This window comes from Denticeps clupeoides, chromosome 6 (genome assembly GCF_900700375.1).
Source record: "Denticeps clupeoides chromosome 6, fDenClu1.1, whole genome shotgun sequence".
Taxonomy (NCBI): domain Eukaryota; kingdom Metazoa; phylum Chordata; class Actinopteri; order Clupeiformes; family Denticipitidae; genus Denticeps; species Denticeps clupeoides.
In genome coordinates, this window is record NC_041712.1 from 7,729,068 (window position 1) to 7,972,860 (window position 243,793).

General features: G+C 41.2%; 1 protein-coding gene and 1 long non-coding RNA gene across 4 annotated transcripts; one reads left to right on the forward strand and one right to left on the reverse strand.

The window, feature by feature from the left end:
* Nucleotides 1-86,772: 86,772 nt before the first annotated feature.
* Nucleotides 86,773-228,797, forward strand: sgcd (sarcoglycan, delta (dystrophin-associated glycoprotein)). Of its 3 annotated transcripts, none has more exons than XM_028984141.1 (8): nucleotides 86,773-87,327; nucleotides 173,464-173,649; nucleotides 196,516-196,617; nucleotides 199,304-199,391; nucleotides 199,762-199,881; nucleotides 216,847-216,919; nucleotides 224,122-224,245; nucleotides 228,161-228,797. In XM_028984141.1, the coding sequence occupies exons 2-8, from the start codon at nucleotides 173,464-173,466 to the stop codon at nucleotides 228,332-228,334; spliced, it is 867 nt and encodes a 288-aa protein (XP_028839974.1). In that variant the 5' UTR covers nucleotides 86,773-87,327; the 3' UTR covers nucleotides 228,335-228,797. The 3 variants fall into 3 exon arrangements, with proteins under 3 accessions (XP_028839974.1, XP_028839971.1, XP_028839973.1); XM_028984138.1 differs by lacking the exon at nucleotides 86,773-87,327 and adding an exon at nucleotides 165,736-166,116; XM_028984140.1 differs by lacking the exon at nucleotides 86,773-87,327 and adding an exon at nucleotides 165,736-166,112 and having other exon boundaries at nucleotides 173,462-173,649.
* LOC114792749 (uncharacterized) lies at nucleotides 140,496-166,671 on the reverse strand. Its single transcript, XR_003750149.1, has 4 exons — nucleotides 166,599-166,671; nucleotides 143,476-143,538; nucleotides 141,768-141,857; nucleotides 140,496-140,916 (listed from the first exon to the last, which is right to left on the reverse strand). It is a non-coding gene; the product is annotated as an uncharacterized LOC114792749 (long non-coding RNA).
* Nucleotides 228,798-243,793: the final 14,996 nt, after the last annotated feature.

Here is a 243,793-nt window from a genome sequence, read left to right on the forward strand (position 1 = left end):
TGGAACAGTGGGAACCAGTGGGCCAGCTGCTCACATTTTCTGGGCCGCTGCCTGATATTTTGAGTGCTGAAGAGCTCGATCAGGGCACCAGAGCAGTGTTTCCCAACCCTGGTCCTGGAGGAATATCAGTTTTTGTTTCAACCCACATACCTTCACAATCTGTCCCACTCATTATTGTCATGATCCGGTTCGGAAGGGGCTACTCCAGATCTGGGATTTGGACTGGAGATTCACTGTTTTAATGTTTTAATGTTTTCCATGTCCTGTCCTTCTTCCTCGCCATGTCCAGCCATCATGCCAGCACTACTTCCTCGCCATTGCAAACCAGTGTGACAAATATTAGGTCATTAAGTAACACCTGAACCTAATTAAAGTAGGGCTGAAGTGAAGAATCTTTGGCAGACATTCCTCCAGGACCAGGGTGTCACAACCATGGTGGCATGACGAGGCAGATGAACGGAGACGATGACAAAACTGGACAAGGAAGAAGGACGCAATCTCACGACGTCACAAAACCGGGGTTTAATGGGTGAAGAACAGGACAGGGGAGATATCCGAGATGTTGGTGAACATCTAACATATCAAAGACCTGACGACGAACAGAAATGAACAGGGCAGCTTTATACATTCGACACAGGTGAAAACAATTAGGTAACATTACACATGACAACAGTGAAACTCCGGTCCGGACCCCGGAGTAACCCCTTTCGAACCGGATCATGACAGTACCCCCTCTCTCAGGCACGACCCCTGGTGGGCCAGGCAAAGCAGTCCACGAAGCAGGGAGGGAAGTCCATACACTGAGTCTTAATGATTCGAGTGGACGATTAGATGAGATAAGAAAAAAGATGAGATGAGAACAGCTGAGATGAATGATAAATGAAGGATGACTGGTCCAGTATTCATGATGGAGAAGAGGCGGAAGTCCTGCGCAGTCGGCTTCGGGCCAGTGTGGTACTGGCTCGCCCCACTGAATGGCCGCTCCTCACCTTCAACGCCACCAGACACGGGACTGAGAGGCAGGGGTCGGGACCCTGCTGAACAAGAAGCTGCGTCCAAATGTGCGGTCAGGTCCTTCTGTCAAAATCATGGTGGCATGACGAGGCAGGTGAACGGAGACGATGACAAAACTGGACAAGGAAGAAGGACGCAATCGCACAACGTCACGAAACCGGGGTTTAATGGGTGAAGAACAGGACAGGGGAGACATCCGAGACATTGGTGAACATGTAACATTTCAAAGACCTGACGACGAACAGAAACGAAGAGGGCAGCTTTATACATTTTAGACAGGTGAAAATGATTAGGGAACATTACACATGACAACAGTGAAACTCCGGTCCGGATCACGCTGCACTAGAGCACCAGACACCTCCTTTCCTGTACTACACCTGACAGGCACTGGATGCTGGAGTAATGGAAGAGAGCAGTGCCACGTAATGTGAGGTCATGATGGTTCTGCAGGATTGTGGTGAGCACTATTTGGAGTGTGTACAGTGGGTGTGAGTGAGTGCTGGGGATGACACAGGAGCAAAAGTATCTGTTGCAGATGTTGGCGGCGGAATATCATGTGGAGGCTGGCTGCTGAACTGATGTTTGGGAGAAGGTCAACACTGAGCCCCCAGCTCCCCACCTTCCTCCAGTTCCCACGTCTCTTCCATGCCTAAAAGTTTTTCTTTTCAATTAATCCCAGTATGTGTGTTGCTGTTAATAATTTACTGTAATGTGAAGTGATGGGATTTTTGCACGAGGAAAGACAGTCTTATTGACACTTTCATTGTCCTCTACCATCCCACAACTTCATCTGATATATATTTACTGTAATGGGAATGAGGTAATACAGGAGAAAGCGTGCATGTAGTTGGAAACTGTAGGATGGGAAATCACAGGTATGTTCTGCACTTTTGTCTTGCGTAGAGGTTCATCACCTCCGTTCTCCATATCTTTGTCAAACAGCCTTCCCCCGAGCAAGAGGTGTTAATAAATTAGAAACAGTTCATTATTTTAACCTCTATTGTGCCATGCCTCTTTCTGCCAGGTAACATCAGATCAGAATGAGTGTTGTTTAATAAAGTCCATGTGTGCGACTTTTTTACAATCTGCGACCGTAACTCTTTTTATCTTAATTTTGCTGCAGGAAGAGAGAAAAAAGCCAGGAACCAAGCTGCAGAGAGTCAGCTTGGCCGTCAAGAAACAGAGAGCAAAAGCAAGACTCAAACTTTGCGAGAACCTGGTTCCAAATTGACCAAATTAATATTTCAGCTTTCATTTCAATAGAAATACACTAGTGTGCCAGAAGAAATACACTAGTGTACCAAACATTTAATTGTTCAAACCACTTCCATGGTCATGGTATAAAATCAAGCACCTAGGCCACTAGACTGCTTCTCCAACATTTGAGATTGAACGAGTAGTTCAGGTTCCGGAGGGTTTCTTCGTGGTCCAACATGAATGTGTACCAGTGCACAAAGTAAGGTTCATAAAGACATGGGTAAGCAAGTTTGGAGTTGATGAACTTGACTGGCCTGCACAGAGCTCTGACCTCAACGCTATGGGATGACTGTGAGACAGGCCTTCTCATCCAATATCAGTGCCTGACCTCACAAATACTCTTCTGAAAAAATCCCATAAACACACTCAGTACACCCAGTACAGTGAAAGCAGTAATCATAGAAGTCATTCAACCTATTTAGTACAGGAACTGCATAGATGGAATGTAGTTGCTCTTTTAATGATGACTGTCATTTATTTTAATGCAAGTTAAACAGAGCAAATCACACATGGACATATTTGTCCATGAATTAATTGAGGTTAAACATTTCCACTTAATCCTTCCGAGGCTGCAGTGTATGAAAGTCTAGCCATGGTAGAACTTGGAGGGCTACAGCCTGCAAATGTTGTTCAGTGAAAGGGTCAAACCTATGTATTATTTTACATTATCTTAGATGAAGTTTAAATTATTCATTATTGGATTCTATGAACTAACTTGAATGCACTTGGCTTTTGTGACTAGACTGTTAAAAAGTGAAATAAAATACAGAATTAAGTTGACTTAGCACACAGTAAAATCATCTAAATATTTATTAGATCCTTAATATGCAGATATAGATGTAAGAATGAATATTGCATATTTTGCTGTGCTCACTATAATACCAGTGTTTTAACTATTTATCAGTATGGGATCGAATTAATTATTCCAGGGAGAAACAATGGAGCAGTTCTTTATGTTTTATTATGACTTTATTAAAAAAAAATTTTACATGAAAAACAAAACAGCATTTCTTGACAAGTATGATAAAACACATGAATGGTTGTGTTTTATGTGACCGTGTCTGACTCTTTTAGGGTGCTGTGCCAGCAGGAGATCCACGCCTACCTGCTCCGCCTACTTCTGACTGGTTGGGTGCCGCCACACATAAAAGGAGACCTTAGTTTAGGCTGAGGAGGTCCACTAGAGATCTCACCCTGTATTTTGCCTGTAAGATTCATGCCTGTGTGTTGGTAGTCGTCTGTGTCGTGATCCGGTCCGGAGTTCGGCCCGGAGTTCCATTTTAGTCTCGTGTAATGTTCCCTGATCGGGTTCACCTGTTTATAATTATATAATTGTATAAAGCTATCCTGTTCGTGTTTGTTCGCGGTCGGGTCATTGTGTGGTGATGTTTCCCCTGTCCTGTGTATTATGTATTAAACACCTGTCCTGTGACGTCGTGGCGTATGCGTCCTCCTTCCTCGCCAGGTCCAGCCAGCGTGACAGTCTCCTAATGCCTTCCTCCCTTTGTTTGGCCCCTGCAAATGTATATTTGTGTGTAAATGTCTCTTTGGTTACTTGGACATATTTTCACTGCAAATAAATGCAGTACTTTTGTACAGTTTGTTGTGTGTCTCACTACCCCTTTCCCAAACACATCCATGTCACATTCCTATTCACCCCTAAATGAGGACGTGACAGTCTACATTGTAAAAATATGAGGGTGGGAGTGTGTTCAAGATCTATAGGAGGTGAGGTGTGATTTTTCTTTGAAATCATCCATCTTGCTGCCAGAGTGGACATACTGTGGTGGAAGTAGCCTAGTGGGTAACACACTCGCCTATGAACCAGAAGACGCAGGTTCAAATCCCACTTACTACCATTGTGTCCCTGAGCAGGACACTTAACCCTGAATTGCTCCAGGGGGGACTGTCCCTGTAACTACTGATTGTAAGTCTCTCTGGATAAGGGCGTCTGATGAATGGTGTAAATGTAAAATAATAGAACTTGCACGTTGTGACAGACCCCCTTCCTTGGGACCTCCAGCCAGACCCCATGTGGTGCAGCAGCAGGGGTGGTTCCTCCTTAGGGATCAAGTGATTTCTTTGGATTGTTGATATGGTAGATCTTCTGCTCCTGGCGCTGGCCTGGCTAGCTGACCTGATCATTTTCCAGCTCAGCCTTCTTTGTCACTGTAAATGGGAGACATAATCTATATGACAATAGCAAAATGTATGTTTATGTAAACTGTTTTTCTCTGAAAACTACAACAGTACTATAATAGTGATTTAACATGTTTAAAATCATAGATGCAAATAGAATAGTCTGTTGTCATTAATGGCATCATTAATGTGTATCAGCACATTCCTGGTTGTGAAGTGCAAAAGTACCTAAATGTTTATGAAATATATTAATAATAATAAAAATGCATAATATTTTTAGTTATGAATAAATTAAGATACTACATTTCTCTTTATTACACTTGCTACAAAAGTAGGATGCAGGTGATACACTTTTGGGTTTAAAATGTATCCAAAATTCATGATGTCACTTGTAAAATTTAAATTGTAAATTTGTACTTTTATTTAATTGAGTAATATGTTCAGTTATTTATGAGTCATTTATAGATTTATAGGGATGGGTGTTTGATTCCAGATTCTGGCTTTTGTGTTGCATCCTATGATGCATCGTGTTGCCAGTCTCCCTGGTGATGAAAAGAGGATAATTTCTGTCTTTCCAACTTGAATCCCTTGTGGAACTTTTTTGGAAAGGTATGCATTCTGGCTGGATTGAAGGATCCATCCAGATAATCCTCTGCAGTTTCCTCTTGGCATAAGAACAAGCTACACAGCACTAGAGAGTTGTGCCTGATGGTTATTTGAAAAGAAAGAGTGTGCATTCATCAACTAGAACTTTGAAATCCTTCTGTAGCGTTTTTCTCATGGTTATAGCATCAGCTGAAACTCTGATTCTCTGATTAGTATCTCACAATTTGTGTTCCTCACACAACCTTTCTCAGTGCTTCTGTGTGCATGTGGCATCCAGGGGCCGCCGGGAGCTGGGAGCCATGGGCCTGATGAGGAGCCCTGATTGGTCAGTTCTGGTTATCGCCACATGCCTGCAGGCTAGTTTTCACTGGTTCCGTTTTTTCCCCTTTTTAGCCCTTGCGCTTCATTCCTTTGTTGTTTTCAATAAATCCATTGAGCACGATGTCCTGCCTCAGCGTATCTTTTCCCCTTCAGTCGTGACAGTGCACTGGAGGAAGCTGAAAAAAACAGTGGGAAATTCAACCACCATTCTACTTTCATGTTGTCAAGAGTGGAGCAACCGATCTCATTTATTCAGTGGTGTATTTCAAGAACCTGGGAGATCAGTGTGACATTATTCAAAACGACAGTGGCAGCAGCAACACTTATGCTAAATTTCTGAACAGCCTTGGCATGAATGGAATAGTCATGTTACATGCTCCTCATGCTCAGACAAATTTCAACGCTGTGAGACAAAATAAAATCTAACTCTGCATACCTCAAACATTTAGTGACTTTCAGATACTGTGGCGCAATTGCAGAATGTTAATGCACGTTTATAGGGCCCATTTCAAGCAGACCAGTAAAGCAGAAAAAAAGCATCCCCAGCGACTCCAGGCAACTCCCTCATCATAGAAAATCACCTTCCAAGCCTGCTCATGCAAAATCACGTACTGTCTTTCCCAGGTTCTCGGCATGTGATCTGATCATGTGATAATGATGCCCTGCATATTAAACACCATTCTCAGTATAGTACATCAAATGAAGGGTACATGGTTCTCATTCACGTCAGTCTAGACCTGCTCACAAATCATGCTTAATATAAGATGAGCTAATACATTAATTGCTTGTAAGTATGGAAAAAAACATTGTTAGACAGACACTCCTAGGGTTTATACATAGTATTTAATCTATGTATTTACAGCAGTAATAACATAGGTTTATGAAATATTAAACAGGAGTACTATATGATGCTGAACACCAGAGTGTTAAAAGGATAATCTACTACTACTACTACGAGATCAGAGCAGAGATCAAAGGGTCTGGGGAACAACCTATCTGTATTTGTGTTTGATTTTGTCACATCGGCGAGCTGAAGGGGGAAACGGGACATTATGGGAAACAAGGATTTACTTATAAACAGAAATCAAAATGGCGCGAGGGCCGAAAATGGTGGAAACACAAGGGGAAAACACAGGTCTTTTGCCAGGTCCAAAAAGAAGGTCATGCCTGGTGTGACAAGTGTGAATAGACATGAAAGTGAAGGATCTTGTGCAGCCCTGTTTTTAAGCGCAATGTGATTTTGTCCCTTAGTTAAGGTTAATGAAACAATGACACATTTGATGGGGCTGTCAAATTAATTACAATGATTAATTTAAAGTATTTTATATCTATATCATATGTATTACTTCCTGTGACAGATGCTAAATTTATCCTAGCCAGAGACAAACCTTATGTACAGATAGCAACCGAGAGTGAAGGCATTTAAGGCTATGATTTCATGCAGATTTTGATTATAAACACATGTTGCGGAGGCATTCAAATAAGGAATCACATTAAATATGTCATATGTGCATGATGCAGCTGCGTAGAACGTAGAAATCAAGCACAACCAGATGTTTTTGGGTGGATCATATGAATCAGCCTTTAGTTAAAAAAAAAAAAAACTAATGAGAACCAATTTCCATTTTATTTACAATCAGAGAATGCAGAGTGTTTAAAAAAGTACCAGATTATCTCCACATCATCTCAGAGTCTGAGCCTCTTTCTCACACAGGTCTCTGTCATAGTTATAAATATGCATTTCAGCAAGGATTTGTTTTAGAATTAATCACAATCATGGCTGCTCACTGCTCACCAACAGTGATGGTTAAAAGCAGAGGACATATTTCATTGTGTCCCCGTGTGCAACATAAAACAGTCACTTCACTTTCACTGTCACTTTCAAGTCTTCAACAGCTCGCTTGTTTATTTCAACTCATCAGCAAACTTGGTCATACTCACTAACTGTAAAAAGTACACTGAATGATCTCTTAAAATGATGGCATCACAGGTGTTAGTGTCTCTGCTGACTGGCTGCAGTATGGTTTTTATTACCTTTTATCCTGGATGAAACAGCACACAGCACCTGCTTCTTGAGACATGGCCACTAAAACATTAGGAGTTCCTGACATTGATTTTGTGTCTAAATTTGTCATGATAATGCAGGTGTTTTTGCTATATTCCTGAGATGGAATGTATACTGTGGACTGTATACTGTGTATAATGTATACTTCCCTTATGCAAACAGTTTTTGCTGACCATGCATGCTAATAGTAAATTTTTAAAAAGCAGGGCATTCCAGGATGCCTTTATATCAGACACAAGCAAAAAATATTTCATTAGCGCTTGGGATTTCCTCGACACAGATTAGGACGATCTGCACGTCATTTGATTTTGCTGTCTAACAAAGCATTTTATTCTATGGCACAGATTACGGAGTTAATCATACTGCATTCTTGCTTGGTTTAATTGGGCTGTAGAATGAAAGTTACAGGCTACTGTTGGTGCTGCTTTAAGTTGATCTGCTTTTTTATATACATTCCTGTACAAGCATGCAAGCATAGCCCAAGGGTTTATATAAAATAATAACTGTGGAGATGTCTGGTTTGTGGAATTTCACAAAGTAGCCCTTCATAGCGAGCCCTTTTCTGCAGATAGGTGCTGCAGCAATTTTCTGTTTCCTCTTGATTCAGGATCATGTTCTCCTTGTCCAAATACATGCAGTTTGAGTGAACTGACAAAGCTATGTGGGTTTACCCAATGCTCTCCCCAAGACTGTAGGCGTGAGCTTCCCTGTGAACCTGAGCTGGATAAGTGGCTTTAGATTTGATGGATTGATGGAGGGCAAACACAAAGCACATGTAGGTTCAGAAGTGTCCATCTGGAAAATCCCACACCTACATCACTGCCAGAGTTCATTTGGAGATGCAGGGAAATGTCAGTCCTGTATAAACATTTCTTGGGCTTGATGAGCTGGAACACTGGAAGAATGACAGCGTGAGCCCAAGTTTGCTTTTCTAAGGCTCTACTGACAAGCCTTCATTTGCTTTTCAAATTCTCCCTCTGCTTACAAATTCTGTTCCTCCAGACGCTCACCAGCCAGGCAGGGAAAATGCTGAAAAGTTGCTTTCCACCATTGTTTTCTTTTCTCTTCCTGAGTCTTAGCACAGTCGGGCTTTTTTCCGCTTTGCACCATTGTCTTGTGCGACCTTTATTGATTACCTGACTGGAGGCCTGGACCCAGCGAAAGCAAGTTGACAATGTGATGAGGCCCAGCAGACAGGACCGAAGGCAAAGTATGTTCACCTTGTCTGAGAAGGACCTCATTATATCTTCTCAGTTCAAGTCACCAATTCAGAGTGAGCAGCCCTCAGACCCACAGAATCGTTTTTACTCTTTTTTTTTTTCCCCTCACATGAGAAATATCATAGCTGATAGCAGATTGTGTTCCTAAACATCCATGATTAATATTCTAGATCTGGCAGCTAATTGCCTTCTAAACATGCAAATACATTCTGACTCATTTACCAGAGGAGTACTGGAGAGAAATATAATGCACAATTGTCATTTAGCACCTTGACTGCCGCAAAAGTCAAATTGCTGAAAAGTGTGATTTTATTATATAATTACTGATGGACAGTAATGAGTATTAGTTGAATGAAGTACAGCATTTGAGCAAATTCACGATAAAATGTCACAATGAATTGTGATAATGAGGCGGAACTGCACTTTTAGATTTTGGATGTGAGGAATAATAATACCGACAAACTTTTTTCGTCCCTTCACAGAAACAGGCAAAAGAAATCCCCATATTCCGGAAGCAGAGCTCTCTGTCCACATGAACTCCCGCTGTCCAGTTCAGGAGAACATCAAGGTACCATGTGGCTCCAGCAGAAGTCCGACATATTGTTCAAATGCCGCATAGCCATATATCCATCTATAAAACTTCATGAAGCTATGTGCCAATGACAACATATGTCATTGTTTTGCTTGCTAGTGCTAGTGTGAAAATTCACATCTTTAAAAGCTCAGAATTATTTGAATGCATAATCCTCCAGGGGACTGCTGGGCTAATTCTGTTTTCACAAGATTTAGCCACATTTGTAGATTAAGGAAACACTCCAAAAGGGATTTTTACATAAAAAAAATATCAACAATTACAATTGAGGCCAAAATTATTAGCCCCCCTCCGGGAATTATTGGGGCATTTTTCTTAAACTTCTTCCCAATGTTTGCAGCATTAATGAAAGTTGATATAATCAAATTTTGTCAAGGCTATTTTGTAGCTCTAGGTACATTTTGTAATAAAATTAGGCTGGCTTTATATCAAATATAGTAAAAAAAATGGTGTGGTCGAAAAGTGAATGTTTGATTAATTACTGTAGGTGTGTTTTGAAAGCAATCGGTTTTAAGACCAGACATGAGCATTCAATCAGCATAAAAACTCGACTCGAAAAACAGGGCACTTGAACACATGAGAGGGACGACTGATACTCACCATTCCAAGGACAAAGGGAGTAGAGGCTCATGCTAAGGGGGAGGCCTACACTGCCATCTCTGCTGTACGTTGTATAAATGCCAAGTAAAGGAAGGGAAAAAACGAACAAACCGATGCCGTGGTCGTAAGTGCAAGATTTCGAGAAGATCTCTGGAGAAGAAAATAGTCAGGGATGTCAGCAAGGAGCCCCAGATATCTGCCTTGATAATTGTTGCGGACCATTTATAACCATTGCGTATGGACAAAATGGGAGCTAAAAAATATGTACACAACTTCCTACAAATACATTGCGATCTATAGAAAAAAATTTGACAGCAAAATGGACGCATATTTACGTAAACTCATTTGACACATTTGTGCGAACATTTTGGGGGGAAAAATGTGACTGCAGGTGGAGAGGGTGAACAAAAACATTAATGACACTAGTACATACATAATATATTCTTTGTGCTAAAAGAATGCTACCTATTGAATACCGAAGTTAGTGAAGAAGGGCAAAAACGTCAGCAGCATGTGTAAACAGCAAGAAGAATAACGCTTTGGCATCTGTTTGTGTGCGGAGAAAAAGAGGAGGATGCTATTTGGATCTTTCACTGAATGTCATACACACTGTAAGATGGTCATCCTAAATATAAAAACGCAATCAAAATGCTAAAGTGAAGTGATTGTCACATGTGATACACAGCAGCACAGCACACAGTGCACACAGTGAAATTTGTCCTCTGCATTTAACCCATCACCCTGAGTGAGCAGTGGGCAGCCATGACAGGTGCCCGGGGAGCAGTGTGTGGGGACGGTGCTTTGCTCAGTGGCACCTCAGTGGCACCTTGGTGGATCGGGATTTGAACCGGCATCCTTCTGAATACGGGGCAATCTCCTTAACCGCTAGGCTAAGGAATGACACAAGACGATGGTTTAGGGGTATAGAATGTGAAATACTAGAATGTAGAATACATTTTTGTTATGCAATTTTTCTTTCTGTTATTACTTACTGTTGTTAACATATGTTGTGCTCTAATTTGCTGCCGTAAAAGTGCCAACCCAACAGACTGTTGAATAGCCTCTGATCTTTCACATTTTAAAGCACTATAATTCACATTTTATTCAGCTTTGTCCAGAACCTGCCATGTCAAATCCAGATACTATTGTACTAGTCATAATTCATAATTACTCCAATGACAGGGGTCCTACTCTGAAGGTGACTTCATTACATTATTGGTTATTGCCTCATATATCACAGGAGTCTCCCTGTTTTAGTCTTCTGACTGTTCCTGACCTCTGCAATGGCTGCTTTCTATCACAAACTAATTAAATTATTCAGCTTTTAGATAAAACAAGTGAAAAATTGCTGTCTTGAAGAAATTAGGGCAGCAGGGAGAATGTATTTTTTCACGGATGCCTGAAAACTTAGGAAGGATTGCAATAAATAAACAGTGAATAAGGTGAATTTGGAACAGTATTTATATTTCATTCTGGCTGATCACAGTGCACAACAACTGCTTGATCTGCACATCGTCTTCTTTTACTTTCGGCTGCATCCTTTCTCTTCCGTACAAACCATGTTCTCTCTCACCACATCCACAAACCTCCTACCAGGCTTTCCCTTTTTCCTTTTGCCTGGCAGCTCTGTCCACAGAGTCCATCTCCCAACATATTCTCCAATGTGGCTCCAACCACTGCAATCTAGCGTCTCTGACTACTATCTCCAAAACATATCGGTTTCTCTAATTCCCTCATTCCACCATTTTCACATACTTCCCTGCTAATCCTGACTTCCTTACACAAAACCACAGGCCCTATGGAGATAGTCAAGAACACAAAGTTCCTCAGTGTTCATCTAGAGGAGACCCTCTCCTAGGCTCTCAACACTAGCTCAGAACAGAGAAATGGAAATTTACAACATTTTTTACAAATGGAAATTTAAGTGTACCCTTGCACTGCCTATGTCCTATTATTGTACATTATGTAGCCCATATGTCCCACACATGCACTTTATGTGCACTTTTTTGTTTAAATTTTACATGTAGCACCTGGTTCCTGGTTTTGTTCCACTGTGTACTTTCTAACTGAAATGACTGAAGGACTAAAAGTATCTGAAATGACAATAAAGCTAAATTCCTTTCTAGGCACCCTGTTAAATGCACCCACAAAGTCCACAAACAAACAGCTCCTTCTGACCTTCTCTGTACTTCTCCATCAACACCATGAGAGCAATCGTGGCATCTTTAGTGCTCTTTCTGGGCATGAAACCACACTGCTGCTCAATGATCACCACTCTTTCCCTAACTTCATGCTATAGATGATCAAATTTATCCCTCTGTAGCTACTGCAGCTTTGCATATCACCCTTATTCTTGTAATCTGGTACCAGTTCACTTTCTACATGTCAGGTATCTTCTCACTTTGCAAGATGGTATTAAAAAATTATGACCAGTTCTAGGAAGGGTTCTGGTCATCCCTAGCGTCTTCCATTTAAAGATTATGGAGGAGTCTGTGCTCTTAGGAACCTTAAATGCAGCAGAAAAGTTTTTGAAACTTTGGCCAGATCTGTGTCTTGCCACAAATCTGTCTCAGAGGTCTTTAGGCAGTTCCTTAGACCTCATGATTCTTATTTTCTCTGACATGCATTGTGAGCTGTATGTGGTGTTCTAATCACGTCCAACCAATATAATCAAACACAGTTGGACTCAAATGAAAGTGAAGAACCATCTCAAGGATGATAAGAAATTGACAGCACCCGAGTTAAATATATCACAGCAAAGGGTCTGTATTCTTAGGACCATGTGATATTTCAGTTTTTCTTTGTTAATAAATCTGCAAAAAGGTCAGTTCCGTACGTTGGGGAAATCTCAACTTCACCTCAGCTTTCAACACTCTGAAACCCCACATCCTGATTACTAAACCTTTCTCCAACATTCATCTGGAGAACCAGATAATCGTGTGGATATTGGACTTTCTGACCTCCCGATCACAGAGAGTACTGATTAGCAACATTCTCTCTGACCTGAACTCTCTGGGACAAATAAAGTTCTTGAATTGAATTGGGCAGTGGTGGCCTAGCGGTTAAGGAAGCGGCCCCGTAATAAGAAGGTTGCCAGTGCGAATCCCAATCTGCCAAAATGCCACTGAGGTGCCACTGAGCAAAGCACCGTCCCCACACACTGCTCCCCGGGCGCCTGTCATGCTGTGTTTCACAATGACAATCACTTCACTTTTTCACTTATATGTTGCACAGTAAATAGTAAAATAAATGTGTAGGAAAATAGCACACTTTTAGTGTAATCATCATGAGTATCATTAAAGTATAATAAGTACACATAAATAATTTTACACTTAAAGTTTTCAGAATTACACAAATACTGCTTTTCATAAAGTTTGCTACTTCAGTGATTTTAGATCTTTTGTTGGTGGTTTCTGTGGTTTATTGAAGTATAATTACAAGTATTTTATACATTCCTATTGACAATTCCTATTGACAATCAAATTTATGCAATATTTACACAAAATATTTGACAATTTTTTTCAAGACCTCTTCAAATCGACCTGGCATGCTGTCAATCAACTTCTGTGCCAAATTCTGACTGATGGTGACCCATTCCTTCATAATCTGTGCTTGGAGTTAGTCAGAATTTGTCGGTTTTGTTTGTTCACTCGCCTCTTGAGGATTGACCACAAATTCTGACTAACTAAGATCCGGGGACTTTCCTGGGCATGAAATGCAGTGGGAATGTTTTTTTGGGGGTTAGATTCATTGTCGTGGCAAAGAGGGACTTTGCAATTTGCAACATTCTGGAGTTTATGCAAATTGCCATAAAAAACCCCGGAAGCAGCAAACTTTGTGAAAACCAGTATTTGTGTCATTCTCCAAACTTTTGGCCACAACTGTACACTAAGTGTATTCGTGACACTAATTTGGCTGCTGGTATGAGGAAATGGAGTGTGCACCGTGCAGTGAACTCTGTCAGTCATGACCCAAATTAGAATTAACCAAATGTATCACACAATAACTTTTGTAACATTGTACTTTTCAACATAGTATACTATGACAGTGAAATGTGGCCATACCAACGTTCCAGTCGTAATATTTTAATTTGTAATTTTTTCTCATTTTCAATTACACTCAATTACAGCATCTTGTTTTAGATCGATGGCAAATAAAATACCTAAACAATTGAATTTATTTTTTTGCCCCTTTGTTTTATAATTGCATTTAGGGCTGAGCTCAGTTGAGCTGTCAGAAACATTACACACCGATAGTCAGTCATGGCTAAAACGTTGGTTCCATGAACCAGTCATTTGCAACGTTCTGTAACCTGACATGGAACTACCTGCTGAGCTGTGCCATTCGTTATCCATAACGACGCTGCCACTTCAAAGCTAACATCAATATCCCTAACAATGTGGATTTCTTTGAAAACGATGACTTCCTCTTTGAGGTTTTGAAAAGCTGTTGATTAATGGAAGGCAAGCATAGAGCCCACACACACATGCAGACACACATGTTTGATGCAGTATTTTTGTGAAAATAAAAAAAAACTTTGTTGATTATGGTGTTTTTATAGGACAATGAATTTTTCTTGTGTTATTCATTATATATTATCTGGTCTCACATAACCCTCACATATTCTGCAGCAGTTTTTTTTTTTTCATATTTATCCTGGAAACCATATTTGATTATATTGTGAAGGAAGAGCCACAAACTTCACATAATCAATTTTACATAATCTCACATCTCAGGAGTTTTCTTTAACTACTGCTTAATATGTTTTTTATATATGGTCTGCTCTCTCAGATACCCTGAGGAATTTCAGAGACTCGATGTATCATGGCTAAAAATACTGTATTTTGGACACTGAGCAGAAATCCTAATGTTGTTGTCATTGTTAACAATAACAATACACCTCCAGCCTTATACACCTGATAACATACTAACCATTCTGCACATCTCTGCTATTTTTGCACATTTCTGCTCATTTTAGGTGCAGTGGTGGCCTAGCGGTCAAGGAAGCGGCCCCGTAATCAGAAGGTTGCCGGTTCGAATCTCGATCCACCAAGGTGCCACTGAGTTGCCATTGAGCAAAGCACCGTCCCCACACACTGCTCCCTGTGTGCCTGTCATGGCTGCCCACTGCTCACTAAGAATGATGGTTTAAAAGCTGAGAAGCAATAATAAAGTATTGTAGCGTTGGCAGACAATAGGGCTGGCCTAATTTACATAAGGGTCGCCTCTGGGGTTAGTGAGGCAAGGGTTACCCACCGTTAGGGTGAGTGTTGGGGGAATTAGTGGGCTGTTGCCTGGTAGTGGGGGTAAATGGAGCAGGCAGGGGGTATATAATGATCTTGGGTGAATGCCTCCCCTGTTGCCCTGCTGATAACCTCTTGTGCTGGTATCTGGTTCATAAAGGTGCTAGCTGAATAAAAGGCTTCTCTAAGCTACTCCGCTGTGTCAAGCGTCTCTTCTCTCCCCATCACGGAGCCCATCACTACAGTATAACCAAAATACATAGATACATAAAACATTTGGTGCATGTTTGTCCTGTCATGTGTGTCCTGTTTGAAATATCCAACATATCCACTTACAAGCTTCCTACAAGATGTCCAGTTATGTCCTGTTTATTGACTATTACAGACTACATAGAAAGTAGTGAAGTCAAGTGTGGGATGACTTCTGGAGAAACAACCTTGTCCTACTGAGCAGCTAAATGAGGTTTGCAGATGTGGAGTTCAGTATCAATATAACTCGGATAATATATATTTTTATGAAGTTTAAGGATAACACCAGTCAGAACAAGATCATATGCTGGAATATGGATTACATTTTTCTGTGGCTTCTGGGGATACTGCACCCCTAAATATGCTTTAGATGTACACTAATGAAAATGTTGGCAAAATGAAAAAATTTAAAAAGCTTTTCATTGATTTCTCAAAACATACTCTACTATTTAATCACACATGTATGATTATGCATGGCCCTATTTTCAAATTACATAGTGTCAGAGCTGGAGACCTTGAGTCCAACATCGAGCGGTTAGGAAAGGAGACGAGGGAATCTGAGAAGAAAGCAGCAGGGCTGTGGAACGTGTCACAGAAGCATTTGTTCTAGGGGCAGAGCTTTACTGGAACACGGGAACAAGGGTAACGCATGGCATCCGGTTTGTCATTGGCTGAGGCAATCAGGTCGTTGGAGGCAGAAAAAGAATTTGGTAGTACTTTGATCCAGCCTGAGGCAAACGTCTATCCAAAAGACAGGTGGGCGTCATGGTGGGAACAAAAGAACAAACAGAGGGCAGCATTCAATATGGCCACCCTGGTTTTATACTGGACAATGAACCCAGGTTCAAATGCTTCCTGGTGACCTTCCCCTCGGTCGTCCTCATGCCCCCTGTCAGCCAGGTGGTGGCACGGTGCCCGTTACAGATACAGTTCATGTCAAGGATTCAACTTTTTGACTTGGAGATGTGACACCCCTCGGTTGTTGTGCAGTCCCAGATCTGACTCCCAGTCTGGCAGTTTGATTGGCCAACGGAATACGTATATGAAATGCTGGGATGGAAGGCCGGCCCACATGTAAGCAGCGCCACTGGGTTCCACTGTACAATGTTTCCAATATTGCTTTGTTCTTTTATTTGTGTGAAGTTGATGTATGTGTTTATGTACCATACTAGTGACTGTGGATTGAAAAATAAATTGTTCTTTTTTTGGTCTCTTTTTAGAGTCAATGAATAGAGGCCAACTACCATTTGTGGTTTGGGTTTTTTTGTGTGTTTTGTACTTTTTTGTGTTTATTGTGGTAGTTTTGGTTTATTTTTTATTTTATTGTATGTTAGTTACTTTCTCTTAAATACTATATTTAATATATTGTTTTGTTTTTTTTGTTATGACATTAAATTATATTTATATTGATTAGACCCATGTCTCCTGCTTTGTTAAGTAGAACAAACCTGTGAGACGGCTATTATTGTTTAATTCTGTGGATGGCGTAGTCGAACTATTAATTTTATTGCAATTAGCACAAGAAAAAACTACCCCTTTACTTACGCCACGCTACATTTAGGCCTGACTTGGCTAGAACCAACACCCCCAAAACCCATTTACAAGTACCACTTCCTGTTTTGGCTTCTCATGGCGTTTCTGTACAAATTCAGGGCCCTTGTCCTGCCTTCCACCAGTCTTCTGGTTCCAGTGGGGTTACCAGGTTCCATGCCATTTCCTTTTCGTGGTCTTACCTGGCTTTCCTCAGAGCTTCTGGCCCCAGCAGAGGTTCTAGATTCAACCAGGTTGTGTAACATCCCTTCCCTTGCACCTGCCTGCCAATAGTGGATGCTATATAGATTTTTGCTCTTTAGGTCCTGTTTTCTGTGTTATTGTCAATAAAGTCTTTTGACCACTTGTGTCAGCGTGTTCCTTGCTTGTGCAGTGTCACAGAATCTGACATGCAACTTTTAACATTTACAAAACATTTCTTGTAGTCAGTCATATCTGCATTTAATAAAAAAAGAACCGTGAATGTGTCTGGATGTCTCACTGAGCAACTCCTGCATCACAGAGCCAAACCCCCTCCTCAGCTTATTAAAATAATCAAAATAATAATCAAAATAGTGCACAGGATGGAGCAAGAGGAGAAGTTGCGCTTTGAGGTCATTTGCGTTCTTTGTTTCTTGATTATTATTGAGCCCTGAATCTGGGATATTTGGACATTTATTTTTATTGCAGAGATAATAATGAGCTCTTTATTGTGCTCCAAGCACACCTTAAAGTATTCTGAGGAGCCCATATGCCAATGATATAAAATGAATACAAATGGCATCCTGTCTGATCTAATCACATAAATTGCAGACAAATTTGATGACTGTGGCATCAGAACCTACAATGAGTACAGAGTAAGAACGTAAAATGTTAACCCCTGTTCAATTAAATGCAATCGGCATTTTAGTATCATTTATTTAAGGACAAGGTGGCAGCAGGATACATGTGGGATTTGATGTGACGTTCAAGGTGTAATGCCACATGTGCTGCAAACCATCAAGGGATCTCAATTTTTAGCTACATGGCACAAGCTGCTATTACTTATGTACATGTGATTTCTACTTTTTTGTAAACTTTTTTCATAATGTCTTTATGGGATGTTGTATGTAGAACTCTGAGGAAAAAAATGCATGTAATCCATTTTGGAATAAGGCTGTAAAATTCACTGTGAATACTTTAATTTCTCCCTGTACTTTTACTTCTTGATCTTCTTTCTTGAATTCCTGAGTACAGTATACATTATTGTTTACTTCAAATTAGTTACATAATCGAAATTGAGTCACTGAATGAATACATTTTACATCATTTTCTACCTCCAATTCTCTGCCAAGTGCCAATGGGATAATGCAATATGCTGGAATCCATAGGGTGAAAACACTGCATACACTCTGCCAGATGCCACTGTGCCTCAATTCTGAAAAGAAGTGATTCACAATAATGCAGATATAGTTAATTTATTCCATTGATTATTGGAGTTGTATATTGTTTTTTTTTTTTATATAGATTTTTGTAATTTCTAATCAATAAATATTGTTCTTTTTCAGCCAATTTATTTTGCATGTTGTTCTTTCGAATGGGGAAAATGTGTGGGAAAACTGCATATTTCAAAAGCTTTTGCATTTAGTGAAAGTGAAGTGATTGTCATTGTGAAACACTGCAGCACAGCACACGCTGACACAACGAAATGTGTCCTCTGCTTTTAACCATTACCCTTTCTGAGCAGTGGGTAGCCATGACAGGCCCGGGGAGCAGTGTGTTTGGACATATTTTCGTCCAGTGTATATGGGCACTATACATATGATATGACATTTTTGAAAATGGTCATAAAACAGCTGTAAATAGTTGGAATTAATAACTATAGTCACAAGTAAGTAAAAAAAATGTATAGTTTGGTTCATGAGAAATCTCAAATCGCACATATGGTGTTCAAAATATCAGGATTTGTCTCAAGGGGCCAATGAACTGTGCAGTATAGGTATAGCAACTTCATCACAGATCAGTGACTAAATCTGACTGTTTCTGCTATGAAACACTTGGTTGGGTCACGGTCCACCAGCATCTTATAAGGCGTTAGTGCTTTGTTTTTTTTTTATCTGGATGCCAATAATTTAGCTTAATGATGTGGAAAAGCAATTAATTTGTTGAAGTGATGTACCCATGGGCAAAAAATTACATTCAGATTTTTGAGGAAATTCAAGGCCTTTGTCATGGTGGCCTTTGAATGCAATCAGCAAGCAAATAAGAGTGAATAAACAGACTTAAAATGCAACACTCCCCACCTTAAGCCCATCTGGAATGGTTGTTTCAGTTTGAGCAAAGTTTTGCTGTGAACACATTCCGTCAGCACCTTTTCATTGTTGCTCACCCTGGACTCTCTCACCTTAATCGGCTTTGCCATCAGTATTCATTGGGAGTCTCCCCGTAGGGAATCTGACCCGATTCTACATCAAGATCCATTTGGGAGTGTGTTGGTAATGGGACGATATTACACTCCTCCTTTACATTCGCAGTGGGTGTCAACTACAGATGTTTGTAAATAAATAGGGCCGGTTGGGGTCTCACACATGAAAGGTGGGATAAAAAAAAAAATCTGTATGTGGCCTGGAGGGGTGGAGGGTGGAAAGGGGAGAGGGAGGGAGCTGACAATTTTCCACATGGCTTGGTCCAAGCTCATCTTATTCATACACATCTAGAGGAGAGATTTCTTTGTGTGCATGATGTGATGGTAACTGCTGCAATGACCATTACAGCTCATTCTAAGCTCTGTTTAACATATACTACTGTCATGATACAGTCTGGAAGGGGTAACTCCAGGTCCAGGATCCGGACCAGAGTTTCACGTTTGTCATGTGCTATTATGTATCCTGATTTTCGCCTGTGTCTGATTGTGTTTTCGCCTGTGTCTGATTGTATAAAGCTGTTCATGTCTGTTTGCCGTCGGGTCATTGTTACTTGAGGTCTCCCCTTGTCCTGTTCACCATGTATTAAACCCCTTGTTTTGTGACATTGTGCGTATGCGTCCTTCTTCCTCGCCATGTCCAGCCATCATTCCAAATCTACTGCCTCGCCATGTCAAACCAGCGTGACTGCTCAAATAATTTTTTCGTGGTTCTATTTCTTTGTCCTGTATGTTAACTAAAGCAATAATACAATATGTTAAGTGTCCTATTAAATCATAGTTTTACCTGATGGATCTTGTAACAAACCTTATAGAAACTTGTCACTGTATATGGCGAGGAAGGAGGATGCATATGCTCGACATCACAAAACAGGGGTTTAATACATGATGAACATGACAGGGGAAACATCAACATACAATGACTCGACACGAACAGGGCAGCTTTATACAATCAGACACAGGTGAAAACAATCAGGAAACATAATAGCACAGGACGAACATGAAACTCCGGTCCAAACTCTGGATCCGGAGTAGCCCCTGCCAGGCAGGATCCTGACAAAACCTAGATGATACAAGAAAAAACCTAGATCTTCCACATTGAAATAATTCCATTTGTGCTTAAGCTGTCCCAAAGAAACCTTTTTATGTTGTCATGAGTCACATGTAAAAGTATTAATGTGAAGTGTCATTTTAAAACATATTGTGATAAATTGAATTTCCATTTCATTTAAAGTGAAAGTGAAGTGATTGTCTTTGGGCAATGGTCCTGTTAATGTCATTTAGTACATTTACAAATGACATTTTCTCACTGCCCTCTGCTCCTCAACTCTGCAATCTTCACATCATGATAAATGGAGTAAAGAAAGCGGCCAACACAGGAATAACAACCGGTCAGCAAGGTTATGCCGAGGGCACAGCCAGGGCGACAAAGACAGCATGGTGTTTGCAGAACATGGAAGGTCGTGAACTCAGGGCGGTAGAGGCTCAATCCATAATCAAAGGGCAGTGATGGATCTCCTGGAGAGGGTGAGGCTGAACCTAATGGAGGTTCTGCACATCCATGATTGTTTCCTTAGCATGCAATGGTTGCTCGCTGGCCTCATTGACATCCTCTGAGATTACAGATGGTCTTACTGTTTCAGGGCCACCTCCCTTCATCTGGCAGTCAGTTCTTTAATGAGCATTCCCACCCTCACCTCCACCCCATTCCTCAGTGATGAGAAGCAAAAAGGCAATTGGTTTACTGAAGTGACATTAAGAGGCCTTCAACTGACTGAAATGCATCCAGATTCCCCCAACCCCACCCCACCCTTGACACTAGCTGATGCATTTAGTGAAGGCTGCATTTTGTTAGAGAGACTGTATGTTTGTTTAATGTGATGACAAATAATTTCAGTATGATTTGAATGTGGCCAATGATGTTTGACAACATGTTTACCTGCTAAAAACAGTTTAAATGCATCAAAGGAAAGTACATACGGGTATTAACTCATACCCACATACTGACTCACTTTATTAATTCATTATTTGTTTTATTTTCTGTCATTTAAAGTGGCCAAAATGAATGTGGTGCCGTTTGCCTATGACTGTTGTTTTGGCAAGTGTTTTGTATTCATGTGAAAAAATGCTTATCATACTGTTGTAAAGTAATATTCATTTGTCCATTGATGATGTCCATTTTTTGTGGTGGTACCATCAGCCTAGCTTGGTTTATTTAGATTGCCAATCCTCACTAATCCTTCAGTAGCAGCTTTGTACATCAAGAAAAGAAGCAAAACGTTATTTAAAGCATGTTTTTATATAGTGCATTCACCACAACAAATGTATTATTTATTAAGATGTTATTTCAGTCATCAAGTTCTTTTGATAGCAACACAGAACATCCATATAAATGTCATTGTGCTGCCTGCATACTTTTTTATTTTAACAGGCCTTCTTTAATTCTCTGTGGACTAAATACATTTTAGAGGTTACATCAGAACACTTTACTCACAGAAAACGTGGACGGTCCCACCACATGATCACGTTTGTGTTCGAATTTATTATTGCACCTGCTGAAAATCCTAATTCTATCCCTGGTTTAACCTTCACATCACTGGCGGCATATCTACTATAGCCATTACTGAACAGGGCCATGTTTAATGTGCAAAAGCTTATTATGTTGGCAAACTAGAACTATTTCTCCCGATCTTCACTAGGTCTTTGTTCATGTACATCTGTGAAGAGGGAGTTTGCCTAGCGTCTAATGTTCTGGCTTTTCTGTCATAAAGCTACTTGAAATATTTTAACATTTCCTGCAGGAACAAGTCCAAACAAATTGCATCTTTTAAGAAAGAAAATAACTAACCAACATAAAAATTTAATATTTATTTTGGTTCTTAAAACATATCCTTTGAAATGCACAGGGCAAGACGTGATCTTTGGTAGACGTGACCACAGTTGATGACTTTTCCCCGGAACAGACAGTGCAAAGTTTCCTTCTGGGGCATACATGCATAATATTATGTCAATGCTATTTATTCCTCGGCTGGAATCCTCCTGAGTATGTTTGCAAAGCAGAGCCTCAGCAACTAATGTATAAATTAGACTGAGCCGAAGCTAGTGTTTGAGTCGAGATATGCGCCATGCCAAGAGTTGTTTCCCCCCCTTACGTTCCTCTTGCCTCTTCTGCTAGCTAGTAATTCTTTTCATTTGTGCTGGTTGGCAATATGCTGTCAAAGCAGAAAAAAAAACTGCAAAGGGGTATGAAGATGAGAAAAGTTTAAGCTTATTAGAGTTGTGAATTTCTGAAATGGCACCCCTGAAATATTAATGACATACCGAGCGACAAGAGTGGTTGCGTTCAACAGCTGCTCGTTCCTCAGTGCTGAAATCATCTGTATTCAGTAATAATGCATAGAGTACGGTCGTTAGCACACCACTCACTGACACGCCGAGTTTCTTCATTGGTCTTCTTTCAGTGGGTCATAAATAACCTACTGACAGCTTTGCTGTCCACTCAACACACAGACATCTGGGCAGAAATGCAAACGCTATTATCAACATTCCACATGTGTGCGCGGTTTGTGTTTGTACTTCTGTCAAAAGCACAATGAATTCATGCACACTCTGTCTTGCTCTGAACTTAAACGAACTCGATTATAGGCAGAGCTGAGGCAGCTTCCTTTTTCTAGCCAAGTTAATAATATTGTTTAAATGTTTCTGCAACGTTTAGGCCATTAATAGTAGGATAAATAGGGCACAAATCAATGGCACGTTACTTTTTAATTAACAATTCCAAATTTCAATACGGGCAGCAAAAATATTTCAACAGATCCAACTGTGACAGTAAAAACTAATTGTAATCTACTGTGTCGTTGGTTTACCACGTATTGAGGTACCTGCTGCCAAAATGGTGCTAAAGATTCATTGTCTTTTATAGGCTTTGAAGGAGGTTGGTGTCAGGTCTGCCTGGATGTAAAAGATGCTTGGGCTTGTAGCCAGATTTGGCCATTACGAGAACTGTGTGCCAAGACTATGGTGCTGAGAGCGACCTTTGCAACAATTCCAGGGTTTCTTATAATTACTGATGCACCAGACCTTGTCCATTCAACCTTAATGTCTCTGTTTAAGTGTATTAAAGTCACAGTTATAATAGTTTTGGATTTTTCATTAGTTTTAGTTTTTATTTCGTTTAGATTTTTTTTTTTCAAATTCAGTTAGTTTTAATTAGTTTTTAGAGGCAGATTTACTAGTTTTTATTAGTTTTAATATTTTGAAATTGCTTAGTTTTAGTTTAGTTTTTATTAGTTACAGTGTTAGTTTTAGTTTTTTTTTTGTAAATTAGGATATTTGTCAGGTGCATGAATCAAAATCACCAGAATAGCCTTATCCATCTTAGCTCCGATAATGTTATTGACTCTTGCAGCTCCGGGTGTTTTTAATTTTGGTTTGAGTGAAGTGGTGAACTTTTTGAAGGTAATCGAGTCACACAGTCGTGTAGACATTCCAGTCTTAATAAACATATTTACCAATGCTTCTTCTCATTTGTGGTGTTCCTGCGTATTTACTAGCCAGCAGCTACTTGGTCCATTATGGATGCTGTAGTACCACGTTCCTTTCCCATGTTACCTGGCCTGGCTACCGCTTCTCTTTCGGGGGAGGGCGGGCGAGAGGCTAGCTTGTTCAGGTACTCTTGGTTCACCTTTTTGTGTGAGCTTTTCAAATGGACTTTCAGATTCGTGGGGTTTTTCCCCTTGAGAAGTATTTCACATATTGTATCACCTGCTTCTACAACAAGGCACTTACTTTTATTTTTGCCACTGTCATAATCAAAGAAATCCCAAATAGGACTTTTTTTCCGCTTTCTTCCGACTTTCGTTGCAGCCATCACGCTAGCCGGCGGCGTCACGGACAGACTATGGACACGTGACGTCACAGACCACGTGTTACCATAATGGTCAAAAACCTGGCTTAAAACTGGCAGCGTGAAGTAAATAGATTTTAATTCAACCCAAAAGGCTTATTACAAAGACGAAAACGAAGGACGTTTTTGCTATAATATTAGTTCGTTTAAGTTCGTTTTGTATACACACAAAACAGTTTCAGTTAGTTTTCGTTTTTTTTTAACTCTTTATTTTAGTTAACGAAAATGCTTTTTCAATTCTAGTTTTAGTTTTATTGTTCGTTTTCGTTAACTATAATAACCTTGATTAATGTAGGTATTTTATGCTATGATGGGACATTTAAGTCATGTTTGAATTCCTTCATCTTGGAATTGTTTGTAAAACTGTTGATGAATGTTGATGAATAGAAAATAATAGATGTTGGGCTGGATGGTTTTTTCAAATAACTTTGTAAAAAACTGGGGAGAATAGAGTAAAAAACTCTCTCTCTACACACAAAAGCACTGTATTCAAACCACTCCAACTTGATGCACAATAGTGGTTAAAAGGATGAACGGTTTCTAATTTATTAACCCCAGTAGATTATTATTGCAGTTACATGTGAATATTGTATCTAAAAAGGTACCAATGTAAAAACAAAATGAACGACAGGAGGAAAAGATAGAGAAAGACAGAACAGCCAGAACCAAGCTTCAGAGACATCACCTGATCCAGGAGAAAAATGGGAGGAGAGAAAAGACTCGACCGAAAAGCAGCTGAGAAAGAAAGTGAAGCTCTCGCTACCACACGTGAACAATCCTTTATACACCTGGCCTACAGGAAGCTGTCACACACCAATAAGAACCTGTTGTCTCTGACGTCTCGCCCCCGGTGCCTCCCGTCTGGGGAAGACAAAGACAGCAGGCGGTCCAGACGGCCGGTGCCTCACACCTTTGGCTCAGGGGAGGGCCACCAAATGTTGCAATGCCGTTCGAAAAAGACATAAAAACGGAGGTGTTGAACAAAAGTGCAGGAATGTCATGGCTCCGCGACGTCCCATCTTACAACTTGTTATTACTCAGCATCATAAACAGGCACTCTGGTCTCCTCCCCAGGAAAAGGGACATACCAAAAATACCAAAACTCTGCCCAAAATGTCTTCTTGGATCTTCAAGCCACAGTTGTGGCCAGAAGTTTTGAGAATGACACAAATACTGGTTTTCACTGCTTCAGAGTTTGTTTGCTGCTTCAGTGTTTTTAATTTTTTTGTTAGTTGTTTTTTCTGGTGTATTGAAGTATAATTACAATTACATTTACTAAATTAACAAATACAAAAATAATTACAAGTTTCAAAGGCTTTTATTGACAATTACAGTTTTTGGAAATAGTCAATATGTTGGCACTTTTTTTCAAGACCTCTGCAATTTGCCCTGGCATGCTGTCAGTCAACTGCTAGGTCAAATCCTGACTGATGGCAACCCATTGCTTCATAACCATAACCAACAAAAAACAATATTTTCTTTAATCAAACCCATTTCATAATTAAAACAAGTTTTTCTTATTATTATATTATTGTTACTTTATAGACTCAAGAATACTTTACATTCGTTCCAGACATGGAAGAGACTCTGATTTGTTCCATGTTTTTTGACCTCACATTGTAAAGAAAGTGTGTCCGAAGATTGCTTTGTCGGTTTCTCCCAACCACCTACTAAACCATCAGATGTATGCTGAAATCTAATGAATGCCGTGATCGTGTATTGTGGAAGTGACATCATCGTTGTGACTGGATGGGAAACACCGGAAACATAAATACTGTATAAAAATAATAAATAGGTTAAATGTGATAACAGCGATAATATGGAATTGAGTTGGTGCAGTTGGTAATTGGAATGAGTTTTGGCAAATCTCATGAAAATCTCATGAAAAGAGAAATGAACAGGGTATGAACGACACTTCTCACTCTTAATTTTTTCTCCAACCTTGCCGGATCCTTTTCCAAACTCCCCCTCCCATTTTCTCTCTGCTGTTTACTCAATGCATTTCCCATCTAATTACTTTGGGTGACATACACCTCCTCCTCTGTTTTGCATCCCAAGCTGTCCTTGTGTAGTTAGCTAATTAGTTTTGGAGCAATTACCTGCCTCAGTGCTTTGTGATAGTTTGCACATATTGTCAAGGCACAAAACCAGTACTGTAAAGACAGAAATTGCCTGTTTGATATCCTCTGCATCCCTCTTGCTTGCAGCATTGTGGCAAAATTAAGCAGCGAGTGTAACTCAGAGGTGAAAGTACCAAGTGAAAACCACAGTAACAAATCTATGGTTATTTATTTATTTATTGCTGGTTGACATTTCAGCACACAAACATTAAAAGCTTGAATTTAGATGCTTGTTTATGGTTGTTTAGGAGCGGTTTGAGTTTGAGCAGAACCTCTCAAAGCATCCCACTACACACTTACTATGACACTTACTACACTTACTGAGCAGACTGCTGGAATCTATGCACTAAATGATGTGCCCATTAAATTATCTGTAATGTACAATTATGTTTCAATAATTATAAAACATTAATAATAAAACATTAATCTTAAGCGTTTCATCATTTCTTTTCACTCTCTCAATCAATGACTCTTGCCTAATGTTGTGGCTGCCGCAACCAATCCTAGGACACTGGACACAGCGCACACACACACACACACACACACACACACACACACACACACACCCCATCCAACAGTATTGCATATTAAACTTAGTTTTCACTCCAGGAGTGAGCACCATAAGCAGATCCACTTTAAAATTCAATAAGCTGTTCTTAAAAGAGTGACTACATAAAAAAAAGTAATTGAATGGGTGTCTGTGCCCCACTATTAGGTCCTAGTAGCGTTAAAGGCTTAATATAAAACTGCAATGAAACAATTCTGTGTTTGGCTAAATTTAACTTTGATGACCCGTGCTGAGCCATACGTAAACACATTCACTCATTATACTGAGTGGCTCATTATATTGTTTTCTCATGCAGTTATTATGTAATGGATCGCTATATTGGCAAAATAAGGCGACTTTTCTCCTAAGAACGTGGTAAAATGAATATAGAAAGTGATGACACCAGGCACATTCATTATCACCAGTTCTCAAGTCAAAGATGAAAGTAAACAGATTTTGCTTTCTTTCTCCCTGGAAAAATTTTCCCTTATAATAGCCAATTATTCATCAATATGATGCATTTTCAACACACTGATTGCCATGAGAGCTTGTGAAAGGCTCGGTGCCAGTAAACTCATGTATTTCCTTGTAGCTAAAGTTGGGTGCTCAGTAGCACCATGGAACTCAAGCACTGACAAATGATGTCTCTAGTTTTAATGAGTTATATAACTAAAAATGTTTCTGAAAATAAGGCATATGAATATGTACTTATTTGTTATATAATGTGAATTTTTTTTGTATCATTAATGCAAATCCAATTATATAAGTATATCCCAGTGGAGGACGAATGGGGGTATGTTTTAGAGGCTGTCAAAACGTATGACTTTATCAGCTTTATCCATTGGAGGACATCTGATGTGGAGTCTGAAATTTTCGCAAAGCAGCAAAATTGTCATGACACGTGCGTAGACATAAGGTGGTAACACTTTACAGTAAGGGTACATGAAATTGCATTAATTCATACTTAATTAATGTATAAAAAACAATGAATTCCCACATGAACTGCATCAAGAGTTGGGTGGTAGTAGCCTAGTGGGTAACACACTCGCCTATGAACCAGAAGACCCAGGTTCAAATCCCACTTACTACCATTGTGTCCCTGATCACTTAACCCTAAATTGCTCCAGGGGGGACTGTCCCTGTAACTACTGATTGTAAGTCTCTCTGGATAAGGGCGTCTGATAAACGCTGTCTGGGCGTCTGATAAATGCTGTAAATGTAAGATTTACTATATAAATGCATGAAGAAATCAGAACTCATGCATGCTTCAATGAAGGAACCACAAAACATGAACGAATTAGGCACGAATTGGGCTCTTCCAACAGGGGGCTGGGCGCTTCGCTGGAGGTGGGCATGTGGTGTGCTTCACAATGACAATCACTTCACTTTTACTTTCACTTTCACATCAATGGGGCAGTGGTGGCCTAGCAGTTAAGGAAGCGGCCCCATAATTAGAAGGTTGTTGGTTCCAATCCCGATCCGCCAAGGTGCCCCTGGGGTGCCACCGAGCAAAGTACCATCCCCACACTCTGCTCCCCGGGCACCTGTCATGGCTGCCCACTGCTCACCAAGGGTGATGGGTTAAAAGCAGAGGGCACATTTGGTAGTGTCACCGTGTACTGTGCTGCAGTGTATCACAGTAACTTTCACTTTCACATAAAGTATTAATCATGTTCAAATTGAATATATGGCAAAAATAAAAATATCCACAAACTAAATTTGCAACTAAAAGCAAGATTGGAATTTGGTGTAATTTGCATAGTTGTGATAGGATAACCTATGCAAAGATATGACCTAACATAGAGTTTTTCTGTAAAGGGAGAACAGAAGAGGTCCCAAGTACTGAGCCCCGAGGGACACCTGTAAGGAGCTTGCAAAGAGCAGATTTGCTCTTTGCCATGTCAGTTCACCTGATAAGATCTATTGTGTAGATAGGAAGCTATCGCCTAGGGGTGGGAATTGGCAATGATATACGATTATATCATGATACAACATGGCCAGTCAGTTATCTGGAAATTCGGTTTACAGACTTTATAAAAAACACCAAACTGGGAGAAAAAAAATATTTTAATAATCAATTAATCTGTTGATTTTTTTTTGTTAATCAGAGAATCGGATAAAAAAACTAATTTCATTTCCAACCATTTATTCAAAAACTAAAATCTAAAATCTTTAGAAAATGCATGAACATGTTGCTCCTTGAGCTATTAATAATAATAATAATAATAATAATGAAATAAAAATGGACTAACACAAAATACACACACATGTATGCTTTACATGTGCCAAATATAGATTTTTTTAAGAACAATAGAAATCAGAAAATTTAACAGGATTTTTTTGAATGTCAAAACTTGTTCTCTTCACTACACTGCAGATGCACACACTCGCAGACGCAAACACATTTGCAGATGAACACATTCACAAACTCTCACTGACACAGACACATACACTTACTCTCTCACTGCCTTTATTCAGAGACTTTTCATTGCAATGAACAAATGTGAGCATGTCCACATGTTCCTGGCTCAGGTTCGCTCTTTTCTTTGCGGCTCTGTTGCCTGCTGCAGAAAACAGCCACTCAGATGGAGTTGATGTGGCAGGGATGCAGAGGTAAGAAGTGAATGCCATTGTGCAACACAACACAGCACACGGTGACACAATGAAAGCTGTCCTCTGCTTTTATCTATCACCTTAGCATAAAAGGGGAGTGGTGTGTGAGGACGGTGCTTTGCTCAGTGGCACCTTGGTGGTTCGGGATTCTGTTGTCAAGTGGGCTGACGAGCTTGCTGTTTTGTCGTGGGAGGAGAAATGGGCGGGTCAGACCGGGCGTCTGCTAAAACAGACAACGCTATGAACCAGGCGTATCGTGTGGTCTGTTTTAGCACGTGCAAAAAACACGTGCTCCGGAAAAACCCAAATGGCTTTCAGAGGGCATTCATTTCGAACTTCAATGTGGACAAAGACTTACTTTTACTCCCTCCAGGTAATACACGACACCGCGGTTCTTCAGTCACAGATGGATTTATTCCTTCGTTACACTTCTCCGCCAATCCACCATAAAATCCACCGTCAAACTGTCATTACATAAATGTACAGAATGATCAACGTAACTATAACAAATAAACATTTAATCTAAAATGGACAAATGCACAATAAAACAGAAACACAGTTAAACGTACCTCGCTGGCTGCATGTAACCGTGAGGGAATAAGTTCGCTTTAAAAACAAAACCTTAACAAGAAACACTTCCAACTTCTCCTTTCTCTTCTTTACAGCTTACTTTCACTTTGAAACAGCTTATTAATGCCTTCTTTAATTTACAGCTTCTCTTAGCTTCTTAACCCTTTTTTGCGTCACTTAAAGGTGACTGTGTGCAACACGGAATGTAAAATGGTTCCTACCCATAAAGGAAACCATTTTTATAAAACAAAGAAAATAAGTAAACACAATAAATTAAACAAATTGACATAATTTACATTTATGGCAGTTCAACTTACTCTTACCTGGAGTACTCTGCTGTACTCAGCTTAAGCTGCCACAGTCAATACTGGCACTTCCACTGCCAGAAAACCACCAATCAACGTCATTATGTCATAATCGATTATGTTTTACACTGCATCGATGCAGAATCGTCCACGTCTGCATTGTGATGTATCAATAATGAGGTTGAACCCCCCTACTATTCTGACTAGTCTGCTGATTCCTGGTTGCTGTGGAAAGAGAGCTCCTTCTGGAACAATACAGCGCTGTGCATGCCAATAATGTCTACATTTCAACACTAATGCCGTGGCTTTAGAATTTATATGCAGGCAGATCTATTGTAGAAGGAAGTACCTAGAGAGATGTCCACTTGGCAAGAACAGGTTGAATCACATACTGTCTGCCAGAGCAACTGAAACTGATAATTTCTTTAATAGGTTTGGGATATAAACTCTTCAAAAGTAAATTTCCCTGGGTGGCATCACTGAATAAAAGCAATCATTCTTATACTGATACAGTAAAACTGACTTACTGAACTGAATAACCTAACTGGGTGCATCACTGCCCGGTATGGAAACAGTTTTGCAGTAGTGATGTACTCAGAGAAGATCATTGGTGGTAAGCGTTTCCTTCCTTCTTGACATCTGAGGAAAACAGGGGAGTACCAGAGTACAAGTCAAAGGTTTGGACACTTTGTATTTTTCTATCTATGAAGGAACACATATAGTAAACGTTAGTACGATTGATGTGACAATAAAAGAACTTGATTTGGGAGTATTATTAGGTGTTAATTGGCTGTCTAGCACACCTTAAGTCTTTTGAAAAAAACTTACAATTAAAGTTAAGGGGGAAAGTAAAATGTGTTTTGTTTGAATTTTAATTGATGAGTGTGAATATCGATCATAATTAGTGCCCTAAGACTGAATCAGTAGATGATAACAAATGGGTTATTATCATGCCCCAGCCCTAGTGGATTCAAAGATGAAAACTGATTCAGTAAGAAAAGCTGAGATACACAATGATCATGGCTGTTTGCTGAAAGAAGTAGATTTGTCTAATCAGTTTTTGATCAATGCCATTTTCTTATTTAATTCAAATTGCTGCATGTTCTCTCTTTTTTTATTCTGTTTTCTTTTAAGGGTGGTAGTAGCCTAGTGGCTAACACAATCTCCTATGAACCTGAAGACCCAGGTTCAAACCCCACTTACTACCATTGTGTCCCTGAGCAAGACACTTAACCCTAAGTTGCTCCAGGGGGACTGTCCCTGTAACTAATGATTGTAAGTCACTGTGGATAAGGGCGTCTGATAAATGCTGTAAATGGAAATGTTTTTTTCCTTTATTTTTAATGAACTTTTTGTCCATGTCTGTCCTGTCATGTCTGTCCAGGACTTTCTGTCCTGTCCCTGGTAAATTAATTTTAATTTGAATGTACAGCACTTTGTTCAGCTCTTTTGTTGTGTTAAAGTGATTAAATGCAGAGGGCAAATTTCACTGTGTGCATCGTGTGCTGTGCTGCTGTGTATCACATGTGACAGTCACTTCACTTTAACTTTTTAACACTTTAACATTAAGACCAATTGGTGCAATGGATCAGGACCACCTGATGTGACAGCCCCAGGGCCCTGGGGCTCCCAACCTACATAGCGCCCATCCCCCCAAAAAACGCCCCACTCTGGGCCGACATACAGACACCACACACACGCAAATACACACACAGAGAGACAGACAAAAGAGATGGTCTTCTAGCTTGATCACTGGGCTCTCTGGGTCCTCCTCAGGAGGCACAGCCAGGAACACGGGAGGCGTGACCCTCTCGCCACCTTCCAGTGCTGCGTCCCACACCGTGTTGTGTTCCTGCACTGGGGCCAGGGTTAGATGGGGTTCTGTGGCATGTTCTGTTTGTGGTGGTGGGGCAGGGTTCCGGCTTGGGTTCCGGCTGATCGAACTCCGCCCTGAACAGCTCCACTAGGTCCCAGAGACTTCTGTCCACCGCTGCCACAGGGCTTCCCCAGCCCCAACGTCTCTGGATCTGTGAGTGAGGAAAGAGCAGCAAAGTACACACCACAGGATGTTAGGAATGGTCGGCATATACCTGCTGAATACCTGAGAATGGTCTGGGCAGGCTGGGCACATCCAACAGGGGGCTGGAGGTGGGCGTGTGGCGCGGAGGGTGGTGGGCATTCTCTGACAGGTTGTGGACAAGTCTGTGTGGACCCACGTGATTTCCATTGGTGCGATGACGACGAGTGGGAGACGAACAGCGAGGAGGAAGACAGTGACGCAGGGGTAAGCTGGTGGAATGGGGCGACGGGGAGTCGCCAGCCAGCAACTGCGCTGCCGGTACTGCCCCGCGGGGAACCCGCACCTGTCGACGATGGAGGAAGGGCGTGATGGGCACTGTGTCCTCCCAGTCCACACACAGAATTTCACACTGACAAAGAGATCAAAGACATGTATTCCGACACCAAAATATTTGAAAATACAGAATTTTAAAACAACATTTCTTTTTTACAATCCATGATTGCAAAACACTGCAAAAAAAGGTCAACGGCGCTGCAGAGCAGGTTACTGGCTGTCCAGAAATTGATAGAAGATAATAAATAGGCCAGTGAAAGTGGCAAGGAGAGTTGAAAGAGGAGTACAACACCACAAACACAGCAAGTTCGCCGATCTCTAAAGTGATAGCTCATAAATTCACACCACATTCACCACATGCACTACAGAACAGAGACCAACACACACCGTTCCATTCCCAGCACCACCTTCACTGGCTTGATAAATAGAATCATATATGAAAAACATCAAAACATATAGGTAATTAGTGAGTAACTCTTGGACCAAAAAATAAATAAATTACTAAATGAGCCTCCTACAATAAACCAAATGCCCAAATTGCCAGCAATGGCAGCTCATGAAACACACATGCACACCACTGAAAACAATTATAAATACAATAAATACATATAAATGGCGCATGAATCATACCTGCCTCAGTACTTACACAAGCTAGCAGCAACATGCGCCCACCAAGGCGGCAAAACTAGAAGAAAAAATTCACACCCCTCCCCAAAAATATTGCACAAAATACCATGTCAGTGTGTGAAGCCTGCTTAAGCAGTGAGAAAGCACAGGCAAGAAGAGCAACAGCAGCTGTAGAGAAATGCCATTTGCTTAGGTGGTTTCATTAACAAAGCAAACAGATGGGTAAGGTTTTAAACAATACTTTTTATTTGAACAGTGAGAAACAGAACAATAAAAAAAATGCATTTCAAAATAATTCTAAATTAAGTCCCAAATTGATTCCACTGGTCTGCTTACAAGAATTTTTCTAATGAAATGCAAATTTGACTAAATTCGCCCTCTGCACCTTAGTGAGCAGCGGGCAGCCATGAAATGCCCCCGGGAAGCAGTGTGTGGGGACTGTACAGGATATGAATCCGCAACTTTTCAAATATGAGTCCACTTCCTTACCCGCTAGTCCACCACTGACCCTCAGATGACATACAATGGTTAGGCAAGAACACACAAGTGTCCATTGCTAATTGCACTTAGACCTTTGCACCAACATTAGTGTCAGAATCCATTCCGGATGGTCTGGGGTTCAGACCGGAGTTTCATCTTTGTCCTGTGTTGCTGAGTTTTCGTGTTGTTCCCACCTGCGCATGACTGTATAAAGCAGCCCTGTTCATGTCTGTTCTCTGACGGGTCATTGTTGAGTGATGTTTTCCTCTGTCGTGCGTTATTGTAATAAATCCCCTGTCTCGTGACGTTGTGCATATGTGTCCTCCTTCCTCGCCATGTCCGGCTACCGTGACAATTACAAATGAAAAGGGTTTTGTAGAGTGTCATAGTATAGTGACACTGTATTGGTTTGCCACACTAACTGTGCTATGTGAAGGCATTGTTCAGTAACAGCCAAAGCAAATGTAGTTTGACTTCTGGTTTGTGCCTAACATTCAACCCAGCTTATCTTGCTCGCATCCCAAAAATGATGTAAATTATCCTCAGACATTATAGATGAATCCCATGAAAATCACCTTTTTTTCTCTTATTCTTTGCCATGCTGGTTTTCCATGCAAAAAGTGAAACGTTGCTTGAAGCACTGTACCGGGGTGCCTCAATAATTCATGCCCTGTCATTGTGAATCATTGCATGCTGTTCCAGTTGAAACTGTCAGCATCATTTGTTCAGCAAAGTCTACTAAACACCTAACGTGTTTACTGCAACAATAATTAAACATTCACATTGATCCGAGGGCCTAGAGCACAGTCTGGGGTCCCAGAAAAAAATCATTAGTCCTTACACAGAGGATACCAATTAAATGGATTTTGATGGCTTACTAGGTAAACATGAATATGCCTCTTTTTTTCATGTGTAATTATAAATATCAGGCCCTCCAAACCAGCAAAGATGATTGAAATATGCTGTTTCTTAAATCCTCTTTTCGCTCCAGTGCAGTAATCAAACTATGAAGGCACGAAAGTGGCTGTGCTATATTAATATTAAGTAAATGTGCGAATGAAACAAATGGGTGTGCTTTAAGTCTCAACTTGTTCTTGTACAGCAGGGTAAGTAATGTCAAGGGCCCAGCAGTGTAATTAACATGCATGAGTTAACAAATGACTATCTCTGCAACAGCCTGGCTACATGTTTGCTCCATGCAAGTCTGACTTCTTTCCACTGATTAAGGATATAATGCATACATTTCTGAATGCAATTTTGCATTGCTTAATTGCTTGTGAGCACAATACGTACATGTATCCTCTCAGTTTGTTAATGTTAATCACATTAAAAGGCCAAGACAACATTAAACATGCAAACACTGACAACAAGAACTGATGTCCAAAAGACCCGTTAAATAAAGTCAGATTAGCGTTTTTCAGGTAATTCATTAAAAGGTTGATAATAGCATAGCGGCATGTTTGTGGATGGATCAGTCATGCCCAAGGTAATTTAGACTGATGTATAGAAAGATTGGTTTGCAAAAGTGGTGAACAAAGTCATGTAAGGGGGTAGGAAGAGTTGTTGTAACATAGCAGTGTAGCAATTGTGAATGTGAGTGCAACAGACAAGGCCATAGACAGGGCAATTATAATTTATTAAATGTTATTCAATGTAAACATAAATATAACTGCAGATTTTTTATTATTATTATTATTAATAAACTATGACAAATGTTCTGCCCTTTGGCAGTGAACCTCTTGCCCATGCTGTCTAACATTTGAGTATAAATGTCACTGCTGTTTGACATTTGAAATGTGTTATTGGTTATGAGAACATACTGTAACCTAATGGTGGGGAATGGATTTATGCATGGACACGTTAACACTCCTCTGTGTCAAAGAGGCTATGAGCTTAAACTGAATACAAAGTATAAAATTAAAATGTACCTGGATCTGTTACTTAGTACTTTAACTCTGTAGTATACAACCCGAATTTCATCATGTGACTGGGAGTAACACGGAAACAAGGTAACGTGACTCCTATAAATTGGCTAGATGGCCGCTGCCAGCCGCTCAGTCATTGAATGACATGCGTCATCACGGCTCAGCTCCTCTCAACCTCGTAAGACCGTTCCTACCCCGATCAAACCCTTTTCTCCTGAACTCTTCCCTCTCGTCCTGTCCCGTCCTCTATTGTACCCTAAAGGCGAACGCCAACATCCGTACCGGTTCGCATTCGCAGTGTAACTCGGAGGAAACTTACCTGCCTCCTTGTGTTCCATCGCACCGAGGTTCCTCGTCTCCTCCAACATGTGCTCACGTTCTGATTCTGGTGACCGTGGCAGTCACTATTTTATGCAAAATTCGGTGCTCACAATACAAGTCTCAAAATAGTTGTTTACCATGGTGAAGCATCACCCTCCATTTTTTTTTAAAACTGAAGACGTTTGGGAATCAAGGATTAATTTGATGGAATTGCTGAAATTTTGTTGTCTTTAATGTATATTTTCTCTATAGATGAGAGATCTGGACTGCAGGCCCATTCAACACCTTTTGTGATAGCAGCTCATGCAGTATGCTGCAGTAGCTTCAGTATGTGGTTTTGCATTGTCCTCCTGAAACACACAAGGTCTTGAAATAGATCTGTAGATGAGCACATGTTGCTGTAAGGTATATACACTGAACATATAAATGCAACACTTTTGCTTTTGCTTGAACTTTTCATGAGCTGAACTCAAAGATCTGAAACATTTTCTGCCATACACAAAAGACCCATTACTCTCAAAGATTATTCACAAATCTGTCTTTTGCCGAAATAATACATCCCACCTCACAGGGGTGGCATATCAAGGTGCTGTTTGGACAGCATGAATATTGCACGTGTGTGTGTGTGTGTGTGTGTACAGAAGTTAAGCTAGTTTTTATGGCCTGATTGGCCTTATCTCAGGTCACAGGCCAGAGTTCACAAAATTTTATAAACCTTTCTGTTGATTCTGTCCTGAGTCTGGAAGATGCCTTTAATCCCTACAGTCATCACTGCACAGGGCTCTCATTCATAACCGTTGTGTACGCACAAAACGGGACTGACATGGCTGCCAACCGGCCACCAGACTGGCGCGACACACCAGGAGGTCACGAGGAAGACAGCAGACATCATAAGAAGGCAGTAACAATAACAAACACTGCAAACTCATATGCTGAACTAGTTTCCGTGTGCTGTAAGTGTTTTTGGACTCAAACTGCCTCACAACGACTGCCTTGTTCTTGACAATGTATTTGGTCAAGCGGTTACAGACCGCTTTTTTTTTCTGTCCCTGACTTTTATTCTGACACCATCTTTGACATCTCATCCGACCCTGAGAACCCTCCAGCTGTCCGACCACAATTACGTCCTGCTGCCTTCCTGTACCCGTACGCGGAGATGTGTAGGGCTTCCTCCGTGTCTCCTCCTCACTCTCCCCTGTCCCAGAGAAGGAGCAGCCCACACCGTGGTACCAATGTTACGGAAAAACCCAGAAGAAAGGAGAAAGGGATCGAGGGATTCTTTTTGAAGATAGAGGAAGATGGTGTAAAAAGTGGGTAGAGAACCGAGCAAAAAAACTCTCTCTCTCTCTACACAAAAGCACTGTATTCAAACCACTCCAACTTGATGTTATCTGGCAAAAAGAGGCATGGCACAATAGAGGTAAAAAAATGAACAGTTTCTAATTTATTAACACCAGTAAATTATTATTGCAGTTACATGTGAATATTGTATCTAAAAAGGTACCAATGTTACAGAGAAAACAAAAATGAGAAGAAAGAGTAAAGAGAGAGAGAGAGAGAGAGTGTGAGAGAGAGAGAGAGAGAGAGAGAGAGAGAGAGAGAGAGAAAAGCCATGAGAAAAAATGAGAGGATAGAGCAGACTCGAAAACCAGAAAATCCGGTTTCGATGGAAAGGCAGCTGGGAAAGAAAGTCAAGTCTCTTCCCCACATGTGAACAGATCTTTATACCCCTGGCCTACAAGAAGCTGTTGTTTCTGACGTCACGCCCCCGGTGCCTCCTGTCTGGGGAACACAAAGACAGTGGGCAGTCCCGACGGCCGACACATCACATGTTTGGCTCGGGGGAGGACCGGCAAATGTTGCAATGCCGTCCGACAAAAGACAGAGGTGTTGCACAACAAAGGCACAGGAATTTCATGGCTCCGCATCATCTCTTCTCACAGATGGCCGCTATGCAAAACAAAAGCATAGAAAGGCCATGGTCCTGTGACGTCCCATCTTACAATGATGGTCATCTTCCCCGGACTGGGACTTTCTTGTCATGACACCTCAAGGTCACACACCTGTTCATCACCTCTTTGTTCTCCATGTCTTTGTCGGACGGCCTTCCCCCAAGCAGGAGGTGTGAAGGGCAGAAACAACATATTTTGATTGGTCTGTGGCAACTTCCTGGGAATCAAATGCATAAAAGGATTTTATCTTGTGGTCTCTGGGCACTTCCTTTTCCTCTCCATCTGGAGCCCCCCACCCCCAGTTTCTGGTCCTTTGCCTCCCCTTTTCTCCTGGACCAGGCAACCTCTCTGTAGCTTGGTTCATAGCTTCTCTATCTTTGGGAAGCTATGAACCAATCAATTTCTCCCTATCAATTTCTCCTTTCTTTTATTTTGGTTTTTCTCTGTAACATTGGTACCTTTATTTCTATGTAACTGCAATAATAATCTACTGATGTTAATAAATTAGAAACTGTTCATCCTTTTAACCTCTACTGTGCCATGCCCTTTTCAGGTTGAAGTGGTTTTAATTGGTGGTTTTATTGTGTAAGGAGTTTTTTTATATGGGTAGTAGCCTAGCGGGTAACACACTCACCTATGAACCAGAAGACCCAGAACCAGAAGACCCATTGTGTACCTGAGCAAGACAGTTAACCCTAAGTAACTACTGATTGTAAGTCGCTCTGGACAAGGGCGTCTGATAAATGCTGTAAATGTAAATGTATATCTCTCTTTTTACAAAATGTACTTCACAAAAGACAAAAGCACAAAATGCCATGGATCTCAGATTTCCCATCTTAAAAAACACCAACCAAAAAAATCTGACTTTTAGTTCAATTTATAGTATGTGTGATGGGCTCACTGAAATAATTTAGCTGTTACAAATTCATTAATTAAATCTTTAAATAAATAATAGCTGCACATTTCTGCTTCATATTGCCATTTACAGAAACATGGACACAAGGTGGGTACTGGATTAGTCCCACGTCTGCCCCAAATTCCACTGTTACTATAGAATTTATATTCAGAAAAGCAATTTGGCTGTGTACTTGGCTTAAACACTGTCTGAAAAATGAGCTCATGGAAATCTAAGCTATGGGACAGTTCAAGGGATTTAACAAGGCTCTAAGCCCGGATTGAAAGTGCAATCAAACAAAGAATGCTGGCCTGGGATATATTTCCACATTTGGTTCTGCGAGCTTCAGCCACAAAAAGGGGCAAAGAAAGCTGGTCTTAGATCAGTAGAAACCACCACCAGCAGTTAAGGCAACAAATGAACCTCAACTAATAAACCCATTTGTTTCTTCAGGGTACTTTGTCTCTGCCCTACTGTCTAAAGAAATAGAGGCTAGCAGCTCTAAATCACTTGGCTGTCAGAGAAAGCGTTTGTGTTTCTCTGCTCTGTGATGGACTGACATCTCACCTTAAGTATTCTTTTGTTAGTGACTCAGTGTACAGACATTTTTTTTTACTGCGAATGAAGATGTATTCCTTTTGCAAAAAGTATTACAGATGGTTATTTTACTCAATTCTGAAACATAAGCTAATTCAAACAAACAGATATTCAAATAGGTGCAGATATGCCACAATTGCAGTACACACTTTTGCTTCCAGTGTAGCATCTGTGCAGTGTGTAGTTCTTGAGACCCAGGGCCTAGTAGGTGTGTTCAGGAAAACATCCCTGCTTTTAACTAACACTGCAGCCATAGCCAGATAGGTCAGTAGGTGGCAATTATAGTACTCCAAAGTGAACTAGCAACAGAGTATTCAAAACAATTTTCTAATAAATAAAGGATAGAATGTAAAAGAGAAAACTAAGTTAAATGTTTTAACTCTGGCAAGATGCTGTGTATAACAAGATAACTCACATATTGCCTCGAGATGGACAGATGTGCGAGGATGGGTTAAATTATCCACGTGATCGGTCATCAAGGGTGGAGTATCTGCTGTGGCTGTTGGCCCTGGCAAATGTGAGGTAGATAATTTTTGGCCTGCCCCAGCCCAACACCGACAAGTACAGCTTTTAAAAGCCTTGCTTTCTTTGCATGGCCTACCAGCACTAGAAAAATGAGCAGGTTTAAAACATAATCGCCAGAGGCTAGCTTCCATTTCACCTCATCAGCATTTATTTTCACATCTCACTTGTGATAATTAAAAATGCCAAAAGTGTAAATTAACAATAGCTGATTTGTTTGCATGACCAAGAGTTTACATTTTCAGCATTTATCAGACGTTCTTATCCAGAGCAACTTACAATCAGTAGTTACAGGGACAGTCCTTTACCGCGCAAGCTCGACCCGACCTGACCTGACCCGACCCGGAACTGAGCCTTAGCCTGCCAAGATTTACAGCTCTAATGTGAGGTGTGTTGCATTGCTCTGACGGCTGCTTTATGGCTAGTGCTGTTTCTCTCACATACACTGTCAGATCTCTCGGTGAACCTGTGTTTTTTTTTCTCGCAGCCACTTCGGTTAGCCGGATATGCGCCATCTGAATTTATTTACGAGGTGCACCCACTGCTTAACCACGGAGCAAGTAGGGGGGTCGGTGGCCAGGGAGATAACCAGCTGGGTATTCTTGCACAGGGCACCAAACAGGCTAAGTTATTACCATGTGTGCGATGCGCTTAGTTAACCCGGAAGTGTGCACGTACACTGACCACGGATTACTGACATATTGAAGGCTTGTTTCATTTAATTTATTGGGTCTGCAGTATTTTTAAGACCTTTAAACTGTGGATTTAAGGATTACTAGTTATTTGAGGCTTTAATTTTGGAAAATCCATATTAAGACACTTTAAGGATCCGCAGAAACACTGGATCACTTTTGTAGCTTTGAAACAGAATGAAAAAGATTGAGAGGACTTTCAATTAAGTGTTACAGATCGTGAGATTGGTTAATAAATTCCTGATCCCAATGCCTGGAAAAAGCCTTTGACCATGAGTGTATGATCTTGGTGAAAGTGATTGCCATTGTGATACACAGCAAGTACAGCACACGGTGACACAACGAAATGTGTCCTCTGCATTTAACCCACCACCCTTAGTGTGCAGTGGGCAGCCATGAAAGTGTCTGGGGACGGTACTTTGCTCAGTAGCACCTTGGCGGTTCAGGATTCGAACCGGCAACCTTCCGATTGCCCCGTGGAAACAGGGAGAAATGGAAACAACCAGCTACTGGCACTTCCTTGAGCTGTTCAACCAGCCTGAACCACAAGACACTGTCCCGACACCAAAAGCAGTGCCAGAACACCTTCGACCCACTACACCAGTGCAGAACAGCCACCCTCCGGTGTCACCAAATGCGAAGCTGGAGAACACAGTGTTTTGTCTGTCTTTGTGTGTGTATGTATACTACTCACAATAAGTTTGGGATATTGTTATTAACACATTTTTCATTAGTTTAATATTTAGTACCCCCAAAATTTTGACAATAACTGGGACAATTACAAAAATTGACATCAGTATTGGGTGTTCCCACTATTTGCCGCCATGACAGCATGACGAGGAAGGAAGGATGCAATCGCTGACATCACAAAATCGGTTTAATAGGTGAAGCACACAACAGGGGAGACATCCGAGACAATGGTGAACATGGAACATAACTTCAAAGACCTTCAAAGGGTAGCTTTATACAATTGACACAGGTGAAAACGATTAGGGAACATTTCACATGACCACAGTGAAACTCCGGTCTGGATCCCGGACCGGAGTAACCCCTTTCGGACCAGATCATGACAACCCTGGGGACAATGTAAATGTAAATGGGCCTGCAGCTGTGTGGCTTGATGCAAGTCTGCTGATGACACTTTGAGACACACCAAGTTCACGAATAACATTTGACTGACTGCCACTGACCCAAAGGTGTGCCATGGCCAGGTGACGCTACTCATCCATTAAGTGATGTTGGGTGTTCATGGCTGTCTGAATGATGAACTTGGAATGACTACCCACAGAATGTTGAAATTGATGCCACATTGAGAAATCTTGGTAATATAAGACACACCTGTACACAATGAGACCATTACATGGAAAATACAAAATGAGGTGTGTATCACCCCAACACAATTGCCTCCCTATCCCAAAAATATCTGAAGTGAAACACACTGCATGTATGACATCCACTAAATCTCTCACAATATCCCTAACTTATTGTGAGTAGTGTATATGTATTGTAACTGTGTGTCACCCCTTATCTTCCTCTTCTTCCTCTTCAGCTGGCAGTGCCACAGTGGAAATGTTGGTTGGGCCTTGACCCGACAGCACCAGTCCCGGGCATGGGGTTATGGCCAACTGCCACTGCGTTGCACAATTTTTTGTGGGGCAGGGGCTGAGACCAGGTCCGCCTGAGGGGAGTGGGTGGGTGATACTGTGACAAGGCCCGAACCACAGGTAGCTGGTTTTGATGGCAGGACAGGCGTGGGCCCCCGGCCAGCTCCAGGGGGACTGTGTAAAAAGGTGTCCTCAGTGTGGCTGGTGGGGCCACCTTTGATGGGCCTGCTCGTCCAGATGCAGACAGGGCTGAGCCAGCAGGAGTCCATCGAGGCCCCCAGACCTCCTCAGTGCTGGAGGCAGGTTGGACATGTGGGAACAGGGACCGCATGTACCCAGGCGGTCCTGTCCTGTGGTGCGATAAGCGGTCGCCGGGCAGTCTGGGACCGTCTCCCTAGGGGTGGCAGGGAGAGATGCTGGAGGCATTAATAGGGATGTGCAGAAGCAGGGGCTGCACATGGCCAGAAGGAATGGCCCTGTGGTACAGTATTCAGTAGAGGTTGCCAGAGGGTCCGAAAGCAGGGCAGAAGCACTGTGGTTGCCTTCACCTGGGTTTCTGCTTGGGCTAAGTGGACTGTGGCTCTGGAGTCCTGTCATGGCTGGGTTGCTGCTGGGCACTCACTCAGCACCAATCAGCCTGACAACATGGCCCTAATCGTTCGTCTTTAGGGCTCTGTAAAAGAAAGAGATAGCAGCAGGACAGGGCTGCTGCGTTGATGTGGCCACTGTTACTTTCCTTTGTTGTCCATATGCTACACGCCTTTTCTCACTTTCAGTTCATCCCTTTTTTCTTTTTGGCCCTTGTGCCGGATAATAAATCCCTTTTTTTGCCACTATGCCCTGCTCCTGTGCTTCCTTCTGTGAAAATAACAAATGCTTTGAAAAAATTGTGTTTAACCCAAAACTTACTACACATAAATATTGTTTTATTTTATAGTATGTAAGGAAAATTCACGGATGTCACCAGTCCACCAGGGGGCTCTGGTACCACCCCAACTGCCTGCTCCACAGATGATCCTCACTCTCCCGGTACAACACCTTTCGACCTGAATCCTCTCCAGCTTCTGGCCCTCCAGCCCGACCGCTCCGCGGTGATGCACAGCTACAAGTGACAACGTTCAAGTTGACCATTGGTTCCCAACGAACAATTGCGCCCCAGGTTCTGAATCCTGACATAAGCTCATATCATAACATATATTTAAACTTAGAGTGAAGAGTGAATAAGACATTAAGAAATGATGTACCTTGAGCTACTTAAAAATACAACAAACAATGTCTATATTAGGGAAAAAGATCACATGATATTTTTGGGAGTGCGGCATGACGTCATTTAAAAGCAAATTATCATATGTAATTTTTGAGAAACACATAGAGACTTCCTGGGTCAACTTCTGCTACATTCTGTAGGAGATAATTGGCAACACTTGGTTTGGCCTATGACACAGATTCAAGATGCATCCTATACAAAGATAGCTGTCAGTCTCATTTTTATATAGCACTTTACTTTAACGTAAATTTAAGCTGCCTGACTAAACTATTTAGAAAATGGAAATCATTTTTCATTTTATTCCCAGTCAGAGTATGTAAGACATTAAATAAAGAAATGACCAAATCATCTCCCCATCACTCCCTGTCTGAGCCTCTTTCCACACTTGTCTGGAAACAAGTCATAATGTTAATATACATTATAACAATCTTTAGTCTTAAGAATTGATTGCAAAATGTGCGATAAGTTAATGTTTCAATTGACGTCCAGTCCAACTTAATGCCAATGGGTATTCTAAAACTGAACAGACCTTATAAAACCTTTAAAAAAATGAATTGCATCAAAATAGTAGCCAGCCTTCTGAGGCCTTCATGAAACTGTTCCGTTTTGTATTTCAAAAGCAGCCAGCAGAGTTAACAAGCCTTTTAATTAGTTCATAATGTCCTCCAAGTGTTGGCTACTGTAAATTAAACATATTTATGCACCAGTTTCTTTCACAGTTTGGTAAGTATTTTGCAATAAATAATGAATGAAATTGTAAGTTAATGTGATGCCTTCACTAGATGGAATAACCTACAGCATGATTCCTAATGACCACTAGTTGCCACAAGCTGGGCTTTCAAACCCAAGCATGCCTGTCTTCCTAATGATTTTTCCTGAGCCCAGCTGTGGTTATGCAAACATGCATTAGGTTAGTTAATGACGGCCTTACACGTTAATGATCTGGAAAGAATGTCTGAAAGGTTTTTAATCATCTCTTCAACCACAGCCAAAGTGACTTGTTGCCATAGAGTGCACAGTATGAGGCGCTGACTCTAAACAGCAGATATGAAGGGAATTTTTGTTTGTGTTTGCTTTTCATCCCATAATTTCTGTCTTAACTATTCCAAATAGTTGGTCACTCTAATGTGGTCACTATTCCGGGACAAATACAAAATAAACACATTCTCTTGGAGCATTGTGCTACAAGTGTGGTGCTTCTTTACTAGTGTAAGGGCATTAAATTTTAAATTGCTTAATTAAAACATTGTTACACATCATGTTCTGGAAAACAGAAGTGTAGTTTGTTTCTGTTCAGTATTTCAAGATTTTTTCTTCTCTCCTTTTTTTTATGTAAATCCTGAAGACACCTTACATTAGCAGACAAGCACCATGTGAGGTGCATAGTTCTGTGCTTTGACTGTTTTCTGAATGGAGTGCATACATTTACTAAATTATGGAAGGCCATTATTACTTTATTACACTTAAGTTACGTTTGTTTTATTTCCCTGTGTGGCTGGCAATACAGGGAGTGCAGAATTATTAGGCAAGTTGTATTTTTGAGGAATAATTTTATTATTGAACAACAACCATGTTCTCAATGAACCCAAAAAACTCATATCAAAGCTGAATGTTTTTGGAAGTAGTTTTTAGTTTTAGCTATTTTAGGGGGATATCTGTGTGTGCAGGTGACTATTATTGTGCATAATTATTAGGCAACTTAACAAAAGACAAATATATACCCATTTCAATTATTTATTTTTACCAGTGAAACCAATATAACATCTCCACATTCACAAATATACATTTCTTACATTCAAAAACAAAACAAAAACAAATCAGCGACCAATATAGCCACCTTTCTTTTCAAGGACACTCAAAAGCCTGCCATCCATGGATTCTGTCAGTGTTTTGATCTGTTCACCATCAACATTGCGTGCAGCAGCAACCACAGCCTCCCAGACACTGTTCAGAGAGGTGTACTGTTTTCCCTCCTTGTAAATCTCACGTTTGATGATGGACCACAGGTTCTCCATGGGGTTCAGATCAGGTGAACAAGGAGGCCATGTCATTAGTTTTTCTTCTTTTATACCCTTTCTTGCCAGCCACGCTGTGGAGTACTTGGACGCGTGTGATGGAGCATTGTCCTGCATGAAAATCATGTTTTTCTTGAAGGATGCAGACTTCTTCCTGTACCACTGCTTGAAGGTGTCTTCCAGAAACTGGCAGTAGGACTGGGAGTTGAGCTTGACTCCATCCTCAACCCGAAAAGGCCCCACAAGCTCATCTCACCTCCACCTTGCTGGCGTCTGAGTCGGACTGGAGCTCTCTGCCCTTTACCAATCCAGCCACGGGCCCATCCATCTGGCCCATCAAGACTCACTCTCATTTCATGAGTCCATAAAACCTTAGAAAAATCAGTCTTGAGATATTGGCCCAGTCTTGACGTTTCAGCTTGTGTGTCTTGTTCAGTGGTGGTCGTCTTTCAGCCTTTCTTACCTTGGCCATGTCTCTGAGTGTTGCACACCTTGTGCTTTTGCCACTCCAGTGATGTTGCAGCTCTGAAATCTGGCCAAACTGGTGGCAAGTGGCATCTTGGCAGCTGCATGCTTGACTTTTCTCAGTTTATGGGCAGTTTTTTTGCGCCTTGGTTTTTCCACACGCTTCTTGCGACCCTGTTGACTATTTTGAATGAAACGCTTGATTGTTCGATGATCACGCTTCAGAAGCTTTGCAATTTTAAGAGTGCTGCATCCCTCTGCAAAATATGTCACTATTTTTGACTTTTCTGAGCCTGTCAAGTCCTTCTTTTGACCCATTTTGCCAAAGGAAAGGAAGTTGCCTAATAATTATGCACACCTGATATAGGGTGTTGATGTCATTAGACCACACCCCATCTCATTACAGAGATGCACATCACCTAATATGCTTAATTGGTAGTAGGCTTTCGAGCCTATACAGTTTGGAGTAAGACAACATGCATGAAGAGAATGATGTGGACAAAATACTCATTTGCCTAATAATTCTGCACTCCCTGTAGTCTTGTGGCCAAACAAAAGATGCGACTTTTGTTTGAAACCTGCTAATGCAGCTATACCAAGGGTGGCTAACTAACCCAACATTAAGAGACCAAAAAAAAGACAAAAATAGAAAAAAATAATCCACTGGCTTTCATACTGACAGCCCATGGAGCTGCACAGGAGTAAGCGTCAGGCTCAGGTTTGCCAGCCCTGGGCTTCACCTTTGAGGATGGTTCTAAGATTTAGATTTTAAGGATCAGTTTTATTTCTTTGAATATATTTCGAGTTGGTTTGTTTGAATTTGTTGTTCATAGTTACTGTAATTTGTCCAGATTATAATTGAACTCTTTCATTAAAATGATGGTGTGCGCAGTTCCATCTGAGTCTCACATGCCCTATTTAGGGAAAAAATCTGTTTTGGATGTTTCACTCTGTACAAAGGTTCTGTGAAAATGTCCATCAATGGTTCCTTTGGGAACTCTGGCATCATTATAACCTTGGTAAAAAAATGTATGCTGAGGTTGCTGCCTGAATCTTGCAAAATTCTATCAGGCAGACAGCTCACTGCCATATGTTGCTTCACACCCAACTGTGCATTGAAAGGTTTTTTTTTGAATAGCCATGGGAGAATATTTAGAACTGTGAGGAAGGTTTCAATACCCAAACAGACGGAATGAAGCTTTTCTTGATATACCAGGTCATATTGTGTGTATTTGTGTGTGTCAGGATTGGCCACACAGCTGATGTTGCCAGGTGTGGCCAATCAGGACATCTTTCAAAAGCCGGGGATTTCTGCCCCTTTGGGAGCGGCAACATTGTAGTGAACTCTGTTGTGGACTGGACCTGGCAACTTTGTGTTAGTCTTTTGAGTTCTGGCAATCGGCACACACCTGCGAGCTAGTTTACGTTGTTCCCCTTTATTTCCCTTTTCGGCCATTGAGCTGGTGTTTATTTGTGTTCTTTTATTGTTCTTAAAATAAAATCCCTTTCCCAGCATGTCCCGCCTCTGCGCTTCCTTCCCCTGTCAGCTTTGACAGTGTGCGTTTTGCCAACCTAATTGTTGGGAAGGAACCTAGAATAATGAGAACTCCAAGATATCATATGAGCATTTGTAACTGAAAAATAATTTATGACGGCAACCTAGCGAATAGGCAAATATATGAACACACCTTAAGAATGTGGGTGGATAACCGAATGAGGGTTGGACTTTTGTATTGGGGTGAATCATGTAGTCATGCCTCTGGCAGCAGCTGGGTGACCCTGGCTGATCATGTGAAGACTGAGTCATTTGTGCTGAAAAGTCTGAAGCCCGGTGCTGTGTATTTGTTCCTGGTGCGAGCTGTCAATGCCAATGGCCTGAGTGACCCCAGCCCCATCAGTGAAACAGTCCAAACACAAGGTGGTATAAAATGGGGGTTCTAAATCAATATTTAGAATGTACATGTTGTAATTAAAATGCAGACATTTAATTATATATATTTAGAGAGAACAGTGATATCAAATACTGCTTCAATTATGGATAAGCATGTTAATGAATTCGTAGATTTTTGATGCTTTTTTTTATTAGACTTAACAGTTTGAAGATGATACATTATGGAGAGAACAAGAGAGTCACACAAAATCTGTAGGGCTTGTATATTATGTTACAAAACTCACTAGATAATTCAGTTGCATGTTCACATTGAGGCAGCTTATACATGGTTCTATAGTAAAAAGTACATAGCATGAGGGAACACAATGGCAGGGGTTAAAGAAGGAAACAAATCACATGAGTCTCACATAGGGAAATTTAAAAAACAAGATAAAAATAAAAGACAAATGACGACATTTATACTAATCAAAAAAGATAAAAACTATCAGGGAAATCAAGAACACAAGGAAAGGTGAACATGAAACCCTGGCCTGAAGTACCAGAAAATGTCCAGATCCAAACTAAGAGTTTGTAGAATTATTGTGATGCCCAGGCACTCCTGGACAAGAGCCCCTGGCTGCTGACGCCAATTAAGCGTGAGTGATCAGGACTCCTTAAAAGAGGGCATGCAGCACTGGGAAGAGGCATTTGTGAACTGTTTACTTGTCCGTTAGGCCCATGCCTTCTAGAATGTTTCAGTTCTTTGTGTTCCCTTTTCTGACCCTCGTGCCTGGTTTATTTTGTATTTAAATGAAACCCATTCTCCCAGTATGTCCAGCTTCTTCCCAATAATCATGTGTGTGATCAATTTATTACACCAAACAGGTGCTAATGGGTGGTAACACACTCGCCTATGAACCAGAAGACCCAGGTGTCCCTGACCAAGACTGTCCCTGTAACTACTGATTGTAAGTTGCTCTGGATAAGGGCGTTTGATAAATGCCGTAAATGTAAATGTCTAATGATTGTCAATTTCACATATAAGTGGAAACACTCATTTAGTGAAACAGTTGTGTTCTGTTCATTTACAAGATTTGACCAGATAAACAGTTTTCTTTTAACACTGAAAGAGTTTCATTTTCCCCCAAACCATTACTTGAATAATTAACAAAGTGTATGTTTTAGTCTGAAAGTGATCATGTAAAATGTCTAGAAACAACAAAAAATATTATATTGTGCCTCTAAGAGCCAAAAGGGCTCTGGTGAAGGACAGGAGTAATGCCACTGGGCTGAGAGCCTCCTCTCATCCTGCTCATTAATGATATATCAGCCCTTCCCTGTTTTAAAGTGGCCTCACATTGGGGAGTGCTCTTTCCTCATGGCAAGGGACCAAAGAAACCAAATAAGGGGGTCCTCAGAAAGGATTGCTCATTAAGTTCATCGTTCATTGAAACTAATGAGTTTCATTTGAGGCACCGTTAGCGCTCTTTGCGGCCAAATAAGGTCTCTAACAACTTTATGCAGCTTTCTTTGGGCTTTGTTTGTTGGAACAGGCAATACAGCACGAACAGAAAAAGTATACAGTCTCACTCACTGTGTAATTATTTTCTAAGAGCAGCCCTTCCATCCACTCAGGTTGTGCTTTTGACCTTGCTGTTGTCTACGGACCTGTAGCTGGAGATTTTACTGCAGTTCATTCCAATGATCTGAATCTATTCAAAAAACCTTATGATCCCCATCCCCTACATGAAATGTTTCTTGATCGATTGTTTTATTTTTCAAAGATTTCAAGAATCTTGCTAAAATATGTTTCAGAGCATCACCACTCTGTTTTTTTCATTAATTCATGTCATTTAAATTTAGGATGGCCCAAAGACTCTCAAGCCAACTGTGTCATTTAATTATAACAGTTTGGAATGAGTTTTCATTTATTTTTTTTCTGAACCATCCTTTCAACCTTTTCTTCTGCCATGACAGTGGCAAGCTCATCAAATTACAATCCTTGCCACAATCCAATACCCATTGTTATTTCACAATTTTAGGGAAAAAAAGCCAGGTTGTAAAAAGTACCGCGGAATGGAATTAGGGAAAATCCATCAATGAAGGGATGACATCAAAGAATTGCATTAACCTTGTTAATCTGACTCTATTAATTGTTAGTTAGCAATATATTGAAACTCATCTGATGTTACCTAGACAAAGGGGCATGGCACAATAGAAATGACAAGAATTAATAGTATGTAATTTCTTAACATAGTTAGATTAATATTGCGGTTACATGTAAATATTGTATGTAACATCATACCAATGATACAGGAAAACAAAATTAAAAGAAAAGAGAGAAAGCAAGCTTCAGAGAGGCAGCCTGGACCTGGAGAAACAAGGGGAGAGAGAGAAAGGCCCAGAATCTGGGAGAGAATCCCAGGAATCTGAAGGGGGTCGAGCCCCTAATAGAGGAGGAAAAGGAGAGACTTCAGCTTTCTGTTGCACTTCACTTGCCAAACGTTTGCCTCAATCAGATTATCCTTTGACATTTCTGCCTTCTCCAAGCAGAACATAGGAAAGTCTTGTTGGGGGTAGATGACCACTGTCATGAACCCTTAAGCCATTTGCTGGCCTTTTGGCACCCTGGTGAGACCTCTTGCTTGCTTGGGGGAGGCCGTAGCTTTATAATGATACAAGCGGGGGTCTATATTGAAGATAAAGCATAAATTGATGTAAACCTTGAATTTCCCATCTTAAAAGGTGATGATAGAACAGGGAGGATTGGTTTCATGATGACTGGTTTTAGACCTCTTTCAGAAGTTTGCACCAAACTTCTGTGGGCAGTGGTGGCCTAGCAGTTAAAGAAGCGGCCCCATAATCACAAGGTTGACGGTTCGAATCCTGATCCGCCAAGGTGCCACTGAGCAAAGCATCGTCCCCACACACTACTCCCCAGGCGCCTTACGTGGCTGCCCACTGCTCACTCAGGGTGATGGGTTAAATGCAGAGGACAAATTTCACTGTGTGCACCGTGTGCTGTGCTGCTGTGTATCACAAGTGACAATCACTTCACTTTATTATTATTAAAATCTTTAGTTTTGCATCCTTGGAAAACATTGTTCTTTGAAATCCACCAAGAGTGCTGCAGGATGGAACAGTTCCTTCAGTGGCTACTTTTTCTAATTTGTTTTCTCTTTGTATTTCTTCCCCTAGCCCCTGAGTCAGATAAATCCTTTCTGAAGGGTTCAATTACAGGAACCTCCCTCACCAGAAGCAACATCAGGCAACTGTCATTACTACTCCCTGCAAAAACTGACACAAATGGCGGAGCCGGGTCTGATCTCCCAGGTACATCCCAAGCAATCTTTTTGCGAATGTTGTCTCATCCGCTCCCTCCTCTGCATGTGTGGATCTCAAATGTCTTTTTTTTACTATGGTGAGAAGTGTTTGTGGTGATATTATGTCATACATTATGCATGCCACTGCGCATGGAGATATCCCCTCGCTCCAATGTGTCTGGCACAATGCAGTCACACTGAAAATTGAAGGTAATAATTGATTTGACTTTAATCTCACTACACACCTTGGGCTTGTGTCTGGACATTTTTACTGTATATCTGTATGGATTTATGGGAAGGATGAACGTCTGTGCTGTAATTTGGTTCCTGTAATGTTGGAATGAATAAGTCAGGTGTTTCTGTGTTCCGTCTGTTTACGCGTAACTTTCTCAGCAGCGGTTCTGCTGCTCGCTCAGCTGGCCTGCTCTTCATCTCTGCATGTAATTGTTGCTTTCAACACAGTTCTGTGCTTTTGGTTTGCCTAAAAATGCTATTATTTATGTGCACGCTGGCATCTGTTTTCATTTTTGATGGGTGAGCGTGTTCTGGGTTGGGTTTTTTTCTGTAGCAGGTGAAGCTGTATGCTACTGTCATGAGAGATGTAACCTCCAAACACCAAAGGTAAAGTAGGAAGTAAGTAATATATTATTGTTAAGGTTTGTTTTCTCTTGTTTTTCTGATGAGTGCTGATGAGCAGACTGAAATGAACAGAGATTAGTTGAAGGGAAAATACAATGGGACAGAACGTGTTGCAATAAAGTCGCTGCACAATTCAAAGCTTGGATCACTGTGTCAAGGTCTTTTGTTGGTCAGGGTGTAGTGCACTCTATGCCTGCAGGACATTTGCAGGGAGCGAGTAGGAAGTAATGCTTGGGACAAGTATTTGACGGGACCATGATGATGGCTTGGCAGAGCAGTAGCTCCTAACTTATGCATTTGTTCTGATGAAGATAACCATCACACTGCCTATTGCTGAAAAAGGTGTCTCAAGTATTGGGAGCCGAACTGAGATCCCTAGTCTGTGATGAGGCCCAACTGTTGACACCTTTTCACCCAACTGCTCTAAATTCTACCAGAGAAGTCTGACATTTACCATACTTTACTTTACTTAGTAGCTTTTATCCAAAGCGACTTACAAGAGGAAGACACCAGCAATTCTTGTTTGGTTTCTATAAATTTTGAGTTTACAAAACTAAGAGCCCTGATAAGGCCTAACTTGTTAGAAAAAGAACATGCTAGGCAATTGTTAAGTGCTAGATTAATTTAAAAAATGTTTTAATTTGTGCAGTGTGTGTGCTTTTGCTTGTGTTCGTGTTAGACTCGTCTGAAATACTTTTTGATTGTATTCAACTGCTTCTTAAAGGTGGTCTCGGCTAGTCGAATGGAGCAGGGTAAGTTGTTCCACCAGCCAGGGACAGCAAAGGAGAATAGAGTCGATTGGGATCGGAGACCCCATGAAGAGGGAATTTTCAGTCTCATTTCATTTGCAGATCTGAGAGGGCATGCATGAGTGTAACTAGTTAGTAGTGTGTTGATATAAGTGGGTGCACTTCCATTTACATCCCTATAGGCAAGCTTCAAGGATTTGAACTCAATGCGAGCAGATACCGGGAGCCAGTAGAGAGAAGAGAGAAGAGGTGTGACATGGGTGTATTTTGGCTGATTGAAGATGAGGCAGGCTGCCACATTTTAGACCATCAGGAGTGGTTTTATGGTGACTGCAGAGGCTCCAGCCAGGAGAGAGTTACAATACTCGAGTTTAGAAATGACCATTGCCTGGACGAGGAGCTGTGTAACCTGTTGTGAAAGAAAAGGCCTAATCTTGCGAATGTTGTAGTGAGTGAACCTGCAGGATCTGGAGATCGCAGCAACGTGATGGTTCAGGCTCAGTTTGTCATCAATCCAAACTTTCCAGACGCCGCGGGTGTTAACAGTAGCGAGCCAATTTGAATTATCACGATATTTGTGATACCGTACATATTGCAATATTCTACAATTACTTTACTTGTGAAAACAGAACCAGACATACAAGATCCTGTCTATGATCTGTATGGATTATATTAAAAATTCAGTCAAAACAACAGAACAGAACTTTGGACTAAATTTTTATACAAAATAATCGATATTTGAATGTCCCTGTATCAGTACAATAGGTTGGCTGATCTTCCACAGAATGAGCAATTTGGCCTTTCTGCTAACCCCCTCATATTAAGATTTGCTTGTGTACATCATCACTGAGCATAACAGAAACTCCACCTAGAGGCATGGCACAATAGAGGTTAAAAATGAACAGTTTCTAATTTATTAACACCGGTAAATAATTATTGTAGGTACATGTGAATATTGAATGTAAAAAGGTACTAATGTTACAGAGAAAACAGAAATAAGAAGAAAGAGTAAAGAGGGAGAGAGAGAGAGAGAGAGGGAGAGGGAGAGAAAAAGCCATGAGAAAAAATGGGAGAAGAGAAAAAGACTCAGAAGCCTTGCGGCTTCCGATGGAAAAACCCCTGAGCAAGAAAGCACCTTTATACCCCTGGCCTACAGGAAGTTGTCACTGGCCTACAGGAAATTGTCACTGACCAATCAGAACCTGTTGTTTCTGATGCCACGCCCCCGATGCCTCCCATCTGGGGAAGACAAAGAGAGTGGGTGGTTCTGACGGCTGACACTTCACACGTTGCCGGCAGACAAAAGGCATGTAAAACAGAGGTGTTGAATCTTCACACACAACAAATGACACAGGAATGTCACCTGTCATCTTCTTGTAGACGGTCGCTATGCAAAACAAAGGCATGGTCCTGTCACGGCCGCTAGGCAAAACAAAAGCATGCTCCTGTGATGTCCAATCTTACAGGCACATAGAGTAGGCATGTATAAAAAGAATAAATATCTATATACTTGAAGCTATCCCTGGTGTTACATCCCAGGCCTAACCTCCCTAAGGCCACAGCCCCAACAGTGTCAAACTGGTGCAGGTGGTTTTTGTCTCTTTAAGCATGCTGCTAGTTGAAAAATTGTGACCTGTTCTGACTTCAATATCAGCCTGTCAAACTTTCTCATCCCAGTTACTAAATATTTACTAATAAATTGAACACCAACAGGCACGACAGAACTTCTGAAAGAGGTCTAAAACCAGTCATCATGAAACCAATCCTCCCTGTTCTATCATCACCTTGTAAGATGGGAAATTCTAGGTTTACATCATAAATAAACCCCATGATGACACAGGTTGATGGGGGAAGGAAGAGCAAAGATTTACATTTTACATTTACAGCATTTATCAGACGCCCTTATCCAGAGCGACTTACAGTCAGTAGTTACAGGGACAGTCTCCATGGAGCAACTTAGGGTTAAGTGTCTTGCTCAGGGACACAATGGTAGTAAGTGGGATTTGAGCCCGGGTCTTCTGGTTCACAGGCGAGTGTGTTACCCACTAGGCTACTACCACCCTGGGATGGTACATACTTGTAACTGTGATTCATTAAACACAACAAAGGAAAAACGTCACGAGGGCCAAAACTGGGTAAACAACAAAGGAACAAACAGAAACGAACCCGCAGGCGTGTGAAGATTGCCAGAAACCGACAACATACAGACAGTAAGTCACAGAGTCCACTTTAATGTTGCAGCCTTGGACTGCTTGCTGCGTTCTAGTTTTATGGGAGTCCCGCTTCATTTAAGCCCAGTTGATGCCAGGTGCAATGGATCAGGACTCCATAATCAGGTGCATGGGCACCTGATATAAAAAAATTAATGATATAAAAAATTTAGAATTGTTAAATGTATAATAATATATCAATCAATTATATATTTCATCATGTGGTTATGTTTGTAGGTTCTTTGTGTGTGCAGGGTGGAATAAATCTGTGCGGTGAGTGAGGAGTTCACAGTATGCAAGCTAGAAGCTGAACAGTGCTGAGAATTTTATTCCCTTTTTATTCTAAAAACAGAAATCGAAAAAAAAGTTTCTTAGACTGCCAGGTATGGAGGAGAAATCCTATATTTTGCTCCAAGAGTCTGTCTACCTGTTTAGCTCTCATTCAGGGCTCTGGGTGTATTTGAATGACTATCCACAGTACACATTTAAGAGACATTGTGTACATCGGTGCAGTATATAGTTGTCTCTCTCCTCAAATTTACAACTAAGCACAGATCCTCTAATGTCATGTCACTTGTTAGTGTTACAAGGTCTCAGGTGAAAATGGGGAGCAGGTGTATTAAACTTAGTGTTGTTGCTCTCACACTCACTGGATAGGGCTGATAGTGACAGAAAATCCTGAGCCTGAACTTTTTTCCATGCTCTGGAGGTGAGCAGCAACACACTTTTAAAACATAACTTGTTGGCCTCAGTGTTTCCTGCTTTCACATGGTCCCATTTCTTCTGGCAGGGCGGAGGTCCCAGACCCTCAAGCTGCTTCCCTCCGGACTTCATACTGGAAGGCAGTCCTGGAACCTCAGACGACCTTTCACACTTCATCCAGGCGGATGGTTCAGGGACCGAGCTGGCCCTTCCCCAGCACTGTTCAGCACTGTTCCTGCAAAAGCTATGTTTGAGCTCCCTCTTAAAGACCAATGAAAGATTATTCATGCTTTTATCACTAGATTGGATTATTGCAACTCGCTATACATTGGTCTTGATCAGTCAACCCTCCACTGGTTGCAATTAGTCCAGGACGCTGCTGACTGACTCCTAAAAGGTTCTAGAAAATATGACATCACTTCGGTCCTGGCAGGTTTACACTGGCTTCCCATCTGATTCCGTATAGAATTCAAGAATCTTTAACTCGCTTTTAAGGCTCTACATGGATTAGCACTTAGTTACTTAAATAATCTGCTTGAACAACGTCATATTAAAAAGAACACTTGGTCAAATGCTTTTAGTGCACCTCAGGTCTTGCTTAGAGCGCAGAGGTGATCAGAAAATTGCCGTTGAACCACTGAGACTCTGGAATAACCTGCCTCTGAACATCCGAAATACAGAGTGCTTTAAGACTTGTTTAAAGACCAATTTATTTGATTTGGCTTTTTCAAATGGGTTGCTTTGGAATATGCTGGAATATGCTGTATTCTCTGAGTTTATCTTAGTTTCTGTCTGTTCATTTACACCTTTATTGGGGCTAGATTTCACTGTCCAAAGCACATTGATCAACTCTGTTGTTCAAATAGTGCTATATAAATAAACTTGACACTGACATTGTATAGCATACTGAGACTCAGATAATACAGCCATACCAAGAAAGGGCAGTATATGGCAATTATAGTACTCCAAAGTTAACTAGGAATTGATTAGAAGCCATTGACTAAAGGACACTACAACACGAAAATTTCAAACAATTTGCCATTAAATAAATGACAAAATATAAATACAAATAGAAAACTAAAAAACAGAGCTTACTTTAGCTTCTGAGACAGACTTTTTTATACTCTGGTGAGATGCTGTACCTAACAAGAGAGTTCACATGCTGCCTCAAGATGGACAGATGTGCAAAAGTGGGTTTAAATTAGCCATGCGATCGGTCATTGATGGTGGAATATCTGCCGTGGTTGTTTCCCCTGGAAAATGTAAGGTAGATCTTTTCTGGCCTGGCCCGAGCCCATCCCGACAACTGCATTTTTTAAAAAACCTAGCTTTGTATGTGTGCGCTACAATCACTAGAGGGAAAGGAAATGTGCTGGGAAATGAGCAGGTTTGAAGCAGAAATCGGCAGAGGCTAGGCTCCACTTCACCTCCTCATCATCCATTTTCAGATTTTTCATGTGATAATTAAAATGAAATCACCTGACGACGGTGACCAGGATTTGCGAATAAAATTATCGTTTTTTTTTTTATGATTTTTTTTACAATAATTTGCAATATGTGAAACACTTTTACCAATCACCAAAACAAATTTACAAGCAGTGAATCATAGGTACCAAAGACCAGAAGTTTGTATTTGCTGAATGCTCATTTACCGCAGGAGCTCAACACAACCCGACTAAAATGACAGAAATTGAGATTTACACCTCTAACATGAATTGTGTTGCATTGCTTGAACTGCTGCCTTTTTTCTTTTTAAAATGAATTATAATATTTTATTTTTTCATTTATCTTTAACTCATGACAGACATGACCAGGGGACAGAGGAGGGAGACTTATAGAGGAGGGAAAGGGTGGAAGAAAAAAAAAAAAATAGGGGGTTGGAGAAGGATAGGGAAAACTCCGACCATCTGCTTCTGTACCTTCTGTAACAAAAAAACAGCAGAAAAAAACACAGTAACAAGCAACTTCTGTATAAATCACAGCAAAAAACGAATAATAAAGGTTATTTAACAGCACATAGTACATGTTTGTGTTCCTGTGTGAGCCCTTATGTGTAGCCCTGGGTGCACACCTGTGTGTGTGAATGCGCCCACAAGGTTTCTTCATGTAAGTGGTTAATAGTGTTTGTGGGGAGCCACAGCCCCGCTTGCCCAAGGACATGAAGCCAACAGCTAGGTGGCACAGGCCATAGACATCCAGAGACCCCTACAGGGCACGGGAGTCCCAAGAGGGCCCCTGCAGGAACAATTGCGGTCCCCATATAGAAAAAAGTAGAGGAGAACCCCAGAGGGGGCAAGGGGGCACCCGGCAGCCCAGCGACCCAAGGACACCACCCCCTGCCAGGGACCCAACAGAGCTAGGAAGGCCGGGGCCCGCCAAGCAGTCTACCACTGGCAGCCGGCCCCAGATGCTGAGAACCACCAAGAGATGCATCTCCCAGATATACTGTCAGATCACTGGGCGAACTTTATTTATTTTCACAGCCATATCCGTGTGCAGGAGATCCGATGTGGTGCCTAAATGCAATGAGCTTGACAAGAATGACTAATCAAAAGCTAATTAGTGAAAATTTTCAATGATGCATTGATTTTTAGCCTTTAAAATGTTAATGTCATTTCTGACTCACTGTGTAAAGTGCTTGACTGAGGTTAAACAGTGCCTGGGGTGGCATTGGTGGGAGGGTGTGAATTGGAATAGAAAAATCAGAACATACCTCTTTAATCTCTGTAGTAAATTTGGAAATGTGGCTTGCTCATTCTTTTACCCTGGCTACAAGACTTTTATAAAGCATCTCGGATGGCATGCCACCAGATTGTTTCCTGGATATCTACCCTCCTCCACTCCCCATGACCAAGGAAAACTGCTTATCAGCACACAGGCACATGGTGGATGTCTGATGGACGTGGTGTGCAGGTGCTTCCCTTTGTCTGTCCTTTCTATTCTCTTTGTGGAGGAAAGACAGGGCTTACAATGCAACTGTCAGTCGCAAATGCAATGACTGTGTAGCGTTTCTTTCTTTCACCGCACACACAAATACCCACACAACCTGGTTGTCCATGCCAGTAATGTCTTGCTGTGTATCTCACCTTTTATGAGGTCAGACTATGACATTTTCATTAACATAATTACTAACCTTGTGTCAAAGTGCCACCTCAGGTGGGCTGGCTGTCCTGCAATTTCAGCAATGCTGACCTCCATGTAACATGCATTTACCGCCATACTGTAGAGATGAGTGGCGAATTCTGCTCAGTTTTACATGGCAGTGAAACAAAGTACTAATCCTTAGTGGCAGTTGACCTTTCCGGCTTCAAAAAATGGAGTGAGAGTGTAACTGAAAGTGACATTTTGAAAATGGTAAGGTTTACAGGATGGTGGTAGCCATACCAACATATCTATACTAAGGTAATGACTCCTTCCCAGCTCCCTGTAGAAAGGTGAATTCAGTTGTCACCACCAAATAACTGAATTTGTTTTTCAGAGGGGCCAGAAAGCTGGGGAACAAGAGCCCCCCCGATGGAGGATGAAAAGAAGAGACAGTAACTGTGAAGATAACCTTTTTTTTTATTCTCAGCATTTAGCTCCCAAAAAGTTGCCTTGTCCAAACAGAACTCCTGAAACAGGAATACATTTCCCGTCATGACACCTCAGGCCATTTGTTGACCTTTTGGCACCCTGGTGATACTTCTTATGAGTGGAAGGCCACAAATAAAGTGGGGGGTCTTCATGGACCTGGAATTTCCCATCTTACAATATGTTCAATGTAATGTAGTCAGTGTATATCTTGTATAACAGAATAAATTTGCTGTGCCCTCTAAATAACTGAGTGCATCCCTGCATAAAATTATCCAAATTGTGCCCAATTAGCTATTTTCCCTCCCCGCTGTCATGTGACTTTGTCATGATCCGGACCAGCAGGGGTTACTCCGCATCCGGTGTCCGGACCGGAGTTTCATGTTCGTCCTGTGTAATGTTCCCTGATTGTGTTCACCTGGTGTATATTAATATAATTGTATAAAACTATCCTGTTCGTGTCTGTTCGCCGTCGGGTCATTGTGCGCGTTCATGTTCCCTTGTCTCGTGTGTAGTCTGTATTAAAACCCTGTCGCGTGAAATCGTGTGAATGCGTCCTCCTTCATGCCATGTCCAGCCCACCCGTGACAGACTTCTTACTGTTACACGGGGAGCAGGTGTGTTAAATTTGGTGTTGCTGCTCTCATACTGGTCACTGTAGTTATACATGGCAACTCATGGCAAAAAAACGGAGGATCTGAAAATAAGAATAGTTATTCTAGTCTTATCGTGCACACTGAGAAATTCAGTGAAATTCTGTTGAACGGTTGAGCTGTGATTCATTGTGCATGACCGATCAAATCAAAGCTTTGAAGCAGATTCTGAAACCAAGATTGAAAAGAGGTTGATTTATAGCATTTTAATTAAACTATCATCTTACTGGTATGTCGGAGCAAACTGCAACAGGTGCTTGTTTACTGAGACGGAGATGAGGAAAGGCTGAGGAACCACGAACAACCATATAGTTGAAATTCTCTGAAATGTTTACTGTTCATAAACTGATCATCAAAACAATACTTCAAAATTCAATAAATCAAGACATAGATAGAAAGTGAAGTCATTGTCATTGTGAAACACTGCAGCACAACACACAGTGACACAACGAAATGTGTCCTCTGCTTTTAACCATCACCCTTGGGCAGCCATAAAAGGCGCCCGGGAGGCAGTGTGTGGGGACGATGCTTTGCTCAGTGGCACCTTGACGGCTTGGGATACAAACAACCTTCTGATTACAGGGCCGCTACTGCTAGGCCATCAATATGTTGATTTACAATATTATTCCTACAGCAATAAAGCACATATACATACCCAATGTGCAATAAAAATGTTCCTAAATATATACATGCTGTAATAACAATGTAATAAGACCAACACCATGTCCAACTGTCTGCTAATCTGTTTGCAAATTTTTAATCCACAGACTTAATCAGACCCTTCAACTGTTTAAAGCCTTTGATCAAGTTGGATATTCTCTGTATGCTGTTGTAACAAACAAGTAGATGCCCAATGATGGACAAATTGTGATCCCCAGAGAGTGCCGCAGGGGATCAAGAGGCCGTCTTTAAGATGGGAAATCCAAGGTCCATGGCATTTTGTGCATTTGTCTTTCGTGAAGGTCCCCCGTCTGTATCTTTGTCAAGCTGCTACAACCCCCAAACAAGAGGTGTCAAAAGCCAGGAAATGGCTTGAGGTGTCATGATGAGAAAGACAAAGCAGAGACATCAAAGGACAAATCCTGATTGGTCTGGTTTGGGAGTCAAATGTATAAAACAATTTTCTCACGGGGCTGGGGCTCTTCCCACCCCCCACCCCCACTCCACTAGTAGCTGGGGGCTTTGCCCCGACTCCCAGATTTTTGGGCCTTTCTCTCCTTGTTTCTCCAGGCTGTTGAAGCCTGGTTCCTGTTTATTTCCCCCCTTTCCCTTTCTCCTTTCTTTTATTTTGGGGTTTTCTGTAGCATTGGTTCATTTTTTTACATACAATATTTACACGTAACTGCAATAGTAATCTACTGGTGTCAATAAATCAGAAACTGTTCATTCTTTTAATGTTGTGCCATGCCTCTTTCATGCCAGATAACATCAGATTGGGTGTGTTTTAATGCAGTGTTTGTGTAGCATTTATTTCTGTACATTAACTCTTATTTGCTGTTGTAACAAGGAAACGTGCATTTCTTGGTGTCGATCCCAAGCCTGGTAAATAAAGAAGGTTGCGTCATGAAATGCAAGTCAATGGCTGGTTGATTTGCTGTGCTGTGTGTGCCATGGTGGTGATTATGTGTGGCACAAGCTGACCGTTTCTGGGGATGTAACTGCCCTCGACTAAATGTTAATACAGTGTAAACATGTTAAAAACATATAAATAATTTAATAAATAAAAGTCTAGCATAGGTTGAATATACTGTCATTTGTCTATGGCCATTTGACAATATTTTAAGTGAAGCTTGCTTTTTCGTTTCAAACCGTAAGATTCAAACCAATCGATGTGGCTTTTTTAATAATACTAATTAGATAAAAGCAAATCGATTGCTTTTTTGAAGCGTTGTTGACATGCAGGTTATATTGTTCAAAATAGTTCTTCTTTAATTAATGAACTTTAAACATTATAATTTTTTTTAATTAACATTGTTATAAAACAGTATATTAATTCACACTAAAGGTTGAATTTAATTAAAAGCCATGGTCATTTCTACTTGTAGTGTTGTTCCATTAATTACAGCTGAAAGTTTGCCACCCTGGTAGTTTACATATGTCTTCTGTTCATGCTGCTTTCATGTGATAAATACAAGCTGCCGACTTGGACGTTGCACATTAACATGCCCTCGATTTGTAATTTATGATGGGAATGCAGGAAATTTCAGATGATTTTCAAGTCTTCAACACTGAAAGTGGCCACTTTCAGTAATATCTGCTCATTCATATGTCAAAGAAATCCACAGTTCCTATGTTCAAATAACTGCATTTTGGAGCTAGGCATGAGATAGCCCAGAGTTTGCCTGAATATCTTTGCATGAACTCCAGCTGACCATATTTAGGCACAGTAGGAAATCTCAAGTGCTCAGGTGGGTGCCATGAACCTTTCGGTATGCCAGTCAAATCGTTCTATACCCTAGCAACTCCCTGCCTCTCTGAACCCTACCATTATAGACAGTCCTTCCCATTATCCACTCCTTATCCATTCCGAGGATCTCTCCCACATACAGCTCTCATGATTATGCACCGCAACTCTCAGGCAAAAGAAAAAAAATGGACTATTGCGCCCTACAGCTACAGCTAAATTATTTACTCTCCGAATGTACAGTATCCCCTCCAGGACTCGTCCCCTGGGTTTCTTTCAATAATTAAAATAGTTCCACTATCCAGTCCAAATTCTTCAGTATGGGGCATTAGTGTCATTTGTGTGTGCTGCATGAATGCATAAATCTGTTCATCATGAACTTTGTGTTTAGAAAATTCATGCAGTGGTTTTAATTATATTTGGCACACCCTTTCACAATACCACAGGCTGATTCAGTGTTTTCTGATATCTCTCTTTATCCATAGTTGTCACAGGGGGAATTCGATGACGCACTTGCAGACATACTATGGGCGTGGGCATAAGCCGTCGTACCGGTAGAGGACACTGGGTGAGCGGGGCAGGAGGACCGGGGGTGCCTGGCCGGCGAAGAATGAGGACGCAATGGACGTGCTGCAACGCAGCGGGGAGTCAGTTCGGGATCTTTTGGAAGTACCGGGGCAGAGGAGAACCGGAAGATGGCGGGTTTCAGGATGGTCCGGGATCTTGGACTGGACGGGGGTAGGTCTTGGGCGGCAGGAAGGTAGGGGAGCATGGAATCCCGTCTTAACCGATGGGCCAGGTAGGTTCAAGGTCAGGGGCAGGCAGAGGTCGTAGCCAGGAAGTTCCGGTCGGGGTTCTTTCGTGGTTTCCAGGGGATCAGGCAATTCTCGAAGTCGTGGGCAGGCGAAGGTCGTATTTTAGGAATCACAATTATCTTGGGGCATGGGTGAGAGAGCTAGCGTCTCTGGCGAGTAAACTCATACAAAGAGCAGGCGTGTCTCCTTGGGGTTACCTCACTTTTATACTTGCCACCGCCCGCTTCCATTTCCTCTTCCGGGTCGTCGTCTCCCAGACTGGTGAGGTGCCCTCTAGTGGGCTGGAGGCGCGTTGGCCATGACAATAGTATTTTTTATATAATTAGTACTTTTAATTGAAATAGAAACTTATTTTTAATACTTGAGCAAATAGCCATCACCATGTCATAGTCCTTTGTGATCAGAATAAGTTCACAGCTGAGTGACAGACACCTGTTACAAAATGTTCTGAAAGTCACTGTGTTCTTGGAAAAGGATACAATGGCTGCTCCATCACCTAATACCTTATATGGAAACAATATAAATAGCAGTAGAGGTTGGGTGGGATTATTTCAAATCTTTGGGCTGGTTTCTCTTCTTTCAGGGTATTAAATAAAGTGTTGGTGAATCTCTTGCAAAATCAGAATACAATCTAGAGTTTATCCAAGCAAGACACTGTTTCCTCGGGGCTTAATAAAATGTCTGTAAAATACTGCAAGATCTGTAAAATACTGCAAACTATTCTCACATGGTCTAAACAGCCCCATACATGAATACATATTGCGAAGCACAGATTAACATAAATATATATCCCTGAGTACTTTAACCCTGAGTGTAATACCTTTTAATAATAAATAAATATGTCTTTTGGCATTTCACAGAAGCACATGATGGAAAAAGAGGGAAATAAGTAGGGAAAATCAATGAATGCATATTTAAAATGTTTGTAATATTTAGTTACAACTCCTCATTGTGGCCATTATCCATGCAGTCAGGATTTGTAGCTGAAGAGGGCAGAAACGACAGGTACATTGGAGGCAGAGGCGCCCGGATGCTCAGAGATGGCGGGACGGAATGGTGGTTCGGTCTCACCAGTATCAGTCAGGCAGTTCAAGTGGCATTTAAAGAGAGAAATTAAGGTACAGGCAATTGGAATCCAGCAAGGTCAAACAAGGTAAAGGCAAGCAGCAGTGTGAATAAATTCAACTAAGAGTGGGCATGTCACATGATTCTATTCATGTGACTGGGAGCAACACGGAAACGAGGTAATGTGACTCCTATAAATTGACAAGATGGCCACCTCCAGCCGCTCAGTCATTGAGCGACACATGTCAACGAGACTCGGCTCCACTCCTTCATCGAAAAGTAAGACCGTTCATGACCTCTCTTCTGAACTCCTTCCTCTCGTCCTACCCCATACTCAATTTTACTGTACATCCGTGTGGTGTTGCCGCTTACGCCGGTTCACGTTCGCATAGTAAGGCAGTGGGAACTTACCTGCCTCCTTGCGTCACACCACACCGCACCGAACCTAATCTCTCCTGGTCATCAGACGTGGTGTTGGAGTGGGGAGCGCATTGCCATTGCCATCGCCACTGCCTTCAGCCACAGCCACCTCGAATCCAGATAACGTTCCTCCCTGTTACAAGGACCTAACCGCCATCTTCAGCCCGTCCAAAGCTGCCCAGCTGCCACCCCATCGGCCAGGCGACATGGATATTGAACTGCTACTGGGAACCACTTGACCTAGAGGACATCTCTTCTCTCTCTAAAGCAGAGCAAATGGCCATGGAGCAGTTTGTGGCTGAGGCTCTTCAGAACGGCACCATCCGCCCATGGACCTCACCGGCCGCGGCAGGGTCTTTGTTTCCAAGAAGGATGGTGGTCTGAGACCCTTTGTGGACTATCGTGGCCTCAATCAAAATCAAACACCATTGCCCATTACTAACACCACCTTCGTCAAACAATTTAACTTCTATCTGTCTTACCATCCCGGTTCCAGGAACCAAAAAGCAGACGCACTGACCCGACAGCACGCTCCACATTTCCTATCCTCTGACCCTGAGCCCATTCTCCCACCTCATCGCATCCTGGGTCCTCTCTGGTGATCCCTGGAGACTAAGGTCCACCTCCATGGGTTCCCCCAGGACATTGTCTCCGATCGGGGACCCCAGTTTGTCTCAGCTGTGTGGAAGGCCTTCTGCCGCTTCATTGGTTCCACCTGCAGTCTCTCCTCTGGTTACCACCCTCAGACCAATGGCCAGGTGGAGAGAACCAACCAACAGCTGGGATGATACCTGCAGTGCTTTGCATCAGACCATCAATGCACCTGGCCCGATTTCCTCCTTTGGGCAGAGCTGGGCCATAACCTGCAGGTTTCCTCCATTTGAAGTCTGTTACGGCTTTCAACCCGCCATCTTCGCCCACCAGGTGGCCGCAGGTGGGGTCATTGCCACGCGCAAGACGTAAGCCCAGCATGACTGCCGGTACCCACGCCGACTGTGCTTCTGTGTGGGACAGAGAGTGTGGCTGTCCACCCAAGATCTTCGTCTCAGAACCGAGTCACACAAACTGTCCCCTCGGTACATCGAACCGTTTTGGATCCTCAGCCCGATCAATCCTCTTGCCTACCGTCTCCAGCTCCCTCCTACTGTCCATGTCCATGTTCATCCTGGACCCTACCTTGGTCACTGAGTACCGGCAGCGTACCGCTTCCGCTCTGGGGCCATCGGGGTTTGGCCCTGGAGGCAGGGTACTGTCACATGATTCCATCCTTGTGACTGGGAGCAACATGGAAACGAGGTAACGTGACTCCTATAAACTGGCAAGATGGCCACTGCCAGCCGCTCAGTCATTGATTGACACACGTCAACGAGACTCGGCTAGCCAGATGGTCAGGCAAAGCCTCCACCTTGGCACCAGGGACGTGCAGCGAGAGGGGCTGCATGTGCCCAGAAGGAATTAGCCAAGGATGCCTTGAATGGTCGCCGGAAGCTCCCAAGGGGAGGACACAACAGGGCAGGAACCCTGTGGTTGCCGCCATCCGCCCTGCCGCCTCCACTGATGGTACTGTTGGGGCTCTGAGGATGTAACCCTTGGAGGGGGGGCTCTGTTAGGATTGGCCACAGCTGATGGTGCCAGCTGTAGTCAATCAGGACTGCTTTTAAAAAGCCGGTGATTTCCGCCCCTCTGGAGCGCCAACATTTTGGTGAACTCTTTTGTGAAGTTGATGTGAACTGAACCTGGCAACAATTTTTTAATTAAAATGAACACTGGTTGTTTCCCAGTATGAGAACAGTGAGCTCAAATGATTATGTATTAATATGAGAATCTTTATAATATTCTGTATTTGCAAAGAATACATCGTGCACAGAAAATAATTGTAAATGCTTTGTATTGAGCCTAAAATTACTATGCTGACTGGTTGCAACAAAGCAGTTTAACGTGGGTTGTTTTTTTCACTTTACTGGTTTAACAAAACTGCAGAACATGGAGGCAGTGTTCGACCGACTTTTCCTGTTCAGCTCGAGGAAGCACCAGTAGCATGTGACTGCTGGTCCACCCCGTCTGGATAAGTCCCCCATCACACGCATGAGCATGATGTTAATTTTTTCGGTTTCTGGGAGATTGGGAATAGTAGCAAAGTACAAATCACAGGCCTGCAGAAATTACTCACAAGTACCTACTGCTCCTGAAAAGTGCTTTTTGTACATCTGGCAACACTGGTACTGATCAGTCCCGGCTGACACTGCTGGAGAAAGACTGATCAGGACTCATGCATATGCACCAGCTGTGTGTGCCCAGAGGCCCCTGGGTATCACACAGATAGATGACTTTTTCATGCAATAAGATAGAGTGAAAAAAAACACAATTGGTTATGTAGGTATATGGAGTGTTTGCCAGTTTTTTAAGATGGTTATGAAATTCTCTGAGTGTCATGATCCAGACCGGATGTTCCCCCTGGCGATTCCGGAGGTGGGGAGTACCGACGAATCCGTGCGACCGGACCTTGATGGCCTACGAAAGCTACCGTGGGGTCGAGTAGACCGGTCACACAGTTCAGGTGCTCCCGGCGTTAACCGAGACCAAGGAGGCGGCAAACTTTCCAGTGCGGCGTGCCGGAGACTGACGGGAGTTCAGTGGACGGTGCCTTTGGACGGCGGACAGGATGCCGTCCCCAATGGACGAGCTGTGCTTTGGCCCGGGTCTGATGCCGCCGGTGCAGGACAGCCGCCACTCGTCCTTATGGACTTCCTCCCTCTTTCATGGACCGTTTTGTGTGGCACTCCCAGTGGTAGTGCCTTTGAGGGGGGAGTACTGTCATAATCCGGACTGGCAGGGATGACTCCGGAGTTCGGACCGGAGTTTCAAGTTCGTCTCGTATAATGTTTGCTGATTGTGTTCACCTGTTGTATTTTTATGTAATTGTATAAAACTATCCTGTTTGTGTCTGTTCGCCGTCGGGTCATTGTGCGTGTTTATGTTCCCTTGTCTCATGTAGTTTGTATTAAACCCCTGTCGTGTGAAATCGTGTGAATGCGTCCTCCTTCATTGCCATGTCCAGCCCACCCGTGACACTGACATATCTTGCATGCTAAATTTCTGGTCAAACCACGAAATAAGAGCTACAGCTAATGAGAGCAGAGGACACAGGATGGTGGAAAGTGGTGGAGATATCCAAATGTCCAGTGGTGGAGATATCCAAATGTTCCCACACATGCCAATCAGTTTCTTAACAGGTATTTATATACTTGGTTCATCTCTAAACTCGACTATTTAACTCTCTCCTGGCTGGAGCCTCTGCAGTCACCATAAAACCACTCCAGATGGTCTAAAATGTGGCAGCCTGCCTCATCTTCAATTTGCCGAAACACACCCATGTCACGCCCCTTCTCTCCTCTCTCCACTGGCTCCTGGTAGCTGCTCATATTGAGTTCAAATCCTTGATGCTTGCCTATAGGGCTTTAAATGGAAGTGCACCCTCTTATATCAACACACTACTAGCTAGTTACACTCCTGCATGCCCTCTCAGATCTGCTAATGAAATGAGACTGAAAATTCCCTCTTCACAGGGTCTCCGATTCCAATCGACTCTGTTGTCCCTGGCTGGTGGAACAACTTGCCCTGCTCCATTCGACTAGCCGAGACTATGACCACCTTTAAGAAGCAGTTGAAAACCCACTTGTTTAAAAAGTATTTCCGACAGGTCTAACACTAACACACGTACATGCACACACACTGCACAAAAAAAATTTATCTAGTACTCAACAATAGCATGTTCTTTTCCTGACAAGTTTGGCCTTATCAGGGCTCATAGTTCTGCTACTCAAAATCTATAGAAATCTAATGAGAATTGCTGAGAATTGGTGTCTTACTCTTGTAAGTCGCTTTGGATAAAAGTAAAGTAAAGTAAAGTAAAGTTATTCAGAACAACTTGTAGTAAAATCAGGTCAGATCAGAAGTAAAAAAAATTGCACAGTGTGAACCAACAACTTTGAAAGCCATGTAGTCTGAACCTTTTATAGCAACTCCAAATACCTGCCACAGAGTGCTCCTGAACACTACAATGAAACTTGCTAATTACCTTCCATCTAATATTAATTTCTAATGTTTTAACATGCAGGGCTGGTTCCAGACAGGCATATATGAGGGCAGACAGACGTGTGAAGGGGGCACAACGGAGGCGGGAAACGAAAGGGGTGGGCGTGCTCTGGATAAATGTTTTGGTCATGTAACTGAATTTCACTTTATCAGGTCTTTACCCTAAAACCTGTCCAACTTGGGTGTCCCACCTGAAGGCTGAGCTTAGGGTCTCTGAGGCACACAAACCCCCTGACCATGAAAAGGTGGCAATCCCTCAGAAGGAAACTATAAAACCCTAACCCCATATGAAATGTATTCAATCCCAACATTAACACTTCAGAATCAGAATATCTTTATTGTCATTGTAACAAGTACCACGAAATTAGGTGCTTCTCATTATTGCCAGCATTAACAAAACACTTCACTTTCACTTTGTGGGATCGAGAAATGAACACTTCTCCACAAAACTGAAACAGTGAGAATAACAATGGACTAGTCCCCCATTAGCTATACAAATATAGATGAATTTTTAGTTGCTAATTATCTCACTAGTCGCTTTTAAAGACGAATATTTGCTGCTTGTGGAGTAAGGGTTTTTGTATGCTCTACATATTAACTGTGCAAACAATATTTAAGAAATGGTGATGATCCTGATTGCATTCATGTCCAGTGCAATGAATTCAGGAAAAAATTTAGATTTCTAAAGAGCAATATTATTTATAAAATTTCATATTAGGTTATTCAGTCAGCCCATGACTGTGACGCCTGGGGAGCACTAGGTTCTCATAACATGATGTTCTTGTTTTGTTTTCCCTATTTGGCCATCGCACCATTTCCATTGTCCTTGATAAATCCATTTAACATGATGTCCTTTGCCTGCACTTCCCCTGTCAGCCCTCAGCCGTGACAATGACTGAGGTATCTGCTTAAGTTCTTATAAGATAGGACCAGCTTGTAGATAAGGTATGTGTGATGTACAATTTATTATTTTGTTCCTTTGATATTAAAAATCTTGTTATTTGAGTGTGTTTCTTCTAGATATGAAACAGTATCACAATGAGAAGTATATTACAGGCTATAAGTTGCCCACGGACCTCCGGTTGCTGCTCGTTCATTTGACGGCTAAGGTGTTCATGGGTGGGGGAAGCCCTCTGGCACCTCTCCACAGTGACATTTTTTGACAGCAAAGCCACACTGATAGTCCACACCCTTGCCTGGTGTGGTTAATTACATGGTGTGAAATAAATTAATTCTCGCCACAGGACAATTTAGACCAGGATGAGAGAGACTAAGACTCAGGGGCAAGACTCCCTTTGCTAGAGGTCAGTCATCAAAGGGCACTTATTAGAGGATGGGGGTGTGTGATTCCTCTACAGATTACTGATAATAAGGGCTCATCCATGCTGGGCTTACACAGTCTGATGGAAAGATTCCTAAAAGACTGAAATTTGATCAAGTAGGCCATTTATTTGTAAGATTTCATTTTAATTTGCTTAATTAACATAACATTGACTTATGGTTAATTAGTTAACTAAATGACCTTCACAATATGCTTTGTTTGTCTATTTCACTTTTTAATTTGCATTATTTTGTGATTTAGTAGCGTAGGTGAGCAGTCACGCAACAACACACTGTTCTTGCTGGGCAGTTCTTGCCTCTGCTGTACCTTTTGTAATGTTCCCCTGGGGATAATGTTCAGGTCCTGCCAGAGAGATCTGACCTACGTCAGCACAAAATAAAAAAACAACAACAGTCTGTTCTTCTTATTCAAAATGTAAGAAAAAGTTTGTTGTATTTGGGATCTGCAAACAAAAGTAAAAAAGGTACAGAATGGCAAAGCGGCCACAGTTCACCACTTATGAAGAAAAAAACATAATAAAATAAAATGCTATAAATGCCATAATGCCAATATTGTGTAAAAAATTCACTAGCGCGGTCAGACATTTAGGACATTTAGGATTACATGGGGTTAATTACCTAAAAAAAAGTCACGTCTGTAGGCTGACTAGGGACATCTTGCAAATGGGATTTTAATAAACACAATAAAGGAAAGAATGCATTAATAAATGTATTAATCAGAATAATGGGATTATATTTGTGGGAGCTATGTTGCCTACATGTGATTTTTGCAGGGGTCATGACCTTCTAACCATACACTCCCCATATTGGCAGTAGCAGGCTAAAGCTTTTGTCCATGATGGCTGAGCATTTGAAATCTGGATTATTTGGGTATTGGTGAGCGCTCAGTAACTCACATTCAGTCTCAAAAATTATATTGTACATTCCCACATTGGTTCATCTTTATAAATGTAGTATATGAAGGTAGTCCGTAGTATAGTAGTATTTATTAATTTTTGGAGTTTGAGTTTTGAGTTGAGATGGTCATGCAGAGTCTCCCACCATTCAGTGTGGTGGAACAACATTTAAAAGCTTTTTGTTGCATCAGCTTCAGCCTAACTCCTCTCTCATGGACCACGTTGCAACAAAAGTGAACAAGGCTGCCCTTGAAATGAAGAGAAATATAAAGCAACGTTAGTGATAAATTTCATTATTATATTTTGAAAACCTGAATACGCTACTGTAGTTTTCAACAGTGGAGAGCAGTATTGCTGTTTACAAGACCAGACACTGACTAGTGGCGAGGGTGTCCTAAACACCTGTGTGGAAAGAAAGGGAGCAGGTGCTGTGTGTTGGATTAGGGTGTGGTCATCAGTATACCGGTGAGAGTGATGTATCGTGCATGGGTGTCTGACGTGCTGCAGCAGAACCCGTGCCTGGTGTCACAGAGCCAGAGATCATTGCTGCTGCAATCTTTTAAAACATCCTGGACATCAGATGAAAACTTTGTTAAATTAAGTAAATTAAGTTTTTAAAATCTGGTTGTGTTTTTGAAATTATTATGTAGAAACTGAAAAAAAAAATTAAAAAAAAGACATTAATAGCAAGTTGTTTGCATTTTGAATGGATTTTTATCCATTCTTTTTCAGGCCTAAGATTGAGGAAGTGACTTTAAATCAAGTTTTATTGTCATTTCAGCTACATGCATGTTAGACAGAATTACGTCTCTGGAACCAAGTGCTACATGTAACATATAAACAAACTTACATACTGACATAAAGCACACATGTGCAACATCGACAAACCAGCTATAAAATGCAAACAGGGGACACAGCAAGTCAAGCAGTGCAGGAGGAAGAAGAGTAACATCAAACAAAAAAAAATTAGACAACTAAGAAGACGGACTGCTAAAATAGAAAATTCTGCTATAAAAGAAATGTATTAGAATGTTCTGAACATGTTTGTCATGCACTCACCCTGCTGGTTCAGTGTGGAAAGTCCCTGAGTGTCAGTTGTCTGATGGCCTGTGGGATGAAGCTGTTGCAGAGTCTGACAGTGAGGGCCTGAATGCTTCTGTACCTTTTTCCAGATGGTAGGAGGGTGAAGAGTGCATGTGAGTGGTGTGTAGAGTCCTTCACGATGCTGGTGGCTTTTCTAATGCAGCGTGTGGTAGATGTCCGTTATGGAGGAAAGAGAGACTCTGATGATCTTCTCAGCTGTCCTCACTATCTGTGGTCCAATATGGTGCAGTTCCCAAAACAGACATTGATGCAGCTGGTCAGGATGGGTGGTGGCAGATGGGCTTTCCTCAGCGTCCGCAGGAAGTAGAGATGCTACTGGGCATTATAGGCTGTTGAGCTGGTGTTGAGAGCCCAGGAGATGTTCTCCTCTAAATTAACACCAAGGAACTTTATGTTCTTGACAATCTCCACACAGGATTTGTTGATGTTCAGTGAAGAATGGTCCCTCCGTTGTCTTCTGAAGTCAACAATCATCTCCATTGTATTGTCCAGGTTTCTAAACAGATTATTGACCTTACACCAGTCTGTCAGTCATTGCACCTCTTATCTGTATGCTGACTCATTGTTCTTGCTGATGACACCCACCATCATGTCATCGGCAGACTTGATGATGTGGTTGGAGTCGTGGGTCAGCAGGGAGAACAGCATTGGGCTGAGCACACAGCCCTGAGGAGCTCCAGTGCTCAGTGAGGTGGTACTGGAGAGGCTGTTCCCGGCAGACTGAGGTCCAAGATCCAGTTGCAAAGGGAGGTGTTCAGGCCCAGCAGCTTCAGCTTCACAACCAGGTGCTGAGGAATGATGGTGTTGAATGCTGAACTGAAGTCAATGAAGCACTCATCATGATCATGATGGGTGTAAATGCAAAGGGATGGTAATCATTGAGACAAGACAATGTAGACTTCTTCAGCACAAACACAATGGGGTGGCCTTGAGACACGTTGGAACAATGGTGGTGCTCAGTGAGATGATCTGACAGTTGGTCTGTGGGGATTTCTGGAATTCTGTCATTGAGCCATGTCTCTGTGAAAACGTAGATGTAGCAGTCTCTTTAATCTTGCTGGGTAGTCCACTGAAGTTTGATGTAGTCCAGATTATTGTCCAGGTAACAGACGTTGAATTGAAGTATGAATGGGAGAGCCGGCCGGCTAGAATTATCATTTATCTTAGCACGGACCTCCACCTTATGGGTGACTAATGGGTGTTGACTTCCTAATAGGAACAGGCAGTAAAACATGTCGGCCTGAGAGCAGACTGCTACACCTTACACCGTGGAAGCTTGAGTATTGTGCATCCACCGTAAAGCAAGTGACATGCTTTCTGGGAAGCAACACTGCCAGAAGCGGAGGGATCGAGGAATGGAGGTCTGTTGTAAATCAAAAAGCTTATCTACTAGTTGTGCTTATGCTATGGTATACCTGGCTTTGTACTGTCAACTGCATTCCAGGGGGGACAGCCCTCCCATAGGAGTACAGGTCTTCTGTCATCTGTCATGGAGCTCAGTTTTTCTGCTACACTTGTATTATTGCATATTGCATATTGCCTCTTCAAGCAACCCCCTCAGCAGTTGCTCACTCCTGGTGTCTGCTCCTCCACAGATCTTTGTGGAACTGTAGAACAACTATCGCTAATACTGAGACAAACTAACCACAACTTGTGACTTAATGTGATCTGATGTAGAGAGAGAGAGAGAGAGTCTAAGAGAGTGCTGGTACTCCTGTTTTTTCCCCCTAAAATTTCAGATGTCTTTGAATACAGACCCACTTCACTTTCTCCTGTTAGGGGCAGCCACAGTGAATCAGACGGTTTGGATTTCTGCACAATTGACATGGCAAAAGATTTATATCGGTGCCCATCCTCCTTATTTACTCCCTATTTGCTGGGGATGTTCATCCCCAGGGGCTGGGTTGAATACAGAGCCACTAAACATGATTAATAAGGACAACCCCAAACACACTAATCTATCTCCCCGACTATTCTTGTTTTGTGCACATTGGTCACCAGAAGCTGTCCCTGTCAGTCACGATGCATCAAACTTTTTTTTTTTTTTACAGAAATGTGATATAAAGGGCATCCCAGGAAATACAGGGCATCCTGTATGATTCAGGCCTGCTCATGGCTCTCCATCATTGTAAAGATGTGACAGATCTGTACATTTATTGCCAAACACACTCATCATGTTCTTGCTCGGCTAAACTGAGCAAGTTGTTACAGCAGCAGCCACTTTCATTACGGGAAGGCTTTGTACCAGAGATGAACCGCAACTAACAAGAGTTGTAGAGGAACCCTTTGTCCTGGACAAAAAAAAAAACAATGGAAAAAGTCTGGTTCTTGTGCTCTTGTGGTTTTGTGCTGTGGAACTGGCAGTTAAATGCGGTGTTCATAAATTTCTGTACACCAAGAATGATACTGAGCAGCAATTACACATTAGAATTGGCAAGGAACTGACTTAATTTTTTTTTTCTGTAACATTAAATGGCACACTACCATCGGCTAGTCAGATAATGAAATTTGCAAATAAAAAATTTCCTGATGGATGCTTATTGAGCTTTGTATTCACACCAAGAGAATTCGAAGCTGCAAAGCTCTTTGTTTAAATGATGAACATGTCCATTGCAATAAACTTTTAACATGATTGAGTGGACTAACAATGTTGCATCTGTCTGCTGTGTTTATCAGGAGAGATATGATAATCACAATTATAAGAATAATTAGCAACATTAACTCATAATTATAATGTGGTTGTAATGTGTTTATAATGAAATTATACTGTTATGTTGTTTAATTGTCACATCCTGGTTTTCCTGTCAGTGCTCCTGATCCTAGATCTGCTGACTGTGTCAATAATTTCATAATTTTGTCATTTCTCTTTTTAGACATTTTGATTGGGGTGTTTTCTTCACCACTGGGTGTTTGCATTCTTCCAGTTTTGTGACAGTGAAACAGCATCACTGCACCAACAGTGACTGATGGTGAATGTCCCATTTTGGACATGTCAGTTTCAATACACATTCAGCTAATATACAACCAACAATATTTTTTATATGTAATATAAAAAATATTATATGAAACCTTATATGTACTTATATGTAATTAAGCACAAACCTTTCTTTCTTTTTCACTGACACCTGTGGTCCTCAGCAGGAAATATGACAATAATGACACCGTGCAAATCTTATTTTACTCCAGGAGCTTAACTGTCCCTGCTATCAGGGCATGAAATGTAATAAAAAATGCCGCGCATCACTTTAAGCATAGCTTGCACAGACTCTGGTGAAGCCGACAGGAGCGGGTAACACATTTAAGGGATTATCTGCACCTGTAATATCCTTAATCTTCTTTTAAAATCATCTTTATCTGGAAACACAGCAAAGCGATGAATACTTCAGATGTGTTTTGACATCTTGCCGATGATGATTAAAAGTCTGGTGATTCTGCAGAAAGTGTAGGTATTTTTTCATTTATTTTCTTCTGGCAGGGCTGCCTGGAGTAGCACTTAAATTTCAATAGAATAGAGGGGGGTGGGAATGGGGTGGGTGGGTGATCCAAAAGTCATGCCAATTCTTTAATCCTGTTAAGCAAATCCATCCTGATGGCTGAGTCCTCGTTAGGATCCCCGGCCTGACAAAAAAGAAGTCCACCTTATTCCAGCTCCTTGGAAATGACCTGACAGCTGATGACCAGGGAAAAGAACCCATGGGCTTGGCTCCAGGAGACCGACAGCTTCTGCTCCTCTGTCTAAAGTCCACTTTTTGACTTGATTCAGACAGACTGAAGTGGGACCAACTAGCCCATATGGGATGGGTTAATGAGAGCATCTGTGGTCTCTGTGCGAAAACCTGAGGCGAGATGCTTTCGTAATTGCAACGTAACTGAATTGTCTTGTCTACCACTTGTCCATGTTTCTACCTTTCTGTACATTTCACATTTTATTTTTTACAAATGGATGGCGATAGGTGCTGCAATACAAAAAAATGTCATTTTCAAAGCCAGTATTGTTACATCTAATACTCCTGTTTTTGAAGACATGAACAGAGCATGGTGAGCATTGGCATGTAAAATGATTATCAATACATGCTCTGCCAGGAACAGTCTGTCATCCATCGGTATGTAACAGGTGGATAGAAGAAGGCTCAGACTAAAATAACCAATCGTTTATTACAGGTAACTTATGGTGGCCGACAAGTGCAAATCAAATTTACATTTCCTAAAAGAAAATTACCATTTCATATAAAACAAATGAACAACTTGCAAACAGTGCAAACAGGGGGCTTTACATATATATAAAAACAGACTCAATTCTCACTGGTCTTAGAAAACTAAGAGGCAGTTTGTCAATCAGCAGATCCAAAAAAACAACAACCACTCAGCAAATGCATGACTAACTACTCAACATGCAATCAGTTTATGAAATATCAGTGAGTTATTATTGCAGGGATGTTGTGAGAATGTTATCTATTCGTCCCACCTCGTTTACTGCTCTGACATCAAATAATGATGCTAGATTTGATTTTGACAACATTTATCAACGGGGGATGGGGAGGAGTAATAAGTAGACATCTGGCGTCAAAAAGATTCATTTACCAGAGACAGACAATTAGGTGTGGCCAATGCTCTAATGCTGTGGGCTGAATGCCCAGAACACTGAAGGTATCATGTGTCACAAGGCCCAAATAGGGTGGTAGTAGCCTAGTGGGTAACACACTCACCTATGAACCAGAATCAGGTTCGAATCCCTGAGCAAGACACTTAACCCTAAGTTGCTCCAGGGAGGACTGTCCCTGTAAATACTGATTGTAAATCGCTCTGGATAAGGGCATCTGATAAATGCTGTAAATGTAAATGTAAATGTAACTTGTAATGCACAAAACATACTAGCAATGTCTGGCAGATAATATTGAGATGGGGGCTAATCTGAGCCACCACAAATGTCTGGTGAGCATCGGTAGGTTGTGCTCTGTTTTGCCAACACCTATCGCCACTGCAATTTTCAGTACACAGACGTCGACATTCCTTCCACTCCCCTACCAACATCAGTTGGTTCTTGTCTTAGTGTCTCTGTGTTCATTTCCATGTCTGTTGCCAGATCATGTACAGGGACATGTACAGATTGTTATAAGAATATTACAAATCTTTAATTCTTTAAATCTGGTTTCTATTGCCTTTTTTTGGGGGATCTGCTGATTGACAAACTGCTTCTTAGTTTTCTATGCACATATGACCAGTGAAAATTGAGTCTGTTTTCTGAAGGCCTTAGTAATGTCTACTGTTGCGGTATGAAATTTAGCATTCAGCTCATCTCTCAGTTTCATCATTTCTATTGAACTGGTCAATGCTGTGTTGCTTATCAACACAACTGGCTGCAGGGGCATCTGGCCGCACATGGCTCATTGAATTAAAGATGCCAGGCTTTACTCCTCTGCCTTGGGCCAACTCTGTAATGCCGGGGCAGAAGGGTGCCAGCCCTGAGCTGAACACTGCACTGTCTACACAAGCTGCCCCTGCAGTGTCCATTTTGGGCATGTATGTCTTGTTGCTCCTGTCTGGACAGCCTGCCCACTTGCCACCATCTACTGGGTTGTAATGATGCTGCTGTAAGGATGCTGCCAAGTAGCCATAAAACTCTGGGCCATTTTTTGAAGCCCTGGTGATGTGTTCATAAAAAACTGGTGGCTTATTGTTGTGTTATTACTATGGCTGTCAAAACACATTAATTTCTGTGATTAATTAAAAAACATTTAGCACATAAAAAAAAATGCAATTAGCACGGCCTCGTTTTGTCTTGTTGATCTGACTATGACATGGATGCAAAATTCATCCAAGCCAGAGACAGGCCCTACATAAAGATGGATCTATCTTTTGGGTCCACATAAAAAGTTGTCCTACTGAACTATTTATAAAAATAATTTTGTTTAGTTGAGGTGGGTACCTGCAGTGTGCTTTATACAGATTACCTCCACCTGACTCCCCATCTGAACCTCTTTTCTGACCCTTGACTCTCTCGTACATTAAAATGTGCATGTCATGGCTAGGGTCTGGGGGGGAGGGAGCTGAGGCCACAGGGGAACCAGCAGTCGAGGCGGTGCAGTGTCCCCTGCTGGTCCGGTGGTGGAACGGTGACAGTTACAATGCGTAAAATGTGAGAATATTTATTTACAATTGAGTGAAAGCCCTAGTTATTACACTTTCCTACATAACACAGCATCATTTCATTATTATTGGGCTCCTGATATGGCTGTACATTCCATGCTACACAATAATCCCATCAAATTGCGGGAAATAAACGTGAGCCTGTAGCTGAGATGCAGCGCTCTTTCAGACTGTTCATTACGTGGGTGTAGGGTGACAGAGAAGAAGGCCTCTTGTGTAACGCCCACCTTTAAATAGCCCAGTGCCCCAGTCAGGCAACCTGGCTGCACCCTGGAGCATGGCGATAGTTCCAGACAGCTGAGAGCATCCTCCCTCTGTTGTTATGCCTTGTGAATTAGCAACGGAAGGTGGGGGAAGCGACCTTATTTGGTTAGAAAGGAGACACTAAAAATAGGCGAGCAGTGTGCACATCCAAGACAAAGCCGAGGAAAGTGCAGAAAACGGTTGAGGACCCTGTTGATCTTTTTCACGGTTTATATTGTGGGAAACGGGAAATCTGTAGGTCATTTCAGGCTCAGGTTGGTTGTGATCTGTCAAATCTAATATTGCAATGCTTCAGGCTACTGGGGAAGGTTATTCTAATTTGAGGCTGTGCCAGGCATATGCTGGACCGTGTTGACACGGAACACTTTCCCTCCATGGATATGAACAATTAATCTGAAGATTAATTTTGCTGAAACATCGAACCCCCTTTTAGCCAAGGTGATGTTCACTTACTGAAGCTGTGCTTCAGAAGGGCTTTAAGGGAATAGCATGTCGGATTTTTTCCCGCTGCTCCGGTGCCTTCCAACACCCCTTTCATTTCTCTTTGAGTTGGGAACTGAAAAACTAGTGAGCGACACAAAAGGAAGTGTCACCTTTGTTGGAAATTCAGTTTGAAAATGGTTGTTTTTCTTGTGTTTGGAAAAGTGTTGCTAGATTTTTATTCTTTGAAAAAAAAAAAAGCCTTCTTCTCTTTTGCCATGATCCGGTCCGGAAGGGGTTACCCCGGTTTCGTGACGTCATGCGAATGCGTCCTTCTTCCTCGTCATCATTTCATCGTCTCCGTTCACCTGCCTCGTCATGCCACTATGGTTGTGACATCTTTTGGGGTTTTAGTTACCTGCTGGTGCTACGGTGATATATAAGTAACAAGAAAGCCTATTTGAATACAAAGTAGAAGTTAGCGGATGAAAGCTGGTATATTGCAGTACACTGTCTGGGAGATCCAGCCAGACAACCTCACAATAAAACGGTTGGCCTGCTTGATTGCATAATATCCTCAGTTCATCCCTTCTGTGCATTTGTCCTTTTTTTACCACAACACATCACCTGTTCACGGCTTTGTCCATCCTGAACGGATGCTTTTTTGTATTTGGGTCCCCAGTGAAAGCTTGTCCTTGTTGTGTCATGAATTCATGTATTCATGTGAACCTGACATCCTCATAAGTGCTGGAGCCATTCCCTGGAGGAGATGCCAGTGAGCCGGCTGGTAAATGGGAAGAGTAATCCCTCAGTCCTGCCTTGGGATTTGCTGCAGATCAGACAGCCAGAGAGAGAGAGAGAGAGCGAGAGAGAGAGAGAGGGAGGGAGGGAGGAAAAAATCACATTTATGTTCTTCCCGCTCAGCTGCTGTCGGCCCCTGCATTAGCGGACCCTGCATGCTCTTCAAGGCTCCTAATAAACATGTTAGGCAGTAGAATTAAATACCGTGTGAGTTGGGGGTATCCAAGGTCGAACTGTGAGCAGCCAGCGGTGGCTAACTTCCTCTGGAACGCCGCCTGATCTGAAAGCGTTGCCTCTGCATGCAGAGATAGGCCTGGGATGAGGGTAGGGTTCTGCTGGGCAACGCGGAGGTGATAACGTATTATTAATACTCTGAGTCCCAGCCCTATAAATACAAACTACCCCAACGCGAGCTTATAATGGATTATTTTCTCGTTCCAAACAAACCAGCTGGTCAGATTTTCCTGCTTTTTTGGTGTGGATGACTCTTGCTGTGATTTCTTTTTAAGTCTCTTCACACTATGTTAGGCCATCTGAATTGGGAAAAGTTGGCAAAGAATATGCTGTAAGCAATTATTTCATGTTTGATTTATTATTATTATTTTTTTTATAAATAGCCATCTCAACTCAACTACTTGAGTGGAATTAGTGATTAAGTGAATTTTAATCTCCCTTCAGTCATGCTTTGAAGATCACTAATTAATGGAAAAAAGCAAAAAGTAAATATATTTTTTTCCAATTCTGTCTTTAGTTGAGACTTCGCCCACAAAAGACAATGTGACATTTTGTGTTGGAAAAAGAATGCCCTTTGGTGTTAGGTCAGCATCATACCAGAGTTTTAGCATTTGTTTAGATCTGTTTAGATTTAGAGTGTTGGTGATCATACTCTGACAGTAGGGTTCTTCGTATTACAGCCCTCAAGGCTTCAACTGGTCCAATAAAAACCTTGCACAGTTGACAACTGGATTCACCCACTAAACATTAGACGTCTTATGGATGAGCAGAGCATGTCTATATGGCGTATGTCAATCCAAGACCAATTCTTTTGCACTGTTTGCACTATTTTGATGTCTAAGTATGACCTCACATGGATGTGAATATGTAGTCAAACATGGTAACTTTTTTGGGGTTCATGGAGATGGCCAACACAGGTGCAAGAAATTGACATCATTACTGAATATCCCACTCTGCATAGACATGTTCAAGTGACATGTTTTTCAGGTCATCTCTGCACATCCGCTGTTGGTCCTCTAAAGGTGCAGACTGTGGTGCCAGATGATGTCTTCTGAACATCTAGTATTTCCATCCCCAGGAGCTCCATATAAGAGCTGATTCTATTCCAATGAACATCTTTTCTACTTAAAATTTAAACTCATTTTATACAATATTAAACTTTCATTTATGACAAATATCAACATTGTTAATATTATTAATTGTTAACATAAATATATAATTTGTGATTAAACATCGAATATGTAACCAGTTGGTTTATATTTTGAAAGTGATTGTCATTGTGTCACACGGTGACACAACGAAATGTGACCTCTGCTTTTAACCACCACCCTTGGTGATCAGTGGGCAGCCATGACAACTGAAATAACTGAAAACATGTTTTATATTCTAGTTTCTTTGCTCTGATTACTGCTTTGCACACTCTTGCCATTCTCTCGATGAGCTTCAAGAGGTCGTCACCTGAAATGGTTCTCCAACAGTCTTGAAGGAGTTCCCAGAGGTGTTTAGCACTTGTTGGTCCCTTTGCCTTCACTCTGCGGTCCAGCTCACCCCAAACCATCTGGATTGGGTTCAGGTCCAGTGACTGTGGAGTCCAGGTCTCCACTTTTTGTTACGTACATAGCTCCACATGTGTTCATTTATAGTTTTGATGCCTTCAGTGAGAATCTACCAATGTAAATGGTCATGAAAATAAAGAAAAAACATTGAATGAGAAGGTGTGTTTAAATAAACCTGTAGACCAACAGCAGACTTGCAAAGATTATCTAAAAAGAAGTTGCATCGACGTGTCTATGCTCAGTGGGCAATGTCCAGATCTGAAGAAAATAGTCATGTAAATACACATAATCAAAGCAGCACAGGTCAACCATAAACCCTGGTGGGAGAGACCAGATGATGTTTTTCACAGCATCTTAAACAAACACCAACAGCTCTGTTCAGCCTGTCAAGATGCAGGAGAATACTCCCTCCCAGTCTATATACAAATATATAAGAAACTTATATTTTATATGTACACAATAATTGACTTGTCAATCTAATAATAAAACTTTTTTTTGTTAGATTTTTTTCACATTGAATGTACCCTTGACTCATTTTTTGATATGTCTTTGATCACATATAATGAGCTGCACTATTAAAACTTGGCTTCTGGTAGAGCAGCATTTTAAGATATTCTTAGAAAATAAATGAACCCACTCTAGAATTATTATCAGACCTTTCCAAACCAGAGTGGTTTTCCTAAAATTGGATTTTACATTTTTACCAAAAGGCCTAAGTGAATCAGCCATTCTGTTAATGTTCCTATTGCTCATTTATTAACTGATTGATATATTTTTCACAATATTTTAAAAAGAAAACTTGCTTGCAGCTTTACGCATAAATGTTTCACAATTGAAATAAGAAATATTTTCAGAATATGAAATAGCTGTGGGATACATGTTCTTCCTCTCATTCATTATGACCAGTGAACTCGGTGCTAAATAAGTTGAGAATTTATGCGCTGTGCTGAGAACACAATTTCTCACACTTGATGTAATTGAGTTATCGTCGTGGCATAAGTGCTGCCAAACCGAGTGCACTAATCATGAGAGATGACCCGCTGGGGAGGTTCAGTTCATTCTGTGGCATCTTTATTTCTAAATGGCACCATGACCTTGAACTGTGGGATTGTGGTCTGCTGCTCATCATGCACAGAACAGAACACTTAGAAATGTGACAACCCCTAAGTCTCTAAGAAACAAACTACTCACCCAGTCCATTTTAGTGGTGTGTCATTATCCCAGTCACCTAGAACTTCAATGAAGTTAAAGTTTAAAGCTGCCACGTCACAGGTTTAGAGTCATGGTCAATTTGAGCCATCTGGCTGAACTAGAGAACCGCATCTTAAATAAACATTTTAAATTATACCACCATGAGGTATAAAAACGGTCTGATTTATAATAAATAATGTCCACTAAACCATTTTTTTAGATATCAAAATCCTGAACCATACAAATTGGAATCAGTTTTTTTTTTTGACATATGACCTGCCTGAATAAGAATATGCTGCTGTTGCCATTCAATCTGTTTATGACCCCACGCTGACATTATTTTGTTATATGCTCCACCCATAAAGTGTTTTGGTACAAGACACACCTTCATGTAAACAACGATATCAGCCATAACCTGCAAAACAGATATGAAGCTGTGCAAGCTGTGGGTTTTTTATTTATTTCAGAGTCTAATTATATTTTTTTGTGGTCTCATTATGTTATGTTGTAAAGCACCCCATGTATCCATAAAAATGCAGTCCATTGGAAGGCTTCTCATCATGCCGTTGTGTCTGCCTGCACTATCACTGAAATGCCGGTGTGGCTCTGAACGTACCAGCAGGGCTTCAGGGAGTTTAAGAACAACAAACAGGCAAGAACTACCAAAAAAAGAGAACAGCTTCGCCTTCAAACTTCAGTGGCAATCTTCAATCACTGAGGGACAGCCCCCATAGGCCGGACGTGAGAATGAGTGTTGAGAGCTCTGCTCCTCGGAGGTGCAACACTAACACGAAATTCCACCCAAGGATGAAACCTGTGAATCTCTGAGTTTCTCTTGTTTTGACAGAATCCCTATGTCCTGTGAGAGCTGCACTGAGGTCACACTCCCAGGTGTGGCCAAGGGAAAATGCCAACATGCCGTGTTCGTCTGATTCATGCATATGCATATCGATCATCGATCAACGCATCACAAAAACTTACCATCTATATAGGTTTATTAGGTACACCCACCTCATGTTATATTATACAGTACACAGTAGGTAGCACTATGGCACCACATTTCCCAAGTATAATATAATATAATATAATATAATATAATATAATATAATATAATATAATTCCCACACACTTGTCCAGGTGAACAGTGTAGTTTCACATGTGTGAGAAATGTAAGAATTGTTGTTGGCATTTGTTCGTGTGTAACCAGTGTATTTGTACTGATTTATTTTGGTCATGAGTGTATGGTGAGGAGCTCCAGTTTCCCTGTCAAGTCTAGAACAAAGGTCCCTCTGCAGGCCACTGATGTCTATCAGCCCCCCTTAATTAAAGCCTGGGTCGCTTGTTCTCACTCCTCTGTGGTTCGGGCCTGAGTGTCTCAGAAGCAAATCAAATGTGTGAAACTTCAGCTCTTCTCTCGAGGTGAGAGTGGGGCTTTTTTTTTTTTTTCTTACCAAATGCTATTTCTCATCTATTCCTCAGGTAGAGGGTGCACTAGAGTAAAAAATACCACAAATGTTATAATAATTAAGAGGTTTTAACCAGACACAAATCTAGATGTTCACAGCATCAAAATATTAGAGAGCCTTTATTATCCTATCAAAGATGCATGCTTGATTTTGATTAACTCAGCATGGCTAACATCATCACTTTCTAATTATGCCCCAAATTGATTTTCAGTTCATTATATCCTTATATTGCAGATTGCATTTTGTTTCCAATCTCTCAGCAAAACAGCCATCATAATGACTGCATAGTGAATTGACCAGATCGTATTGGATCTACTGCTAAATGGCTCAGGCACTGTGCAGTGCAGCATGACTCCAGCGCTTCACTTCCAGACAGAGAAACGGATGAAAGGCGTTGCGGAGATAAGCAGCTTCTATGCCGAGATGAGGTTTATTTGCTCTGACTCTCACACGTAATAAGAAAATCTGTACACGTGTAGGCGACATATGGCTAATCTAATAAGCTTCATGACAATATGTACTTTGCTTTTTATTCAAAGCCATGCCTAATACTGAATCAGATGCGAATAAGCTTCTCTTCATATTCTTTATTACTGCTACATTTTTATCACAACTACTTGGAACAAAGATTAGATGAAATGAGTGTTGAGATGTCAAAGTGATACAGGTTATTGTAGTAATATTATACTAAAATGCCCTGTAAAAGTTTAAAAATGAAAAAAAAAAAAAGTCAAGTAAATATGCCTTGCTAGAGCAATCCTACAGCTATGCATGATCTGTGTTGCTAATAAAGATGATATAATGGTTAGAAATTTTCATCCCCCACTGGGTGCTTTGATTTCAACTTTATTCTTAATTATTCTTTATTCTTACTATTAACACATTTTATATAAGCATTATTAAGCATTATTAACATTAATATTATTAACACCTGAAAATACTATAAATACACACTACTATGTGTATTTTTTAAAATACGCTCTACAAACATTCATGCCAGATCCCAAACTTTATAAATGGATTGATTGATTGGACAAGGTACATTGTTGCAGTTCTGTTTTCTTTCCAAAGTCTTACATTTGGAAATGCAAGTCCCTCCATTTTGTGCCAAACAACATTATAGAGCAGAAAGATTTCATTTTGGGATTTGTTTGCATGAGTAAAACTCCTGCTACCGGAATCAATATTCTCAGCTTGAGAGGAACACATTTAAACCCGTATCTGGTCAGTTGATCACGTTTTTTTTTCCCCGAGACCTGTGCAGATCTAACAAGGTTGAGTTGATTTATTCCACAATGAGTCCTGTAGGGGAAGCCAAGAATTACTGGCAAAACTTAATTGTGTTGGATGGGAAGTGAGAGTGGCTCGTTTTTATTATGCTGACTTATTGTTTCTATTCTTGGAGGCCTCAATTACCTTTGAAATTGGCAGCCCATCCAAAATACTTTTTAAAACTAAGATCCTTGTTTGAGTTTGCCATTTTAAAAAGTGCACTTATTCATTGTATTCAAGGGTAAACGAAAGAATCTGAAATGGAGAGAAATGGATTTGTTGGCCATCCTGCCATTGCAGACTTGGACAGAAGCAGTCTGGCATCGAAAAAAAGGGCTCCATTCAAAACAGTGGTGCCCGACGAACCATAATATTACCTATCCATCTATCAGCAGTCGATCTGCGCCAGAGCTGCTCATTCCAAATTCTGTCACCCCAAGTGACAGGAAGCCACTTGCGTATTTCAGTCAGTCGACTGGAGTGAGGGACACATGACCCTCATCAGAAGGACACACCTCAATCACACACAATGCATTAGCGCGGCTGAGGTTAGGGCCTCGGAGTGTGTCAGCGTGTGTCGTTCTGTGTGAGTGTGGCCATTTTGTTGGTCCCAGAGTTCTGGTTGGTTCAGAGTTCTGGTGGGTCAGATCCGGGTGCCCCTGAATGGCTGCTCTGTAATGAGTGTGTCACCGTGGCGGAGTGAGGCAGACGGGTGCAGTCCCGCTCCCAGGTCTCCATGACTCCCGCACTGAATGTTACCGACCACCTCAGGGGTGTAGACGCTTATCCCAGCGTTTTGATTATTTTCCTCGAGACGGGCAATAAAAACAGCGTAAACTGAGCAGTATATTAGCACAGCACATATCTGTAATCAATAAACAGCATTTAGGTACAAATATTCTCATTCTTATTCTCATTCTCCACTGAGCTTTTCATTAGCAGAATATACTGCAAATGAACTTTATCGATTGCCGGCAGATATGTGTTTGTTTTTACAATTTAGAAGTATATCTCTTTAAGTATAAAATTATAGATTTCTTCAAAACATCTCATTTTGATTTTAAACACTTTTAATCAATATGTATAATCTATAATGAAGGTGAAGCTGTCCCCCAGACAGTGTATTCATTTTCATGACGTATTTCATTGCTTGCATTCCTTGTTTTCCTTTGTTTCGATGATAGAAAACTATTAATAACCAATCTAAATACATGCATACATGAATATAAACTGTTTATACACATTATATATTGTATATATATTTAAATGTCTATATTTATACACATTAACCCTACCTTTTCTTTAATTTTGTCATGTCACACCACGATTTTCTGCTTTTATCCTGTCTTGACATTACTAATCCCCTTTTCCCCCTATCGCCCCCTCCCCCTCTCTCATACTCTCTCTCTCTCTCGCTCGCTCGCCTTTGGATTCTAAATCATGATGCCGGTGCTGCAAAGAAAACCCCACCTCCTCAGAGCTGCTAATGTAGTCAGTGACAGTGCGAGCGTTCACTCTCTCTCTCTTCCTCTCCATCCTCCCTCCCAGTCGCTCTCCCTCGCTCGCGCGCGCACTCCCTCGAAGCTCCAGTCCCCAAATAAATAAAGAGACACAGAAGGATGTGTGTGGAGGGGGAGAGCCGAAGCTGAGCGAGCGGCTGCCGAAGATGCTGATGCCCGTGGCCACTGCCGAGAGTCTCTCCCGCCTGCGGCTGTCGTCTCCACTGTGAGGATTTAACAGAAAGAAAAGAAGAAGAAGAAGAAAGAAAAAAAACGCCCAGCATGCTCACTTTGGATTTTTATTCAAGACAAAGTGCCATGCGTAAGGATGCCCTGCACTCTCCTCCTCCTCTTCCTCTCTGCTCGCTCGGTCCCGCTCCGTGCCGGGGCTGATGGACTTTAGCCGCAGTTGGTGAGAGGTTACCTGTCTGCCTGAGCGAGACCGGAGGGATGATTTAACCCCCTCTTCTGCTGCGCCGTCCCTGAGCTCGTCGACACTAGACTGAGGAGGACTGGCAGTGGAAAGTGAGAGGCTGATTGCAAACATCACTCCAGGTCCATGTTTTTTTGAGTTGTCAAGACTGTGATTTTTGGCATCTGACAAAGAGGTAAGGGCTTTATTTCCCCCCCACTCTCTTTTCTGTCCACAAACTGCTGACGAACTGAGGTGTGATCCTTTTCAATCTCGTTCCCTCACTTCTGAAGAACTTTTGCACTGAGAGCAGAACCTTATTAGACCCATCGGCCCCTTTTCACGGCACACAAGGGGCTCTTTAGTGCACCAGTCCTGATCCGCTTAATGAGAGCGAGACTCTGGTGGGGAATCTGGCAGAGAAGAGGCTGGGGAGGTGCCGGTGTCAGAGTTGTGGGGTCTCCGGGGGGCCCGGGTCCGTGATTGGATGCCGAGGCTGCAGGCTGGAGCATCATGGATCAGGGAGATCGTCCCTGCTTTACATGCCGGCCTTAGATCCCCGTCCTCACATTTGCACAGGATGCACATAGGTCAGACCCGGACCCAAAAAGTATAACCAAAAAGTTTGACTAGTTGACATCAAAACAGGACAAACCAGGGACGTGGAGCAAAGTGGTCTTACCTCCTCCCCCCTGAAAGGTTATTCGCTCGATAGATTCAGTCCTGCCCTCCCTTCTCTCTGCCCAGACGCTGACCATTAACAAGGTGAGCACGTCAGAAAAGCACTTTCATGCTCAGAAGCTGAGGAGGGTCAATTTTGCAGGCGGGCGTAATGAGTGCCTGGCCGGGGGGGCGACCTGGTCGTCTGCGGCGCCGGTGGAGAGGGGTCCCGGCGCGCGTTGTGAGGGAGATCAATCAACAGAGACGGCATCAGCCGCCACGCTCTTCCTTCCAGGGGAGGTGGGGAGCGCTCGCAGCTTCTCAGCGACTGTGAAGGTAGTCAGGCGTCCGCCATCAGAGGATGCGAAGTGAGAGCTTAGTCCGCATGATGGGACGGGGGTTATCGCATGTTACCTCAGCACGAGGTCGGTCTTTAAAAAATGCCTGCCAGCTCAGACCACGTTCCGGGGGTTGTCAGACCAGAGGGCAAAAAGTGAGGTCAGTGCCAAGTGACTGGCACACGACGCACAGCCGTTCGGATGTTCCTCTTCATTTTATTTGAAGGGATAAAACAAGTGTTGTGGCGTGGAAAGGAAGGAAGGCTTCAGTGACCAGATTTCCCCAACCTGCCACTTTCCCGCCCACATGCTCAGTGTTTGACGTCCCACTCGCTTCTGGCATTCTGTTGCAAATCATTTCTTCTGCGGCTGTGAAGGTGCATAAACGCACAAGTTCTCATTAACCTTCGCTGCCCTACCAAAAAAGTCCCTGGATTTCAATGAGCAAATAGTGCCTTTGATTAATTAGTTATGGCAGTGATTAATACGTTTCAGCGGGCAACATGTTATTTAATCTTAACTGATGCAGCAAGTACATTTTCTTGTCACAAGACACACCCCATGGCAGCGGAAAAAGACATCACGATTCGATTCTTTGGAGATCGCTGAAAAGAATAAATTTGGTTTGAGACTTGTCTGACGCAGAGTGGAGAACCAACACTTCACTTTCACTTTCATCTAACAAAAAAATATTATTATATTAATATTAGAACATGGCCATTTATTAGAACATGGCTATTTAATGCTGAAAGTAAAAAACATTTCCTCAGACACACCACATGGCAATAAAAATGTCACTTGTTAGTGAGGCCAATCATAAAACAGTCCTCAGAGAGTTTGGAAACACAGATTGGAGTCTAAATAAAGTGAAAGTGAAGTGATTGTCATTATGAAACACTGCAGCACAGCAGACGGTGACACAACAAAAAGTGTCCTCTGCTTTTAACCATCACCCTTGGTGAGCAGTGGGCAGCCATGACAGGCGCCCGGGGAGCAGTGTGTGGGGACGGTGCTTTGCTCAGTGGCATCTTGGTGGCTCGGGACTCAAACTGGCAACCTTCTGATTATAGGGCCGCTTCCTGAACCTCTAGGCCACCACTGCCCACATAGCCCACATAGGAACTGTGGTCTGATGTGTCCTTACTGACCTGGCTCCATAGCTGCATAGTTCCTACTGTACACGTCTATAGAGGCAATTTCATGATCTGAGGTTGTTCCAGTTTGTCAGGTCTGGGTTCAAGTGTCTCAGGGACACACTGGAAGTAAGTGGGGTTTGTACCTGGTTCATAGGCGAGTGTTATACCCACTTGGCTAAATCTGAATGAATAATTAATGTAACTGTGGACTGAAATAAATGTTGAGGTGTTTGAAACCACACAATTGCATTCTGTAATCAAATATTAGACTGAATGGCTTTTATTGGCAGCAAGGTGTAGGCTTACCATCTTAGGTTCATAATATTGACTGTATTTGGTTTATTACACTCTGTATGTTAACAATATAACATTCCCATTTCTTGTATAAAACTTGTCTTTGCTCTGTGAAAATGTCACTTTTTCCATTTAGCCGGACTCCAGCACTTCAGAAAGTAATCTTGAAAATTCAATTCAAGTCACCACCTCCTATCTGCTTCTTTCCCTTGCACGTACTCTCCAGATGCTTTGCTGTTTTCATTTTATTTATTTTATTTTTCAATGTCCTGTCCTTCTGAGCCCCACCAGCACTGTCAGGCAACAGACCTCACCTTGTACCACTCCTTATCTGGATTCAGATGAATGGATGTTCACTTGGCTCGTTCTGTACATGGAGGAAAACATGAAAATGAATTTGTCATGCTAATTGATATTGATGGGCAAATCAATGGTGTCAACATTTTATTGTAAGTCACCTTGGTTAAGGGTAATGGCTGAACCTGGTGCCATGATAAATAGGATTATTGGAAACATGATAATTGGATAGGACGGCTAAAATGATCTCATTCGCTGCTCTCTGCCGCCCCATTCCTTGTATCCTTTTGTAGGCTTGCAGCTACAACCCTGCACTCTGTGCTATTAACAAGGACAAAGTGTCTCCTAATCTCCAGCAGCATCAACCTGGGCACGTACTGGTGGTACCACCACCAGCCGGTATCAATGAGCAAGCGTTTACCTTTAGAGAACAGTAGTATGATCTTAACATGACTTTGTGAAACCTAATCTTACTGGCTAAAGAGCCAGATTAATTAGCACAACTGGCTGGATCAAACAAAATCCTGAAACTCTGACCTTCGCTTCTCTGATCTCAGGCAGGTCTTGTCTCAGGCATGAGCCCCGTTACACAGATTCAGGGATGAAGCATTTGATGATCCGTGGGCCCGCGGATCCGCTTCTGCTGAGCAAAGAGAAATAAAAGCCTCCTCTGTGGAACATCTGGCCAAAGGTCAAAGGAGCTCAAGTGTTTTAGCTGTGTCCTTACTTGAGGAGTCTGAAGCCTGTAGCCTTGGACTGGCTTACTTTGGATTATTGGAGCAGCACATCTGCATCCCAACTGTCTGTCCTGGAACTGCTGGATCCGATCCTGGCAGATTGAGAGCATACCATCTTTACCTCTTTTTATGAAGTCTAAAGAGAGCCTGAAGTTGGAGGCTTTACTCTATTTCAGTCCCGGTATTCTTAATTACTGTTCATTTGGATTTAGATTTAGTAAAATTTGGTTCGAATTCAGCTGATTACACTGCAGCTGGATTTCTTTAGAATGCCAAATAAAAGGGCAATTCAGCTGAGCTATACTGATGTCAAAAAGTGGAAGTAAATTGAGACCTTATTCGGCTTGACCGAAAAAAAAAAACATAAAACGGTTTCATAACTGAACTCTGCTTTCACCTAAAAATTACACCCTTGAGTTTGAGTCATTTTGTCTGTTAAGTCAGTCCGCAGGTTGAAGTCTGGCTAATTTGACTTGCATGAGGAAGCTTTTCCAATTCCGCCATTCCATCCTGACTTTGAGTGTTCTGTTCAGCACTAACAGGAAGGTCCCAATTCATGGGTGGGCACACACACACACACACACACACACACACACACACACACAAACATGTTTTTTTTTTTTTATTCCAGAATAGCAGTGTGAATTAAAGAAGTCCAGGTGGAACTCCATTCATTATTTGATCCACATTTCCTGATATGAGTGCATGAATTCACCTATTGCTGCCGGCACACTGCTAACTGCCGCATATCACTTCAATGCAGATTCTCCCTGCCAGGGAACAGTGAGCGGTAAGTCGGCCGGCCTGAGGTGATGTTCCGTGCCAGTGTGCACAGCTGGATAACATTCACCCATTTATTACCCCCGTTACCTTCCTTTCACATGCTTTCTTATCTGCTGTAATGTGATGGAGAAATATGTCGCCATTGGAGAATGCCATGTAAAATGATGCATCTCCACAAAAATACAGACATTGCAAAAGATTTGTTGGATGCTTCTAACTCTACTAGATACACTAGGTAAATTTGATCAAACTTAATACTGGGTATAACGTATTATTTGCAGAGACCCCTTTGATTTTACAGCACCTGGAGTGCCCAGTCCAGGCCCAGTTACTAATGCTAAATATGCGCAGTATTCTATTGCATATCCTGTTATTACAGTATGCTATTGCAGTATTCTATTGCATTAAAACCTTTTTCTCCAAATATGCGTCTTGTATTGCAAACGTTTCTTCCAAGCACTTTTGAAGACTCTGTGACATTGATTTTTGATGTACTTTTTTTATTTATTTGCACAGCTGCCACAGTTGCAGCTGCTGGGGGTGTTGAAATTGCTAAGCGATACATGCAATTGCATTATCCTAAGAATTTAGAGCATTTCATGTAAAATGTGTATGTGAAACCGCTTCAAAAGCCCATCTGAACCTCACCACACATTTTATTGCGCAGCAATATAAAACATGCATTAAACAAACTGTTCAATAATATCCTTTTGATTCCTCCGGACGGTTTCTTATAAGTAATGTATGTAATACATTTAAAATGAGTTCTTCTCCTATAGAGTGTGGTAGGTTTTATATGTGGTTTTGCATATTTTATTTCTTTTCTAGGAGCTTGATTGGGTATTTTTTTCTTCACCAACATTTGTGCTACTCCTGAGCCCATGTTAGGCTACAACCAAGTTGTAAGAAACCCTTACTTGGAAGTAGATTTGTTGCAGAGACAGAAAATAAAAGCCCAGGCGCGTCAACAAATATACCTGCAAAAAGGGAGTCACGTGCTGCTATATAGCTGTGAGTGAATTGATTGGAAATGCAGCTCTATATTCAGGCAGGGCTGATTCAGGGGCTATTTACTCTGTGGAAAGTGAGCTCAAGGCTGAGGTAGCGCGAGTCAAGGAAACCAAAAGGCTCTTTGTTCTCTGAAGTGCTGCAGCCTTCATTTCTTAGCTCCTTAATATCAGTCGTTTTTTTAAGCTTTTAGTAAATAACAAAAAAACTACTTCTTTTGTTGAAGATGTACAATGGCATGCCAATTCTCAAGTTCAGTGACAAGGCTGCAGTTATATATATTCTAATCTGACTGAATTAGTCCTGGTCATGTACTCGGCTTTCCGCTATGAACACATTAACTACAATGTGTACTACATGCATTGTAATTGGACTGAGATGGTCACATGACATTTGCATTGTTGTGTTTTACAGATAATTTCAGGTCACTTGTTTGAGGATTCATACAGATTTTTTTTTAAAATACACAATTAAAATATGAAATTTTAATTAAGGTGTACAGAGACTTGAGGTCCTCTGTGTGCACGTGCACACACACATGCGCAATCTAACACTCCTCCCCTTTCCCCATCGTTTCGCCACACGTTGCACACACTCTGACTGTCTCTCATATGTGACTCCCTCAAGGGACCTTTCCAGCTAATGGAACATAGTCTCCTTACACACTGAACAATTACACAGACAGATTCATTTAGGCTCCACTTTTGGCCCAGGATCTGAGTGGATGCTGTCAGGCAGCAGACAGGTGGCTGTTTTAGGATCCTCCATGGGCAGGATGGTTTGCTGGTCCCCACAGGAAACAACTGTTTTAGCAAAAAAAAATTTTTTTGTCCATTTTTCATCTATTTTCAGGTTCTTTCTGTCCTGATTCATTTCCTGTTTTTCTCCGGCCTATTCGATGGTAGAGTGCTCTTGTGCAGAATTGTTGGAGATTGTTACTGTGCATTCATATTTCTAAGGGGTAGGAGTTGATGCTCCTCCTCAGTGGTATAGCATTGCGGTGAGATTGACGCAAAACCCCCTCTCGGTTTTCCTTCAGTTTCTTCTGGTTGCACAGTGCCAAAAAGCTGAATCCTTCCTGAGATGGCGTCAGAGGCTACAGCTGTGCAATTGTTCAGCGCAGTAACCAATTTCGTGAGGTCATTACACGTTCTGCACAGGTTTCATTTTACATGCTGTGAATCGGACTAAAAACAAACCATGAGCCTTTATTGGATCTGGACACACACGCTCAGGATAATTTTTCATAACTCTGTTCAACATTTTTTAGCTAAATCTGTAGGATGTGACGATGGGAAGAAATGACGCATCAAGCCTTCTTTCCTGGACTTTGTGGCTCTCAGGGAGATAAGGATTTCATCATGAGGTGTGCAGCAAGGTGTAATTTCAGGGTGAGCACTTTTATCCCGCTCTGTTGTTTACTATTCTCCTTCGATGGTTTTGTGGTTTTCGATCGATTTGTCTTTTGTTTGTTGTTTTTGTGACAGAACTGGTGTATAAGGCTTGAGAGGAAATGTTTCTTTTATTTAAGAAACATTCTATGAAACAGGCTATGTTCGTTTGAACTAAATGCAGTAGTGACTTTGGGGCACCAACATAATAATCCTAATGATCCCAATTATTAAACAAAATGCAATCATGGTTATTACCAGAAATATTATTAATTAATTAGAATTATTATTAAAATACATATTTGTATGGAGAATTATTATAAAAATGCCTGGGTCCAGGCATCCATTCCATTAGGGCTGGAGCCATATCTGAATATACCATTAGTTAGAATCATAAACAATGGATGTTATTTATGATATTTATGAATATTTATGTTGTATGAAGTTACGGCCCTGGTTCAGGGACTCCAAAATGATGCACAACAAATGCACATACGGTTAACAATTTATTACAAACAAACAATAAATAAACTGACAAACACCCACAAAGAGTTTCTGGTTGGTTGGGTTGTGGTTCAAGTCTCTGTCCTTTTTCTTCTCTTCACATACTCCTGTTCACACCTTTTCCTCAGGTCTGTCCTAAACAGACGACATTTTGAGTCCTCTGCCGTATTGCAGCCCACCAATCATGGCACAAAGGGGAAGGAGTCAAATCGTGGGCTGATGAAGAGTCACCCTACAACAATACAGCGAGAGGGAAAGAGAGAGAAAGACAGACACACAAACAGAACATACACCCTCTCCACCACAGGACGTCACATTAGACTATTTTGATCATTGTTTGTATTCAGGAAGAATACCACATTCTACCACAAGTGAATGGCATAGTGAAAAATCAGAAGCATGAAATAGGCATGACGGCCTCAACACACAACTTAAAGTTATGTTCAGGCAAGTCTGAACACAAAGTGGAAAAGAGAATACGTGGGGTTTACATCACGGATGAGTGAAAAGACATGGGAACATTTAACATTTTAGTATGCTACAACAAAAAATGTAAACTTCACAGCGAATAGTGTTTTTTTATGAATACAATACAAATACATCATCACTAACACAAACTTAATGTTAATAATGAGGAGCTGTCTATGATGATGGTCTTTGGAGGAGTATTGTGTGGAATGTGGCAGCTTGAATAATTTATCTGATTTGTTTTATAAATGTATTACACCCAAATAAGTTAAACAATTTGAATTACTGTGTGATATATGGCAACTACACGCAAGCCATGCAATTCTGCACTCATTGTAACACCTGGTTCCCGACCAGCATCCTATCTTAATGAAGAGTCACTGGGAGGTAAAAAAATGACAAATTATCCTTCTGCTATGCTTCTGTGCACGGTGCAAAATTGGGCAACATAAAGCAAATACATACAATAAAGCAGACACTTTAGGAACTATAGTTGCTAGCTGCCATTTCCTGGTAGGTTTCAGGTGGTTTGATATATTTATGCAGTGACATCATGAAGAGCGGATCACCATTGCCCAAATTTTATATTTTTTTGCTTTGCAACATACTTGGGTAACAGATGACAGGTGGTTTAATCCAACTATTAACAGTAGCAACCAAACATCCTCACAACATTTAAGGGGAGTCTTCATCCACATCAAGCCTTTTTTCTCTGCCGACAAGCATCTGATTGGCATTTTTACATTCTTATTAAGGTAACCCACCTTAACCCTGTTCTGCATTTTTGCATTCGGTGTAACAGGATTCCAGTGTCCCCCACAGAGATGTTCTTGGCATGTGTTCTGCAGTGGTTGAATAGTGTTAATATTGATTTATTTTATGACCACAAATGTATGAACATTACTGGAAAGACAAAACTCACAGTATTACAGAATTGGCACACCCAAAGCATATTTTCATGTATTTTTATGATTCTTTTGCATTTGACCTACAGTGCATGGCCAAATCGTTTTCTAATAAGGTTTAAGCTCTACCACCGTGAGCCTAGAGAGCATCTCAGAAAGCCTCCAGAGAGGCAGCATACTGCATCAAAGATGTTTCATTGGAAATGCATGGAAATGTGCAGCAAATTTCCCAGGAGTGAAGAAGTCCTATTGTTCATGTTTCTCCCTTCCTCATTTCCCACCGTTTTAATGCGACTGCAGGGGTCTCAGCTATTCACTCATGAAATAGGGCTGCCTTTGCAAGGCAAGCAAAACTGCTCAATTTTCCACCTTCACGCTGAACCCTCATCCATCACTCAGTCACTGTCGTAAAAATGCTAATTGCTTTCACTGACCTGTTGTCAGTATTTGAACATGAAAAAATTACCAAAAATTACAAGTTTCTTGCTTGCTCAGGAAATTGTGATTGCGCATTAAGGGCCGACTGCCTCAGAGCCCAATTAGACAAGCTTGGCAGATCCCTGGGAGAAAAATGATTATGGCGAATAAGAGCTTTTCACAGATTCTGAGTAAAGCAATCAGATCGGCCTCTTAGTATAATGCTAGCTTCGTGCAGATCCTTTAAGATGTAAACTTCGCCCAGGGTTTTATGATTGAGAGATGGCGTAATAACTACACAATCATCACAGAGGAGCTTGGCAATCTTCCGCGTAGTCGCGAGCGCCAGCACTCTCTGATGGCTTAAGCCCACAACATGTAAATAAATGAAATCTATGTTCCATGCGTCGTCTGTGTTACCCCCCCTATTTTAAATAAATACTGCACAGGTTTAAATAAACCTTTGCACAGCACGGTAACTATTCCAAAACCATTAAATGTTAATGCCCGTTTATGCCTTACTGCTGATTTGTTGAAATCGAATTTTCATCAGCCTTAGGAGCACCAGTCCCTGCTTCGAATTTTGTGCCTTTCAATGTCCATCCCTTTCTCGTCATTAGGTCCCCCGAAAGATGCTTCGAGACAATGGACACAGTAAAAAAGCGCCAGACAAATAAATTGGTAGTGTGTGAATAAAATGTGTGAAATGTCCAGTTCAGGGTTCCTAAATGACAGCTGACTTGTGTTGTTGGACGATAGATTAATAATTGCTGACAGGTTGTTGAAAGGCTGACTCATGGCGGGACCTGAGAGACAGTCTGGGCTTTCTCGTCTGATTGATTTACTGACAGCAGACTAAAAGACTATTCAACATGCCCTCTGCTGCTTTAAGCTTAAAAGAAATATGAAGTGTAATGAAAAAACATACTTAGCATTTGGTTCTAGGTTTTAAGAGCTGCTAGGGATGTGGACCAGTGGTGAGCGTAGGTATCACTCCCTGCTGGTCTCTTTCAAGGAAGGACAGCTGCGAGGTGTATTTCTGTCAGAATTATGATGTCACATTGAGGAAATGAGGCTTCTCTTTTATCCTTGAGACCTCCCTCTACCTCTTTTCTTGGCTCTTGGCCTAAGTCTGTTTGATTTCCCCTCATCCTCCTGTCTCTGTCCTTCGGCGTCACCATTCTCAAGGTCCTGTTTGTGAGGAAGTCTTGCGAGTTTGCACAGGACTCAGACAGCTTTGCAGCTTAGCCTGAATGCTTGGGTTAAAAATAAGCATTTTAAGGACATTCTTTGAAATAAATAAAAAAATAAAAAATAAATGGTTAAAAACCATAGACTGAAATGTCATTTCTTATTACAGCAACAGACACAGAGCATTTGCTCTTACAAGTCTGGCATTTCTGACACTCATGGCTGCATTTAGACTCTGGTGTACCCTGTAGGACTCGATTCCTTCCGTGTGACACTGCTCTTTAAGTGGTCTGTCAAGGCACTCTCCAGACACACTGTGTCAGCTACGCCTACTGGCATTACCCAGTTCTGTTGTAGAAAGTCGACCATGCCATGCCATCTGAGTGATGGATTAAGACCAATGGACACAGGAACCAACAGCATGCTGTATTCTATCATAAACATCATTTTTTCATAAGAATGTATTGGATTGTTGCAGGTTGAAAACCAGTTTAATTGTTGTAACTGGCACAAAATGTGTGAGCAATTATTACTAACTGATGTATTTGTACAATACGATGTCACTGAGACTTGACCAGTTACATTTTTGGCTATTTGGTGGCAGGGAAATAAACTTAGTTCCAGTGCAAATGTTTTAAGGTTGTCTTTTTGGGTGTCTTTTGGTGTAACGGGGTGCAAGATATGGGCTGTAAACCTGATTAATTTAAATTTATGCTTGAAGTGAGAATAATCTTATGTATGATTTTTATAAGCGTTAAATGTTTGATAAGTGTTCCAAATCCAAAATTCTAAACCAGTGAACCACTGGCAAACAACAAAAGGCCTTATTGCATCAAAATAGTCTGGTGACTATTCTAGGTTTATGCAAATAAATCTAGAATAGACAATTTAGGTATATGCAAATTTGGTGCATTCAGGGCAGTTTAATCCTTTGGCACACTAATAAGGCTCATGGCATGTAACCCTAATCCATCAGATATTCGAGTTTAGCATTGTTGATAGAAACAATGGACATGAAACTTACAGTTATCAGTTTGCCTCTAACCTTCTGTAAAAAAACTGTTCATCTCTGGTACACAGAAATAATCACTGAGTACACAAAATCTCAAACAGTTATTGTACTTCTACACTGCTTCAAACTCTATGGTCAAAACGTGCAACATCTTTGATGTGTAGGGACCACAGGCAGCAAAGATGTCATGTGTGGATGTGGCTTAATTACTGTCTGCCTCACAGAATGCCTCTGGGGAGAGGTTCTGGCCAGTCCAGAGAAAAAGCAGAGCGCCGAGTCCCAATGCACCTGGCTCGCACGGAATTCCAGCTTCTCTCTTCACTGCGATGTCAACTCACCTTTGTTTCCAAAAGCTGCACATCTATCTTGGCTGTGACAGAGAAAGGAAAAAGAGGGGAGAAGAAAACAAAAATAAAATTGTGGGCAGTTGCAGAGGGGGAGAAAACGAGTGGGACAAGGACGCATGGTGTCGGAAAATTATCTGTCGAGGAACCAGGGAACCTCAAGATTTATTAATGGTTTCCCTATCTCTAATTGGAAGTTCCTTGGTGTGTACACAGAGCACAGGAATGAAAGAAAACACATTGAAAAGGCTTGACAGATTGGATAATGGCAGAAAAATACGAAAAAATGGCTGTCAATGAAGCAGACAAGCGTGTTTGCCCGAAGAGAAAAAATAAAGAACTCTGGGTATCTCTTCTAAGCTAAACTTGTTTTCAGTAAAGGACCCTGAGGCCACAACCTTTCACTCTTCCCAGCCTGTTAATATGACTACCTCATATCAATGCATGAGTCATAATGCAAAAGGAGCAAATAAATTAATTAGCTCAGGCCTCCTTAAAGGAGCATCCATGCATAATGCAGTATTTTGCAGCATGTTCTACATTATCTGTGGTTATCTGCGAGTCCTTGCCCTGTGCCTAGTGTCCCAGGATGTGCTCCAGCAGCAGCAACCCTGAGTAGGACTAAGCATTTTCTGAAAGATTACTGTGAAGCCGAGATTCTTAAGCCTCATTCATATCATGGCAATAACTCATGAAGACAAGCATAATCTAAAAATAGTAAATTTACTGTATATGAAGGGCACCACTGACACCATAAAATGCATATAAATCAGGCTAGGAATAACAAACAACACTATATTTGTTTTGCACCACTTTTGTTTTCGGTCAGATTTGCATTTTGATGAATATACACAATTCATCTTTTTATATCATCATGATTTCACTGGCAACAGGACAATATATCAGACTCTTTGAATCTTTTTCTGATCTTAATTTGACCTTCTCTGATGCGTCTTTGGGGCATGTCTATGAATAGGAATATGGCTATTTTGTATTTAGTGGGATTAGTTCATAATTGGTTGGAAACCTTGTGTAGGATGGGTTATGTGGGATGGTACTGTGAACTGGATATAGTAAACATAAGGGCAACTGGGTGCATGCAATATTTGAAGGAAGTAGTTATTTTCCTAAATGCTCCTTCAGAAGAACATAGAACAAACGATGTAGTAATTTAGTTCGGGAAGGCAAGCCAAATGGAATGACTTTTGCAATTAAAATGCTTTCTTTACTGAAATTTGAGATGCACATATAAGACACTATAGATGTAAATAAATATCCTCAAATCCATGCAGAAATCTCTTCTTGCATCACTGCATTTTAATAATGCACAGTTTACGCAGGGTCATCTGTGTGGAATCTGTATCCTGGGATGAAAACAAGAATTATGTTCTTGTTTAATGGTCTCATTTAAAGTGGTGCCAGAGATGAGGTAAGAGTCCTGGACTCTTGAAAAAGAAGATTATTTTTGGCAGTTGGAAGTTGCCAAGGCCACCATGTTGATCTGCTCATAAATAATGAGTTATGTGAATTAAGGGTCTCGCTCAGAAAGAAAGGAAAAAGGCTGAGCTGCTTGTAAAGCAAACAGTGGTGATGCCTGCCAGGCAACAAAATACCTGTGACTCTCCATTAGCTAACGTAAAAGCCATTCTGCTTAGTCATTTCTAAAAATAATGATTAGTCGACTGTGAAATTAGTCACTCAACAAGCTAATAATCGTTGTACTTCTGCAGTGGTGATGTCTGCAGAAAAACTGCAAGGATAACACATGGAATTATAAGTTCAAAGTTGCATGGTCAAAAAAAAACTTTCAAACCTCAAAGTATTTTTTTTTAAATCAAAGCATACAGAAATATGGAGAGGGGACAGTGAATCATGTAGAAAAAATGCCACATAATGAGCATAAAATGTCCACCTCAAGAAATACTATATAATTTTTTTCTCACTAGGCCTTACCTACTGCCTTGTGCTACAATCAATGCAAATTTAATTTATCCAATATTATTCATAATACATATACATACTAATCATTCACAGCATTAAAATAAGTTAAGCAAATATGCAAGTGAACAGTCAGAATTGTATTATTATTAACTGTATTTACTTCAACAATGAAACAAGATTGCCCTCGTTATTTCAAGACTAATTAAAATATTGCATTGGGCATCATCTACCAGAACTGCATTGTTTTCACTAGGCCATGAATTTAAGATCCCTTTTCCAGATGTACCTTGAAAAAAAAAGTCTTACATATTTCTATAAAATATGTTTATATATGTGTCTAATTGTCATGCTCATTTGGCATGGCGAGGCAGGTGGTCTGGAATGATGACTGGACATGATGAGGATGAAGGACACATTCGCACGATGTCACAAAATGGTTTTAATACGTGATGAACAGAACAGGGTAGACATCCAGTAACACTGAACATGTAACATGTAACAATGACCCGACAATGAACAGACACAAACAGGGCAGCTTTATACATTTATACATTCTTACACAAGTGAACACGATCAGGAAACATTACACAGGACGAACATGAAACTCCGGACCCGGAGTAACCCCTTCCGGATCAGATCATGACACTAATGTAGTTGAGATTAGAGATATTTTTGTTATTTTTGCATGGAAAGACTATATGCTTTTTATATAACACCTTACAGCTGTAGCCCCACTACACAATTAACCCAGTCTGGGTCACGTCATACATGGAGATGTGATAATTAGTAAGGCAATCTTCCAGGACTTTTGTTATGTCTGCTCTTATTGATCAGGTATGCTGCTGGCCTCTCGAGTTGACCTGTGATGGCAGGGTGGTAGTGATGAAGGTTGAAGAAGTTGCAGGAAGAGACACTCTTGGTTCTGTTCTTGCTGCTTGGTTCTTCTTCTTCTAGCTGTTCTTCTGTGCTTTCTCCATGCTTCTGCTCACCTTTTCAAATTCTCTTTCTCTAATTCTCCTAAATTGGCTCTGGGAGGGACCACACCCCAAGTTGAGGCCTTAGCCAATGTTTGTAGTAAGGTGTCGTGCTGCAAGGAGGGCTGGCATTGGTTCTCCCCCTGACCTTCTGGCTAGAGATTAGCCTATTTTGATCCTCATTGATAGACTGTCTTTGACTCATCTTTGGAGGGATGCTAATGGAATGTGGAAAACGGCACCATCTATGTTTCATCTATGTGTGTCAACCAAGGTTGAATAGCATCGGACACAAAGCATCATTCTGCAGTAGGTTACATTGTTTGTGCCCACCGAGCTGCTTATTAATGATTCCTTTATTTTCCTCCAGCATTCACATGTGTGATTAGTCAGAGGTGCAAGATTGCAACACTAAAAATATCGCACTGTTATTAAGAACGCTGTGTCTGATGCCTTAGTCTTAAAAATGACATAACTATGCCGTGTGTGACATCCCCCAGTGCGACAGCTGACATTTTAGTGTGACAAGGGATCAGTTTCAGTGACAACGGTAAGCCGGCACACTGATGACTGACAACTCCTCCATAAAAATGTATCACTTTGTAATCCTGGGAGTGATTAATTAGGTTTGAGAGAAAACCTATAGGCATTTTTATTGCCTCATCTATTCTTGCAACATAGAAATCAATCTCAATGTCACATTTGTTTGATTCTAAACTAAACTTAATTTGCCCTCAAAGTTAAAAGACATGCAGGTTTGGTGTAATATTGACAAATTGTCAAATATTGTCAAAATCAAATATTTGCAATTTTTTGATGTTATTTGTTAATTTTAGTCAGCACAAGCTATTGTTGATCACAGAATGTGATGATGTAACATTATGAAATTGTATTGATTTGTATTGCATCTGAGTAATCATTTTACTTTATCCAGCTGATATGTGTCATGCCCTCAGGCTCATGTCAACTCTCCAGGTCTGGGGCCTCTACATCAGTGCTTTGCTTTGTCATTCACACCCATGTATTAAATGTATAAATCTATTCCTGATGGGTCACCACCCTGCTCATGTGTGCATGTTTGTCTCTCCCCATGTGGATTATATTTAATTTATGTTTATCATAAAGTTGGCTTCTGAGCCAAATCCTGACTGATTGCAATACATTCCTTCATATTCAGTGCTTGGAGTTTGTCAGAATTTGTGGGTTTTTTGTTTGTCCACCTGCCTCTTGAGGTCCGGCAAGAAGTTCTCAATTAGATTAAGGTTCGAATTAACCCAGTTCTAACTATAAATTGCAGAGAAAAGGTGAGATTTTAACCTTGTTTTAAAAGCCTGTCAAGTGGGAGCAGATCTAACATGCCAGGGAAGGTTGTTCCACATCTTGGGAACTGCGAGCCCCAACGGCCCTATCTCCATGAGTCTAACCTAGTCCTAGGCATGGTCAAGTTGTGTTGCTGAACTGTAGATGTGGAGAAGGTCACAGAGGTACATAGGAGTGGACCTGTTTAGAGCTTTAAAAACAATTAGCAAGATAGAAGACTCTATCTAAGTTTCACTGGTAACAAATTAAATGAGGCTAGTACCTTAATTGATAACTTTATGATTGAGCTCACATGTTTATCAAATTTAAAAGCACTATCAAAGGTCATACAAAGATTTTGTATGGATGGCTTGAGATATTTTGTTAAGGGATTCAAAAATTATGAAAAGTTCCAGTCTGGTTTTAAACCCCATCATAGCACCGAAACTGCACTTTTAAGAGTCACCAATGACTTTATGTTGGACGTCGATTTTGGAAACAATTAAATTTGACTGTTTCTTTCGATACTGTGGACCATGGGATTTTGCTGTCACATCTAGAGCACTGTGTAACGAATTAGCTCAAGAGGAAATATCTATAATTAATTATAACTGGTTATAATTAACAATAAACATTTAGATTAGATTTTGGGATAAACTGTAGCAGAATTAATGTTACAATTACTTGATCTGTCCGTCCACGGAGCAGATAATATAATTATTTATCAATTCTGGGAACGATTATCCCCCCTCTTGCCAGGAAAGGTAGCTTTCCCACTCTGCGTGCTAGCAGTAACTTAGCATGTAGCTTAAAAGGTCAACGTTCAGTGACTCAGCTGTGAGCAGCACACAGAAACAAACGATTGTGAATTTAAAGATTTTAATAAACACGGCTATAGCTAACATACAACAATTAGACAAACATATACATACAGGGTAAAGGAAAGTGATGAAAAGAGAATGGCAGTATTACACATCAATTAACCACAGCCTAATGAGAATCGTCAGAGAATTCTTATGTTCACCTTAAAAAGGGTTTTAAACGTGCATAGTTACTTGCATTGGTCCTTATTTCATGCAAAGGAGTCCTGATGTGGTAGGGTCGCGATCCTCCTTGAAGGTAAATTTTGCCAAAAGAGTCAAAGTGTTGAAAGAGGTGTCTCGGAAGGAAGAAGAGAAAATCTGAGCATTCGTGCCTGTGTGACGCTCTTTTTTGAATGCTTTCTGGCACGCCCATCATGTGGCCTGAATAGCCAATCACAAGTGTGACATTTTGGCGGGAGAAGTTCCCTTTGTCTGGGTTTACGACTGACCGGAATTTTTTAGGGCTGGTCCAGAGAGAGACTGTAGTTTGTTGCAGTTACAATTTCTATCTTATAGAAATTGTATGATGTATTTTGTGATCACATGGTATGCATCACTGTTCCAGTAGTAAAGAGAAGTTCCTTCTGACACCAAGAAAGGGACCTTTAGGAGGTAGGAAAGTAGAGATACACTTATACACTTAATTATAGGTAATTAAAGTTTACCTAATGCACAATAGAAAGTTGTAACTAGTATAATTCATACAAGGGAACGTACACACAACGCGTGCATATACGGGATCCACTTATAATCACATATTCCTAGCACAAGATACAGACAATATGTTTTAAGTGTGTGCGTGATTGTGTATTGCGAAGGTGGGGCCAGACAGGAGGTCTTTGGAATGCTTTGAAGCTTGGAGCCCCGATGAGCAGTTTGCAGACCCCGTCTGCTTCGCATCGTCTTGGTGACAGTGGGGGAAGACGGGACAATCAGGCTGAGGGTCCAGGTTGTAATTTGTATGTAAATGTCAAAGGTTAAAAGGTTCTTTGAAGATCAACCATCTATGATCCTACGCAGACGCTACATTTGTGACAGTGGGGGAAGACGGGACGATCAGAGTGAGGGTCCAGGGTTGTAATTGGTATGTAAATGTCAAAGGTTAAAAGGTTCTTTGAAGATCAACCATCTGTGATCCTACGCAGACGCTACAACTGTGTAGGCATTAGCGGTACAGCCCTTACTTGGTTCCGATCATACTTAACTGGACAGTTTCACTGTCCTCAAAAGCAGGTGTGCTCCTCAAAACTCTCACTTATGTTAAGGAGAGGATCACTGAAATGATCTCAGCAGGACCTTTTGTGGCATGACTGAACTGCAGCGAAAATGTTTTTTGGGATTAAGTTAATTTTCAAGTTCAAGTGAGACTTTTCAATACATCTGATCACTCTTCATTACATTCTGGGTTATATGCAAATTGCCATAATAAAATCAGAAGCAGCAAACTTTGTGAAAACCGAAATTTGTGTAATTCTCAAAACATTGGGGCTGTGATTGTAGTACAATTACTGTCCCCACACACTGCTCACCAAGGGTGATGGTTAAAAGCAGAGGACACATTTTTTTGTGTCACCTTGTGCTGTGCTGCTGTGTTTCACAATGACAATCATTTCACTTTCACTTCAGTTCATCGGCAGTTCTAAGTAATTGTTTTTGCATTATTTGTATTTTCTGAAGTAAGCCTTTCTGTCCACTACAAAGACTGAATGAAATGTTTTAGGTTTTTAAAAGCTGAAATGAATATGCAATAATAAAATCGATTTTCTTGTGTTGAAGAATCAATGTGCTATTTTAAAAAGAAGTATAAACTCTCTACACAAAGCACTGTATTAAAACCCTCCAATCTGATGTTACCTGGCAGAAAGAGGCATGGCACAATGGAGGTTAAAAGAATGATCAGTTTCTAATTTATTAACACCAGTAGATTACTACTGCAGTTACATGTAAATATTGTATGTAAAAAGGTACCAATGTTACAGAAAAAATAAAATAAAAGAAAGGAGAAAGGGATAGAGGAAGTTAGAGAACAGCCAGGACCCAAGCTACAGAGAGGTCGCCTGGTCCAGGAGAAACAGGGAGGTAAAGATCCATCTCCCGATGGAGAGGAAAAGAAGAGAGACCACAAGAGAAAATTCTTTAATACATTTCCAGGAAGTTGCCACAGACCAATCAGAATTTGCTGTTTCCACCCTGTTGCTCTCATCGTCATTTGCCAGCCCTTGGCATCTCCTGCTTGGGGGGTGTTGCAAATGGCTGGCCTTTCACATCGCTTGCTCGGGGGAAGGCCGTTTGATATGGAGAAGATATGGAGAACAAAGAGGTGATGAACCTCTACGCAAGACTTGCAGAATGTGATGGAAATGTGACTTCCCATCTTACAATATTGAAACATAATATTTGCAAACTATAATTTTCTTTTCTTTTCAAAAATGTGGAAAATGTTAGTGTAACCATTTTAAAAGTAATGTGCTCTTTGATGTAAAGGTTTCATGTATATTAACTTAAAAAAAAGTAATTATAGCTCTTCCACAAAGACAAGGTACATTTACATTACAAACATTGCCATAAACCAGTGGTTCACAATCTATGTCCTTGACGAGCCCCCGTCAAGAATGTTGTAATTCTGACTCACACTGTGTTCAACTGTTAGCCATAGAATGATGGCTGAGATGGACTGAGAGAGCGTTGGAATGAAAATATTTAAGCAGGGGGTCCTGCAGGAAGTGGACTGAACACGTATAATGTATCCATTATCCATATCAGTTCAAATGGTGATGGGCTTATCCTCATGCATTCTGATAAGGTTGTACCTACGGTAGATCAAGCTCGACCATGGATCTTACAGTGTAATAGATTGTTCCCTGTGGTGTCGACAGTCTTTTATTCCTTCCTGCATGTTGATATATGAACACTGTCTGTTATGCAAAGCAAATAAGAAAAAAGAGCATGTTATTATATTAGCCCTTTAAGGCTCCAAGAATCAGACCCTTAGACAGCACAATTTTATTAAGGTACATAGATGTAATGCAGACACAAAATATGTGCCTGGACCCAGTTGTCAGAAAATTGTATTTATTGCTGTTCTTTTTTATATATTGTAACTTATATATTGTAATTTCCTTTGGACCATTTACTATTTAGCACCGCTACGTTTCAAAGTCAAAATATTTATTTATTCTAGTACATTATCTGAAATATGCAAAAAAATAAGTACAAATATTCTTTGTACTTATGAGGGGATAGAAATGTCACACATGAAAATAAGGCAGTAAACAGACCATGTCCTTACATTTACATTATTTATCAGACGCCCTTATCCAGAGCGACGTATAATCAGTTACAGGGACAGTCTCCCTGGAGCAACTTAAGGTTAAGTGTCTTGCTCAGGGACACAATGGTAGTAAGTGGGATTTGAACCTGGGTCTCCTGGTTCACAGGCGAGTGTCTTACCCACTCGGCTACTACCACCCTCATGTTAGGGGTCATCAAAGTAGATCAGTCGTCTCCCTATCCTCTGCATCTTTCTGTTTCACACCCCTCTCAATACATCCATAATCCTGGATGTGTTGGGTGGTAGTAGCCTAGTGGGTAAGACAATCGCCTATGAACCAGAAGACCCAGGTTCAAATCCCACTTACTACCATTTTGTCCCTGAGCAAGACACTTAACCCTAACTACTGATTGTAAGTAACTCTGGATAAGGGCATCTGAAAATTGCCATACATGTAAATGTACAGGGCCTTTCTCTTTTCCTCTTGCCTGGTAGACCCATCCTCAGCATCCTTGCCCAAACAAGTTCAGTGACTACCCTCTGTATAATCCTGTCTGCCATATAGACTGGAGTTGTAAATCTTGGCCTGAGATGGGTTGGGTTTTTGATGTGGTCTCCTTCACAAACAATAGTTGAACCTTTCATCTCTCCATCATATCAGCAGCTCTCTCCCTTTACCAGTCATGCTGCCAACATTTACCAGTCATGCTGCCAACTCCACTACCCTCATTTCTACTCTCCTACCCACCCTCCTCACCTCCCATCTCCCCCGTTCTTCAGCCAAAAGTAGTCCAATTTCCACTAGCATCTTGTTGGCGTAATAGATTAATAGTGTTTGTGTGATTTTTTGATGTATCTACCCAGCTGTGTTGGAATAGCATCAATAATATGACATGGTTTTTTCTAAGATAATGGTTAGCAGTGTTCTTACAAATAACAAGAATAAAGGGATATCAGTCACTGTGAATGGCACATTCTAGCAGAATGGGAAATAATTCAAATATGATTAATCCTTGCAGTGCTGTAATTGGCTTTGAATGTCTGGGATTCAGATGGTTAGATCTCAGCCATGCAATGAACCCAAGCTTAAGGCAAAGAGCAAAAATGCCTTGTGGGAGATCAAATCCTGGTCTGATTTAACCCTGAGAATCAGCACTGTAGATAGCTCATCTGGCACTGCAATGCAGTGGCAGGTAATGAAACATGGACCTTAAGATATGGTGTGAATGCTTAGGGCTAAAACAAAATTCACACTAATCCCTATTCAAGAACCCATTTCCTCTGAATTGTCTAATTTCCCCAATCACCTTACTTAAAGTGTCTGATTCATGTAATGTAAATACTTGTCTTGCCCCACCGCCAAACATCATGACCATTTGGAAAGAGAATAAAATGTTTGAAGTTAAGATATTAGAAATGCCAGACTCATAATACTGTCTGATGAAGCATACTTGAAGGACTTTCCAGTGAAGCCCTTTTCACCCTATTCCCATCAACTTCAATTTTCCATTAATCACCCTCTGCACATTAAAAAAAAAAAGTCATATATCCCCCTCCAAGCTGAAAGTTTCCTCTGTCACCTCAAAAAGTAAATTAAGTTCTTTGTTAGCAGTGAAGATAAAATGGAAGTCAAAGCTTGAACATTCTGAGAAAGGGATCGGGCTGCTTGCGGTGCAGATGGATTAAATGTTAATGGCTGTGTTTGACAGGCTGTTGGGTTAATTGGCTGTTAGATGGAGATAGGGTAGTGCGCTCTGAACAGAAGGGATGAAGACTGATATTTTTAAAGGTATGTCTGTGGCACTCTAAGGACCTGTTACTGAGGAGAAGCTAAGTGGTTTGAAAAATACTTGAGAGCCAAGATAGACATTAAAGTTGGGCCTGAAGAACCAATGATGTGTTGCTTAATTTCATTATTTTGTGCACCGTGACTCAACAAGCATGTGGTCAGAGTCTCATACAGGTAATTATAGCTCACGTTTATGGAGGTTATTGCTCTGCTTAATGACATAACCATTATCATGAATAATGAGAATGAATTATGAAGAGTGTGCAAATTCTCAAGAAATAGATAATAGAAGAATGTTACATGATTTTTCATGGTGTTTGTGCATGAGATGTATCGACAGGTGCAGGTTAAAATAATCCTGAAATAGGACATTGTCCCTCTTTTGATTAAAAACTATACCTCCTACTTCAGGGTTACAGTCAAAGGGCTTCGCTGATTGCATTTTATACACATTAGATCTGGGCAAAAATATTGTTTTGCTTTGCTCAGTGGCACCTTGGCGGCTCGGGATGCAAACCGGCAATCTTTCGATTACGGGTCCATTTTCTTACCTGCTGGGCCACCACTGCCCCTGATCATTTTCCACAGACAAGATTGTTAAAGAAAAAGTTACCCAATTTGTACTTCCAGTGATGCAACTAGGTAAGAATACATAATTGTGCATGTGCATAAAAAATCACCTCTAAAGGACACAAGGACACACTTTCCTTTCCTTCCAGCATGCAGTCAAAGCCGTTTGCTGGGGATCAGTTCACTCTGGAAGGTCAGCCAGGTCTCTTTAGTAGCTTGCTGAGCACTGCCCGGTGGCTAAGGGCGCGGGTCTAAAAAAATTGCTTTAAGAGACTAAATGCCAGGCTTGGCTATGGACACACAGCCCTTTATCAATCAACAGCAGCACCCGTCCCAGTCGCCGCCACCACCTGTCGCACTCCGTCAGTGTCAGCGTGGATTTCGGGAGACTGCCAGGACCCGAAGGCTGGATTTAACTCCTGGCTCACATGCCGGCTTTGGGCACGGGTCATTAGATTTCTGTAATGCCGTGCTGTTTCCAAATTCATTACTGCAAGACTCTTGGGGGGTATTTTGTGTCGTGGTCTTGCTAGTTTTTTTTTTTTCCTTTATGACCCATTATATTTAATTGTCGCCTTTTGCCAGGCATCATATCACAAAATGAACTTTGATGTAAATGGTGTAAACTCGGACCTGAGCGGTGTTCTTGTATTTGAAATTTGAATGAATTAAAATAAATTCACAAAGTATCAAAGTTCACTCAACTGAGAGCAAGCACCACTCAGACCTCGGTCTTTTCATGGCTTCCAAAAGGTGCATGGTGACACAACGAAATGTGTCCTCTGCATTTAACCCTTAGTGAGCAGTGGGCAGCCATGACAAGAAACTCACTTTCTTTGCTATGCAATTAGTAAACAGGCACTATACAAGAAGAAATGTGGCAGCTTGGCTGTGATTATAAGAAAAATGGCTTCAGTTTTGTTCAGTTAGGAAGCACAAAGGCTGGACTGAACAGAAAAGGGTCGTGTGGTGTGAAAAGTCCTGATTTGCCCTGTTCAATTCCAGAGTGAAGGCAAGTGCAAGAAAACAATGCACCCGCCGACCCTGCTGTACAGTCCTGTGGAGGGAACAGAGGACATTATTTTCACACATGGGTTGATCACCACAGAGTGCCAACCTCAACCCCACTGAGGGTCTTTTGGTTGTGATGGTGGTCCCATCCTCTGAACAACACTTTGGAGAAAAAAGAATACAACTCTGGACTGAAATAAATGCTGTGTTTATTGAAACAGCAGAATTGATTTTTTTGGAAGCTTCTGAATCAATGGCATAAAACCTTCAGAACTCAGATACAAGTGTCTCCTGTAAATAAACCGAATTAGTTATCTTAATGCCACACTTTGACATTTGAAGCATCAGCATAAGCAATCAACTGACAATCAATACAGTGAGTTTGGAGAAACAGAGTTTTTGAGATTGTGGAGGATTTTGTGGCCTTCTGCCTTTTTGAGGTTGTGTCAGCCATGACCAAAAAGACATGGGTTGCACATGTTTATCCAAAATGAAAACTGACTTCATAGAATAATCTGCACTTTAATCTTCGGATCATGGAAGGTCATGAGACATCTACTCTCTCTCATATACAGTACAGGCCAAACGTTTGAACACACCTTCTCATTCAATGTGTCTTCTTTATTTTCGTGACCATTTATGTTGGTAGATTCTCACTGAAGGCATCATAACTATGAATGAACACGTGTGGAGTTATGTACTTAACAAAAAGTGGAGACCTGGCCTCCACAGTCACCGGACCTGAACCCAATCGAGATGGTTTGGGGTGAGCTGGACCGCAGAGTGAAGGTAAAGGGGCAAACAAGTGCTAAACACCTCTGGGAACTCCTTCAAGACTGTTGGAAAACCATTTCAATTGCCGACCTCTTGAAAGAAGAAAGTAGAAAGTGAAGTGATTGTCACATGTGATACACAGCAGCACAGCACACGGCGCACACAGTGAAATTTGTCCTCTGCATTTAACCCACCACCCTGAGTGAGCAGTGGGCAGCCATGACAGGCGCCCGGGGAGCAGTGTCTGGAGACGGTACTTTGCTCAGTGGCACCTCAGTGGGATTCGAACTGGCAACCTTCTGATTACAGGGCCGCTTCCTTAAGTGGTGGCCTAGTGGTTAAGGAAGCGGCCCTGTAATCACAAGGTTGCTGGTTCGAATCCCGATCTGCCAAGGTACCACTGAGGTGCCACTGAGCAAAGCACCGTCCCCACACACTGCTCCCCGGGCGCCTGTCATGACTGCCCACTGCTCACTCAGGGTGGTGGGTTAAATGCAGAGGACAAATTTCACTGTGTGCACTGTGTGCTGTGCTGCTGTGTATCACGTGTGACAATCACTTCACTTTCACTTAACCGCTAGGCTACCACTGCCCCAAGCTCATCTTGAAGCTCATCGAGAGAATGCCAAGAGTGTGCAAAGGGCGGCTATTTTGAAGAAACTAGAATATAAAACACGTTTTTTGTTAAGTACATAACTCCACATGTGTTCATTCATAGTTTTGATGCCTTCAGTGAGAATCTACCAATGTAAATGGTAATGAAAATTAAGAAACCACATTGGATGAGAAGGTGTTTCCAAACTTTTGGCCTCTACAGTATATATAAACAAATATCATTCTGCATTAGTCCATACTTCCATATTTCCAGAACCACTTAGGCTAGATCAGGTTTGTGACTTTTTGGAGCTCATCCATCAACTCACACAGGGTGACCAAAAATACTTCAGTCATTACAGGGCATGGGATCATTTAACTAACTGTTCTTTCTTTCTTCTCAAATAATCCTTTGAATTAACTGTGGTCCAGTGCATGGTGGGAAGCTCTAAATAATGATGCTTCTTTGCACTGGTGATAACGGCCACTTTCTAGCCCTCAGCCAAGACTTATATTCCATTCTGTTCCTTTTGACTTTTTCATGCCTTTTTTTATTACTTTACTCAAAAATGAATCAGAAAGTGTAGTGAAGAAAGATGACAAACTAGCCCATTTCCTGCCTACTGGGTTGTCAAATCCAGTCTGACAGATGCATTTTTTGGTTTGTTGCTTTTTTCAGGGCAAAACAAACAGCAAAAACCAGACATTTTTTTGACATCCAGTGCTATCAGTCCAAGAGGTAACTGGAAGTACATGGATGCTCTCTGACCAAGCATCAGATATTCTCCATATTTGTGACCCTACAAGCCCTTGGGTGACTGAGCTCCTCTTCATGCTTGAAGAGAAAGAATAACAATAGCAATAACCAACAGGACAGACGGATTTCCCTGATGTGAATTGAATTACATCCGGGTGGAGGAACGTGTGACTCAGGCATACGGCCACATCTGACCGTTCATCAGCGAGGCGTGCCTGCACTGGCGGAGACTTTTATCCTGGTCTTTAATGCACTGTCTGGCTGCCTGCCTTTGTTCCTTTAAGATGAAGGACAGGCTCTGCCTGACATATTTCAGCTACTTTCATCTGAGACAAAGCAGGTTGTGAAAGGAAAAGCGTTAATAATGATTTGTCAGACCACTTCAGAAGGGAATAGGTGATTTCTTGTATGTTTGTCAAATATTTGTTTGAAATTATTTTTAATATCATGCCTGTTGAAATTGAATTACGCAATGGTCAAAAAATTCTCTCATAAACTGTTTGAGAGGTCTAATAGTTTCATTGAAGACTTTTTTCCTGATCCTGATTTCCTTTCTGTTGTTGTTCATTATCTCTGTGTGTTCTTTGTATTTTTGCTTTTGACAATATATATATATATATATTTATATATATACACATTTCATGTGTCGGTTAGGCAGTGGGGTCATTTGGTTTGTAATGAGTTCGAATCACTCATCTTACCATGGGTGTCATAAGCACAATATCAAGCATGCAAGACTGCACATACTGCGTATGGTTATTTAACAGTAGGAGCAGCATAGAGGCAGTGACAGCAGGGACAATGCTGTTCTAGAACTGGCATTATATCTGTGTTACATTGCATATGCTTGTATCTGGTGAGAGAGTATGACATTCACTGTCATGGTACTGAATTTTTCAGGTAACACTTCACCTAGGTTTGTGACATAGCTGGTTGTTTAAAAACCTCCTGCCTGGGTCTATTTTTAATATTAAACATTGGTAACAAGAATAATTGGCATCAGGGGATTAATGTTCATGTTTTTCCAATTGATTATGATTGCCAATATAGGGACTCTACGCATGCAGGTACAATTTAATCACAGGATCTTGAGAATGTCACTAAGGTCACTTTGTAATTTATTTGATTGACAGTTCATGCTGTCTTTTTTGTGCCAGTGCCACATAGTGTTCATCTCATGGCTTAGGTTAATCAATCTTGTTATCAGAGTAAACACAACATGCTGTGTTTAGAGAAGGGCGAGCTGGACTGCTGCTTTTTTTTTTTTATCCATCCGTTACTTATAAGCATTGAGCATCTGTCAGTGTTCACGCCAAAACAGTACTAATGGGCTTTGGATCAGAACACATTTGATCAGAAGCCTCCGATCTAAAACTAATTTGCCAAATTCTCATTTATCAAATGATGCAAGGAATTGAGCCCTACAGTGTGCCAAGTCTATGGATCTGACCTCGTCTTAACATAAGATAAGATGATCCTTAAGATAAGATAAGATGATCCTTTATTAGTCCCACAAGTGGGAAATTTACATCCAGCACTGGCTCTTGATATGACACTGGATCTTTGAAAAGTTGTACTAACTGCTACATTTTGGTATCACAATGGCTTGGCTTGAATGAAACCTTATTTTTCGTTTTTGCATTGAGTATTTAGCTTTGCAGCAGAAAAAAATACAAACCCTGTGGATGGCTTTGTACCTGACTAAGCAAAAGCTTGTCAACGCAGAAACAAAGTAAATTATTCAGCGCAATACATGGATTTCTGAGAAATGTGCCGGAGGTTCATCCAGGTAACTGTCAGGACTGACTATGACAGGAAAGTAAATCTGCATGGCGTGCCTTGCCTTAATGCAAAAGAAATGTGGTGTTCGGTCCAAAATCACATTCTATTTATACCAAGCAGTTTATGCATTAGTAATGTGCATTTATGTAATCATAAAAAGGAAAAGTGAATTCCCTGAATTATTTTAACTTGTAGAAGTCAAAAAACAAATATTCATCTTGACATCAGACTCTGCCGTTTTACCATAGGTTTTGTCACGACTACGGACTTACGGGGAAAGGAAGCGCAGAGGTCTGACATACTGGGAAGGGTTTTTATTATAACAAACAATAAACACAAAGAAACAATGGCGCGGTGGCCAAAAAGGATTTAACTTAAATAAAGAACTAAAACTAATCCGTAGGCGTGTGGCGATTGCCAGAACTGAAAATACACAGTCACATACGTGCACTAACGTCCACGAAAATGTCGGCCCTTCTGAAGGGGCGGAAAACAAGGGTATTTAAGCGCTGTCAGGATTGGCCACCGGTGATTAGACACCAGTGTTTTACAGTGTTGGGAAGGTTACTTTTAAAATGTATTCCACTACAGATTTCAGAATACATGCCCCAAAATGTAGTTTGTAACTTATTCCGTTACTCAATGTGAGTAATGTATTCTGAATACTTTGGATTACTTAACAAATTGTCATGCTGTTTACAACTACATGAATGTAGCAATCAATCAATAAAAAAACCCTGTTTTTCCTTAACCATTTATTTATTTATAATGCTGAAAAGTGGAAGAGTATTAGACAAACATAAAATATGCCATTGAAAAGTATTTACTGTTACGGTCACCAACATATTCATCACTTAGTTCAAATAAAAAGTAGCCTTGCACAAGGAAAAAAATCAGCATTTTCAATGACCCTCTTCCTGATTAGGACAAAATATTATATAAAACAATTCTTAAAAATGTAAAATATACTTTTTTGGCATTTACTGTCAATATTATTCTTCCACAAATAATTTCAAAATACTAAAGATCCTTCAATACAAATCATATATTCAAACTTGATGTGACAATGACAAAATGCATTTTAAACCTACATCTGTTCCACTTAGTCTACAGTCCAGTAAAGGCGGTTGTAACGCAGAAAGAGCACCTGTTCAAAGTGTTGGTTTGACATTCGGTTACGGTGTTGGGTGAAAACAAGTCCTCCGTGATTAAAGAGACGTTCGACAGGAGCAAAAAAAAAAACACACACACAGAATCGAAACTTTGAATGACTTTAATAACATGATTATAAAAATATAAAATTTAATTATTCCTCACACTCATACTGTAGAAGGATCATACTTGTAGAAAATGGAACATTTTGCGGAAACGTTTGGCACTATTACGTGCAGTATTACGTGCACTATTACATACACTTATGCTTGCTCTGGAATGGGCAGATGGCTTTTGCGCACTCCGAGCAGCGCAAAAATGTATTACACGGATCAGACTGCCGTGTAATCCATTTATTTCAACAAAGTACCTGTATTCTGATTATCACTCATTTAAACGGTAACTGTAACAAAATACAGTTACTCATATTTTGTTTTCTAAATACGTAACGCCGTTACTCCCCAACACTGGTGTTTTATGAAGGACAGAAACATTTTTGTTGACATTTTCAATCACAGACATGCTCTTGATCAGTAAGAAAGAATCATTTTGTGAATGAAAGAAGCCATTTTATTCACATAATGTATTTTACCAACAGAAAGAGAATTTGGTTTACAGAATGCAATTTTGTCATAACTTTGTACTTATTATACAGTGTTGAATATGCTGTACCACATGCATGTCATATAGCTCACCTGAACTGGGGACATTATTTTGGTGAAATAGCTCTTTTTTCACTTTCTCAATAAAGGCTTCTTCCATATCTGTAAAAGTATTTAACACTGGGCATATTGAACATATTTTCCCTCGCCCATGCATCGCTCTCTGAACACACACTAACTCTATGATTCAGTGAATCCTTTGCTTAAGTGACAGTACACGACTAAAGATGATATGCTGAGGTGCAAGTGTCTCATCTCCAGGGTTAATTAACCACAGTTTCGCTCTCATTTCAAATATGATTATTTAATAACTACAAAGACCCTGGGGTACGTCTCCCTATCCTCCAAGTGTCCTTTATCACAACAAAAGGCCTTTTTGTGAGGCCTCATGTGGGCGCTCAGCATACAGCTCTGCTTGTTGTTCTCGGCCCACGTTATTTAAATGCACTTCGCCTGTGAGGGAAGGCTGGGTATTGGGCTGAGGCTTTGAATTAATCCGGCTGCCCTTTGATGGCAAAATGAGGCATATTGACTCCCGGCTTCATCCCTTTGATAGGGTTTGGCCCACTAGGTGTGTAAGCTTCATTCGTTTCCCTGATGTCAAAGAAAGACTTCCTTGGTGGCCTGGACCACGTCTTCCCTCTGCACTTTCAAACTCTGTGACTTTCAAGCAACTTGTGAATTGCATGTCTTTGGCAGAGAGCAGAGAGGTGAGGGGGAGTGTCTGCGTTCAGTCGGGCAGTCCCTGGTTGGACAGTTGGTGGTGAAAAAACTCAGTGTTTCTGTGTTTAGTTCAATCTACACCCAGGCTGGCCGACAGCATGAAGCTGTGCTGCTTTTGTAATACGCATTTGTAATAATTGCGCAGCCCCTGTACCGCGGTCACCATCTGTGAGCATATTAGATGCGGTTATTCAGCTGTGCTCGTGTGGGTGGAATGTTATCCAAACCTGTCTGGAAGTGGGGCCAGGTGCGCAGCCTTTGCATGCCTTGCAAATAGGGTGCATGTTCAGTTGAATTCCCAGGCTGGGCTCAAACAGTAAAGTGCATTTACAGATATAATCATATTTTCAGACTTATGTTCGGCAGAAAAATGACTCCCCTCCCAAACCTTTGTCTAGATCTTTTTTCCTGGTTAAAAGGCTGCTTCTATGTCTAATTGGTTGAGCAATGACAAAATTTATGTGTGCACACCTGTGGCTGTGCATTAATGAGTTTTTGCATTAATGCTCCAAATGAGGCTTTTAAGTAGCTGATGTGTCGCTCTGCAACAATACCCCAATAATGACCCACAATGATGACATTACTCAACCAAGAAATGTTTCTACTGATTGATCATTATTAGGAATAAGTGAAATACTTGATTGCGTATTAGTGAATTTAATTAGGCTGCTGTCACATCCACTTTGCTTCAACAGTGCACAGCGTTTATAACATTTCTAATACAGATCTAATACAGATTGAAGCTTTTTCATACAACAGTACTAGAATGCAGTAAACAGTACTTCTGAGGCCCACCGTTGGAAGAACATGGCCTTATTCTGCTTGAATGCTAAATGCACACTACATAACGTAATGGCCATAGTTCGCCAGCCCAGCGTGAAGACAATAAGCGAGCAATGCACCGGATTTCACCACAGAACATGTCAGATACTAAGAAAGGTCAAGAGATTCTGCATTGTACTGCATCCATTCTGTCAGGAAACTACAGTGTGCAGAAAGTATTCAAGCTTGAAATGATGCCTCCTCTTGGAGAAACCGCAGCACAACATAAATGCCTGGTTGGGAAAACGATGTGTTTAACAGGTAGAAAAAAAATCTTTGTGGTTTTGCAGGTTTTTTTCTTACATCATGTAATTTTAGCAATAAATTAGCAGAAAGTTTGACTTATGTTTAATATGGTCTTGAATAATAGTGGGCAGAGTAAAGTAAATAGTTCCTGGACATGTTTTATTTGTTGTTTTATTTGATCACTTTCAGCCAATTTTCTGATTATCAATGAAAACCTCAAGGGCTTTATCGTTTTTTTTTTTTTTAAACTGCACTGACACCTCACGCTGGTATTATACACAATTACTTAAGATAGCTTCGATGCTGGAATACATAGATGTATTCATGTAGCCCATTCCCATCCATTGAAGTTCTCAGCTCAACCCAGCCCCGTGTTTCCTTATCACCCTACTACAGCATGTCCTACGGCTTTTCAGGGGCAACCTGGTATCTGGCCAAAGACTGCACAGAAATGTCATGGTGCATTATACAGCACAGTCAATGGCAGGGAAGCAACCATCCGACCACAATAATGGACTTAAAAAGGAGTCTGGGCTTTTAGGACTGAGAGACATAAGGCCACAATAGAATGATGCACGACCTTGAGCAACATCATTGAGCAGGAAATGTTGACACTAAATAACTTCTCCTTAATCCATGTTAAGGTCCTTCATACAAGGGACAGATACCTCCTGTACAGTGAGAAACGATGATACAATAATGACATTACAGAAAAAAATAATTGTTTCCATCATTACAATGCTGTTACCATTACTGACATTAACTTTTTTCTTTTTTTTTTGGTGACAGGAGAGACAACCCCATGATTAATTATGATTGGCTAAGTTTGAGTTTAACCTCACAGTAAGCCAACTAGAGGCAGAAATGGGTTTAGCAAGTTTTAACACGCATGCTTCATCAAAAATAGTGACCAAGAAAATGTAATTTTTTAGCAGTACAAAGCTTGGTGCAGAAACAAACGGGTGGGCGGAGCCACACCAGCCACATTTTTTACAAATGTAAACATTTTAACTTACTTTCCTGGTAAATAGTTACATGTCTTATGCTATAACTAAGCTCAAAGTGAAAGTGAAGTGATTGTCATTGTCATACACTGCAGCACAGCACAAGGTTACACAATGAAATGTGTCCTCACCCTCGGTGAGCAGCTGGCAGCCATGACAGGAGCCCGGGGAGCAGTGTGTGGTCACGGTGCTTTGCTCAGTGACGCCTTGGCGGTTCGGAATTCAGGGACCTTCTGATTATGGTCTGCTTCCTTTACTGGCAGGCTACCCACAATTACTAACCAAGTTACTTTTTGAAAGAAGTAGTTTGTAGCTATAACTAATTACTTTTTTTTTTTAATAACATGCCCCACATGGCTCCTGTCTCAGTGAAATCTTATGCAAATTCCCATGGCCACTTATGACTCATAATGTTGTGCCCCTATTTACACAGACAGATGGTGTTTTGTACCCGAACCATCTCTGTTTAGTCACATCAAGCTGCGTTGACAAGCACACACATACAAAAAGAGCTGGGTATATGACAAGGTTAGCGTTTTGACAGTTGGCAATTTATGATTCTGATAATTCATAAAAGTATAAATGTTGTTGTGCAGACTGACAGGAAAGAAGGATGAGGGAGGCAACACATCTAGACAGCTCCTTGCTCTCCAAGTTTGGGGTAATGACTTTCACTATGCTAATATTTCAACCTTTCAGAGAGGAAAAAACATTAGTGTGCCTCAGTGTTAATAAATGCCAAAATCTCATAACGCAACAGTTTAACTGCAGGTGTGCTCACAGTCCCATCTCAGCACACCTCATTAGCAAACTAGTTTCTTTTGATTTGGAAGACTAGAGCAAAATACACAATTTACTTCAGGTAAGTTCAGGTAAGAAATCTAAAATGTACCCTGCAGAAAGCCATTGTTCGCTAAATCTTCCTCACAAGAACAATCCTCAATGCATTATGGTTTGTGCTATTTGAGATAAATAGGGTCAGAGCGTGTTGTGTTCAGACTCTAGGCATACGTTAACATCTAATGTACATAAAATATCACGCCTTAACAGTGGTAGTGGTGGCCTAATAAAGGATTGGTTTGCATAGCAATCAGAAGGTTGCCGGTTCGAATCCCGATCCACCAAGGTGCCACTGAGGTGCCACTGAGCAAAGCACCGTCCCCACACCGTCACTGTGTGCTGTGCTGTGTATCACAATGACAATCACTTCACTTAAGTCTTACTGTCATTAAGAATTACTGTCAACGTTCATATATATCACTGAAAACATTTAATACTTGGCAGCCTGTATGGCTTATATGGCTTGTATTTTGTTAATCGTTGCAGAATCATGGGGAAAACACGCATGCTGAATTGTGCCTGTTCGTCATGAGTTGATAACTGTAAGCGGCTTGCAGTTTGTATAGATACTCAGGAAAAATTACATAATGTGATTTTCTCTATATGTAAGAGTGCACAAATCTTGCTGATTATTTAAAAAGGCATGAATAAGAGATGCATACAGAAGCAAAACAATGTGAGTATCACAGTTTTACCAGCTCCTCAGCTTTGAGTGATGTTGGCTTGAATTTTTGGTCATGTGAGGATCTGGTAGAACAGTGGATTCTGTATTAAATTAAATGGACATCTGCAGCTTGCTGTAACAGCAGGGGAAAAAGGTCTTGTTAGAGTGAACCAGTAGTTTCAATTTGAATATGAATGTCACGCTGGTTTGACATGGCAGGCAATAGATTTTGAATACTGGCTGGACATGACGATGAAGAAGGACATCACGAAACGGGTTTAATACATGATGAACAGGACAGGGGCGACATCCAGTAACCCAACAATGACCCAACAGTGAACAGACACAAACAGGACATCTTTATACAATCTTACACAGGTGAACACGATCAGGAAACATTACACAGGACCAACATGAAACCCTGGTCCGGATCATGACAATGAACATGAATGAACCTTTCAGTGACAAGATTGGAGGATCAAAAATAAAACATTTAGTAAACAGCAGCTGAAAAAGTTTAACATTTGGGGATGTTTGGGATGTCTGGAGCAGTCTGATGCTAGTATTAAAATGTATTAAAAAAGGTACAAACGCTAATAAAAAGTATAAACACGCTAACTATGAAAGTGAAGTAATTGTCATTGTGAAACACTGCAGCACCGCACACGGTGCACACAACGAAATGTGTCTTCTGCAATTAACGCATCATGTTGGTGAGCTCAGTGTCACCACGGTGGTTCAGGATTCAAACCAGCAACCTTGGACTAATATTCATCCATATATCCATATAGATGCATATAGATCTATCCATATAGATCTATCCATGCTAACCATCTAATTCATCAAGTCATATTTCTAAACAATTACATTGTTTAGAAATGTAAATTAATTATTGATATGTAAAATTTTATTTACAAATAAATACACAGAACCATTATCTCCAGGGCCTATGAGTCTATGACAGAAATGATTCCCTCATTCTTTATTCTATCCATGTGTTCATCCTGCACTACTGCACAGTAGCTGCCTCCCAAAATGACAATCACAGGCTCTGCTAAATTTTGGGATAAGCAAATTCTTCAGGCAGAATTGCAGCCTTCACAACTAACATAAAGTCAACAGCGTGTTTCTTTTTATCTCACAAGACTTGACAAACTCAGTCTAGCTCATGTTCAGGACTTTCACAGGAGATCTTGCAGCTTAATTCTGAACCCCACAGTTGCTTAGGGGGTTGCTATCACACTATTTTCAGTCTGATAGCAACACTTTCCATTCATAGACTCTCCCATTCTGCTGAGAAATAAAACTAGCCATAAAATTAATGGGAATGATCCTTCCTTACAAATTGAATCCATTTTGTTTAATTTAGGGGGCAGCATGCATTCGCACCTTCAGTCACCCTCAAAATAGTCACGTCAACCTTTGATTTTATTTGGTTACGTATTTATATTGCACATCCGGCAAACAACTATTAGCCAAATGGCGGCCACAAGGTGTCATATATCAGTCGTGCGGCTGACCAATTGCATGCGTGCTTTGACTCATCAGCTCATTGCTCAGCCAGAATGGGAGCTTGTGACAAGGCTGACATGTGGGTTGCTTCTTCTGCCTGCCGCTCCGCGTGAGAGGTAGTGAAAAAGCGAGAGCTGACAGCTTCTTCCACACGCCGCTCAGGTCTTTATACAATAGTTTAGCATCAAAGCAAGTTAAATGGCTTTTGAAAGAAAGAAATAAAACCTCGGCCAGAAATTGACGAAAAAGGCACAAAGAGGTTCTGAATATGTGTGGAACAGCTGATAATGTCATCGTAATGAAGCCTGGTTTCACCTGCTAACAGGATTAGGCCAGAAAAAGGAAAAAGCACAGTGTTTTTTAAGGTACATCACAGCATGGAGCCTGGAACTCTTCTTCTTCCCTTATCACCCACATATCATAGTCTCATAGGCTTGGGATCAACAACTTCACTTTCATTTCATGACAGTCTGGCTGGTTTGGGTTAATGGGTAAAGAGGAGTTGCTTTTCAGTTTGAAGAGTGCTGTTCATATGGACAATGTACTTGTGCTCCTAATACCAGCCCTTATGACTCAAAATGTAAGTTCAGCAGGAGCAGGAAAGGGAACAGCAGAATTATTTGATGATCAAAACTGTCCGGCCTGAAGCAGATTAGCAGAAGCAATCATAAATAGCTGAGGCTCTGGGTCTATGCCAAGCCTGTTGATGCACAAATGCATCACATTTGATTAATCTGGGAATTGTCTATCCCCACTACAGCCTAATAAAAGGCCATTTAAGTCAGAGAGGGTTCGAGCAGAATGTCAAATAGACAGAAAGAAAAAAAATTACATTGCAGTGGTCAAAATTATTTGGAGCAATCAATAAAGGGTGAATGAAAGGAGGATGTTCTCAAAAAAGTGTTAATGTGAAGATCAATCGAGTACCAGAAAATTGCTACAAAATCACAATAAACACAATGACACACTTTCTACACCTTTAGGTAGAACATATTTACATGGTATTATAGTGTCACATAGATCAGGTAGTTGTAGCCATGTGGGTAACATAATCGCCTAGGAACTGGAAAGCCACAACGTGAAAGATTCAAACCAAGAGACTTAGGGCAACTGATAAATTCAATAAATGTAAATGTAGATCCAATACAATTAGAGTTCTTCAGATTTTCTGCTGTATGGCTGCTTTTTGGATTTAATTTATTTTGCAGTGTGCCAATTTCGACTACGCTATCTTTTGAAATGCATGCCCTATGCCTGTGGTTCCCAACCTTTTTTTCCATGAAGCCCACCTGCCTGTGTTTAAAGGATTTATTAGAAACTTTTATTTGCAGTCTATATTGGAGCTGTAACATCCCTAAAAAGTTAGACCATACAAAAAGATAGATATAAAAGACTGGAAGTTCATGTTTGCTGACCGAGCTGAGCCGAGCCGAGCCAACCCGACCATACCAAAATGATAGAAATTGTGTATGAACCCGACTAGATTTTGATTATACTTTTGGGTGTGTCATTGTTTATACATTTAATGTTTACAGATGTAGTTTGGTAACCTCTGTGCAGAACCACTGCCTTAAGCAACAGAACATTACTTTAACAAAACTGAAAAAACAAGCATTGGCTCAGAACATGGCCTTCCAAAGCAGAAGAACACTTCGTAACAGAATTAATAACTTTTGGGAGTTTGTTGCCATCTGAATGCAGAACTTTAGAACACAGCATTGGCAGAGATGGAGCCCCAGCATTATTGTGTTAATAGTGTGCATGAAAGATCTCATCCATCAAAATCCAGAGCTCCATAGAAACGAGCACTTCATTAAGCACTCAAAGTTCATAGAGGGGTAGGGGTCCAGCATTGAGCTTCGAAGGTAATTTATCTTTGCTTTATCTTTTGGATGCCAGGTTTGAGAGATTCTCTATTATTTTTAGGGGCTTGATGGAAATATTTTTCCATCAAATAGTTTTTTCAGATATTGAAATCACATTGAGCAAGGTTTAAATGTGAAACAGAGAGAGACCTGAAGTGAGGTGGTTTATGAGACTAGCTTCTGCCATGTGTACTCACGTTGTGACGGGAAATCATTGTTTTCCCAAAGTCCAACATTTTTTACTCTCTCCTGAAAGTCATTTTTAGTCTCTGCACCAAGGAAAGATACTGCTAACAACCTCTGAGCTGCTGTAACGATTGCTTCTGACTTCCACAGCATATTGCAATTACTGGGCCAGTAATGAGACATGGCTCAGGACTGGCTTCAAATTGCATCTGTTGTCTTGATGGAATGAGAGCAGTGAGATCCAGCAGAGCTGCCATTAAACGTTAACGTACGCACATAGTCGTGTGTTCCAGGGCTCAATAGCACACAACCTCCAGTCTGTAAAATATCTAAAACAAATGGAATAAATTGAATTTATTATTCTTACATAATAAAATATTATTTTATAATGTCATCTGATTGCCTGAAAAGTCAATACAGACTTAATGCATGGTCCAAAAATCAGGATTGCCTCTATGGAATTTAGTTGTGAAGTGAAAGTGATTGACATTGTGATAAACGAAATGTGTCCTCTGCTTCTAACCATCACCCTTGGTGACCAATGTTTACCTTGCTCACTGGCACCTTGGCAGTTTGGGACTCGGGCCCACAACCTTCCGATTATGCCTCCACTTTCTTTCACTTCATTGGACCTTTAAGACACTCTCTTTTGAAAAAAAAGTAGCCCTTCCTATATACACATTATGTATTTTGAAATATTATTTGAAGCCTTTTTCATTGCTGTCACTGAAGATGTCCTGGAATGAAATCAATGGTTGTCCACCAAAGAGGCAAATAAATGACACATGATGGTGAAATTATTCAGTCGTGTAGGAGGACAAAGAGCAGAACGAGGTCAGATAATACAAGGGAAAGCAATTTGGCTGCCAAATACTATTGTAAGAATATTGGATTTTTTCAACAAAATTGCTGTCCTTTTTTCCCTACGCCTGGTATTTCCCGGGCCCTCATATAGATTTCAAAGCAGTGTAATCCCCGCTTTCTTACCTCAATCACACTTACAAGCGGGCTGCCTGGATTTTTTCCACATCTGACATTTTAGTGACATTGCTCAATACCTTCTCAGCATAGATATCGATGGCCCAAAAATGACACTCCGGTTGTCCCATTGATCACCACTGCACCCAGCAGAGAGACTAAACACTGGGAAGCAGCGGGACTCCAGGGAAAAGTCGTTACAGGAGGGCTGATGTTCTGCATACTAACCCTGAGTTTAGGTCACTGTCAAGGGTCACCTGTGGACACGGTCACAGTCGCACCAAAGATTACATAATCAATAGCTAAACTTCGAATGAAACTTCGAATGACTGTGAAAAAAAACACAAAAAAACAACACTGTTTAAAGTGAATTGGAAATGATATTCCTCAAAAAGACAAAAGATGCAGAAGTCCCTTCCGCTGTCCTTTCATGTTTTGGATGTGGCCAGAGAAACGCTCAGCTCTACAGTAATGAGTGAAATGTCAGGCCGTTGAATGAGCCGTTGAAGTAAAAAAAAAAAAAAAAAAAAGAATCACCACACACTCTCCACTCGAACGCTCTCCTCTCCAAATTGGCTCTTGAGGGAAGCGTTGCCCCTTGGCATCTGGTGTCATTTATTTCCAGCCGCCTCCTCCGCCCACCTCACCTGTGGGGAGTATCGACGGGTCTCTGGTATCATTAGGCCAGTCAGATTTGTCAAAGAATAAAAATGCAGTGCTGGGTTAGAGCAAATGCTCTTACCGGTGCGGTGGGGGGTTGGTTTCATTGGAACAGTAGACGCCACTGACACACCTTAGCATGCAGTGCAAAGCATGGAGAAAAAAAAAAACCACTCAAACAAGAGGAGACTTTCATATCAATACTTTTGCTTGCTGCTCATCATTTTATATTTTGGTCATTCTAGGCTGTGGTTAGACTAGTTCGACTTCGGGGAACTGTCAGACTGCAGTATCTTGCAACCCCACTAACAGTCGCCTCAGATGCTTTGCCTCAGGTTGAGACTTCGCACATTTCCCTTCGCTCTTTCACTAGCAGACACGCATGCCTCGTGCCTCTCTGTCCTGGCTTATGCTCATTGTTTGCGGAGGAGAGAGCTGGAGAAGATGATTTGCCTGCAGAGGTGGGCATCTCAGCCAAAAGGAGCTGTTACATAATACACACAGGGTGGTTCAGGGCTCATCAAAAGTTTGAACCCTTGGCAGTTGTTCCGTCAGTCACAGGCAGTTTTTGACTGAATCTAAATAATTATTTAGCTTCAAGAATTTGGAAATGTTTCTCAATAGAAATGATTGGCTACCACATTTATTGGATCCTGTTCTTCAACAGATTACCTTATAACAAACACATTGGCTGGGATTTACCCAGAAACAAATAAAGGCAATTTACTGATTTAGTAGCAGGCACTCTGGCTGTGTTGAACTATATTGTGTTGGCAAAAGTAAGCACAATGACAACCGGCTATTTTACTAAGTTTACCCTGCCAGCCTTTCAGATCTGAAACGTCTTCTTTCTGAGGGCTGCTGCATAATCCATTAAAATCATTTTTTTTTTCCTGGATTTTTCACATATATGTGTGTGTGTGTGTGTATATATGTATTTATATAATGTATATACACACATAGAGAAGCTCTGATGTGTGTGTATCCATGCGCTTGCTCTAGTTATTTCAGTTAGTCACGAGAACGCCTTAACTAGAGCGAATGAAACATATGCTGTGCTAGCCGCTGACCCTATAGAACACTGATGTGGAGGCATGGTTCTCGTGGTCCTGCCCCACTGACTCAAGCTGCCTGCCGGTGGAGGCTGTTTATTCCACTTATACAGTATGCACTCTGATGGCGGCGGACACTTCGGCTGAGTGACATCTCCACGCGTTGCCGTCTGCGCCAGACCACCAGACCTAATTAGCTGAGGACGAGGAGCACTTGCCTCTTCTTTTTCTCCCGCAGTCGGCACCATCCATCTTGACACGTTCTCTCCGCTGCTTTTTGTTTCCTGGGTGCCACCGTCTTGTTTGGTGAATGTCACCATTTTCACGGCACCAGTTTGATCTGCACTGAGGTTACCGCTGACCAGAGGTCCTTTTGGAGCTGGAGGCCGGCGTGTCTCAGAGACGGCTGACATTTTCACGTATAATGAACATCAGAACAGCGCTTCATGCTCACATACCCTCCGCCGGTGCCCTGGCACCAGGCAACAAAACGTCAGTGGCGTCCGTGGATTTTTTTTTTTCTTTTTCCCTTTTGAAGGAGACGAGGAGATCTCAGTCTGCCCAATTCCCGCCATGTGACTTACATGAAAAGTGTGTGACACCACCCACACAAAAAAGCAATACGACATCACATGTGCAAATACACCAGCCCCTGACTCTCACACCCTAACACCCCGGTCTTCTATCCCACAATCCATCACTGTGTCACCAACTGGGCTGGCCGCCATTGTGACAAATCTGCCTGTCAGAAGTACATGGTTCACCATGACAGCTTGGCATTTTAACCACAAAGATTAACTTTGAAACTTACCAGCTCCTTTTTATGATTAATAATGAAAGCAGTGGCAGTGACCTCAGATGAAAGATGATTCCTTCCCACTGATTGGGTTTAGGCTTTTGTAGTTTTAGCGCAAGAGTCTAGAGAAAAAAGTGCAAGCAGAATCTGGTGAATCTGATGGCTAGAACTGAACTTGCTGCTTGGGACCACAAAATCATCTCAATATCTGTATTTTATGACAGCAGTGGGAGTTTTTGAAAGACTGCTCATGTATTAAATTAACTCTGACTTTATCAGTGTGCATTAATTCTGAACAGGGAAGAATGGTTGATTTTTCTCAGTTGGGGTGAGTGTTGAACTGAATGTAATAATCAGCACTTTACTCAAAACCTGCACTCTTAATGAATCTTAAATTATGAATTATACTACATTGCAATTAGAGTATTAAAAGCTACCTGCATCAGAATAAATCATGAATATGTATAAGCTCTAGTAAGTGAGAATTACTAATGTTGATGAAAGTAAACCCCAGTTTTAAAAATATGCACATCTTTATTCCGAGTTGTAATAAGTACATTATCATAATGAGTGCAATATGAATGCGTGAAGTAATTCCAAATTATAACAAAATAGCTTTTGTTGGTCATATAATACATGCTGTACATGCTGACAGCTGTAATGTTGCTGGCAAAACAGCTGGTGTGCCGCCTGAGCGGCTTTCCATATTCAGTGTGGGTTTACTTTTGTAAATCTTTCCTTCCTCTTTTTGTCTTAAAAATAATCCTAAATTCTATTTTTTTTAAAATTACAATTGGCCCTGTTTTGATGATGTAATAAGTGGAGGACACAAAATCCCATTTCAGAGCAAGGCCATTTTCCTTTAACTACATTAATGTTATCACAGAGCGTAAAGGCATCTAATAATCAAATAATACGTGTAGATTTCAGAATCAAAACATCCTTCTTGATTTGTCATGTTCCTAAGTCTAGGGGTTAAGAAACAAGAGAGGAGAGCAGAGCTAATATGTACAATAAAACAGTGGACTCAGCACATCTAACCAAATTCACAATAGCCTAAAGGAAGGAGATAACTCACAGACAAAAGCTAACAAAAAGGCCACAAAACACACACAAAGATAATGGATGAACACAGGCTGACAATAAGGGGTCTATCACACAAAGGAACAACACACACAAATGAGATCCCCGTGGATCCTGGGGACCTCCGGAACACCACCTGAAGTCACTTTATATAGGTGGAGGTGACCAATAGGCAGATGGTAGGTGGAGCTGGTAGGCTTCAACTCGTCCCATGAAGTCAAGCTAAAAGAGGCAGGGACACAAAAACACAGCCAGCCACACAGAACGTGTGGGAGCATACGTCCAGCGACGTAACAGATTCCAGAGTTATTGTTATGTGGTCTAGATTCTTAAATTAGGGGACATGCAAAATTGTTATGAACATGATATGGGTACATGATAAAAAAATTAATAAAACAGTACACCTCCAAAAATTTTTTTTTTTGCAATGCGTTGCTCAATATGTCCTTAACATACACACTAAGTCATATGGATTAGGTTAAAACAAAAAAAAAACATGTTTATTGGCCCCTGAAAGGATAGTGTCTGTAGTCAGTATCAGAGAGAACCAAATCAGAGAAATCAAGATAGCTGGAGCTGTCGCTTCCCCTAACCCTAGATCAATGCTAATCCTGTTCACAGGAGTACTCTCTTCGGACCCGATCCCCCCAGATGACAAGCGCGAGCCCTTCCCACCCGAGGTTTGTGCTGACTACAGCCCTGGCGTGGATGAGAACGTATTCGAGAGACGTGGGGAAGGAGGGAGAGTCAGATAGTGTCATCTGCTCGGGATAAGTCAGTGCTGTCAGCAGCGAAAAGTCTTAAGCGGCCTCAGAGCCTCTGGTACCACCACAGGCTTCTGTGAGCAGCTTGTCTTGGATTGCGAACTGAAGGAAGCTCTGCTGATGGCGGCATGTGGCTGTTCTTCGGGTCTCGTGTCAGGTCGCTCCTCGGTACAATAGGCTGACTTTTACACCAGGTGTCTGACGTCCTTTCACGCATCGGGCAGCCTGTTTGAGCCACAGCCTCCCCTCCTCATTCCTCAGGTAGTTTTGGAATGTCAGAAATGAAAAAGTAAATATTGCCAGCAATGTATACAAAAATAAAATGTCCTGCAGGACCAAACACAATTTGTCAAGGAGAGAAAGTGGAAAAAAGGTTTTTATAAATGACTGGTAACAGTGGGATGGGGAGGGCAAGGACTTGTGTTAAAAAAGGCCTCCCTTAATAAATCTTAAAAATCAATATGACAGCCGAGAGTAATCAGCAACAATGATTTAAAGCTGAAATATGTCCCCTTGGGAAAAAAAGGCATAGAATCTTTCGTCCCGGTCCAGCTCAACTTGCACAGGAGAGAGGGGAAATACTGGTACACTCGTACCGTCTGAAAGGTCAAACACTGGGGGATTAAATTTAGTCAAGATCACATGACTGTCCCTCTGTTTAGGAGGGTGTATTTCACACCCAGATTTAAATTTCCATTTGATGGAAGGTGATTATTTTATATTAATTTGTTAATGTTAATTTATGTGATTCTTACACTCTTACAGTCTATGATGCTATTTTGTGTATTATTTTCTTTTACCATGCATAACCATTCATGCACTGCAACGGCACTTCCAGACACTTTCCACACAGTTTGACATATGGCTTTTCTGGGTCGGGTTTATGGGTCATGCGCAACACCCAAAAAATCTTTAAAAAAAAACTATTTAGTTAATCAACTTTTTCAATCTTTACAGTGAGACTGTACAACAACAAATTTGATGTTGAGTCATAGATCTTGTCAAGACCGACGTTTTGACATTTGGTCTTGCGTTGGTCTAACTTGGGCAAAAATATCTGTTTTTATATCTTTATTATTTATTATTATAGTACTTTTTTGGTACTTAATGCAGCTCCTACCAGAGTGTGCACACTGGCGAGCAATAAAAAAATGGTAATCTATTGTGTGAGGCATGCTATTGCTTTTATAAGCAATCCGAGTAGGCGTGTCATGCTATTCAGCTCAAACAACAGCACTTACTTGATCTTCCGCCCCCCCTACCTGCATTCTAAATATTGTAGAAATATGTGGTTTTGGTGGCCACTCCACTGAACATTTTCTGGTCAAAGAAAGTGGCTTTTCTCTCTCATTACTCCTTGGTCTGCACATCAATCTCTCTGATCCTCCAGTACTGTCCGACTGGTACCACCATCTCTCAAGGTACTAGGAAAGCATTCATCTAGACTCTTCTCAAACATCTGAATCACTAAAGATCTTCAAACGCAAGCTAAAAACTTACGTATATTTTATCAAACTAAATTGCAAAAATCCAAGTGAACCAAATGAGGAATTTCAAGGATATTTTTGACCTTGTTTATCTGACTCCATTATTAATTATTAGCGATGTATGTAAACTCTTCTGCTGTTACCTGGACATGCAGAGGCATGGTACAATAGAAGTTACAAGAATTAACAGTTTCTAATTTCTTAACAGGTTACTTTTACTGTTAAATGTAAATAGTGTATATAAAAAAGGTACCACTGTTACAAAAAAAAAAAAAAAATTAAAAGAAAATCTGAGGGAGAACTCCAGCTGAGCCCCCAATGGAGGACGAAAAGAAGAGACCACTGCCTTCTTTTATACTCGGCATTTGACAAAAAAGGTTGTCATAGACCAATCAGATTGTCCTTTGATGTTTCTGTCTTGTCCAAGCAGAATCTATAGTGGTCATCCACCCCCAACAAGGCTTTCCTTTCATGGCACCTCAGGCAATTTTCTGGCCTTTTGGCACCCTGGTGACACTTCTTGCTTACTTGGGAGAGGCCGCAGCATGATAAAGATACAAGCGGAGGTCTACATTAAAGATAAAGCATAAAATGCTGTGAACCTTATTTTTGTGTAGTTTGCTAAATGAATGTAATGTAACAGGAGGTCCAGACAAGATAGCAGACAGGACCTGGTTCTGCTGTATTGTGACCTCGAGCACTGACAGTGAGAAAAGGATGTGTCATTGAATAAAGGTCCTCAAATGTTGCCGGTCAGGATTGAAGCTTCTGGGAGCTTCTTTGGATAAATGTCAACAAACTGCATTTTTCTCAACTTTTTAAACATTTATCTGCAAAAAATTCCACTGAGCCAGCTGCGGCCACCCCTGGGGTTCAGCGGATATATTTTAAGCTGAGATAAGGCCTGTTCCTTTAATATTCCTCTGCATTCATCTTGGGGGTGTATCTGAAATCATAAATAGCACACATCCTGAGTTTTAACCCAAAATGCTAAGGTGCGCAACAATTTATCATTTACTACACAGAGCCTTGGGAATTCAGGCTGTACAGTGAATCACTGGTATCTTTTGGTTTGGTAGGATCAATGAATCAGGGCCCCACATGCTGAAAAGGTCACCTGAAAGGCCACATTATATCGAAAGGTGCGTGCAAAGTTTTTCAAATCTGGCAGGAGATTTGGGAAGCAAACATGGCAGATAAACAGGAAGGATGTACATCACAATTCCAAAAACTTTTGGCAGAAGGTTCCCCAACTTCTAGGAATGCCTGCCTGGGGAGTTAATTTAGCTCCAATATCAGGGTAGATTCTACACCACCACATTAGGAAGTAAGAGAAGTAAGTGCGCTATGAACACTTGTATCAATCACATTGACGTTGAATGGCACTGTTCCTGTCAGCCAACCCATGTCACTTCTGAGTTCCCACTTTCTATGCTAACACCATGAGAAAAAACGACAGTAAAGGTTAATTAGTTGGTGTGAGATATAAGTAGGGTAAATGCTTGTGAAGATTCTCAAACTGTGTCTTTGGTATGAAAATGTTTGGGAAACTGTAGTAATACAGCAAACAGCCGACAGAACCACTTTGCATTGGTGTATATGCACCAGTTTTGCTGGATTTACTGATTTGTGTAATTGAAACATTAAATTTTTGGTCTGAAAAGTTTCTGTCTACGAGTGACCAAGACAAACTTTACAGCCACTAATAAAAGAAACCACAACATCTCATTCAAAAACATGACATTTCTGTACTTAAAAATAAAAATAAAATATTCAAAAATTATCCACAGGCTACAAAAAGTAATCATGGCATTTTTGTATCATGGCCGTGCTTAGTGTTATGCTTACTGCTTCCTTCTCACAATAATATGTAGGTGACCAGACAGTAAAGGTGAATGACAAGAACCATTAAACTTGCTTCAATGCCACCTTTTATCTTGCCAGCTTTGGCCTTCCAGCAAGCAGAGAGAGAGAAAGAAAGTGGCTGAGTGAGGACACGTGAGCATCCATTAGAAGGAAATCTGGAGAGGTTTGAGTTCCCCTGAATGCTCTCCTGCCATAGAGGCATGAGGTCAATGGCAGGTGCAAACTGGAGTGCACTCCATGCAATTATCTGATCACTCCTCCTCACTTGGCTAATTGCACTGTGGGGCTGTGGCACAGTTGATGGAGCATTGCACAGTTGTCGCTGCACAGCCAAAGTTCAAATTGAACTGCAAACATCATGGAACAGACATTGATGTCATCTGAAGCTGTAATAGGGTTTGTACTAGGGTTTTTACTAGGGTTTGTACTAGAAATTGTCAGCAGAGTCAAACCAAAGAGACTTAAATAAATATATTAAGTCATAAATATATGATTAACATCAGATACCCCTTTTCTATTCACTTCTTCAAGTGTTTATTAGCAGGTACTGAATAATTTGCTGTGGGTTCGGTATTTCAAGTGAAGATGATTTCAGAATAGGGCATGTCACGGGCAGCAGCATGTCATTGATTGGTTGCGTGTGTACTTTCTGGTCCTCTGTAGTGCACTTCTGACAGCAGACCCAATCCACTTCACAGGAAAAGGTTTATTGGTTCTGCGTACCACAATTGAGGTGCAGAAAACAATGGGGCCGTGCCTCGTGTCTTTTTCAGCTTCAATATCTGGGACGCATGATACGTTTTTCTCCGGAGACGCTCATCCCCAGTTCTGTGCCTTCCCCACTGGGGACACCTTGTGAGTTTTAGATCTATGTTAAAAGCAGGGATGTTGGATCTCTTTCTTCAGAAGTTTATGTATTTCATCAGGTGGACTTTTTTTTTTACAGACATTCTAAAAAGTTGGTAATGAGTTTGACCTGACGCCACCCGGAACCCTTTGATCCACAGACCGCACGATCCTTTGGCAAGTCTGTGAACCTTGATTCCCATCCAAAATCTGTCACGGCAGCTGAAAGGTTTTATCAAACAACCCAATCGCTAAATTTAACATAATCATCGCTGTGAAAGGCAAGCAGCTCCTTTCTGGCTAATTTTATGACTTCTGGACTTACTGACTCCACCAGCAGCATTACAGTGCTAAAAGCAAAATCTCATAAAGTCCTTATTGTTCCCCATTGTTCCCAGATAAATGAACCTCTTCTAGCAGTCTGATCCACATAATTTGTTTTATAGAAATTAATGTATTTGTCCCATAGAAATGACAATTCCCGCCAAATGTTAATTAGTACTGACACACATACCCCAGCAACATTCAGTAGACAACTGTCTGCAGTACTCAGGACCCGCCAAAGTCGTCTAAGAAGGGCGAAGCAGGGATTCACCGATGCACATGGTGAGTGCAGGCTGGCCTGCGTTGTCTGATCCAATAGACAAGCTCTTGTAACTCATACAGCTGTTAAAGTTAATGGTGGATCGGACTGGTGTTTCTCAGATCACACAATCCATCAAGGTTTAGGGCTGTGTAAGTGATAAGGCTTTTTGTCTACTGACAAAAGCACCCGCAATGGGCACATGAGCATCAGAACTGGACCTCAAGAAAGAAGGAGAATGATCCACATTCTATTTTGTGTGGATGGCCGGGTGCATGTGGTGGCCTTGAGGCCAAGGTCCTGCATTCAAACTTGGGTCTGCATTGTGTCTGACTCCTTCATGGAGACAGTATTCCCTGATGGCATAATTTTATTGCTTCTTGGTGTGCATAAGCTGCCCACTTGATAGGTGTGTTTTGTCTGATTTGTGTGAAAATGTAAAAAAAAAATCTTGCTTCACTGTGAGGCAGGAAGTTAATATTAAAAACTTTCTATTTGGCAACCAACAGCACCTCACGGTTCCTCCTTCAGAGGTTTTGCTTATTAATTAAGTGTATGTGTTCTTTGATAAAATAAATGTCACGTCCCCTGTCTTCAAATGTGCCCAAGTACTGATAAAGTTTAAATACATTCTCGAATTTTTTTCACAGTCGCTTCTTCCACTCCTGTAGAAAATGCCATTCGGTCCCTGTCACCTAATGGAAGCACAGCAATTATCCATCTTTTAGGACCATTTGGGCTTTCATAATCTCCGATGCTTGTTGGCCTTGCTTATCTGAGTAACAATTTTGCTACCTGCACTCCTTTTCCTGGAAGAAGCAATTTATTTGGAGTAGTCACTTCTCCCTTTGTGCCCCTGGGGAGAGTTGAAAGGAGAGAGCAAGTCAATATTCACTCTGCCTCCCTACGGGGTGTCGACGCAACATTTACACACGGATATGGAGATCGAGGGTCCCTCTCCAAGCACAAAAATAATGGTGAGTTTTGGGGGTAATGAGTCATAAAAAATATCTTGCTTCCTGTTGTCATTTGGCTACAGCAGTTACGTGTTGGCTTGACCTTAGAGTCTCGACTCTCTTTGAAATTATTTATACAAGATGTTCCGTGTTCCATGCTTCGACTGCAGCAAATTCATATTTTATTTTCCCCGTTGTATCATATCTTGAGTGACTCTGACAAGGAGAGCAGCATCCTATGCATGCATTTCCTGGGAGCTCATTACACTTTTGACAAAACCCCATGTGAGACAACAAAATAAAGAGTGTTGGGGGGGTGTTAAAGATGGACATGATTTGACATGTTTTTTACTCACGTTACAGTGTTTACTCGAAGTGAACCGTTGTGACGTTTCCTAAAGGTGCCTTTCTCGCTTCTCATTTTTAGACAACGTGTAAGAATAGGGCAGAGGAGGGTTTCATCCGAACTGTCTCTCCCACCATTGCCGTTCTGCTGCTCGCAGGATGAGTGCCTAATGAGGCCACCAGAGAACTGCAGAGAATGAGACATGGTGAGGGAGGTGATCACACTGGCCAGACCTGAATGACGCACAGCTACTGCTTTGGCCACTTTAAAGAGCTTAAATGCACCTGAAAATGTGGGAAAGAGCCGTGCTGGGGTGCACAGTGCATCACTCAGACTCCGTCACATTTCCCAGGTTTCGTCTCAAAAATACACAGCAGCCCTGAACCGCAATCATTTTCTACAGCTCCTGTAAGCTTGAGAATCAGCATTATCGATGCGTGGACCGTACTGGACCTCTGGAGATATGCTGTGGTATCTGACACCAGGCCATCAGTAGCAGATCCTTTAAATCATTTAAGATTGCGATGTGCAATGTGGTGGTCACAGTGCAGTGCACAGTGGTCACAGCTTGATTCGTCACAGGACACCTTCTGTTGCTTGTTTTGATGCTCACAAGCCCATTTTTTATTGGTGGACATGGGTCAGCATAGACACCATGATGGGTATGCAGCCACGAGGCCCTCTACACAACAAATTGTGTGTTCTGACACCTTTCTATCAGAAGCACGTTTTTTCCAGCAATTTGATCTCTGCTCCACATGTGATGCTGGTCCAGCTGTCTTCCTTCTTTGGACAACTTCTGAAAACTAATGAAAACTTGAGATAGATCAGGATCCCACTAGAGCTGAGGTATTGGGAATAACCGCTAGGCCACCACATTGTGGAACACACCACAGCACGAGGTGCACACAACAAAATGTGTCCTCTGCTTTTAACCATCACCCTTGGTGAGCAGTATGAAGCCATGACAGGCACTCGGGGAGAAGTGTGTGGGGACGGTGCTTTTCTCAGTGGCACCTTGGCGGTTCGGGATTCCAACTGGCCACCTTACGATTACGTGTCTGTTTCCTTACCCGCTAGGCCACCAGTTTTTTTCTGCTTCCAACACATCAACCTCAAGGACAAAATATTCACTTGAGCCTAATAAATCTCAACCTACTGCCAGTTGCCATTGTAACCAGATATAAATGAGATTCACTTCACCTGTCAGAATGTTATGGATGATCAGTGTACATATCAGCAGATTAATCTACACACCAGAATGACATAAGAGCCACAAATGCTGACCCCTGTCCACATCTCTTTTTACCTCTTACATCTTCCCTTGTCCCAACTGATCTTTTCCTTGGGGTTTAAAGCCATAAACTCAGTGCTGGAGATACATGACAGCTTGGCTGCACTCCCAGAGAGGAGTGTTCCACCCAACGCCACCCAGCTGCTTCAAAGCCCTGTTAGTCACTCTTAAAAAAAACTTAAAATGAACAAGCTCTTCAATGCTTTCAGAAGGGCAAAATTCCAGACATCCCTTTCTGACTGATGATTATCTGTTTTGTACAGGTAAGAGGAACATGATAACACTTTATTGCAAAGAACTCATTCCATCTAAATTTTACAGACTGTCGTCAAACTATTGTTTGTGGCAACTATTCAGAACCTTTAAGAGTTACATACTTGTGATCAAACCTTTTCTTATTCATCATCTTAATGTCAATCTTCTGCAATGGGAGTTCTATGGCAGTCCCTAGAACCAAATGGCAAAAGGATTGTGAAATCCTGTCCAATGGAAAAAAAAGTCACCAGGGCTGAGAAAACAAGACAACTCTGATGCCTCTTTCAACCGGCATAGGACCTCAGGGGCTTCTCTTGACCAGCGAAACAGCCTCAACTCATCAGAGATCTGAACAATCAGATCAGATGGACACTAGAACAAAGGATAAATTAAATAAATTTATATCACAGGGATCACTGGCACATGTTGTGGGTATACTTTGATAAAATCACTGTCAATAAATATTTCTTTTAAAAAAATACGTTCACTAAGTTAGTTTAAATCAATGTAGACATTGTAATTGGGGCAAATGTTTACATGGCTGCTTTCAACATATCTGCAACACTATTTGCGTTTCCATTAACCTTCAAATTGTGTAAATGAAAAATTTAGTTGAATGAAAATTGAATTAGAAAAAACAAAAGCATTCACCATGAGGTGGTATATTAAAGGTTATTTAAATATTTCCCACATTTTATATGATGTACATCAAAGAGTCACATGACTTTCTAAAAATACACTACACAATATGTCTGGACAGCTTGGCTGCATGCCCGGAGAGGACCACCTCCCAAAATCCTTCATATGCGGTTCTGGCCATACATTACGAGAATTCTTGGAGGAGATGAGACTTAACATCTCTAAATGTAAGAAAAAAATGTTATTTCATGTTTTTTCAGCGAATCTTTATGGAAACGTGACTTATGATGCCATCTATACTGTCTGAAAACAAAATTTATCATCTGCAGACTTTATGGAGGTTCATGTCACCCAGAAGATGTCAAATCAGGAAGATTATCCTGCTATTTGACCTTTTCCTACGATGTGCTGTGACCGCTTTTAAGACGCAAAGCATTTTGGTGCAGCTTGAGATTTGTGTGAGTGCCAGATACTTGGTCCTACGGGATGTATTCTGAATAAATGTGTAGCCTCCTCGGGCTCTTTGACACTCACTCTTCTAAAGGGGCTTGATGAGCTGACAGGTTCACACCTCACCAAACCAGAACCAAGCAGAACCAAAGTGAATGATTTAAAGACCAGTGTCTGGCAAGTTACACAGCAAGATGGATGAGGTTATACACTTCACTTTTAAAATTAACAGAAGAGAAATAATATTTATTTACCATCGACTTAATTCCAAAGAATTTACAAATATGTAAAGTTAAAATAAAGCGATAGTGAGTAATCCTTCGGTGCTCCTAGCCAGAGACAATCCCTAAGATAAGATGTAGTACATTATTTTCAAATGCACAGAGTCACTCAAATATGGAAGCAATGTGCTTGTGGTGCACCAGCATCAGGCGGAATGTGAAGTTTTAACATATTTGATTTTGTTTTCATGGAATATCAGCATATTTGAACATAAACTAACTTCCAATGTTTTAAGCATTTCTCTCTGCCTCATCCTCCATTATTGTTGGGTAAAACATTTACATTTACAGCATTTATCAGACGCCCTTATCCAGAGCAAATTACAATCAGTAGTTACAGGGAGCAATTTAGGGTTAAGTGTCTTGCTCAGGGATACAATGGTAGAACCATTTTCTGGTTCATAGGTGAGTGTGTTACCCACTAGGCTACCACCTAGTAATACCGCCCTGATCTGAAAGTGAAGTGATTGTCATTGTGAAGAACAGCAAGCGCAGCACACAGTGACAAGGTGAAATGTGTCCTCTGCTTTTAACCATCACCCTTGATGAGCAGTGGGCAGCCATGACAGGCGCCCTGGGAGCAGTGTGTGGGGACGGTACTTTGCTCAGTGGCACCTTGGCAGCTCGGGATTTGAACTGGCAACCTTCTGATTACGTTTCTGCTATAATAACATTCTGGACATGCAAAACTGCTTGAGTCCCTGTACCAATATTAGTGTTTTGGATGTTGTACACTGAAAAAAATGAAAAAACACAGCATTGCAACAGTCACAGTGAAACTAGGCCACACAAACTACCCTTTCACTGTCAATGTCAATTTTCAGAGCATTTTAAGAGATTCTTTTTTTTCATATAAAGGTCGAACAGAGACTAAGGGGTTCATTTGACATTAATTATTTAGCTGAACTGAGGCCCGGTTGCTGCAAGGGACTGAGGCCACAACACACATTTGTGAGCTTCCGGATCCTTTGTTATGTTCTAATGTCCCTCCTCTGTGCTAACAGGACCCTTGGCTCCTCACCTCAGAAGAAATAAAAGGACACACTGCAGCCCCCCATGGTGTCACATGTTTCATGCTGGATGCTTACAAAAGCAGAAAAAAAAGTGTGTTTTACTTGCACAGGGGCATTTTTAACGTTCTAACGGTAGCATCATGATCTTTCGGACGTTATGGTAAACTGTAAAACTGGCCAGGGATGAAGCTCTAATTAATTGTTCGAGGCTTCGGGCTTCAGTAGGCTCCATTTATTCTCAGTTTTTCCCCCATTTCTCCTTAATCCCTCTGCACACTCGTTTTAGCAAGGCGGAAGAACTTTGCTCAGATGTAGCCAAGATTGTCAAGTGGCAGCACCTGTCAGATGCCACAGAAAACTATTTTTTCAAGTCGAGGGGACAAACTAGAGCTTTAATAGAGCTTTTTCCACTCATATATTTGACTGGTGGATTCACTTATTACTGTTGTTCATGGGGCGCTATCCCACTCATGTGGGATCTTATCGACTGAGATTCGTCTGCAGGGCTATTTCTGGCCCTGATTGACACAAGGAGTCGACTAGTAGGATTCAACTTTACAGGAAATTTGTAGGATTGTAGGTTTGTGTGATATACCTAATTTCTAAGTGTGGTGGTGTCATGATCCGGTCCGGAAGGGGTTACTCTGGACATGTTTCCTAATTGTTTTCACCCGTGTTTAATTGTATAGAGCTGCCCTGTTCATGTCTGTTCTTGGTCGGGTCTTTGTTATGTTAAATGTTCACATGATACCAGATGTCTCCCCTGTCCTCTTCATCACCTATTAGTTTTATGGTAGTAATTGATATTTTAATGATGGATTTATGTGACAGACTTTACAGTTTAGGCATGGTGCATGGTCAGATTTTGGTTCAATGGAGACCTCAGATTTGTGACTCCTGAGTTATTTAATGGATCTGGATGATTCACCCGGGTGAGTAATAAATCACACAGTTCTAGGACAAACCAGATTCCAAACTGAAGACCCATGAGGGAAATGTGTGAACAGATAATTATCGCAGGGTGTAGGTTGCCCGTGTATTTATTGAACTTATAATGAAGAGGCAGACCACTGATATCAGGCATTAGACAAGAACATCAAAAGGGTGTTGACCTGCTTGAGTTAAAAAAAAGTCTAACAATTGCTCATCTGCTACTTTTTTCTTCAGAGAGTTAAGGTTAGCAGAGTGGAACATGGAACTGTGGGCAAGCTAATAATTGCTATGCTGTACTTGAGCACCAAGAACTAAATGTGGTCTATATGCATGAAATGAATCTTGTGTTTATGTACTTCCTCCTTTTCCCTTTACTGATTCCTTCTGAAGTTTACAATTAATATGTGAACATCAGATGCTTCTATGTAGGTCTCAAAGCAGACTGAAGACTTGGATTTTTAACTTGAGATGACAGACACTGAATATTGATGGAGAAAGATTAGTCTCCCGTTGTTTCCCGAGAGATACAGTATCTTCATCAAAGATGTCTCACGAGTGCCTTCCACTCAGCTATTCACAAAAGTGATGGATACAATTCACTTTCCTACATTTAACCCTGAGTGACTCCAAAGGAAAGGTTACAGTAGGCTGGTACGGTGTGGTATTTTCAAACAGATGGTCCTGGGGCTTGTTCACTTGTGTCAGGTCAACCACATTCTAAAATAAGACAAGAGAAAAACACAGTCTTTAATGGTGGTTGTTCATGTGATTGACACATGTTTAAATCATCAAAAATGAGGACATCAAACTCGTCTCATTCTCTGTTCATAAAAACATCATGAAAATTTGTTTTCTTTGTGACAGAAATGATCACATATCACCAAAAATGGCAGGCCCTCTCATTCAACATGCTTTTGGGAGCCCGTATTTTTAGCGTTTCCAACAGACAGCATGAGATCAGGAAGATCTGGAACTCAGCACCTTGAACTTTATGTCATTGCATAGAGTCAAGGGCGGAGATTTCTTTTTGACATTGCTAGGGACAGAAGCAATCCATTAATCTATTTTGTGGAGGGGACAATTCAAGAATCACCTGGATATTGGTTGCGACACGTCCCCTCCGTCCAAGCTAATTCTATGTCCTTGCAGTAAATACAATGTTCTTATCATTGTAACAAGATGATCAGTCTGATCCATTTGCCATCTACTTTAAAATGTTTTAATGTTGTGACTGGTGAATGCTTGAATGTAGCTACAAAAACTAATTCAAGAAATGCAGATATTATGTCTTTTGGAAAGTATTGTAGTGTTGGACTATCTATATTGCAGTACTGTTTTAACGAACATTTGCCAGTGAAAGCTTAAAAGCTGACCTGACTAACAGCGGTCTGTACAGACCCTGTGGGCTTTTATTTCACAAGAAAATGACTAAATTCATTCAAATATTATTGATTACTGTTATTTCACTGATTGTTTTCTTTTTATTATGGTTATTTTTAATGATTTGATTCTGTAGATTTAAATAAATATAGGCCCTTATATTTGTACATTTTTATGGTGCCCCTTACTCAAGGAGTTTCAGTGACATCTTGACGGTTCAACCTTGACCATGGTCAGTGGAGAAGAGTAGACAGAGGTCCCAGCCAGGCAGTCTCCTCCTTTGTTAGATTAAACAAAAGAAAAAAGTAGTATTGACCATGTGCCAGGGGTCTGTAGAGCTATAACTTGAAAGATAAGCACTAATGTAAACACAGCAAGGGGATTTTATCCACTATGTCCACGGTGGTTGCATATCTGATTCAGCAGACAAGGATGTTATCTTCACTTCTAGAAACACTGCAGGCCACATGTGTTCATGTCCACGCATATGCACTTCATGTCATTCTAATCACAAGAAGATTGTGTTTGTGCTATAATCGACCTTGGGCCTCTTAATAAGATCACTCTTAACCCTCTATTCCACTGGGAGAGAGGAGCTTCCAAGAAGAAGATCAAATAAAAGGCCACTGGCTTCACTGGTGTGGGCGCTTACTTTTACGCTGAGCCGTATTCCATCAAGGGCTTATCAAGCAAACAAGGTCTTCCGTGAGGCAGCAGGAGCCGCTTTAATCAGAACAGTGCAAGTGCCATTGGAGGGTATTGATTCCTCCCCCTTTAATGGATATGGGAATGATTCTTAAGTGGCTCCCAGGGACGCTTCATAATCAAGGCATCACCTTCAACTGCTGTAAGCCTGGCCCACCTATATTGATGAAAGACTTCCCCCTCTCACCAGTGCCAGACGACTAGGCCTCGCGCTGCCTGAAACATTACAGAAGGCCACCCTGCACCGTGGTCTGCATGTGAAAATCGCCGCTGCTCACGACTCTAATGGTCCCTCATTAGGATTCTCCCACTGTCTCTCAGATTGTTCTTGCTTCACTTCAGCCACGCTCTCCACGTAGGACCAGCTGAGACAGATGGTTGGTCTGGCAAGCCGTAAACTACATCTACCTCAGATTGATGTTAATTCGCAGGCCTCTGAGGTTATGCCTGCTGTGTCCATTACATAATTCAACTAAACAATATCTCCATATTTGCTCACTGCAATAACCAAAATATTGCATAGCAAAAAAGGATTTTTGTTATGTATGAGGGGCAAAACACTGCTTATTCTTTGATTATTTAGGGTTTCGATGCACGCTAGCCCTCCTCCTTCCTCCTATAAATATGTTTCTGCTGAGTCCACATTCCACATTCATAATGTGGCATCATAACAACACATTATGCACAGCTATTACACCAGGCAGCAGGGCATCCCCCTAACAACAGCATTTATGTAAATCAGTGCTTAAGTTAAACCCAGGGATATTATTTATATTTATGGCGATACTTTTGATTATGCACAATATGAATGCTCACTGCTAAATTAGGTAAAGCATTAATTCAATCACTTGTGAAACTGTTATATTGTGTGGATTTACAGATTTATTCCCAAAGGCTCCTCTTTAGATTACGGTTATCACGAACACAACTGTTCAAAAGTTTAGTGTCATTTAAAAATATCCTCTTTTCTGGTACAAAATAATGTCCAATTAAATAAATGTTAATCCTTGTTAATCCTTGTTAATGTTTTAAATGGCTTTGGAAGCTGGAAATGGCTGTTAACGAATGGAATATCTGCATACATGTGAAGGGCTCATTATCAGCAACAATTAGTCTTCAGTTCCAATGGAATGCTGTGTTCACTAATGCAAGTCAGTCAATTTTAAAGCTTATTAGATTATTAGAAAAAACCTTTTGCAGTCTTCTTAGTCTTCTTTTTAACTTCATCATTTTCTTCCACAAGATTAGTCCACACTGTCAGCAAGCAAAATATAAAAGTTTCAGAGGCAGATTAAAAGTGCAGAGTAAAAGGCCACCTAACAGCGAACTTTTGAGAAAGTAGCTGCACCTTCTTAAAAATCCGCATATATGCAATCAATGTATGTTTATGTTCAATGCAATTTTCTTTTCTGTGAAAGAGTAGCAGGAATTAATCAGATTTTTTTCCTGTGTCAGCGTGAAAGATTTTTGTGGCCAGTTATCTCTACTTCTTGACCTCCACCATAGCAGTATTTCTTCCAGGTGGCTGACCGATCACATCTTTTCCACGTTCAGTTGTGAGAGTTGACTTTTGGACATAAGAGAAGCCATCTTTTCCATTCCAAACTACCAGACAGTCAGTTTTTTTTCCTCAGCACAATAAACAAATCAATTTCCTGCTGGTACTGATTAGAGTCTCCGGTGGCAAATTACATTTGGGGGAATTTTAGAACCCTCTGAGGCGGCGTAATTCTCTCTTTTCGAGGGACATCTCAGTTAAAAGCGACTTCCGTCTTTCTTGCAGAACAATCAAGCTTTGATTCTATGATACGACCATGATTATTGTATTGTACTGTATGTCCAATCTGTCCAATGGACCAGAGGTAGTAAAAAAAAATGCTCTCAGCTGCTGGAATCCAGTTCTACAATGAACATTCACTGCCTCATCCTACATGTAGCTTGATTTATTCTATACAATTCTATCACTTTTGAGTGATCTGTGCCTTCATTCTAATTTTGGGTTGCCACATAAATATTTTAAATATAAGATAAGATAAGATAATATCAACCTTTATTAGTCCCACAAGTGGAAATTGCATTTGTTACGGCAGAAAGTGGATAGAAACAGAAGTAATAGCAGCAAAAACAGAGGTCAATAGCAGAAAACAAATAAATATGTATATGTATATATCTACAAATGTACAATTGAGATCTACACATGTGCAATGGGTAAAGTAACGGGAAAAATGGGTAAAGTGCAATGGGTACACCTGTACAGTTGGTAAATTACTGTGATGTATTTGAAGTGTGTGTTTGCTTGTCTGTGTGTGTGTGGTCAACTGTGAGGTCTTTGTTATCGATATAATATTTTCCTGTATTTAATAGTTTGCTGAAATGTGCATGAGTAAAGTAGTGACTCTTGTTCAATTACTCATAGTTTCAACATTATTGTATGTGAACTGAAGTGAAAGTGAAGTGATTGTCATTGTGATTCATTGCAGCACAGCACACGGTGACACAACGAAATGTGTCCTCTACTTTTGTTAGCAGTGGGCAGCCGTGATAGGCTGGGGAGCAGGGTGTGTGGATGGTGCTTTGCTCAGTGGCACCTCAGTGGATCGGGACCTTCTGATTTACAGGGCTGCTTTCTTACCCGCTAGGCCACCACTGCCCCGTGTTTAGTCAAATAAAACAATTAATATACGCTTTGGAAAGAACCTGACATCCCTTATCTTTTTGAGTTCATTATTCAAAAAAGTGTGTTTATTGTTGAGTGGAATCAAACTCCATGTATCCCCTACATTAGGGACATTTAATATAAAAAAGTGTATACACACCTGTTCAAATGCCTGTTAGAGAACATTTTTTAAAAAGTAGAATACGCTGCTCGCATAAGTGTTCACTTCCTTAACATATTACATTGTTGAATCTACTTTTTATTAATTACAGCATTCTGTCTTCCTGACTACACACTTGCCATCAACTGAAGAGACTCTGATTGACCCCAAATGATGGGATTTTAACAGCCTTACATCACTGTTCCTTTTATTGTGTTATTTTTTTATGAAAACAAGAGCTTTGTCAAATAGAACAGCAATTCCCGCTCATCAGGCTAGAGATTTGGACAGACTTAAAGGAGGACATTGACGTTCAGAGCTATCCGCTCAAAGCTTAGAGGGGGCTGATGGCATGACGGTGTGATTGAATGATATGTCTGTCATGATGCGGTCCGGCAGGGGCTACTCCAGGTCCGGAGTTCGGACCAGAGTTTCATGCTGGTCCTGTGTTATTATGTTCCCTTATTGTTTTCACCTGTGTATAATTGTATAAAGCTACCCTGTTCGTGTCTGTTCGCCATTGGGTCATTGTTTGGTGATGTTCCCCTTGTCCTGTCTACCATGTATTAAACCCCTGTCTCGTACGTATGCGTCATTCTTCCTCGCCATGTCCAGCCATCGTGACAATGTCAACTAAAACCTAGTTGGAATTCCTCCAATTAGATGATCATGATATTTATCACAAATAGATGCTAAATTCTATTATGACATATGTATATAACTTAGGATTTCTAGTTGCCATCCAGTGCTGCAACAGTCTGTCTGTGCTCATATGCCTTGTGACTCAGTAATAGCTGACTGCATAGTGCCTGCATGTCATTAACATATCCCAGTAATGCTTGGCAATTAACACTAAAGATGTTGCGCCTTGTGCCTTGAAATTAGGGCCCACACTCCTCAACCGTCGTTTGGTAATTAGTCTCATTCAGTTCCTCTGCTCTCGTCCTGTGCTGGGGTCACTCTGTTTTACATCCTGCCCTTTTCAGTTTAATTCGAGCTGCTTTTCAATTACCTACTGAAAGCCTGTGCTCGTGGCAGGTAGGATGCGCAGAAGGCCACAATGTGAGCTTTCTGCCAAGCCGATATGCTGCCAGAGATGCTCTTTGCTCACAGATCAATAAGCCCTTTCAAACACATCATGTTCCTGGGACCCAGCATGTCTCCTGCTATGCTTGTGGCTGGCAGATGTAAAGATAATGTGTGTATGTGTGTTTGTTTGTGGGTAAGATCACTACAATTTGCTGTTCATTTTGATGTTCTGAGGGCAGACTGATGCATCACACTGCACTGAATTTGGATGATTTTCATTGCATGAATACAGCAATATTCATGTGATGTTACTGTACATAAAATAATGAATAAATGATTGACTGTATTAATTGACTAAATATTTAGTTTCCATGACTACAGCAGCAGACATGCAATAAAATGAACCATATTAACCAGAAGCTTGCATTAGGTCTCCTTCTTCAGCTGGTCATGTTATGGGTCACCACATCAGATCGAGTTGACGTGGAGTCATTCTTTCACAGAGTTGTTGTGGAGCCACCCCTTTGTTATTTTGGCTGCGTGCTAAGAGTTGTTATCCAGTTGGAAGATTGCTGGTCTAGAGAGCTTGGGAATCTGTACATTACTGGATTCATTTTTCTGACCATGATTTGTCTCTAAGTTCCAGCCTGTGAAAAACTATCCCCTAGATTATGATTCTGCTACCCCTGTAGGGATGGTCTTGGCCGGTGATGTGCGATCCTGATGCTTGGCAGGCAGGTCAGAGAGTTCAGTTTTTTATTTCTCATGGTATGAGAGTCTTTCAGGTGCCTTTTGGCAAACTCCAAGCAGGTTGTTATGTGCCTTTTTACTGAGGAGTGGCTTTCATCTTGCTACTCAACCATACATGCCTGATTGGTGGATTGTTGCAGAAACGGTTGTGCTTTAGGAATGTTCTCCTCTCTCCACTGAGCAACCATTGGCTTTTTGGTCACCTCACAGACTAAGGCCGTTCTAGTTGGCCAGCTCTAGGATGAGTCCTGGTGGTTCAAAACTTTTTACATCAATGGATGATGGAGGCCTCTGTGCTCAATGGCATCTTCAGTTCTGCAGCAATTGTTCTTCTCCAGATCTGTGACTTGATACGATTCTGTATCATCAGATGACAAAAGGGAATTCCTTGGACTTCATGGCGTGACTTGTGCTCTGATATGCACTTTCAACTATGAGACTATATAAGACAGTAGAGGCCAAGCGGGTAAAACACGTCTATGAACCAGAAGACCACTGTGTCCTTGTGGTCCTCCAAGACACTTAAACCTGAGTTGCTTCATGGGGACTGTCTCAGTATATGCTGATTGTAAGTCACTATGGATAATGGCATTTGATAAATGCCATTAATGAAGAAACGTAACTGTCAATATAGAAAGGTGTGTGACTTAATCAGGTCCATTCGACTGAATTTACCATGTGAACATCACCACATAAACATAAACTCTATTCACAGCACTATGTATGGATGCTTTCATATAATAATGCAGAATATAATCAGCTGTAACAGTTAATTTACATGCTTTTTTTATTTGTACCATTTTAAATATGAAAAGAGCTGATGTGTGTGTGTATGAGGAACGTGTGAGAGCACTTTATCATTTCTATAGACAGGATTGGTAGTAATCCCTCATACTCCGCAAAACAATCAGGCTTCCCACCTTTCATTTCTGACTCACTGAACAGTTAAACTATAGTTACAGTTGCCAAAAAACATTTAACTGTGCCTTCACTTCCTGTATCACAAGCCATTATTCATCCGCTTCTATCATGCCCTTTCACGGGAGTCCTTTGCCCGTCCAGTGCCCACCGCTGCATCTGCTGGTGCCAAAGCTGTCATCTGCATCATTCTCTGCTCCAAACAAACAATCAGCTCTTTCTCATGGAAAAACGGCTCCTGCATAATGTTTCCCAAAAGCTGAGGAGGTGCGAAATGATGGATCACTCGGGCACTATGCTAATGCTAGTGTTACTCCTTTGTAGTAGATTTCAGAAGGGGTCATAATGAATAGACAGCCAACAAACCATTAACACCGTACAGACATGCACACGTCTATTTACCCCTTTGAATGTCCAACTTATTTTCACTTCCCTTTTGAATCGCTGAGACCTTGGCATCTAAAGGGATGCATCTGCCAGACTTCGGCAGGCGAAGACACCATAGTAACACATGAGTGGACTCCTCTGCTCAGATGTGAATGCCCTCACGTAGTAGATGCGGTTAATAACTACCTTTTCACGTTTCAGTTTGCAGCCCATTTCCCATGCTCTCACCACCTTTTTTTAGCACAGTTTTATGGGTGCAGCGAGTGGTTTGCATCACTTGATGGTCTGCTGAGGGATCAATGGACCATTCCTAATGAAGCTGCCTGCTCGCATCCTAGATAGAAATTAGCAGTCAATCAATTTAGAATTAGTCACAATTTGCGTTAAGTTTGGAACTAATGCGTGGACACCGCGCTTCAGGATTATTCATGCTCAATCAGTGGTCCGCATTATTCTCCTGCCTCGTGATGCCAGATTTCACACTGTGTCAGGCATTATAGATAAAGAAAATTATTCAAGTTCCTCAGCATATCCCTCTGTTCACTACTGTCACTTTATTGCACAATAAATGTAAATGTCTGATATATGTTTGTATAAATTATTTTATTTTATGCAGTGTCATTCACTGAACATGTTCATGTTCTTGTGAATGCTTAACTGAACAAATAATTTCACAAATAATCTTAGTAGATTGAGTGCTGCTCAAGTTTTATGGCACACCACATGGCGCGAGGGCTGGTGTCAGTACATGATCTGTAGTGTTTGCTCAGTTTGTTCTGCAGAAGAGTGCATCAGAGGCAGAATGCTGGTGCTAGCGATACAGTGTAGAATCTACCAGACACAATAGCAGCCTGTTCATTTATTTACATTAATAAATGAGCATGAACTACTTCATTTTTGGAACTGAGAACTATGACAGAGAATAATTCATTTTAATTTGTACGAACTGAATGAATTAGTTCTAGTTTGAATTAAAGTTAAGTGGCACAACACAGTGTTGGATTTGCAACATATTTAGCCAATAGGCAACATTTGTGGTTTAGTACGTAAGTGTTAAACTGAGCCAAGCAACGGTTTTCAGTCCGGGTCCCAAAGGGTTCATTTTAACTATGGCTTAATTTGGATCATTAAAAGCCTGATGATCCATGAGGTGCAATTCTGGGTTGTATGGGTGCATAGGTGCTTTCTGGGAAAGGAACACATAAATTATTATCCCTCAGATCTCCTATATTTGTCAAACAGCCTCCACTTTATGTAACCTTCTTGTTTGAAAAAACGTTTGAAATGTCCTTTTTATCTAACCCGTGGTTACACACTGTAAGTGTTTTGTGGTCATGGATGCAGAATGTTAACAGCATCTACCAAATAAATACATATTAGTAGTAATAATTATATACTTTATGTCAAAAATGATTGATGACATATCTGTATGAGGAAAAAGCGCGTTATTTATGACCATCTACCCTTCTACATTCTCCCCTTCTCCACTGGACAGTGGACACTGTGCGCGTAATTTATGGCCTTCTCCCTTTCTGCCTTCTCCATCGGACCCTGCGCGTAATTTATGACCTCCTTCCATCCTTCCCCCTTCGGACATCTGTTATGCAAGACAAAGCATGCTCCCGCGATGTCCATTCTTACATAAACACTTAGACAGGCTTTTAAAAAAAAACAGATGTCTTATCACTTGTTTACAAACTGGCTGTTGTGGGAGAGGTCATAAACCAGTATACCTCTACTTTTAAAACAGAAACCTTATTTTTAAGTGTATGGTTTTACTCAACTACTGTTTCAGTGTTTAACACGTTTAAACACAATACTTACACAAACTTATTTTAAAAATACAAACGCATACGCTATTCATATACTGACTGAATATGGTAGAATCCCATTTTGTATGTAGGAAGCATCACAGCACCTTCTGGCCCCACTCTATTGCTCACTCCCTTGTGTCGCATTACAGATGTCATATACACTTAGACTAACTTTTTAAAACATGTTTCCTTATCACTTGTTTACAAGTTGTTTTCAGTCGTTTTTTTCCAAAAGATACATCACACAATGGTATGTAGGAGGCATCACATCACTGACACGCACACACACACACACACACACAGACTTTTTCTTTTTCTTGCTAAAATAAAACTAATAACACTGTTTTATGAACAAACCTTTCTCACAGAAACGTTAACAAACTATAATTTCTATTTAATTGAACCACACACAGACTTCTGTTTATCAAACTGATTTATTTATGAACATGAAAAAACTTCTCAAATCCTACTTTAAAACCACTATTCTTTTTAATCATGTTTTTTTTTTTTTTTTTTTTTTTTTTTTTTTTTTTTTTTTTCCACTTTGGATTATGTAATGATAATATTGAAAAATATACCTACACACTTCTAACCACTTTTTGTAGTTGTTGTAGTTCACATCAGACATATATATATTTTAGACACGATTTTTAATTTTATTATCAAGTAACTTTTCTCAAAATTTCTAAATAAATTTCTTATGTTAACAATTTCATATTTTCTAAAATCGTATCAAGGGGTCTGATTTTTAGAGAGGGGGGTTGCGACTTTTAGGGCTATAATATCAAGAATTTAAAGTTTCAGTTATTTTTTTCTACAGTATATTTGTATTTTTTTAAACCTTCTGATGCTGAAGGGCTTCACTGTTCATAGATTTACTATTTGTATGGTTGACACACAACACACACACACACACACACACACATACAGAAAACAGACTTTTTCTTTTCCTTGCTAAAATAAAAACTAATCGTCACGCTGTTTATGAACAAGCCAGAGGTATTTCATTTATGGTTTTCAGATGATATGACACACAAAACGTTAATAAACTATAATTTTATTTAGTTGAACCATACACAGGCTTTTGTTTATCAAACTGATATATTTATGATCATGAACATTTTTTTTTCAAGATTCTTTTCAGAAAATAAAATCCTACATTATTAACAATGTTAATTTCCTCTGAAACTATCCCAGCTTGTGACCGCTCCTCATTGGCAGTAACAAGGTCTTCACCACCCAGCAGATAACCAACTACTATTTAGTGCTCGCTTGAAACTGATGTTTGCAAAAATGACCATTGTTGGTGGTTTACGACCCCTCACATCAATGACACAGACCCACAGTTCACACACCCTTAGACTATCTTTTAAAACAGAAACCTTGTTTTTCACTCAAGGTTTTAACTCAACCATCAGTCATTTTCCAAAAGATACATCACATAATGGTATGTAGGAAGCATCACACCATTGACACAGGACATAACCTGTACACACACACACACATACACAAACAGACTTTTTCTTTTCCTTGCTAAAATAAAACTAATCATAATGCTGATTTATGAACATGCCTGAGGTATTTCATCTATGGTTTTCAGATGATATGACACACAAAACGTTAATAAACTATAATTTTTATTTAGTTGAACCATACACAGGCTTTTGTTTATCAAACTGATATATTTATGATCATGAACATTTTTTTTTTTTCAAGATTCTTTTCAGAAAATAAAATCCTACATTATTAACAATGTTAATTTCCTCTGAAACTATCCCAGCTTGTGACCGCTCCTCATTGGCAGTAACAAGGTCTTCACCACCCAGCAGATAACCAACTACTATTTAGTGCTCGCTTGAAACTGATGTTTGCAAAAATGACCATTGTTGGTGGTTTACGACCCCTCACATCAATGACACAGACCCACAGTTCACACACCCTTAGACTATCTTTTAAAACAGAAACCTTGTTTTTCATTCAAGGTTTTAACTCAACCATCAGTCATTTTCCAAAAGATACATCACATAATGGTATGTAGGAAGCATCACACCATTGACACAGGACATAACCTGTACACACACACACACACACATACACAAACAGACTTTTTCTTTTCCTTGCTAAAATAAAACTAATCATAATGCTGATTTATGAACAAGCCTGAGGTATTTCATCTATGGTTTTCAGATGATATGACACACAAAACGTTAATAAACTATAATTTTTCTTTAGTTGAACCATACACTGATTGATAATGAATAAACAAACAATGAATTACATAATGTTTTTAACACCTTCTGTTTTTCTACGAAAAGGTTTTAAGGTGCAGTAGGACTTTTATCAAACTGATATATTTATGAACATGAAAATGTTGTATTTTTTTTTCAAGATTCTTTTCAGAAATATAATCCTACATTTATTAACAATGTTAATTTCCTCTGAAACTATCCCAGCTTGTGACCGCTCCTCATTTGCAGTAACAAGGTCTTCACCACCCAGCAGATAACCAACTACTATTTAGTGCTTGCTTGAAACTGATGTTTGCAAAAATGACCATTGTTGATGGTTTACGACCCCTCACATCAATGACACAGACCCACAGTTCACACACCCTTAGACTATCTTTTAAAACAGAAACCATGTTTTTCACTCAAGGTTTTACTCAACCTATTGTTTCAGTGTTAAACACATACTAAACACAATACTAATTTTAATACAACGCAAACACTGTTCATATACTTACTGAATATGTTATCCCATCAGTCATTTTCCAAAAGATACATCAGATAATGGTATGTAGGAAGCATCACACCATTGACACAGGACATAACCTGTTCACACACACACACACAAACAGACTTTTTCTTTTCCTTGCTAAAATAAAACTAATCATAATGCTGATTTATGAACAAACCTTTCTCCAAAGGTGTCTCATCTATGGTTTTCAGATGATATGCCACACAAAAACTAATTGTAACACTGTTTTATGAACAAACCGTTCTCCAAAGGTGTCTCATCTTTGGTTTGCCGCACAAAAACGTTAACAAACTATAATTTCTATTTAACGAACCTCACACAGACTTCTGTTTATCAAACTGATATATTTATGAACATGAAAAAACTTTTCAACATTCTTTTTAATCATGTTTTTCCACTATGGATTATGTAATGATAATATTGAAAAATATACCTACACACTTTCTAACCACTTTTTAATATAGTTCACATCAGACATATATATATTTTAGACATGATTTTTCATATTATTATCAAGTAACTTCAAATAAATTTCTCATGTTAACAATTTCATATTTTCTGAAATCGTATCAAGGGGTGTGATTTTTAGGGAGGGGGCTTGCAACTTTAGGGCTATAATAACAAAGAATTTAAAGTTTCATTTATTTGTATATTTTTTTCTACAGTATATTTGTATTTTTTTTTATCCTTCTGATGCTGAAGTGCTTCATTGTTTGTAGATTTTCTATCTGTATGATTGATTCTCGCTGGTCATATTATTAGGTAGACCTCGTTAGTACTCGGGTGGACCACCTTATGCCTTTAGAACCACCTTATTCTTCATGGCATAGCCTCAAAAAAGGGGTGGAAATATTCCTCAGATATATTGGTCCATAGAGACATGATAGCATCATGTAGCTGCGGCAGATTTGTCTGCTGGCTGTCTATGATATCCAAAGCCAATATCCGAAGGTGTTCTGTTTGGATCGAGACCTGGTGAATGTAGAGTATAGCGAACTCAATGTCCTGTTCAAGTAACTAGTCTGAGATGGTTTGAGCTTTGTGACTTGGTGTATTATGCTGTATTTAAGTAGCCATCAAAAAAGGGGATACACTGTGGTAATAAGGGGATGGACATGTCAGCAGCAATACTAATTTATGTGTACATCTATGGTATTTATCAGACAGCCTTATCCAGAGTGACTTACAATCGGTAGTTACATGGACAGTCCCCCTGAGAGACCAACACCAGCATGAACCACTAGATCCAGGGTCGGATGCATCCATGCTTACATGTTGATTACACCACATTTTGACCCTACCAGCTGAATGTTAAATTGTTTTGATAATTCTCCAATCTTCAGTTTTCTAGTTAATAATGTAGAATAAAAAAAATAATAATAATAAAATAAAAAATTTAAATATACTTTTTGGCATTTACTGTCAGTGTTACTCTTCCACAAATAACTTAAAAATACTAAAGATCCTTCAATACAAATCAGATATTTTAAACTTGATGTGACAATGACAAAATGCACTTTAAACCTTGCCACCACATATCTTTTTAAACACAACACAATATATGTTTTAATGCAACCCAGCAACATTACTTCATGGCCATTTACAAGAACCCTCTAAGGTGTCAGTGCTGAACTGTTTGGTTGAAAAACTTAAATCCCCCCCCAAAAATCCAATAATTGGCTAACAATTGGCATAAACATATGAGGTGCTGCTTTTCTAATGCTTGCAAAAACAAAAAAAAACAAACAAACAAAAAAAAAAACACTAAGTTTACTAAATAATGAGGTTACAAGTCTTATCAGTGAACAATACCGAGATAATTATTATAAAAATTATTATAAAAATTCCTCGCACTCATACTGTACTTGGAGAAAATGGAATGTTTTGTGGTAACGTTTGGCACTGTTACGCGCTATATTACGCACACTTGTGCTTGCTCTGGAACGGGCAGATGGTCGTCCTGGTGGCAGCGCAGATCAGACAGCCGTGTATACATTTATTTTAACAAAGTAACTGTATTCTGATTATCTCTCATTTAAACGGTACATGCATTCCGTCACTCCCCGACACTGTCCTCATACATTGGTTGTTCTGACATTTTGAGTCTGCCCTTTATCCTGTGACATCAACAAGGCTTTTTGTCTACACAACTGTTGCTAACCGGATCTTTTCTCTTTTTCAGACCTGGTAAACCCTACATATGGTTGTGCATGACAGTAGATCACCAGTTTCGAAAACTGCAATCGTGTCTCGTCCAGAACCACTTAAATATTCTTTTACCCCCATTCTAATGACTGGTTTGGAGTTCAGAAAATTGTTTTCACCACGTCTAGATGAGCTGTTTGTGTTAACCTACATGTAAAAGGAAAGGCCAGGCTGTATTTGACAGCACTGTTTAACCCCACTTAAAACCAATTTAAACGAGTACAAATTGTATTATACTGAATACATAAAAACTATATGCAATCACAATAATAAACATAACCAGTAAAAAATCCATAACCTGATTGAAAGTGAAGGGAATTGATTTGTGGTTATGGGTCAGAAACTACATAAAACAGTGAAAAAAGGGGATTCTTCAGTCTGCTTAATGCTGATAAAATAACCGTAATCAAATACTTTTATCCAAAACTAATTCCTACAATGCAAAAAACATTCAGCAAAATATAAACTCGTAAATAAATGTATTTACCAATCCACAATATCACCACAATGTATAATATTAAAAGGAGAAATAAGTCAAACAAAATGCACTTCTAAGTCCTTGCCAGACAGAGGTCTCTCATCTGAAAAAGAATAGGTGGACGACCCTAAAATGAATGAAATAATATCTAAATGCTGTTAACAGCCATTGAAAATTATTAAATCAGATGCCTCTTTCAGTCCAGCACAGATAGAAAGCTCTGATAAGGTTGTGGATAAGCCATAAAGAGGACTATAAAAGAGGACTTTACATCATGATTTGATGTTTACTATGTGCTATTCAGGGTATTCAAGGAGAATTGAAGTCAGTGTCAGCACACCATCCATGACCCATTGTCAATTTCCCCGCAGGGGGGAAGGAGGTTGTCGCTCAGGATTTTACGATACATGGCTCCGTCCATTTTCCCCAAAAGCAAAATATTTCCACCTCTATGCTTGACAGTGGGGATGGATGGTGTTCCAGCACGACAATGACCCAAAACATACAGCAAAGGCAACAAAGGTGTCACTCAAAAAGAAGCACATTAAGGTCATGGAGTGGCCTAGTCAATCTCCTGACTTTAATCCAATAGAAAACCTATGGAGGGAGCTGAAGCTCAAAGTTGCACAGAGACAGCCTCGAAACCTAGTGATTTAGAGATGATCTGCAAAGAGGAGTGGACCAAAATTCCTCCTAAACTGTGTGCAAACTTGGTCATCAACTACAAGAAACGTTTGACCTCTGTGCTTGCAAACAAGGGTTTTGCCACTAAGTATTAAGTCTTTTTTCCTTTTGATGTGCTATCTGTCACTGTTAAAATAAACCTACCATTAAAATGATACTGTTCTGAGACTTTTCATTTCTTTGTCATTGGACAAACTTACAAAATCAGCGAGGGGTCAAATAATTATTTCCTCCACTGTATGTATATATAATTTATTTAGATCTCTCTCCATCCTCTGTTATGTGTGCTGACGCTGACTTCAATTCTCCTTGAATACCCTGAATAGCACATAGTAAACATCAAATCATGATGTAAAGTCCTCTTTTATCGTGTGAATGGCTTATCCACAACCTTATCAGAGCTTTCTATCTGTGCTGGACTGAAAGAGGCATCTGATTTAATAATTTTCAATGGCTGTTAACAGCATTTAGATATTATTTCATTCATTTTAGGGTCGTCCACCTATTCTTTTTCAGATGAGAGACCTCTGTCTGGCAAGGACTTAGAAGTGCATTTTGTTTGACTTATTTCTCCTTTTAATATTATACATTGTGGTGATATTGTGGATTGGTAAATACATTTATTTACGAGTTTATATTTTGCTGAATGTTTTTTGCATTGTAGGAATTAGTTTTGGATAAAAGTATTTGATTACGGTTATTTTATCAGCATTAAGCAGACTGAAGAATCCCCTTTTTTCACTGTTTTATGTAGTTTCTGACCCATAACCACAAATCAATTCCCTTCACTTTCAATCAGGTTATGGATTTTTTACTGGTTATGTTTATTATTGTGATTGCATATAGTTTTTATGTATTCAGTATAATACAATTTGTACTCGTTTAAATTGGTTTTAAGTGGGGTTAAACAGTGCTGTCAAATACAGCCTGGCCTTTCCTTTTACATGTAGGTTAACACAAACAGCTCATCTAGACGTGGTGAAAACAATTTTCTGAACTCCAAACCAGTCATTAGAATGGGGGTAAAAGAATATTTAAGTGGTTCTGGACGAGACACGATTGCAGTTTTCGAAACTGGTGATCTACTGTCATGCACAACCATATGTAGGGTTTACCAGGTCTGAAAAAGAGAAAAGATCCGGTTAGCAACAGTTGTGTAGACAAAAAGCCTTGTTGATGTCACAGGATAAAGGGCAGACTCAAAATGTCAGAACAACCAATGTATGAGGACAGTGTCGGGGAGTGACGGAATGCATGTACCGTTTAAATGAGAGATAATCAGAATACAGTTACTTTGTTAAAATAAATGTATACACGGCTGTCTGATCTGCGCTGCCACCAGGACGACCATCTGCCCGTTCCAGAGCAAGCACAAGTGTGCGTAATATAGCGCGTAACAGTGCCAAACGTTACCACAAAACATTCCATTTTCTCCAAGTACAGTATGAGTGCGAGGAATTTTTATAATAATTTTTATAATAATTATCTCGGTATTGTTCACTGATAAGACTTGTAACCTCATTATTTAGTAAACTTAGTGTTTTTTTTTTTGTTTGTTTGTTTTTTTTTGTTTTTGCAAGCATTAGAAAAGCAGCACCTCATATGTTTATGCCAATTGTTAGCCAATTATTGGATTTTTGGGGGGGATTTAAGTTTTTCAACCAAACAGTTCAGCACTGACACCTTAGAGGGTTCTTGTAAATGGCCATGAAGTAATGTTGCTGGGTTGCATTAAAACATATATTGTGTTGTGTTTAAAAAGATATGTGGTGGCAAGGTTTAAAGTGCATTTTGTCATTGTCACATCAAGTTTAAAATATCTGATTTGTATTGAAGGATCTTTAGTATTTTTAAGTTATTTGTGGAAGAGTAACACTGACAGTAAATGCCAAAAAGTATATTTAAATTTTTTATTTTATTATTATTATTTTTTTTATTCTACATTATTAACTAGAAAACTGAAGATTGGAGAATTATCAAAACAATTTAACATTCAGCTGGTAGGGTCAAAATGTGGTGTAATCAACATGTAAGCATGGATGCATCCGACCCTGGATCTAGTGGTTCATGCTGGTGTTGGTCTCTCAGGGGGACTGTCCATGTAACTACCGATTGTAAGTCACTCTGGATAAGGCTGTCTGATAAATACCATAGATGTACACATAAATTAGTATTGCTGCTGACATGTCCATCCCCTTATTACCACAGTGTATCCCCTTTTTTGATGGCTACTTAAATACAGCATAATACACCAAGTCACAAAGCTCAAACCATCTCAGACTAGTTACTTGAACAGGACATTGAGTTCGCTATACTCTACATTCACCAGGTCTCGATCCAAACAGAACACCTTCGGATATTGGCTTTGGATATCATAGACAGCCAGCAGACAAATCTGCCGCAGCTACATGATGCTATCATGTCTCTATGGACCAATATATCTGAGGAATATTTCCACCCCTTTTTTGAGGCTATGCCATGAAGAATAAGGTGGTTCTAAAGGCATAAGGTGGTCCACCCGAGTACTAACGAGGTCTACCTAATAATATGACCAGCGAGAATCAATCATACAGATAGAAAATCTACAAACAATGAAGCACTTCAGCATCAGAAGGATAAAAAAAAATACAAATATACTGTAGAAAAAAATATACAAATAAATGAAACTTTAAATTCTTTGTTATTATAGCCCTAAAGTTGCAAGCCCCCTCCCTAAAAATCACACCCCTTGATACGATTTCAGAAAATATGAAATTGTTAACATGAGAAATTTATTTGAAGTTACTTGATAATAATATGAAAAATCATGTCTAAAATATATATATGTCTGATGTGAACTATATTAAAAAGTGGTTAGAAAGTGTGTAGGTATATTTTTCAATATTATCATTACATAATCCATAGTGGAAAAACATGATTAAAAAGAATGTTGAAAAGTTTTTTCATGTTCATAAATATATCAGTTTGATAAACAGAAGTCTGTGTGAGGTTCGTTAAATAGAAATTATAGTTTGTTAACGTTTTTGTGCGGCAAACCAAAGATGAGACACCTTTGGAGAACGGTTTGTTCATAAAACAGTGTTACAATTAGTTTTTGTGTGGCATATCATCTGAAAACCATAGATGAGACACCTTTGGAGAAAGGTTTGTTCATAAATCAGCATTATGATTAGTTTTATTTTAGCAAGGAAAAGAAAAAGTCTGTTTGTGTGTGTGTGTGTGAACAGGTTATGTCCTGTGTCAATGGTGTGATGCTTCCTACATACCATTATCTGATGTATCTTTTGGAAAATGACTGATGGGATAACATATTCAGTAAGTATATGAACAGTGTTTGCGTTGTATTAAAATTAGTATTGTGTTTAGTATGTGTTTAACACTGAAACAATAGGTTGAGTAAAACCTTGAGTGAAAAACATGGTTTCTGTTTTAAAAGATAGTCTAAGGGTGTGTGAACTGTGGGTCTGTGTCATTGATGTGAGGGGTCGTAAACCATCAACAATGGTCATTTTTGCAAACATCAGTTTCAAGCAAGCACTAAATAGTAGTTGGTTATCTGCTGGGTGGTGATGACCTTGTTACTGCAAATGAGGAGCGGTCACAAGCTGGGATAGTTTCAGAGGAAATTAACATTGTTAATAAATGTAGGATTATATTTCTGAAAAGAATCTTGAAAAAAAAATACAACATTTTCATGTTCATAAATATATCAGTTTGATAAAAGTCCTACTGCACCTTAAAACCTTTTCGTAGAAAAACAGAAGGTGTTAAAAACATTATGTAATTCATTGTTTGTTTATTCATTATCAATCAGTGTATGGTTCAACTAAAGAAAAATTATAGTTTATTAACGTTTTGTGTGTCATATCATCTGAAAACCATAGATGAAATACCTCAGGCTTGTTCATAAATCAGCATTATGATTAGTTTTATTTTAGCAAGGAAAAGAAAAAGTCTGTTTGTGTATGTGTGTGTGTGTGTGTGTACAGGTTATGTCCTGTGTCAATGGTGTGATGCTTCCTACATACCATTATGTGATGTATCTTTTGGAAAATGACTGATGGTTGAGTTAAAACCTTGAATGAAAAACAAGGTTTCTGTTTTAAAAGATAGTCTAAGGGTGTGTGAACTGTGGGTCTGTGTCATTGATGTGAGGGGTCGTAAACCACCAACAATGGTCATTTTTGCAAACATCAGTTTCAAGCGAGCACTAAATAGTAGTTGGTTATCTGCTGGGTGGTGAAGACCTTGTTACTGCCAATGAGGAGCGGTCACAAGCTGGGATAGTTTCAGAGGAAATTAACATTGTTAATAATGTAGGATTTTATTTTCTGAAAAGAATCTTGAAAAAAAAAAATGTTCATGATCATAAATATATCAGTTTGATAAACAAAAGCCTGTGTATGGTTCAACTAAATAAAAATTATAGTTTATTAACGTTTTGTGTGTCATATCATCTGAAAACCATAGATGAAATACCTCAGGCATGTTCATAAATCAGCATTATGATTAGTTTTATTTTAGCAAGGAAAAGAAAAAGTCTGTTTGTGTATGTGTGTGTGTGTGTACAGGTTATGTCCTGTGTCAATGGTGTGATGCTTCCTACATACCATTATGTGATGTATCTTTTGGAAAATGACTGATGGTTGAGTTAAAACCTTGAGTGAAAAACAAGGTTTCTGTTTTAAAAGATAGTCTAAGGGTGTGTGAACTGTGGGTCTGTGTCATTGATGTGAGGGGTCGTAAACCACCAACAATGGTCATTTTTGCAAACATCAGTTTCAAGCGAGCACTAAATAGTAGTTGGTTATCTGCTGGGTGGTGAAGACCTTGTTACTGCCAATGAGGAGCGGTCACAAGCTGGGATAGTTTCAGAGGAAATTAACATTGTTAATAATGTAGGATTTTATTTTCTGAAAAGAATCTTGAAAAAAAAATGTTCATGATCATAAATATATCAGTTTGATAAACAAAAGCCTGTGTATGGTTCAACTAAATAAAATTATAGTTTATTAACGTTTTGTGTGTCATATCATCTGAAAACCATAAATGAAATACCTCTGGCTTGTTCATAAACAGCGTGACGATTAGTTTTTATTTTAGCAAGGAAAAGAAAAAGTCTGTTTTCTGTATGTGTGTGTGTGTGTGTGTGTGTGTTGTGTGTCAACCATACAAATAGTAAATCTATGAACAGTGAAGCCCTTCAGCATCAGAAGGTTTAAAAAAATACAAATATACTGTAGAAAAAAATAACTGAAACTTTAAATTCTTGATATTATAGCCCTAAAAGTCGCAACCCCCCTCTCTAAAAATCAGACCCCTTGATACGATTTTAGAAAATATGAAATTGTTAACATAAGAAATTTATTTAGAAATTTTGAGAAAAGTTACTTGATAATAAAATTAAAAATCGTGTCTAAAATATATATATGTCTGATGTGAACTACAACAACTACAAAAAGTGGTTAGAAGTGTGTAGGTATATTTTTCAATATTATCATTACATAATCCAAAGTGGAAAAAAAAAAAAAAAAAAAAAAAAAAAAAAAAAAAAAAAAACATGATTAAAAAGAATAGTGGTTTTAAAGTAGGATTTGAGAAGTTTTTTCATGTTCATAAATAAATCAGTTTGATAAACAGAAGTCTGTGTGTGGTTCAATTAAATAGAAATTATAGTTTGTTAACGTTTCTGTGAGAAAGGTTTGTTCATAAAACAGTGTTATTAGTTTTATTTTAGCAAGAAAAAGAAAAAGTCTGTGTGTGTGTGTGTGTGTGTGCGTGTCAGTGATGTGATGCCTCCTACATACCATTGTGTGATGTATCTTTTGGAAAAAAACGACTGAAAACAACTTGTAAACAAGTGATAAGGAAACATGTTTTAAAAAGTTAGTCTAAGTGTATATGACATCTGTAATGCGACACAAGGGAGTGAGCAATAGAGTGGGGCCAGAAGGTGCTGTGATGCTTCCTACATACAAAATGGGATTCTACCATATTCAGTCAGTATATGAATAGCGTATGCGTTTGTATTTTTAAAATAAGTTTGTGTAAGTATTGTGTTTAAACGTGTTAAACACTGAAACAGTAGTTGAGTAAAACCATACACTTAAAAATAAGGTTTCTGTTTTAAAAGTAGAGGTATACTGGTTTATGACCTCTCCCACAACAGCCAGTTTGTAAACAAGTGATAAGACATCTGTTTTTTTTTAAAAGCCTGTCTAAGTGTTTATGTAAGAATGGACATCGCGGGAGCATGCTTTGTCTTGCATAACAGATGTCCGAAGGGGGAAGGATGGAAGGAGGTCATAAATTACGCGCAGGGTCCGATGGAGAAGGCAGAAAGGGAGAAGGCCATAAATTACGCGCACAGTGTCCACTGTCCAGTGGAGAAGGGGAGAATGTAGAAGGGTAGATGGTCATAAATAACGCGCTTTTTCCTCATACAGATATGTCATCAATCATTTTTGACATAAAGTATATAATTATTACTACTCATATTATTTGGTTTTATTTGAGCCAGGCTGCTCTTGGTGGTCCCAGTGACCTCTATTGAGTGTTTTTTTTCTCTTTCAGGTTCAATGGTTCCCTTGCAGATTTAAACCTTGCCGTTTTAGAAGCCACCCTCTAAGGTTGACATTTATAGAGTAATTATGCTTTAATGCATATTTTATTTAAGGGTCAAGAAATTGTGGAAACACACTGAACACTGTAAAGGGTCACAGAAACCAGAGAAGAATTTCACCTTTCAAATTGCTGATGGGAAAATAAGATATTTTCATGGTGCTTAGAGAGAATTCACAATTATCAGCTTCACCAGTTGGCCAATCACAATGCAGACCAGACTACAGTATGTAAAAAGCCTGCCTGTTGGCCCAAAATGGGATCCAACTCAGCAGCGGAGGGTGGACATGAGAGATTGTGTTGACCTTGTTAATCTCACTCCATCAATTATTAGCAATGTATTCCAACACCTATTATAACTATTCAAGCTACATAACTTGTTAATACAGGTAGATTCTTATTGCAGTTGCATGGAAATATTGTATTTAAAATGGTACCAATGTGACAGAAAAACCCAATTTAGACAAAAGAAGAAAAGATACAGAAAGAGCAAGAAGCAAACTCCATAGAGGAAGCCTTGAACCACAGAGAAGCAGGGGGAATCTCCTTTATTCTGGTCCTTCTGTATAGTCCCAAAAGGTTGCCACAGACCAATCAGATTGTCCTGTGATTTTTTGCTGTGTTCAGCAGGAACCCAGGAAGAATGCAGGAATACAGTGGTCATTCACCAGAAGACCCTCCGGTCTTGGCACTTCAGGCCATGTGTTGTCTGTTTGGCCACCTGGTGACAGTCCTGACAGTTTGTGAGGGGTATATCACAGCTCAGAGATAAAGTGGGGGGTCTTTATTAACACATAAGCCATGGACCTGGAATTTCCCACCATCCAAGTACAGATTGTTATTGTCATGTCTGCTGCTGTTCACATGAACAAGGTGTATTATGAGCACAGAAGACATAGTGAAAGGGAGGAGATGGGACCTTGTTTCACCCTATTTGTTCCTGAAGATAGCTTGCACTTGCATAAAATTGAGATACAAACTAGCTCTCAACTCTTATTGAATTAATATTCGTGTTTAATAGCTTGTTCATGTTGGTCTACAAATACAACAGACCTACTGGAAAGTATTGTAGTATTAAATTAAATCTACAAAGAGCTCTTACTAGGCTTTCACATAGTCATACAATATTTCTGTTTACAGTTTCAGGCAAACTCAATTACATTTAATTTACATTCATTCAATATGTGTTTGGTGAATGAGAAAGAATGTGCTATATTCTTCTATATCAGCATGTAACAAAAGCAGTAATCTACTAAAGGCAATTATTAAAGACAACTGGACATTTTCACCAAAGTGTCTGATGTAGTTAATTACACTCAAATCAATCAGAACACCTACACTACTGCTAAATGCATTTTAGGACACAGTAATGCATTAATTAGCTGCACAAAGTGATGCCATGTCAAGAATGAACAAGTGACTTTTGGGTCACTTACTCTTCTATAAAACTTAAAGATACAGAAATTACATTTAGAAACCCATTTGTGGTGCATTTTTCATCCATAGTTTATTTTCACCTAGAGGGGGTGTCACTTCAGATCAAGTTGAAGTAATTGTATATGAAGAAACATTTCTGAAGGTAGTGGTGTCTTCTAACATCCACATGAGGGCTTATGAAAATGATGTCAATCACACGATTTGATCTCAAGATCACCGTTATCATAAATAGCCATTACTGTATTGAATTTGTAGTGGTGAAAGTGAAGTGATTGTCATTGTGAAACACTGCAGCACAGCACACGGTGACACAAAAAAATGTGTCCTCTGCTTTTAACCCTCACCCTTGGTGAGCAGTGGGCGGCCATGACAGGCGCCCAGGGAGCAGTGTGAGGACAGTGCTTTACTCAGTGGCACCTTGGCAGATCGGGATTCGAACCGGCAACCATCTGATCCTTAACCGTGCTGCTATATTGTGCCACTGTTGGCCCAGTGGGTGGCATATCTGAGACTGGTGGCATCCAGTCACTCGTGGCAAACCACATATCCAGTCAGAAAAGTATTCAGTGTAGAACTTGGATGAGGAGAACATGGATGTTCCCATGCTGGTCAGCTGTCTGGTTGTCTGGTATGCCCACGCCACACTAATTGGCACCGGTATTGACAACAAAGCGACACAGATCAGGTTTTATTTATTCGTTTTTGGTCTGTAACAGCCAGTTTGAAGCATTTCCACGGCAGATCTACCTGTCAGACTAGCAAGAGCCATACACACATTTTGGGAATAAATCAGCCCTGTTTATTCAGCGCTATACCCCTCACGTTTTTTTCTGCCTGGCCTGCAGAGTACTGCTGGCCTGACTGGAAGCCCTGCCACAAAATTCTCACTCTAATTGGGCAGTTTTCAAGAACCGTAACAAGGTGCCAAACAGCAGCAGCCCGCGCACGTTGTTTCCTGACCGGCAAAAGGTGAAGGACACCGAAGAGAAAGCGTGACACATGTGACACATAAATTGCTTCGATTACTTTTCGCACTGATTCCACCGCGTATGTAATCTAGTTTCACCCGTTCCTTGTTTTTTTAAGAACCGGTTTCCATGCCTTTATCGTTTCACGGGTGAGAAGACGTGTTTTCCTGCCCGCTGGCCGCCCCGCCCTGTGCCACCGTTGAAATGCTGGCCTTGTGCGGCGCTCAACAATGATTACCATTCTTCAGCGCTCCCGCAACTCGCATGCCGCGCGGATAAAAAGAAACTGCTGTGTAGAAAATGCATTGTAGCTGCTTCCCATTCCGCTGGACCGTCAGGCAGTGGCATATTAAGTGGTGTGTGTGTGTGTGTGTTTCCTCTCTAGAGACCTGTTCGCTCTCTCTCCAACACATACACGTGCATGTCATATACACACACAGGCACACAAACACACACACACACACACACACACAGGCGCCTTGCCACAGGAAAAAGGGGTGGGAAAAAAGTCTAAAGAGAAGCACCAGCCCTGCCTCTTTAACTTCTCGCCACATGTGTCTCTGCCTCTATATTTGGCCGCCCACCAACCCGCCATATCTCAGCCCTTTCGCAGGCTGCCGCAGAATCCCATTTGCTTGCTCGCTGCTCGCCTCGTCTTAGATTGAATCGGCCGTGGATAACGGACGGCACGGAGCATCCAGGAAATTCCTCCTGGCTCGGGCAGGGAACTTGGCTGTAGGGGGCTGTTATTGGAAAAGCTGACTGGCGAGAGAGAGAGAGAGAGAGAGAGAGAGAAGGATAGTTAGCCTGGTGTCTGTCAGAAGAAGGCCTCATGTGGATTTTAGGAGGGCTTCCATCTACTTTTACCCGGTGACACACCCTGACATATTCTTTACAGTAGCTTGTGTTCATAAGCTTTCATAGGAGGACTGGCAGAGAGAGAGAGACAGAGAGAGAGAGAGAGAGAGGTAAGTTTTTATTTTTCGGTTGCTGAGAAACTTTCTTTCTTTACTTTGTGCAAAGGGCAACGTATGTTTAAAATAGATAAGTGACCACAACGTGTTTTCAATCTTTCCTTTTTAACTTTTTCTTTCTGGAAGCCCTGAAAAAGTAGGAAAGCTCTCTTCATTCTGTTTGAGTAGCTTTAGAGAAATCTTTACTTTTAAACCCCCCCGCCCATCCCTCCACACTCTCTGATTCAGTTATTTCAGAATTACACCGGACTAGCGAGTAGAATTAATTCCTAGCCTGCGGAGGGGACGTCCTGCAGACAAACACCACATACTGTAAACACACACACACACACCTCGCTCACCGCTCTCCTTCTAGCTGCTTCAGCGCTTTAAATGGCCCAGTTCCCCCCACCCCGTCGCTTGCGGTTCACATTTGGTTTCAATTACTCCTGCCCTCAGGGACGCCAGTTGCTATAAATAAGTAGCGGTGGACTTACTGTGGAAAGATTTCAGGAGTTAGTATTGTTTGGATTGCAGCGGAGGGGGAAGGATCCCTGCGTCTGATTGTTTGTGTGTGTGTGTGTGTGTGTGTGCAGCGTGCAGGATGTGTGTATTGACTTTTCTTTCCAGTGCAACTGTGTGAAAATGGGAGGAAGGGTTGAAGGAGCCGGAGCGGGGGTGAGGTTGGGGTCGGGAGGGGGGTGAAACTTTGCACCCTGCGCGGTGTGACAGCTGATGGTGGGCGTGGCCGAATGTGGAAAGCAGAGGCTGGAAATAGTCAACTGGCTCATCTCCTCCACTGCCCGGTTTTATCTTTTCAGTCGTCATTTGGTTGCTCTTCTTGTGCGTGCAATTTGACGTCCAGAGAAGGCAGAATTCTACTAAACAACTGCTCTAAAATGCTACTGTAGATCCTGGTCTCTACCCTGTAGATCTCATCTTTAACTCTGTGCAGCAACCATTTATAATTCATTATACATCACATTGGAATCATTTGGCAGAGGCTTTTATCCAGAGTGATGTAGCATCAGTGATAACGCTGACAGTCCCCCTGGAGCAAGTCAGGGTCACAATGGTTATAAGTGGGATTGAACTGTAGTATTTTGCTAGTCAATTTTTGAAATGGAATTAATAAATAATAATACTTTGCGTGCTCAGATGCGGATGAAATAAGTGCATTTCATGCTGATGCTGATAGTCCATTATGTTCCATTAGCCAACTGTATTGTGTTAGCCAGAACATCCTGTATTTTGGCGTATTTTCACAAAAATTCACCACGCGGACGTAATGTGGCAACCACTCTCTCCCCAGCAGTTGACATGTGGGTCAAATGGTAGTGAACAGTGTCCATCTAAAAACACTCACTAACCCGTTTGATCAACGGCGGGTGTCAAAAGCCTATAAATGTGCACCTTTAAAGTGTGTCTGGAAGGTAGACGCTAAATACTCAACCCTACAACCTTGATGTCTCCCAAAAGCACAATGCGCAGGAGAGATCCCAAGCTTTTACTCAAGTTCAAACGTTTCGTGCTCTTCACAAACCCACTCACTTCATGTAAGGATAATGAAGTGCCGGGGACATGCTGAGACTGTTTAGTCTTTTATGTTCCATTTTTGGCCCGGCATAAGCCCTGCCACCCTGAAAATATCTCTGGGTAATTTACAGTTGACGCCATCTGTGAATGTAGTTCCCATTAAATTGTCCACGTTCCCTGGACCAGGAGGTCCACCTGCCAGAAACTCAACCGTATTTTGGCTCATAATGAATGGGGTTGAGTTTAAGCAGCGTGGCCCTGTCTTCTGTACATGTAAATGTGTCTAGAGTGAAAGGGAAACTCTGTCCAAAGTCAGGTACAAGACTCTTAAACATTGTTCATTTGTCAAGAGTTACATAGACACATTCAGCATCGCTCCACATCAATAACTGCTAATCCTGCGTCCGTTTTATATACTTATTTTGAAAGAAGAATGGAAAACATGAAAACACGTAATTCAAGGTTACTGTATTGTCATCAGCAGCTTTATACATGTACTAATGGGGTTTTTATATTTCAAACCTTAATGACTGGATTTGTGTGTTGGGGATACACACAGTACCTGAGTACCCGAGACACCGTCCTGGATGAATGGATCACAAGTGGCAGCCACAAGCAGCATCATGAAGCTTTTTCAGCAGTTTCTCTTCAATAAAAAATGGACAATTTGCAATACATTTTATAATGATCATACTTTTTAATTAAATAGCCTATGTATTTTCCTATAATGGAAGACAGGTAGTGAAATTTAATGGTGTAAGAGATGTCCTTCTGTACTTTCATAGAAACACATGTTAACTCTTACATTTTATGTTTGACATTAATGGTGCAGAGAGAAAAAATATGCTTTTTATACAAAACCCCTTTTATTTAATGGCCGCAACTAGTCAGTGCTAAAGGGCATATATTACTGGATGAAATTATGTCCCACTAAGGGGGTCATATAATATAGCACATTACTGAGACCATTTATAAAGTACTTCTGTTTGTTGTTGTGACCTCAGCAGCCGAATCTCCTCGGGATGGGGGCAACACAGAGAACATGAGGGGCAGCTTGTCCTGTCCTAACTGTTCTTTCCATTCTTTCATCAGACAAAGGATGAATACATGTACTTGTTTTGTTGAGGCGGTCTTTGGTGGATTAGGAGTTCATGCTCTACTCCCACAATGACTTTCAACTGCAGAAACCTGAGGGAGAAAAGAATTACTCATGATTGTAGCGAGACAATATCTTCTTACTACCAAAAAGATCACTTTTGTTAAAATAACAGAAATCCAATGGTGATGTAGAAGACGAAGCCATCTTCGGAGAAAGGGAAGTGACGAGAATGCTCATCTTTTTTTTTCTTAATGTACAATATATGAGGCTTTCAATCCACTGCAGGGAAATACATTGAGCTAAACTGAGTCTGCTCAATGCCATTCATACCCACAAACTTCAGTAACTTTCTGAGTTGGAGACCAATACGGAAAAGCTTGAAAAACAATTACAAAAAAGTGGAATATTGCTGTGAGATGTAAAAATAAAGAGAAGGCCCAGGGGACCTTTAACCGTCATCTTCACACAATCTGCCGACGGGAGGCAACCTGGCCACCAAGGAGAAAAAGCAAAAAAAAAAAAAAAAAACTAAAGCTCCAGCAGGTGCTTTATATTCCGAGGATCTTTGACAATTCCCTCGGATTTAAGAGGCCGCCACGACAATCCTGGTGCCCCCTTAATTTGGCGCGCTGCAGCTTGACAAGGCTTCTGTGAGAATAAACAGGACCCCGCGGTTCTCGCCTCTTTCCTTCGAGGGGGGGTTGCGTCAGCACTGTTTCGGGGCTATGAACTTGTTTCTATTATTTGTCTTATCCTGATGCTGCTGACAAGCTTCAGTAGCGACAGCCGGCTACTATCAATATTCCACGTGCCTGCTGGATCCACGGCACGCATATTTGTTACAACCGCCATGCTTCCCTGCTGCGTGTGTGCATATATGTGTGTTGTTTTTCCGAACGTTGTCAGTGACAGCAGAGGACAACTGACATGGGACACGTTGCGTTAACGAGGGGGCTCAGACAAGCCAATTTTTTATTTTGTCCCCCCTAAGAGCGAGAACCGACATTCAGCTCAAAGATTCTGACCAGTCAGCGAGAAGATGGGGGCGGGTGCCATCTTTCACCAACGCTACAAAGCAGACAACCGCATTCGCCTTCTGTTCTAATTTCAGAAAGGGTTTGTTAGCGCATGGCTGGTGTTACGCTCATATGCTGAGTAATAGATTTTAGGAATGATTAAGTGGCATGGGGATGTGGCGGGTTCCGCGGCCCTGGTAAAATCCAATTTGATTGTGTTGTTTTTTCTGCATTGACTCACAGAATAAATCTCCCCAACAAGGTTGATTAATTATTACCATTCATTAGTAATGACACCAATATTGTGGCCAGTCATGAATCCAGTAAAAGCAGGTGCTACCATTATGTTCTGTGGCTGTAAGATAATGAACACTCTTGTGACTTGGACGGTTCCAGACGCAGGCTACACAGAACAGCAAACAGATACTCATCAGAGAGCCCGTTAACGGGCTGGATGAGATGGAAAGTTGACGGATGAAGTCTCATTCCAGGACACTTTAAAGGGCTTAAAAACTGCACCTGTCAGGTGAGGTCTGTTCATTTTAAACCAATTAGAATTACAATTCAGCCTCATTAGGCCTGGTTCTGTACCCCCTGTTGTAATTAAAAAGAGTTACAGTTACATTATCAAGAATGAAAAATTAGAAAGGAGCATTTTAGCATCTTAACTGAACAGCATGATGTTTTATGGCTCACCATTTTGTATGTGTTTGCATGCTTAATGACCAGTACTACTTTTAGCACATGTGAAAAAGTGCAATTTATGTGCCGGTGCACTTAAGTACCAAATAAATTACAAAGACATCCCTGCAGGAGGCTAGTGATGAAAAAAGAGACGTGTAGCTTGTAAAAATGAAAACATACCAGTAAAGCCAGCCATTATGGATGATGGTAATGCACATGGGGTGCTGAACTAAACTGTCAGAACCATTTAACAAATTAACAAAGATCCAAGAGAAATGACACAAAACAGGCTCTTAGTAAGCACAAAGATAAAAAAAAAATACTTTAAATAAATCTAAAAGTAGTGTAGATCTTCAATAATTAAGCACAGATTAACATAAAAGTCTGGAAAAACATTCTAGTATTCATGGGTGAAGCCTGAAAAATACACCAAGCATAAAATGTTATTTTCTACCAAACTTTTGAAAAACTTTTAACTCTTATATGAAACACATATTTAATGAAAGTAATCTCAAACCTGATCTATTTTTATTATCTTTTTTTTTTAAGAAACTGTCCCTCAAATATGACACTGATCATGAGAAGAGACCAGATTATATTATTTCTAAAGCAAAATAATATTCTCCTACTGCATTGGTTTTGAAATGTACATATCAAGAATTCAATTGTTGTGTAAACACACACACACGCACGTGTAATATATGTATATGCAACATATGTGTGTGAAAATAATGTATATGTATGCATATGCATGTGTAAACATGTGAAGGGAAGACACGATGTCTTGAACATCACTCCACCAAAGGTGGCATCTGATCTTAAGAGTAAAACACAGCAGAATTTCAGTGATGGTTTGGGGCAACGCTGATGAATGGTGGATGCCAATTTTATTGGAAATTGTGCAGAATATTTCTTGGAGGAGTGTCTAGGATAAGAAAGGGTCGTGAAGCATGTACTTAAGCGCGAGCAGCGTTTGTAAAAAATCTGATGTCCCAGTCTGAATTTCACCACTGGCACAATCAAGAGCAAACAAAAGATGCTGCAGTTCTCCATTTCGGCGTGGCCCGTTGAGTGAGCTCTTCAAGCCCTTTCCCCTTGTTTACCTGGCTTTGAGCTGTGTTGTGGGCTCTCCGGCCGCTGGGCAAGGGTTTATTTCTTATTCGGTTAAATTTCATTTTACTTTTATTTCTCTCACCAAAGCTTTAACCCCTGTGGAGCTGGCCTGCCATTTGAGGAGGGCCCGCTACTGCGAGGCGACGCCTCGCTTTCATTTTTATTCACAAACTGCAATATCCCTGTGCGAGGAATGGAGGTGGTTCGCTTTGCTTTTCAATCAAAAAGAAACCGTTTGTGAGTTTAGCAGCTGAAGACTGGATAGGTTTTCTTATTTATTTGATGGGGTTATATATCTTCAGCAAGCAAAAGCTACACTAAACATGGGACATATCGATGGGGGAAAAAAAGTTATGTTTTATGATTCTGAATGGGCTAGAACTGAGAATAAGTAATTGTATTGTACTTTGTACTGCTGGCAGTGCTCAATAGTGTCGAAGTTAATGAATAAGTGGAATTTGCAGTGGAAAAGAGACTAGCTTTTTTAAGCTGGATGCAGAGAAGTTGAATAATTCACTTAACTGTGTGGGAGAAGGAGGGCCGTGAGCTATGTTGTTGGTCTGGCCTGTAAATAACCATTCCTTTGCCAGACATTGTCTGAAGGGGGAAAAAAAATTTTTTTGCAAATGCATATGAAACTTTTATGGTCCACACTCTTTATTGTTTTATCCACAGGCATAAATGCAAACACTTTGTAATTCTGAGAATTTCACAGGAAATTCCAATAGAAATTGTGCTACAAAATATATATTTAGATTTAATAGCTGTTTCTATTCATGTCTGCACAATTTCTGGTCTTATGCTAAAATATTAGTTAAAAAACATCACTTTACTTGCAAAACTAGACAATTAATATTTAAATAGTATAATCTTAACCCAATCTGACAGGGGTGGGAATCTGATCCATTTTAGGCTTTAGTCCAACTGCATATATTGCAGAATGCACTTGTTATAAAATGCATTCTAAAAAGGGATTAAATGATTTGTTAAATAGGAAAATAAGTACACAAAAAAAAAAAAACATTTCAGTTATTTGGGGTCGGAACCCTTAGTCTCCTCACACTGGCTTTAGCTGCATGTTCAGCCAGCCACCCTGGTTCTGGTGCCAATTCGGGTGCTGTGGCAATAATCTCTGCAGGCAATCATGTCATTTCCCCCTCGCATCTATCAGTGATGGGGTGATTGATGTCTCCAACACCATTTTCATATTACAATCCTTACAGAAGTTCTGATAGAAGAAGAATTCACATGTGTCATCTGCAATGCCTCGTGGGTGATTTAATTCCTATTTAATACATTTGGGCAAAAATGATTTCCCTCTCTTTCCTCACCATTTTTTCAAATGTGCAAAATTTGTTGGGTGAATAAATTTGTACCGAACTGGAAAATACGGCAGGGGAGCCTGATTAATGCGTTCTGATTCGTGATTACGGCGGTGGCCTGTAAATATGAGGAGAGTCAAAAGAGGAAAAGGAAAAATCATTTTTACCATATCCGCTCCCCCCAACACACCTCCCGCTCTCAAGCCTTTCAGAGTTTTTCTGAAGGCTGTCGGGTGACATTTGTTTCAGTTAGCGTTGAATGTTTGTGCTTGTCAAATCCGATTGGGGCAACGTATGAAACGAAGCCCCACAAACCGATGTAGATTGTAAATTGTATTTTTCACTGGGCTATTAGGCCGCCATTATAACGGCCTCTTCAAATGTGCGATGCTCTCACCTCTTTTTGCAGCTGGTGACAATTAGAAGGAGCATTTATGAGCCCTGCCGGGATATCAGGGCCACGGAAAAATGCGGAGAATCTATTTATCATCCCCCCGACCGAACAGTTCTTTTATTATTGTGAAGACTTCTGGGTGCAGTGCTTGGAGGCGACGCCCTCTTTACACGTGTGTCTCTCTTTGTTTTTTTGCAGATGACCCAAGAACAGTGCCCTCATAGGAACAATGTCCAGAGCTCCGAGAAACCACACGTGTACAAAGTGGGGATTTACGGCTGGCGGAAACGTTGCCTTTACTTCTTTGTGCTCCTACTCATGATCTTGATTCTCGTCAACCTTGCGCTCACCATCTGGATCCTAAAGGTTATGAACTTCACCATCGTAAGTTGTTTCCCGCTCCATCCTTTTGTGCAGTTGAGCTGGTTTTATCCTGTCAGAACTGATTTTCTGAACTTTTGCCAGGAAGACGAGTGATTTTCGGGGGGGGGTTGAGGGGATGGGGGCGTCTGTTCTCACAGTGGGGAACCTCCAATCACGGCTTTTCATAATCGTGAGCCTTCCATGTCTGTCCTTTAATTTTACTCACAGCAGTTGATCTGACCGTCTGTTAACATTAAGCTAGAGACAGTGGGACTTTTTTTAGCTTTTCCCCTCTGTGTTAAGTCCCTCCTTGTTAATTCTCTAGTGCCATTATATTATTTTATTTCATAGATACACTGACCGGCAAAGAGGTAAGCTTCTATTGAGAACAATAATTCCCCTATAAACCAGTGGGTCCAGACCAGCCCTAAAGTTTGACACCTATAACGTTTGGTTCTGGAAACAGGATGCTTATATTCACTCAGTGAGTTTTACGTCCTACGTACTCACCCAAAGTGTTTTTGAATTTGAATCACTACCTACACAGGTTTTGTGTATGCAAGATTCTGCACTATTAATAATGTTTCAGGGACTCTGGAAAACTGTTGCTTCCACCCGGATTATAGAGGCACTTGCAATGCAAAAGCAGTAAACAATGAATATAAAAATAGACCAAAAATAGACAATGAAAAACAATGACAGCACATATCTATCTATCTATCTATCTATCTATCTATTGGTAGACTGCATCACTACAATGAGGCAGGCACAGCAGAGTCCTCCACTGCTCTGATAAATAAGACATGAGATGAAGGAGTCACTGTTTCACAGTCAGCCCCTTAATACATGAAATAGCTAAATAAATAAAGAAAGAAAGAAGGGGTTTATTTAGGAGCCGATCTCCATGGTCCATCTGAGTGGTGCACGTGGCATTTTAAATCAATGCAAATGGGCCTCTCCGTGTACATTTTCTTTTATTTCACTCCTTAAATCCCTTTTTTTATTCTGCCAACATGCACTGCCAATTACCCGTACTCATCTAACAGCCTTGCATGGCACAACTCCACCTTTCTGAAGACAACCGTTAGCGCACACAATATTTATGCGCGTGGGAAGCGGAGAGCCAAATGGCTTCACTTGATTTCACTCACAACTTTATATTCCCACGGCTGAGTGTTGGGCGTCGCTCAGGCTGGTGCTGTAATATGGCCAAGGTGAGGCACAAATGGGGCTTGAAGCATAAGGCCTCCCTGGACTGAAGTTCATGGAAGTCTGTAGAAGGACATTAAATTTTTTTGTTATCTTATATATTACAACTTATTTTTATTAATCATCTCAACATATGACATGGGTATCATGACTTTTGAAATCACAACATAACAATATTTTTTTTTTTTTTTTTTTTTTTCTGTGATTCAGTCTGTGAGATCAAACGTTTCCTGAATTGCAGAATACACAAACATACATACACCTACTCATTTATTGATCTTGCATTTTTTTACATTATAGAACAAAACTGAAGACAGTGGACTATGAAAAAACACACATGAAGTTATGTAATAAATAATAAAAAATTTGCAAAAAAGTTGAACATTTAATGGCAGCATTACTGAGATGGCAGCATTTCACACTCTTGGCTTCTCTCCACCACTTTAAGTTAGAAAACGAGGGATGTTTTCCAACTACCCTGAAGGTTTATGCTGAACACATGTTAATGAGCTTCTCATGAAGCGCCTTTTGACAATGACAATAGTTAACAAAGCGGTTATAAAGGTAGAAAGGGGTGACTCTGGAAAAACAGATTAATCAGCAATACTTCACTTTATCCTGCTACAAAAAAATACTAAATATATTTCTTGCATTGGATTCTTCAAAATGGCTCCGTCTTTGTCTCCATATCTGCTACAGAGGAGGTGCATCCAAACTATTGACTGGTAGTGTTTGTCATTCCATGATTACAATAGAACCAAATTGTCAGAATTGACAGCAGCTGGGCTCATCACCTGTGGCCAATCCTGACGGCGCATAAAAGCCGGAGATTTCCGCCCCTTCGCAAGTGGCGACATCCTACAGAGCCATTGTGACTGGTGTACTTTGAGTTCTGGCAATCGCCACACGCCTCCGGGTTTGTTTAGTTTATTTCCCTTTTTGGCCACAGCGCAATTGTTTATTTGTGTTTATTGTTTGTTTATTAATAAAACCCCTTCCCAGCATGTCCCACCTCTGCGCTTCCTTCCCCTGTCAGTCCGTAGTCGTGACACAAATGAGCTGATCCATGATTCTGCATCTAGTAACGGAATAAATTCATTCAAACAAACTATTTTTGTCAGAGAAACAATCTTTGTAATTTTCTGATATAAAAATATAATTAAAAATATTAATTAATGATAAAAAATATCATCTTGTAGATTTCATTAGATGACAGAAGGTCTCAAACAGTATTTTTTTTTTTTTTAGGCCCACCACTACCAACTTACATTTTAATGCACAGTGGTTGCCCAATGTCCAACAAAGGAACAAAAGAAAAAATGAAAGAAAGGAAACATGAAGATAGAAAAACAAAAGAAACGAAGAAATATAGAACAATATATAAATATATTGGATGAGTAACTCCTTAGTTTTCCGAACAAGATGCAGTTCCTTTCAGAGTAAACATCCCCCTTGCAGAGCACAAGGAGATGGTGATTATTCTCTCACATGACCGTGAACTTGTCATCAGTCCACAGTGGCATACATGGAGATGAGAAGGGCATAGCTCTTAGACCGTGAAGCTTGAGCGCATGGGTTGGGCTTTGTAAATGAGCACAAAGACTTCACAGGAGCGGAGTGACTTACGGATTATTTCCTGTAGTAACTGCAGGAAATAACTGCCTGTAGCTGTGCCTCATTTCTGCGCCAGCATACTTGATAGGCTTTAGGACCAAATGTGCCACAACAGTCTAGGGTTTCTTTAAATGTGACCCAGAAATGTGTCCTTCTTTCCTCAGGCCACAAGGAATCCAACATATCCCAAGATTCAGTGCTCTCCAGGGAGAGCTGGTGGCAGAAGTAGGAAATGATCTGTAGGCTAGACTGTCTTCTCTAACAATGCTTGGGGCCTGCAGACACAGTCTGCCTAGACTGCATCCCCTTTGAATTGGGACACAGCTGCTATCTGGTGTGTTTGGTTTTCTCTGGTTTAATCTACTGCATTGATTTCCTGAGTTGAGTTGATATCTTGTTTGCTGTTAGGCTTCTTTCCTGTTCATTGATCCCACATGCCCATGGTTCCCTCCAGTTAGCTTTTAAACCTCTGTTTCCCCCTCTGCGCCTTCTGTCTGAAAAAATGTCGCTGTCATCAGAACGCGTTTACCGAGCAGTGGGGTTGTCCTTTGTGGGCCGCCTTCTGTTTGAATCTTGGTGTATTTATGCTGTTTGGAGGGGGTTTTGTGGCCAAGTGGGTGAGGAAGTGGACTTGTAACCAAAAGGTCTCGAACTCTCAAGGTCCCCTTGAGCAAGTTACCGTCCCCACACACTGCTCCACGTGCACCTTTTTTGGCTACCCACTGTTCACAAAAGGTGAATGCACAAACTTCCTGCTCTGCTCTCCTGCTTTGTCACAATGACAAAAATAATCACTTTTACTTCCTGTGTCACGCCCAAGGGGGGAATACCCTACATTTGACTTCATTGTGTAACTTCTGGTGATATGAATTATGGAAACAGGAAATTTGGACATATGCTTGTATGAATGTTTTTCATCAGCATAGATGTCACCCACAGAAGATTGTGGCATGTTTTATCAGTTAATAATTTGAATCTTACATGATATGGGAGAACAGGCAGTGCACAGGATAAGAAGTTGGCCAGAGTGGGATAAAATATTTAATAACAGTATTTTAATAAATATTTAATAATATCAATTTCCACCCTCTAAATCAGAATGGTTTGAACATTTTGGAGGGGTCTGGAGGCATACGAGAGGATATGTACTGTTGAGAGAACACTACAATAATCTATTCATATGAGTACGTACCGATTTATGAATTGAGATGTGTAGTTATGCAGGGTGGGTTGAAGTTTCTTAAGAAGAATTGAGAAATTAGCCACATCCTGATGTAACAGCAGTGCCATCAAGGCTGTCAAATGATAAAAATGACTTGTTAGATGGCTCCTCCTATGGTCACCAGCCCCTGAGATTGCTCTAGAGATTGCAGACATGAGACCATTTCAGTCTCAAAATAAGACATTAGGCTGAGGATGTATTTTTATTTGAAGATTATCGTTAGATGAAAATTAGGCCAAGACCCCCAAAGAATCTTGTGGACAACTGAAACGTCTTTTTTTATGAACAGACAATGTCCAATTAACTGACTGATTCAAATTCACTAATTCAAACTGTTAGATGTGCCTTCATATTCAGGGTTAGTTTTTTTTTTTTTTTTTTTTAGGTGCACATTCTCCAATGAAAAATTTGATTTGATTTATTCGTTCGTATCTTTATGAACAGTTTGTCACATTTAAAAATATAAACTCTCAATAATTTTGCTGAATGATTTTCTCTTTCTACAGACATTTATCTGCATTTCCACAGCAAAAACAGATTACAGTTGTTAAATTTTTAGTAAATAATCCATGAGCTGTCAATAATAGATAAGAAAATACCCAAATAAACGCATGACTAGCACATCCACTAGTTTTGTTCACTTTTTGGCACATCTTCAGACCCACTAAGCTAATGACACATATACAGCCATTTCCCAAAGTCTCTTGTCCTCCTGTTGAGTCCTTAAGCCTAATCTCCCGTTATCATGTACCATTTTGTATTAGTCTCTGCTTTCATTTTTAATGTGTTTTTTGTTTTCAGTAAATTGTCCAGCAGTTTTATCCTGTATCAGTCACCTGGTTAAAAGTATTCATTACAATACACACATGTATGTTCTTCAGAACCTGATCTTATATATATATGCATTAGCCATAACCTGGGACAATCAATAAAATACATTTAAGTGTTTAAAAGACAGTGTGCAATACAAAGCTGTGGGGAAGTACTTAAATTATGACACTATAAATATCCTACACAGAATGACCCCATAAAACTGTGTATAATTTAATTGTGATACATGGTCAGAATGATCCCACTGATGATTCAGCTCTCATTGGTCTCAGACGACTAGTGCTATTATAAAGGGATGATCAAAAATCCCTCATAAAAAGGGCATACTGCAACCATCTAAAGGTGAAATTGGATTTGTATCAATAATTAAGAATTAACTGTAGATATGATTACAACCATTTCAAGTACAGGCATACTGTATGTATAGGTGGGTTACAGGTCAGTGAAAATCAAATAGTGTTGATATAACATTACAGGGTCAAATACACCTTGCAGTTATATAATTCTCCATTAATATAAAATAGGTTTAGTCAGTCAAAATAAACATGTTATTTGTTAACTTTGCAATTTGTTACATTTAATACATCATATGATACATATGATACGTCATATGATACATTCCATTATCATGGAATCATGTCTTGGACATTCCAATTGACAATAAATTAATATTTAATGTATCGGTATTATAGTAATGAAAATTTTAGACATTTCTGGAAAGACATAAAGGTTTTTGTACATAGCACAAAATGTGTTATCGTTAAGTAAAATGATTAAGTGTTTCACTTAAACATGACAGAATAAGCACACTAGCTATCATGTGTCTATATTCAGTGTAAAACATAATAAATCTATTCTGTAAAGTTTTATTGTAAATGCATATTATCACAAATGATATGTGATAATATGTAAATGAGATATATCTGAAATGTGTGATCATATGTAAATGATCATTTTTGGCAAAAAAATTGTTTTCAAGGACACATATACAATAACCTGTTATGCCACCTTGTAAATGAAATCACAGAATAAAAAACAAGGGTCATCTGGAATAAAAAATGTAATTTTCATGACCTGACATTTCTGGGTGCTTTATTAGGTCTTGTGTACATAAGGTTGCGTGAGTATTTATTAAAGTCAAGCATTTCTTCCTTCCCTTCCATGCAATGCAATGCTATGCTGACAGTAATATTAAAAAAGCTTTCAAAGTTCCTCTCAGAGGAAAATCTCCTTGAATCAAAACAGTTTGACTTCTGACTTCTGTCTAATCCACTGAAACATTTATGCTGACTTAAAGGTCTATAAGCAGCTAGAGCTGCAGAGCTGTTGCTGGATTGCTATGTTCTCTCTGATGTGGGCATCTCATGACACTTTAGTTTAAATGCTTCATCACTAGACCAATGTGTATTGACATGGACAAACATCTCATGACATGGACAAACATATCAAACATCTCCTATGGGGTTCTTTAAAAGTATATGCTGGGAAGCTTCCTTATATTTATAATTATATGGGTCTGATTGTTTGCTTCTCAGACCAACTATATTGATAATTCCCACAAAACAATTCCACAGACTCATATTCTAAAGTCTTAGATATTTGTATGTCTTTCCACATGTATGAAGCAACATCATGTATTCTGAACTTTCTAGCTCATTTTCATTAATTTAAAAAAACTAAGTATGAGTAATTGATCAGTGATCACTTAGCGTCCAGTCAATCAACGTACGCTCTGTGTTATGTTATTTGTTACATTTTCCAAAAGAGAGAGATATGACTGGCAAATCACATACAGAGTGAATGATGGTACATTTTATAAAGGCTTTGTGCAAAGAAAAGTAAACAACAAGAGCTAAAAAATAAATAAGAGTTTGAAATTCAAAGTTTAATAAAATGTCAAAATCAGATAGAACAGATTATCTTCTATAAATCTGACACATCACACATCCAGTTCACCTTCCCAAATTTCTTGTCCTACCTTCACTGAGCCATGAATCATACATACTATGAATCATACTACGAATCAACCCATAATCCAGGAGGACTTTCCCTGTTAACTCTGGTTAAAAGTGTTATAATATCCCGTCTGCTGTGGGTAAATGTTAAAATGTTGCAGTCTGCTCACATCTACTGTTTCATGGGGTCAATAGACTGCATTACATGTACTTACAGCCCCACAGAAACACATTTCTGCCTAATAAAAAAGTGGCAACCCGTAATCACTATTCAGTTGAATTCTGTTTTGGACCCTGTTTTGAACCATCATTAAAATCACACATCCCATTTGCATTAGGAAAATGCTGGCCTCCCTCATTATGAGGGCAACATCGTGATCTATTCAAGTTAGCTTTATTTCGTTTTTTGCGCCTGAGCAAGTCTCCGCCTGCCTTATACATTTTAATTATTGTGAGATGCCAGGTGTGCTTATGTCTGAATGGCACTATTTTGCCTTACGGGCATTCAAGCAAACAGTTGCACGAATAAATAAGACCAATGCAAGTGTAAGTGAGGTTGATTTGTTTCCTTCCACAAAGGTTTCTCTGGGATAGACAGAAACGGAAAGAGAGGGAAAGACAGACAGGAATTGCTTTTGGAAAGGCCAATGATTGAATTCTATGCCGACCTGGTGCTGTATTGCGTGACTGGTCCCCAATTTGCATCTAAACAGCTTAGGCACCAGATTGTTCAATTCACTGCTTGCCTAATTTCCCGGACATTAAAAATATATGCAGTGGCTGCCTGCATCGGTAAAGGAAAGGAAAACAGGGAAATGAAACAGCCTTTTCCCTTCTCGCTATAACAATTAATTGACCACTCAAATAGGTGAATTGCCATGTGTGAGAAGTGGCAGAACGATTTAATTAGGAGCCGGCCCGAACATTTAAAATCATTCAACTGGACGTAGGCACATTTAGGGAAAGGAATACTTTCTTTTCCTGAAATGATTGTTGCATTGACTTCTCTTGTCTTAACATCTGGTGTCAGTATGCATTTTCTTTGAACATGTACAGGGACTCCATTTGGACAGATTTTAATTTAAATCCCCTGAAACAATTTCACACATTTTTTTTTTTGCAGCCACACTTTTATGATGTGTTCTTTTCTGGCATTATTATACCCCTCTGCTGAGAAGGTCATTATAATGTGTTACTCAAAGTCAATTTGCTCAGCAGGGATGTAAAGTTGAAAACAATTGGACAAGTAAGTTTGCCTTCTTTACTGTGTTATCTGTGTCAGGATAAATGCAACTACATTCTTGTTGAGCTTGAATTACCCTGTATATTATACTGTCAAACATATTTTAACAGTCTAAAATAAGTAATTACAGGGTTTTTAAAAATAAACTTTTAAGTCCCCATGACTTGTGTCTCTGAGAGTTTTAAGACTGTCCTGCCATTTTGTCATCTGGCTTATCAAAATGCTAACATTTAGTTGCGGAAATCAATGATAACTTGTCAGCTGTTAAACACACACACACTATCCGATCTGGTGTCAGGACGCCATTATTGTGGCACTTGTGGAGCATGTTTCACTTGTAAAAAGTTAAAATTCAAACTGCTGTGTCTTACGGCCACATCCCCCTGTGACAGGGGTTACATTTATCGGGTCCTCTTTAGGCTACAGTATGTCAAATGCATGAAATATCAGTGTGCTTTACCAATAGACACTGACATTTGGCAGACAGAGTCCCTCACATTTCATTTGATTTTCAAGCACAAAAAAAACTAGGAAAATGTACTGAAGAGCATTTATTGTTGTAACTTTAGAAAGTTGCTAATTGCAACTTTGGAAAATCGGTTTGCTTCATCACTCTTCTGACCATACCTCATCTGTCCATTGCTGTTGATCTTTGTGCCACCTCAGTTTTAAAAGCGTACTGTGCATTAAGAATTTGAGTTGCTGAAATTATTTTTCTGGTTTAACGCTCATATATCACAACCAAAGTCATGAAGTTCAGAATGTGTTTGTTTGCCAGGTTCATGCCCTAAAGCATACCTGTGAACATGTGTGCTTCAAAATTCAGAAGATTACATGTGTTTGTGGCTGAATGGTCCATGGTGGGCCTGTGCCCCGCCCTGGGTGAGTCCCCACCCTGCACCCAGTATCCTGTGATTGGCTCCATCAGGCACTAACAGGACTAAGGACAGTGAGTGAGTGAGCAAGAACTGTCTATCTGAAAGGTTTAATTTGTAGCTTTAATTAAATGTTGCTGTTATTTCTACTGTTTTGCCTTAAAACACTGCACAACATTGCACTTCATCTTCACGGTGTGAAAAGATTGGATTTAGAATTCAAATAGTTACCATTTTTGAATGAATATGAATATGTGAATATGACAATACCCATTCTAAGCTTTGGTGGTGATCTTTAAAAACGATTTTCAGTATACTGAATACAACCACAACCTTGTTATTTCTTTTGTTGCATCATGGGCTACAATTAGAAATCCCTGGCAAACGACATCCTTTCTCAATCTAGACAGATATGAATGTGTAGCCTTTGTTCTTGGCTTTGTTCTTGGCTGATCGAGTGATCGAGTTCTTGTTTTTATTGAACCATGGAAAGATTAAGCATCATAAAAACCTGGAAAAAGGTGAGCTGAAAAACTAGGGAGGTCAGGGCTCCTTTGAAATACGGATCAAAGCCATCCCCAGGCTCCCAGAGGATGAATTAACCCTTTGTGTGTGAGGACCAGGCAGCACCTTCACATTGTGCTTTCTCAGTAGGTTCAGTCACTGCATGATCTGAGAGAATTGTTTGGTGTTAGAAGAAGATGGCAGAGATTTTGCATTTCTGCACGAATGCAGAGGAGAAAGAGATAAGGAGGCTTGTGGTATTGACACAAAAGACAGATATCGTTTGGGAATTTATAAAGAGCTTTAAAACGACGATGTAACATCTGAAATGCTTTGTGCATGTAAATGAATCTGGGGCAAAGCTTCTATAGTTACTGTATCTGGGATGAAATTCTCAACATATTCATACCTAAACATCCACCTTCACACAAACCACTGAATGAATCTGAAGCCTGACTTGCAAATATGAAACATTTATGGCATCAATTGTGTCAGTATGTGAGTTGCTATAGAAGTGCCGTCTGAATGCACCCAATTTTGATGCAAATTTACAATGTTCCACGATTTAGCAGCCTCAAACGAAACTGTTGTAGACAGACAAATTTTTTTTAAATTAAATAAAACTGAAAAAATTGGATAAAGCAGCATCCGGCCTTATTACCTTACCAACCGAGGTTAATCATGTATAGAAACTACAACATAGTGAATAAAAAGTATTCATAGTTGGGGGTCCTATTGAACCAGAATTGATCATTTCATCGATGGTAACATGGAAGCACGCTGTAAGTCGCACTGGATAAGGGCGTCTGCAAAATGCTTTAAATGGAAATGTAAACGCTTGTTGGCTGTTGGAGTAATGCTAAATATGTACTTCATTACTTTATCCCAGATTTCCATTTGGAACAAAACAGCACGAGAACCTTTTCCTTGTTAAACTGGTAGTTGACTTCTACTGCTGGTTGGTAATTACGTTTGGTATTAGAGTGAAAATCCTAAACCTGACTGCTTTGGGAGTAAATGTGAGTATCCATGTTATTTTAGGATAGTAGAATATATTAATTATGTTTTTTTTGGCATTGGCATTTCTTTTGATTTAAGGAAATTGAGACAGTGGAATCACATACCACCCAAAATAGATCTAATTACACACATATCCTTTGGGAAAAGAAAACTAACATCCCTCAAGATGGGAGGACTAATTGATCTGATTTGCTGCCACATGTGCTGCAACAAAAACAGTATTTTTGTGCACATTAATGATGTATCTTCATGAACCTACTGTTAAGGAGATGAGGTTCTCTGCAGTACAGTAAGAGCCATGGGAAAGTAATCCTTAAACGGTAAGCACAGAAATGTCAAAGTTGATTTAGCACCACTGCTCAGTAGTAGAAGGGCTTATTCACGGTATAGTAGCTCTATGTCTCGCAGATGACTGACTAGGTCCCTCTTGGTGTATAATAGTTTTGGAGAAAAATGTCACACCTGCTGTTGGGGATGTGGATGTCTGGAGCTGCACATGATCCTGTGATGAAAAGGGAGAGTTGGCTGAATCACTGAAAGAGACTCTTGCTGATGATCTAATTATTATGCCATAAGAGACAATAGTTTTTGTTTATGTGGACATGTACAAAACAGAAAATGTACCAATAAACAGTGTCCTTATCTGAATTTAAAGGAGGCAAGTGCACAGCATCATTCTTTTCTGCAAGATAAAAGATTATCTGCATGAAAGGAATGCATTATTAATTTACATATATACATATAGAGTTAGTATGGAAGTGTTCAGACACCCTTACGTTTTTCACTCTTTGTTAAAAAGCAGCCATTTGTTAAAATTATTTAAGTTGTTTTTTTCCTTATTAATGTACACACAGCACAGAAAAAAAAACATCTCTCCAGAGATGCTCAATTGAGTTTAAGTCAAGTCTCTTGCTAGGCCTTTCAAGAACAGTCACGGAGTTGTTGTGAAGCCACTTCTTAATTTATTTTAGTTGTGTGCTTAGGGTCATTATCTTGTTGGAGGGTAAACATTTGGTGTAGTCTGAGGTCCTGAGCACTCTGGAGAATGATTTTGTCCAGGATTTCCCTGTATTTGGCCATACATCTTTCTCTTGATTGCAACCAGTTGTCCTGTTAAGCACCCCCACAGCATGATGATGCCACCACTATGCTTCACTGTGGGAACTGTATTGGACAGGTGATTAGCAGTGCCTGGTTTTCTCCACACATACCGCTTAGAAATAAGCAGTGTTGGGAAGGTTACTTTTAAAATGTATTCCGTTACAGATTACAGAGTACATGCCCCAAAATGTAGTTTGTAATGTATTCCGTTAAGTTACTCAATCTGAGTAACGTATTCGGAATACTTTGTATTGCTTAATATATTGTCATGCTTTTTACAACTACATGAATGTAACAATCATAGATGACAAAAAAGCCCTGTTTTTCCTTAACCATTTCTTTATTTATAAAGCTGAAAAGTGGAAGAGTATTAGACAAACATAAAATATGCCATTGAAAAGTATTTACTGTTACGGTCACCAACATATTCCATCACTTAGTTAAAATAAAAAGAAGCCTTGCACAAGGAAAAAAACAGCATTTTCAATGACCCTGTTCCTGATTAGGACAAAAAAGGTAAAAAATAATATTTTTTTAAAGAACTTACTTCCAGATGTTTCTGATGCTGAGAGCAGCTTTGTTGCTGGCAAACAGAGTTTGCATTTTATGATCAGATTCGCCCATCCCTTTCTTCTTTAAATGTGAAGTGGTGTCGGAATTTCTAAGTAAGAAATGCATTCCTGCCCGGCCACTGCTGGCTCTGTTGCGCTGGCTCTGGGTCCACCAACGTTAACAGGACGCCTACATTAGAGACGCTTATTGCGTGTTTTGTTTGGGTTTCCATTGTTCTTCTGCTTTGTCGGTGCTACCGTATAGGGTTCCATTTAAATTTGTGCATTTCCGACAACGGTACAAATTTTTAAATGGCACCAATACTCAGTCCATATGTAAGAGTATAAAGATCATGGTGTAATAATGAATTAAATTATATTTATTTACAATTTCAGGGGTAGCATGGATTTATGGGCTCTGAAACAGAGTGCAAACTTGAGGGACTGCGCATGCGCAGATCCGCTAGGTAGCACAACTCGATAGGGAGCATGTTTCGACAGAGCACCTGTGCTATGCGTGGTTCACGCAGCGTGGAATTACCAAAATTAGAGAGGAGATAGAGAGGGGATAGCCTAATATATGAAACAGGAAAAACCTGCCATGTAATCCATTTATTTCAACAAAGTAACTGTATTCTGATTATCACTCATTTAAACAGTAACTGTAACGAAATACAGTTACTCGTATTTTGTATTCTAAATACGTAACGCCGTTACATGTATTCTGTTACTCCCCAACACTGGAAATAAGGCCAAAAAGTTCTATCTTGGTATCATCTGACCAGAGAATCTTGTTTCTCACCATCTTGGAGTCCTTCAGGAGTTTTTAGCAAATTCCATGCGGGCTTTCATCTGATTTGGACTGAGAAGAGGCTTCACTCAAGCCTTTCTGCAATAAAGCCCTGACTGGTGGAGGGCTTTCTACGACTTTCTCCCATCTCTGCATTTCTGGAGCTCAGCTACATTTCTGGTTCTGGGTTCTGGTTGTCCCAAATGTATTCCATTTAGGAATTATGGAGTTCACTGTGCACAATGCAGAAAGTGCAGCAGAAATTATTTAGCAACTTTGGCCATGCCAAAATTCTTTCTCTGAGCTCTTCAGGCAGTTCCTTTGACCTCATGATTCGCATTTGCTCTGACATACATTGTGAGCAGTAAGTTTTCTATAGACAGGGGTGTGGCTTTCCAAATCAAGTCTAATAACTATATACAAACACAACTGGACTCATATGAAGGTGAAGAACCATCTCAAGGATGATCATCTCTAGGAAATTTGACCACATCACCCCAGTCTTACAATCACTGCACTGGTTACCCATCAAATTTAGGATTGACTACAAAATCCTACTTTTGACCTATAAAGCTCTAAATGGTCTCACCCCGCAATACCTGAGTGAACTTTTGATTCTTTACGAACCGCCACGCCCCCTTCGATCAATGGGTGCGGGGTCACTACTGGTACCAAAAGTACAGAAGGTCACAGCTGGGAGCAGATCCTTCTCCTACTAGGCTACTAGGGTGGTAGTAGCCTAGTGGGTAACACACTCGCCTATGAACCAGAAGACCCGGGTTCGAATCCCCCTTACTACCATTGTGTCCCTGAGCAAGACACTTAACCCTAAATTGCTCCAGGGAGACTGTCCCTGTAATACTGATTGTAAGTCGCTTTGGATAAGGGCGTCTGATAAATGCTGTAAATGTCCTATAGAGCTCCGCAGTTGTGGAACGGCTTGCCTGTCAGTGTCCGGGACTCAGACACAGTCTCAGCATTTAAATCCAATCTCAAAACCTATCTGTTTTATCTGGCTTTTTGTTAAAATCCTAGACCCTCATTTCACTTCACTTTGACGCAGTGTCAATTATAAAGTCCAGTTTATCACAGTCCCCCTGTTAGACACAGACAAAGTTAAATTCACCCTAGTTAGGCTGTCCTAGTTAGGGTACCAGGCCACTGTAGCACCAATATACCACTATAACCACATATTTCAGTATCGGTCGTACAGTGCAACCGTCTGCCGCTGCTTCTGTTTGTTTTTCTCCGAGACACGGAATCAAGCACCCAGACTACTGGCAGACCCCAGTGAAGAGACCAGCAAATAAATCCTGGTTCCTCACAACTGCTAAACATACAAACCAGGGGGTCACCACAGCCACCACCACCGTTACAACTACAGCTTCAGGGATCTTCAAGTGGACCAGTAACATCATTATGGACATGTAATCTAGACCATGATACTGACAACATCCTGGACTTCTCCAACCCTACAACTGTAGGACTTTATTATTATATCATCTCCAACCCTGCACTGACACCATTTGCAGGCTCACTCTACCCTGGAAGGGGGTCGTATCACTCCTTCCCAAAGTTTCTTCCTTTCTTTTTTTTTCTCTCTCCTAGAGTTTTTTTTGTGTGGAGTTTTTCCTTGTGTGCAGAAGGGTCAAGTGTGGGGGGTGTCAACTGTAGGGCCTGTCAAAGCCCATTGAGACATACTGTATGTGATTTTGGGCTATATAAGAAATAAATGTTGTTGTTGTTGTTGATTAGAAGACATAGACAGCGCCTGAGTTAAATATATGAGCGTCACAACAAACGGTTTGAATACTTGAGACCATGTGATATTTCTGTTTTTATTTGTTAATAAATCAGCAAATATGTCAACTATTCTGTGTTTTTCTGTCAATATGGGGGGGCTGTGTGTACATTAATGAGGAAAAAAAAAGATTTCAGCAAATGGCTGAAATATAACAAAGAGTGAAACATTTAAGGGAGTCTGAATACTTTCTGAATACTTTACCCACTCTATATGTGAAGTCATCAAGGTAATGGTAAAAATGCAACTCAATAGGCAGTGTTTTATCTGTGTAATTGCTGAAATGTTTTACATAAGTGAAAGTGAAATGATTGTCATGGTGAAACACTGCATCACAACACATGGTGACACAATGAAATGTCTCCTCTGCTTTTAACAATCACCCTTAGTCAGCAGTGGGCAGCCATGACAGGCGTCCGGGGAGCAGTGTGTGGGGACGGTGCTTTGATCAGTGGCACCTCAGTGGCACCTTGGCAGCCTGGGATTCAAACTGGCAACATTCTGATTACGGGGCCACGTCCTTATCCGCTAGGCCACCACTGCCCCAATCGTTGTGAAAAAACAAAATCTATATGACAAAATTGAGTAAAGCTTCTTATCTTGTGACCACAAAGACCTGTATTGGTATGGTGATCACATCATGTGTTTGAAAAAAATGAATTGTTTTTGTCACCTAATCATCCAGTTATGAGTCTGCTTCTTTACTCACTAGACCACCACTGCCTCAAGTGATTTTTGATGAATCTAAATGTCAAAAATGATGATCATTGTCATGACACATTGGAGAAGGAGATATGAGGCACAAAAGCGTGCACACACAGCAATCATGGGACAACTTATGTGTCCTGCTTCCATGTTTTTATAGGGTCCTGATCATTCAAGCCTAATGCGGGGCATGTGTGAGTGATCGCGACTTAACACCCATGTGAATGGGTGCCACCTGGGTGAAGCCAGAGGAACATCACAACTACACATGGGTTAAGAATTTTATGTCAAATACTTTTTGTAATTTTGTGATATCTGAGGTTTTTCCTCAAATATTAGGGATGTTGAAATTAATTGTATAATCGATTAATTGCAATGCAGATGTGGATGATTCTGCATCGACGCAATGCAGAACATAATCAATTATATCATTATGACATTGCTTGGTGATTCTCTGGCAGCGTGTGAAAAACTTGTGCTTGTAGTGACTGTGGTAGCCTGATCTAGGTACAGGGTAGCATGGCACTCGCCGGCCTCGTTCTTGCTGATGTTGATGTTGTTGATGCATATTTTTGCCCGACCCATAGAATCAACGTGGGCGAGAGTTCGTCCTGCCATTTCAAAACGCACACACACGAAGCGGGAATGGAGGAAAGGCTGATCCTAACCGTCTCTGAGTGTACAGAGATCTACAACAGGATATTATCTTACCAGGAGTTTAGAAAACCACATATAGATTTTCATGCTGAGGCCAGAGTCGAGCGCAGCGTTGTCGCGCTTGGTTTGAAAGTGTCTTTAGATTTTCTCCAAGGAGCAGTCTGTGTTCAGTCCGCTCTCACCTGACGCCACGGACATCTGAACCAGGCGTTTTTTTTCTACCGTTTGTGGCTTTAGGTTTTTCTGCTCAGTGTAGCATTCAAAGCATCCACACAGGTGTACTTAACTCTTGCATCGTGTGACATCATGTGAAAATTTATGAGAAGCATCGCAATGCTTCTATATCGAGGCGTTGATAATTGTAATTGAATCAACTTGTGAAACCAGTGAAGGTTCATACCTCTATCAGATATTCTATACATTTCTTTTCCCTCAGAATTATACATTCAGCAGGTTTATGGAAAGGACCGCATCAAGGGTTTTGACTGACAAGCATGATACAGTCTGGCTGAGGATAAAATGGAAAAATAAAGGATATTCCCAAGCACTTCGGATTTATATTAATTTATTTATTTATTTTTAAAAGTGGCTCCACCTAAATATGTCTGAACATAGAGGTTTAGTTGGTAAATGTACCAGAGAAAAGTTTAAATCCTGACTGCATGCCCCTTTGAAGTTGATCCTCAAAAACAAGCCTACACAATCTCACCGCGGCGATCCCATAAAGCAGGGGAGGCTGTAAATTTCCTCACCAAGGTTTTCATAGAATCCTGATCAGCTTCCCCGGCTCTCTAGCACCTGGGACAAAGACCCTTATTTCAAGTGGCTTTCAATGAATAAAAAAAGATAGGGCGTTTCAGAGACTAGACTGCCTGCGATGGCATAGATCAAGGCCTTGTTCTTCGAGGCTTGAATATGTCTGATAAAACACACTTTTTTTATGGCACAAGGACCTGGTTCTTGAAAGTGGTTTCAGGATGCAGTTCAGCCGTATTCTTCACAGTCGAATGCAAAATGTGTTCAATACAGATCAATACACATGAGAGCTAATCTTACACAACCTTCTTAGCTGATCAACAAAAATGTAAGTGAACAAAGCAGCTTTAACACAAGGATGTAAACAGATTTGTTATAAGGCCAATTACTCATATTTAATGATCTGTGTAATATGAAATAGCTCCATAATAGAATGTTGATACTCCTGATAAGAAAGGAGGCTTTTGATTAGTAAAAACTGAGAGTTAAACCTTACAATAGAGCAAAACACTTCTCTATGTCGAAGAATTCATTGTTGTTGTTTTTTACATGACTTTATTTTTTAATTATACTTTACTAATTATACTTATACTTTAATTATAATTCTATATATTGTTAACTTACAGATACATACCTGAGCTTATATCCATTAAAAAGGGCCAGTTGGTCATTTGTAAAATTTGTACTCATTTACATTTACATTTAAGGCAGATGGCCTTATCCAGAGCGACATGCTTTCAAGTTACCTTCGATGAAGTGATCAGTTCTGGTTCATTAGGACCCTCAACAATCTTTTTATTCACTCTTGTTGTAGATTCTGTACATAAGTTCCACAATAAGAAAGTTAATCTAAATATTCTTTAAAGAGGAAGGTCTTGAGTTGTCGTTTGAAAATACTCAGTGACTGAGCTGTTTCGACCTCGAGGGGAAGTTCATTCCACCACCGAGGGGCCAAGACTGAGAAGAGTCTAGATGAATGTCTTCTTTTTTACCTTCAGAGATGGAGGGACCGGGCGAGCAGTACTGGAGGCTCGGAGTAAACAAGGTGCAGTGCGAGGTGTAATAAGGGCTGTGAGGTAGGATGGTGCTACTCCATGTTTGGCTTTGTAGGCCAGCATCAGTATTTTGAACCTGATGCGTGCAGCTACTGGGAGCCAGTGGAGGGAACGTAGGAAACAGTGGAGGATGGAGGAAACAGTGTCGTCGTACTCCATCGAAAAGCATACCAGGTTTGGGCGTGAAACACCGGAGCTGAAAAGGCGTCCTACCCCGACCCTGAAACCCTTTTGTTAAGTCTAACACATCCTCCTTTTGGAAACAGCCTGATATGCTGCCTTGCTGGTCATGTTTTACAATTATTCTCTCCTGCGAAGCAGTTTCACCGCAAACTGAACTTCTCCAAGGAGATAAACACCAGGCACCGATTTTCTTACCACAGATCCTCACAAAACCATAAACTCAAGCTTTTAAGTAGTGAAGTGAAGGTCATTGTGAAACACTGCAGCACAGCACACGGTGACACAACAAAATGTGTCCTCTGCTTTTAACCATCACCCTTGGTGAGCAGTGGGCAGCCATGTGAGGCGCCCGGGGAGCAGTGTGTGGGGACGGTGCTTTGTTCATCGGGATTCGAACTGGCAACCTTCAGGGCCGCTAGGCCACCAGTGAAAGTATGCTTTATCCAGAAGTTGTTTCAATTTTATATCGATTAAAAATGATATTAAATAGGTGATAGCTTGACCAAAGGCCACATGACCTTTTCACCTTTAGGGTTCCACTCTCTGCTGCGTGTCTCCTCTGCCTTGGGCCCTCTTTTGGTTCTACGGGCTTCGAAGAAGCGGTCGACGGGGGAGCACTTTTCAAAGAGCCCACAGGAGCTCAGAAGGCTTCACCCGCCTGTCGGCCGCCTCAGGGGCTGAAGGCTACTTCGCCAGCGGCCAGCCCACACCGCAGCAGCAACTGCTGACAATTAAAGAGTGAAAGATTTGATATTAGAGGAGATAATTGTGCTGTTCAGATCACCAACACAAGCCATCCATTATGGGGTCCGGAGGGAGGGGAGCAAGTAGCCCGGCCCGCGCCACTCATGTATCAATCACTGTCGGGGGGGGGGTCGCTGGTTTCGGGAGCCCCGGCGCTGGCTCAGGGTTGTTTTCTGAGGTGCAAACGAATATGAAGTTAATAGGAAATCTATACCCACTGACAGTGATGGGTGGCGGGGCCAGCAAGCCGAAGAACCGTAATGAAGCCCCCGGTCTAGTAACAAGGTCAGCGCGAATGAAGCGCGCCAGCACATTGCATATTCGGCAGGTTAATTTAACGACACGTTTAATTTACCGCCGCGCCCCGCCCTTCTTCGCTGTCCCGTTGCTCTCCCTCTTCACACGCACCCCCCCCCCCCCCTCTCTCTCTCTCTCTCGTTCACGCGGCTTCTCTCCGTACCCTCAAGCCTCCAGCACGCTCAGATGATAAATGACGCCGCGGCGGCTTCTTTCACTTCCAGAGCCTCAATCAGATCCCGGGACGTAAGTGTCGAGCAATCCGAAAAGGCAATTCCACAGATAGCATCTCAGGATGTATATGACTGCGTCGCCGCCGCCTATACGCCCCAAGTGAAACAGAGTTCCTCTGCGAGTGCAGGGCCACCTCTAACTTTGGGTTTAAAGCGCTTCATCCTTCTGTATTATTTTTATTTTTTTAAAGTACAATAAATACATAAATACAACCTTGTTTATTCACTTCTGTCCTCGGCACAGATTAAAGAAAAAACGTGGCGCCATGTTGCGACCTCTGTAATATTAAGCCCCTGTTTATGAATTATTTATGATTGCAACCTCCTTTCCGGGGGGTATTCAAACAGAGGATTATTATATATGGCTGTGGCAATTATTGTTGTAATTCCCGGCTATATTTAATATGCCTTCTTCCATCCTGCATGTCTTTGCTGTGTAGTAGTAGTAGTGTCAGAGACGACACAGAAGCGCCATGTTCTGTGCCTCTACTTGCGCTTCCCTCGTTACATTTATTTTCATGTGGTATATTTATTAAGCCTAAATACATTTTCCCTTCAAACAAGTCAGAGATGGGCACAAGGCAGAATGTAACTGGATGATACTAAATGCAAAAACTATTTATATACAGTACAGGCCAGAAGTTTGAACGCACCTTCTCATTCAATGTGTTTTCTTTATTTTCATGACCATTTACGTTGGTAGATTCTCACTGAAGGCATCAAAACTATGAATGAACACATGTGGAGTTATGTACTTAACAAAAAGTGGAGACCTGGACTCCACAGTCACCGGACCTGAACCAAGTCAAGATGGTTTGGGGTGAGCTGGACCGCAGAGTGAAGTCAAAGGGACCAACAAGTGCTAAACACCTCTGGGAACTCCTTCAAGACTCATTTTGTTGTGTCACCATGTGCTGTGCTGTGTATCAAAATGACAACACCAATGCCCGTGATGGTTTGGTAATTTCCTTGTTTTAGGTAATGTGATGTTTTGGTGATCAGGGAGGTGGGAACCCTGTGAAGTGCATTGACTGAAAGGGGACATTATGGCCTAGCGGTTAAGGAAGCGGCCCCGTAATCAGAAGGTTGCCGGCTCGAATCCCGAGCCGCCAAGGTGCCACTAATCAAATCACCATCCCCATCCCCGGGCGCCTGGCATGGCTGCCATCTGCTCACCAAGGGTGATGGTTAAAAGCAGAGGACACGTTGTCTCACCGTGTGCTGTGCTGCAGAGTTTCACCAGTTCTCCCATCCTGCTTGGCTTTTGTAGCTGGAGGAAACCCTGCAGCAAGGCGCTTATTAATAATGTTTTTGTGGGGTTTAAACTGGAACTTCGAGGACCGCGCGTTTGCCTTTGAAATAAACGCCATTCGCGTTTTGTCCCTCTGCCAGGGTGCGGCTGGCAACTCTTTTTTTTTTTTTTAATGTCATTCATCACGATTCATCGTGTCCCTCCTGGTGTCCGCTGGCACGGAGCGGCGGGCGACACCGTGCCCTCCGTGTCGGTCGCTGTCCAGCATGCGTGCTGGCCACGGGAGGGGCGGGGTCGCCGCGTGAACGTGAAACGAGTGTCCCGAACAGCTGTCGCCGCTCTCCCCTCAAAGTCACGTCCGCCGCCGGCTCCGGTCGGAAATCAATTTGCACCTTCGCCGCTGCGCAAAGCGCGCCGTGCGGCCGGAGGTTTTGGCGGCTCCCGGCGGATCTGCATTATTCATCAGGCGCCTGTCGCCGGCGGCGAGGCCTCCTCTCCGGCTCCCTGTCCCCTGATCGCCGTGATCTTGAGACGCCGGTGCCACCGAGGCGTTATAATAACGCACACGTGGGCACAACGTCTGCAGGCGCCATCTTATAATAAAGAGGTAAAAAAAAGAGAGCTGGGATTATGCGCCTTGGTAGCAGAAATCATAATCAAAGGTGGGTATAAACTGTGGGCCATGTTTAAATGGGGCTATGATGGACATGGTGCGTAGGGGATGTTCGCTGATGTCATCCAGCCCCTTTTTGTTGGAGTGGCGTTACATTTTACCAGACGCCCTTATCCAGAGCAACTTACAATCAGTAGTTGCAGGGACAGTCCCCCCCCCCGGAGACACTCAGGGTTAAGTGTCTTGCTCTGGGACACAATGGTTGCAAGCGGGATTTGAACCCGGGTCTTCTGGTTCGTAGGCGAGTGTGTTACCCACTAGGCTACTACCATTATAGCATTATACCTGTAATGTCATTCTAAATTATTTCCATGCGCAAAAATCACACACAACACTGCCAAAACCATCTCATGGTTATTTAACTGCCTTGAACGCCTAATGTCACAGCGACGGGGTGCAGAGATGGATGCACTTGCACGACTAAGAACACATGCATGAACCACGAGCACACAACACAAGAAATCAATTTACGACCCGACGAGGACATGAGACGATTTATACGATACTACAGATGGACACAATCAGGAACCAAATCGCAGACCGAACCCCCAGATCATGACACCTAACCTACTTAAATAAGAACGGGGCTCCTTAATACCAATTCTCATGCACAATATTGTCCTCCGTAAAACTAGCACAGATTCACAAGATCCTGTACATATTGCAGCATTTACGGGTCTCCCCCCACCGGGATCGATCCATCTGTAGACCTTATCTACCCACACTAGTGGTTGAGTACTGGGAGCTCCATTACATTTGCATTTTCCATTTGACTCAGGGTTTTGGGGGGATTCATTTCGGGTGCAGAGAGCTGCATCATCTCTGGGAGCCAAAGCACAGGGGTACTGGGTCTGGTTTTCAATTACTGGGGCAGCTAACGGAATACGTTTGAGAAATAATGACAGCAGCGGTGTTTTCTCTTTCATAGGTCAAACTGTTTTGGCATCTGATGAGGGCGGTAAAAGTTTCATGAAGAAGACAATAAAAGGTTTTGCTTTAATCCATAACCCGACTTACAGAAGCATTGCTTTGTGTTCAGTGGCCTGTCATAGCAAAGATGCTTAGGAATTCCAAGCACATCTAGGTTTCATTAGAGTCCATTCAGAATAGGGGATAATAGAGGAGCTAAAAGTGGTATGTGATGACTGTCAAGAGGATATTATGCAATTAGTTACACACTGGTCCTGATCTTCATTTGAAAATGGTTTAATGAAGTATGGGATCAAAGTGGCCCGAATAAACAAAGCGCTGGATGGTGATGGGAAAAGGTGATTTTACGGAGAGCTAAATGAATGGCTTGTTTTATAATCAGCAAGGCACCTTTCTGAAAATGACACTATACCTGTTATCAGGTGAAAAGGGAAGGATCCTCAAATTGCAACAAAAAGTTAAAAGGTTCTCATAGAACCTTGAAAATGTATTGCAAATTGGTATGATGCGGTAATAAATGGCAACCAAATTGTCCCGGAATTACAACTCTCCTGATATATAAGACACCATCCACTTTGCGCAGTTTAATTCCAACATCGTGCCAGCCTTCCAGAGGCTCCGGGGTGCCAGGCACGCCCCACGGAGGCACGTGTAAATTAACTCCTGTTTTACCTTCTTTCTTTCAGGAAGGCATGGGCACACTAAGAATCACACAGAAGGGTCTGAAGCTGGAAGGGGACTCCGAATTCCTCCAGCCGCTATACGCCAAAGAAATTCAGTCGAGACCAGTAAGTAAAAGCGAGAAGGCGAGCCGAGCCTGCGGGCCCCGTGAAAGGGAACGCACTCGCAGCCCGTCCGCCGTGTGCGATTTCTCAGCCGCCACACAGGATGGACGGCTTGATAATGTGCCGGGCACTGGCTTATCTCATCTGTCTTGCGCTATCCGTGAGTGGCTGGCACGAAGGTGAGGAGAATAGTAATAATTGTCGATCGGGTCCGGAGATGGAGGGGTTTTGAGGGGATTAAGCCCGGATTAAACCCTAACCTTTCCTGCTAAAGGAAACCGTCCCCCTTGTGACATTTTAACAGGCACGGTAACCAGTGTAATGGCTTTCCTGATTAAATGCTCTGCTATGTTAATGCCGAGGGCTGTTTGTAGTAGGTCAGAGTGTTTGACAGATCCCAGGTCAGGTGCTTGGCATGTTACAAATGGGCCCGACATGGCCGCTCCCCGAACTCCTCGTCACCGCCGCAGAACTGATGAATATTTTAGCAACAGCTGTTGCTCGCTCGTGTTTCCTCGAACAAATCACTTTAACAGCGTTCCACGATCCACGGCCCTATGTCGGAACAGCGGTGCTGTGAATAATTCTAGACCGTGGAGAGCACAGCAGAGTGCAAACAAAACCCTCTCCAGGTGGCGATACTGCCACTCTAGCATGTCACTAGATGTCACTTTAAAACAAACGGACAGCGATTAGCCATACTGATTGCAATTTCACATATTACATCAGTCAGAATTGAAAAGCAGTGGCCACGGGGATCGTCCCTCTCTGGTTTTATTTGGGCCTTTGAAAGAAAACTAAAGAAGAGGACTCCTCTCCTGCTCTGAAAAGGAACAGGTGACATTTATCCATCAAAAGGTGCCCAAGTTATCATGGTTTACAAAAGGCATGTGCTAATTGATTTTAACCGCTGTGACGCAGAGGCTTCCATTAGTGCACACGGACCATTCTTTACCCAGCACATTTTCCCAACAGATTATAGCTCCGTGTTACGTATTGTTATTCGCGAGGAGGAGGAGCAGAAGCGGGATCGCACTTCGCGGCCGAAAAAGACGTGAGTCCCATTTAATCCGGCATCGCGCTGTCCCCCGGGGACAGTCATGCGCCGGCCCGCCGGCTGAACCAAGCCGGCTCTGTACAGAAGCGCCATCATTGCTCCTGCTTTAAACGCGATGCTGGAGCCACAGTGCTATCTCTAATTAAAGAGTTGACTGGAGCATGAAAGATTACTTTGGCAAATACAGGCAGCCGTGATGTGCATTTCAGACGTGAGTAATGGAGTTTATCTCACAAAATAAGTTCAAGAGGAATGAAACAGGGGTCAATGACCATTCGTTAAAATTTTAAAAGTGATTGACTGGCTGAGTGCTGCATAAACAGTGATTTATCACACAGCACCTCTACAGTTTATAATGCCCATTATCTAGCTCATTTTTTTCTGCACATACTGAATTCAAGGAGAGGTCTAAACAGAAACGTTTCTTCATAAAGGACAATAGGACAATCTTTTATTCAGCAATATGCTTTTTTGGGGATAGTTAATAGACAGCAATACTCTTGACTCTCCCTCTTGTGATGCCTAATTGATACTTTGGTTTTCATTGCAGAATAAAATTCATGCAATGGAGGTAACAATAGCCCAAGGACCTAGATTCTTATACAGTTAATGTTCCCCTTTTTCCTTTTGGTTACAGGGCCTACACAATCATATCCCGACTCTACTGTGATATCGCTGTTATTGGAGGCAGCGTCAAGATAGAATTGTATTGTGGGTTTCTGACAACACAAAGCTAAATGCGATGCCAGAAGCCAATAAGACCAACATATCAAGTGTGAAGATGGAAAGCGCTGTACTATTATTTGTCTGTCATTGGGGGAAAATGCGCATCACTGTGAGATGGGGATGACAACTGCTGGGGGACATGGGTTTGAGTGAGATGTGAGTGAGAAGTTATCAAGGGTGGCACAGTACAGCAAATTGTGGCCACCAAATGCCAGATGCAGTAAACAAGCCAGTCTTTTATTATTCAGCAGGAAAAAAAGTATTGTCAGTGACGGGGGGTGAGGGTGCAAAGCTACCCTCATTCTTTAACTGCGACCACTAATATTAATCAAGATTCGATTATTAGCTTTGAGGTGACGACTGATGTGAACAAATTAACTAAATAACATTAAAGACCACATTTATTTTGGACCAATCCCAATCTATCTATCTAAAAGGTGCCATGAAATATTGGTGCCATATAATATGTTGCGGATGCAGAACGCTAGCATTGGGTGTGTGCCAACAAAAAAATGTATATTTTAGGCATTATATAAAAGTCTTCCCTTGTGCTGCTTTAAGGACTGCATCTGAATCTGATGAAACAGAAACTGATTGTTTTCCAAAACTGATAATTCACCATCTTGGAGGAGGGTGACCATACGCTGTATGAAGGCCTGGTCTGAATCTTAGTTTGTTTTTTGCTTTGCAGCGTGAGTAGAGGAAAGGATGTCCAATTATTCAGTCAAACAACCCACGTCCTGTCAGATGGCTGGGGGGATTTCTGACGCATCACAGTTTTTGGTTGCATGAGCTGTGAAGTGCGGTTCCCGCAGGACATGATTTCCGAAATGCTGGTGTCTTCTTGGTCATGTGTGCTAATAGGTTTGCATAGGAGAATAACTTTGCATCATCTCATCTGAACAGGGGAATCCGTTGTTCCTGCAGTCCTCCAAAAATGTGTCAGTAAACATTCTTGATGGGAAAAATCAGCTACTGACGCAACTAGTAGCAGGTATGTCACGCCAGTTTTCCTTTTTTTTACAGTTGTCAGGTACAAGGTGGAGCGTTTTACCTTGATGCTGCCGGTGAACATCTAGGACACTGTTGATGGGATCAGGCACCCATCTCATGCTGCCTGTGAATAAATATTATGCAGGAACGGAATAATAATGATGAGAGCTGGATGTGGTGCTGATTCTGGAGTGTTAAGGGATTAAGCCAGTTTGGGTTACTGCCAGATGTCAGAAGGCCTTCAGCCAATGAATATCTACTGACATCCAGTAGGGAAGGGTGAATTTCCGAGTTTGCTAGTTTAGGACAGGGACTGTGGATGAGTTGAAGTTTAACCCTTCGGTAAACACATCTCATTGCTGTCCGACCAGGATCCCACGGAGTACGTGCCCGGGGCAAAATGCTGGAGGTGAAGTCCAACGCGGGCAAGCTGCTCTTCTCTGCTGATGACCAGGAGGTTGTTGTTGGTGCAGAGCGGTTACGGGTCATGGGTGAGTACATATTAAGATATTTGGTTTTATGGTTTTATGTCACATGCTGGAAGTGACTCACTTATTATTCCCATTTTTGTTTTTTTTTTACACTTAACCGTGAGTTCCTCCATAGTATAACCTAAAAACCTAAAATCAAACCAAAGAGGTTGGGATTTTGACAATGTACGTTTCTGCTTACATTTACAGCATTTAGCAGACGCCCTTATCCAGAGTGACTTACAATCAGTAGTTTCAGGGACAGTCCCCCCCTGGAGCAACTTAGGGTTAAGTGTCTTGCTCAGGGACACAATGGTAGACTCTCAGGTTTTTTAGTTTCACTGTTGGCTTTTCAGTCCTTCAGCCCCCTTTAACGTTTACCCTGCCTGAGGATTTGGTTGCACTTCTGGCACAGATCTCTCTTGTAGGTGGGACCAGCAGGTGTTTGAGTGACAGCTCTGTTGGCCAGAACTCTATCACTGCGAAATGCCAGGCACCAGGAAGACACCCAGCAGCCACAGCCATTAGTGATTGCATATGGATCACAGCATAATCAACAAATTTGATCAATAATTACAAGTGATTAATTGTACAGTTGATCTTGTGTACAAATCTCATTCCATATGTGATCGCAAACGGTTGATGCTGCTGGCTGAGCCGCTGTCACTAAAACGTGATGATTAGTTTCACAGCAACTAAATATGATGAAATGTTAAAAAAATGTGAAGTTGAATTTTGGCATCTTTATTCGGTATTACACTATTATCATACAGGATGTCGTTTATGTGAGTTTATAATAAAAAAATTGTTGTATTGAATAATGTTCATTATACTCCGTAAAAGTTAAAAAGCGAAGTTACTAAAGGCATCTGGGATTGTTGCTTAAAAAATCTTTATATGTCTTTTTTTGATTGCCTTTGCCCAACTTTAGTCTGTGTTTGCTCACTTGTAGTTTGGCTTTTGCACTGTCAGTGTCAGCAAATGAAGAGTGACACATGGGCAAAGTTATAATAATTCAGCTGAGTCTCTGGAGAGACAAGATCCATCTGTTGTAAAGACCATTATCTTTCGTCTTGCCAAAAGACACCTATTCAATAGAACATTTCATGGCTGATGACACCTTGGAAGTCAGCCTTCATTTGCTGTCCCATCTGGCCCAGGAATAAAAAAGTAAGAAGTCTTCCCACTCGGTTATCTTAAAGCCTCAGAAAATAAGTCATTTCCATTATTTTTGATGTGTAAAATACATATAGATGGAATATTTACAGAACAAAAAACCGCCAGTTGTCTGCTAGCTGCTAACTAGATGCACAAGGAAACAATATGCAATGTCTATGCAGTCATCTTATTTATGATCAGTAAATGTAGTCCTTGTTATCCTTCAAAAGCTGAATTTAATGCATCTCTAGAATAAACATTTTCTCTTTTTGCTTATTAAATCCATCAGATTGTCCTTGAACGGTTTGGATAAAATAGGATCCAGTTAAAAATACAAAGCCAAAATTATGAAATTTATGAAATGTCATCACCATGTCAAACACCCTTTCAGTGTTTTCCAACCAGATACTCAGTTCATGTTTTTGTCCCATGTGGTTTCTGCATTAATAACTTATAGTTACTGAATTATAAAAAGGGCTGGATCTTATTCCTGGGATTTTGAGTGGTTAATAAATTATGGTTGCATGCCGCTCATACAGATTTGTCACCAGAATGAATTTTTGAAGCAGAAGAGACAGACGGGCCTTTATTAGTCACCCTTTTCACTGTGACGTTTCGTTTCACGTTCTACCGCCCGCCTTCCCTGTACAGCTTTAGGGAAGAGCCTGTGATTCTGAGAGATGTGGATCAATTGTCCATCAGAATCCCTGTGATTATCTTGCAGTGGAGTTTGTTGTGCTGGGGCCTGATTGGCTTTCTTGTTTGTATTGTCTTCTTGTCAGAGCTCTGCGCTGCACGTTCTCAGCATGAGCGGCTTGATTACAGGGTTAAAAAGCACAATGTGACAGCTTGGAAAAAAGCTTAGAATGGAGATATTCTTCACTATGAATGAGCTAAGTCAGATTTCTGTGGGTCTCTGGGTCACTTTTCAGTACAAAAATATTAACACTCGCAGACATTGAAAGGGGGGGGGGGGGGGGTTGGGTGTGTGCACAAGTCGTCACACGGGGGAGTGGGCACTGGAGGAGCTGGGGAGGATGACCCCTTGACCTGAGGGAGGGAGGCAGAAGGTGAGTGGGACAGAGGTAGGGAGGGGAACTCTGGGGAAAGAGGCGAGGGGATGAGTCTGGGGTGGACCGGGGCAGAGGAGAACAGGAAGACGGCTGGCTTGAGGAGGGTCCTGGAGGGTGGGTCGGATGTGGGGGCGTCTTGGGTGGCACAGGCAGACGTCGTTGCTTGGCTCTGGGTGGCAGTAGGGTGGGACAGCATGCAGATATCGTCGTGGCAAAAGGGAGCAGGCAATCTCGAGGTCCTGGTCAAAAGGCAGGATCAAAAGTGCTACAAAGAAGGCTAGTGTCTCTGAGAACATAATTCGCCAAAGAGTGGGCAGCATCCCCCCTGGCCACCTGTTTTTTATTCTGCTTTCGGGTCGCTGTCTCCCTGGCTGATCTTGCTCCCTCTGGTGGGCTGGAGGTGGTACCTTGGCGATATCTATGCTACGCTATACACACACTATATAATCATCAATTTCCCAGCACTAGGCACACTGGGAGGTGGTAGTAGCCTAGTGGGTAACACACTCGCCTATGAACCAGAAGACCCAGGTTCAAATCCCACTTACTACCATTGTGTCCCTGAGCAAGACACTTAACCCTGAGTTGCTCCAGGGGGGGGACTGTCCCTGTAACTACTGATTGTAAGTCGCTCTGGATAAGGGCGTCTGATAAATGCTGTAAATGTAAATGGGAAAAAAAGAGAAAGTTCTCTTATTAAATGAACTGAATTGAATCATATGAATTCAACATAATATTTAAATATTTCCAACAAAACACATCACAGTTAAAATAACTGAAACTTATTGTGTAAATTTTTTTTATTTTGATTCAATGCCGGATTGATCAAGTTTGATCAATTTAATAAAATCATAATCTGTATTAACGTAATATGTATGGTGTGAAACAACACAAAGGAATTAGGACAGTCTAAATCAAACGAATCATGTCAAACTGAATATTTTTTTCAGCGCAGGAGCAATCCCACAAACCAGCCAACCAGTCCTTTGCTGAGTAAAAACACTGTAATGGCACTTAATGTAATAATACTTACTTATATAAAGTAAAGGTTCATTCTTCTATGGTAGAAGGCAAATGGTAGGAAAATGGTACACACATTTAATCTCTCAACCGCTTCAGAAACCAGTGCAGTTTATGAAAGCCAATATGAGACCAGGCCATCCTCATGCTGAGGTCTTTCACTTTCTGAAATGTTTCATTTGATTTTGTTACTTCAAAGAAAGGTTAAAGGTTATTTATCAGTCAATAAACTTTCGTTTGGTCATCAACCAATTTATTAACTAATGTGCCAACAACCTGTCAAAGGATGAGAAGGGCGAACACAGACCTAGCGTTAGATCTGAATCTTGTCCTTGAGGTGTTTAACCCCCCCGTTTTAATTCACATGTCAAGTAGAATTTTGCTGATCTTTTTAGCTAAGTGATGCGTGCACTTATTCCTTTTGAGTCACTGACATTCAGGTGTGATAAGATCATGTCACGTTCCCCCCTGCAATTAAACCTTTCCAAAGGCATACCACGGTTTGATTCAAGGCTCTTCTTATGAGACTTTAAAAACAAAGTAGAGCAAACTATGGAATCATTAAAAGTCATTGATTTGCCTCAATTTATTTGCATAGACTTTTGTCATGCAAAATAAACAAAATATTTTTGTCATACTTAATTGCCATGGCAATGACAATGTTAACATTATTCAAAAACCCATGTTTAATGTCCATGTGCTCATGCCTCAAAATCTGTGTTTTCCAATGAAATCAAACTCCACCCCCACCCTTTCCTGACCTTCGTGCTCACAGAAACATTTGCCTTCCTGTTTTTACACATAGCACTTTTAATAGCAGCAGTGGGAAGGAGTACGTGTGCTTGGGCAGCACCTCAACTTTTGGGGGTGGGTAAACTTTTTCAGAATGACACATTAGCCACATATGTGCACAGCTCAAATTAGGATGCATCAGCTGCTGCCAGTCTTATACTCCCAGCAACAGCAATATGTGCAAGTACTGATTCTGAAAGGAAAGATTTTTCAACCTTTTGGTTTATAAATGCAGCAATGACATAGGAATCAGCCTTACACGTACATAACAGTCCCTTAAAACTGCATCCAGTGAAGTGCAGTCAGTACAGGGACAAGTGAGTCGTCTTGCCCGTGAGAGAAATGTACTCACTTGGAGGTTCAGTGTAGGAGGAAGGGAAGAATGTAAGTGAAATATAAGGGCACACACCAGTGATGACAACACACCAAGACATTTTATTGTATGCATACATCACTGCCATGTGCTGGAGAACATCAATGCAGAAGGTGGCAGGGAAAATCTACTCAAACCTTTAGGAAAAGAAGATTCTGATTATCTGTGAAGGACATGCCATGGTTGTCAAGAGCCGTGCGGCTGTCTCAGAGCAATCCTATGGAAAGAGTTAGATGCCAAGTCCGGTCTTCCACGCACGGATCTGTTTTAATGAACCTTTGAGAAGCACTTTGCTGTTCAAAACTGAAATCTTAAGCCAAGCCTTAAACCTGGATCAATAATACCTGCAGATTGAAAATACCAACTAAGAGCTAGGAACCTGGAGGAATTTCTCACACGTCCCACAACTCGACTACATCCCATCCCAGGGTTTCGCACTCATGGTGCCTTACCATAATACACTAGTTTGGTGTAAGAGGAGCACACACTTGAAGGTTGTGACAGTACTCAGACGCAGCCAGGGACTGTAATGAATAGTACTTACAGGGTGGTAGTAGCCTAGAGGTAACACACTCGCTCATGAACCAAATCCCACTTACTACCATTGTGTCCCTGAGCAAGACACTTAACCCTGAGTTGCTCCGGGGGGGGGGACTGTCCCTGTAACTACTGATTGTAAGTCGCTCTGGGTACGGGCGTCTGGTAAATGCTGTAAATGTGCTTTTCTACATTGCCATTACAACAGTATGGCTGGTGGAGTTGCCACCTTTACCATGGTAGAGTAGAAAAAGAGAAGCAATTGGATGAACTCATCATGTTTTTTGGGGGGTTTTTTTGCATGAAAAGCATTGTGGGAAAAGTTCACCAAAAATATATATATTTGGAGTCCCTGCAGGAGCCACAGTCTACAGCTGAGACTAAAAACATTATTGCTTGTCTTTAGATGTGAGAGCATATGAGAATACAGTTTTTCAAATATATTTTTAAAATCATTCTTCTAATGTATACCAATGTTTTCCATTAGTTTGACTTGGATGCAAATGTTGTTAGTCATGCTACTTGGCATGAGTTGCCTCCAAGGGGCAGTGGTGGCCTAGTGGGTAAGGAAGCAGACCCATAATGGGAAAAATGCCAAGGTGCCACTGGGGTCTCCTTGATCAAAGTAGCATCCCCACACACCGCTCCCCGGGCATATTTCATGGCTGCCCACTGCTTGATTAAATGCAGGGGACACATTTTGTCTGTGCTGAAGGTTTCAAAAGAAAAAGGCTTGTCAGTCAACAGCTTCTTCTGCTGCCCTTTCATAAAACATTTCTACATTTACAGCATTTATCAGACGTCCTTATCCGGATCGACTTACAATCAGTAGTTACAGGGACAGCCCCCCCTGGAGCAACTTAGGGTTATGTGTGGGTTATGCTTAGGGACACAATGGTAGTAAGTGGTATTTGAACCTGGGTTTCTGGTTCAAGACAGCATGGGCAGTAACTAACCTGTCAGGATCAAAAGCTTGCATGCCATACAGAAATGGAAGCTTACACTACGCATCACCCAAAAGCCTTGGTTCCGTCATACCTAATGTTATGACTTGGCTGTGTGATGTTTGATATTTAATTGCCACAAGGCTGCTCACATGTAACAAAGGCCCAGAAAATTGGGTCTTGCCTCAGGCCCACATTGCTCTGCTGCCCTTCTATTCGCTCAGTGGTTGTCCAAGCTTCCTTAGGCACTTTTTTTTCACTTGCCAGAGTAGCACTTCCCTGTGCACTGTGGTCTGTGAGTGGCCTTGTTTTTTTTGCCTTCTTGCCAAACTGTTGCATTTTTACAGCCCACTTGGAGTAACCAGGCTTTAAAAACAAGCAGCCTGAAACATGCAGCGAGATCATGTTAATTACTACTGTAATACTGTCAATATTGACTGATTATAATGAAATACAAATGAATAAACAAAGCTTGTGCAGTTTTTCGTTATTTCTTGCCTGTTGCATGATTATTAAATTAGGTTGTTTTTTTGTTTTTTTGTTGTAAAGCAATATGCCACAGAAAGGTGTCTCTGGTCACCTACAGTGTAGGAGAGAAAGTTAAATTAATGGTTGGTGTGATCCCGATAGGATGTGTCGTGAACTGTCCCATCACATTACACCATTTGTCAAAAAAGTGATGCAATTCATTGCCAGGAAATACACCTGCACCTCTGGCAAATTCTCACCAAAAACATGTGCCCACATACTGCACTGACATATTAAGAACCCTTTATTTCAGAATGATTCTACATTACAGAAAAAAGTTTGAACTCATTTACTCTATGGATGGTTTTTTGAAGAGTTTAAAACTGCAAAAAAGCATTGCGATGCAGGAGGACTAACTTCAGGTGGTAGAGAGAAGTCAAGAAGCCAAGGATTTGTGTGAGAAAAAGAATAAATGAGTCGACATGCCAAAGCTTTTGCCAATTCAATATACTGCTAGTGCCCCACACTGACAAATCTCAAATTGGTCTTAAAATGTTCCTCGTGTGTTACCATAACTTCTGCAGGGATTTCATCGTGCTTTTTCCAGCAATAATGTTGATCAGACGGCCAGCGCCACCCTGCATTCACGACCTGGAAAATGTTCAGTCTGTAATGTATTTATGGGCAGAGAGGAAACCTCTGTTTTATGGTTATATTAAGGCTGAATAGGTGCTGTGCTCTGCTGAGTGGCCATTGGATTTCTGTCGGGCAACCATAGTATGCAGATGATAAAGAGCCTATAAAGGCCGGAGAGTTATGCGTTTGGTTTCCACGGGGGCCTTTATCTCTACCTGTGTGCTTTTACTGTTGTGCTTCGTGGTTCCAAGTTAAATTTACCAACTGCAATTGCTCCGAGATGGATTATGTTCCATGCATTGCTTTTTGTTTTTGAGAGGAGAACAAATTAAATGCATATGTGACCAATTTAAAGTCGCTCTGTCTTTGTAGTAGTAGGAGGGACAGTCACAAAAAAAAGCTATTATGCTACAAAAAAAAAAAATCAAAGGCGCTGTGCTGACGGAAAATCGTCAAAACAATGCCTTTAAGGCACAAAATAGAGAACTAATAGAAACCAGAAAATAATGTTTTCTATACATGTTCAGAATGAAGGGATTGGTAACATGGCAACATCATATCTGAAGGGCACACACCGCTAACACACACTCGGCTCACCACAATCACACACGCTTTTCACACAACTCTTTTGTGAGCTCATGCACACAAACACTAGTTTCATAGCTCCATGCTTGCTGTGTGTGTGTGTGGGGGGGGGGTGACAAATGCCATTGAAGCAGGGGATGATGTTATCTGCTCCCACAGTGAATCGTGCTCTCTCTCCCTCCCTCTCCTGCTTCTCTTTGCTTAGACTGATCTTCTTCAGTACATCTAGCTGACTAATTTTGACAAGCTTGGCACATTTAAGTAAAACACAAGAGACAACAATAAAGATCTGGAACGAGGGTCTGGACCCAGACTAAACAGTCAAATCTGAAATAAAACTGCATCAAATAAACACATCAATCGGAACAAAAACGGCAAAATCAATTGAACAAAACATTTGATATTCCTTTTGGCATAACCACATTATTTAATACAATCCATGTAAAAGGTTTGTCACAATGTCAATTTGGTCACTAAGTTCTCTCTTCACTTCAGTTTATATAATGTCATGGGATGGTTTGTCACGAGGTTCTGGTCAAAGTGTGTGCTGTATGAGGGATCCCCCATATTACGTTGTGACCGAGTACCACCACCCCATCTCTTTACCTTTCTGGGATTAATATAAATAGGATGAAACGTATTTACTAAACCCACAGATGAGCTCAACTGTGCTGAGTAGATACCCTATATACTGTAACAACTACAAACAGCAATGTTTTAATTAAATCTACTCATGGGTGGACTGATAACATTTGTGAAATAATTATACCCCTTAACCCTTCAGCAAAAAAAACCAAAAAAAACGTATTTTTAATAAGAAATGGGTGAGAAGCAAATCATGTCTAGAGAAGACAAACTGAAGGTAAAATGCAACCTCCAAACCACATGTTAAATGTAAGCTGTTCCGTATAACACTGTGAAAACAGCAGTGAACCTGCAACTTCCAACTTGTGTCTTAGAGGCAAGAACTTTATTTTGACAGATGGAGTTTCCACCGTGTTATCTCATTCTGCAGAAAGCCTTCTCTGGTCTAAAGGGACCACTCGAGGGATGGATTGCAGTGCTTAGTGAAGTTCCTGTGGGAAGTACAATCTGCCACACCCTAAATATTAGTAATTTAGACAGCACTTTCTTCAGAGTAGCTGGGCTCGTGACTGTACAGTGGACTATTAGCCTCAATAATAAAATATTTTTAAATGATACAGTGGTAAATTATCCAAAGTGTTTTTTCCTGCATTGGGAGCTCATGTGCACTGACCTGTACTTCCTGTACATTCTGCATGATATGTGACACCAGTGGTGACCACTAGAGGCACCAACTCTGATCCTAGAGGCCACTTGCACCTTTTTGGATTGACCCTAAGCACAAATGATTCAACCTCAACTTTCAAAGTTGAATCAGGTGTGATAGAACATATCACTTTATCTTCCTCTCAAATGTTTTTTTCTGACCTTTGTGAAATTAACATTATTATTAGTTCTCCTAGACTGTCTATGGACCTGCAGTTGCTAGAAATGGTGATAGGTTTAAAGAGAGCTTTGGCCATTCTGCTTCAGAGAGCGGCAGCTCAGATGGTTGGATCTGGAATTTGTCCCCTTATGTCGTTGTAAAAGGAAAGGTTACCTCCTGTTACCTCATGGATGGTTTCTGCCCAGAGAATTTCCCACCCCTTCCTTGATAAACCCTGATAATAAAAAGAAATTCTGGAAAAAGCGCAACATGAGTGTTAAGGACATCAATACCTGCTCGCTTCTATAGGCCACTCTACTCCTCCTCTCCTCATTTACATTTAAAGCTACACACACTGAAATTATGCGTCTTGGATCTCATTGTATGACTTGCTAAAAGTGAATGTAATTCTGCACAAAGGCTGAATATTGGAAAGAAACTCAAGATGGAGCGAACGAGAATTGCTGGTGTCTTCCCATTGTAAGTCGCTTTGGATAAAAGCGTCTGCCAAATAAAGTAAAGTAAAGTAAAGTAAGCGAAAACCCTGATTAAAAATAAGAATTAATGGGTGGTGAGTGGGTGATAACACACCTGGATTTATTCTTGAATAACAAGAATTGTATATGTATTAGTGGTGGGCCGTTATCGGCGTTAACGTGAGACTCTTTATCGGGCGATAAAAACGTGCTGCGTTAACAAGAGACCCTTATCGGCGATAAAAAAATATTGCCGTTAATCTATTCACAAACTTGGGTTGGGAGATGGGTCTATACTACGCAAGCTATTGTGCCGGAGTTAAATGGTTACACTAGATTTATTGGGGCAGTGGTGGCCTAGCGGTTAAGGAAGCGGCCCCGTAAATAGAAGGTTGCCGGTTCGAATCCCGATCCGCCAAGGTGCCACTGAGGTGCCACTGAGCAAAGCACCGTCCCCACACACTGCTCCCCGGGCACCTGTCATGGCTGCCCACTGCTCACTCAGGGTGATGGGATAAATGCAGAGGACAAATTTCACTGTGTGCACCGTGTGCTGTGCTGCTGTGTATCACATGTGACAATCACGTGGATGTATACCTGCACTGTAGGGGGCGAGAACTAGTCTTCGAACTGTGAAATTACTAGAGCTGTAATACTCGGATCCTTTTTAGGATTCGGCTCCCTCTGAGTCACTCACTAAACTGATCCAGGTGTGTGAGTCACTTGAGTCACTTGAGTGGAGCGCTAACCCGCTCTCTGATCCGGGTGCGTGAGTCACTTGAGTCACTTGAGTCAGTAGCACCTGGATCAGAGAGCGGGTTAGCGCTCCTGGCGGTTAACTTCCTCTACAACCGGACTCATGTAAACCAATATATTGGAATTTACAATTTAGACATGGTGTAGTTAGGACTCGAAGGACTCATGAGTCATTTAAAGGATCCGGGCAATTAACCCGGGTGAGTCATGAATCGCACAGCTCTAGAAATTACATCACGTGTCGTGGAAACATGGATGTAGCTATGAAGCCGTCGGGTTTGCTTCAGGGAAAATTTATTTTTAAGATTAATTTAGATTGCTATAGATTAATCTAGATTAATTTAGATTGCTATAGATTAACCTAGATTAATTCCAAGACTACAGTGAGATTAATCTAGATTAAGAAAATTAATCTATGCCCACCTCTAATATGTATATTTCACAAATTGATATGGTAACCTACAATTCTATGTAGCCAAGCGTTTAAGTCACAGGTCTTTGCCATGGGCGGCCCAAATTGAAGTCACATCAACCGTGTATTCATGCCTATGTAAATTATGTGGCACTCATAATCAGAAAGTTGCGGATTCAAATCCCGAACCACCAAGGTGCCACTGAGGTCCCCTTAAGTAATCTACCGTCCCCACACACTGCTTTCCCGTGTCCTTTGGCTCCATGGTTTCCCACTGCTCACAACTGATGATGGGTTAACTGCAGAGGACGCATTTCATTGTGTACATTGAGTGCCTAGTGCTGTGTTAAATATGACAAATAAACACTTTCACTTTAGGCCTAGTAACACACTCGCCTATCATAAAGACCCAGCTGCACACAACTGTTCACACGGAGGATCCTTTTAAATGCATTTTATTATGCTGGACCTTTATGAATCCCCAGTGAAGGTCCCCCTGCATCGTGCCAGACACCTTGCCCCCTCTCGACACTCAAGTGCACTTATGTTCCAGAAAAGGATTAGTCTACAGTAAAAAGTTCCTCTGGGTCCTGATCATTTTTTTTCAGTAATGCTGGCAGCAAATGACACTAAACTGGAGGCCGAAGGATCATCACAAATTTCCCCCATGCGAGACCCTGGAGTTCTTTAGTGATGGATTGGCTGTGGTCTTAGTGTGTTCCTATTGATATGTACACTGATCTTTTCAGTAGAATTCCAGAGCAGAGATTTGATTAAACTTATTCATACGTGACTCCAGGAGACGATGGAACCGTCATACGCTTCAGCAGAGCAATTCGAAGAGCTGTAATATAATAGTAGAGAATAGGAGCATAATGATGGTAAATATATTAAGGCCAGAACAGATCCCAGTAGTGTGAGTTGCACTGTTAAACACTGAAAAGCAAGGCGAAAGGGGGCAGTGCTGGACTTTACAGTGTGTTTTATTGTACACTTGAACTTTCAGTGGTATTTATGTTAATCCTACTGAGAGCAGTACAAGCATCTCCAGCCACTCCTACTTTCCCATTGGGTTTTAAGGTCTCCGTGGTGACAAAGGGGTCTGCTTTACTCCAAATGCTTTTTGTGGCCTTTTGCAGACACTCTGCTTTGTAAAAGCAGGTTTTTGACGAAGCCAGTGAAGACAGGGGGTCAACAGCAGCCCCCTAAACTACCTCTCACTGAAGTGATTTTATGTCAGCTGGATGAATTTTCAAGACAAGTCAAAGGGATGTATGAAAAGCCTGGTGGATCGTGCATGTTTATTTTCTGCATAGTAGCTGCACCACTGATGTTAGGAAGCCATTGTTTCCTATTATTTTATTTGTATATAAATTAAATACAGCAAATTATGATTTTCTGTGTGAAGACTGGCCTTGTCCTTCCCTGTTTTGTGTTATTTTCAGTATTATGAATGCAACTCAAACAGACAGTGTGACATTTAGGACAGAAACAAACGATGCAGCTCAAAGAATTGTGTACGTATACACCATGTTGAGCCAATGCCACGACAAAGGAAACTGAATACTATTTTATGCTTGAAATGAGGCAGAGGTGAGACAGGTCAACATATTTGGGACCCACCAGAAGGCTCAGTTCTGTTTGGGAATGCAATAAAGAGTCCTTACCAATCTAAAATTGATCTTAATTCTCAACGTTTATTGGCTGTTCAGAACTCACTAAACTAAATATAAGTTGGTTTTTTTTTGTCGTGACCCAGAATGTTAGAGGACACCGCCTTTTCAAATGTATTTTTAGAGGACAAAGAAAAAAAGTTTTGACCTATGCAACACTTTATTATTGTTGCTGGTTAAACTGAGAATTTACAGGACACATAACAATAACCTCAATTAATGCTATTAACCCCATTTTAGTGAAAGTGAAGTGAAAGTAAAGTGAAACACTGCAGCACAGCACACGGTGACACAATGAAATGTGTGGTGGTAGTAGCCTAGTGGGTAACACACTCGCCTATGAACCAGAAGACCTGGGTTCGAATCCCACTCACTACCATTGTGTCCCTGAGCAAGACACTTAACTCCAGGGTGACTGTCCCTGTAACTACTGATTGTAAGTCGCTCTGGATAAGGGCGTCTGATAAATGATGTAAAATGTAAATGTAAATGTGTCCTCTGCTTTTAACCATCATGGGTGAGCAGTGGGCAGCCATGACAGGTGCAGTGAGTGGGGACAGGCGCAGTGAGTGGATCGAGATTCAAACCTTCTGGGTCCATTTCCTGACCTGCTAGGCCACCACTGCCCCTTGTTAGAGATGTTACAGTGTTCATGTAGTTGAGATTTATTATTGATAGGCGGTTGATATTCGACTTCAAACTACAAAGTATTGTAAGATGGGACGTCAAAGGGCCATGGCGTTTCTGCACCTTTGTTTTGCGTAGAGGTTCAACACCTCCGTTTTCCATATCTTTGTCAAATGGCAAGAGGTGTGAAATGCCAGCCATGGTTTTTGCGATACCCCGCCCTGCCTTTGTCTGCCCCAGACGGGAGTCACCGGGGGCGGGACAAGACAGAAACAACACATTCTGATTGGTCTGTGACAACTTCCTGTGGGTCAAATGTATAAAGTATGTTCACTTATGGTAGCTGGGGGCTACCAGCTATCTTTTCCTCCTGTCTTACATTTTGGTTTTCTCTGTAACATTGGTACCTTTTTTTACATACAATATTTACATGTAACTGCAATAATAATTTAGTGGTGTTAATAAATTAGAAATTGTTCATCCTTTTAACCTCTATGGTGCCTTGCCTCTTTCATCAAGTTGTACTGGTTTTTAATACAGTACTTTTGTGTGTAGAGAGAGAGTTTTTTATAACCATTCACCACTGTTTTACAGTATGATTGATGATTATACCCACAGCTGAAACCTTACATGAACAGATGTGATTTTTAATGGAGCAGCACCTTGTGAATGAGAAATGTTTTATTTTTTTGTTTAGACTATGATGGCCATGTACAGTTTGAGCAATGTGGAGGTGGCAGGACCTGCACAGTTCCTTGGTTTCATGCTCTTCTGAAGTCAGTATAGTTTAGTATCCAGCTGAGTTTGAGAGCCACAAAACGTTGATTAAATGAATTTGGAGGAGGGGGTTGTCAGGACTATCATTTAAGCTTCAAATAAATGTCACACTGTTTATGGACATTTATGGCTGGTACTTTATAGAAGGTCATTGTGCAACTAATTGTCAAATATTGTTTTAAAGAGTTGGGGTCAGGGATGACTGAGTTCATGAAACAAAACAAATAAAAGTGATATTTAATGCCAGAGTAAAATTTTCACAGGCTATATTGTCTAATTTGAGCTAAGACATGAGGAAAAACCCTAAAGATCAATGATAATGAAGATACTAAATATGGCTGCTCCATGCTGAATAATTTGGGAATGGCATTGGTGAGGCAACACAGGTTGCTTTCCTTCCCCAGCTTGATCCTGCCACAATCCGCACAAACCCATTTTAATCATTTCTCTCCCAGAGGCGATGATTAGCATCTATGAACTGTAACTGCTGCACCAGAGCAGTTTACAAGGAGCGTGTGCCAGGCACCAGCCCTGTGGAAATCCTTATTGAAACTGTAAATCTAAAGATTAGCCCCTTTATCATTATTTTCACAGTGGATTTCTGGATGTTGGAGGAGGTGGCTTGATGTGAAATTAATTATTCATCCACATTACTAGGATGGAATTGGCCCATTTTTTTCCATTTACCACATAGTTTTATTCAAACCTAATATATCTGTGTGAGACAATAATGAGAACATGAGTGGTTGTAAATGAGGAAGGAATTAAGGTTTCGGGAATGAAAACCATATCTGACCATAGAAATGATCCATAATGGTGTGGTAATTACTTTGTGTGTGTATTAATGTACAAATAAATGCAAATGTCATAGTTTTCTCCACCGAATCCACACCATCAAACTGCAGGGCACTTTTTTTTAAAGCATAAATTATTTGTCATTTATACACATGCCAGAGATGCACCAGCCCATGAAATATTATCCTATAAAAGCTGCTATAATGTTCATTTCTATTCCAGCTAAGTGAGAGGGCAGATATCTGTGGGAGTTGATTATTGACTGCCTGAGCTCTGGGCCAAAGCTAAACGATGAGGAAATGGCAAGGCGTGGATCATCAGAAACTGGTGGAAAACTGGTCATCGTGCCATCACCACCATCACAAACCAGGGGAAAAGGAACCAGAATTAGATGCTAGAAAATAAAAGTTTCTAGAACCAGATTCAAGATTTTCTGCCTTGTCTTAAAAGCATTGCAGTTGTATGTAAAATGAGCATGAATGTATTCCGTCACGTGAGACTCTAAAGAACCAGTGGGTTAATTAATTTTTTGGGGGAAAAATTACAAGACAACTTTTTTTTGCGAATTCCAGCACACTTCTATAAGCCGCTCTTATCCTCATCCCGCCGCTCTTCATCTCATTATGAAGTGAAGTGATCAAGTGATTGTCATCGTGAAGCACAGCAAGCACAGTGCACAACTGCACACAACTGGTGATGGGTTAACTGCAGAGGACACATTTCATTGTGTACACTGAGGGCCGAGTGCGGTGTTACATATAACAAATAAACACTTTGACTTTAGGCATAGTAACACACTCGCCTATCATAAAGACCCAGCTGCACACAACTGCTCACGTAGAGGATCCTTTTAAGTGCATTTTACTATGGTGGACCTTTATGTTTTTTAATCTGAATCACTCATGTGTACTAATCCCATATGTCTAGAACATTTTTTCCTTTAATTGGCATTATTGAACAGCAAGGTAACTAAGGGCACATTCCCTGCTGTACTTAATGCAACCGAAATGTGAGCGGTCACTAAATCAGCAATTGTAGTGCTGTTACTATATGCTATTGGTGGATTATTTTCACAAGGTTCCCAAAGTAATCACAAGTCTTAAACGCATTAACACTAATTCCAGTCAGTTTTAATGTTGTTCTCAGTTTCTGGAACCGGAACACCAATAAGGCCCACAGTTTCACACAGTGCCAAATTTGTCGATTGACTTAAAATAAAAGGTGTCAAGCCAAACATTGAATCCGAATCTATTCTCCAGTGCTGCATCTGAATCAAACCACAGCCTAATGAAGCGCTCATCAGAGTCTGGGCTTAGCCTCCGAACGATCACAGCCGGATCCTGTGGGCACTGGGTAGATGCAGTGGGACGCTTTCCAGGATGGGGATTAGGTTTAGCCCTTTCAATTTGCATGAAGATTCTCCACTTCGAATGCAATTTAGGCCAGGACAACATTTAATTCTGTAGCCCTGCATAGTTTAAGATAAAAAAAAATGTACCTGAGATTACCAAGCCTTTTTAAAGTATGATAAAAAATAACACAATTTTATGCTGTTTTAATACCATTTTGCCGTGATTCTGATTATTACTCTTCATTTATTTTAAAGAGTGTGTGTGTGTGTGTGTGTGTGTGTGTGTATATTTATAAAGATTTACACCTGGTTCAGTGCCCATGACTGCTACAGCAAACTGGCCCCTGGCCATCCTCAGCTTACAAAATGCAGCGTTCTGAGCCCTTCCTGAATCAGTAGCTTTAAAGTAAGAGTGTGGTGTAAACCCTCCCTCCTGCAGGGCACTCTAAACCGAGCGTGCGGCCCTCCCGCCAAGCCGCGGCAGCAGCCGCAGGAGCCGGCGGGCTCAGGGGGTGCCGGGTGCTCAGCGAACTGCCATCAGGAGAACAGGAGCACCCCCCCCCTCCTGCATTGGCCATTAAGCTGGGGAATTATCTGTCCCCAATGAGTGACTGCTTGCGTTTTTGCATATTTTCTCTGTTTTCATGCACTTTTCCACACAGCCAAGCAATTTAAAAGAATCCCTGAAGTACTGTAAATATTTGCCTCACAGCGCTCGCATTCAGGAGGGACGCTGCATCACCACCTCATCTTAAAGGTTTTTTTTATGGGAGGAAGGTAACTTTGGTGGGGCTGAGGTCTGGTTATTGGAGACCATTAGACAGCTTTTGCTTTTGTTTTTTTGCTTTATTACACACCCGTTGAACGGGGATTATTTGTCGCCATGCGTTTGCGTTCCCTCGGGCGAGGACAGCCTGTGGCTGTAGGTGCAGAAAGAGGCGCAGATGAGTTGGGGCCGAGGCTCAGATCGATGGGGCAACTCCAGAGACTGTGTCCATTGATTTTGCATCACAGTCTTGATATTGAACAGGCTACAGAGTGAAACCCACACTTTTACCATACTCTCTTGTTTTTCTTTTCCAGGTGCTGAGGGAGCGGTGTTCAGCAATTCTGTGGAGACGCCTCATGTCAGGGCGGAGCCCTTTAAGGAGTTAAGGTAAACATTCCATCTTTTTTTCATTAGTTACTCAATCAGGCTGAAAGGGTAATCAGGTTAGGATTTACCCTTAGGGTTAGGGTTAGAATTACTACACACACACACATACACTCACACACAGTATTTCTAACTATAAACACTGGGTTTGATGCTGCAATTGTGTCTCCACTCACCAGTTAGCATATATATATATATATATATATATATATATATATATATATATATATATATATATATATATATATATATATATATATATATATATATATATATATATATATATATATATATATATATATATTATATTATATTATACATATATAAACACTTCAGTTTTACATTTTAAGTACATTACCTCTATTTTTTAGTGACCTTGGGCTATTTTTTGCCTCTTTTTCTAGATACCACGTTGCGTGGTCTCAGTGTGTACTGATTTGTGTACTGACTTTTGTACACTGTCCGTGCCAGCCTCTGGATTCCAGAATTTCTATCTATCTGTCTATTTCAATAATTTGAAGCATTGCTTCATCGTTACAGTGTGAGCTGTAATTCTACAAACATTGAATGGACTTCAACTCAATATTAATAAAGTGAATAGAATGCAACATATTTTTACATAGTTTGCTGCAGTTTTACTTCTTGCACATTCAGTCCCCAGCGTCTCATGAATTGTCTTTTAACACCACACAGCTCTTATAGCCTTAGAGGGATGAATAATATATGATCTGCATATGTTATATAATATATGTTCTGTGGTGGAGGTAAAACCAATCGTTCCGTGTTATGTATTCACACCGGGGCTCAGTGGTTGTCGACACACTGTCCACACTTCCTGTAGCGCTCCGTCAGCAGTCACCGACATGTCACATAACTGGATGAAGAGTTTGTTTTGCATGGCTGGTAAGAATCACTCGGAAGACAAATGTGTGTCACTTCAAGCTGATAGGAAGCGTATTCTACAACACTGACAAAACACTGGCAAAAACGGCAGAAACAACTACAACACATATTTATGAAAATGAACACTGAATCACACAGTTTTGCATAAAAAAAGATATCTGACATCAAATGTTTTCGGGATTTCTGTTGGTAATTAGCATAATTTCTGAAAAAATTAATAAAAGAACAAAGCTGTGGACTGTGTTTCATCCACATGTTACTTGTTGACTAGTTTATCCCTTTATTGTGGTGATTATCTTTAAGATTATCTTTAATCCTAAATCCATGATGCAGTATCTTGCCCAAAATGCTCTAAATGTGCTTAACTTCTACCAAACAGGGTTACATAAGACAGTGATGTATGTGGGGTGAAATCTTATTATTTTGATTATGTGAGTTTATTTGTTCATTTTATTGTTTGTTTCAAACAGAATCATGTGATCCCTCTGCATGCATGAATAACTCTGACTATTTTTAGTGAGAATACAGTGAGGTGACTGTCTGCACATTAGGCATCTGTGCAGGAGATCAAACCTCCTCTTTACGGATGGTGTCCTCGGTGTTGAGAGTAGGGAGAGGACCTCATCCAGATGTCACACTCTAGATGTCATCACTCTAGGGGCACCAGGTTGGGCAGGTGATTTCAGATTTAGCGGCCAAGTTCTCTGATGGGGCGACTCACTTTTTCCTCTGCTGGAGAAAATGAGAGAGGACGAGATGAATGTTCTCACGCAACGTTTGCAGACAGAAGGAGATCAATGTACATTTTTTTGGCACCAAACTCTGCTGGAGATGTTGCCATGGATGATCAATACCCCGATGCTCATCAAAATCTAATTAAGGAAGATTCTCATTAACTAAAACAAACATTTGAAGTGCTATGCCAATAGACAGATTGGAAGAAGAATCGGGGTAGAGCCTGCAGGTGCTGGCCGGGCAGTAAAGACACCCCGGAACGGCATAATTAGCCGTAAATGTAACACAGGACTGACAGCAGGCTCCGGTTTCTACCATCCCCACCCCACCCCACCGCAACCATTGTGACTGATCGCTCATCCCCAACGCAAAGGCAGCCATCTCCTGCTGACAGATATCGCATGTGTCCAACGGGAAGGTCCTGCAGGCAACGCGTCTTAGCGCAGCACCTTTCTGACAGCCGTCAGTCAAGCTGAAGGAGCCGAGCTGGTGGAGTGCGGTGTCGCACGGTTGTTATTGACGTGACACATGCAGCGAGTGTCTGGAGAGCAAGGTTTTTACGGGATCGCATGTGTTCAAGATGGTTGTGCATTTATCCGAATATCACTGCCGACACTCAGGGTTTCTACGCCGCGGTCGTACCGATGAGACAGAAGAGATGCCGAAACACACAGATTGTGTTTCTGTGGACTTTATGAATGCCGTTCTGGTCTTTATTGAAATGGACCCTTTTCGCAGGAACCCTTCTGCTGCTGTGGCAAAGGCATGCAAATAAGTGAAAGTGATTGTCATTGTGAAACACTGCAGCACAGCACAAGGTGACACAACAAAATTTTAACCATCACCCTTGGTGAGCAGTGGGCAGCCATGACAGGCACCCGGGGTGCATGGTGGGGGGACGGTGCTTTGCTCAGTGGCACCTCGGCGGAAAGGGAAATCGAACCGCCAACCTTCTGATTACAGGGCAGCTTCCTTAATTAACCTGCTGTTTATCAGATAAATTCATTTATGCAAGTGTTATAATGTTATAATCTGGTAGTATGCCACTGTTTTGTTATTGAGATTGATCTTCTTTCAAAAGTTTTCTTTGCTTACACTTCTGTTCTATCAGGGAGCCAAACCGTAACCCCATTTTTCTTATTTTTTTTTTAATTGTTCTTTTTCTTTCCCATGAGCAAAGATGTAAGATAGACAAGTAAAAATTAGTTTTTCCTCCACACTATTTAATTAAATTAGATTTTTAAAAAATCAGTGTAGCATGAAGAAAACCCACCAAAGACCCTGACAGATATCAATTTAGCTGTCGCCGTTTTGGCAGGTACATTCCGTCTGCAGTGTTAACTGCATCCCCTGCAGTACCTCCCACCCCTAGTGGCACATCCCTCCATTTAGCAGGATGATGCTGCAAAGTCCTCAAATACCATTTCAAACAATGACCAACAAGCTCTGACTAAACAACTGTGGCACCGACGCACAATGGAGATGTATTAGGCAGGGAGGCAAAAACAGCAATGACATAATGAGCCCATGATGACATTTTAAAAGCAAGAAATTCTTGAATGCATCAACATAAAAACAGCAGGCGCACTTTCTCCCCTTTGTTGTGTGCATTAGCCGCGAGAATTTTGGCTTTGCTCGCTGGAAGTCGGAAGCAATTTGTAATCATTATAAGCAGCACAATGTCCGCCGCAGTCGTGGACGCCAGACGCTGATGGCCCGGCAATGGGGTCACAGCTCCCATTCAGCCAGAATCATCCAGGGAGCATCTAGTGGTGCCGCCGCCCGCTGCAGATGTATGTTTATATGAATAATTGGGCGCGGCGTGCGGGTCGCAGGTGCCCCAGGGCTCTCCCATTATCCCGCCGCAAGGAACGGCGAGAGCGGCGAGGAATTGGGACCGCCATGCCCCGCTGTGGTCCTCTGGTTTAATCATGCCTGGTTGTGGATGCTGCTCATTAAAGCGGCTGCCCGTTAAATGTGGAACTGCACCATTTTTCACCAGATTCATGTTCATTTGAATGCTTTTGTGACTTTTTCAAGCCCTGCTTTCAGTATGTTTATTAAAGTACGACGTGCACCAATTCAGAGACGTCCGATGGCAAGAATAAATAGTTAGGAATTCACTACGATTGCACAAAAGTCCCAACTGGGCCCTGTGTTACACCTTTGCTATTGTACCTATTCTTATTTGCTATTCCAAATAGTTTACTGTGGAAATTTTTACATTTTACACAATTTGTCAGATGACAATTTGTCAGATCAGTAGTGACAGGGACAGTCCCCCTGAAGACACCCAGGGTTAAGTGTCTTGCTCAGGGACACAGTGGCTGTAAGTTTATTCAAAAGAATGTAATGAGTGTAATTCATAAATCATTTCCAGTGCTTTTTTCAGGTTTTTTTTTTTATTCAATAGGACCATGTAGATACACAGAGGGAACAGTAGCACACGTGTGCTGGAGCAGCCAGCACTGCCACAGTCAGAAAAGCAAAGGTTCATTTATCCTGCTTTCCCCTGCAAGTGACAATTCCTATTCGGCGGAGGGGAAATGACATCTTTCCACTCAGTTCTCTTCCCAGACGCTCCGTCGTTCCAGCCCATGCAAAGATGCAGATTGTGTCGGCAGCATCCCATTATTCCACCCTTGCAAAGATCAATCAGAATTTTCTTCTCTCCCTTTTTCGTTTCTTTTTTTGTCCTCGTGGTGACAGAGAAGTTAACTCTCCCCCGCAATGTTGCGATGTTGCTGCTCTTGCTTAGAGGGGAAAATCGTTGTGTCATGAAGTCAGCTTCTGTTTTCCCTGACAGTGCTGTGAAAAGGGGACCCTGTATCCGTCTGAATGTGAATGACAGGACACGTACGAGGCTTTAAAGCCAGAGTGGATTAGTACATTGGTTCTACTTCTTTCTGTTTATTTTCAGTTGTTTTTTATCTTTTGTAGCGAAGTGCAGAACCTTCATTCACAACCATTAAAAGTATGTTTTTCATGTTACTGCATTTATAAAATGCGGTTACTAGTAAATGGGAGCTGTCTATGGTGCTGAATACTGAGATTGTAAAGGGTTAACAGTCTGATGCAGTCTGTTTCCTTTTAAAAACACTCTTTTTTTGGGGTGAACAGTACTAGATCTTCAATCTAGTCTTGAAAATCTAGATTTCTTGTAATGACATATATATAAGACATTTAAGTCTAACACTGAGAGAACAGTGCTGTGGAAATTCCTCCACAATACATAAAGAAAACAATGCTAACCCACAGTCCTCAGTTGTCTTAATGACATGAAATTGCTGAATAGTAAATATTACGTGAAGGTTGTTGCAATGTCATCCAAGAAAATGACACCCAAGCAAAAAAAAAAAATGTAATCGCTTGCCAATTAGCATGAATCCCCATCACTACACAAATCCAGGGCCATGATTCATAAGGAACCATTCGCATCCTGCCATAGATGACTGTGCCAGAGAGTTTGCACAGGGTTGCAGGTCCTTGCCAGCGCCAGCTTTGTGTGTCGGCTCCCCATTTATGTTTAATTAGAGCTGCCTAACACTGAGCTGATTGCGTTTGACACAACCCTGCTCTAGTTTTCCTTTCACCTTCAAACACGGTAATCAGAACTCCTCTGCTGAACACAGCTCCCATATTTGATAAAGCACTGCCAGCCAGCTATCTGCAGCAGAAGATCAAATCAGTGATGATCTGGATGGGAGAATCACTCCTCTGCTCATGCGAGATGGGGGTGTGCTGAGGAGCCTGGTTCGTGCTTTTGTTTTCTCCTCACTTTTGCACCCCATTGCACTTACGAATCTCACATTTCATGTTTTTATAATGAAGATCTTGCCGAATGCTGTGGTGGATCTATGGAGGAGGGTAAAATGCAGTATAAAGTCTAATTGGTGTTATGGGAGTATTGGTCCTGTTCCTGCAATACTGAGATCTGTGCAAAGGTACATTTTATCATCTCTAAAACAATGTCAGATTATCTGATTAGCATTTGTAGAACCCCCACTCCACATATCATACTCTCTATGTATAGTAGCAACAGTACTTGATGACAAAATACTTTAAAGTAGCTGTCCACAACTAGGCATAGTAACCTAGTAGTAAATATTAACTAATCCGTTTAATGTCACACTTTTAAGAATTACGAATAACTTAAATTTGGAACTTCAAAAATAGTGAAAGTTATAGTTTTTTTTCGTCATTGTGATACACTGCAGCATAGCACATGGTGACACAATAAAATGTGTCTTCTTCATTCAACCCATCATCCTTGGTGAGCATTGGGAAGCCGTGAAAGGCTGTGGGGACGGTACCTTGGTCAAGGGGACCTCATTGGCACCTTGTCAGCTCAGGATTTGAACCCGCAACCCTTCAGTTACAAGTCCACTTTCTTTCCTGCTAGGCCACTACTGCCCTAAGGTACATAGTATCTGAGACAAAAAGGGGACAATAATATGATATTTAACAGGACGTATATGTATGTTACAACTTTCAGATGAATTAAATTATTATGATTCTGTCCAACATGTTTCATTTATCCATGAAAATTCTATTGCTTGTTTTTATACTCGAAGGATTTTTTACATTTCACTGGGATGCTCACAGCAGTTACTTTCAAAGCAGTTACACGGCCTTACAGCACACTGATTGTGTTTATAGTCCTCTGAGTTTATAAAGAAAATTAAACCAGGTTCTGCATGTTCCTGTCAAAATGATTTTGTTTGCTATGGACATAAAAATTGTGTCTGTGGTTGAAACTTGTGCTTAATGCCTTTAAATAGAGAAAATTTTCAATTATAGCTAAAATCAACATGTACCGGAAAAGCAAACTATGAGTCAAAATTGCACACTTCACACAGGAGAAAACAGTTCATCCATCTTCATTTCTTGAGGATTTTTTCCCTACTGCTTCAGGGCTTTCTTGGTTTTGGTCATCCAGAGACATTCTTTTTATTGTTATAGTCGGCCTCTGCAGCATGTGATCAATATTTAATTTCCTTAATAGACTGTGTCTAGTTTCCAATTCAGTGTGCTGTTGCTTTACTTTGTCTCTCATCTACACTTCATGGCGCTGCTCTTCACCACCTCGCAATTTTAACAAGAAGGTTTGGGACTCGCCACAAGGGACTGCTATGAGCCAAGAATCTTGGCTTGAACTGAAGTATACTCAGAGGTTATTTGGAATTATTTTGTGATTTATAATTCATAAAAAAAAGAAATAAAACACGAACCGGCAGGGCAGCAGTCATATCAGTGTCATTGTCTCATGGTGCAACATAAAGCCTGGCTGCTGGCCTGCAACCACCCTGATTAGTGCTGCACCCCAGTCTCTGTGTTTCATTTCCGTGACAGTCTGTAGCCGGTTACGGGGAAGGAAATAAGAGACCCATGTCTCAGTTTGTATGGATCCACCTGCTGCTCCCTCAGTGTTATCTTCAATCTTGGACACAATATCTCTTATTATTCTCGCTCACTATTTCTCTTATATCCAAATATATCCTAAAATGAACAATCTCATAGTGCAGTGGCAAGATGTGCAAATCCAACTTGATGTTTCCTTATTACAGGCTGGAGTCTCCAACCCGGTCTTTGTCCATGGAGGCCCCAAAAGGTGTCCAAATCCTAGCAGAGGCAGGGGACATTCAGGCAACGTGTAGAAGTAATCTACTCCTGGAGTCGAAAGACGGAGAGGTATGGACTTGTGATTACTTTCTAGCTTCATTGCCAACTCTGCATGAAGGCAGTTATCCTTCACCTTGTCAGTCCTCATTATTATCATCATTGTTATTATTGTTATTATTATTATTATTTTATGCACCTGGTACCCTTTATGATGGTGCACACATTAACAGTGTGCACCATCATGAAATACAGATTCCGATATAAGATACAGATATAATATCTGTATAGGCTTTGCAATTGTTTATTAATAGGGTTATTACAACATTACAACACCACTTTAATAAAAACCACACACAGTATACTGATGGTTGATTTATTTTTTGTTAGTTCGAGATAGCTTTTCCTTTTGCTTATTTCTAACCATGTAAAACACACCTTAACTTTCAAAATGTTTATGGGCCCTTATTCTTTTATCCTGGTATCATTGACTGCGTGTGTAATGTTAACAGTCATTGTCCTGGAACCATGATAAAGTTTCACTCAAATGGAAGATCGCAGTTTATTAGAACTAGCAACTCCCAGTTATCCTCACTGGAACTTCCGCTGTCAGTTGGCTATCGTTTGAGCTGCAGTTGAAGTTGAGGGATCCAGGGCTTCTTCAGAGGAGCTGGAGGTGCTTGAGGGACAAAAACATGTATAAAATGCTCCCGTGTTCTTAACATGGTGGTGACCTAAGAGTATAACAGTTCTGCTGAATAAACCCTGGACATATTGTCCCAACTGTCAAACCAGTCCATTTTTATACACTGGTAAAATGAATAACAGAGCAAAATGTACTGACACTAAAGATACTAAATATTGTTGCAACTGCAGGAGCCCGTCTCGGGACACTGGGTGCAGGGTGGGGCACCAGCCCACTGCAGGACACACACACACCATTTATTCACACACTGACACGTACAGAGACTTCAAAGTAGCCCATTCACCTGTGGGAGGAAATCGGAGAACACAGAGGAAACCGACCCAACAGGAGGATAGCATGCAACTTACACACACAAGGTCCAAGTCAGTGTCTTAGCCATGTTGCTAACCGTGCAGCCCGTAAGCTCTATAATCAAAGACCCAAAGCACTGACATAGTCAGCCAGATTTCATATTTGGGCAGCAATATGTATCTTGTCCCTCATTTAAACATACAGACTTTGAACTGGATGGATGCTTCATAACAGGCACATCATACACAAACTAAACAGAGCAAAACAAGAGCAATGCTGGAGAAATGTATGTCAACAGCCGCCTCCAGGCCCACCCAACGCAGCACAACAAATGAGGAAGCAGGTTTCGTATAGAGCCCAGTATATGAACAGTATTATGTGTTCTGTGTGTACTAAATGAAATGACTGTTAAAAGTAAACTTTCTTAGTGGCGTAAGTTCAAGTTGTTATTATTCTATGGACCTCTTTCAAGCCAAGCTAATTAAGTGCCAAGCCATTCGCATATTTTTGCAGTGATATCTCTCGGTAAAAAAAAAAAAAAAAAAAAACAGAGCGAGCTTATCAAACATTTCAGGACATCATTAGGATGGGATTTAGTTCTGCTGTGGCTCGGCTGTTGGGATTCTCTCCTCCTCACATATTCCATTTCTGCTCATCTCAGCTGGTCATTTGTCATTCTCTTTACTGGAGCAGAAACACCTCCACTGCCACGCTGGCCCCATGGCAGCCTCGGCGCAATTAGTCATGAGCCTTGCGTATCAGGAGTCCCACTGCTGCGCGTCTTGCTTGAATTTGCTCAATTGCAGATGCCTGAACAACTCAGCTGAGACCCCCCCTCTAAAAAGGGTTCCAGGTTATTTGATAGGATTGCTTCCCTGAGGCACCTAGTAATGACTCCTCTTTCCCTTTTCCCCATCCGAAGTGCCTCCTCTCCTGCCTGTCGTATTACAAGCTCTCCTGAGTCCAGTGAGAGATGGAGGCAGAGTCAGAAAGTCTGAAATGAGGGGGGCGAATGGACACCAGGGACCAGTAAAGACTGGGCTGACTGGTTCAGAAGCTTTACGACTTCTCACAAATAGATTCCAGTATACATAAAGTGTAAGACCTCACAGTCCTTTTTTTTTTGCACCATTATCATTCACTTTTAGATGACATGAACACGGTGTTTATGGGTGGGTCCAATCTTAATTAGGAATCCAAATTATGGGATCTACAGATCCTTTAAAGCTTCTGGGATTTCCACAGGGAGGAAATCAAATGCATTCTGTCACTATCCTTTCAGCTGTTAATCATTTGGTGACAAACGTTCAGTGACGCCCAGACGCCCATTCAGGCACACAGTTGCCGAGGTGCCTGATTTAGGACTCCGGAGTAATCACTGCCGAAGCCTCTTAGGCCTGATTGCTCAGGACTCCTTTAAAAGCAGTGCAACAGCACCCAGTGGGTGTGGCCGCATTGACGTGGAGAGACTTTACCTGCCTTTATGTTGCATTGTTTTCTCCTGACAGAAAAGTCACACGCCTTAGGGTTATTATGAGTTCCTGTTTTCCCTTGTTTATCTTCAATAAATCCTTTTTTGATCCCAAGATGTCCTGCTCCTGCGCTTCCTTTCTGCTTAAGCCTCAAGTTAGAATTAAGCAGACACCATTGTCCAGAGTGACTGGTTACAGGGACAGTCCCCTTGGAGCAGCTCAGGAATAAGCGTCTTGCTCAGGGACACAATGGTGGGAGGTCTGGTTTAAACCTGTTACTTTGTGGTAGGCCACAAGGCTACTACCACAAGTTTAGTAATTTATCGATTAGACAGCCATTTCACAAGGCGCATAGACATTTCCATCAGCCTTCCTTGATCCTGGAAGCCCAGCTGGGTAATCCTGTTCTCCCTGTCATCCTGTGTTTGCACCTCAAGCAAGACAAACTGTATGCCTGGCCATGTCCTGTTGGACTAGTGAACCCGCCGCATGAAGCTGATTGGATCTATCTGTTTTCCCCTGGTCATGGACATTCCTCTTGGTTGATGTTTTGGAACTTATTTTGTTCTATTATATAGTTTTTGTTTTACCATGCAATTGTTGAATGAAAAAGGATTGGTGGTAGTAGCCTAGCGGGTAACACACTCGCCTATGAACCAGAAGACCCAGGTTCAAATCCCACTTACTACCATTGTGTCCCCGAGCAAGACACATAACCCTAAATTGCTCCAGGGGGGGACTGTCCCTGTAAATACTGATTGTAAGTTGCTCTGGATAAGGGCGTCTGATAAATGCTGTAAATGTAAATGATTTCATAGAAAGGATGAACAACGCACAAATTCCACTGAATTCATTCTGTATAATCTACTGGCAATTTCCACAATACTTTCCAAGTGGTGAATCTGCTGCATCACAGACAATAAATCCATGTGGCCAACTATGATGTCCTTGTCAGTGTGCCACCTTATGGCTTGAGCTTGAGTTGTGTTCTGAGGATAAATGTTGACATGATGTCAAATCCTCTTCTCAAAGCAGCCATTTCTTGAAGATGTGTTTGTAGACATCTACAGCCCCTTTCACTACCAGCAACATACGCAGTACAGCGCGAGTGCCTTTGCTCTCTGTGAGGGTTTTGTTTTGCACAACTCTCTTTTCAGTGAGCTTCAAAGGACCTTTCAGAAGTTTGTGTCTCTTATGTCCTTTTAGCTTTAACCCAGTGAAACCAACATGAATTTGTTTTAGTGGCTCGCCGGCTGCAATCCGTTGGTTTTAGAGATGTAAAGATGTATTGTACTCAGTGCTGTTACAATTTAACTTGGGGGTGAGGACTTTTGCATGCTGCCGACCGGAGAGGTGAATAAACCTCCGTTCAGTGTAACGCAGGCAGTGCTTTAAAGCGGTTCATCATTAGGCCACTCATCACTCTGTTCTTCCACCAGGTTGCCCGCAGACAGCCAGTGTTCTCGATAATTCAGCCATTTTCCTCTTCTTTTTTTTTTTTTGCCTTTTCTCCTTTAGATCACCCTGGATGCCAAAAAAATCAAGCTCCTCCGGCTGCCAGAGGGGAAAGCCTCCTCCTCTGTGAGCAGACAGACTGTGTTTGAGGTGTGCGTCTGTCCCAACGGGAAACTGTTCTTATCACAAGCCGGGACTGGCTCCACCTGCCAGATTAACAACAACGTCTGCCTCTAAACCTTCCTTTCCCCCCCGCGACCTGATGCCCGGACACATATACACACATTCAAATTCGCACACACACACACACACACACGTACACAAAACTTGCAGGGGATCCAGACGTTGCCCTCTCCAAATTTTGCGGAGGAGGCGAGCGGTGTGAGAGTACAATCACGAAGGACACTCCCTGTTTGCAGTTCGGACAACAGAGTCACACTGTCCATCATATATGTCCAGGAAAAACAACAACAAACAAACAAAAATGCTGCCATTTTGTTGTTTACAGGACGCAATGGCAGTTTCATTTCATCCCCCTACGTCAAAGTGACACAGCTTTTCAGAAAATGAGTTTTATTTTGTGTGTGTGTGTGTGTGTGTGTGTGTGTGCGTGCATTTTGTATTTGTCTGAACATGAATGCATAAAGTCAGCTGTGTAAATGTTTGAAAAAATTAAAATAAAAAAAAACACATCACACCAGATCACGCTCTGGACTCTCCTGTACTCGTACTGGGACTAAACCGCCGCGCCTACTCTAGAACCGGAGAGGAACTGCAAACTCGTGCCTTACTTCACCTGAGAAGCACATGGTCACTGAACTGCTCAGCTCTGAGTGTATATTCGATGTTGGGTGTGTGTTCGCTGCTCCACCTCTCCTAACAGCCCTCATAAACCCTACATATCATCGCCCCCCGGCGTGCCGTGACGGCGGATGGGATAAACACCAGGATGGCCGATTTACAAATATTCATGTGATGAATAGGCTGGGGGTGCCTTATGTAGACATTATGATGGTGTTAAAAGGATTATTATTACTATTATTATTATTATGTGAGAATTGAAGACACTTTGACATGTTGAGATCTTTAGCACACATCCAATTGCGAGCAACATATTTATTTTCTTTTATGAATGTTCATCATTTGTTTATTGTGAGGATCTTTCTTTCATTTTCAAGGACAAGCACCTACTGTAAATACACATGACAGCAAACAGACATACATGTTACTTCAGGAACATGCAAAAGTACAAAATCTGGCTTTGCAGCTGGATGTAAAGGACTTTTCATTTCTCAATTGTGAGAGCGTTTGGGTTTGTGTGTGTGTGTGTGTGTGTGTGTGTGTGTGTGTGTGTGTGTGTGTGTGTGTGTGTGTGTGTGTGTGTCCTTTTCTGTTTGTAGGTGTGAGGATTTTTTTTCCTCTTTTGATCTCATTGGGTGATAAACTAATTTACTGAGACTTAAACCAAAAAAGGGAGGAGGGCCATCTGAATTCAGGCTTCTCACAAATCATCTCTGTCCAGTATGCTTTATTTTATTATTTTTAAATCGCTCTAATAGATATTAAACTGATCTGAAATTGTTCCTGGCCTTCATTTTCTAATATTGCAGCACACAGCACTCATCTTCAAAGGTCAGAGGTCGTAGCCCTGCACACAATTGCCATGTAATGAACTCAAGACAGAGAAAACAAAGAGCAATATAGCAGAAAATTAGATTTCTTCTGACGCTTATGGCTGAAGTCTACATCATCAGATGTGCATGCTTTGACTAAATGCACATAATGGTGACATTCGGTGACAAATTTCTCATTGAATGATTCACTTAGAGAGTGAAGCAATGGCTTCCACCCCCCAAAACACTGATCTTACCCACTGGCATGTGAGGTATAACCACAATTAAAACATAGGTTTTCTCAAGTGGCTCTCAGGGCTTAATTTATTACGTTAGAGTAGTCATAGAAAAAAAAGAAAAATCACTGAATGTTACGCTGATCAGAATTTAATATTCTGTTTATCAGGGATGGCTGTCTCCATGGCTGTAGCGTTGTAAAAAATTTTTCAGATAACAATACGTTGTTACCATGGTTACAATATTTAAACATTTTAATTGGAGGTTATGAAGGGCTGAACCTGGAAAAAAAGTAAAAAATAAAACTGTATTTGTTTTAAGAAGATATTTGTATATTTGTTGACATGATGAGTCCAAAATTGAAATATTTAACATGTTTGAAACAATTTGATGGAAGTATTCCAACTAATGTCATTACTCCAGAATCAATGGATCTGTCAGAAATTTCATTTTGTGTCTTTATCGCAACATTCATCCAAAAGAAGTCTTTCTTTTTAAAAAATCTATTTGATTTCTCTGGTTGATTGGGGCTTTAACATCAGTTTCTTTAATGACATATTTTGTGTGATCACTTTGCAAGTTTCCAATTGTTTAATTTTCTGGCTTCGTTTTGTTTTATGAGCACAACATGTTTTCTTGACGTTCAGACTTTGAGGTTTTTGTGTTGTTTTACTGTGAGCATGGAACCAGTCCACAAAATTCTTGTTAATATTTGGGTCTGCGACTGTGTCACATCCTCTATTATTTGTTTTCTAGCAAATACAGAAGGGTTAAGAATGGTAGGAATAGGCAATATGACTAAACATATATTTAAAAACAGCATTCTTTTATTATTAAATGCAGTGGTTATTTTAAATATTTATTGACAGATTTGACAGAAGCATGATTTTCACATGTATGATGCCACTAATTAAACAAAATTTGTAATGAATATTGGCTAGTCCTAATGCAGACTGCCAGGTAGGGAAATTTTTTTTGGTTTGTTTTTCAATTGTTTTATTACATGCCTCTTTCTGAAACAAATATTCTAACTTTGAAGTGTGACTTTTTTCTGTTGAGAAACTTTTAATTCTGGTCATCCAAACCGGAAAAGATCCTCACACATTCTATGCAAAAACATACAAGGATGAAGAGCATTGTAATAATGTGACGGCGTACATCAATTATCAGTATTACATTTATTATTCTTTCTGTATACAGTTTGTATTTATGAAATGAGTTGCAACTAAAACTGTATCAATAAACTTATTAATAAAAGCTATGTGAGGTCTCCTGCATTTGTATGAAATTGTTCATTCATAACATATTATTATATCATAATAATACATTTGTAATATAACATATTAAGCCATTTAGAGTGGATTACCTTGTTAGCCAAAATAATAAAGCCACCATTTAAAGTGATGATTTGACCTATAATTAAGATTTTTTTACATGTATTTTTATGACACTTTTTAATAGTAGTTATCGTTAACATTTTCTTAATTGTAAATGTTTGTTTTTTGGGAAAGAGGTAAATAGAAGCAACAGTAATGTAAAAATCAGTGCCACACGGCACCATTAGACCAACCAGATGAATGCCAAATGCACCGCAGTGAATGTCAGGCCGGGACCCATCTGCAGCTGAATGTTTGAACAGGAGGAGGAGGACGTTCTGTCTTCCTGAAAAATTGCCACCAATTTGCTCATTCCATTTATTAGTTCTTATCCCACTTAGTCGAGTAATCATGTTGAAAGGGCACCTGGAGCACTGCTCTCAGCTCCTCAGCGATTCCGAACCAGCTCACCACTGACTCTCAGACTGCAGACCCACCACTACTGCAGAGGAGGAGGATGACGATTGTGCACCCCTGGATGACGGCTAATAAGGAGACAAGGAGACAGATGGGGCCTGCAAAAAAAAAAAAAAAAAGTATTTTTTGCCCATCACATCTTGTTCCTCTGAGGTTCCTCTGAAATGACACCTGGTTCAGGTTCAGATGTATGCAGAATCCAAATCATGTTTACTGGCCATATTAATGGTAACAAAAAGAATTTGGTTTTAGGAATTGGTGTTCTGACTGGAAGCTTATGGGTTCAAATTATGCGCCCTTGATCAAGGTAAAGTCCCCTTGCACCGCACACAATTTTGTTATATCAAACATTGATCAAAAACCAAATATTGATTTTGCACAAGGAACCATTAATTGCCTTCACTACTGCCTGAAACCATAGCACAGTACTTATCTTACTTTAAATACCAAGGAATAAAACTAGACACTCCCATCTCTCTGTTCATATTGATCTCTTTGACCTCATACACAACAGTCTTTAATGCACAGCTAAGTAGTCATAAAATCCTATCCAAAAAGAGGCAACCAGGTGATTTTAACCTAGAAGAAGAGGTATGGGTGAGTCAACATTCTCCAGGGCCTGATGCAGCAACTGATGAGATTTTTTTTCCCCCTGGAGCCTTAATATCTTTCAAACTATTCCTCAAAACCCTGATCCCCCCTTGATTGGCTTCTGTAGGCGAATTTTGACTAGCAGCAGATGCCACCAGTCACATCAAAGTCGATCCCACTGGCATCAGGCTTCCAAAGTGACTGGGTTCACAGGATGATGACAGTTAATCATCTCTCCAGAGCCTGATTGCTTGAAGACATTAAGACTTAAGACCCTTGGTAAAATGTTTTCTCTCCGTCTCAGTACTGCTGATATGTGTGTGTTCTTGTTGGTGTCAGGCTACCACTGATAGCCCCTCAGGATATAGCTTATAGGTGCTTAGTGTATCTTAAGAGGCAGTTTCTGCTACTTTCTTCCTCCTTCCTTCTGCAACCATGACGAACGCGTGACTAATGGAAGTTTTCACCTTTTCAACCTCTCTTCACTCATTTTTTTAATTCCCCTGTTGCATGCAGCTAATGTAGTTTGCTGTTCACCAGATATATGTGTTGCAGTCCAAATAGTATTATAGTTTCATTGTGTTCTTGCCTTAATTACCTTGGGTCCTAATAAATCTCAAATGGCATGTACGGTGCTCAAATGTGACCAAAGTTTGGATAGCCCGCCTAGATATTTTTTCAAGCAATATTTGTGCAGGTCATGGTCAAAATTATGAACTATAATTTTTCAGAGGAATAACCTTTAATATTATACTAATAGGCTGTGTAGATATATGTGTGTGTATGTATATATGTGTGTGTGTGTGTGTGTGTGTGTGTCTATATATATATATATATATATATATATATATATATATATTTTTTTTATTTTTTTTTTTTTTTTTTTTTTTTTTTTTTTTTTTATTTGCTCTGAAAGGGCCCATGGTTTAACAGGTTAACGTGGAACAAATTATATGACAAACAATGGCTAATTGTCTGTTTAAGCAAGTTGCTTTTATGCATATTATAAACCACTCAGCAGTTATGGGTAGCACTTACTGGGGTGCTAACTTGAGGGTTGGCCAGTAAGCCGCAAAGTATTATATACCACAGATTGTTTTGGTCTGTAACTTCAAACGTCGTATAGTTAAAAGAACTGATATTCCATGCATGCTCTTAAAGATTATGGCTTATGGAAATTACACATTTTTTCTTTCTAATTCAGCAGTGTGAATGACACTATAGACATCACAACATACTCCACATGCCCAACAATTCATTTGCCATTCATTTCTTCCTTTTCAGATAAAGATGTCACCTAAAACATACATCAATGTAAGAACTTTGAACAGTTAACATTTCCTTTCATAAAAGAGCAGAGGAAACGTCGGCTGATGCTCCTGTCTAATATCTCCATAATTTTCTTCTTCTCAGTATGAAAGAAATGGAGGGAGCTGTAAATCTTTCATTAATTGCTGCCTTTCTCAGGGTGAATTGAGAATTTAAAGGGCTGTTGCACACTGTTTATCATCAGCGCTGCTCTTATGAGCCCTCCTCAATGCATGTAATCCTATTAATAACAACAGAGAGCCTTTCTTCTGACAGGTAGTTATTTTTAATTGCTTCTGGAATTGTGTTTCAGTTCTGTGTACAATTAATTATCTGAAAGGAGTTTGCAAAATTAACCTAAAAATATCTGACGAACAACAATCTGTGAAGCTGAAAAGAAAGGGCAGAAACCAAAAGGTATTGTTACGTCCCTGGACGTATGCTCCCACGTGTTCTGTGTGGCTGGCTGTGTTTTTGTGTCCTGTCTCTTTTAGGTTTACTGCATGGGAGGGGTTGAATCTTACAAGCTCCACCTACCATCCGCCTATTGGTCACCCTCACCTATATAAAGAGACTTCGAATGGTGTTCGGGAGTTCTTGTTACTTTGTGTGATTGACCCTTTGTTGTTAGCCTGTTAGCTTTATGTGCCCTATTGGTTAACTTTTGTGCATGTTTGAGTTATCCCCGCTGGACCACCCCTTCCTTTAGGCTGTTTTAATGGTGGTTAGCTGTGCTGAGCCTGTTAGCTCACTGTAAATACAAGCGCTGTATGCTTTGTTTGGTTGTGTGAGTTGATCAGTGGACGTTTCTCGGAACCCTAGACTTAGGAACGTGACAGTATCAACTTGTCCACTTTATTTAGGGCCATATCCGCTTCAGGGCCACCCTGCGGTGGGGTGGCCCCCTGCACTGGGTGAGTATTTGCCCTCCGGAAGCCATTGTCCAGATCCTGATTCAGTGTGAGTGAGTCAACAATGCCTGGTTCTAAGTGGCCTGATGACTTTTATTAATCCAATTGAAGACCCCATGAAACTCGGCCTTCTGTGTCATGAAGTTTCTCAAAAGCTGCACTACAGTACATCTATATCTGCATGGCAGACATATTACAGACTTTATTATTTACTGGCTTTATTCCCCGGTGCGATCACAGCAGTCACTTTAGTGGCTGTCAACTGATATTACAGTAAACATGCCCACCCCAGCGAACCCCAGCCCGTGTTCTGCTTCTGCCCACATCACAATAACCGCTTTGATGACAGCCCCTTCAGGCACTGGGATTCATATACAACAGGGAACACACAGACCTCTCCAAATATACATACAGCGAGAGAGGTTAACTATAAGGTAATGGCTGAAAGCAATTTAGAGTATTTCCTCCCCAATGTATTTACACTTATATTTCACACCTTTTAACTGTGATTTAAATATTTTTCTTTCTTGCTCCAGGGGTTTTTTACAAATATTTGAATGCTTTTTATACATTACTTTTGTCTTGCAGAAGACATTTTGGTGTTTTTTGTTTGTTTGAAATGAAAAGCATCAAGTCTGCAGGTTATATTTTTTTATGTTCGTGTTCAACAGAGAGACAGCAAACAAGATGTGGATTAACAGGAAAAAGCTGCTCTTACTGAAGGGAGTGGCATACAAATACAAGGTCAATCAAATACGTAAGAGTAAGCATCATCATTATCATCATCATCATCATCATCATCACAGTAATGCTGAAATTTTGCTATTATCTGCTAGTTTCTGTTAGTGTTTTTTTATTTGTTCATTTATATCTTGCTTGGTTAGAGGTTTGAAGAATGTCTCAGAAAATGGTCATTGAACATGTTAGAAATCACCCCCTCATAAACCAGGCTAGTTTGGGGGTAAAAAAAAAAAGCCTTGCTTTTTATTTTTCTGGATGCCCGTATTTGAGGAACAAAGGCAGCTTTCAGCTTGATGACCTCATCATTGTGCTGGGACCTCACTGTACCATGACAGGTATTGATTTTGCATTTGTCATGGCACGACTTGCTTCATTAAAATTTAGCTTGCCTTGGTGAAAGTTTAGCAGAAGGCTCCAAAGTGCAATAATCCTCTGCAGCCATTTTTCAGACGAGTCACTAATAAACTGAATAGTACACAGTATGCAGCTAATTACCTTTTTAATCTGCACAAGACACTCTGTTCCAGTGCTGAAGAAAACTGGTATTGGTCACGTCTACGGACTTACGGGGGAAGGAAGCGCAGAGGTCTGACATTCTGGGAAGGGTTTTTATTATTAAATAAACAATAAACACAAATAAAGATGGGCGCGGTGGCCGAAAACAGTTTAACATAAATCACGAACTGAAACAAACCCGTAGGCGTGTGGCGATTGCCAGAACTCAAAACACATAAAACAAAACTAGGTCAAGTTCGTGCAGCGAGTTCACGAAAATGCCAGCGACCCCGAACGGGCGGAAACTTCCGGCATTTATGGGGCGTCAGGATTGCATTCCGGTGTGGAGCCCAGCTGCAGGCAATCCTGACAGAGCCCCCCCTCCAAGGGCTACGTCCTCGGAGCCCCAACAGTACCATCAGTGGAGGCGGCGGGGCGGACGGCTGCAACCACAGGGCTCCTGCCCTGCTGTATCCTCCCCTTGGAGGACCCGGTCCCTCGGGCTGGCTCCCCGGCGTGGTCAGGCGTGGCGGCCCCGGTCCCCGGGCTGCTCCCCGGCGTGGTCAGGCGTGGCGGCCCGGTCCCTCGTCTGGCTCCCCGGCTTTGTCTTCGTGTGCTTCCCCTTTCCCTCTTCTGCTCCCCTCTTTTTCATCTTTTCTTCCCCTGTTCCCCGTCTTCTTTCTCCCCTTCTTTTCATTCTTTTCTTCCCCTTTCCTCTTCTTTCTCCCCTTCTTTTTCCCTCTGTTCTTCCCCGGACCCCCTCCCTTCCCCGGCGTGGTCCCGCTTGGCGCCCCTGGACCCTCGGCCTGGCCTCCCGGCTGGTCAGGGTGGCGGCCAAGGTGCCTCGGCCTGGCTCACCGGACGTGGCCGCTTGGCGGCCCCGGCCCTCGCCTGGCTCCCCGGCGTGGTCCCGCTTGCGGCCCGGACCCTAGGCTGGCTCCCCGGGGTGGTCCAGCTTTGCGGAAACCGGACCCTCGGCTGGCTCCCCGGCGTGATCCCGCTTGGGCCGGCCCCGGACCCTCGGCCTGGCTCCACGGCGTGGTCCCGCTTGGCGGCCCCGGACACCTCGGCCTGGCTCCCCGGACGTGGTCCCGCATGGCTGGGCCCCGGACCCTCGGCCTGGCTCCCGGCGTGGTCCCGCATGGCGGCCCCGGACTCCCGTACCTGCACACAATAATCAGGGCGATCCATCTGGTAAGTGTGGCCTGTCTCCACATGTCCCCTCTGACACGTCTTGTGTCACCCCCTGCACCGCGCAGGGAGATTGTCCCAGAGCCTCCGGCGACTGTTCCAGGCACCCCAGGCTGGTGCCTTCTGGGACTATGCAGCCCCTCTCGCTGCACGGCCCTGGTGCCAAGGGGGGGCATTGCCAGACCATCCGGCTAGCCCCTTCTGCGTCCGTTGGGACAAGCAGGCCCTCTTCCTGTCTGTCCCAGCTGGGTCCTCATGCCTACCCGGGGGCTCTATGGCGCTCCACCCCTCTGGAGGCAGACGCAGGCCCATGCCTGGCCCGCCCTCCTCACTGGCTACCGGAGGACCCAGCTCCATCGCTTCCCCACCTCCCCTCCCCTCAGGAGGAGTCCCCAACCCGAACTGCACCCCCCCAAAAAATTCTTTGGGGGAGCACCCCCCCCGGCTGGACTTAGGGGTACCTTGGGGCTCGTCCACCTCGCCTTGGACCGGTGCAGTCAGGTTGGGAACTCCCTCCCTGGGGTTCGGCTCTGCTGCTGGGTCACCATCTGGTGGACACAAAGAGGGGAAGTGGGGGCGACATACGGACACATATGCCACGCACACACACACAGACAGAGACAGACAGAAGAGAGGGTCGTCTAGTTCCCTCTCTGAGCACTCCGGGACCTCCTCAGGGGGCACAGCCAGGATCTCGGGAGGCGCGACCTTCTCGTCGCCCGCCAGTGCTTGGTCTTCTTGCCCCGGATCCTGACTGGCGCTGGATGTGGTGGAGGGGCAGAGTTCGATCCCTGGCTCAGGCTCTGGCCGATCAAACTCCGCCCTCAGTCTCTGCTGGAAGTCCCGAAAACTGCTGTCTGTCTCTCCCTGCTGCCAGAGGGCTGCGCTCCAGCCCCATGCTGACCCAAGCAGACACGATAGGATGGTGGTGGTCTTATCAGTGTCTGCTGCCCCACTGAAGGGTCCCGGGACAATTGGGCTGTCCCACACGGGGCTGGGCAGGTCGCTGGAGATGGTGGTAGGTGTGTGGTGTGGAGGGGGGTGGACGTCTTCTCCAGCAGGTGTGGGCGCTGGTGCTGCGCTGCCATTTCGCTGGGGAACGTCCGGGCAGAGGGAAGGCGGGTCGGCGACTGGAGCAGGAATGGAGGATTCCCTGCGAGGCAGTCCCGGCAGCGCAGTTGCTGGCTGGCGACCTCCCGTCGCCCTCTTCCACCAGCTTTCCTCACACTGCTGGGAGGGACGTGGGTTTCCACGGACCTCGTGACGATCCTGGATGGGCGCGATGGGCGGAGCCATCCCGGCACCGACTGCCCAAACGGCGTCATCCTGGTCGTCGTCCGTGTCCACCTCGTACCCCCGGAAGTCACATGGGTCATCACGGACGCCGCGATGATCTCGGACGCGCACGCTGGGCGGAGCCATCCCGGCAACGACCGCCCACCGAAAATCCACGTCATCATCGCTTTCGTCATCCGTGTCCTCCCACCGGTGACTCCGAGGGTCGTCCACCCTGCGGACATCCTGGACCCATGGCGCGATAAGCTCCCATGGGCAGTACTCTGGCCATTCGGGCTGGAGGCTGCCCACCTCCTCGCTGGAGGAACGCCGCCGTTGTTGTTGCCGCTTCTCACCCCCCTGGAAGTGACGTGGGTCCCCACGGACCTTGCGACGATTGCAGACTGGTGCGATGGGCGGAGCCCAACTCTCGTCTCCCGTGCTCTCGTTGTCGTCCGTGTCGTCCCAGTCCACGGGGAGCCTTGCCAGCAGAGCGCAGAGTTCTTGGCTCGACATGGCGAAGATCGTGGGGGTCGCATCTACTGCGCTCGCTGCCCACGTCCCTTCCTCGCTGCTGCCGACGCCAACGTCCTCGCTCCGCCCACTCACCCGCCGACGTTGTCGCTTCCGGGTTTCGCGGAGTTTCCCGGGGGTGACGTCATCACGTGGCGCCGCGTACCACGGCTTCTCGGGGAGAAAACGCTCGACCAGAACAGGCGGCGCGTCTCTCCCCTGGCGTCCGCGTTCGCCGCGCCGCGCTGCGTCCTTCGCGGCGTTTCTTCTCCTCTGCTTTCCACCTCTGCGCTTTTGGGGGGGTCGCTGGCATTCTGTCACGTCTACGGACTTACGGGGGAAGGAAGCGCAGAGGTCTGACATTCTGGGAAGGGTTTTTATTATTAAATAAACAATAAACACAAATAAAGATGGGCGCGGTGGCCGAAAACAGTTTAACATAAATCACGAACTGAAACAAACCCGTAGGCGTGTGGCGATTGCCAGAACTCAAAACACATAAAACAAAACTAGGTCAAGTTCGTGCAGCGAGTTCACGAAAATGCCAGCGACCCCGAACGGGCGGAAACTTCCGGCATTTATGGGGCGTCAGGATTGCATTCCGGTGTGGAGCCCAGCTGCAGGCAATCCTGACAGGTATATAATATTAATAATATTAATTACAAAATACCTCAAAAGAGCAAGACTCTGATGCTACTTTAACATTAAGGCTATTTTGCCTATTTTGTCTTTAGTATATCAGTTCTGATGTTACTTAACCAATATTCATGTTAATTGCAGAGGCCTGTTCAGGCAACCATTTAAAAAGTATTCCTGTTGGCTAATGTAAATAGTAGAAAACATTGCCTGTATTTTTGACACAAGCTGTACACTTTCTGTACACATACTTTCTCTACATACATGATAAACGTTTTATATGGAAGGGATGTTTTTGATCTGTGTATTTTTCTTTTTTTTTTCCACATGTTATGTCTGAGAGGCTTTACACCAAAGAATTTCACTCCCATGTGCCCATGTACAAGTAATAAATGGGATTTAATTGCAAGCTGTAATACCATGCAATGCCATAACAAAGTCAACCCTTCTGGTTTTATCTTGAAATAACTGCAACAAAATGACTAAAGCTTGTCAACCAGCTTATGGTGGCTGTTTTCAGTCAGTATGACCTAGAACAAATTACTCTAAAATTATACCTTTAAATAGGCATTCTGTTTTTTGTTTTTTTTTCCAGCATCAATGACTGTATTTCATGAGCCGAACATGCATCAGGAGCCCTGGTCCAGTCATCAACCTCAGTGAGCCGAAGCTAATAATCTGGACACAGCAGCCACATTTCAGGAAGGTGATAACGGCGGGTCAGGCCTCCAGGTAATGCATTCCTCTCATTAGCCTCATCGACAGGGGGACGACCTTCAGCAGGGGCGATATATATCAGTGTGGAAAGAGGGTTACCAGTCATATGCAGATTACCATCACAGGAACAGCACTTGTGTGAGCGCTGCTGTGTGACGCTGCTTTAAATCCTGCTTTAATGTGCACAACCAGTCAGTGACATGGAAATGAAGTCAATCAATTGCATTTAATATGCATTCAACAATATTAAAGGGTTTAAGGTCTTCAATTCATTATTAAAAAGTAACTTGATTGTTCAATTTTTAGAATTCTTTTTCTTCTAGAGCCTTACTGGGTTAATATCTGTAGATTTTCTGTTAATATTGTTTTCTATAACCCATTTCAGGACAGGTGATCAAATAAAGGAAAATTACCATCTGTTAAGCAGTTTGCATGTTGCTATTGTGCACTCTTGGGTTTATGTGGAATAACCAGTTATGTTGTTCTTTTTTTTTTGTGGTCTCGGTCTCATTTTGGCCTCAACGCTATTTGGTCTCGGTCTTGTCTTGGTCTGAAACGTAATGATTGTGATGTGATCGGGGAAAAGGTGACAAACGTGCGCATCCTCACAGAACAGTATCATTATTTTTTTTTACGCACCTCAATTCAAATGCATTTTTTACTGCCCATGAACGAGGTGCACACGGTACCTGCCACAGAGCACCTGGAAACCCTGCTTGTTTTGTAGGAAATCAGAAAAGTTCTTTTTCATGAGAAGCCGTCGATACACCCATTAGAACACACAGCAAAAATGTTTTAACACGTCATATGAATCCACTTGCCAAATCTAATTAGGTCCCTTTGAGAAGTACTGTCTCCTGTGAAGTTTCCGTTTATACCTGTATGCTGACCCCCCAGAATCCGACTTGGCTAATATGATTCTAACTTCTTTATTTGCTCTTCATTTTCTCTGCACTTTGTGAACATACAGTACAGGCCAAACGTTTGGACACACCTTCTCATTCAATGTGTTTTCTTTATTTTCATGACCATTTACGTTGGTATATTCTCACTGAAGGCATCAAACTATAACTAGCATGTCCATTGTCTTCATTTCAAAGCAAGGGATGGTTACATAGCCATATTCATAGTATAAATTTTATATTTTGTATCATATTTTAAAAGAAAAAAAAGGTGAAGTGATTGTCATACACTGCAGCACAGCACACGGTGACACAATGAAATGTGTCCTCTGCCATCATTCTTAGTGAGTAGTGGGCAGCCATGACAGGCGCCCGGGGAGCAGTGTGTGGGGACGGTGCTTTGCTCAGTGGCACCTCAGTAGCACCTTGGCGGATCGGGATTCAAACCGAAAACCTTCTTATTATGGGGCCGCGTCCTTAACCGCTAGGCCACCACTGTGCCCTAATTGTAATTGTAAAATGTATTGTATTAGTATATGTCTTCTTTTAAGCTTGCTTTTTTCTACACACGGTATTCAAGATACCGCTCTGGCAAATTTTGTTGTACTTGTTACAATTGCAATAAAGATATTCTGATTCTGATGACTTACCCTGAGGCCTCTGTCCCTGATATAACAGACTTAATATGAACATTTTTCTGGTACATCTCATCTCTTACCCTTGACGAGGTCTGATAAAATGATTAACGGATTGCTGAGAATATTATTTTCCATCTGGCCACAAATCTGGGAAATTTTGAATATGAGACATATGGACAATATAATTGAAAAGAAAACATGAATAATATTTAACAAGTAATGACACTTTACAGCAATGTCTTTTTTCTCTACAGATGATCTGATAATGTGTCGATCGATGTGGATTCTATCCCTAGTCTGTTTTCAGTCTTGGCCTCGGTCTTGACCAGCCTTGGTTTTGGTCTCGCCTTAGTCTTGGGCTTGGTCTCGGTACCCTCAAGTCTCAGCAGTGTATTGGTCTTGATACCCTCTGGTCTTGGCAATGTCTTGGTCTCAGTTTAGGCGGTCTTGACTACAAAACTATCCCTCACTAGAGAAATATGAAAAACGTCTACATTGCTTTCCCATCAACGTCAAATCTAGCAGTGCAGCACGAGAGAACAGTCAATCGATTTTCACTTTTTAGCTCATATTGCCGCACTCTCCTAATTTGATGAACTGTCATGCTTTTCTCCAACAGCCTCTGTACCAAATTGGGATTCAACCAAACAGAGAAAAAACAAAGGAGGCAGGGACTTCAGAGACAACCAAGGACTAATGCAGCCCATTCAAACGTCTGAAAGGGACATGGCTGCTGGGCTCTAATCACGAAAGCGGCTCAGTTATAGCTTGTAATTATGCTTTGTCTGTAGAAAATTGAGCCACAGGCGTTTCACATTCCCTTCCTGTAAAGAAAAAGAGTGACTAGGGAGCCCTTAAAAAGAGGCAGGCACTGAGGGAGCTGGTCAATGCTTTGGTTTAAGAAGTAGGGAACAATAGCCACTGCAACCTTTTGGTAACAAATCTGTCTTGTCATTTCGTCTTCATGTCCTCATTGTAACTGCATTACATTATATTACAGCATTATAGTTTGCTGTACGTTTTAGGTCAAAACCCTCATGAACTACTGAGTATGAAGGTATCCATTCGTGTGAGGGATAAGGGTAAGAAGAACACTGCAGTCACCATGGTCAAGTCTTCAGTCATTTTAAGAGTGCACCACAGAGCAGCACAGACCCGAGAGGCCGGAAAGTCATCTGCCACGGATCTGGAAAAAAATCTGCACTCCCAGCTCCGTGTGACTGTATTCCTCAGACAGGATTCATGGGCACTTCAGTTTGAACTATTCAGTTTTTGCGGGAAGTGAAAAATGGCCTAACCTTTCGGGTACTGGGAGGAGGGCTTCACAGGATAACGAATGGGTTGTGATAACAATGGCTTTAGAGTTTGAAGAGATATTGAGACAAAAGCACAACATTTGGACAGAATGAAGATTCAATGTTTGTATGTGTGTACATGCTATAGGGATGCTCAGGCTATGCTGTAGCAGGTATCAAAGGATTTGGTTTCAAATGACACATTTACATTCACAGCATTTATCAGATGCCCTTGTCCAGAGTGACTTCAGTACAATCAGTACGAGGACAGTCCCCCTGGAGACACAATGGTAGTTAGTGGGATTTGAATCAGAAGGTTGCACACACAGACCTGTAATTGGAAGGTTACCTTTTTGCCAACAAAACAGCACCTAATCTTCTCCTGTAATGTTTCACAATATGGGAGAATACTGAAAGAGGGATCTTTGACAATTCCTCTTTGCACAATCTCTCCAAATCATCCAGCGACCTGGGTCCTCTCCTCTGCACTCTCCTCTTCAGCTCACTCCACAGTTTTTGAGGTCTGGGGTCCGAGATGGACATGAGAGGAGCTTGATTCTGTGTCTGGTGAACCATTTCTGTGTAGATTTGGCCACATGTTTAGGGTCATGATCTTGCTGAAAGACCCAGTGACGACCCATCTTCAGCTTTCAGGCGTGAGGCCGACAGATTTTGCATTAAAATGTCCTGGTATTTCAAAGCATTCTTCACAAGAGACAGGCATGAGGTGCTTTTCTACATACTCACCTTTTGTGTTCCGCCAGACCCAGTTAGAGTGTTTGTTGTCAAAATGCTCTATCATAGCGTAAGCTGACCAAAGCACACGGTCCCAGTTAAAGC

What these genes read in the sequence shown, in the direction of transcription:
- sgcd (XM_028984141.1), top strand. Translation starts at nt 173,464, where the DNA reads ATGACCCAAGAACAGTGCCCTCATAGGAACAATGTCCAGAGCTCCGAG. An exon ending in AGAGCGGTTACGGGTCATGG is followed by an intron (nt 199,882 to 216,846) that starts GTGAGTACATAT and finishes TTTCTTTTCCAG; the next exon opens with GTGCTGAGGGAGCGGTGTTC. An exon ending in TGGAGTCGAAAGACGGAGAG is followed by an intron (nt 224,246 to 228,160) that starts GTATGGACTTGT and finishes TTTCTCCTTTAG; the next exon opens with ATCACCCTGGATGCCAAAAA.